The sequence below is a fragment of the Rhinolophus hipposideros genome, assembly GCF_964194185.1.
Source record: "Rhinolophus hipposideros genome assembly, chromosome: 10".
In the NCBI taxonomy this organism is placed as follows: domain Eukaryota; kingdom Metazoa; phylum Chordata; class Mammalia; order Chiroptera; family Rhinolophidae; genus Rhinolophus; species Rhinolophus hipposideros.
Genome location: NC_138056.1, coordinates 44,029,571 through 44,310,070, shown reverse-complemented (window position 1 = coordinate 44,310,070; position 280,500 = coordinate 44,029,571). Strand labels below are relative to the sequence as shown.

Sequence of the window (280,500 nt, the reverse complement as noted above, 5' to 3'; positions counted from 1 at the left end):
ATGTTCCATAGATCAGAAACAGAGCTGGGTGGGAGGCCAAGGGGAAGAGAGCTGCAAGTATGAATGGGGAGTGGGAGGTGGGGGCTGTGGCCTGGAGTCAACAATGACGTCAGGAGATCTCTGCTGTGGAATTGAGCAGGTTTGGAACTTGAAGAGAGGAAGCCAGCCCAGGTTTCCAGAAAGCCCAGTGTCAGGGCAGGGTCTCCTTATCATGGGGTCTGCATGCTGTGCTTGGAAATTTGACTGTTGGTGAACTATTTATATTTTGTGTTTTCTCTTCCTTTCTGTTTTTCAGGAAAACTTTCAGAAGTGCCAGTTTTATCTGTACTTTCTCCAACGAATATGTATTAATATGTATCTTTAATTTTTAAAGCTATTTATTAAAAGTCATATAAAAAAACACTCTAAAATGAAAATGCCAGTTTGAACTGTGCTCAGAGAAATTAAAGGATGTTTCGTCCACATTCCTAAGATAGTTGTACAAAAAAAAAAAAAGCAGCAGCTCAACCCCATTTAAGAGTTGGGAGCAGAGGTGGACAGGCATTGTGGAAGTCAGAAAACTCCAAGGTTGCTAGGGGTGGTGGGGGGAAGGGGGGAAACTCCAGGTCCTTGGCCAGTTCCCTGCCTCCCCCTCACAGACTTCTCCTTCTGCTAGGCCTCAGCAAGTTGCCATGGTGGTTTGTTTCCATGAATAAAGTTGTTCCCATTACAAAAGGATAATGGTAGCCAGAGGGACACTAAGGAGAATGTCCAGCTCTGGGCTTCAAATACCCCGCACAGTTAAAAGGAAGACAGAAGAGGCTAGTGAGCAGAAAACACCACTGAAATGTGTGACATCTCTTCCCTCCATCTCTGTAAAATCAATACTTTCAAGAACAAGCCACACTCCACCTCACCTGTGAAATTTTCCCTGATTCTTCAGCACCATGGACCTCTCCTTCCAGGAGTTATCTTTAGTTAAGTTTATGCACCATTTCATCTTTCCTCTTTTGGAAACCATCTGATTATATACTCTGCCTGTTTATTCTTTGGGGCCTCAGTGTACTCTTCTAAAATCAATTTATGGAAGTTCTTGCTACAGCTGCCTGTGATTATTTCCCTGGTTTGTTTGCCTTTTTATTTGGGTTACCTTTTTTTTTTCACATGCAAAAGTTTAAAATACTTCTCTAGTCAAGTCAATTAACCTTTCCCTTTCTTACTGCTTCTATTGCTTCTAAGATGGAAAATTACTTCTTTCTAGAAGCTTGATTGTTTCCAAGGTTTTTAAAGCTCCTAAGTCTATCTAGAAAGTTCTTGATATACAATGTGAGGGGGAAAATCTAGGTTATTTTTTTATACAATGTGAGGGGGAAAATCTAGGTTATTTTTTTCTTTGATGCTAGCCAGTTTTTGAAGAACATGTATAAAATAAATTTCTTCCAGTACCAATAATTTCTAATTCCACTTCTATGGTATAGTGAACCCCTCTATATCAGGGCCGTCTTTTTTCCAGGCAACTATTTGGTTCCAGGCAATGATTATTTGAACACTTGACTACACATTCCGTATTACTATCTGTTAACTACACTTGGAATTATTTTAAGGAAGAAATTACACATTTCTCCCCAATTATTCATTCAACAAGTATCTGTTAAATGTTGACTATGGGCCAGACATTTGCTGGGAGCTGGAAATAGAGTAGAAAATAAGACAGCACAACTTTTGCCATTACTATACTCATAATTGAGCAAGCAATGATGATAAAGTGTGGAATGTGTCTAGCAGCTACATGTGTACCTTAAAAGTGATGGAGGAAAGGCTTAGAGAAAGCCCCTGAGGCTTCAACCTGACACCTGAGGGTGAGTGGGCACAACTGCAAAGAGGAGGGGGCTAGCAGAATCTAGGATGAAATGGGACCTGGGCCAGGTAACTCCTACTAGAACCTCAAATCCAGCTCCTAGAGGAAAAGAAGGAGGGAAAGATGAGGAAACCAATGACTGTAGCTGGCTATCCTAAGCAGGAAAGGGGAGCTCCAGCTCTGTGCCAGGTGTCATGACAGCACTTCCACATGATTTTCATTTCACTCTCAGAATCCTCCCTGAGGTGGCATTATTTATCCCACTCACAGATGGGGAGACTAATGCTCAGAGTGTTTGCATTACCCACTTACTGGGAGCCCAGATCAAAACATGGTCAGGACAAAAGGAGGCTCTAAAGCCCAGGCACATCCATCTTGCCCTGGTTTCTTCTCCTCCCTTGGGGGGACTGTTTCAACGTGGACCTGCATGCTTCCTCGTCTCCTGTTGTGCAATCCTAGACCCAAGTCTTCCGAAAACCATGCAGACTGACCAACATCCTTGGACTAGCAGAGGCCTGGGTCAGACGCTGGAATCTCTGGGCTCCTGAACAACGTTGTCTTTCCAAGTCCTCAGTACACCACCCAGACACTTGTATAGCTCAGTGAGCTCATCCATAGTCATCAGGACCTGCTGGTGGTTGCAGATATTTACACTAAAGTTCAGTACAATGTACACAAAGGCAGGGTCATGGCCTCACTGGGTATCTATCTTGTGAGAATTTTTTCCCCAAAGCTTCCCATTCCCTTAATTTTGGTCCACACAGGCCATGCCCAAGGCCCATCCATATGGCTACCATCGTTCCTTCCTGTGTACCCTGTGCTCTCGGTGCTCATGAGGTTGCCTCCCACCCTTCTCACTCCCCTGCCGCACCACTGTACATATGGCAACTATTCTTCATACCAGCGCTAGTCAAGGTGTGGTCTACAGACCAGAACCAGGCCACAAATCATCTGTTACCTCTCCATGATAAGTTCAAAAATGAAGAGTAAGTGCTCAGAAACATTTTTAAATTAAAGTTTATTGGGGTGACAACTGTTAGTAAAGTTACATCAGTTTCAGGTGTACAATTCTGTCTTACATCATTTATATATCACAATGTGTGTTCACCACCCAGAGTCAGCTCTCCTTCCATCACCATATATTTAATCACTTAGAAACTTTCATAGCAATTCAACAGAACACTTATGCATCGTTTTAATCTAATAATAAAGAGTGCACTAAATGCAATGTGATATCTTGGGTTGGTTCCAGAAACTGAAAAAGGACATTTGCAGGAAAACTGCTGAAATCTGAAGAGAGTCCATAATTTAGTTAGTAGTATTACGCCAATGTTAATTTGTTAGTTTGGATGAATGTACCTTGGTTATCTAAGATGTTAATATTAGGGGAAGCTGAGTGAAAGCTATACAGCAACTCTCTCTCTTTTTAACTTTTCTATAAATCTAAAATTATTCCGAAATAAAACTGGTCTTTCACCCCAGGTAGTTGGAGAAGCACTGCTTTATACACTCTGTATCCCCCACAGCACTTGTCACCATGATCATTATAGATGCTAATTGTGAATACCTGTTGATGCAAGTTTTGGGACCAGTTACTGTACACCATGGATAAAGTCACAGCCCAGGGCCTTGTCATCACTCAAATCCAGGCACATTTCAGGGCTTGGCCATGTACCCAATATTGTCACAGCTCAGCTGTCACATCCCTGATACTGTTACAGCTCAGGGCCAAGCATGAGCTGTGACAGGACCCTGGCAAGTGCAGTATATAAAGACTGACAGGACAGTCCCCAGATTGTTCTATATATGAAGAGTGACAAGGTCCTGAAGTGTGCCTTTATGCCAGGGATGACACAGCCGCATTCTATGACTATATCTAGGGTATGACAAGGCCCTATGTGACCTGGTTCTGAAATATGTGAGGTATCAATGAGTTCTGATCTGGGACACATTCTAGAGATTGACAAGGTATAGACTCTAATTTTTTCTGGGCGTCATAGAACACAGAATGCTCTGGGAAACAACAGTGCTAATGTGCAGGGTGGATCCTGTTTGTCTTGGATCTGTGGACAGGCACAGCTGAGCCAGCCCAGAGGTGAAAGTGCATCTGGGTGTGTTAGGCAAGATTTGGAGTAGAGTTTGTCCTGAGCAACACAGCTATTGATCAAGCCTGTCCTGGCTTCTGGGATATGGAAGAGACCCAGGACTCCTGACCCACAGCACCAAATTATCTGTTTCCAAGAGATCTGCCTTGCATCACCCCAGGGAGTTTGGTCAGAATCTACCTAACTCCCCACCTCCCTGCCCTGCAGCTCCCACAGCTGGTGGAGTCTGCACCTGAGCCTGTCAGCTGACCTTGTTCACCTCAAGGACTGCCTGCCAGCTGCCCCCTTTCTGAGTCCAGGCCACGTGTGAGGCCACAGTGCCATCTGATGGCTGTTGTGAGCCATGCTGGTCAGGCTCGGAACATGCAGAACCACGCTGGACAAATTGGGGGCATTGAGAAGCCTCCTCCATGTACTTCAGCTCAAGATTAATACGGTGGCCTCTCCCTTAAGTACCCAGTGACCAGGGCTGCTCACTCAGACTTCAGTGATCAGAAGGCCCTTCTCTAGTCCTTTAGTGACCATGGCCTCCAGGTCAGGCTCTTCAGGCATCAGGCCCATCACTCAGCCCTCAATCACACTGCCCAGTAACCAAGATGTCTCACTCAGCTCCAGGGACTGTAGGTGATATCCCCAGTGACCAGACCTATTTCTCAGGCCTCGTAATGACCAGAAACCTTCACTTGGGCTTCAGTGATCAGAACCCCTCACTCGAGCCCCACAGAAACTAGGGTCTCTCACTCAGGGCCCCTCGGTGACCTAAATTGGCACTCAGGCCACTCAGTGATCAGAACCTATAGCTCCTGACCCGCAGAGACCAGGACCCCTCGATCAGGCCCCAGTAACCAGGACCCCTTGGTGCCCTAGTGCCCCCTCATTTAGGACCCTCTGCACTTCAGTAACTAGAGACACTTACTCAGAGCCCAGTGGGCATATGAAGTGGCATTTTGGGGAACTCTTAGCTGCCCAAGAGCCAGGCAGGTCCCATCTGGTTCTCTCATCTGCTTTCCCCCATCCCATAATCTCCAGAGAGGTTGTCATGAAGGGTTTCAGCCCCCATTCCCCGCACCAGAACGCAGGATGTGGCTAGGCCAAAAAGGAACACCAATGGAGCCCTGGATAGGGGAGTCATACCACTATAGTATCTCTGGCGGCCCGGTTGGAGATACAGGAAGCAGGAGCCACACGATCCGCAATCTGCCGTCCGCTTCTCTGCCAACAAACCCACTTCTTGCTAACTGCAATCCGCGCTTGCTAGCTTAGCCGCAGCAATTATATTAATGGCTAATGGCTAACTGGTTACAGCTGATGCCGGCTAGTCACAGCTGATGGCCATCTACTACCTGAGCCAGTACCTTTCCATGTGAGGTCGAGAGCCTGGAAACTGCTCTCTGGGACTCTCTCTCCACAGAGTCTAAGACAGAGGCCAAGACAGAGGCCTTTAGCCACCAAGGCTTTCCATCTGGTTTTGCCTTTGCTCCTGGGTCCCTGCTTTAGATGTGGACACAGCTATGCCTGGGTTTCATTAGAAGAGTGTGCTCTGCTGGGACAACTAATCTCATCCCAGGAATTCTGGCCTGAGAAGACAGATTCCGTAGCAGGGCAGCTCACCTACCACCACCTAGGGCTCACAACTCCTGGTCCCCCAACACCAAGTCACTCATATCTATGTCATCTCACAGACAAGGCCTCCATCACATCACGGTCCTGTCACACACAAGCCGAGTATCCTCAGACTCAGCTTCCCACCAGGTCTGAGACCTGCCCCAGCCCTAGTGCTGACTCTCCCATTCTCCCTTTCTTCCAAACCCAGCACAATTCAGGCCCTTCCTTCCTTGGTCCTCATCCCACTCAAGTTCATCTACTTATTCAAAGAAATATCAAATGAGCTTCTACCTGAAATCACCTGAATGGGAGTCTTGGGGGCTCACATGTAGGGGACAGCAGCACAGAAGAGACATTTGGGCTGAGATTTGAAGGTCAAGTAGGAGTTTGCCAGAAGGTTAAAGGATAGGAGAGTATTTGAGAGTATTCCCATCCACTCTCTCCATTTATGTCTTCATAATATGGTGACGAAGATCAGTGTACCCAGGGACAGAAAACCAAAGCCCTGTCCTTCAGCTAAGGAATTAGGCCACTTCCTTAGTCATTTTTTATATATCCATCTGTCTTGTTGCCTAGGCGAGGAGTAGAGAAAAGACTCTTTTGTTTGTTTGTCAAGTTCCTCATTCTGTTATTGGTAGGCATTACAGTGTCACATAATTTTCCCACTTTTGCAATAATGTCCAGTCTGGGAGGCACACTATCTGAGAAGTTTACATGGCATCTTGATATCTACAGTTGTTTCCTAAATTGGAGGAAATCTTAACATCTTCTAGGCCCGTGTGACTGGCAAGATTTTCCCAGTGGAATGTGGACAGGGCATTGAATCAGTGAGAGTCTGACTGGGGTTTGGACAACCTGGACCCAAATCCCAAGCCTTGATTCTACCACTTACTGGATGTATGACTTTGGTTAAGTCATTTAATCTCCCTAAGCCTCTTTCCTGAGAACTAGGGATAATAATAGTACCTGTCTCAGGGTCATGTTGTGATAATTTGATTAAATTTTCTGGTCCTTCCAGGCTTCAACCTCCATTCTTAGCTACTTTGATACTGGAGTCCAACTCCAGAATCTGATTTTGTAACTCTCCTCCAGACTGTCTGGATTAAGCCTCTGACTGCAGCAAATGAAAATTAGAACTAGACCATTTTGCATTCGAAGAAACAGTGAGAGGGACAAATTAGGTTTCAACAGAAAGGATATGACAAGCCTGGCAAATTCTGGAAGGTCACCTATCTTATACACATTTTACAGCTGCTCAGAACTTGGAAAGCAGCCAGCTCTGGAGTGAGGCAGGGCCTACAATATCTTTGAGTGGTTCGTGTGTTAAAAGTTTCTGCTTTAACCCATGAAAGTTAAAGAAGGGAAGTTAGAGCAGGAAGCCTGCTTTTGGCTAGGGTTCTGCAGCAGGTAAAAAGCAAAGAAAGTCCATTATTGGCTACTGGTAACATCTCAGATAGTGCCACAAAGGAGGAATAAAAAAAAAAAAAGAAAGATTTTTTTAAGAGAAATAAAACTGTTGCAATAATAATAATAATAATAATAATAATAATAATATATTTTCTTCTTAACTTAGATTCAAGGAAGACAAGAAAGATAAGGGAAATACTAAAAAGTAAGGTTCTGAGCCAGGCAGGCAGAGGCCTAGTTATGGGATATGTCCTTATATTAGACAGTGCATTTCCTTATACTTTTAGGTGATAAAGGCTGAAATTAGCCTTGGTTAAGAGGAACCTACAGCCACCACCGCCTCCAAGGCAAAATGCAAGTTGTATTACAGGCTGGTTATATCAGGTCAGTGGTCTACTAGGAAATAGCGTAAAGCCAGGAAGGCCACCTAAAGGAGTGCAAGACTGGAGACTGGGTATCACAAATAAGATCTAGAGCTTTGGGTGCTATTAGAAGCTGAGAGCAGAATGATGATTTTGCTTATCAGCCAGGATTACTTTCCTTCCACCCTGAACCCTGCACAGATGTTAGGCTGGGTTAGCAAGTAGCTTATAAAAACCAAGGTCCTTCCACCCGTCAGATAAAACCAGAAAATGGGTGAAGAGCATGTATCACCTTGTGTGTGCAGCACCTCCAACTCAGCCTGGCTTCCTGGACAGAAAGCCAAAGTTGTGAGGGATCTGGAGAGTAGTTAGAGGAGAAGAAACTGCAAAGGGCCCTGAGAAGGAACAGACCAAAAAAAAAAAAAAAAAAAGAGGAAAGCCAAAACTGAGGTTTGTCAGAGAAACAGAAAGAAGAGAGCACATGAAGACAGATAAAATAATCAAATGTGATCAAATGTGTCCAATTCTACTGGCAGATCCAGAAAAGAAAAACTGAAAATTATCCATTTGCTCTGTTAATGTGGAGGTCATAGATGTCTTAACTGTTTTGGTAGATGGTTGGATCAAGATGAGATTAGTGTTTTGAAGGACAAATAGGCGAGGAAGTGGAAACAGCTCTTTTGAGACATTCCCTGTTTCAAAGAGCAGAAAAAAGAGGATAGCTAGAGAAGATCAGGTTAGGTAAAGAGGGGATTGCACTTTTTTGTGTGTTGGTTTGCTTCACTTTAATTTTTAAAGATGGAGTGTCAATTAAATTTTCAAATTAAGTAGAATATGTTCAAGTTGTCACAGAAGGAAAGTATAGCTGATATTATTATTGAGAATAGCCATTCTCCCATATTCTATGGTAGTTGAATCTATGAATTTTAGCTGAGCAAATAGCCTCCTGGAACAAAAATAGAATTTCTCCATTTAACCTTGCAGCTCATCAAAATAACACACCCAAGTTCTGGCCATGGAAATAAAGACAAAAAAATGTGTGCAACTTCCAGGAAGTGCTCTTAAAGGGAAGAGGCCTGCTACCCTTCTTCTGCCCATTCCTTCTTTCTGCTGGCCGGAATATGATGTTATGGTGAAGCATGGGCCACAAGGTGGAAGCCACATTTTGAGGTTGATGAGCAAAATAAAAGGAGCCTGGGTTCCTGGTGATCATAGTATTGTCTTACAGGTCCTGGGTGGGCTATGTCTATGTGAGGGGAGGAGTAAGTGTTGACCTTGTTTAAAGCTGCTGTTATTTTCAGTTTTCAATCACCGCAGAACTTAATATTAAGTTAGAGAGGAGAATAACTAATCCAGTGAGACCCCTGTGTAGAATGAGTGGGAAGAGATAGAGAGCAATATGAAACTATTGGCCCTTGGCAGGAGAAACACTTACTCTATTCAGAACTGGGCTCCACCAACTACTAGCTGTGTGATCTTGGGCAAATTATTTAACCTCTCTGCACTTGAGTTTCCTCATCTGTAAAAGAGTTTAAGAGAAATGCACACAGTACGGTGCTATGTAAGTGTTTGCTGTGGCTATTATGATGTAACAGGAGGGAAAAGGGAGAGGATGGCTACAGACACAAGTAGGCTTTTAATTTGTTATAACAAGGACAAGGATGTTTCTGTCTAGTGGCTCCTAATTTATCTATGAATTGGTAGACAAAATCCTTAAATGAGACTGGGTGGTGTGGGGACAGAGGAATCAGAGATATGAGAAGATTTGCAAAGTTACGGGACAGTTACTGTAGAAAAAGACAGGGCAAGCTGACTAGAGAACAGCAGAAAAAATGCCAGGCAGCACTGAGGACCTATGTGAGGCTGCTGTACAGTACCTGGATTGCCATCTGCCTCTGGGCATTTACCCTCCATTCAGAATCCAGCAAGGAGCCATGTCATTAACTGGCTCCCTGGGACTATCCAGAAGTTAGCTTTCTGCAAGTTGATATGAAAAGACTCTTGGCTACGTGAAAAAAAAGAAAAAGAAAAAAAAGCACTGCTTTTTTGGGGTGTATTTTGTATTGTTGGCTATAGATATACATGTAACGGATTTATTAAGTGAACTCAATTCAGTGTGGTACAAATAGGCCCTCAGTTTTCTTTCCAACCACAGTCTTCACAGATTCTGTATTGTGTGTGCTTTTCACACCACCCCTCCCATGACGTCTCAAGCAGATCTTGTGGTCACTTTCAGATAGAAAAACAGTCTTATAAAACTAAACTCCTTTCTATGTATTAAAATGATTCAATTCTGCCTAAATCAAAATACAAAACATTTCCAATTCAAAATTTACCCTACCAGCCTTGCACTTCCAGCTCAGGCCAGTTCTGTGGTTTGGGAACTTGTAATAATGAAAAAAGATGTGGACAACTATTTTATTTTCCATCCACCTTTCACTTCCTGCGACTGGCTCGTCGGATGTGAGTTTGTATGTGTGGCACTAGCGTATTGTAACTGAGCTCTTGATAACTTCTGTTTAGCGGTATCTGGATTTGGCTGTCTCCTGGAACATTTGTGGTATCAGAGGCCCAGTAAGGGATCTCAATACTGTAGGTTTCTGACCTGGGAGATGGAGAAAGAAATGGGCAGGAAGGGGTATGCACCCTCCTGCTGATCTCCTGAGACCCCGCCTCCTCATTTCCTCTCCACTGAAGTACATTCTATAGTTTCTTATTGCTAACACCAACTATCCCCTTGGACAAGATTCCTTCACATTAAGCTCTCTTCTGTGACTTCCACTTGACTTTGCCACATCAAGCTATCATCACGCAGACAACCCCATTGCTTCTTTCTCTCCTTGCTCTAACATTGAGGGCTGCTCCAGCCAGCCTCCTGCTTGAAAATTATATAGTGGAAAGGAGGCAGCAAACTCTGTGTCACATGTCAAGCTCTTCCAAAGACTCTTTCACCACCCTTTGCTCTAGTAGCTGAATTGGGATTGCATTGGGTATAACTTTTTGCAACTCCCCACGCGTTTCTTCGCAAGAAAAATACCAGATTCCCAATCATTCTGAGTAGTTCTTTTGGTGTCCTCCTACACCCACACATATATGCAAACATACACATACTTAGAAAATCATAGCACTTACCCCCTATGCTTTAACTTTTATAGAATTTTTAAGACTTTATTTATGTAGACTGAAATTAGATGTTAGGGTAAAGGTCAAAAGATCTGTTCAGCCAACTTTTAAGTATTTTGGTTATGTGTATTACCAAGGCTTCAAGTTTTTGTCAAAATGAGATATCAGAAGTGTAATTCACCATCTGTTACACACACACACACACACACACACACTATGGTAGAAACATTCTAAAAACACACAAAGGAGAAGTCATGGTTCTCTCTAGAGAAAGGCTCAGAAGTTTGGGGTAGTAAGGAAGCATTCTCTATTTAAAGTATACTCTTTAAAGTACTTGAAAAAAAATTTTAACATGTGTATATATTAATTTTCAGTTTTAAGAAAACTGGACACAAAAAAATCGAAAGCCTTCCTATTCACCCCCCCCCATCTCCAAGATGGTTTTGTTACAGTGGTGTAACAAAAAGTGTGGGTGGTATTACACAAAGCAAAGCAATGCATATCTTAAAGCAACTGATCAGACAAGAAGATTTCAAGCAAGGGCTAAAGTTTATTTCAAACTTCCCCTCAAGGGAGCTAAGCTTCCAAGAAACCCAGTTGAAAAAATTTCTTTGGGGGAAGTAGGTTTTACTGGGGAAAAGGGGATATGTAGATAAAATTGTTAGATTAGATACAAGAAAAATATGGCTGGTTTAAGGTCATTAGGCTCATTACCACAAGTCTAATAGTCAGCTGATAGGGTTAAATTCTGTCTTTCAAAAAGGGGCTGTTAATCAGATCAAACAACAAAGTTCTTTTCCACTTAGTCTATTATGGTTGTTTATTAGTGCAATAGCATATGATTTCACCTTTTCTCGGGTTTGAGATTTGTTTTCCTCTTTCTAATATCTAGACTCCCAGATTTACTTGTCAATAATGTTAGTTGTTTCCCCTTACATTCTTCCCAGTTCTCCTCATCTCTATACTGTCAAAGTTCTCCCCCAGATCCCTACCTCAGCCCCACTCCTTTCTCTCTGAACAAATAAACAGTGAGCCTTTACTATGCCCTAAGCACCACGCCAGGGAGTGAAGGTAAAATGGTGAAACTGAAGGTCTCTGCCCCCATTACTATTGGTCTAGTGGAGAAGTCTTTAATTAATTGTCTCCTGATGCGTGTGCTGTGAGTAGAGCAAACCTTTGTGTGGTTTGAAGTGGCTAAGCTGAAACCTGAATGACAAGAAATTAGGGGGAGGAGGCAACATAGACTAAGGTCTGTGTGACCTCAATTCCTACCTGACAGAGATCATGGGGACTTTGAAATCTTCACATCTTCGGTCCTCTTCCTCCTCCCCCTACATGAATCTGAAGTGTGAACAAAGGAGGGGTGCTGTAATAAACCATGTATTCCTAACTGAAAGGTCATGGTGGGTAGTCACACCGCAGGTCTACAAATTTCTTTAGTGAAAGGTTTTTAAGCCAGCCCTGTTGTTCTTGTGCATCGAGGTTAACACCCCTTTGAAATGCCAGAAGTAATACCCCTCAAAGCAGTAACCACCCTCAAGAGGGCACATAATCTTAACTATCCTGTAAGCCAACCCCACCTTGCTTTCTCCCACCTTCATGTAATCTTCTTTATGGTCCCTCCTTAATTTCAGATGCATATAAGAAACTGAAAAACTGTCATTCTCTGGAGCACTTGTAATCTTGCTCCTGGGCAATTGTCGTCAGTTTTGGTTCAAATAAACTCATAAAAATTCTCTACAGTTTGGATGTTTCTTACATCAACAGAAGTATACTACTTTCTGTAGTATACTTCAATCTCAGAGGAAGCTATATCTCCTTTCTTGTTCCAATCCAACACCTACACATGTGCTCCATCTGTTTATCTACTAAACCAAAAACCCTGGTGTCTGTAATTTAGGTATTCACTTTTTTCACTAGTTTACTTATGGAACTGAGGTGGCTACTTAGAAGACATCAAGAGACCTCTCCCCATAGATCGAGCTGGTTCTGTTGAAGCTTCTTTCTTAATATCTCTTCTATTTATTCCTCCTACTAAATGCCCCTCTTCAAAACCACTTTTCATAATTCATCATCTCTAACTTCACATATTACCATTTTACCAGCTGAAATCCCTAGCCCATCCTCACTGAAGCTCCATAGTTTAGCAGGACAAATCCCAGTAAAATCCTGTAATGACTCAGTTGTTCAGATTATAGCAAAACTCTTTAAGATCTGGTCCCTGCTTACCCACCTCCCCTGTATCTCCTCTCAAAAGTACCTTTCATCTAAACTTTTGAGTATTTCCCCTTATTGCATAGTGTCTTCTCTCATTGGTCCTTTGGTTATACTCTCATTTCTAATTTATTCAAGCAACCGTTCTTACTGAGACATTGCCAGATCTTGTAGTGAATACTGGAGATGTTATGGGGAGCAAAACCAGACATGGTCCCTACCCTCATGAAGCTTACAGTTTACTGGACAAGGCAGGCATGAATCAAATATGAACATAAATAAATGTAAAAATATAACTGTAAATAAAACTATGATGAAGGAAGAAGGAGGAGGAGGGAGAGGAGAGGCAGAGGAAAGAAGAATAAAAAAAGAATTAACAAGATCAAGGAAAGTGTCCCCAAAGAAATCACAACTGAGCTGAAGAATGAATAGAAGTTAATTAAGTGAAAAGAAAGGGAAAATCTTTTTAGGTAGGAGGAACAGCATGTGCAAAGACCTTGAGAAAGCTGGAAGCATGTTGTGTAAGTTCTCAAAGATTAGTGCATCCCAAGCATTGAGAAATAAGAAGAAACTTCTTCCTAATCTTGTCCTCCAGGCAAATACTCTCATTTTTCAAGACTGGTCCCCTGTGGAAAATATTTTCTGATCTCCACCAACCTTTACTCTCCAGAAATCAATCACTTCTTGCTTTGTCCCCTTCATTTAACAAGCAAGCATGTCATCAAAAGCTCTTTATCATAGGTTTGTGTTTTCATATGTGTTTCTTCCCACAGGTCCATGAGGGAGGGTCTCAGGGAGGTGCTGGTATCTTAGTTAGCTCTGTGGCTTATGGTCCCTGGCAAACACTTGATGCAGACTAGACTTCTAAAACTATTTGTCATGGGAACAGATGGCTGGATGGCTGGATGAATTAATTAACAAAATTAATAATAAATGTAACCATTCCTCTCAGGATTAAGACTAAACTCTTTAACGTAATCCTCCTTATCTGGCCATGCTAGTCTCACCAGCCTCAGTTCTCAGCACTCTCCAACTCTTGACTTCCTCTTGGGGCTCCAGTCCTAGGGTCTTCTCTCTCAGTTCTGGAACCTACCCAGCCTTTCTCTGCCAGAGGATCATGCAAGCAGTTCCCTCTGCTGGGGCCATTGGTCTTATAGCTTCTAGGCACTCCTCAGGCCTCAGGGTAGACAAATCACTTCCTGGGAAACTACACTAAGGCTGTCACTTCCAGGTGATGCTGGAAGCTCACACCAGATTGATTAGAATTGCTGAGTTACTAGCATAAAAATACAGAGAAATTTCTAAGTTATATTTTTTCTTCAATGCAAAATTTCTCCCTCTCTCTTTAGAAAAGAATTAGTTTTATTGACTGAATCATTTGATGAAGAGGTTAGGGTGGGGAGAGTGAGGTCCTCTAAAGGCTGCGTGAATAACAATAGACAACTACAGGGCTTTTCTAGGGAGGTTGAATTCAGTGAAAGTTGTGTGTGTGTTGAGTGAATGAATGTATGATTACCTGACAATAAAAGGAATTAAGTTTCTATCTGTCAAATAAACACTCCCTACATCTTCTTGGAGTGAAGGCAGGGGCGGGGGGGTGGGGGGGGTATGATTTTTCAGTTTCCCACGTTCTTTCCTTTGGCCTTCACCTATTGCAGCCAGGTTCCTCTCATCTGACAATGGACATTGTTAATGGGGAATGGGAAGCCGGGGAGAGCTGGGACCTGGACCTCATAAATGACAGTCAATACAGATTGAAGATGTAACTTAAAGAGGGGGCATCAGATACTAAGACTTCTTCTGCACTATATACTGCTGTAAGTCCCCTTTTTCTCATTGAATCCTCACAACAACCTGTATGATTATTATCTCCATGTCACATAGAAAGAAATTGAAGCTCAGAAAGTGATGTGCTTTGTCCAGGGTCACACAACTTGTAAGTGGCAGAGAGTCAGCATTCTAACCCAGGAGTCTGAACCTAAAGCCCACCCTCTTAGCCTCTGCTCCTGCCATTCAGGGTTCTGAATACACTGAGTTGGAATTGCCTGTCAGAAGAAACCACTTCTTCAGGACCTATGCCCTTCAATGCATAAATTCCTAGTCTTCTGGAACTCCTTAAAAATCCACAAGAGGGAGACCTTTTCCCATCAGTTCTCAGCTGCTGACTGGAAATATGGATTTAATATGCAGTTTCACAGGTTACCGTAGGTGATTGTTGCTTGATTTGGCAGCAGTAAAGTTACATTGGGAGAACCATGCCAAAGTGTTGCCCATGCAAAAGGGGGCCACTGAACCCTAACATTTACCATGACCTGGGTAATGAATACAGTCAGTGGGTGAAGATCCAGGTCATCATTAAGCCAGTCCCATGTGGCTTCCACACAAAACAGATCAGCTGCTTCATCTACAGTGTTCTACTTGGCATTAGGGGTTGCTGTATAGTCCACGGTAAAAAAAAATCTGACAGTGTGATTGTTCCAAAGTGAGCTGTGGGTCCTGTATCAACCCTAACATGCTTTTCCATTCTGTAGCATTTAAAAGCCAAGGTGTTGCCCCTAAATTAGTCACTCTCAAAATTCATGTTAGTAAAGGTTCTTTAGGAAGTTGATGCTGCTAATCTTCAAAATAAAACAACTCCTTCACATTATGCCCTCCAATTTCAGTAGTTTCTTGGTTTTGTCTCTCCCCACATGGACTACCTTCTTAGTGACCAGAGTCTTAGAAGTACTCTTGGTGGACACATGATTTTTTCCTTTTGGAGGAGGTTTTGAGACTAGTGGCCAAAGCTTAGACGGACCAAATTCTGAGCTTGGTCCAGCATCAACTTCCGACCCAGCACTCTCTCTTACTTTCATTTTAGATATTACAAATAGCAATAACCAAGAGATTACATATTTTGCTTTTTTCTTATTAGTTTCTGTCATGCAGGGACTCAGCTCCTGCTCCCTGCACAAGAACGCAGGATATGGTGCGGCCGAAAAGGAAAAAGAGCCCTAGATAGGGGAGTCATACCACTATATTCTCACTGGTGACTGGTTGAGACACAAAAGCAAACATCCACCAGTACCCCAACAAGTACCCCAGTACCCCAGTCTAGCTGGCGGCCAGGTGAGACACAGGAAGTAGGATCCCCATGAGCTGCAATCCGCCGTCCACTTCTCTGCCAACAAACCAACCCCCTAGCATAGCCACGGCAATAATATTTAGTGGCTAATGGCTAACCAGTAACAGCTGATGGCCACCCAGCCACAGCAAATGGCCATCTGATTACAGCTGATGGCCATCTAAAAACTGAGCCAGCACCTTTCCACATGAGGCCAAGAGCCTGGAAACTGCTCTCTGGGACTCTGTCCCCACAGTTTCCATTTCCTTAAGCATCTAGAAACACAACTAGGCAATATCTAAAGTGATCTGGAAAAGAAAGAAAAGCGAAGTGTTCTTATAGTAAAAAGTACAGAAGAACCAGTCCTGTGTTCTTAGCCTCTGAATTGGTCCAAGATGGTTATCCTCTAGATGACCAGTGGTCTAGATAATGGATGGCAGATGGTCTGGATAATGGGTGCCAGGTGATCTGGATACATAAAAATTCTTTTCTTAGTCTTTTAAGGGGTAATCAGAGAGTTATTTGTAGGTTTTTTGTATATCCAGGCATTGACACAAGACAAGAAAGTACAAAAGTTTAAGTTCCCAGGCTAAAATAAGAATAGAATTGTAAGGTTCTGGTCAAAACGGCGCAGTAGGTAAACACTGTGCTTACCTTCTCTCATAACCACATCAAAATTATAACTAAAATACAAAACAACGAGCATTGAGAATTGCCTAAAATCTTGCTGAACTGGAGCCCTACAACTAAGGAAATGTAGAAGAAGCCACCTGGAGACTAGTAGGAGGGGCAGAGACACAGAACAAACTGGTCCCACACCCAAGTGTGACCATTAAAAATTGGGAGGGCTATCTTGGCTGTAGAGATCCCCTGCCCCAGAGGAGTGAGAGGTCCCAGAACCACCCCAGCCAGTTCCAGTTCCTGGGAGAGAAGTCCCCATAATTTCTATTTATGAAAACCAGCGGAGATTATAACTGAGTGAGACAGAGGGCAGCTGGAGTCTCAGCTGCTTCTCTCAAAGGGACCATGTGTCACGCAGGGGACCCTGCTCGCTGCGCCATTTGTCGTGCAGGGTCTCAGCTCCCACTCCTCGCCCAAGAACGCAGGACATGGTGAGGCCAAAAAGGAACACCCACGGAGCCATAGATAGGGGAGTCAAACCAATATATTCTCGCTGGCGGCTGGGCTGGAGACACAGGAAGCAGGATCTACATAATCTGCCTAACAGCAGTCCGTGCTTGCCAGCCACCATCTTCTTGCTAGCCCCCATTCTTTTCTGCTAGTGTAGCCACAGCCGTTATATTAGTGGCCAATGGCCTACGGGTTACAGCTGACGGCCAACTAGCCACAGCTGCTGGCCATCTGATCACAGTTGATGGCCATTTACTACCCGAGCCAGCACCTTTCTATGTGAGGCCGAGAGCCTGGAAACTGTTTTTTGGATGCTTTGTCCCCACACCGTGCAAGGACTTACTCACCAACAGAATCACTGGCTCTGAGCTCTAGTACTGGGGCAGCAGCTGGACAGGCAGCAGGGACATAGGGTGGGGAATTGAATCATCTGGCTTGGGATGGGGGCTGAAGGGGATCTTGCTTCCGGATGAAGCTTCTGGTGGAAGCCATTGTTTCTTTGTTGAGCTCTCCCTCTTCCCAGCATGCATATGCAGCAGTCACCAAATTCATATCTGAGTCTCCATCAAGCTGGCTAACGCAGTTCATTCAATATGCCGTGGTGATTCGAGACTCCAGCCCATCCAACTTTCAGGCACAATCAAGCCACTTCCAGTGGCTTTTTCATACAAACCACCTGCCTTGGCTCATGCTGCAGACTTTCCTAGGGTCTCTCAAAGTTTTGTGGAACTCAGACAAGCAGCACCTAGCTTGAGCATGTCCTGTACCTCTCTCTGGCTGAACAGCCCTAAGCCTGGCACTAGTGGCAGCCAGCCTTGGTTTGCATCTTGGCCTCTCAAGGCACTTTCAAGCATGGTACAGGTGGCAGATATCTGCGGATTTCTTAGTGGCTCCTGCGGGTAGCCCTGTGTAAGGCATGGGCTGTGGCTGAACTTGACCTGCAGCAGATCCCCTCCGAGGTGGTCCTGGGGCTGGTGCACTAGGCACCAGAGTCCTGCTGAAGCAGATCCTGCTCTGTAGGGTCAGCCCCTGCACCACAGCTCCTCCACTGTAGTCAAGACCAGTCCTCACAACCAATGAGCATGAGCGTCAATCCCTCCCGTTGATGTGCAAATAGCAACAAAGGCTCAACTACAAGAGGAGGGTACACATAACCCACACAAGGGACACACCTGGAATGCATGGCTGAAGTGACCAGGAAGTCTGCTCCACTGAGTCCCTCAGTACACCTACTACATAAGGCCACTCTACTAAGACTGGGAGACATAGCAGCCCTACCTAATACATAGAAACAAACACATGGAGGCAGCCAAAATGGGAGACAAACAAGTCCCAAATAAAAGAAAAGGACAAAGCTGCAGAAAAAGAACTAAACAAAATGGAGACAAGGAATCTACAAGACGTAGAGTTTCAAACACTGGTTATAAGAATGCTCAATGATCTCAGAAAGAATTTCAACAAAGAGATAGGAAACATTAAATGGAAATAGAAAATGTGAAAAAGAACCAGTCAGAAATAAAGAATACAATAATGGAAATGAAAACTACATTACAGGGAATCAACAGTAGATTAGATGAAGCAGAGGATTGAACCAGCTATGTAGAAGATAAGATAGCATAAAACTCCCAATTGGAACAGCAAAAAGAAAAAAGTCCAAAACATTGAGGAGAGTTTAAGGGGCATGTGGAACAACATCAAGCATATCAACATTCACACATTATAGGGGTACCAGAAGAAGAAGAGAGAGAGCAAGAAATTGAAAACCTATTTGAAGAAAGAATGACAGTAAACTTCCCTAACCTGGTGAAGGAAATAGATATACAAGCCCAGGAAGCACAGAGAGTCCCAAACAAGATGAACCCAAAAAGCCCACACCAAGATACATCATAATTAAAATGCCAAAGGTTAAAAAGACAAAGAGGGAATCTTAAAAGCAGCAAGAGAAAAGCAATTAGTTACCTACAAGGGAGCCCCCATAAGACTGTCAGCTGATTTTTCAACAGAAACTTTGCAGGCCAGAAGGGATTAGCAGAAAATATTCAAAGTGATAAAAAGCAAGGAACTACAACCAAGATTACTCTACCCAGCAAAGCTATCATTTAGAATCAAAGGATAGATAAACAACTTCCTAGACAAGAAAAAGCTAAAGGAGTTCATTACCACCAAACCAGAATTATGGGGAATCTTAGAGGGACTTCTTTAAGATGAAAAAAATAACAAATATATAAATAATCCAATGGCAATAACTACATATCTATCAACAATTACTTTTGATGTAAACGGATTAAATGCTCCAATAAAAAGATAGAGGGGCTGGGGCCGGCCCAGTGGCTCAGGTGGTTAGAGCTCCATGCTCCTAACTCGAAGGCTGCCAGTTCGATTCCCACATGGGCCAGTGGGTTCTCAACCACAAAGTTGCTGGTTCAACTCCTCGAGTACCGCAAGGGATGGTGGGCTCCGGCCCCTGCAACTAAGATTGAACACAGCACCTTGAGCTGAGCTGCCTCCCGGATGGCTCAGTTGGTTGGAGTGCATCCTCTCAACACAAGGTTGCCGGTTCGATTCCTCGAGTCCCCCAAGGGATGGTGGGCAGCGCCCCCTGCAACTAGAAAACGGCAACTGGGCCTGGAGCTGAGCTGCGCCCTCCACAACTAAGACTGAAAGGACAATAACTTGAAGCTGAACAGCACCCTCCACAACTAAGATTGAAAGGACAACAACTTGACTTGGAAAAAAAAAGGCATGGAAGTACACACTGTTCCCCAATAAAGTCCTGTTCCCCTTCCCCAATAAAACCTTTTTTTAAAAAAAAGGATAGAGGGGCTGAAAGGATACGAAAACAAGACCCTAACATATGCTGTCTATAAGAGACACACTTCAGACTAAAAGACTCACACAGACTAAAAGTAAAGGGATAGAAAAAGATATTTCATGAAAATGGAAACAAACAAACAACAAAGTTGGGATAGCAATACTTATACCAGATAAAACAGACTTTAAAACAAAGACTATAACAAGAGACAAAGAAGGGCCTAGTAACCCCACTTCTGGGTATTTATCCAAACAAACCCAAAATGCTACTTTGAGGGAACATGCTCATCCGTATGTTTATTGCAGCATTATTTACATAAGCTAAGATATGAAGGCAACCTGAGTATGCCTGAATGGATGAATGGATAAAGAAGAGGTGGTACATATATACAATGGAATATTGCTCACCCTTAATAAAGAAGGAAATCTTGCCATCTGCAGCAACATGGATGGACCTACACTGCTGAGTGTAATAAGTCAGACAGCGAAAGACCAATGTCATATGATTTCACTTATAAGTAAAATCTAAAGAACAAAATAAAACAAATGAAACAGAAACAAACTCATAAATACAGAGAACATTTTTATGGTTGCCAGATGGGAGGGAAGTTGGGCATGGGTGTAAAGGGAAAGAGATTAAGAAATACAAATTGGTTGTTATACAGTAGTCATGGGGATGTAGGGTATAGCATAAGGAATATAGTCAATAACATTGCACTAACTATGTGTGGTGTCAGATGGGTACCAGATCTATCGCGTGATAGATGGGAGGGGGATTGAGGGCAGGGTGAAAACAGTAAAGGGATTAAGAAATACAAGTTGGTAGTTACAAAATAGTCACGGGGATGTAAAGTATAGGGAATACAATCAATAATATGGTAATAACTATATATAGTGTCAGGTGGTACTAGCCAGAGGGATCACTTCCTAAATTATATAAATGTCTACCCACTATGCTATACACTTGAAACTAATATAAAATAATATTGACTGTCAACTCTAATTGAAAATTTTTAAATGGGGGGAAAAGATCAGTAATATTGTGATAGCATGGTACAGTGTCAGATGGTTGCTGGACTTATCATGGTGATCACTTCTTTAGCATAGGGAATAAAATCAATAATGTGGTAATAACTCTGTATAGTGCTCAGTGGGTACTGTTGAGTAAGTATGATGTACACCTGAAACTAATATAATATTGTATGTTAGCTATATTTCAATAAAAATCTTTTAAAAAAATAATAGAATTGTTTCCTCCTGCCTCAACATACTTGATTTTAGTAATTTAGCAGCTTGACTATAGTGACTCCATTTTATTTCTTCACTCTATTTGTCAACCTTTAGTAATTGCAGCATAGCTGCTGTTCCATACCATAGGTGACCATGTGGCCACCCAAGAATCGAAGGTTCCTCATCCTCTACTCTTTCATCCTTTCTCTTCCCAAACCACATGCTTCCATGAGCGAGAGCCAATCTGGCAAATCCTACTTCTGACACCAATTCTGGGATGCTTTCTCTGACACCAACCAATTCTCCAATTCTCTGAAACCAACTTGTTGTAGAACAATCCAATTAAATTCTGATACTATCTATCTGGAGTTACTGTAAATCCCACAAATTAAAGTCCCACAAGACTGCCCTTCCCCCATTTCTAACACCAGTTGCAAGTCCCAGGTTACCACCTGTGATTCTGACCAATCAACTATAAATTCTGGGGTTCCCTGACCCTCTTTTCAGGTTTGCTACTTTGCTGGAACAAAACACCTTACATTTAACAGTTTATTACAAAGGGTACAACTTAAGAATAACCAAATGGTCTGGAACAAGGCATAGAGGGAGGGGTTACGTCATGGAATGTCCACGGTCTCTTTAGATGTACAGTCCTCTCAGCATCCTGTTCACCAACAGGAAGCTCTCAAAAAGATTTTAGAGAGCTCAATCTTCTGCCCTACTTCCCTCCATGGAGGATGGGAGGTGAGACTGAAATTTCTCATCCTCTAATCACTGTTTCTTTCTAGTGACCAGCCTCATACTGAGGCTATCTAGGGGCCCCACCTCAAGTCAACTCATTAGTATAAATTCAGGTATGATTTTAACGGGCTTGCAGAAGACATTCCTATCACTCAGCAAATTCAAAGGGTTTTAGGAGCTCTGTGCCAGGAACTGGAGACAAAGACCAAATATATTTCTTATTATACCATAATTAGTCTATCCGAGACCAGGCACTCAGAAATAAGGAGTTACTTGGAAGCAATTCTCAAAGGAAAGAACCCACAGGACTTTGTAGCGCTGTGGATCCTGGAGAAGCACTCCAGGAGTTAAACAGCTTAGGTTTTCATTGCTGTTCTGCCACTTAACACCCCCATGCTTCCAGGAATTTGAGCTCATGTTTGCAGAAAGGAGGCGCCTAGGAGCGTGGTGGTCACAGCGACCTCCCTCTACCGAGACTGCAAGCGGCTCCCCGCCTACACGCGGCGGGCGAGGTACGTCACGGTCAGGACCCGATCGGGGGCGGGATTGGAGGCGGGATCCGGGGCGGGGTCCAGGAGGAGCCCTGCTCACTCCGCCTCCGCGGCGTTGTCCAGGCTCCCCGCCTCAGCGTCAAACAGCTGCTGGGGACAGAGGAAGAGGAAGGGGTGGAGCTGTTTTGCGGCTGTCAGCTGAGCTGTCAGCCGACAGCAACCAGGCTAATCGGGTGTCCCTAGCGCCGTCCTGCTCCTTGAGGCCAGCCAGATTCTAGACCCGCGGGGCCGGGACAGGCGGACCAGCCCGGTCTAGGGAGCCGGACAATGTCCCGCCACGGAGTAACTGCAGGCCGGAGCCACCCCAGGTCAGGCCCGGAGCAGGGATCAAACAGGTCCTGGGGGGGCCCCAGCCTGGGGCTCCTGTGGATGGCGCTGGCGCTGGCGCTGGCCCTGCCAGACTCCCTGGTTCTCTGGAACCCCGCTGGGGCCCACCCTCTTCCTGCCCAAGGACATCCCGCCGTTTTCAGTCGCACAGTGCCCCAGCTCCAGAATACCTTTGGGTTGTGGAACCTCACTTGCCCAGCCTGCAAAGGCCTGTTCACCGCGATTGACTTTGGACTGCAGGTGAGTACTAAAGGGGCTGAGGTGAAGCTTCCAAAGGAGAGCTACAGGGTGGGGGCTGGGGTCCCAAAGAGCATGCCTGATGGAGAGGCTGGCGTCCACAAGCCTTTACTGAATTTGATCTCCTTTAGGCAGGCACACCCGTGGCTACGTGCCACCGCTGTCTCCAGTGTGACCTTGTGAAGTAAGGAAAGACTGAAAATTTTATGCTAAGCACCATGCTAGCCATTTTATATAGGCTAAATTAATCCGGTGAGCTAGTTTCATTACAGCTGTTATCTCCATTTTACAAAGGAATAGTCCCAGAAAGGTGAAGTCCAAGGGCAGACAGCTAGCAAGGGGGAGGCTGGGACTCCCACCTGCTTGACTGAATCCCCTCTGCCTTACAATTGGCATCTCCAGCCCTGAGCACCTGGGGCCCCCCCAGGACCTGTTTGGTACTTAGCTACTTAGAAGGGACTTGAATTAAGAACTACCCAGGGGTGTGGGACTAGATGGGGCTGCCTTGACCCTGATAGGGTTATGATGAGTGCTAGTTGGTAGATGAGCTTTGTGGAGCCCCCCCAGGCAGATGAGGTCCTGCCCCTGTGTGTCCCCAACCCGGGACAGTCTGTCATTATGCCCAACCCAAATTTCAGGGCACATTGCAGACAGTACCTGAGAAAGCCAGCTGGACAAGCAAGGACTGAAATGCCACTAGCCACGGAACTGAAGAGAAAGTACTGGCCTGGTGCTACCTGAGTCAGAGGACAGTATCTATGGGAGGCAGGGAGTGCACTGAGGTCTCTTCACCTTGGTGGCGCTGAGTCCAGCCCAGCCCCTGTTTGGTTATGGAGGCCCAAAGGGTGGTAGCCAGAGGATGGCCTGGTCCCTGTGCTCTGTCTCTGACCTCTCACCACTGGGTCTTCTCACCACAGAAGGAGCCCAATGTGGCCCGGGTGGGCTCTCTGGCCATCAAGCTGTGCAAGCTGCTGAAGATAGCACCGCCCACTGTGTGCCAGTCAGCTGTCCAGCTCTTTGAGGATGACATGGTCGAGGTGTGGAGACGCTCAGTACTGAGCCCATCTGAGGCCTGTGGACTGCTCCTGGGCTCCACCTGTGGGCACTGGGACATTTTCTCATCTTGGAACGTCTCTTTGCCTGCTGTGCCGAAGCCGTCCCCCCAGCCACCCAAACCCCCAGCCCCAGGTGCCCCTGTCAGCCGCGTCCTCTTCCTCACTGACCTGCACTGGGATCGGGACTACCTGGAGGGCACAGACCCTGACTGTGAGGACCCACTGTGTTGCCGCCGGGGTTCTGGCCTGCCACCCCCCTCCCGCCCAGGTGCTGGATACTGGGGCGAGTACAGCAAGTGTGACCTGCCCCTGCGGACCCTGGAGAGCCTGTTGAGTGGGCTGGGCCCTGCTGGACCATTTGATATGGTGTACTGGACGGGAGACATCCCCGCCCACAATGTGTGGCACCAGTCTCGTCAGGACCAGCTGCGGGCCCTGAACACTGTCACAGCCCTTGTGAAGAAGTACTTGGGTCCAGTGCCTGTGTACCCTGCCGTGGGCAATCACGAGAGCACACCTGTCAATGGCTTCCCTCCCCCCTTTATAGAGGGCAACCACTCTTCCCGTTGGCTCTATGAGGCGATGGCCCAGGCGTGGGAGCCCTGGCTGCCTGCGGAAGCCCTTCACACCCTCAGGTATTTGAGGTCCACGGAAACCTAGGAAGGGGAAAGAAAGGTGGATGAAAGTGAAGGGAGCAGGAACCTGTGCATTATCTGTGACTGCGATGGCAGGAGTCCTTAGCTCTCCTCATGACCCTCCCTAATCCGATTCCACCTTCCCTTTCCACACTTACTTCCAGCCACCCTCCTTCGAAGGGCTGGCAGCATACCCTCTCCATCCCAGTCTGTATCTTTGCTCATGTTGGCCTTCTCTAGAATGGTTTCCCCTCCTGTTTAACATCCCACCTTTTCCCAACTTACCCAGGCTTACATCATCTTCCCCAAGTGCGTTTGCTTCCCATTCTAGCTCACTTTTCTCTTTGCCCTGAACTTCTAGAGCCCTTAGCCCTCTGAACTGCTCTCCTCAGTCACTTGGGCCCTATCATCAGTGCTGCTTGGTCTTCAGCTAGAACGTGAGCTCCTTGAGGGTAGGGATGATGTGCTGCATGCTTCTGTCCTCCACCCAAATGCCTAGCACAGGACAGGGCATGCAGGACCAGGATTTTGAGCGAGTGTTGACTCCTTATGTTCACTTTGTTTCAGAATTGGGGGGTTCTATGCCCTTTCCCCACGCCCCGGCCTCCGTCTCATCTCTCTCAATATGAATTTTTGTTCCCGTGAGAACTTCTGGCTCTTGATCAACTCCACAGATCCTGCTGGACAGCTCCAGTGGCTGGTGGGGGAGCTTCAGGCTGCTGAGGATCGAGGAGACAAGGTGAGGGAGAGTGGTGGAAGCATGGTGGTGTAGGTGCTGGGGGTGGGGGAGCAGCTGGCTCTTCCCAGCAGACTCCTATCTGGAGATTCCACATGATTTTTTGGTGCTCCCAACAGAGTTCTCTGGGAATTCAGCTCACTATCCCCCTTAGAGGTCCTTTCGTTCACTCCCCCTCTTTCTGGTCAGGAATGCCAGCCAGTAAACGAAAGATGAGTACCAACTATGCTGGCCAGGGCTGCCTGGATTCCTCCTTGCCCTGATAACCATTCTTACCTCTCCCTGCAGGTGCATATAATTGGCCACATTCCCCCAGGACACTGCCTGAAGAGCTGGAGCTGGAATTATTACCGAATTGTAGCCAGGTAGGAGGGAGGTGGGAGTGGGGACTTAAAGAGTCTGAAGGTTGAAATTCCCTTGAGGCTCTCACTATCCCTGCTGCCCCATCAGAGTGAAGAGGCTACTTACTTGAATAGGGTGGAGAAAAAAGCATCCTATTCCACCCACCCCACCCCCCCCACCCCCCCCACCCCCGTCCCTAGAATCTTCAGAATATGATTTGTGTCTTCTGGCCAGGTATGAGAACACAGTGGCCGGTCAGTTCTTTGGCCATACCCACGTGGATGAGTTTGAAGTCTTCTATGACGAGGAGACCCTGAGCCGTCCGGTATCTGTAGCCTTCCTGGCGCCCAGTGCCACCACCTACATCAGCCTTAATCCTGGTGAGGCGATGGCAGTTATTGGAATAGGGGAAGTTGGTGGAAAAGAAGGGGGTGGGGTCGGAGCCCCGGCCAGCCAGGCACGGGAGGTGAGGCCCCTCCCTGGAGTTGCCTTCGCTCCTTCCCCCTGTAGCCAAGCCCTTCCTCCTTGCAGGTTATCGGGTCTACCAAATAGATGGCAACTACTCCGGGAGCTCTCATGTGGTCCTGGACCACGAGACCTACATTCTGAACCTGACGCAGGCGAATGAGCCGGGAGCCACTCCACACTGGCATCTCCTCTATAGGGCTCGAGAAACCTACGGGCTGCCCAACGCTCTGCCTGCCGCCTGGCACGACCTGGTATACCGCATGCGTGGTGACACGCGGCTATTCCAGACCTTCTGGTTTCTCTACCATAAGGGCCACCCGCCCTCCGAGCCCTGTGGCACGCCCTGCCGCCTGGCTACTCTGTGCGCACAGCTCTCCGCCCGCTCCGACAGCCCTGCTCTGTGTCGCCACCTGGTGCCGGACCCAAGCCTCTCTGACGTCCAGAGCCTGCGGCCGCGGCCACCATTCTGCTAGCACCCCGAGTTGGGAAAGAGTGTCTTAGGAAAGGAGCAAAAACTCCAGAAGGCTACTGTGGTGAGAAGAACGTGGGTGGAAGAGCCTATCCTGGGCCCCAAGTGCACAGGAGAAACAGCACCTTCTTCTTTTCCTGGTGTTGGTTTGGCAAGACATGGAGGGGAGTTGGCAGCTCTGTCTGAACCCAGCATCTAGCCTACTCCAGGGCTGCTGTCTTTTCACGGACAAGGAGCAGAGATCTCAGTTGGCATTGCCCTGGACAGACCAGACAGGAGCTGTCGCCCCAGGCCCGTGCTGGCCAGCCAGGAACACTATTGCTGCTGCCGCCTGACTGCCAGGCTGTTAAAATAAAGATAAAAGACTTGAACTCCAGACTTCTCTGTGGCTATTCCAATTTCTTCTTTCAAGGCAGGCAGGGCAAGAGGCCTTGGGAACAAGAGCCTAACTGAGGGATCAGGGTAATGGGGGTGATGGTGTCATGCAAGCACAGGAAGACACACAGCTCAGCAGGGCAGACAGACTTTATTAGTGATATCAGTACAGCAGAGATGCCATGGAGCAGGGGCGAGGGGACCCATGTCTGGACTGGTCCCCTCCTTCTGCCCCTGCTGGACCCTACGAAGATGGGACCTGGCTTAGACCAGTTCCTCCTGCTCCACCTGAAACGTGGGGATGGAGAGTCTGGGGCTGGCCTTGATTCCTGTTCCTCTTGTCATCAATCCAGTATTGTCACTTGAAAGGATTAGCTGTCTCCTTCCCCAGCCCCTAGGCAGGGAACCCAGCTACTGTGGAGGGGCAGTTTGGGAGGGGGAGGCTGAGGCCTAAGAATAGCCTTTAGGGCCCTTCCCTGCCCCATACCCTTGAGTTCCCTGGGGCCCAACGCAAGCAGGTGGAGGGAGGACTGAGGACTTCAGGGAGTATGGGCCCCTAGGCGTTTGGGCTTGAGGGAGCCCCACAGCGACTGAACACCCCTGCGGACAGTCCACCCTACACGCCGGGCAACGGACTCAGCAGGGGGTGCCGGGAGGCAGGAGGTGGAGGCCTGGGAGCGGGCATCGAGACACTTCTGGTAGCGGAGCTGCAGAAAGGCAGGTGGGGCCGTCACTTTCCAGCCTGCCCCACCTGGGGTCAGTGTCACCACTCCACCACCCTACCCTCTTACCATGCACGCAGCCTGCACAGCTTCTGAGAGGCTGGCTGCATTAGGCTCACACCAGAACATGTGGCAGCAGAAGGAGGCTGGGCCGGCAGCCATGATGAATGCAAACGTGTGGACATCTCTGCCCACTGCCAGGAAGGACAGGAAGCGCACCCGACACTCCCCCAGCACCGCCTCTGTCTGTAGGGAGGGAACCCAGTCAGTAAGGCACAGCTGGACTCTGTGTTTTAGTGGGCGCATCCATCTTATTGGCAGCTCTTCCCCCCACCCCCGTCCCCCCTCCATGGCAAAGCACTGACATGCCTTCTCCCAACCAGGTCTATACCTGCTGGTGCAAGATGGTGAGGGTGGCAGGGGCCACACTGACATGACTTGGGGTCCACTGCTCACGGCTACTGGAGGACAGGACTGACTCCAGGGCCCCGTTTATCACATCTACCCCTAGAAGACATGGACACAGATATGGCACCACTGGGGGTGGAGAGAGGACACCCCTGCTCTACCCTAGCTTTTGCAAGCCCAGAGCTGTTGCTCCATCCCCACTTCACCAGCCTACAGTCCCCAGCAGGGCTGCGCAGGTATCCCTTCCTTAGTGGTTTCCTCCCTGGCTTCAGCGACTTGGCACTTTTCTGGTTTCTTTCATCTTGAATCCTAGTTTTCTTCGTTGACTCTGCCTCTTCCTCTCGACTCCAACGGATTGACCTCCTGAAGCTCTGACCTCCCCCCATCCTGCTTTCAGTGCTCAGCCACAGTCAGACCTTCCATTGCTTCACACAATGACTTCAAATCGCCCTTCAGGCCAGGCCTCTCCCAAGACCCACCCTTGTTTTTCTTTAAAATACTCATTTGAGGAAATGTTTACTCTTATGTCACACTGTTAAATCATTAAGTGCTTTACAACAATCTCACAACAGACTCTTTGGTCATCATTTGATAGACGAGGAAGCTTACAGAAATTAGGTAACAAACCTTAGGTCACATAGGGGAACGGGGATCCTAACACAGGCAGTCTGCTTCCCGCGCCTGGGTTCTTAGCCAAGCCTTTCCCGACTCTTCTCTATTTTGCTGGCTTCCAGAACTAGGAGGGCTATCACATTCTTAGTTGCACTCTATAATTTCTATCATGTGCTCGAAGGCCAAGGAACCCAGGGTCAACCAACTTTCCCTTGTGAGACAATGGCTTCCTCCTCTCACGCATCCCCGTTCTGCATGCACTCAGCCGAGAACCCACAGGACAGCATGTTGCACGGTGGAGGCCTGGGTTCCAGTCCCTGCACCACTTAGGAGCTGGCAGTGTGATCTAGGTGTCTTCACCCTTGCAGCAAGGAGGTTAGAGTGAACACCACCAATGAAAAAGCACACACCTGTATGGTCCCTCCCAGGCCCTCTGGCCTCTTTCAGTGCCTCTGGGCTCCTATTAGAAGCAGACCACATGGACCCTTTGTGGACAGAGAACAAACATCTTCCTTGAAAGTTCTCCCTCATATTGGCCTTGCTCATCTTACCTCTGTCTGGATCAAGGCCAGACTCCCAAGCACGCAAGTCCTCCAAAAATTAGCCTCACCTGAGCTGTCAAGCCTCATATTTTACTGCTCCCTGAGCTTCAAATGATTTATGCAGCATGTATTAACATCTCATCTTGGCAAATGCCCTTCAGGACAGGTAGGGAATACAAAGTAAGAGGATACCCTCGAGGGACACAGACTGTCACTGAGGGAAAAGCCTCTGTCGGGAGGGAGTGCCCTTTCCCCCTTGACTGTCTTTGAAACTCCACATTCTCATCCTTCAGGGTTCACCTAGGCCCCAGCTGGGAAGCCTTCCTGCTGCAGGGCGGAGAGAGGGTGTTGCTGGGACAACTCTTAGCACAACATCTTATAACTGCCAGAAAGCCTTTTCCACACTGGGCTGGCCATCTCAAAGACAAAAATCAAGTTTAATTCATCTCTGTGCCACCAATCCCAGCACAGAGCTTATCAACTGAAGGATTTCCAGATGTATAAGCAAGCCACCCTTGAGGCAACATGTGCCAATGTGCCCAAACTGGTATAACCAAGTAACCTGGGAGTCCTCAGAAGGATGACAATGCAGGCAGGAGTGAGTGGGCCTCGTCAGATTGCAGAAGGCTGTGATAGTTATGACATTGAGACCAGTCAATGGGAAGTCTCAAAGATCATGTGTGGATGAGACATCAAAGTCAAACTGCTTAAGAAGCAGATGGGGGTGGAGCCTGGACTCAGAGTGTGGGGAGGATCAGCATGGAGGTGTGGAAAGCAGAAGAACAAAGCCTGAGTTGGTAATAACTCAGGACTAAAACCTACACCCTGACCCCTAGCCCTGCACTCCCAATCCCCCTTATCCTGCTGTGCATTTTTTTTTCATATCAATTGTTGCCTTCCAACATACTATATAATTTACTTATTTTATAGTCTGGCTAGAATGTCAGCTATGAGGTGTGATCAAACAATACAGCGAATGTTTAAATAAAAAAAATTTATTGCAGCAAAAGATACATTGCCATTAATACCTCTCAAAGTACTCCCCCGCTCACTTCGAACACACTTATCCCACAGTTCTTGCCACTTTCTGAAGCAGTTGTGGAAGTCCTTTTTCATGAATGTCTTTAGTTGTGCTGTCATGGCTGCCTCAATGTCCTGAACCATTTTGACTTTGGGGAAGAGCCAGGAGTCGTATGGTGCCAGATCTGGTGAATAAGATGGATGAGGACACACCGTAATGTTTTTATCTGACAGAAACTGCCTTATACCAGAAGCGACGTGTGACACAGAGTGTTGTCATGATGGAGGATGATTTATGGCACACTTCAAAACACACCGTCTCTCAACCGTAGCTCACACCCAACTGACTACAACGAACAAGCTGAAACTTGTCACACACTGTTACTAATAAGGTTTGATATGCCACTTTCCATATTGAAAATGTCTGCCTTTTTGTTTGATGGCACTCAGCAGCAGCATTAACCATATTTTGTGATCATAATGGAAAGGCTCTGTGTCACACATCACTTCTAGTATAGCAATTTCTGTCAAATAAAAACACTATGGTGTGTCCTCATCCACCTTATTCACCAGATCTGGCACCGTGCAACTTCTGGCTCTTCCCCAGTCAAAATGACCAAGAAAGCTAAATGTTTTGAATCGATTCAGGACATTGAGGCAGCCACAACAGTGCAACTAAAGACACGAAAGAGGACTTCCAGAACTGCTTCAAAGTGGCAAGAATGAGAGGATAAATGTGTTTCAAGCAATGGGGAGTATTTCGAGGGGGATTAATAACAATGTGTCTTTTGCTGTAATAAATCTTTTTTATTTAAACATTCACCGTATTTTGTGATCATACCTCATACTTGAAGGCAAGAATCTTTGTCAGTTTTGTTCATTAATGTATACCAAGAACATGAACTAGTGCCTGGCACAAACCAGGCAGTCAGTAGTCATTTGTTGAGTCAATGAATGCTTAGCAAATTAATATTGCAGCTTCAGCAGGGGCCAATGTTAAACTCCTGGAGGTTAAAAAAAGAGCATAAGGTAAAGCAGGAAGTGAGCTTGGAGCCTACTGGTATGAAAGCTGTGGCTTTCACCAAGCAGACTCACCAAGCTGACGGGCAGCAGAGGGGCAGTCCAGGGTTTCAGACAGATGATTAAGTGTAATGAGAACCTGTGTGTAGGGTGGAGGATGGATACAGCACTACGGGTAATAACTGGAAGAGGCAACTAGGCTTTAGAAGTTAAGGGTGAGAGGGGGGAGGTAATGAGAGCAAAGAGGTAGGGGTCAGCCAAGCCTCTTTCCTGCTCCCTCAGCATATTCTCACCTCCAGCTTCATGTCTGTGGGTGACAGTGCCACTGAGTCCAACTGGAATACCCACTCCACCGTAAATCCAGGCCTTCCTTCAAAGCCCAGCTCAATCCCCATGCTTTCTAAGGGTTCCTTCATTGAATGTAAGGCGCTGGTCATTAAAGTCAGCATGTTTTGAAGGGAAGAGGAGAGAACTATAGACGACCAGGGTTTGAGTCCTAAGTCTAATACCTCCTGGCTATGTCATTTCATTCATTGTTTCATATGTTGGTTTATCCATGCACCAAACATTGTTGAGTTATTCCTCCGTGTATATTGACATGACACCCAACCACTTCTTGAAGCAGTCTCTTTTTTTTCTCCAGCCTTTCTCCTTCTACTCTCACCACCCTTGGCAGTTTCATCCTCCTCCACCAAGCATTAAATGTTAAAGGGCCTCAAAGCTAGGCCTAGCCTCATTTCCCTTCTCACTGCAGACTGACCACTTTCTGGGGTCAGTCTTCTCCACCTTCAGGGCCTTGATAAACTCTATAACCAAATGACGCCTACATTATCTCCACCCCACTTCTCCTCTGTGACTCTAGCTGCATACCGAAGTTTCCCACTCAGCTTGCCGAAGGCACCTCAAGCTCTGCGTGTTTAAAACTGAACTCACAATCTTCACACCGAAACTGACCTCTTCCAGTGTCTGCTACCTTTAGAGAATGGCACCACTCTCCACTCAGCTCCAAAAGCTGGGGTGACGGGAGTCATTCCCAGTGCCTCTGTGTCCCTCACCCCACATTCAATCAATCACCAAGGCTTGTTGATTTTAATTGTCTAAATAGCGCTTGAATCTACACACTCCTCTTCAGCTCCACCAGAGCCCAGGCTGTTCTCCCTACTGGCTACCACTACTGCAAGATCCTAACTCAGCTCCACCACCTCCACCCACGGAACACCTTTCTACATGGTACAGCCAAAGTGAGCTTCACAAAATTCATGTCTGATTATTCCAAGTGCTCGCCTGCAAACACTTCCATAGCTCCTGGTTGCTCTTAGGATGAAGAACAAATTGTTAACATGGCGTGTGAGGTCAGTCCCACAGGGTCTGACCACTGCCCAGCTCCCAGGCTCATCTGGCACCACTGGCCTTCTCTCAATGCTTTTGCAGTATAAAGTGCCTTCCGCTCCGGATCCTCACACACACCATTCACTCCTCCTGCAATGATCTTCCCCTACCTTACTTCTCCCTCCATCCTGCTTTACCACATTAGCACCTCTTCATTTTTTGATCTCAGTTCAAATGTCACTTTCTCAAGGGAGTCTTTCTGACTCCCTCGACTAAATGAGGTTTTTCTGTCACACAGTTTCATAGCACCTCACTTCTTTCTTTCAATGTTTGACTAAATTTGTAATTATACATTTACTTTTGTGATTATTTGATTAATTCTTGTTTTGTACTGGGAATGCACTGACATATGAGTGAACCTGACAGTCTCTACCATCAGTTTCCTTATCTATAAAATAAGGATCATCATAATCACAGCCTCATGAGATCATCAAGAATTAAATGACCTAATATATAAGGAAATACTTTATAAGCAATAAACCACATGACAATTATGCTCACTGCTTCCTCTGTAGATGCTCACAGCCCTTAGCTGGTGTTGTAATACCAAACCCAGCTCCCAGCTGCTGCCTGGTGACTCCAGTCATCTAAGATCTGCCTTCCCACCCAATCAAAGCTCTTCCATGGGATTCAAGAGTGGGTCTCCCGAAGTGCCTGGTTCACTGGTTCACACTCAGTGAAGGCATGCCAACTGCTATAATAGGCAGGACACGGAGTGCAGCTGGGACAGAGGTACGGGAGGTGGGATGCATTCTGAAGGGCAAGGTGACATCAAGCATGAAGAAGATCTGGTAAGAGAGACACTGGGAGGCAGAGGGTGGGGGCAGAGCTTTGGAATCAAGGTGGTGGTCCCTGGATGAAGGAGGACACACATACCAACAGGTTTAGCAACAGGCATATTTCCCAGGTAATAGACTTGGAACTTCTGCACCAGCTCATTCTTAGGCGCTGGGAATTCCACTGTGGGAAAGCAGAGGAGGATCAATCATGCTGGCAGATCTTGCTCACTCAGTTCCCACCACGAGGGCATACGCAGCACATCTCATCCAAGGCCCTACCTCCAGCCCCTCCCGCTGCCTCCCTTTAACTGAAATCCCTCCACTTATTTGGTCCAAAGAATTTAGTTCCCACGTGCCCATTTTTCTTTCATGTCTGTCCTGTAGCTCGTGTCTCTTTTTGGGTTACCCCACCTTTGCCAAAAAAGCTGAGCCAGACCTGGTGGGGTTGTGACACTGACCTTGGAAAGGGACATCCACAAGTTTAGAGTGGTCCAGGGAGAGTCCATTTACCAAGCAACGGGCATTGCGCCGTTCAGCCATGATCTGAGGAAGGAAGGGCCAGGGGGAAGGAGCGAGGGAGGGTCTGTTATGGCTTCCTCAGCCTGGATACCCCCACCCCTACTCAGTGACCCCACCCACACCCTTGTAGAGAAGGTGACAGCCAGTCCAGGGAGTGGAGGGGGCCGTGCCTTAGAGCAGATCTCATGCAGGCTGGTGGCGATGTTCTTGGCGGGTGCCTCACAGCGAAATACGTGGCACTTGAGCATCTGGGTCAGCTTATCTCGAGCTACGTAGGCAAAGTCCCTGTGGGGGAGGGGCATCTCAGTGTCTACCAGTGCCATCCGGTGCTGAGCCTCGTCCCCACCCCACCCATACCCTCCCTGTCCATCGCAGCTCCTCCAGGGCTTCTGCCCTCAGATGGTGTCCTGTGGGTGCTGCCTTCTGGCTCGAGGGCAGACAGGCATGCATGGGGAGGTGAGGGACAATGGCTGAGCATAGCGGGCAGGGAGGGGCAGGACAAAACAGGAGAACTTGGGTGTTTCAAGGCATTGGGTCCAGGTGTGGGAAGAGGACGGAGGTAAACAGGCATAGTACCTCTCTCTGGGTCCGGCAGCACAAGAGAGGCAAAGAACAGTGTTAGGGAGGAGGGCCCCACTCTGGCTGCTGGATGAGCCCCCACCCGAAGATCCCAGGCCCTGCGCCCACCTTCCACTGTCCCTCCCGACGCCCCACACTCGAATGCTGACGATGGGCTGGGCGTGCAGCAGGGCCTGACTCTGCGGCTCCACCAGCTTTAGCGTCTCATCCTCCAGCTGTAGCAGCAAATCCTTTCCCTGCAGGCGCAGGAAGCAGGCACTCAGTGGTGTCTCAGCAGGGAAGGCGGCTGAGCTCCACCACCTCTAGCTCAGGCAAGTCAGCCACAGCTCTGGGACACTTGCTTGGGTGTCAGATCACGCTCCCGCATTCAAGCAGAGGTCACATCTGTCATCTCTTACTCCTTTTATCGTCCCCATAGAGGTTAGACAACCATCGCCCAAGTTCCTGACCTGGGGTCACACATCGACCTCACAGGCTGTCACTTAAGGTGGGACAACACCTCCCTTCCCCAGCCCCCACCTGGGCAGCTCTGCTCTCCCACCTCTCATAATTCCCTTTACTTCTCCACCATACCACTCCCCGTGAGCCCAGGCCCTCACCTCCCCCCAGCCCCCAGACATGGGGTCATGCAGATTGTTTTTGTGGTAGCAGAGCTGACGGATGCAATTGTTGACAGCCACACTGCTGCGTCCAGGAGCCAGCTCTTCCTCAGTCATCTCCACCCAGCCTAGGGAGCGCACAGCGAAACACTGCCAGACACAGAAGAGGGGTTGGGAGGAAGAGGATCTGAGCTACAACTGGAGGAGCACCCAGTACAGGACACAAGGGGTTTTGCTGAGACCAGAGTTACTCCCTGACTCAGATTGTGGTGGGTGGGAGGGTGTTCTGAGCTAAGACCGAGAAGCTCCCAAAACAGGATATAGTTGGTGGGAGGGGTGATGGTTTCAGAAGAGACTCCTGCTAACAGAAGGAAGTATCTGAGCCAGGCCTGGAAGGGCTCTGTCCGGCCACTGAGCTGGTTGAGTTAAAAACTAAAGGACCTGGTAGAGCTTCTAACTCAGGATCTGGGGAGCTGTACTGAGACCAGAGATGCCCTCCCAGAACATGACACGAGGGGCTCTCCTGCACACAGAGGGGACCCAGCCCAGGGAATGTGCATGGGAGTCTTGAACAAACCTTGATCCCTGGGTTGGCATTCCTTTGGGGCAGCTTCTCCTCCTCTTGGGGCAATGGCTCTGGGCTAGAGGCAGAAGGTAACACTTGGTACAGGCCCCCAAACATGGAGCTGTCCCGAGGCCCCTACCAAATGGTCCCCCCCGCCCCCCCGGCAGTGTGCCTTCCCACTCACCTGAGGCTCTGAGCTGGGAAGGGCAATGTCCCCTCCTCAGGGCCCTTCAGTCCCAGATCCATCGGGGCCTCCTCACTGGGTTCATCCTTGAGAAGGGGAGAGAGGAATCAGGACCAAACTCATACCTCTTCTGCAGCTCGCCCACTGTGCAGCAGGTCCACCCCCCGACTCACCTTCCAAAATTCTCCATCCTCAAAGCCTTCTCCATGGACAAAGCCTGTCCAGGTGAGCTGCGAAGAGGGACAGGAATGATGAATGGGCTACTCAGCTTGCTCCGGCAGCACCACCCCTGCTCCCCAGTTAAAACACAACAGGCCCATGAGCCTCACCTGGGGTTCCTCTCGGGGACTGCCCCCCTGTGACGGGGAGGCGCGGGCCGGGGGCTCCCACTGCGTGGTCCCCGTTGGGATGTGCCAGTAGTAGGTCCCTGAGGTGTCCTGAACTCTCATCCATCCAGCCGGCAGGTCGGAATCCGTCTCGAAGGCGTCGCGGTTCCAGAAAGAATCTGCCAGGTTGGGGGCTGGGTGAGGGTCTGGCCCACCCAGCAAGCAGACAGCTAGTGCTTATGCCCAGTCCCCACCCTGAGACCCCATGGTGGACAGGAAGGGGTGGGGGAAGGGCTCCATCACAACATGGTTCTTGCTTTCTCCCAGAGCCCACAGTATGAAGTCACAACATGGGGGGCCACCAGCAGAGACATGGAAATGGTCTCCTCCTGAGACCTGCTCCCAGCTAATGTGGCCACATAGAGGGAAGAAGGAAGGCAGAGAGAACGGAGGTTGGGTGACCCCCATTGACCTCTTATCATACCTATCCGTATCTCAGGTGCACATACTTACCAGCTCCTGCACACACATGTACACACAGACACACAGCACATACAAGCCCTACTACACATCTGTGCGGCCACCACAAACACAAGGGTATGTACACACAGAAAACTGGCAAACACACACACCAACTCCAGCCATACAGTAATGCAGACACCTCACACAGAGGTGTGCACACACACAGCTACATATACCAGCCCCTGCCACACACATGTTCAGAGACCACACCCACAATGACCCCCAACACATGGGTAGGTACCACAGTGAATGCACACTCAGACACACAACAGATGTCAACCTCTGCCACGTGTGTGAGATACCTCAGATGCTCACACCCTGACCCTTGCCACACAGATGCAGGCAAACATTTCGTGCACATGCATGCGTACCTCGAACCTGTGACATACATCCCTCCTCCCCTGGCCGACCACACCACTCCAGCCCTGCAGCCCAGCTCATGCCTCCTCCGCCTCTGCTCTCCCTGCCAGCCCCGCTCCATGTCATGCCCAGCCCCGTGCTACCCCTCACCTGGGCTGCTGTCGTGCAGGATGATGGCCAGGAAAAAGTCCTGGGAGAACATGGCGCTCGTTCCCAGCCCCTCCTGCCTCTACCCTCCCTCCTCACAGCCCCTCCAGTCCAGCCAGCTGGGCTCACAGCCTGGTGCTGGGCTGCAGAGAAAAGCTCATCCCGCCCCCTGCTCACCAGGGCAGAGCGCCTGCCAGGCAAGATCCTCCCCCGCCTGGAGCTCACCAGGAAGGGGCTAGGACCACCACAGGAGGGGACCTCCTTGGGGTAAGGAGGGGGTAACAGCTCATGAGACCCCAGCCCTTCCTACTCACATCACTTCTTTCTAGTCCTGGCTCCCCTCCCCCAAACCCGAATCTCTACCTCACCCCACAGGGGTCACCTCAGTGTCACAGTCAAGCCCAATCTTAGAGACAACAGGAGGGTGAGCCCCTGGGGAATACCCCAGCCACCTGGGGCCCTACAAAACCTGGAGCTCTCAGCACAAACAGGGTGTGGTTTCGAGGCTCCCAGGGATGCCTCCTCTCCCAGGAACCTGCCCAGCAGTCTAAGCCTGAGAGTGGGCCTTGAGAGCATGGGCCCCAGCAAGCTTGAGGCAGAGCTTGGGTCTCCCAGCACCAACCCCCCTCACCTGCCAGGGCCCAGAAAGGCTGCAGCGTCTCCTCGGCAACCGCAGCACCAGGACCGGCTGGGAGCGCCCAGACTGCTGACGTGCTTCCCGTTACCAGGGAAACCAGGAATCCTGACTGGTCCGAGAGGCAGCACTGAGGGACAGGCAGTCCCCAGACCCAGGCTGCTGAGCAACCAAGCACAGAGGGGCTGGGAGTGGGCGTGGTTACACCAAGGCGGCTGAACACCTGAGGTGAGAGTTATTTGGGCAGGTGACTCACCACCCTCACCTTCCAAATGAGGTGGGCCCACTGACGAGGGGCTCTTCCTGCCCATCCAGCCTTCTAGGCAGCCATTACCACCTCTTCTCCCCTCATCTCAGGCCCTAGGGAATTAGAATGCCTTCTCTTCCCCAGAGACCTTCTATTGCCTCCCAGGCTCTACTGCCACATCTTCCAAGAACACCAGCACCCAGGACAGCCCTATCCTTCTTCATGAAGGTCACGCACCTCTCAAATCTAGGGACCAATTCACCATCTTCTCACTGAGTCACACACACCCATCCATCTGCCATCCCTGTCAGCCTGTACCTTCCTGCTTCAAAGAGCTTCTTCCTTCCGATCTGTCCTGGAGGGGCCGCTCTCCTACCCTGACCATCTGGGAGGCCCTTCTGGAGCTTGGCACGTCTCCTCTAAACACAGCCCCACCCAGGCCTTTGCTTCCACATGCATGCATTTCTTCAGGAACATACACCTTCATTCCTGCATCGATTCACTCAGGCACCCACACACAAATTCAAAGATTCAGGTATCATTCCTTCACTCATTCATCCATGCATGCTTTCGTGGCTAAGCCAGGTGTCGTCACTTGCTCAGGAGTCAGGGACTCCCATCATGCTCTCTCCTTCTCTCCACTACCATAGCCCAAACTACTAGTATTTTCCTACCTGGATCATTGTAACAGCCTCACAGTGGTCTCCCTCTAGTCTAGTCTCCTCCAGTCTGGTGTGCACACACACAGACTTGCACGTTATAGTCCAAATGATTGTTCTGAAATGCTTAACTAAGGAAGTTACTCTCCAGTTTAATACTCTTAATTATTTTCTCCTTGCCCTCAGGATAGAACCCAAATTCCCCCTACAGGGTTTGTGTGCTGTCAGGAGCTCCTACCCATCTGCGTCTCAACCTTATCTTTGTCCACGCCAGCCGCCAGCCACTACCCGCCCTCCCTGCGTGGGACAAGCCCCTCATCCTCTTGGAGCCCAGCCTCCCTCCCCTCAATCTTCACCTACGGTCACCAACCCCTCCTTCAGGCATCAGTGTAAAAGTCACTTCTCAAATTTGACCCACCCCCTCTGTCTCCCACCATGCACAAAGGCAGGGTTGGGTGTCCCTCCTACACCCCCCCATCCCAGAATGCTTCATGCTGATTCTAATTGCCTGTTGACTTCTGTCTCCCCACTAGATTAGGAGTGCCATGAGGGCAGGGACATCTGTCCCCTGTAGTATGCATTTCCAGCATTTAGGACAAGGCCTGGCACAGAGTATGAACCGAAGACAGGTAGTAAAGTTCATTCATTATTCATTCATTCATTCATTCATTCATGCATGCATGCATTTATGAATTCAATCAACAACTTTGTGGAAATCCTAAGGTGGGAAGGAGAAAATAATTTTTGCTCAATTCTATAGCCCATTACTAAAGGAGTCCAGACTTCCTCTGGGGCCTTTATGGTTGTAGCAACACAAGCACACCTAGGCTGGCCCCACACCACTACCCTCCATTTCACAGCCGTCACCAGAGTTCAAACCTTGACCATCCTCTTACCATGCCAACACCCTTGCTAAGGGGGCTGGCCCTGCCTGGCATTCCCTTCTGTCCTCTTACTCCCAGAAGGTTCATAGATATAGCCACCACAGTAGCCATCCCAGGAGTCTCTAAGCAACCAGGCCCTCCATTATTTGGCCTCTGACTCATACACCCCTTAGGGCTGAGGCTGCAAATTAGCCATCTGCAGACTGGTGTAAGCCTCCGTCGATTTTGTGTGGCCTGCATGGTACTTTTTAAAAAACAGAATTGATTGCTAACATTTACAAATTGGGATATTTCACATAAATATCCAGTTTTCAGTTTCCCGTGAAAAGTTACAAAAACTGGCTCCCCGCACCTAACCCTGTAAATAACCAGCTAGACTGGAGAAGCAGCTATTCTCTTTAAAGGGGGTCCAAGCAATGACCATCGAAGGCCACTAACATCACAAAAAAGAGAGGCAGTCAGACTTCGCCTTTGATACAAGTACTCAACATCACCTATTAAGAGCTCTTGTAAAAGCAAAACACAAAAAACTCTCAAATCTGAATCTGATCAAGACTCTGGAACTCACTACCAATTTAAAGGAAATCCAGGGAGAGAGGCACATGTTAGCACCACAGGGAGAGAGTCTGCAATCCTGACCTTCCATGGAAAACCCAGAACAAACACCGTGGTAGCTTCAATTAAAAAACAAAAAACTGCAAGCAAAAATAAAGAGAGAGATGGAGGGATAACGTATATAACATATCAACCATCAAAAGGACTGGACCTATTTGGATGTTGATTCAAACCATAAAACTTTTTTAAAAGGTGGGGGAGGACATTTATTAGACAACTGGGAAAAGGTAAACATTGACTGTACATTAAGGAATTATTGTTAAATTGTTGTAGATATGATAATGGTACTGTGAATTTTTAAAAAGAGTATTTTCTCTTAGAAATGCATGGATAAACATTTATGGATTAAAATATTTGCTTCAAAATAAGCTGGGCTGGGGCCCAGGAGTAGGTGGTATACAGATGTAGCAAGATTAGCCAGGTGTTGATAATTGTGGAAACCGGGTCATGGGTAAATCAGACTCATTATTCTATTCTATCTATTTTTGTATATGTTTGAAAATGTCCATAAAAAGAGTTCTGAACAGGGATGGTGTGCTGCTCGTGGCGCATCTGAAGCGCATGCTCCCTGCTGAGTTTCCACAGTTTGGGGTCTGGGTATGGTGCCTGCTGCCTGGTGCAGGGGAGTCTTTCTTAATCTTTACTTCTATCCATCAAACTCCCAGATTGTGGCTACAGCCCATTATCTCTGCCCTGTGCTCTCAGCTCTGTCTGCATCTATCTCTATGTGACATTAGCAAATGTGGAGACTCATTTAAATGGGACATATTTCATGATCAATCCTTGGAGTCCGAATATCTATTCTTTTCTTCCCCCCAAAGAAGCATATGTTTATTATTCCTTTGCTTCCTAACTTTCAGTCAATAATCTATTCCTGATACAAAAAATACAAAACAGGGTCCTTACAGTGCCCAGAGCGTGTCCTACACACAATACCCTCAAGTCTTTCCAAATAGACCTCTGTGGGGAGGTGATTCTGCTCCCTCCAAACCTGACCTGTTAAAACCAGGCCCGTTAAAATCCGGCCCAAGGGCAGCCTGTTCATCGTGCTGTGAGCATCAGGGGCAGGCTAACACGGGCCCAGAGCTCAGGTCTGGATTCAGGCCCGGTTTATCTCAGTTCTACTGCGGTCTCAGACTGTCTGTGATTTTGGGAAGGCTACTAAACCTCTCCAGGCCTCTTTTTCTTGTCATCTGTAATATGGACATAATAATAGTATCTACCTCTCAGCATTGTCAGGATTAAATATGATAGTGCTGAGCACGGGGCCAGTACCTGGTAAGCGCCGCATTAATGGACCTAGTCCATTGTCCATCAGGGTATGCAGGACAGATGGACTGATCAACTTGTTCAAGCACTATCTGGAGATAGGAAAGGTTTCCTTCAGGAAAACCTGGGCGTGACCTGCTGAGGACCAAGGACATGGGCTTTGTGACTCACCCCCAGGCTACTCTAAGGAGAGACCTGCCCTCTGCCGTCTGCCCTCTTGCCCTCCCACATTCCCCGTATCAAGCTCCACAGGTACCTGTGTCCTCCGGGGAGCCATAGGAGGGGCTGCCCTGGGATAAGGTAGCCCAGCTTGAGTCCTCATCACTGGCTGCACTGTTCCGCATGCCAAACAGGAGGCTGGCACTCTTGCTGTGCTCCCGGGGGCCGTCTGCAAGGGCCTGAGGTCCGGGGGGCACCTCCGCACTCTCCAGAGGCTCAGGCAGCCCTGGAGGAGAAGACAAGTCCTCCTCCTCTTCCTCATCTTCTTCCTCATCATCCTCCTCGGCCTCTCCTGCTGCCTTCTCCTCTCCGTCATCTGCCCCCTGATCTTGGGAGCTGATGATCAGGCCGGGTCCTTGGAGCCCTCGGTTGGCCGCATTGTGGGTGGAGAGCTCCAGCTCAGAATACAGGTGCATCAGGCCTTTGGGGCCCAGGGGTGCCGTTTCAGGCTCCTGGCTGGCCTCCTCTGCCAAGGTCAAGGTCACATTGCGGTTCTGATCACGGTGGGCTGTGGCGGCCCGCCGGAGCTGGTTCTGGCCCTCCTTTAGCCACTTGGCATTGGCAGGGCCCGGCTCAGGCCCACCACCCTCCCCCATGGCGCTGCGCAGGTCCTTGGGTCCCACAGCTGTGGCCTGCAGCTTGGCGTTGAGCAGCTGGTTGTGAGCAGCGTGCAGGGGTAGGGGTAGGCTCAGGGCGGGGCCTCCGTGGCTGTTGGCATTAATGGCCGACTGGCTCAGTGATGATGGAACAGACATGGCCTTGGCAGATTCTGTGGGGGAGGGGGAGAAGAGACCATGTTGAGCCTCTAGCTCAGGATAGCAGCACCCCTGCCTCTGACCCAGGGCTGTACCCTGCACCTGCTCATCTCCTTTACACTCAGCAGGCCAGCACACACTGCTCCGTGTCCCATGAGTTGTTCCCCACAAGCGTGACTGAGTTTAACTCTTCTCCCCCATCCCCACTACCCCTATCACAGGCCAGGCCCAGGCACGAAAGCCATCCCATCCCCAAATCCCCAGCCCTGAGCTTCCTGGGATAGCACGGCCAGCCCCTGCTTTGCCCTCACTCCCAACAGCAGACTCCACACAATGGCTCTCTGTGCCTCTCCACCCCCAGCTCAGCTGGCTGGGGCTTATTGTGCCAGGAACACAGCTGGCATGGGACTGGCTCATGTGTTCTGGATTCTGGACACTGACTGCCCCCTTCCTCCTGTGAGCCCCCCAGGCTGTGTTCCTATCATCATAAATCACTGGGCTCAACCAGCCCCCAAGCTCACCCCCTAGTAGGGACTGTGAGGACAGGAGAGAAAGAGCTGCAGACCAACCCTGGAATGGTCCTGGGAAGGCAGGTCACAAAGAAAGGGCCTTCAGCTCCAATCCATGGCTCCCTTGGCCAATTGAAGCTACATTTTGGTGACTGTTTCTATAAAGTATCACACCTTGGGCACCAGTCCCTCTGCCAGCCCCTATAATGTCCCATGCCTGGGTCACTACATGAGACTTTGACCTGGACCCTCCAGCCCTTAGGTCTTTGCCCAAATGTCACCTTTTCAGTGAGACCTTCCCAAATACCCTTGGAAAACTACAGGACATAATTCTCCATCTCAGCAATCCCCCAATCGTCCCTAGCACCTAGCACCACCTGACAAGCCACAATCATCATCGTCATTGTCTCCTCATGACTATAATTTCAGTGCTGTGGTGGTGAGGATTTCCTTTTTTTCCCATGTAGTATGCCTAGCGCTTAACACAGTCCTGGCACAGAAGAAGAACTCAATAAATATTTGTGCAATTAATGTATAAATGTGTCCTCCCATCTCCTCCAGGCCCCATTTTCGCATCCCCTCTGCCAGTATCAGAAAACACACTTTGGTCATGTTACTGTGTCTCAACCATTGCTCATGGTGCCCCAACCAAACTCCACCTATCCTTCAGGTGGGGGGGTCTCCTGTTCCAGTGACAGCCAACCCACTTGTCCCCTCCAGTCCCCTCTTCCCTCCTCACAAGCCCTTTGCCGATCACCTTCTCCACCTACCTATCCTTCTAGCGCCATCATCCCAGTGATCCCACACTCAAGGCCCCATTCCATCCTTCCCACTCTCCTTGACCTTCAACTACTGGACTACTGTCCTTTCCTGACCCCCACTATAAAGTACTTGTGCCCTGACCCTTACTGCCCCCACCTCACAGTTTATGCTCCCTGACCAACCACTTCCCCTCTCGTCTTGATCCTCTAGAGAGCCCTACCATACTAACCCTGATACCGTCACTCATAGTTCTCTCTTCCTACTTGACCCTTCCCCCCAACACACAACTCTGTTCATTGCCCCCCAAAAGTACACCTTTCTGATTTCCACTGTATAGTTCTTTCTCTTCAATTTCTCATCTGAGAACACTGTCTCCCTGTTCCCCCCTAACAAGTTCTTTCATTCCCTGACCCTTTGCTTCAGTTCTCTCTGCCATCTCAGTCTAGCGCTCAGCACCAAGCACAGGTTGCAGTGAGGTGTTTTAGGCTGCCGAGCAAGGCTCTACCATCTCTCAGGTTCAGTGCATGCTTCTGAGGCAGAAGCCATAGCTCACCTTTCTGTCTCTTCCAGCTCCTCAGACCCTAGCACAATGCTATGCACACATCTGTAAAATAAAAGAAAAAAAGCACCTGTCTGTGTTTGCCTCATGTATAACTGCTGGTCTGCTCAGTGTGGCTCCACATGGACAATGAGAAAATTTGTGGTCACTGACAACTGAAAAAAACAAACGGCTCTGCCTCTAGCCAGAGTCACAGTAATCTTCCAAAAATGGAAACCAGATTGTGTAATTCCCCAGTTCGAAAAATTAGATGGCTCACTGCCTTTAGGATAACATCTGCACTCATTAGCAGGACTCCAAGAGCCCCTTTGAGCCAATCCCGATGACTCTCAGTCCTCCTCCTCCTCCCTGCCTCCTTCACACCTTACCCTCCAGCCACACGAAGCACGGTAGATTCTAGAACGTCACACTCTTGCAGCCCTGGCTCTTTGGTTACCTTCAGCTTGTAATCCTGTCTCCTCTTGTGAGAACCTCTGTTTCATGTTTCAAAACTTGGTTCAGTGGTCACAGCTCCTAAGCAGTAAGTCTTCCCTGTTCAGCCCTCCCTCCCCAACCTCAGATGACCATTCCCTCCTTTGTGTCTCACGATACCCAGGACTGCATTCTATCAGAACATCTGAGACCATATCTTGCTCAACTTCAGATTCCCACTAGCAAGAAAAGTGCACTGTGCATTTGCCACAGAGTAGGCCCTCAATGTGGAAGGAAGGAAGGGATGGAGGGGACAGACATGGGGTGACAGGAAGTAGGAAGTTCGGAACTCGTTGGGAAGAGACACTTAGACAGGCTTGTGTGGTCCCATGAGCTGGGGATGGGTAATGGGAGTGTTAGGGAGGGTGCTGGAGAATGATGACAAGTCCCTGAGAAGGAAATAGGGAAGGCCAGGGGTCGCGGACAGGTGCAGGCTTAGAACTAGGGAAAAGGAGGGGGACGGAGTTAGCATCAACTGATATCCTGGCCCTGACACTGTTCACCATGATTTTCAGGAGGTGGAAGAGCCCATGACTCTGGCAAGCTCAGAATGAGCCCTTCTCCAAAGAAGTCATGTACGGAGCCAGGTTTCACAGAGGTCAGGATGGGACCAACCTCCTTAGCACTTGGAGGTGTGATTTGGGAAAAGCACAAGCACTGTGAGTTTGGGACAGTGAAGAGCCAGACTGACTTCAGGGCAGCCTTGTCCATCTCTGATCATCAGGGCAGAAAGTACTGGGGGAGCAATGGGGAAGGTCTGTTGTAAATAAGTACTAAGGCCTGAGCACCTAGCCCAAGGCAGTGTAGTTACCATCACCTTACTTTTTGAGCTACCCAATATCTTCCAGAAGGAACACAACCCAACCTCTCCCCTCTCACTGGGGTTATCCATACCTGGAGCCTCTCAAAGATGGATAGATTCGAAAAGATTCTGGCTCAAGGCAGGGAGCTGGGCAGGGAATTCAGAACAGAAACTAAGAGTGGCCATGATGCCTGAAGAAGCCATCAGACAACAGGGAGGGGGGATTGAAGGGTGAGTCCTGTTCAATATCAAGGGTCTTCTAACCTGACAGCTTACTCTATGCCAGGCACTGTGCATGGCATGGGGGAGAGTGATGAATAACGAAGAAATGGTTCCTTCCCAATGGAGCTCACAGTCTAGTGGCGAAACGGCCATTGAACAACTTGTTACAATACAATGTAATGCCAGTATCTAGAATACCCTGTTTCCCCGAAAATAAGATCTAGCTGGACAATCAGCTCTAATGCATTTTTTGAAGCAAAAATTAATATAAGACCCGGTATTATATTATATTGTATTGTATTGTATTGTATTGTATTATATTATATTGTATTACATTACATTATATAAGACCAGTCTTATTTTACTATAATATAAAACCAGTCTTATATTAATTTTTGCTCCAAATGACGCATTAGAGCTGATTGTCCAGCGAGGCCTTACTTTCGGGGAAACACGGTAATACTTGGCATCTATAAGCACTCCCCATTTGTTGAATGAATGATTGAGTATTGTAATGGGGGAAGAACAGGGCACTACAGGAGTCTGAGGCTTACTCAGCTTAGACATCACTAAAGACGTTTCTGAGAAAGGGACTTTTAAGCTGAGACAAGAACACAATGGTCCTTAGACCACCCCCTGCACCACCTCTCCCTCTCAGAGGATATCGTCTCACTCCTAATTTACAGAGGAAATAGAAGCCATCAGTGGGGGAATGTCTTCAAACATGCAAACTTACTGACTTTAGCATCTGTCCTGTTTTTCTGCTTATTCCTAAAACCAATTGCTTCACCTATCATTTGGATCCTTTCTTTTATGCCTTTCCAAGAATTTTACACCACTGTTTATCCATTTTCTTTTCTACATAATCAACCTATCCTTCTCAATGGGATCCACTATCTTCCAGCTTAAATATATTTTAGTATATGCGCTGCCGAAGCGAGCACCCAGCTTAAATATAGAATCCTTCTTGACCTGACCCTCCTCAACCGCCACTTACTGCTCTCTTGTCATCTGTCCCTGTACAGGTAAACTTCTTGAAAGAGTTGTCTTACTTACTGGAGTCGTTTTATCACTTCGCTCTCTCTCTCCTGAATCCTTTCCAATCCTGCTTCCACTCTCAACACAACTCAGTAACAGCTCCTACGACAGTCAACATGACCCCTCTGTCATTTAATCCAACAGACACTTGAAGTCCTCATCTTGGTTGTGCTCTTGGCATTTGACACTAGGGGCCACTCATCCAACTTTCACCCATGGCTTCCACCCGCTACATCGCCCAGTTTCCTTCCTACACTCTAGTTACTGTATGGCGGCTTCTTAGATTTCTTTGCTGGCTCATCTTCCTCTACCAGCTAGAGTTTCTCACGGCTTGCTCTTATGCCCTTTTTGTCTTATGTCTTTCTCACCCACTATGCAATATAGGTATTCATTCATGCCCATAGCTTCAGTTACCATCTATATACTGACTTCCAAATTTACACGTCCATTTCATCTGCGCTCCACACATGCATATCAACTTTTTATTCAACATCTCCACTTGGATGTCTGAAAGGCCTCTCAAACACGCACGCTCATGTTTCTCTCACTCACCCCTAAGTGGTCCTCTTTCCAGGTCCTGGATCGTGGAATGATATGACTAACTGTTCTGTAGTGCAAACCATAGGGAAGGGTACCATCCTTGACACTACCTTCTCCCTGACTCCCTATACTTAATCCATCCCCAGGTACTGACAATTTCCTCTCTGAGAAACATTTCTAGATTTGATCTATTCTCCATATCCACTACCATCAACAATCCACACCAAGAACAAAGACCTTAAGACCAAATTTGTAACATGGCCTCAGTTGTCCTGCTCAGTTATCCCTGCCTATCTCTCCAGCTCTGGCATTCTGCTCTCCAGCCTCATCGGCCTTCTTTGATTCCTCAAGGATAATATGCTCTCTTTCCACATGGTGTTTGCATGTGATTTCCCTTCTGCCTGGAACCTCCTTCCCCTACTTTCTCAGCCTAACTACCTTCTACTCATATTTTACCTCAGTTCAAATGTCACGTTCTCAGAGAAGCCTTCCTGGATTCTCTCTCCCTACCCGCCAGACCAGTTTAGCTTGTGCTCTTTTGTGTTCCCAGGGCACCATCCACATTTTCTTCATGGTATTTACTACAATTTGTAATTTTATTCTTATTTAATCCCCCCACAGATTGTCAAATCCAAGGGGATAAGGAACAAATTTTCTGTTCGTAATTATATGAACACATTATATATAATACTGTGTTAGTGCCTAACACAGTATTTAGTATATACTAGGTGCTCAAAGCATATTTGTTGAATGAATAAATGAACAAATAGATGCATTTTTTAAAGGATCATACTGTGTTGAGAGTAGTTATAGGGAGGTAGGCAAGAGGATATGCTATTAGACCAGTCAAGGGGAAAAAAATGATTGCGGCCTAGATTAAGTTTGGTGGCAGTGGGGATGGAGTAAAATGAATGCATTTGAAAAATATTTAGGTACCAGGATGTGACAGGACTCGGTGACATTAAATGTAGACGGTGACGGAGTAGAGGTTAATCTAGAAAGTTGCCCAGGATTACAGTTTAGGTAACTGATCAGAAAGTAGCCATTTCTGAGAGTTAAAAGAACAGATTTGGAAGAAGGCTAGAGAGGGAACATAGGCAAGATAATTCAGCTTGGGATCTATAGGTTTGGATTCCTGCTGGACTTCCAAGAGAATGTCGTGAGGGCAGTTGGATATTGAATCTGGTCTGGGCCAGATATCTATATCTATATCTATCTATATCTCTATATCTATCTCTATCTATCTATACCTATATCTATACTTATCTATATCTCTGTATCTCTATCTCTATCTATATCTATACATACATAGATATAGAGATAGATAGAGAGAGATACAGAAATATAGATAGATATAGATAAATAGACAGATGAAATTTGAAGCCTTGGGAGTGAATAAAATACCCAGGAGAAAGTGCAGAATGAAAGAAGATAGCGCAGGACAGAACCATGAGCTTCACTGACATCTAAAGGAAGAGGAAAGAGGTATCAAATAAGATTGAGAAGGAGCAGACAATGCCAGGAGAGAAACCAGGAAAATGCTTCAAGGAGAGTTGACACACACCACTGAATACTATGAAAAGGTAAAGGGGATAACAGTAAAGTGTGCATTGGACTTGGCCACATAGAGGTCTCAGGTGACCTTGGCTTGAGCAGTTTCAGTGCGTATGAGAGACAGAAAACAGAGTGAACCGGTTTTAAGAATGAATGGGAAGTGAGGAAATGAAGACAGTAAGTGTAGACAAGGTTTTGTCTTTAATGAGTGGTGTAAATTGGGGCTATGCTGGAAGGTCTAGAATGCAAGAAATGCACAGGCTGATTCAAAATAGGTTCGGAACACCTCTGAATTGGCGATGGTAAAACTGCTCCTAATGAATGCTTCCGTGAGTGCTAGGCCTCCTGGCAGAGCTGGGGACACAGCCGGCCCCAGAGCACACTTTTCGGTCGCTGAGCGCGACAGAATGCGGCTTGACAGATTCCAGGCCTGGGACCCTGCAGGAAAACATGCGGCCTCTGCCTACCTCACTCCACGTCCCCTACCCAGCCCTTCACCGCCCATCCCCCACCCCCACCCCCACTGCCCCTCTCTTCGCGTCTCCAATACTTGCCCCCTGTTCATCCCGGAGGGGCAGGAGGTAAAGGTCCGGAATGACCGTGCTGAGGACCGAGGTGGAGCCTACAATGGAGGTGGGGGAACAGGAGATGGTGGGAATGCTCGCGGTGCGAGGACTGCCGGCGGAGATGGGGCCTGGCCGGGGGTACCCGGGCCCCCACGGGTAAGGGGCTGCACAGTCCGCGGGCCGCTGGGGGTCGGGATCCGGCCTCCGAGGCTGGGCTCGGGCCGGGGCAGCTCCTACCTGCGCGGGGAGGCCCCAGGCCGAGGTGGCGGAGGTGGCTCAGGCTGCGGGGCTTGGGCTCCGCGGCGGCTTCTCCATCACAACATCCCCCGCCCAGGAGCGCGCGGGCCGCGGGGCCGCGCCCCGAGCTGCGAGGGCGCGCACGGGCGGGGGGAGGGGCGCCATCTTGGGCCGAGCGCGGGCGCGCGCGCGTGAGCCCCTCGGGGCTGCACTTGGGCGCAGAGTCCCGAAGGGCCCCACCCAAGGCAACCGTGGGGCCTCTGTGAGCCCACCGCGAAAGCCTCACGCCAGCAGCTACGCCTGCGCGGGGTTCCCGGGTCCCACAGCGCTACCCACGCGTCTGCCGACCCCTGCCCAGCCCGGCACCGCCCTCCACCCCGAGGCCCCGGAGTCACCCTGCGCGCCGGCAGGGCCCCGTCCCGCACCCCCGTGGGGCGACGCACCCACCGGGTAGGAGCCTGGGTGGCTGTGGCGGGGCCAGCCCGCAGCTGCGCAGGGAGGGCTCCGAGACCGCAGCTCGCTCCGCTCTTGCGGCAGCACTCCCGGGCGTCCTGGTGGAGAGGCGATGAGGACACAGCGCTGGCGATAATAATAGCTCGTATTTATTGACCGCTTACACCGTGCCAGGCTCTGTGTTAAATCCTTTACATGCATTCATTCTCGCGTCAGACTGACCCCTGTGAAATCGCCGCTATTGTTATCCTCATTTTTCAGAGGCAGATGCTGAGATTCAGAAAGGTAAAAAGACTTGCCTGCAGTCACAAGGTGGTGAACTCAGACTGGAACCAGGTGTTTCTAGACACCCTACCCCTGCTGCTGAACACAAAGCTGTGACACCACGGCCTTGCAGGTGTCAATCAATCGCTCCCCAGTAGAAATACATAAGAGGTAACGAAGAAGGGGAGAATGGGTGAAAAGTGTGAAGGAAGGAATAGTGGGGCACAGTATTTACTGCAGATTGCCTGGATAGTGCGACTGTTCCCAGTGATCAGATCAGTGGCCCAGAGGCCACCAAGGATCATGAGGGGGACTGTTACCATCCTGAAACCTTCTCATGGCTCATTCCTTTAAGGTAGAGGTTTTCATTCATCGTAGCTACTATTGTGCAACTGACTGGAGGTGCCCTCAGGTTTCTAACACTTAAAAGTGTCCAAATAGAAATTCATTATTTCATCCCCTTAATTGGCCTTCTAAGAATTTTCACTGGCGTGAAAAAGAATGCTCCCCAACACACTCCATGTGCATGCACGCGCACGTGTACACACACACACACACACACACACACACACACACACACACAGGACTGGAGGCAGCTCCACTTCATCCATCCCAGAGAATGACCCACCATCTACTGGCTTGCCCAAGCTAGAAGCCTCAAGAACATCTTTGACTATACTTTCACTTGACTTAAGGTGAATATAAATGTTTTAATGTTTTATTATGGAAATTTTCAAATACATACAAAAGGAGACAGAACAGTGTAATGAACCCTCATATACCCATCATTCAGTTTCAACAATTATCAACTGCTGGCCAAGAGTTTATTATGATTTGACAAACATCTATGATATATGTATTGAACCATGTACCAGGTCGCAAGCTAAGTTTAGGGATCCAAAGATGAATCAGGTTTGACTGTAACCCAAACTGGAGTATATAACATCTGATCCTGGTCCTTGAAAGATGAGTAAGAGTTACCCAGAAGAAGAAAGGTGTCCTCATTCACTTATTCATTCTCTTTTGACTGATAATTATTATGTGCTAAGCACATATGAAGAAACACGGTTCAGTGCCTGCCCTCTTGAAGCTTAAGTAACAGGGGAAAGACACATTAAACATGTGATTAGAAATATATTGAGTATCTTGAATGAGATGTGCAGGATGCTAGGTAAGTGGACTAAATTTTGCCTGGGCAGATTTGGGGAGGCTTTAATAAGGAAGTGGCACTTACGTGAGGGGAATGGGGTGAAGGCAATAGAGGTCAGCCATGAGAAGGGAAAATTATTCCAAGTCAAAGGAGAAGTACAAGAAGGCCAGTATGGGTGATAGTGGAGAAGCATGGCATAAGTGGAGCTGCAAAGGAGGATAGGTTCCAAATCAAGAAGGGCCTTTCATGTTACGCTAAGGGTTTTAAAGTTTATTTCAAGGGCAATGGAAAATCATCAAAGGGTTTGAGGCAGGGGAGTGGCATGTTCTCCCTTGCAGTTTAGAAGATAACTTCTGGCTGCTAAGTGGGGAATAGATGGGAAGAGAGCAAAATCGGCAGTGCAGGGACCAGTTAGGTAGCAATTGATATAGTCTAGGTGGGAGATGACGATAGAGGTGAGACTAGGGATGGAAAAAATTATATAGGTTTAGTAAATATTCAGGAGATAGAAATTAATGATCAATTGACTGATTGGCTACGAAAGTATGAAGGAAAGGATGCCTTCCAAATTTCTGCTTGAGCAAATAAAAAAATCCAGAAATATTATCAGTATACTTGTATTCCCAATCCCACTGGGCAGGATGGCTGCAATATCCAGGGAAATCTCTTCAGGTAACCAGAGGAACACAGATAGGATGGTCAGGGTGTGAAAGAGTAGTCTAATTAGCTAAGATGCAAAAAGGAAAATGTGCAGTTCACACACAGTGCAGTTTGAACCACACACAGTCTTCCTGAATCCCTGATCTCCTCAATGGGGGAGATCTGCAAAGCCACCTGATCAATGGGGTGTCAACCTGTGCCCTTCATCCATCCTTTCTCTACTTGTTTCTCTTCCCCCTTCTGATGCTCTCCATGGCCTAGGAGCAAACAATAGCTTATGAACCACCTCAGATGCTGTGTGTTGTTCTAACCAATGTAGATCCCTCTGAGGCAGGAATCTTTTAACATTATTCACTTGGACTTATCAAGAAAAACTTGAATTAGAAGCAAATCCATTCAGAGTCACTTAATCAAGAGCACTGGCTTTATGCATTACCAGGAAGTCGGCACCCAAGTCACTTATACGGAAGAATAGACTTGTCATCTGTATTAGCAGCAAAGTCACTAAGTGGAGCAAAGGTAGCTTTTTCTACCACTACATGTAAGTATTGCTTTGGTATTGTAATTTTTCTTTTAGTTGATCCAATAAACCCTTTTTCTTCTGGGTGTTTGTTATCATTTGGAAAATCTATCAGGAGTAAAATCTTCCCACATAATGTATGGAGTGGAATTTATAAGTCAGATGTTGGGCCTGGCAAGGACTTCTTCAACATCCTCCTTCAGCGGGACTATTTTAATACATTCCCAGGGAGAGCATATAGGGTGAGAAGAGAAAAGGACTGAGGACTGAACTCTGGGAATGCCAACATTTGGGGAACCAGCAGAGGAAAAGGAGAAAACTGAGAAGAAACATACAGTAAGAGGAGAATCAGGGGAGAGTAGTGTCATGGAAGAAATCCAAGGGAGGAAAGATTTTCAAGGAGGGAGAAGTGGTCAACAGCATCAACTGCAGCAAAGATTTCCAATAAGGTCAAAGCAAAAAGTATCCTTTGAATTTGGTAGCATGGAGGTCATGGATACCCATGATGTGATCTGTATCAGCAGAAAATGGAGGCAGAAGCCACAATGCAATGAGTTGAGCAAATGAAAATGAGGAAGTAGAATAAGTAAGTGCAGAATGCCTCTTTGAGAAATTTGGAAGAAAGAATAGGCAGTAATTGAAAAGTGATATGAAGCTAAAGATTCTGATTTGCCTTTTCTTTTTAAGGTGGTAGAGACTTGAACATGGGCGTACACTGCAAAAAGGTACCAGTGCAGAAGATGAATTTGAAAGTAAAGAAGAAAGCAGCCGAGAGATGGAGCAAGATCCTGGAAGCAATGAGAGGAGGTGGGATCACGGGCTCATGAGGAGAACTGGAAACCTTAACTCTATAGGCTAAAGGGATAGGGGTGAGGACACAGGTGTAGATGGGGTAATTAATAAAGTGGGAGCAGGCAAGAGGTTGAGGTACTGCATGCCTAGTGACATCAATATTTTCAAAGTGTTTAGCTGAGGAAGGGACGGAGGGTTGCATGGAAAAGAAGAAAAACCTTACCAGCTAAGTATTATCCTGTCATGAACATATTGTTGCCTTTGCTGTTGTTATCTGCGCAGCATCCATTCCCCTTTTTACCAGCAACAGCACATCAGTTTTCTTTGAGACACATCCCCTCATCTCTCTAAGTCTATGTGGTTTAGATGGAAATCATTTGAAGTGAGTCCCACAACCCATTTCAGTGTTGGGCTGCTAACCCATGATTAGATCAAAGTGATCAATTCAGAGATGGCACATGACTAAATCTGGGTCGGTGAAAATCAGATCCAGGAATTTTCCTGCAACTGTTGGGCAAGAAGTGCTGGTAGAATGTAAGCCTGGTGGATATCTTGCCCCCAAGAAGGATGAGCCTGCCTGAGAATGAAGCAGAGCTAAGGGAGGGAGACAGACAGATGCCCGACAACATCACTTTAGCACTTATATTTACCTCTCCCTGAAGTCGCATAAGTCAATACATTTCCTTTTTGCTTACACTACTTTGAATTGGGTTTTATCACTTGCAAACAAGAGTTATGACGAATATATGTGGCAGATATTGTATGTTGGTACTCATTCCCACATCCACTCTTCTATAATCTCCCCTGTACTAACAGGGCTGGAAATCTGAAAACTACAGTTCTCAAGATTTTTTTTGTTTCTTTATTACAGCGAGGTTCTACCAACAGAAACCTTCACATGAAGAAGATGGGAGGAAGGGAGAAGTCCTCCTGCTTTTGGCAGTTCATCTGGCAACATCAGCTTCTGATTTAGCAAAGTGGGGGTGGTTCCAGCAGTTCAGCAATACAAACTCCAGCCACATCAGCAGCTAATGCAGATTTGTAGATTCTAGCTCCTTGGTCTTTGGGGCATACCTTTTCTCCATTTTGCTTCTCTAAACCAAGATTAGTGGTAGTTTCCTGGTCTCTAGGTAGCCCTGCGTTTTCTCTTATGCTTCTCCAGACTTCCCCAACGACGTTGTAACAAATTCTTTCTACTAAATCCTTCTCTACTTAGAATATCTAGAGTGATTTTTGTATCCTTAACTGAATGTGATTGATGCAATACACATTCCTATTTTGCATACATGTGTGCATATACACACACATACACCACATACAAGACTCAGAGAGGCTAAGTTTCTCAAACCTACAGTTAGTAAGTCGTCTAGCTGAGACAGGTCTAACTCTAAAATTCTTATTCTTTCTCTGACTTGAAGTTGGTTTTTGTTCTTTTCTATGGCTAGATTAAGTAGAAGGTAAAGAAGACAGAGAAATAAAAGTATTGTTAAGAAAGTTGTTCAGATGAACAACTTTGATGTGCAGTGTGGGTAGGAAAAACATTGGCTTTTAGGGAATGGAGGACTGGGAGATAATACAGGGATCAACTGTCTCTATAAAATCAAAAAGCTGGAGAGTGAGAATGAAGTTGTGAGGAAGGCAGAAGGAGAAGGAGAAGAAGTGGTCACAAGTGAGATGTTGGAATTTAAGGAATTGCTTCACAGGTGAATGATGACTACAGTCAGAGTTGGGCCATAGTAATTGGGTGGCTGAAGTGGGGACTTCAGCCATTGAGAGGACAGAGTCAGAAGGTTGGTAGATGGTGGCCATAAGGATGGTATGGCTCACCTGCATGATGTCAGAGGAACAGCCAGATCTGCATTTAATCTGCATAGAAAGAGGAGGAGAAATGGTACAGATGTGTGTGGAGTCATGCCAATGCTGGCATGGATGGAACAGCAACAGGGAAAGGGAGAGGGGCCTTGGGGCTGAGCCTGGTCTCAGTTAAAGCTAGAGGTAAAGAGATAGACAAGCATATTGACCATGGAGTGTGTAAAGAGTATGGAGAAGCTTATTAACCATGGAGTGTGAATTCAAGAGGAAACCATGGAAAGTTTGAGAAGAAGAGACACAATGATGAAAGGGGAAAGAGGCCATGGAGCAGTTTGGAGGTGAGATTCCTCACTCTCTCTCACCCTCCTATCTAATCCATCAGCAAGTACTACAGACTATGTCTTCTAAATATTTTTTAATCTGCCCATTTTGTTTTTCATCTCCATTGCCACCCAGTGTCTAGGCCTCCATGGTTTACCACCTGGACTACAGCACCAACTTCCTCTGTGGTCTCCTCACATCCACTGCAGTCTCTTTTCACCCAATGTCCACTCTGCAACAGTAAAGGAATCTTTCTAGAATGTAAGTCTCATCACCTCACTTACTTGTCTAAAATCCCTCAGTAGTTCCCCATTTCCCCAAAGATAGACAAAATCCATAAATCCATGCTTCCTAGCCTGACATGGACCTCCCCTCCCTCAATGAGCTGCCTCAGCTCCCACCAGCTCGTCACTCAGCCCCAGTGCTCAGCCCTGCTGAGTAGTTGTGGTTCCCACTCCAGACTGTCTCTTTTCCCTGGATTTTCTTTGCTCATGTCGCCTCCTCTACCTGTTATTCTCCCTGGCATGGTAGTGCATAGTAGGCAGTAAATATATATTTGTTAAAGGAATTACATACGAAGTCTGACAATTAAGTTCACAAACTTGTTGCTACAATGTTGGTAACCTTTATTGATATCAGAGGGATTATTCATTATGAATTTTGTTCCAACTGGACAAACAGTTAATCAAGTTTACTATTTGGAAGTGCTGAAAAGGCTGCATGTAAAAGTTAGACGACCTGAACTTTTCGCCAACAATTCATGGCTCTTGCATCACGACAATGCACCAGCTCACACGGCACCGTCTGTGAGGGAGTTTTTAGCCAGTAAACACATAACTGCATTGGAACACCCTCCCTACTCACCTGATCTGGCCCCCAGTCAAAGATAAATGACTTCTTTCTTTACCCAGAGATAAAGGAAATATTGAAAGGAAGATAATTTGATGACATTCAGGACCTCAAGAGTAATACGACGGACAAGAGCTCTGATGGCCATTCCAGAAAAAGAGTTCCAATATTGCTTTGAAGGGTAGACTAGGCACTGGCATCAGTGCATAGCTTCCCAAGGGGAGTACTTTCCCAAGGGGAGTACTTGCTGAATAGTGACTGCAGTGCTATTCAGCAATGAGGTAGGTAGCGCTTTGTCTAGGATGAGTTCGCAAACTTAATTGTCTGACCTCATACATTCTACTCATCTTTTAAAATTCAGCTCAAGTGTTATGTCATATAGGAGGCCTCTCCTAACCCGCCCTCCATCCAAGGTATCGCTGCCTCCACTCTCCTTTGTATATATAGTCTTTCATCTGAATATCTAGTTCACTTTGTTGTATTTATATGATTCCTTGCCTGTGTCCCCCTCCTGACTGATGGAATGGCAGATTCTTGAGGGCAGGCGCTATCCAATTCATCCTGTCACTTCATTGCCCGACACATTGCTCTACATATGGGAGCTACTAAGTGAGTGGATGAAAGAGCATGAATTGGACCTTTTCTGGTAGTTCCTTGAAGACAAGCTAGAGGCTTCCTTGCAACAGAGAAGGTGGGAGAAGAGAAGAAAGAAGAGACTTCGTACTTCCCCTTGAGAGGAGGAGGTTAACCTTGAGTAACCTTGAGTTACTGGGTAACTGTTTAGACACCTCTAGTCTCCCTGACATGATGCAGCAATGGCCCCAGATGTAGCACAAGAACTGAATGAGTCCCAGACCTGAGACTCTGGCCTTGTCCTCCCCCCTCAGACTGAAGAAGGGACAGCCAACCCCCCAAGGAGAACCATCCAGACACCATCAGGGGAAATCTCAAGATTCTTCTTGGGAACGGACCCTACATCCCTGGTGCCTAACCTCTGTTACCAGCCCTGGACAACCTCACATCCTGGGTAGAACCTCATCTAAGAGACCCAGAATCCTCCTTTGCCGCCCCCGTTCCTCCCCCGGCCATCGAGGCTTGGGAAGAAACCTAGTCAGTTCTCCTGAACCAGAGGAGGAGCCACTCTATGGTGCAGCCTCCAGTGCAAAGCCCCACAAAGCAAGGGGCAGCCAGGTCCGGAGGGGCTTACCCTAACCCAGATGAGGTCATGGTCCAGAGTATGGGTCTATTTCCAGGGCCCCTTCCTGAGAGAATCCAAAGGGTGTGTTTGTGTCCATATCCATTGTCAATGGGAGGTGGGTAGACTTATACCCATTTTATGGAAGAGGTCACTGAGACTAGGATATGGAAGCTCAAAGTGAGCACCCCCTACTAGAGTCTGAGGCTATTTTTTGAGTCCTAAGGAAACCAACCTCTAACCTCTGCTGGGTTGAAAAGGTAGAGGAGGAAAAGGTTGCCTATAGTCCAGGCCCACTCCCCAGGAAAAAATTGTCAGTAAGTTTGGAGCCAAAAGCCTTGGTCCATTTATGACCAGAAAAGAATGAACCACTACCACCTCCACCAAGACACTGCACCACCTAGGCCCACATTCACGGGCCTAGACGGTGCAGATCCCCAGGGGATTGAAGGTAGCCAGCAGGACCCCCAGAGGAAGTGTTCTGTGAATGTGTTTCATGGTGCCAAGTCCCTGAATTACTCCTGCTCTCTTATCCCCTGCTTGCCTCTGACATACAGCTGGTGTCTCTCTGTTTCCCCACCTCAACTTCATTCCACTTGCTATGCCTAACTCATGGCAACCAAAGCCTTGTCTTCTGGTGTCGTGCTGCCTGAACCACCTGGAACCACAATTTGAAGGCTTCCATGGTCCTCAAATGGTAACTCTGAGCCAATCCACTTGGCACATGCATAGCTGTGCCTAAGGACAGGACTAGCTGTCCCTAGCCCTATTTTTCTTGTGGCTTAGCTGTGGTCAGTTATTAGCAGGATAGGTTAGAATCCCTGTTCTGCCTCCTCCTTGCTATGTGAATACAGCAGCTCCTTTTCCTGCTTTTGGTCCTCCATTTCCCTCTATGTGTACATAGTCCAGAAGAAGCCAATTTAAGATCTGGATTTAGAATCATCTGGGCAGAAATGAGATTTGTCCCTCAGCTCTCCTCTCCCTTGCTCCTGCAGCATTATTTGAGCTAGACAGACTCAAAAGAGATATTATTAGCTTCTCAGTTCAAACAAAGAAGTGAGCTTGTTCCACAACCAAGGCCCTTTGATTCAAGTGAAGAAGCCCTCCAGCTTTATTGTAAGGAAAATGGGGGGAGGGGCTGGTCCAGACTCACATCAGGAACCCCGTCAGTGACTGCAGCCCAGGAGACTGTTCATTCTCTGCGGCTGTGGAAGGGTCTTGGCTGCAGTCAGTTTTTCCACATCACTGTAGCAGTACAAATTGGGTCCATGGATGAGGTACAAGCTGGGACCACTGGCTGAACATGACTTGGGGCCGAGGGCTTTTTCTATGCACAGGGCCCCATCAACCTTCTCATGGGGCCAAGCAAGCTCCGTCCACACGGCTTGAGCTCCTAACTTCAGGTCCAGCCACCACAGCCGCCGTCCTGGGAAGAAGGCACCAAACATAACATGGCTTCCACATCATGGGATCCTGACCTAACTCTTCTCATGATCTGGTGGGGATCTACGCTATGGAAAAGTTGCAGGACAAGCCACTCCTTAGCACCCAGATGCAGCTCACCTGCCATGACGTGGAGTTGAGAAGACCCAGGACAGGTAAAGGCTGCATCTACAGCCTCAAGTTTGATCCCATGAGGGCTCCCAAATTCCTTCTCCAGCCGCTTTGGATAACCATCTACCAGGGTATAGCCTCCCTTTGTCAGGAAGATATATACCTGCGTGCCCTGGAGGACAAAAGACGTTAATCAGCACAGAGCTGGATATTCTCCCAATCTCTACCTCAAGCCTTTCTCCCAACACCTACCTGGACCAGGTAGACTTTATTATCCCAGGAAAAGGCAGCATCAACTATTGAAGGACCGTTGGGCCACTGATGGACAATGGGCCAGCTATGCCACCCATCCCGGCTGGTATCCAGACGCCAGTAATGGGACCCTGTGGGGTATCAGAGACACTTCTAGTGCTGATGGTAAACGGCTAGGCAGGGAAGGGGCAAGTGACAGATGCAGGGGTGAGTCCTGAGAGAAAGCAGAATATGCATCCAGAGGCCAAGAGAGAAGAGGCCGCATGAGAGGAAGTAGGGAAGGGCTTGATCGACAAAGTTGGGCGTTGTGACCTGATTGGAACTGGAGTCAGTAGGGGCCTGACAGAAGGACAAGCACAGAGTGCCAATGCCATGGGGTTTGGTGCGGGCTCCTGACACATCTTACATGTCCATGTGCAGAGAGTCGAAGGACAACGAGAGATAATGACTAGAAGCTAAAAAGGAAGCTCCACAGCAAGCTTCTACTGCGTGTTCTCATTCTGGCTGTGTTCTCTAAGAGTGATGGAGTGGCTAGACCAGTACCCTAATTTTATTCTCGCCTTTTCATAACAACTTACTCAAGGGATTGTCTAAGCTCCTACTTACCTTTTCTTCCTCAGCCCACTGTACTTTTACTTCTGTTTCCCTCTTCCATTGTTCTTTTCAAGGTCACCAGTATCCTCTAACTTACCAAATATAATGGTCCATTCTCTGTCTTCCTCTTACTCTACCTACCAGCACCATTTGACTGCCCAAAACCCTTCTTAAATACCTTTTTTTGGATCTTGGCTCCTGTGACACCAGACTCTTCCAGTGTTTCTCTTATTTTTTTGCCTACTCTTCAGCCTGATGTCTAATATTGGAATCCTCTTGTGTGGGCCTTTTCTCTATATGCACTTGCTCTCGTGGTGATTTCACCTTGTCCAAGGCTTGAAATACCATCTACATGCTGATGACTTTCAAGCTCTGATGGACCTCTCCTTTGAGTGTCAGGCTAAAAGCCAACTGTGTATGTGAAATGTCCATTTGAGGAAACTAGGCACCAAAAACCTAACATGTCTAAACTGATTGCTGCCCCCACCAAACACACACACACACACACATACACACACACACACACACACACACACACACACTCCTTCCTAGTTTTTCCCAATTTTAGAAAAAGGAACCACCAGTCACCTAGTTGCCTACTCCCAAAACACTAAGTCATTCTTGAAGTCTCTCTTTTCCCTTCCCCACTCCTACCAATATCCAATCCATTGGTCAATGCTGCCAGTTCGACCTCCAAAATACATCATGATGACTCCTTATTACCTCTGCTGCTATTATCCTAGTTCAAGCTGTCATTACCTCTAATACAGACAACTGCAAGAACTACTAGCTGGATTCTCTGCTTACACAACTGTATCTCTATGATGTATGTTCCACAAGAAGCCAGGATGATCTTTTTTAAAAAAAAAAAAAAGTCAGAACATATCGCAGCCCTGCTCAAGAATACTACTGACTTCCTTTTACAATTGAAAATCCTTCCCAGGCCTATATAATCTACCTCTTTTCAGGCCACACACTAGCTCCCTTCACTATACTCCAGCCCAGCCACACTGGCCTCCTTTCCTGATTCCTCAAAATATTTGCTGTCCAACCTCCCTAAAATGCTTTTCTGTCAGTGCTTTATGTGGCTAAATACTTCTTATCACTGAAATCTCAGCTCAAAAATCATCTCTTCAGAGAACGGGCCCCTCATTCTTCTCACCTCTATCCCTTTATCTTGTCTTATTTTCTTCACAGCTTTTTTGACACATTTTTAATTTAACATTTTTAATTTTTAATTTATAAGTCATTTCATTTTAAAACATCAATGACTTATAAAATTCATTTATACTAGCTCCAAATAGTATTTGAGAATAAAAAAACATTCTGATGGTCTCAGAACATTTCACAGCTATTACTACTACCTGAAAGTATTCTCTTTCTCTCTTTCTCTTTCGTGTTGTCCTCTCTCCCTCTAGTGGGCTCTCTGAGGGCAGGTGTCTTGTCTGCTGTGCTGACTACGGAATCCCAGTGCCTAGAGCAATGCCCAGTGCCTATCAGACACTTGATAAAGATTTATTGAATAGTAGCTGGTGTTCTTGTAGCAGCCACAAGTTATCCTTATAGCTATTTCCTGGGCATGACATGGTAACAACAGATCCACCTTCCCCTCCTACTGAAACTACCCTGCTCATAGTCCTTATTTTGAGAACCAGAGCTATGTTGCTCTTTGTGGAGAGGAAATAAGTGATGAGCCCCTGATCCATCAATAACCAATTCATAGGCTGACCAGCAACCACTTTAATGGGATGGAATAAAAACATAGGCTAGGTCAGTTAGATTCCCTCTCTGGAAAAAGACAGCAACTGAGGCAGTTATCAGCTAGATCTGAGGCTGAAAGATCATGAATAGAGAAAAAGTAGAGGGAACATAGTGGTCCATGTGCAAGCCAAAGTTGTAGAAAAGAAGAAAGAATGGATAAGAAGCCACGAAGTAGCGAAAAGTGAGAGATTTATCAGAGAGAGGAGAGGACCAGCCTTAAGCTGAGCAGCTGGGTCACACTGGTATTGTCACCAAGATAGAGAGTTCTCACCTCAGCTGTATTTTTAACATAACGATGTTCTCTCCATGTCTGGGTGCTCTCTCAACAGCTATGGAATATGCCTAATGCTTTTGATTTAGGAGTTCAGCTGCATTCTATTCATGGTCACACGGCTTGAGGTTCTGTGATCTCTCCATGGCTGGGTGTTCTCTCTACATCTCTGTATGGTCCCCCTGTAACCCTGTTCCATCTATCTGTCTATCTATCTATCTATCTATCTATCTATCTATCTATCTATCTATCTATCTATCTATCTCTCTCTACCTCTTTGTCTGTGTGTCCTCCCAATGATCCCATGCTCTCATCATAGCTGCATGTTCCCCTGATACTTAAGTGTTCTTACTATGGCATATATTCTCAGTATAAGGCCTATGTTTTCATTGCAGGTGTGTGTTTCTCAAATGTATGTTCTTATTATAGCCTGCATTACTGTTGTGGGGATATGCTTTCTTTGTGTCTGTGTATTTTTCATTATAACTTGGTAGTCACATTTTATCAGATTTGTCTAGGAGTTAGAAGCTTAAAATGATTTTCACTGCTCTATGTTCTCATCTCTATTTTACATTTGTATCTGATCACACATGTGTCAGGCTGAGTGTGATGTGGTTGTTTACTCTTTCTCTTGGAGCTATTCTCAAGTATGATCAACACTTATCACTATCCACTTGACTAACCCCAGAACATCCTGATGTGTCATGAAATGGGCTTTACCAATTAATGCTACAAGTCTGGGGAGAGGTATCTCCACTGGCCACTCATAGGAGAAATCTCCTCAGGCTAGTGAAGCTATCTCCTAAAGATCTAAGGGACCCAATACTTCCCAGCTGATGTTCGGCACTGGGAACATGGCATACCCAGGTAATGCTATTCTCAGAGACATAGGAACCAGGCACCTGGAAAAAGATGGAGCTCCTGAGGATAAGCTAAAGGGAAACCAGAGGATCCGGCAAGACATGCAAGAGCAAAGGTAATATGAGGAGTCATAGGGACCCAGAGAGGCCCAGAGAGGAAACAGACCTGGGACTAGATCGTACTGGGAGACAGAAATTAGAGGCCTGGACAATGAAAGACAAGGTTGAACAATATGCATCAGAGATGAGAAATTAAAAAAAGGCAAGGTAAGGATGGGGGCTGAGGGATAAAATAAGGGACACCACTGATGAAAATGGAAGCAACGTATCAGAGATGGGAGACACCGGAAAGAGATGGGAGGTATGGAGGGCAGAGATGGGGCTTGGGGGCGTCTCTCACCACTGAAGGCATAAGTGGCACCATGGTTGTCAGACAGCAGAGCAGACAAGACTAGATCTGGCCCACAGCGCGCAGTCCCATAGCCATGGTGGGTACCATTCCCATGGCTGGTTCCATTCCTGTGTCCATGGCCTGGGGAGAAAATAGCAAGGGGGAACACAGACAGAGGCCAGCCATCAAAATGAGGTCCGAGGTTGAAGAGACGGCTAGAGTCAGTGGGGTGTAGATTTCCCCTATATGAGGACAACTGGGGAGAACCAGAATGGACATGGGGCGAGAGCAAGGGCCAAAGTGTTATACCACAGAGTTAAGGTGGGAGGTGGGATATGTGGGGCCTGCAAATTCAGGGAAGGTGGATGGATTCCAGGGGGTCCCAGGGGCTGGGGCTTTCTTACCTCTGCCTGGGCAGCGTATGAAGTAGTCTCGGACATCCAGAGGGTATCTAGGAAGCACATCACCCGTCACAGGGTCGAAGCGCAGGAATTGGTTACCCTGGAAGCAGTAGTAGCGGCCGAGCCACCGAATGGCAGAGGAGCAGTTCCCAACGGCAGGCCAGATACGCTCCTTTTTGGTTCGTGTAGCCAAGTCCCAGAACCATATGTGGTCACCTTTGTCCAATCAATCAACAAGCGTTTGGTGAGGCTAGCCTGTGCCTTCCCTGTGTTTGCACTGAGATCCAGGATGGCTAGATATGATCCTGGCCACATGGAGCTCACAGCCCATCAGAGAAACAGTTGAAGAGAGTGATCATACAATAAAATTCAGTAGCAAAGTGCACATGATCAGCTCAGCAAGGCCAATGGGGAGAGTCAGGGAAAATCTCCTAAAGAAGGTGATACTTAAATTAAATTTGAAGCGGGAGCTACAAGGCAGGAAGCCCAAATAGCAGAAAGTCTGAGGCATGAAGCAAATTGGGTGGACAGAAAACAACATAGAGTTTCTGGAGCTTCATATTCAAGGTAAAGGTGTGAGAGTCGAGGCTGGAGGGTTAATAGGCACTTGGTTCTGGAGAACCTTGTACATGAGACTAAGGAATGTAGATTTGTCCTAAGGGTCATGGGGAACAATGAAGAACTTTGAGCAGAATTACACCTACTTACTTTCCCCAGGATAACTTCCTTTCCTTCCCCTGCTTGAACTTTAGACCGTAACTCGCCTACTGCATCCCTTCCTTGGGGAGCCAAAAAGTGGCTCCACCCCCACCACCATTCCTATCACTACCTCTGTCTCCACCAACTCACCATTACTCCAACCTCTCTCATTCCAGCCTGGACTGACCTTGGAAGAAGAGGATGCCCTCATCTTGGCACTCTCCACGGTGGCATTCCACAGCTGCATCCAGTGGGGATGGGAGTCCAGGAAACTCTTCTTGGAGCAACTTTGGATATTCTTTCTCTTTATTCTCATGAGGGTGCACCCAGACTTTGTCCCCCTGCACACAAAAGCACTCTGTTTTTACCTGTGCACCTCCACATGCTGCCATTCTGTATTTATGCACAATAGCGTTGATGTGTCGCACTAACACAATATCCTTCTGCAGCCCCACACACTCTCAGGCCACCTGTGGACAAAAATGAACTGTCCCCTTGCACAGTTTGTGCAAATCCATCATTATTACTACAATGCACACATCTGACTATGTACAACACTACACTCCTGTGGCACACTTATCTGCAACACCATTAGTCTTGGCAAATAATCCACAAATAATCATCCTGCAGTCGTTCATCCATTTATACATGAATTTGTCCATTCATGCATTCCTTCCTTCCTTCATGCACTCGTTCCTTCATTCATTTCATTTCATTCAAGAATGACTATTACATTCCAGACATAGTACTGGTGATAAAGGGATGATGAGACTCTGTCTCTGCCTTCAAGTTTACTATACGGATGCAGAAAGGACCCTACCATCCTAGCCACACAACCACCACACAACCACCAAGGCGGAAGCATGTGAGGTGCACTGGGAAGGTAGGGGGAGTCCCGAAGTCTGCCTAGAGAATTCCTGGAAAGGTCACAGAGGAGGAAGCATCTGTACCGAGCATTGAAAACTGAGCAGAAATTTTCCAGGTGGACAAGTATGGAGAGGGTGTCACCAGCAGAGGGAGCAGCGTGTACAGAGCATACTCAGAGAACCACGTGTGTTCTCATGTAGCTCACACAGTGAATGTTGCAGGGGTGGGAGATAAACTTGAAAAGATAACCAAGGGCCAAATCTCAAGACCCATGTGCACCTGGCTTCAGGAACCGGCAGGTGATGATGACATCTACTGAAATAGGGAACACAGGAGAAGGGGTTGATTTTTAAGGAAGATACTAAGTTCAGTTTGGGGAATGCTGAATTTGAGGTGCCTATGGGAACATCTAAGTCGAAGATGTCTGCCCGGAAATTGGAAAGATGTATTGAGCTCTGGGGAGAAGCCCAGATCTGGTATCCATAGCATAGCGAGTCCTCAGAGCCAAGGCAATGGTGAAGATCAGCAGGAAGGGCTGGGATGGATTCCCCAAGGAACATTGCAGGACTGGCTAAGGATGAGAAACCTGAGAAAGAGCAAGAGAAGAGGCAGGAGGGAAAACAAAGCTGGCAGTGAGGACCACCCCAACCTCACAGTGCCTTTGCACAAGTCAGGAGAAGGCATCCCTTCCTCTGAGCAGACACAGCCTGGGCCAGGGCACACAACTTGGTGAGCGCAGTAGGCTGGATTTCACGCCCCACTCACCCCCTCACCCAGGACTCATTGTGTTGTGAACAACCTGGCCGTCACATGAAGAGGACATGATGCAGGGTCACAGAAGCCAAGAGAAGAAATCGCCACGAAGGAAAGGATGCCCAACAGCGTGAGGAGTAGCAGAGAGGTCTGGATGAAGATTAGGACTGAAGAACAGCCACTGGGTGCTGTGCCTGCCAGGCCCTCATGCACATACTCCCTTAGCCTGAGCTTTTTTGGGAAAGAAAGGCACAGTGGGAGGAAACCTGGAACCTATTGGTAAGGGCTCCATGCCAGGTCCACTTAGGGGAGAGTCTCTCCTGTTGATTCCAGAACTTCCTGGCCCAACCCCGACCTTGACCCAGCAGTACCTTGATCAGGAAGACGCTGTCATTACTCCTGCGGAATGCAGCATCCACAGAGCCGGTGAAATCCTTCCACCTGTCTGAGATCAACTCCCGGGCCCAGTGCTGACTCTCCCACACATACTTCCCTGGAAAATGCACACTCACTGAGAGACCCAAAACAAATTTTTGCCCTTCTGAGATAGTTACAGAAAGCTGTGGGTGATGCCCTCAGATACTTCCTAAGATCTCTCACAGATAGATATGCCCTCGGTGAAGGGGCTCAAGTCTGAAGTCCCAAATGCCCCAACCCCAGCCCCTCCTACCTTTAAAAAACAGCATGGCTCCACTGGTGTCCAGAGTGGTAGCATCAAAGCTCCAGCCATCTGAACAGAAATCTGAGGTGCAAGTATGGAGATGGCAAAGTAAGAGACCAGTTGGATGATACAATGCAGAGACACAGCTAGACAGATAAATACTCTCAGGGAGTCAGGGACTCACCAAGCACATTTGGGTCCTGCTTCATCCCATTCACACCTTCAGCTCCATTCCCAGGGGCACTAGTCCTAGCGAGAAGACAGAGAGATGACTGGGTCCGCTAGGCCCAATTCTTCTTCCTTAACTCCTGACCCTGAACTTGCTCCAGGCCCCAAAACTAGCCCTATCCCACTCTAGCCCAGGCCCCAGTTCTCCTTCCCCAGGGCCAGTTTTACTCACGAAGGAACAGGGTGGGCAATTGCCAGAGACCAGCACAGACCCAACAACAACCCCAATCCAACTGGTGCTCCCAGTGCCTGAGCCATGATGAGCTGGAGAGGCCACAGGACAGCTCTGGGCACCGGGCTGAACTCCCTATATAGAGATGGCAGTGGTGCCACCCCCACCTCCAAACTCACTGGGAATGAGCTGTCTCTCAGGATTAAGCCAATATTGGCTGATTACATCAGTGCAAATAAGGTCAGGGTCGGGACAGAAATCTGAGTCCAAAACTAACTCTTCCCGGCAACAGGCCCCATCCCCCTTCAATGACAGTCAAACAGTGACAAGCCCATGCCATTGAGGCCCAGCCATGACTCTCATCATCTTAGTGATGGATCTTGGTGCCCATAAGATCAAGGAAGGGGATGGATTGATGGAGGATCATCTTTCTGTGGTTGGATACACCTCTACAATGGGGAAATAGAGAGGAGAAGGAAACTAACATTTTTGTGTACTAAGTGTCAAGCTCTGTTCTAAGACAGCTAAAGACACTGATACTTCTATGTGCTTTGTAACCATACGCACATATGCAAACATACTTAGAAATAGTCAGAGAACAGTTATTTCCAAGTTCCACCAAGGGCTTTTCTGCGGCAGTCCCAGGTCTCTTCAGCTTTGCCCTTGATGGGTCAAATGTACAAGTCCCACCCCCTGCCCCACCCCCACTGGCAAAGAACTTGGCAAAAATCACCTGAGAGGGAAGGGCTGACAGTAATGGGACAAGAAGGGGTGTCTCTCTTCCAGAAAGCTCTGCTAGTAATTAGTCTTTCTTGGTAGTTTCCACATTAAGGGGAAAGTGTTTTATTTACCCATCACAGAATAAATAGAACTGTAATGGGTTTCACAATATTTATAGCTATTCTTGCTGAAATGCTATCTTCTCAATGAAGCTTTTCTTGACCGCTTTATCCAGTCATTGCAGACCCATGCTTGTTTCCTTTACATCACTTATTAAAACTTAAAATTATTTCACCTGTCTACTTATTCATTGCTTTGTTTTGTTTTTTTGGTCTAGTTTTGCCTATCTTGTTTACTATTACGTTCTCTCCACCACAAATAGTACCTGGTGTATAATAGGTGCTCAATAATATGTGCTGAATGAAAAAACAAATTTCAAGTACTGACTAGTGTTGTAGCCAAATTTCTGACAATTTCCTTACTCCTGGGGGATGGGGAATAGCAGGGACTAGGGTGTGTTATGATGGGAAGTATATGAGTATTGGTGAAAGATTTCCTGGTCACTGCCCTTCATCTTATGGTTTTGTTCCTCTTTCCTGTGGACATGTTGGCCATATCCACATATCCACAGGAAAGAGAAAGGATGTGTCCCAGCCCCACATCCTTCTTCCTCTAGCTCTGGGACCTCACCTGTGATCTCTAGTACCTGCTATCTTCAGTATTCCCTGGGGCCTCTCTCAGAGCCTGCCCCACTCCTGTCTGAGACTTCCTCCAGAGTCTGAAGACAAAGAGAAGCAGAGTCAATTACAGGCCAGGCTGAGGTCCCAGGAGCCCTGTTCCCCAGCCCAGCCTGAAAGGGCCCTGATCCCTCTCCGATGGCTTTGTGCTCCTGACCTCCTCCTGCACAACCTTAGCAAACTCAGATCCCTTTTCTGTTCTGCAAAGGCTCCTCCCAACAGGAAAACAAAGATTTCTGGGACCTCTGGAACAACATGTCACCAGGCCTCTGCCAGTACCCTCTCCTGGCTTACAAATAAAAGTGTGCCTTATTAGCATCATTCCTCCCCGTAAGTTAGTGGGCAAAACTGGATTCCCAAAGCCCTTAGCAGCATGGGCAATGCCATGGCTCCTATGGCAAATGCCTGACACCCACCTTCTCCCCTCTACAGGGCAACCGTGGCTGGACCCGCTTCTCCCCAGCTGCGGAGCACTGAGCTCTGGAACCAGACTCCCCCTCACCTCTTCTTTCCCTCTCAGTCTCTAAAATCCTACGGAACCTTCCTGGGATTCTCCTTCCTGAGCACCTTGCATCAGAAACACCCTCAACAACTGTGTCTAGCTCCAGAACTGTGTCTGAAAATTCTAAACATTTCACTAAGTCTGCCTGGGGAGATGGAAGCCTTCACACTGAATCATAAACACGCTCCATCCCAAAAACCCAGAGTGAGTGTCCTCAGTAGTCATTTTATCAGGGCCCTGCACAGACTTGCTGATCCAGGGCTGCCGCTTTCCCTTTGACCTGGCACGTTTCTCTGAGGGGAGACAGCACATATACTGGATGATGATTTTTCAGCTTGGCCTCTTCTCCCTCACGTAGCTCTGGTTCCCTCACAACACCCCTTAGTCTATCTATCCCAGAAGAGGGCTTTACAGCCTCTTGTCACTGTTGTTTCCTAATTCACCTGTGTAGCCTAACATGGCTTAGATACCATTATAGGAGCCTTTCTCTTCACACCAAGAGTAGGCCAGCAGAGTCTTCTGCATGGCAGGCAGCTCAAGTTGAAGCTCAAGTTCTGAGCAGGAACTATCCATTTGGAAACCTAGCATGTGGGTATGTTGGCCATTCTGGTGCTGGTCACAGGGCACAAGGCAACTCTTCTCAGAAGATCCAAGACTGGGCTGGCCTTGCTTCTCTTCTCACTCGAGGTGGCATTTCTTCTTATCCTGAGTCCTCCTTCCCAGCTCTCTGGCGTGAGCTGAAGAGAACCTGCTTGTTCTTACTTGGACCTGAGCGCCCCCTGGTGGCCACAGGGATTAGTGCACTCCCACCCTTAAACTAGCTCTCACAGCCTTCCTCCCTCACTCCTCTCAGCCTGGCTGTGAGGCTTCCGTGGCACATCTCCTTCCTCTGCAAACCTCTGCTGCCCAGGGTTTGGGGACCTCAGTCTCTTGCTTGATTTCCTGGGGAATTCAAGCCCAGAAAAATCCAACAATCTCCTTTTTAATGTAGTGTTCTCAGTCCACCTAACCAGCAGCTTTCTGGCTTCCCCCACAGAGGGTCTGAATGTGGGCCTGCAAGTGTCTGCATGAACAGAGCTTCCTCCTGCATTGCCAGGGGCCACATTTAAGCTCGGTACGGACCCACTGTCCCGTGGAACAGCCAGGTCAGCCTGCGCCGCTGCTGATCCGAGTTCTCTGACCGCAGTTAATTTCTCGTGGGCCACTGAGGGCTGGTGTGCTCGGCCTGCTGCCTGTGGCTGTGTGCTTCAGGGAGCAGATACTGGATTCCTCCTTTCCCGGGGCTGAGAAGGCTAAGGGGTAAAGCTCCAGGCACCAAAAAGTGCTCACTGCTCCCAAACTGACTCCTCCAACATGCATATTTTCTCTTGTTCTGTCCACAGTGGGCTTTCCTGCATGGTCCATTCTTGTTTCTCTATGAATAAATCATTAGAATAATATTTTCTTCATATCTGTGGGTATGCGTATGTGCCCTGCCCTGTGCTAAGCACTTGATAGGGATTATTTCACTAAGATATATATATATATATATATATATATATATATACACACTATTAGTCCCATTTTACAAATGAGGACACCGATATTAGGCATCTTAGCCAAATCCCATTGCTAGCAAATGGCAGAGCCACATTTAAGCTCTGGCTGGCTGACTCCTTGGGATGTACAACATACCGTACCAAGGAGTGTCCCGGTACATGTTTAACAGGCAGCTCTCCAGAAGGATAAAAGCCCTGATTTGTAACATTTGTTAATTTCTGTGGCATAAATACCTATCATGGTCATCTTTAAGCTACCGACAAGGCATCACCAAATGTGGAGGTGGGAAGAAATGCACAGTAAAATAATACTTACTGTATGGTATTTCCACCATGCTGATACGATAGATATAAATTAGCTCAAGAGCACAGGTCATTGAAAAATGCAGTAAAATAATTAGGAAGTGATGAGTTTTGAGTATTTATTATCTTTGATTTAATAAAATATATTTAATTTTTTTTTTTTTAAGGAGGGCGCAGCTCACAGTAGCCCATGTGGGGATCAAACCAGCAACCATGGTGTTATTAGCACCACGCTCTAACCAACTGAGCTAACTGGCCACCCCTACATCATTTAATTTTTAATAGCGGCTAGGTTTCAACAACCAGCTGTCAGAATTCCTGAAAATTTGACAATGAGCTCTCGTGAAGTAGTAGGAACCAGCTTCAGCACCCACTGACCACCATCTGCCTTAGTGAACAGAACAAGGATTTTTTCTGATTCATTCACTGCTGTATCTTCAGCACCCAGGGCAGTGCCTGCAACACTGGATGTGTTTAACAAATGTTGCATCTTGTTGTTCCTACTTCCTAATTAGACCTAAAATCTGTCCGCCTCTCTGCCTCCCTCATAATGCAAACACCATCATTTCTTGCCTAACCACTGAAATAGCCTCTCCCTCTCTGTTTTTCCTGCCCTTTACAACACATTCTTCGTAGTAACCATGGTCATCTTCAAAAGCATATCTGAGACAACCTCATTCTCCCACTTAAAAGTCTTTTTTTCTTGAAGATAGAAATCAATTTTAATCCTACTAACCAGAGAACATCACTATTGACATTTTATCTGTTCCAGCCCTTTTCTATTCTTACAGCATCCTTTTTAAAACAAAGATATGATTTTATAAAACTTTTTTTTCTTAACAGTGTATCTCAGACATCAGAATTTTTTAAGGGTGCATACGATTTCATTATATGTTTAACAGAACTATATATAATCATTCCCTGGTGATGGACATTTAGGTTTTCCTGGAATTGTTTTCTGTCATAAATAAAGCGGTGATAAACATTGGTGCACACACCTCTTTGTGCTTTTGCCCAATTAGTTTCTTAGAAAATATTCCTAGGACTGGAAGACTATAGATAGGCTTTAAGGTAGACACAGTTTTCAAAAGGAGCAGTTAAGAGATGTTGAATTTTCTTGTTTTTCATTCTCAATTTTCTTCCCACCTCACAGAATCACTTTCCAGCTGCCAGTTCATCCCACAAGGCATCCTTTCATTCTTATCACTTAAACTTTTCCATGATTTACTGTTACACTCCAAATCAAATCCAAGCTCTTTACCTGAGTTAAATGATTCAACTTAGGCCTGACTCTCCAAACTTGTTTCTTTCCTTTCTCCCTCCAGCCTCCTTCCTCTCCAATCATTCTGGCCTCCTTTCAGGTCCTCCAACACACCAAGATCTTGACCTCTCAGGACTTTTGTACCTGCTCTTTTTTTGTCTGGAAATCTCTACCTCCTGTTCTTAACACAGATGGCTCCCTCTCCCAACCTCCCCCAACCTGCAGGACACTGCTCAAAGAGGCCTTCCTTGCCCACCCTATTTAAAACCATATTCTCAGGGCAGCCGGATGGCTTAGTTATTAGAGCGCGAGCTCTGAACAAGGGGGGTTGCCGGTTCAATTCCCTCATGAGCCAGTGAGCTATGCCCTTCATAATTAGATTGAAGACAACTAAATGGAAGACAACTAGATTGAAGACAACGAGCTGCTGCTGAGCTTCCAGAGGGGTGGCCGGATGGCTCAGTTGCTTAGAGCACGAGCTCTCAACAACAAGGTTGCCGGTTCAATTCCCACACAGCCCCGTGCAACTAAAGACTCGAAATGGCGACTGGACTTGGAGCTGAGCTGCGCCCTCCACAACTAGATTGAGGGACGACTTGGAGCTGATGGGCCCTGGAGAAACACCCTGTCCCCCAATATTTCCCAATAAAAATTAAAAAAAACAAAAAACCATATTCTCTGTTTTATTTGTTGTTTATTTAATGCATTTTATTCATTCACAGTTTTAACACAAACTGTCATTATGTGTTTAGTTCTATGTGTTTACTTGCTTGCCTGCCTCCCCCAGTAAACTATAGGCTCCAGAAGAGCAGGGACCATTTCTGTCTGTATTCCCAGGGCCCATCACTCTGTCTGACCCACAGTAAGTGCTCAGAAGTACTTGTTGAATGAATAAATGAACCTCTGAGCACAGGTGGCCATGGAGCTGTTCTGATCACCAGACAGCCCTATCTGTACAAGCAAGGCACCAGCCCTTTCAGGACCACAGAATTACTTTCTGACCTGTCCCAGCGGGGGCCCTGCTGCAACCATCAAATCCTTCAAGGTCACTTAAGACTTATGCCAATTAAGTCAAGGCATAGCCTCCACAGCCAGGAACCACCTCCACCTACTTCTGGGCCCCTGGCGTGAGTTGGGAAGAAAACGCCCACGGTGATCATGTCTAGGAGGAAGTGAGTGACCACACCTTGAGACACCTGCATGGCTTAGGCAATCTACCTAATCTGGTATCTATGGAAATCAGCTCCCTAATCCTGTTCTTGGGTTGGGAGGGGAGCCATCTAGGACTTGCCACCCAAAGAAGTTCACCTTTATTGCCATTTTATTCCCCTGCTACCTTTAGGTGTCCAGAACATAAGCACATGAGACGCTGAGGGCTAGGAGTTTTGAGCCTCCATCCTCATGTCACTGCTGCTGCTTTGCTCAAGATGAGGGTGCTGGGGAGGAATAGACCATCACCTGAGAGGTCTCAGGGAAGACCCCACAGGTGCTGAGTGACTGACAACTGAGCAACCATCTCTGCCGGCCAGGCCTCAGGCAATCCTATTCATAATCGGAGACACAAGCCCAGGTAGGCCCCTTAAGAACACTTGCCCTAGGACCTTCAGGGAGGTCATGTGTCCCTCCACCTGCCTACCGGGTCCCAACAAGTGGGGACAAAGAGGACTAGGGAGGTGAACATAACTGCAATTTCCGTTTGGTCCATGTGGTATCACCGAAGCCCCCATGGTCTTCCACAAGTTCACAGACAAGCCCTCTTATCCTAACCCCTGGAGTCATGCTATACCGGGACAATGCCTAGAGCTTTCCCATGACCACCTATAACCAATCTTCACAGATCCATCATTCTCCAAATCTCCCTGAGTACCTTCTCCGCCAGTCACCAGGCTAGGTGCAAGGGGCATAAAAATAAGTGCCACAACGTACCAGTTAGGAGTACAGCATCTATAGATTCAAGTCTGGGCTCTGCTCTTCGTCAGCAATATGCCCTATTTCCCTGAGCCTCAGCCTTTTGTAGAGAGGGAAAACCCTGGTCCCTATCTCCCCAGTCACTGAGTGCTGATCGTAAATATCTCTGGAAACGGCAGCCAAAGGCGGGCAGACTAGAGCTCAGAGCGGGTGTTAGGATCCTCGTTCCACTGTGGGGAAAAGGATGCACTCTTGGAATGGAGAGGAGGATGAAGCAGGTCTCCAGGGCTTTGGGACCGAGCTCTAACACTGCCATGGAGTCCCCCCACTCAGCTCCCACCTGGGCTAGCCCCAGGCCCCTTACCTAGGCCTGGGCCTCAGAGACTGTGGTCATACCCTGAAATGTTCTCCCTGCAGCTGTTGGCTGTGTTCAGGGCAAGGGTCATTTACCCCCCACTCTTCTCAGTCTCAGGGCAAACAGCCAAAGCACTTACTATTTCTGCAGACGATGCGGGACCTGGGGATGGGGATTTGGCAGGTGGCTCAGGGTCCCAGGGGTTCACTCTCTCTCATTCTCCTCTCCTGAAGATTGAAAACATCAGGACCCATTTGGGAATCTGTGTCCCCTGCTTGCCTATCTTTTAGTCCAGAGTTAGTTCCACCATCCCATCTCCTCAAAGCCCCACACCACAAGAAAGCAACAAAAACACATGGCGAACACATTTATTTAATATGGGGGGTGGGGTATTGCTGTCTCTGTCATTGTATATGGGGCAGTAGGGAGACAACCAGAGGGACTTCTGCCCTGGAGTAAGAGGCTGTTCTGGCCCGAGGCTGGGGGGTTGGGGAGCAGACTGAGGGGACAAAGGAGACGTGTAAGGGGGTAGGGTGAAGCTCTGCACACGTCCTTGGGACCACAGTCCAGGCCCACCCAGTCACCAAAGCAAGAACCGAATAAATAAAGTGCAACCGTGGGGTTGGGAGACGGGAAGAGGGAGGGCACTGGGCGCACCCACGCCCACAGCCCACATTCAGTGCTGCCAGGTCTGGCCCAACGCCAGGCCAGACCCTCCTGTCCAATCACCCCTATGTCCATCCCTCCATGAGCCGGCAGGGCCCCTGTGCAGCTACTGGAGGTAGCGATAGGCCTTAAAGCAGTGGTTGCCAGCATCGGCCACCACCACGTGGCCATCCGAAGTCAGTGCCAGGCCCTGCGGGCCATACAGTGGCTCTGCAGACGTGTTGATGTAGGACAGGAAGGAGCCAGAGCTGTCAAAAACCTGGGGAATGAGTGGAGAATGAGGGAGAGCTGAGATCAAGCAAACGAGAGGCATTTTGGGGGGTGGATGTGCCTGGGGCACAGCAGGAAACCCCACTGCCTGGGCCTTGCTTACCTGGATGCGGCTGTTTCCCCAGTCAGCCACGATGATGTTCCCATTGGAGTCCACAGCTACTCCGGTAGGGGCGTTGAACTGCCCGTTGCCCTCGCCGTGGGAGCCAAACTTGAAGAGGAACTCTCCGTCGGCACTGTACACCTGACAGGGCAAAGGGCTGGGGACTGGGGACCTAGCCTCAGGCAGAGGGCAAGGCCTCAGAAGAGGATGAGTTGAAGCCCCAGGGCTGAGGATCCCCAGGTCTGCTGCTACAGACCAATTCTTCCCCAGTTTTCACATTCACGCCCTCGACTGCCTACTAGACCTCGCTAGTTGATGTCTCTCAGGTCTATCACATCTAACAGCCCATCTTCCCTGGGAAAGCAGTTCCGAGTTCTCTTTCTCGGTGACTGGCAACACCCATCTGTCCATGAGTCACTCCTGACTCCACCTTCTCCTCTGCTTGGCAGCCAGTGAATTAACACAACCACTGATTCTATCTTAAACCTGTACCCTAGGTATATATTGCCACTGCAATAGTCCTTATCTAGATTATTGCAAAGGACTGGTCTTCCTGCTACTAGCCTTGCCTCGGCCAGAGTGATCTAAGACACACAGGACTGTATCACCCCCTTGTCCGCAATCTTTCAGGGACTCCCCATAGCTCTTAGGAAGACAGCAAGCCCTGTAAAGGGCACACAAGCCTCATCCTTCCAAATCCAGTCTGAACTATTTGTAGTTTCTTGAGCACACCATGAGGCTTCCCACCCCCAGTTCTTCGCTCCTCCACTCCCCTTTGCCTCAAATCCTCTCCTCCTTCTCTATCTTCTGGTGAATTCCCCCTGGTGCTTTAGATCATGCTCAGTCTCACTTGTGTTAAATGCTTCTGCTATGCCCTCGCACAGTTCCCTGAACTTCCTTATCACAGAATTTATCCTATTGAAATATGCTTGTTACCGCTTCCCTACTAGACTATAACCAAGAAGATAGGGAAAGCATTGGCTTTATTCATCACTGTATCCCCAGCTTCTAGTATAGTGCCTGGGTCAAAGTAGCCATGCCATAAATGTTCACTGTTCAACTGAGTGATCTCAAGGGGGAGGAAAAGAGCTGAGGGAGGACACTGACCTTCACTGAATGGTTATGGAAATCCGTCACTACGATCTCATTCTTGTTGTTCACAGCCACAAAATGGGGCCCTGAAAATACAAAGTGGTCTTCAGGGAAGCAAGCTGGGACACTGAGTGGAATGGGGAAGAATATCTGGGATGAAAAAGCTGGGGTGTTAGGAGAGGGGTAGAGTCTCTGGAGCTGAGATAAATGGTCTCTGGGATGACGGTGCTAGGCACAGTGAACGGAAGGGGTCTTCTAGGGCCAAGATACAGGAGGAGGGGTCTTTAGGGCTGGGGTACACAGGGGGGTTCTCTGGGAATGGGGTGTAAGAACAGATCTCTGAGTTGTCCTCCAATACCTGCAAAGTGGCGGTCAGTGGCCCCACGGCCCCCAAAACGGCCAACCAGCTTGCCATTGGGTTGGAAGGTGAAGACGCAACAAGACTTGTTGTCGACCACAATGATATGTCCATTTCGGTCTACGGCCACCCCCTTGGGGCCCATGAGGCGGCCAGCTCCAATCTTGGTCTGGAGAAAGGGATACCCATTAGGGGCTTTATCCAACCTGGTGGGGAGAGTAGTCCCAGCCTCCCACCAAAGCAGAACCTTGGGCTGGGGATGAACCAGTCAGGCTCTGACCACCAGGAGGCACTAGAATTGTCACCTCAGCTAGTCACCAGGGCTGCAGAGTGTAGTGACAGTAAGGCTCTCACCTTGAACTTGCCCTCAGGGGAGAAGATGCTGACCCAACGGTTGTCATAGTCTGCCACGATAATGTCTCCGTTGGTGTCCACTGCCACACCTGTAGGGCGCTGTAACTGCCCAGGCGAGCGCCCTCGGACCCCAAAGCGGAACTTGAACTGGCCTTCATTGGAGAAAACCTGGAGCAGCGGATCAAGGGAGGGAGAGGGGAGGAGGGGAGAGATTGTGGGCACAGAGGGAAGGGAGCAGGATCCTGAGGGAGGAAACCCCCCATTCATTTGTCATTCAACAAGCACTTACTGACACCATGTGAGGGGCACAGAGAAGAATCAGACACGGCAGACCTTATCGAACACGTAGCAGAGATGTGAATGGGATTGTAAGAAAATCAAGAGGGTGAGGAAGAGTGGTCAGAAACGGCTCCAAGAGAAGAGGCTATCTGAGTTAATAGCCAAAAACGATGCCAAGAGACGAACTGAAGTTGACCAGTCAAGAAGGAGGAAGAAAGGCATTTAAGCAGAGTATGTAAAAGGCACAGAGTCCAGTATGGGTCCTGCTTGTCCAATGTGGCTGGACTGCGGGCTGCATTCTTGTGAATAACAGGAGCCAGGTTTTATCCTGGGTGTAATGAGGGTTCACTGAAAATTTCTGAGCAGGGGTGTTACAAACTGAGATTTGCTTTTGTGGTATAGTAAGAAATCTATTTGGTCTTTGTCCTCAGTGCCTGGCACAGAGCTCCTCAAAGCCCTGGAATTTTCTGAGTGATATGAGTGTCTTTTGTCATTCATAAGGAGCCTCCTCTGAGCTTAGGCTATGGCAGTGACTTCGGGTGGGGCCCCTAGAGGGCCTCGGGATGGGGCTGGTCATCAGAAAGACCAAAGGATTAAAGGGCTGGAACTTTCAGCCCTATCCACTAACCTCTGGAAACTCTGTGTGTGTGCGCGCGCGCATGCGCACGCACAGATTAAGCTCTGTAAAAACTCTTGAAGAAGGTTTGACAAGCTTCTGGGCTGCTGCCAGGAGGATGGTGCACCCCAGTTCCACAGGGACTGAAGCCCCTGCACTAGGGACTGTCCAGGCCTCGCCCTAGGTACCTCTTCATCTGGCTGCTCATCTGTATCCTTTATCAAATCCTGTAAAGTGGTAAACGTAGGTAAATGTTTCTCTGAGTTCTGCGAGCCACTCTAGCTAATTAATCAAAGAGGTGGTGTGAGAACTTCCAATTTATAGCTGTTCGGTCAGAAGTATAGGTGACAACCTGGACTTGCAATCGACGTCTGAAGTGGGGGCCGTCTTATGGGACTGAGCTCTTTACCTGTGAGATGTGACGTTATCTCCAGGTAGGCAGTGTCAGAATTGAGTTACATTTGTAGGACACCTGGCCAGTGCCCACTGAAAATTGGAGAACTGCATGGTGGTGGTGGGGAAAAAACACATTAGAGCCTCTAAGAAAGAGCACTAGGGCTACAGGGAAGAATGGAGACTAGAAGCTAGCCGACCAGTCAGAGGCTGCGGCAGCAGTCCAGGTGAGACATGACGAGACTCAGACAAGGACACTTGCTGGAGGGCAGCAGACGGACTCAAGTGACATATAGGAGGTAGACTCAACGAGGCTTAGTGGCTAACAAGAAACGGGTGGGGAAGGAAGGAAATGGACAAGGAGTAGCCCATCCAGGCTATAGAACTGACAAGGGGACCTTTCTCCTGGTCAGTGACTCTCTCAACCTGTCACCTTCTCCTACTTCCTCCACCTTAGCCGCCCAACATGCTCAGATCTCCCCACCCTAAAAGCATTTGCTTTAATGCTCCTTTCCTAGACAGCTAAGGCTTCTTGCTTCTCCTTCCCAGCCAAGACATCACTCGCTGCTTAAGTCTCACACACTGCTTTGTTATAGGCTCTAGGGACACAAAATGAATCAGAGCCAGGAGCAGTCTTGGAGAACTCAAGTTCTGGGCCTTGGCTTTGCTCTTTCATCCTTTGCTGCTCCATCCTTAGTACACTGGGCCTCCTGCCCCACCCCACCCCCATCGTTTAGGCCTGCAGGGGCTGTATGAACTGGTTCCACCAACCGACATCACTCTCTCCTGATGCAGACCTTCCACCATGCCATCACCCATTCTAACCACAGGGGTGTGGTGCGACAGCACCTACCGGCACGAGAAGGGAGGCACCACGGGCTAAAGAGTCGATGTGAGAGAGACTAAAAGCTACCACCAGATCAGCAGTGAGGTCACATATCTGCCTCCTCCAGTCTGAGCAGCTCAGTTTCCAGCTCAAAACTGATGAGGCTTGGGGTGGGGGGATGTCTTGCTCTTCCTGTCCTATCCTACCCCACCCCTTACATCTGGCCAACTTCTGTTCATCTTTTGATTCTCGGAAATTTCCAGGTCACTTCTTCAGAGAAGACTTTAATGACCAACTCCACCCCTGAATCGATGTATACACATACTGTTAAGTCTCCATAATATACGCTTTAACTTCTGTAACTAAATAACCACTAAATATCTTTGTCCTCTTCTAAACATGTAAGTTCTATGTGGGGCAGGAGTTGCGTCTGTTGTTTATTGCTGCACTTGCAGTACTGGTGGAGCAACTTGCACACAGCAGACATTCAACGAATGAATGGATTCCTCGGCTCAATCTCAGACCATCAGTGGATATCCCCACTCGGATGCCACACAACGATCTCAAACTCAACACGTGCAAAAGTGAATTCATCAACGTATACCTAGACCTCTCCTGAATGGCAATACCACCTACCAGTGCACCAAGCCCTGCCATTCCTGGTCCCTCCCTCTCCCTTGACAGACAATGCTGCATCAAAACTTTCCAGACTTACTTCCTTAACATCTCTAGAATCTGTTGGTGCTTAACATCTCTCCCCTACGCCATAGTAGCACTAAGTAACTTCAGGATCGGAGTCTAATGGAGGAGAGACACTAAAACAAAACAGAGATTCCAGTAAAGTACGAAAAGTGTTATAGCAAAAGGCTGAGGGAGCCCAGAGGAAAATGTGATTAATATTCTGCTTGAAGGACATGAGCAAGTTTTTATAGAAGAGCTGATAAAATTTCTGGACTAACACAATTACGCAAATTGTCAAATCAAATTCTTCATTCAGCCTCCACCATACTCAGATCCAAAGGAGAAGTTCACGAGCACCCCAATCCTCATGAATTGAAGGGTGCAGGAGCCCAGCCCACACTAGGGCCTGAGGCCTCCACAGTAAGAGAAGCAGAAACTCAGCTTTGGAATCTGAGAGCCAGGCTCCGAGCAGCTAGGAAGTTGAGTACAGGTGGGAGTGAGAGCAAGGAAGACTGCTGTAGGACTAGCAGGTATTTAGAAAGAAGAGGGGGCTGTACCAGGCTCTCCCTCTCAATTCCCCACCCGGGAACAGTGGACAAGCACAGCCCTTCACTGGGGAGACAAAGTAGCATGTGAGCACCGTATGTGTGCACCCCAGGGAAGGTTTCCCAAATATTAACTTTGTGCCAAAAAGTATCCCTGGCATAAGGAGGAGGCAGCACGTTGGAGGTGGAGGGAATGACTGAGGAGGACCTCACCACCACCCCTCTCCATGTTCATCCCATCTCCTCCTCACTATCCAGGCTGGGTCCAAATCCCTCCCTGTGCTAACCTGGGCCTCTCCATTCTCCCACTCCTAGGAATAAGGGGGGAATAAAGGTGGCCTGGACAGGACTGGGAACATAGTCATAGAAGAGTTCCTGGTACCTTCAGCCTGCTAGGTGGAAAGCTGGGGCTAGGGACGAACTGATATTGAGGTGACAGACCTTTGACAGAGCTGGATCTGGGACAGGGATAGTCAGGCAGATCAGGAAGAAAGTTAAATTTATAGGTGTTGTGAAGGAAGTATCTTCAGGAAAGTTTTGCTGCCTGATAAAATGTTCCCCCAAACTGAAGTTCAGGGTAGTTCAAAACAATCCTGTACAGGATAAACTCCACAGCATCCTCTCCAAAACCATTTACAATGTGACCTCAGCTACTTGGCTTTTAATAGTAATCTACCTCCAGCCCCTCTGGGATCCTTCCAGTTCCATGAACAAGCTCCTCCAGCACTTTCCCCCCTCCTGGCTTTTGTTTACAGCTTCCACCTGGACAATGATATTTTTAACTAACATGAGAAGGTTCACTAGGTGTCGGGCACACTACGTGATATCATTTAATGCTCCCAGCAACCCTCTGAGGTATTCTTTTCCTAATTTTACACATGAGTTAACTGAAGCTCACAGAGGTCACATGACTTGTCAGAGCTCGGATGCAAGCCCAGGTGTCTGGTTTCAGAGCCTGAACTTTCAACTGCTCTGCTGTGTCCACCACACTGATGTCTGCCACGAGGCTCTGGTTCACTACAACAAACAGAGAGATAAAAACCGTATTTTCTGCCTTTAAGGAGCTTGTAGTGTAGCAAAGGCCATGTCTATGTGTGTGTCAGAAGCTTTAATTAGGTGTGTGAGGTGCTGGGAGGGGCAGGGACAGGACCACCTACATGTGAGGCTTCACTAGTCCGGCCACTGGAAGACACCCCTTTTCACAAGTTACCCCCATTTGAACGTCTAGTCAATCACATGTTTGCAGAGACCAGTGCAGACAAGCTATATTCTGGAGCCAGGAAGGTATGTTGAAAGATAGCAGGGAGGGCAGAGTCTGCATTCTGATCACGTGGTGGTGAAAAGGCGAGGAAGTCAGCCAGCCAGGTGGAGACCCAAGCCAAGGCAGAGAGGAAGGAATAATGAGCCAGATCGTTGGGGTCCAGGAGAGGGTCTGGCCTGAGCCACCGCCTGGGAGGTAGAGGCTGCCAGCACGGTGGACCCTGGTGCCTAACTGTACGTGGTTCCTGTTGTGGCCCGTGGGAGAGACTGAAAGTGGGTGAGTGAAAGATAGTGCCATGATTTGTGGCACTACCTGTAGAGTTTCATCTTCGAGGAGGTGACCTACACAGTTTTTTTCATGAGGCTGTAGCTAGAGGACCTCTATTTTGGTGCTGGGAGAGCTACACAGGCGCTCACCTGAATACATTGGTTGTTGCTGTCTGCTACCACTATGCGGCCACTGCTAGCTGCGGACACACCCTGTAAATTGGTGAATTCCCCTTTCTCCCTTCCACGACTGCCTGTGGGAAAAGGATAGGGAAACAAAAGAATTCACTGGCACGCCATTCTGATACTCCCTGCCTGGGCCCCCACCCGCCTGGCTGCGCCCCGGACCATCTGTACCGACACGGAAGACAAGTTCGTCCTCAATGGGATTGTCCTTCCGCTTGCCGCCTGTGCTGTACATGGAGCTGGGCCTCCGCACCGCCTTCTGGCGCACGTGGCTGCCAGGACCGCCAGGGGACTTGACGCGGCGCTTGACGTCGTCTGGAGAAGGTGGCAGGTCCCCAGGACGCAGAGCACGCACACGGAAGGGGCTGCCGCGCACGGGCTGGCCGTAGAGCAGCACTGAGAGGAGCAGCTCGCCCTCGGAGCGCGCGGTGTACATCAGCTCGTACGTGCCATTCTTGTGGTCCACCACCGGCACAGGAAGGCGCGTGCCGTCGGGGCCCGTGAGCTCGGCGCGCAGCTCGGCGCTGCCGGTGCGCACCAGCCGCCCATCCTTGTCTTTGGTAGTGACGGTGAGCGAGGCGGGCTGGCCCACGAGCGCCTGACGCAGGCCCTCGCCGGTGGCCACCGTCTCGTGTGCAGTGGCGCTCGTAGTGAGCAGCGCACCCAGATTGAGCACCGATCGCCGCAGCCCATCAACCTCAAGGACCAGTTCCAGCTGCGCGTTCTCGTGTGGCCGCTCTGGGAAGGCCTGCGCCGCCAACGCTGCCAGCCTCTCTCGCATGTGCTTGCGCACCAGCAACACCTCCGGGGCCGAGCCCAAGCGCAGGGCCTGCTCCGCAAAGCTGCAGCTACTGCCGATGTGCTCCTGACCCTGGCGCAGTGTGTCTAGCTGGGTCTGCAACACCTGAGGAGGGGTTAGAGGAGGGTTGGGTGAGCAGACTGGGGCAGAGGGGGTGTCTGTAATTCCTGATGAACTTGTAGTACTACAGCATGAAAGATATACTACAAGAGGGGCAGTGTGGACAAGGGACACAGGTGCCTGCAGCACCTATGGCGCCATGTCAGGAGGCAGGAAATATACATGAGGGAAAGGGGTGCACAGGTGTGGAAAGCAGGGACATGGAGACAGTAAGGTCGTCTCATGAAGGACGGTGGTAGGGAAGGGTGAAGGGACGCACCTTCTGCTTGGCCCCACAAACGGCCTCCAGGTCGCTGACCAGAGCCTGCTTGCGCTGCTGTAGCGCTTGCTCCAGGTCCTCGAAGGCTGCGCTGATCTGGGCGAGGGCCTCTGCCTTACGCTCCTGCAGCTGCTGGCTGATGCCCCCCACTAAGGCGATAGCTGCGGACAGCTGTGGCAATCTGCGGAGGGGAAATGTCTCATACTGGGGTGGCTTGAGATACCCTCCAAGAGATCCCCTATCTGAGGTCTCCCTGTCCTAAGAATTTTATCTCCCCAGGGTCCCTCCCCTGCCCCTGTTGAGACACCATCCCTGATGGTCCCAACAGCTTAGGCTCCCACGAGGTGCCTACCGGCCGCGCACCGCCTCAAGCTGGCGCTGCAGGGCCGCCTTGTGCTGCTCCACCACGTCACGCAGTAGCACTGTGCCATGCTCCCGATGCTCCCCTGCGCGACATTCTCCGCACATGGCCGTCTCACAGGCCTCACAGTAAAACTCCATCGTCTGGCAGCATAAAGACTTCAGTCAGGCAAACAGCTAGACACCAAACTTTTTTGCCCCTCCCCTCCCCCACCAGCCCCCTTTGCCCCTCACCTTCCAGGTGCACCCCCTACCTGGACCACTTATTCAGAGAAAACACCCTCTCACCCACAGCCACTCGGCCCCCTCCCCCAACCTCTCTTTCCCCTCCACCCCAAGTCCTGGCCTCACTGGGCCTGCTTGGGCCCACCTTGCCTTCATGGTTGGGGCAGGAGAGGGGGCGGCCAGCCACTGCACTGAGGGGGTGGGGGTCCTCGGGGCCGTGGGCCCCATCAGGTGCCTGCTGCATTGCCTCCATGAGGCTGCTGATGAAGAAGTTATTCTGCAGTGCCGAGACGCCCTGCTCGGGGAGGATGGATGTCTGCCGACACACCGGACAGGACAGCGTCAGGCTCTGGGCAGGGATGTAGTTCTGGAGGCATCTGGCCAGGGAGGAGGCAGAATCAAAGGAAGGAGTGGACTCAAAGGAAGGCATCAGGGCGCCCCTCCTCACACCTTTCATGGGTGCTGCCCCTCTCCTCACAGGTGTGCTGTTACACTTCATTTTGAAACCTCCTGCTTGGCACACACATATTACCCTGTCAGCAGGTATAAAAGGCCTCATCTCTTACAACTGAGTAGAAACACATCCCTGACCTTTCTCAGAAGAGCCAACATATCCACATTCCTCACAGTGTGCACAAACACAGGTTCACCTTTCACAGGTGTTTATAAATCCTTCTCATAGAAAATGTGCAACTAGCCCCCACTTCATTAACTCATTAAACATTTACTGACAGCCAACTCTTGCCAAATTTGTGCCAAGCTCTGGGGATACAAAGATAAAGCACAGTGCCTATCTCTAAAATACTTCCAGTCAGCCAGGAAGTTAGAAATAGAGAGTTTATAGAAATAAACAGTGTAATGATTAAGTGTGTGGGTCCTGGAGCTAGACTGCCTGGGTTCAATACCTAGGTCGGTTACCTATTATACTCTGTGACCCCTGACAAATTACTCAACTTTGATAAGCCAAGGATTCTTCCTTTGTAAGATGAAGACAGTACAGATTTCATAGGGAATTGGAGGATTAAATATAAAAGGCTTATATGCCTAACTCCCAGAAAACTAAATATTATAGGCAATGTAATATGAGGAGAATAGTGGATACACTGGTAAGGAAATGTACAGAAGGGGCATTTGGCCCAGGGTGGGTGGAAAGGGTAGCCAGGAAAGGCGTCAGAAGGGGTGATATAAGCTAAATCTTCATGGATAAATGTTAGCCTGATCGAAGAAAGGTGCAGGGAAAAGAGGAAGAGTGTTCCAGACACAGAGGGAACAGAAACAGCATAGTGTGGGTAGGGAATTATAAACAGCTTGATGTGGCTGGAGACCAAGTCCAAGACAAGGAATGGTAAGAAGTCTGGAGGGAGAGGCAGGGGCCAGCTGTGCAGGGCCTCATGGGCCATACCAAGGAGCTTAAAAGTCATTGCGACAACAAAAGAGCCACAGGAGCATGAGACAGCCAGGTTTACATTCTTCCAAGCTCCCCTTCACTGCGTCTGGGTGGAGGGTGAATTTGAATCAGATGAGACAGCAGACAAGGGTGCTAGCTGTCATCATCGTCATCATCCAGTTACCATTGATGAAGCACTATGTGCCTGGTGCTGTGCTTTGCACTTCTGTGTTTATGCAAACAGACTCAAAAAGGGTAAGTGGTCTAAAACAATAAAGCTAGTGAGCAATGAAGCCTGGATCCAAATCCAAGGCAAAGCATGTGCTTAACTAAGATACTCTTGCAATAGCCTAGGCAAGAGGTGCTAAGACCTGGATTCAGAGATTAGCAGTACAGACTAAGGTAGAACAAATTTGAGAAGTATTTAAGAAATGCAGCCAGTGGGAGGTGTTGTCTGATTAGATACGGAGAGTGAAGGATGAGTCTTGGTTGACTCCCAGATTCCTGGCTTAGAACACTGAGTGGATAGTGGTGACACTCACTAAGATGAAACACACAGAAAGAGGAGTGGTTTACAGGGAGGTTCAGCCTTGATCTGGCTGAGTTTTCCCTAACAGGGAACCTCCAGCTGGGGAGAAGGCAGGTTAGAGATAGACACAAGGATGCCATCAGCATTTCCGTGGCCTCTGTACCCATGGCAGAGGATGTGATCAGCCAAAAAGGGGTAGACAGTGATAAGAGCAGGACAGAGCATTCAGCAAATACTGAATGAGGGGAGCAAAGAGAAACAGGCAGAGAGGGTAGGGGGAGAGACAGTGCCAGGGTGGCAAAGTGAAGAGCACAATTCTAGAAGGGGAGAATGAGTAGTCATCAGCGTCAAAAGCAGCTGAGGAGCCAGAAAACATAAGGACTGGGAAATGCCCATCGATTTGGCAAATGTGAGAGTACTTTTGCCTGGAAGGAAAACAGAGCGGATTAGTAGGGGAAGGAAGCTTGACTGTTGCCAGCTGAAGAGTGAACAGGAGGTTGGAAGTTTGAGTAAGAAGAGGGTTGAGGGACTGAATGGCAGGTAAGGGGGACAAAGGCACAAAGGACAATTATTATCTGTTTGTAATGGGACCTTTAAGCATGTTTATAAATTGAAGAGCTATTATTGAAATAGAGGTGGAAGAGACTAGAAGACATGGGACAAGGTCTAGAGGTGAGAGGGAGTGGGTCAGATTGGCCTGAGAAGGAGGCGTGGACCCCATCCTCTAAATGGAGAAGGAAAAGAAAGGTGGATGTATTTGAGCACAGGGGGGCAAAGTTAGACTATGCCTAACTTGCCTCAGGCAAGATGAGCTGCTGAGACTGAAGGAGGGGGCACTGAGGAGCACGAGAGGGCTGGGGTTAGTCACCAAGGGAGGAGGAGAAGAAGCTTACTAGAAACAGATTGACCGCAGCATGCTAGGAGACAGTGAATTTGTGGAGGGAAGATGTTCACGGTGCAAACTTTCCCATATCCTCAGTCTCTTCTGTTACTATTCTTTCACACCTCTTGATCTGAACTAATTAGTTTTTATTTATTTAACAAACCCTGTGTGCCAGGCACAATTCTAAGTGCTTCACAAATATTAACTTATTTGTGACCTAGTTTCTCCTGCCATCCTCTCAAGTAGAGAGTGGTTTTGGTCTCATACTCCACATTCCTCAGGGCCAGAAGTTGGGGTTGATTCCTCCCTGCCCCCAACTGGAACATTTCTAAAAGATTCTTCAGTTCCTTGGAAGTTCATGCCTTCTATCCATACCACCCCATCTTGTTATCTTGCTGACTTCATGGTTGCTTCCCCATTCACTGAAGCCTTTCTTCTCGCTTACTCTCTTCTTCTGTTACCCTTCCCCTCCTCCCCACTGCCCGCAAAACTGACTCTCTCTCTCTCTCTCTCTTTCTTGTCATCAGTCCCAGTGACTGTGACATCTACAAAATGACCCGTCTACCATCAGGATTTCTTAGTTCCTTGACCTCCTCGCCCCCCGTGATCTTTTCCTCCACTTCACCTCAGCTGTCCACTCCCATGCTCCCACCACCAGCCATACATATCCCATTACCTGTCACTGCATCAGCTCTGAAATCTGCATTTCAACCATTCCACCCCGTTTCTTTGTAGCTCTCTTCCCAGCTCACTGACTCTGATGTTTCCCCTGCAAAATACCTTCAAACTCATCAAGACCTCCTTCCTATTTGTTGAGTATACCTGGCTTTAGCTTCCTAACTGGTTTCCTGTTTCCACTCTTGTTTTTCTACACTCTATTCTCAACATAGCAGCCAGAGTGAGCTTTAAAAATCTAATTATGTCACATTATTTCCCTGCTAAAAAGTTTTTAAAAAATCCTTCAATGGTTTCCCATTGCATTTAGAATAAAATCCAAACACTTTCCTAAAACTGCCAAGCTCCCCCATGAACTGTCCTCTTTTGGACCTCACTGCATCCTACTTTCCTCCTCAATCAGCCACACTGGCTTCTTTTCTTCTCTCTGAACATTCCCATTTACTCCTCCTTTAAAGCCTTTGCATTGAACCACGCAAAAATTTTCCCATTGCCTGGAACAATCTGCACCTGTCTGTTTCCTTCTCATCCTCAGGTGTCAGGTCAAATATCATCTCCTCAGGGAAGCCTTCCCTGATGATTCTATGTAGACCAGAGTCCCTGGCCCAATCACCCCAACTTACTCCGTTTATTTCCTGCAAAACACTTAGCACAAGCTGTGACTTGCCTGTTTGATCATTTTCTTGCTCACTGTCTGTCACTGCCCACTAGAACCTAAGTTCTTAAGAGCAGAGACCAAAAGATAAATGAGTATGAGTAGTAGTTAAGAGCTCTGCAGAGTACTATAATACAAACAATTATACTCCAACAAACTAGAAAACCTAGAAGAAATGGATAAATTCCTAAAACCACATGACCTTCCAAGATTAAATTATGAAGAAATAAAAAATCTGAATAGACTTATTACAAGTAATGAAATTGAGTCAGGAACTTAAAAACTCCCAAAAAACAAAAGTCCAGAACCAAGTGAATTCTACCACAGATGTAAAGAAGAGTTAATACCTATCCTTCTCAAATTATTCCAAAAATTAAAGAGGAAGAAATACTTCTAAACTCATTTTATGAGGCCAGCATTACTCTGATACCAAAACCAAACTTGAGACCCCACAAAAAAAAGAAAATTACAGGCCAAAATCTCTGATGAGTACAGATGCGAAAATCCTCAGCAAAACATTAGCAACCCAAATTTAAAAACACATTAAAAGGACCATACATCATGATCAAGTGAAATTTATTCCAGGGGTGCAAGGATAGTTTAACATCTGCAAATCAATCAATGCAAGACACCACGTTAACAGGACGAAGGATAAAAATCACTTGATCCTCTCAATGGATGCAGAAAAAGCATCTGACAAAATTTAACATCCATTTATGATAAAAAGTCTTAACAAAGTTGGGGTAGACAGAACGTCCCTCAACATAATGAAGGCCATCTACGACAAACCCACCACGAACATCATACTCAATGGTGAAAAGCTAAGCTTTCCCTCTAAGATCAGGAACAAGACAAGGATGCCCACTCTCACCACTTTTATTCAACACAGTATTGGAAGTCCTAGCCACAGTATTGGAAGTCCTAGCCACAGCAGTTAGGCAAGAAAAAGAAATAAAAGGAAGAAAGAAGTAAAATGTCACTATTTGCAGATGACATGATATTATATATAGAAAACCCTAAAGACTCCACCAGAAAACTATTAGAAGTAATAAATTCAGTAAAGTACCAGGATACAAAATTAAAATAGAGAAATTGGTGGTGTTTCTATACACTAATAATAAGCTATCAGAAAGAGAAATTAAGAAAACAATCCTACTTACAATTGAATGAAAAAGAACAAAATAGCTAGGATAAAATTTAACCAAGGAGGTTAAAGACTGTACTCTGAAAACTGTAAGACAATGATGAAAGAAACTGAAGATAACACAAATAAATGGAAAGGTATACTGTGCTCGTGAATTGGAATAATATTGTTGAAATGTACATTCTACTAAAAGCAATCTACAGATTCAATACAATCCCTATCAAAATGTTAATGGCATTTTTTTCACAGAACTAGAACAAAGAATCCTAAAAGTTGTATGGAACCATAAAATAGCCAAAGCAATCTTGAGAAAGAACAAAGCTCCCTGATTTCAAACTATACTACAAAGCTATAGTAATCAAAACAGTATAACACTGACATGAAAACAAACACATAGATCAATGGAACAGAATATAGAGCCCAGAAATAAACCCATGCATACATGGTCAATTAATCTATGACAAAGAAGGCAAGAATATACAATAGGGGAGAGACAGTCTCTTCAATAAAAGGTATTGGGAAAACTAGACATCTACACGCAAAAGAATGAAACTAGGCCACTATCTTAAACCATATACAAAAATAAATTCAAAATGAATTAAAGACTTGAATATAAGACCAAAAACTATAAAACTCCGAGAAGAAAACAAAGGCAGTAAGCTTTTTGACACTGGTCTTAGCAATATTTTTTGGACAAATCTCAAGAAAGTATAACAAATGCAATAATAAACAAATAGGATTACATCAAACTAAAAAGTTTTGCACAGAGAAGTTAACCATCAACAAAACAAAAAGGCAATCTAGGGAAAGAAAGAAGATATGTGCAAATTATACATCTGATACAGGGTTAATATATAAAATATATAAACAACTTACACATCTTAATATCAAAAAAAAACCACAACCCTATCAAAAATGGGCAGAGTACTTGAATAGACATTTTTCCAAAGAAGACATACAGATGGCCAACAGGCACATGGCAAGATGCTCAACATCGCTAATCATCAAGGAAATGCAAATCAAAACCACAAGTTATCGCTTCACAATTGTAAGAATTGCTATTATGAAAAAGACAAAAAACAAGTGTTGATGAGGGTGTGGAGAATAGGAAACCCTCCTACACTGTTGGTGGGCATGTAAATTGGTGCAGCCACTATAGAAAACAGTATGGGGGTCCCTCAAAAAATTAAAGAAAGGACTACCATACGATCCAGCAATTCCATTTCTGTGTATTTATCAGAAGACAAAGAAAACACTAGTTTGAAGAGATATATGCACCCCTATGTTCACTGCAGTATTATTTAAAATAGTCAAGATATGGAAGCAACCTAAGTGTCCACTGATAGATGAATGGATAAAGAAGATGTAGGGCGTGTGTGTGTGTGTGTGTGTGTGTGTGTGTGTACATACAAATATACATATATTTTATATAATACACACAATCACACACACACACATACACAATGGAATATTACTCAGCCATAAAATAAGAATTAAATCTTGCCATTTTTGAAAATATGGATGGACATAGAGACTATTATGCTAAGTGAAATAAGTCAGGCAGAGAAAGACAAATACCTTATGATTTCACTTATATGTGAATCTAAAAACAAAACAAAACAAACAAAACAAAACAGAAACACACTCATAGATACAGCAAACAAACTGGTGGTTACCAGAGTGTGGAGGAATTAGGGGTGGGTGGGTAAAATTGATGAAGGGAATTAAGAGGTACAAACGTTCAATTATAAAATAAGTAAGTGATGGGGACGTAATATACAGCATGGGGATGTAATATACAGCATAGGGAGTATAGTCAATAATACTGTAATAACTTTGTATGGTGACAGTAATTATATTTAAAGTGGGGATCATTTCGTAATCAATATAAATATCGAATCATGATGATATACATGAAATTAATAGGATAATATATGTAAATTACATATCAGTAAACAAAAAAAGAGTGAAGTGTCTGCAGTCAAACCTGGATTCAGACCTCGACTATTTATTTGCTGTGGAAACATTTCTTAATTACTTAATGACTCTGAACCCTAGTTTCCTCCTCTCTAAAAAGGGGATAATAAAGTATCTGTTGTGAAGATTAAGTATAATAAATCAATACATGTAAACCACTTTGCCAGTCCCTGGCAAATCATAATCAATCAATACATGGGAGCTATTATTATAATTTCTCAGGCACTGATTTTCTCCAGGAGTGCTCAGTGATCTGAGCACAGCAGAAGGTGTAGAGACATCTGACTAATCTAGCACTGAGCTTAGAAAAGGACAAAGATGTGAGGGACTGTGGCAGCCAGTCAGATGGACAGCCATAGGACCCAGAATAGGTAGGAAAAAAAGGGTGTTCAGGATGGATCTGGTGGCAGGGAGAAAAGAGAGTAGTCGAGGGGGCTGGACATCTAGATCCAGTCAAAGCTGGTATAGTGGGAGTGGGGTAATGGGAGCCAGGAGTGGGATACTGGAGTTTAAATAATACCACCAAGAGAAAGTGGTATTATTCTGGCTGATGGCCAGATCCAGAGCGTTGTTGGAAAGTGTATGATTGAGGTGACATGGAGGATAGCCCCGGAGAAACAGTCAAGAACCAAGAGGCATAAGTGGGTAATGAAGTCACCCAGGGTGATGGAAGACCTTACAAAAGGCAGGAAGGCTGAAACTGTTTCCAGTTGATGAAGAGGAAAGAGCAATAGAGCTGGAATCTTAAAAGAACAGGGTTGGAAGGTAAGCAGTATCCCTAAGGCAGAGCCAGGTGTCAGTGAAGGCAGGAGCAGAAGGAAGGCTTCAGTGGAAACAATGGTGAGAGGACCCAGGGACCAGGCCACATTAGACAGAGCAATGAGGAATGAGAGCAGAGAGAATATTGTCCAAATACAGATGCGATCACATTTAAAACCCTGCAAAGGTTTCATGTGGCTCTCTGGGTAAAGGCAAAATTCCCTAGGTAACAGGTCCACAAAGCTCCACGTAGTCTGGCCTCAACCTTCCTCTCCAGTTTCATCCCTTGCCACTCTCAATCACATGAGCACAGCTCCATGTGCTCAGCCTTGCTGGGGTTCCTTTAGGCCCTGACCTGACACAGTCCCTCAGCCACATGGCCTTTTCTCACGTTCTTCCTTCTGTCTGGAATGCTCTTACCACTCCCTTCACGTAGTTAACTCCTACTCAGCCTCCAAATCACTCCTCAAGGAAGCCTTCCCTGATTCACCAAACTATAAGATCCTATACGCTAAGCTCTCATAGCTTAGCACTTTATTAGCAGCACTTATTAAAAGTGTGATATTATATTACCTGCAGTCTGGCTGTATGATTATTTGATTACTTTCTCCTTCACTATAGTAAGCTCTTAAAGAGCAAAGATATACCTTTTTTTGCTTATCACTGTATGTCCAGTGCCTGGGACAGGGCTGGCACGTAGTAGTTGCTTGATATATAAATATCTGTTCAATGAATGAACGATGGATAGAAGCCTAGAGGCTGGAGAGGTTGCCTTTCACTCAGTGCCTCAGAACAACAATGAGGTCACAAACTCTTCTGGTTGAGAGTCTCAGCTCTGTTTGATTTCTCTGGTGCTGTTGAAGGCTGCATTAGGGTTTGGGAAGGGGCAGAGAAGGTCCTATTCTGGGAAGGGACCATGGCCCAGTGTTAGGAGCTTCTGGTCCTCTCATGGGTTCTTGCATCAAACCCTTATCTCTGCAGGTTGGGGTTCACCTGCTCCCTGGCGTGCGTACACAGATTTCCATCACCTCTTATAGATTTAGACTTGTCACTCCCCTCTTGAGGGGGCCTATAAGGTCTTCATCCCACGTAGTATCCACACCCCTCACCTCTCACAGAAGGTATGCAGGCAAGGCAGAACCTTGGGGCACCGGTAACGATCCAGGCAGATGCTGCACACCAGGAACTGCTTGTCCATAGGCTGGACCTCCGGGCCAGGGCTCTCCTCCCTCTTCGCCATGGTGTCCACGATGGCTCCTGCCACTCACAGCAGCCTGTGTAAACAGAGATGGTCAGCACCTGGGAAGTCAGCACCCCCTCTCCCTGACTGTCCCACCACTCAAATCCCCTGCAGAGAACGAGCTCCACTGCCTCTCTGCCTGGGGCAGAACAGGCAGTGATGTGGAAGGAGCAGGCTGAAGTTGACGGCTGAGTAACCCCTGAGCATGCTCTAGCTAAGAGCACAGACTCGAGGTTATATTAGGTTTCAAACCCAGTTCAGCCTCTTACCAGCTATGCAGCTCTGTGACTTGGACAATTCATACAACCTCTCTGAGCCTCAGTGCCCTAATTTGCAATTATGGGAATAACAATCCCTACATGGGAATAACAATCCTCGAATAGTTGTTTTGAGAATTTGCAACAGTGAATGTGAAGTGCAGGGTACAAGGATGCCCACTCTCATCGACACACCCATCCTTCACCTCCTCTGCCTCCCCGAAAGCCTCCTCCAGGAGACCTTCCTGATGGAGTATCTCTCCTCTGTCTTCCTACAGCCCTCCTACCTATGCCCTGACCCACCTCTCAGCACAACTGCCTGGGATTGCATTCTTTTCCACATCCAATCAGTATCCAGCTCTGTGGATTCTGCCTCCCAAATATCTTATCCTCTTTTCTTCAACTGTACAGTTACTGCCCCAAATTCAGGTCACCACCAACTCTCTCCTATGATAACAGCAATAGCCTTCTAACGAGTATCCTTCTCTCCTCACTTGTGCTTCTCATCCATGCCCCGTGTAGTTAGAATGAAGCTTCTAAAACACAGATTCCATCTTGTCACTAACTCCCTGTTTAAATTTCCTTCAATGGTTATCTACTGTCCGGAGGACAAAGTCCAAACTCCTTAAACTGGCCAACAAGGCTTAGCTTTGCCTATACCTTCCTCTACAACCTCATGTCTCATGATTCTATGATCAGTCACACTGGTTTCTCTTTAGTTCCTGGAAAACTTGTTCTCTTTTGCTTCTGGGCAGTCACACATTCTATTCTCTCTGCCTAAGATCCTCTTCAAAGACCCCCTTTGCCTGGCTGACTCCTAAGTATCTTTCAGGTCACCATGGAAATGTCACTTCCTCCAGAAGGCCTTCCCTGCATCCTGTATTTCCTCCATTCTAGCCCTTATATGCTATATTACAATTTTCCTGTTACTTCTCTGCTTCCTCCACTGTATGCAGAGTTCTTAAGGGCAGGCATTATATGTATATATTTTTTTTATTTCTAGCACTTAGCACAGAGCCTGATCGGGGATCAATCTATATTTATTGAATTAATTCAGTAATACCACAAATATTTATCAGGTGCCTACTTTGTACAGGCACTGGGGATACAGTGATAAACAAAACAGATTTGGTCACTGTCCCTGTGTTGGAGAGATGGTGACAGATATTTTTAAAGTAAATAAATACATAATCACAAACTGGGAGAAGGGAGTGCCATAAAGAAGAAAAGGATTTTATGAGAAAGAACATTTTCTTGATTGGGTGATCAGGGAAGGCCTCTCCAAGCAGGTAACTTTTAAGCAAAGCTCAAAGGGATGGAAAGAAAATAGTAGGGATGAGGGTGGGGGTATTAGAGAATGAGGGAGGGAAGTCATTCTAGATTAAAGGAATAGCATGAATGCAAGTTCTTAGACAGAGGGCTCACTGAGAACCGGAAAGGACCACGTGATTAGAGCAAAGTGAATAAAAGGCAAGAGGTGAGTTTGAGAAGGTAGACTGAAATGAGATCAAGAAATACCTTGATGTTAAGAATCTAGATTTTCCCCTAAATTGGGAGGGAAATGATACAATTTACAAAAAATAAAAGTAAATCAAAAAGCTACTTTGGCAGCTATGAGAATTGAAGAAATAGAAGCAAGGAGACCAGTTAGGAGCCTACCCATTTCTTCAGTAAAATGATGTTGGGTATTAGCAGAGATATAGATAAAAAGGTGGATTGATTTCAGAAATACTCATGAGGCTGAAGCAAAAGGACATCATGATGGACTGCATGTGAGAGGCGAAAAGGGATGTTAATAATGACTCCCAAATGTCTCCCTTGAGCAAACGGTGGGCCATGTACAGAGACAGTGAAAGCTGAGGAGCTGATTTGGGGCACTTTATTTTAAGCACGCGAAGTTTGAGGTGCCTTTGTGATATCCAGGTAGAGATATCAAGTAAAGAACAGAATATAGGAGCTCCAGGGAGAGGTTGGGCTGGTTATTGATTTAGAAGCACTAGCATATTAATGGCACTTAAAGCAACAAGAATGGATGAGACTACCTAGGGACAGAGAGTGGAGAGTAAAGGAGAACCCAGAACAACGGGAGGAAAACCAAGGGAGTGTGAGACCAAGGGAATCAAGAGGAGAGAGTGATTCAAGAAAGAAGGAGTGGTGAAGTAAGGTAGACTGAAGAATGTCCACCAGATTTGGTTGTGGTGGAGTGGCAGGGGCAGAAGCCAGGTTATAGTGACTGAAGAACGAGTGGAGCTGAAGAAATTAACATAGCTGATGTAGACAATTCATGAGAGAAATCTGGCCATAAAGGGAGGCAGAAAGGCAGCTGGACTGCTTCAAAACAGGCAGTGACTAGGATAGGAGCAAGTCATCACTGCCTGTGCCCAGCTAGATGCATCATGGGCTTTTCTAAAGATAATGGATGAACAAATGCATGCATGCATGCAGTGGGACCAGTCCAGAGACTTCTCCGGGTTTGGGGTGGGGCTGGAAAGGGGCTGGTCTGTAATGTAACGAGTGAGGGTGGGCATGGGTAGGCTAGAAAGGGCAAGTCTGAGTGCATCCTCTCCTGATGTGAGCACTGGGATTCTTCGGTTCTTTCTCCAGAGGTGACAGGTTTGAATCTGGAGACTTAGTACAAGGACAACTTAGCTGGAGGGAGGACGGATTGAGGGTTGGCAGAAGAAACAGGAGGCCAGATCCAAGTTGAAGCTTCTGTCTGGTGAAGGGGAGGGCTGGGAGGAAGAGTAGGAGTGGCCCACTGGGCTCTGCTGGGGCAGCTGATGTCAGACTCCGCCTCTCTCCAAGCCCAAGGGGCTCTCCCAGCCTGTCACACAGGGGCGGAGATTGGGCTACATCCAAGGTCGGACAGCTCCTCCCTCCCTTCCCCTTCCTGCTTCAGTTCCCCCACCCAGACTTGCTAGGCTTGCAGCCTCTGAGGCCATACCCCGACCTGGATCACTAAGATTCCCTGCTTCTCAGAGATTCCCTGCTAAGATTCCCTGCTTCTGGGCTCCTACTCCCACCTCTCCTACCCCACTGTGCCCTAAATATCTGTCCCCAAGGTTCTAAAGGTGATGGTTTAAGTGGACCGTTTATCACAGCAGACACTTGGAGGACCTTGAACTCAGAGCTGAGATTTCACCCTCCTTCCTCCGGTTGTCTCTGTATTCCTTATCCCACCTATCTTATATGGCTCAGTTCTAAGGGCACCTCAGTGCCTCATTCAGCATTCATTTAACATTTCTGCTAGGCTTGGGGATACAAAGATAAATAGTTGCAGCTCAGCCTTCATGGATTCCACAGCCTAATAAAGAGATTATTGCAACGCAATATGGTGAGGGCTATGACGGGAAAGCACAGATTGCTCCAGGAGCACAGAAGTCACCTAACCTAGATTTGGGGAGGAGGAGAGGGGTACTGAGGTTGGAGGTCAAGAGAATTCTCCTGAAGAAGGTGTCATTCAAGCGGAGAGCTCCAAGATGAGGGAGAGTTACTGAGATTCAGTCTCCTTCTGCCTCAGGAGACTGAATCATACTCTGGGACAGGGAAGGGCTGAGAAACAAGATGGGGTGGTTGGCAGGAACTAGATCACACAATGCTTTATTGGCCTTATTAAGAAGTTTAGATTTTACCCTTTCCTGCTAGGGGATTAAGGCTTTACCCAAAGAGCAAAGGAAACCTTTTAGGGGTGGGGTGGAGAGTGCTTAAGTATGAGTGATAAAGCCAAAATAGTAAATTTTTGACTGCTGTGTGGAAAATAGCTTAGAGAGGACACAGGTGGGAAGTTAAGAGACTGCCATGATATTCCAGAGGAGAGATAATGGTGGCCTTGACTAGGGGAGTAGCAAAAGGGAGGATGCGAGAAGGAGATTTCATAGAGAGGAATCAACAGAGCTTGATGGCTGGTTAGTTTGATGTGAAGAGTAGAGGGAGAAGAAAGGATTGGGGCTGATCCCTAGTTTTCTGGCTTGGAAACTCTGGAGGAGGAGCAGTTCGAATGAGAAGATGATAAGTTCAGTGTTTAATAAGGTAAATCTGAGGTGCCTATGGGACATTCAAGTGGAGAGGCCCAGCTGGCAGCTGAAAAGACAGGCTAGAGCCTAAGAAACAGGTATGGCCGAGAGATAAGGATTTGGAAGTCCTTGGTGTAGAGATGACGCCTGAAGCCATGGAAGTGATGCCATCACCCTAAGATGGGAAAGGAGAGCCTGTGATTGTGCCCCGAGGAACCTCAACATTTTAGGGATAGGCCCAGGAAGCAAAGTCTGCAGAGAAATTGAAAAGGTGTGGCCAGAGAGGCAGGAGAAGCTGGAAAGAGGGAGATTATGAAGGCCAAGGGAGAAGAAAGCTTCATGGACAAGGGAATGATCTCATTGTGAAATGCTGCAGAAAGGTCCCATGATCTAAAGCCCAGGAGAGGCTGTCATCAACTTCAGGGAGAGTGGTTTCCAGGGGCTGGAGGAGAAGAAGCCAGATCCAAGGGGCTGAAGAGGAAGTTGATTGTGAGCAAATGATGACGGCCAGTGCTGACTCCACCAGATCCTTAACATCTGCAAAGGATGTGTTTCAAGGCTTTTCAGTCTCTCCAAATTCTCAACCAGCATCTAATTTCCCCCATGACTTCCTCCTGCAACCTCATGAGAGTCCCGGATTTACATAGCTGTGAGTGGAGGTAGATGACCAAAGAATTGTTAAAAAGTGGGTGCAACAGAGCTAGGCTCACTTGCTTTCTAAAATGACTCACTCCTGTTCACTAGCCTCCAAGTGTATTTGATTATTTGAGGCCTCAACAAAATGACAAATGACTGCAGGTTACAGTCTTTGGGGTTTCTCTGGAACAGATTAAGCCTAAGAGGAGGTAAAGTCCTCAAAGCCAAGGAATCCTTTCAATAAGATTGGCAAGGAAGAAAAGTGATGAAATTCACAGTACCACCTCCACCATCACTGCCAGACTGAGTAGGTGAAAGAACCATTTGATCAGCTGATCAACATATCAATCAAACTTCCCTGGGCCAACTCTGGACCAGACCCTTCCACTGGGAACTAGAGATGCAAAACTGAGACACATGCCCTGTCCTTCACAAGCTTTCAGACTAGTGTGGGAAACAGACGTGGAATGTGAAAAGTGTCATGATATTGACATATTCAAACTGCTATGGCATCAAAGAGGAGAAAGTATCTAAGTCAAAAGGTGGTGGAAGAGAATGAAGAGGCCTCCAGAGGAAGGGATACATAAGCTGGCTCTGGAGGGACAAATAGGAGTTTGATAGATACATTGGGAAAACTGGCTGAAAGAACAGAAGCATGAAAAATTAAGAAACGTGGACCAGTTGAGCAAGAGCACAAGAATCAAAAGGACAGAGGCTGTACTTGATGCTTTCACAATCACTAGAAGCAAGTTCTCCACTTGCTCCCTGGCTGCTCTTTCACTGCCCATTCCTTAAATGTTTAGTTCCCCAAGGCTTTGTTCTAAGGCCTCTTCTCTCACTTTCAAACTCTGCTGGGGAAATCTCCTCATCCCCTGGGGTTTCAGTTACCATCTGCTTGCTAATGACCCTCAAAGCCTTATCTCCCGTGCAGAAAACTTCCTTGAACCCCAGACCTGTATATCCAACTGTATCTTGAACATCTCTACAAGGAAGATGCATGGAGACTAGTCTAAAACTGAATTCATTTCCCCCTAACCTGCTCTTCCTCCTGTGTTTCTCATCTCAATAAAAGGTACCACCATCCATCTAACCACAGCAGCTAGAATCCTGGGAATTTTCTCAATTCCTCCTCTTCTTTCACCTTTTAGATACAAGCTATGATTCTTTATCCTTGATTCTGCATCTAAAATGTGTCTAGGTTAAAAAAGGTCAGGAGATCTAGGAGCTAGTTCTGACTGTCACTTATTTCACTAACGCAAGGTAAGACTCTGGGCAAGTTCCTACTTTATCCCCTTTATGTAAACTGGGGATGGTGTCTTTTTGTTCCCCAAGTCTGAGATTCCTAAGGTTCTCTTTCCATGCAAAGGTCCCTATAGATTGTAATATGTACCCATGCTTAAACTTCAAATTGAACTACCTTGAGGATTTGATTGCTGGTTTCCACGGTAAGGCTGGGTGTGGTAGAGGGTAGCTGCAGTTGCCCCTACCTCCCATCTAAAATAAATGTGTGCTGAGTTACCCATGATGCTCCCTTTGGGTACTCTCTATTTCAGCTGTACAGTTTTGCTGTTTTTCTGAACACAGGCTGTACTATCCCAACTATGGGCCTTTGCTCAAGCTTTTTTCTCAGCAAGAATGCCATTGTCCCCTAAGTGGCTGAAGCAGTTCCTGGCACCCAGAGGGTGTTCAGTATATGTTGGTGACAGGAGAGACATTTTTTAAATCACTGCAGTTCCCTCTCACTAGACAGACAGGCAAAGGCAAAGGCAATAACAAGATAAGTAAACAAAGCTCCAAGGAAAAAGACCTCCACTTAACATAAAGCTTTCCCACAGCATAAGGTAATAAGTGCTCTGTCACCGGAGGCAAGCAAGCCAAGAGAGGCAGGGCACCTGTCAGGCCTGCAGTTCTGATTCCAATTCTGCAGCAAATCAGAGCCCTGCTTAGGGAATGAATGGGCACTAGAGAGCTTGACAGACACACAGGGAGATCTGTGAAAAAAGACCTCTACACCTGCTTCAACCTCCCAGATTTCATCTTCTTACAGGGGCCAATCCTGGGTTCGTGCTGTCCACATGAGAGACCCCCACACCAGGAACAAGCCCAGGGCCTGCTTTCAGTCAGAATGACCTCCCTGGGGTGCAGCCTGCCCCTCCAACCTGCAACCATCTGTCCCTGCAGGTTTGCTGCCCAGGATCTGTAGCCAAGTCCAGAAGGAAGGAGGCCAGACCAGGGGAGGGGCCTGGGGTCCTCCAGGCAAGGCCCAAGCTGCAGGGGAACCAAGGGGGGTCCTTTCCTACAAGAAACAGCCTCTGGATGAGGTTTTCTGACCACGGAGCAGCACTAGAAGAGGAAAGAGTGTCCTCCATCCTGGCTAGTGGGCCTCTTAGTGCCTGAGGAGGATGGAGGGGGGAGCAAGAGGTGGAAGTGTCTGCACCAGGGAGCAAGGAACCCTTCAGACAAGCTGGGCCACAAGATTCCAGAGTCCCACTCAGCAACCCACCCGCCCTCCCCGCCCCCCCTCCACTCACACACCGCCACCCTCGGCCGCAGCGGTCGACACCCTCCACTAACATACACAAGCTCCTAAACCCAGCGCTTCTCCAAGGAACCATCACCCATCCACCCGCGTCTCCCCCCTCAAACATGGACCTCACGTGAGCAGCCACAGCCCGAAGAATCCCCGCCACTGCTCTCACGGACATGGACACGCCTCACGTGGACAGCGACAGGCACGGATTCTGAAAAGCATCTGTACCCCCACGCATAGACAGACCCTCGGACAGACACACGGCCGCTCGGACCCGGTGGCCCCGGACCAGGGAAGACAGGGATACAAACGTACCCCTGGGGGCCGCCCGTCGCACTCACCGCGGCGGAGCAGGATGGGAGGGCCACGGCCCGGACTGCGGCCACTCCGAGGGGCCCGCGGCGCTGCCCCCGCTGCCAGCGCCCGTCCGCCCGGCCCTGCCCGCGGCGCCGCCCCACGTCCAGCGCCTCCGCCTGTCCTCGCGCGGCGCCGCCGCCGGACCCCGCCGCACAGGCCGGAGGGAGGGGCCGGGGCGGGGCTGAGGACCAGCCGGGGGAGGAGGTGGCTCGAGAACCGAAGACCCACCTCCGTTCCGCCCTCCGCTGCGCAGGCCCCGCCCTCCCTGCCCCGGCCGTACCGCTCCCCACACCCACCCCCCTGAGGCTCGGGCAGGAGCTGCCTTAGCGTGCGCGTGAGCCTGATCCCGAATCCCGGATCCTCGGTCCCCGATCCCCGCCAGCTGCCTCTGGCTCCCGACGGTTCCAGGGAAGGGTGGCGTAATAGGTCTCAGGGACGGAGATGAAGGCTCGGTCAAGAAAAAGCAAGCTGGACCGCAGGGATTTCGGATTCTGGGAGCCAGTCCGGGCTGCCTCCTGGAGGTGTCCTTCGGGTCGGGGAGGGCGGGGGGAACTCCTACGAAATATGCTAGTGTGGTCTCTGCAGGGCAGGGGAGACGGGGATCGTTTGTACCTCAGTACGGATCTCTGGGTGGCAAAGGAACCCAAGGTGGAAGGGCAATATCCAGACCTCTGGAAGGGACTGAAGGGGTAGAAAGGTGGGGGAACTTGGTTCGGCTCTAGGTTCCTGGCTCTACTCTCAGGAGACCCCCTTGCGAGGAAATTATGGTTCAGACCGTCCAGCGACTCCCTTCCACACTCCAAAGACTAGAGCAATTCTCAGAATCATGGCATTGTAGAAAAGCACCCCCAGTGGAAAATAATAAAAATTATAATAACAGTTAACAGAGACTGAGTGATTATATTGTGCCAGACACATAACGAATTACTTTACATACATTATCTCCTTTAATACTCATAATCTCAATAGGTAGCTTCTTTTATTAGCCGTATTTTACAACGGAAATGGAGGGCCCTGGCTCCCCAGACTCACTCGGCTGGGAAGTGGTGGAACCAGGGTTCTAGCTCTTTTAGGTCCTGCGTCCAGTCACTTGGAGATTCAGTACCTTTCATGTTGAAAAATCCCCAATGGCCTATAAAGTGGGGGCTTGTACGTGGACCGCCCAATAATCAAGCTCAAGTTAGATGACGGCAGGCTGACCAAAGCCCAGGAAGCCTTCCTAGGAGCTGCAGTATCTGTGACAGAGGGCAAAATCAGGCTGCATGGATCTCAGTGCTAGGAGAATCTGCTGTGTTGTCCCTTCCTCCAGCCCTGTACACAGGTAGGGGAGAATGTTGACACACTGGAACTCTCCTTGGCTAAGGAGCACAGAAGTGATGGCACCTGGGCCGATTGACTAAATAAAAGTGCTGCTGGGAAGCTTTCTTGCCTCAGACAAGGTTCCGATTTGGGCTCAACACCTTGGTGAAGCAGGGCCCTAGGAACTGCCTCCACTTCTCATCCACCTGAGTTCTGACACCCAGCACTGTGCCTCAGACAGTGTTCATGCTTGCTTTGGAGTTTGGGCCAGAGCTACTAGATTACCCAACATGAGGAAACTGGGATCTGTATTACACTATTTTAAGGCTCACATGACTACTTTCCTCAACCCTAGACTTTCCTATGTCATCAACCTTCTTGCTGAAAAGGCTTCATAGCTCCCTTTCTCCAAATGGCAAAAGTCCTTAATCAGCCGGAAAAGGCCTAGCTTGCTCTCTCAGTACCTTACCTCTGTAGCCTTCCTCTAGCCACTCCCCCTTCACCCTTCAGTCCATTCAAACTCAATTCCTGCAGATTCCTATTCAGGGCCTTCACATATGGCCTGTCTGCTAAACTGTTCTTCCCCCTACTCTCTATCATCTACTCACTCACCCTTTAGGTCTTAGCTTTCAAGTTGACATGCCCATCTCCACCTGTATAGGCCAGATGCCCTTCCTCTGTGCTCCCCTAGCTCCCTGTATTTCTGTATCCTGGTACTTAATACTGTATTGTAGTTGCCTGGTTACTTCTCTCTAGCCCTCCCTCACTAGGCCACAAACACTGTGGGTAGGGACCGTTTTATTCACTGATGTTTCCCCAGGGTCTACTGCAGTGGCTGGCAAGTAAAAGCACTCAGTAAATATTTGCTGTGTGAATAAATGCATGATGAAGATCGGTGGGCCCAACCTACTCTGGACCCTGTGTTCTTAAGACACATAGCTATCTAGGTGCTGGCCTAAAGGACAAATGAAGCTTTGGCTCCAGCTGGGGCTGGGGAATGAGTAGGTCCTCAGACTGTTCCTGAAACCTGTGACTTCAGTTGTCTGGCTCCAGCTCTTCTGACTTGATAGGATTTTGGGGTAGGATTAGACTGAGCATTTCTCCACCCAGCCCACCCTCCTAGAGTCCCCCACAAATTGACCTCACTGGGCCTGCTTTTATGAAACATTTATTCCTAGTGCTAGATCCCAATCTTCCAGGGCTCTAAGCACAATTAAACTGGGTGGGTAGGTGAGGGGAGGCCCATTCAGACGCAGGGCCAGAAATGGGGCTCACCATTATTCCCACCCCTTTGGTCCCAGTCCCCTTCTCTGCAATGGGCACACACAGAGGGACAAAGGGTATTGGAGGCAACATCATAGGCCCAGGGGAGCCCGAGAAGAGCTGCCATTGGCTGACAGGGTCTTGTGAGGCTCTGCCATTGGTCAGGGGGCACACCCCAGGAGCTGGGGATAGGCCTGAGGAGTGATGCCACTGGCCAGGGAGTGGTTTTGTCATAGCCTTTGGCTGTGGAGTAGAAGGAAAAGATCTGGGAATGAAGCCCAGTGGCCAGGAAGATAAGGGACAGGGCAGCAGCTGCTGGGCCTGCAGGCCCCTCCCTACCCACAGCAGTGTGGGCAAAACAGGTATCAGGCCCCAGGCAGGGAAAGGGAGCCCCAGCCAGAGGGCAGGTGGCCAGGGATGTCCCATGTCCATTCTCCCCCAATCTGGGACTGCCCTTCCCAATGTCTTTCTTGACAGCCAGGTTGGGCTGGGAGCGGCTCACTGCTCCTCTAGCCAGGAGGGCTTCTCAGCTCCTGGAGGCCGCAGCTTGATGTTGAACTGCTGCAGGGTCTGCTCCAGTTGTTTCTGGTTCCCAGCAAAGTAGGCGGACACAGCGTTGTGGAAGAGCAGCAGCTGCTTGTGCATCACCTTGATCTGGGGGTCCAGAGGGTCAGCTGAGCCTGGACTCAGATGCCCTTCTTGAGGGGTTAAGCCTGAGCCCAGGCCAGAGGCACATGGACTCTGCTCTGATGGTGCTTTTCTTGTTGGGGCCGAACACCACCAAGGGAGTCAAAGGAGAGGGTCAATCTGATGGGAGAAACCTAACGTGATTGGCTAGGCCTCGGGTTCTGGTACCCCAGCTCACGGGGTGATTTTTCTGTTATGATCCTGGGAGCAGCAGCCAAATTCTTCAACAGAAAAGGGCCAGGAGTCAGAGGGAGGGAGACCTGGAAAAGTCCAGGAGTTGAGGGGGCTAGGGGAAGATCGCACTCCTTAGCCAGGCTGCGTTTCCCCAGCCAATGATGGGGAGGGTGGGGGGAGGGTCAGTATTACAGAGGGAAAGATGGGCTGAGGTCAAAGGGGTGGGGCTGGCACCTTGTTTTCTTCCAGGAACTTGAGCTTGATGGCCACATCTCCTCGCAGCTTCTCGTATTTGTCCCGATGGGCCTGGAAAGTGGCCTGGGCACTCTCGAGTCGACCACGCGTCCCTGCATCCCGGGGGCCTAGGCTCAGCTCCTCTAAGTCTGTTCGGTAGGCATCATATTCCAGCCTGGGGAGGGGGTTATATAGGCTCATCTCCACCCCCATGTCTTCCACACACACTCTTCTTTCCTTCCTGAATTCTTATGCCCCTAATCACAACTTCCACCCAAGCCAGCCAACTCCCAAAACCCTAGGCCCTGCCAGTGCCCACACCTGGCAGCCTCATACTGTTTGACAGTCATGAGTGTGTCTTCCATGGTTTTGGTGACCAATGTGTTGATGCTAGAGACAAAGAAGTTCACAGCCCCTAGCAGTGTTTCTCCATTCTTGCACAGCAGCTTCTGTGTCTCTGCATTATAGCCAAATTCCTCCTGAGGGCAGAAAGAGGGACAGGCCTTGAGAAATAGTCCCTACCTGACTGGAGCTGTAGGGCCCTTTAGTCCCCTTTTCCCCAGGAAGGAAACTGAAACAACCAAGGACTGCCTCCAGCAAGGCTTTCTTAGCCAGAAAGTTAGTGGGGCCACCCTGGGGATGCCTTGGGTGGGAATGTGGGGGTGAGGTTCTCAGATAAGGTCATAGGACTAGAACAAGGAAAGCCAGCGCAGTAGGCAAGGGAGGAGCTCTGATTAGGCTGAACACCAAAGGCATTCTCGCCAATGTAGAGAAGGGTTACTTGTGAGGCATCTGGTGTGCCCCGTGCCCCTACCCCTCCGACTTTGGACCTCCGTACAAACCCTTAGGCTGCCTCCACAGGTGAGTGTTGCTGGGGGCAGGGCTGGGCCCACCCTGGAGGGATTCTCCCTCTGGGCTACAGGAGGGATGGAGGGAGGGGGGCTGAGGGGTGACTGCCTGGGAGGGCCTGGGCCCAGTCCCCCCCGACTTTCTTTGGCCTGGCTGAGGCACCTGAAGCTCTGGGGACTTCTGGCTGAGGTCAGCAAAGGCGTCACCTAGTGCATGCTGGGTCTGCAGCAGGCTGTAGAGGTGGGCTGTCAGTGCCCGGCCCAGCTGCAGGACACTCTCATACTTGCGCTTCGTCTCACGCAGCAACTCAATCTGCAGCTCTAGCTCCAGGTCCACAGTCCGGGAGCCTCGGCCAAATCGCTCTGATAACAGCTGCTTTGTGCACTGATTGGGAAGTGGGGGAATAGGTCAGAGACCCTAGCACCCTGCTCCCCGAACAGGTATCTACCCCAGCATACCCAAGCTGGAATATAGATGGATTATTAGGATCTGGGAGAAGGCAAAAAAACTCCCCAGAGGGAGTTTGGGTGAAGGGAGAGGTGCTTGAATCCCACCTTATATGTGTTGATGCCCCACTTCTTGACGATGTCAAACTTCTCTCCAGCGATGCCCCGAGCCACCTCATCTCCGGAGCCAGCAGGAGTGGCACTGTGAGATGGATGGCGGCCAGACCCTAAAGGACCAAGTTCTCTGACTCTAGCCTCTCTCAGACACAACCAGACGCCTCTGTGGCCCCACCCATACTTCCCTCCCAGCACCTGAACATGACTTCCCTGAGGGAGCAGAAGCTGGAGACAGTTAGATTCTCCTACTTACTAGGAGGAGCTCATACCTTGTGCCCTGAGACCCAAATCCCAAAAACATCTGGCCTCCTTCTGAGGTGGTGGTGGGGTTGGAAGGGGAGGAAAGAGGGAGCTGCTGGTGTACAGGGGCAGAGGAAACAAGAAAATACAATGAGTGTGGGGCGGGAGGTCAAGGATGGTGGGTCCTGATAACAGGCAACCTAGTTGACATTCCCATGTGGAACCCTAGTCAGTGTGAGATTCAGGGCTGCTTGTCCCTCTAAACTTTAGAGTCTAAAGTAAAACTCTGAAAAGCCTCATAAATCCCCAAATCAGCCCAAGCTCCAGAGCACAGAGTTCTTGACCTAGGTGGTAGCAGCAGAGAAAGGGCACATCTCAAGGGAAATGGCAAGTAGAGGCAGTTCAACAACCCTGGGAACTGGTCTTGGGCTGAGACAGTCCACAGGATTCATACTAGCAGAGGTTTCCAAGATCTCCAGAGGTAACTCAAGCTTTCTTAGACATATCCTATGCTCCCCAGAACCATTCCTCTCCCCTTCTCCACTCAAGCTTCCTGTCCTGTTCTGATCATTCATACCTGTGGGGATGAGTCCATCACCAGAGCCCCCATAGCCACCAGACACAATGCTAGTTTCATTGAGGTTGGGTCCTGACACCATCACCTGCTGGAGGTCCTATAGGCCAGAGAAGAGGGGGGGGGCTTCAGGAACATAGGGACAGCTGAAGCATTTTGGGGGTGAGAACAAACTTGGATTGAAGCATCACAGAGAGAGCACACAAAGGAAGTCTGCACAGAATCAGAACAAAAATTTGTAAAAAGGGAGTTAGATAAGTTAGGAAAGGCTACTGGAATAGGTCAGGGTTTATGAGTTGGGACATCTAAATTGAACAATAAGGAGAAGAATCAAACAGATGCACCTGTTCCAGCCCATCATCCTCGGGAAGCTGGCCCGCTTCGCCGTTCCCATGGATGGGGATCTCCATTGTAGCTGCCTTCCCTAGGATCCCGTCCGTCATGGCTAGGGAAGGGGCTGGAGTCAATGTCTCCACCCCAGCGCCCTGCAAAGCCCAACACAGATAGTTCTGGAAATTGGCCAGGACCACAGAAGAGAAATGTCTCCCCTACCATTTCTGAGGTTTTAGAGGTGTCCCAGGGGTAGAGTGTTCTGGAGTTTGGCTACCACTCCTTTCCTCAGGTAGTGCGAGTATATGTACCTCTTCCCTCCAAGGTGCATATTTTTACACATGCACAGGCCTCAGGTGTCTTCGCATGACCCTCCAACTTCACCAGGATTCCGATGATTATTCATGCATTCGATCATTCAACAGACATTTAATGAGTGCCTACTATGTGTCATGCACTATTTGAGGCCATGAAACACAGCAGTGAACGAGAAGCTTATCCCCACCCCCCATCAGGAGATGAACCCCTTTCCAGGGCTCAGTATGTTCTCCATCGCTTAGCCTTTCAACACTCCTTCAGTGTTTCTTCCGCTTTCCTTCAGATGGTTCCCCCCTTCTCCATACCATGCACCTTCTCTTCCTCCGGCTCTTCCCACCAGGCCTTAGTTGATTCAGTTGGTTTATGTTCCCAGCCTCTGGGGAAGCCTCTTTTCCCCAGGACATAGGTGATAGCTTCCAAAGTCAGCTATGTTTCCCTAGGTGTGTTTCCCCCACCCCCCACCCCAATACACCTGGGCATCAGGTGTGTCCCCAGCCTTTCCCAGGCTCAGAGGTATCTTGCCCTCAAGGCAGGTTCGTGCATTCAACTTCCCCTTGCCCAAGTATGGCCCTCTCACCTGAGGACAGGCCGCTCTTCCCCTCAGGGCGCGAGGCCCGGGCCGCGCGGGGACCTCGGGCTCCAGCTCCCGTCGCGATCCTAGCAGCAGGTCAGGGACTCGGAGGAAGTGACGTCCTCTCCCGGGCAGAAGAAGCCAGCCACGTCGCAGATTATAAGGGCGGAGGTGACGTTAGCAGCCGGGGGCAGGACGATGCTTGAGTCAACCCCTCAGTCCCTGGGGAATGGACGAGAGATTACTTCCGGGGCGTTGCCGCGAAGCTGTAACGGAAGTGACGTAGGACGTGAGCTTGTGGCGGGATGGAGCAGCAGCAGCAACAGCAGCAGCAGCTGAGAAACGTGAGTGGCAGCTCATGTGGCTTCAAAGCCCTACATTCAGCTGTCCTCGCCGTCTGCGTGGCGGGAACCCCAAAGAGCCAGGGATCCGAGGGCTAAGGACATCGGGCTGTGGTGCGCGGTCCTGTTAAACTTCGAGGCGCGGCCTTGAATTCAGGTGTGGGCCCCCTTATAGCTGAGTTCTTGGTCTCCTTCTCTCCTAGTTGCGGGATTTCCTGTTGGTCTACAATCGGATGACGGAACTCTGCTTCCAGCGCTGCGTACCCAGCCTGCACCACCGAGCCCTGGATGCTGAGGAGGTGGGGAACCGAGTAGGGGATTACTCTTAATCCTCAGAGCTCACCGTAATCTGCTTCCTTCCTTCCTCCACTGCCTTTGGCCAGGGCCTTTCCATGACCCTCGCCCCTAGGTTGGAGATGGGAAGGAAGGAAACGGATCTGACAGGACACCTTTGGCCCCTATTTCCACCCTGTCTTCCTTCCAGGAAGCCTGTCTGCACAGCTGTGCTGGGAAGCTGATCCATTCCAACCATCGCCTCATGGCTGCTTACGTGCAGCTGATGCCTGCCCTGGTACAGCGGCGCATCGCAGACTACGAGGCTGCCTCAGCTGTGCCCGGTGTTGCTCCTGAACAGCCTGGAACCTCGCCATCAGGCAGCTAGCCATCCCCAACCCCAGGAAGGGAGGCACTGGATGGCCCCTCAAATTGAAGGAGCCAGTGGACCTTGCTTGGGCTGGGTACAGCCTGTATATAGAAAGTGAGGGGTTGCCTGAGAGCTGGGTACGGTGGCTCCAGGAAGAGTTAATAAACCCGCTTTTATTCTGTTTGGTTTGTATTCTGGGCAAGGAAGCTTTGCCCACTTTATTAGCATCATCTTTTATTCTGTCAGTTAGTGACTATCTGCTGGCTTTAGCCCTGTCTGCAGAGAAATTGCCTTCTTTGTATGGAAGCGAACCTTAGCATTCCCAGGCACCTGGTTAAAACAAGGTCTGCGGGTACAATTTTAAGGTTGGTAATAGCAACGGGAAATTGGTTCCTGCCCAGATGACAGAGAAAGTGGGAGCTCTGTCTAACTCTTCTTCACATAAATCTGTCTGACTTTAATGACTCACTTGTGAGCCAGGTGTGCGTTCATTTATAGCTATTTTTTTTGTGGACTATGTTTTACAAGAAGGAATTCTGCCAGATTTAGGGAAAGGAGGAGATGTCTAAGGACAGTAGATCAAGAAATCACAGGGTTTTTAGGCACTACCTACTGGGAAATCAGTAGCTCCAGGACAGAGATGAAACCTGTAAGAATTCAGGGATGTTCTGGAACTTCAGCCGTTTCCCCAAGTTGTTACTTTCTCACTATTTCCTGTCTTCCTGAATGAGCAGTAAAACCTTTAAGCAAAGAAGTGTGCTTGTCTTCAGGGGCAGTAAGAAAGGGGAAAACTTAGGCCAAATTCTGCAATACGTTCAGACTTGAGGGAGAGAAACCCAAGGGAGAAGTAGATGGTAGTGATTGTAGGGAAAAAATGGGATAAAATTAAATCTTCAGTCTCTTTAATGTTACCTTAATGTCTCAGTGCTTATCTATAATCTAATTCCAGCTCTTCTACCCTCTACCCCATGTTGTTCCCACTGTGCCTGTTCTGTGATTTCTAATTCCAGTCTACCCATTCTTTCCTCATTATTGCCCCCTTGTGGAATTTACTTCTGCATTCAGCAGTATAAATGGCCTATCATTCCATCACCCCATTTTCTTGCTGCCCTTGTGTCCTTTTTGTATCGTTCCAGCTGTTTAATCTTTTCTGTTCCTCCATTCAAACTGCTAGAGAAAAACAGCTGTATAATAAATGCTACTAAATATTAAAGGTCTCCAACTTCAACCAAGCTCTCACTACCAATAAGCAACCCTTGTGGGTTCCAGTCTATTTGCTCTCCTTAATCACCAAGGCAGTTATTTACACCTTCACTGCTCTACCCCATCTCACCCTCAGCTATCTCCCATCAGCTGACCATGTCCTTTCATTTTTTACAGAGGAAATGGAAGCTCATAGACATCGGCACCTGCAATAATAAAAATAACTTCTTACAATCACCCTCAAAGCACACATTTTCTCCCTGTACAGATCGGGAAGTTGAAATTCTCTACGAGCAGACCTTGTATTAAAATACAGATCTGCCTTTAAACTCCATGTTTGTTTGTTTTTGTTTTTTGCTATACCAGTTTACCTCACAAAATAATATCTATTGAGCCCCCACTTTGTATAGGTTCTGATGTTGGTATATGTCATGCTTCATCTTAGTTAATCTTCATGAAAAAACTACAAGTGAAAGATATTATCCCCACTTAACAGATGAGGAAGCAAGAATCCAGAAGATATTAGAAGCACATCTTATGCACAGTTACCTGTTGAGAAAAGTAACTCCAATCAGCTTTTTGCCTTTCTAGGGTTGGTTTTCCTGCCAGGTGGCTTCAGAATATAATTGCCTACTCCTTTGCAAAGTCTGATTCCTTTGAGGCTATTCAAGTGTACCATCCTGTCTATTTGTCCTTAGTAACTACTGCTCTTCTACTTTCCACTAAATAGCTAGCCCTTGGTCTTCCTATCTACCCGTCAATACTTAATGTTTACATGGGCACTCCATTCAGTAATTTCTTAGTTTTTTGACCCAATCTCCAATGATTTTCATTCTCTTAGCCACCCATTCCCATAGTTATGTCCTGGCCATTGTCTTCACCTCACACTGCTGTATCTCCAAAACACTATTACTTGCATCTTATTCATCTACCATGTTCTTCCCACTTCATTTATTGAACTATTCCTCTACTGTCTTTGATTTCACTGGAGCAGTTAGGTCATTGCTTCTACCTTCTCTCCATTAACACCTTCCTGTCTTTAAATTCCTATTCAGCTTAAATTGTAGTGATCCTCTTGGAATAAGCTGCATTTGCTTAACTCATCTCTCTTTTTTTTGGCTCTTAGATAAAATGAAACTTTTGTACTTGCATTTGGAGAACTAAAAGCCACCCAAGGAGATCACTACAGAGCAGATTTATATCACTATGAATCCATGGTTACCAGCTTCAAGTAGAGCCTCAGCCCCTATAATCCTACTGGATTTTTCTAGTCGTCTCCCTGCTTGCTGCAATGAGTATTTCAAACCAATATTCTTAAGTCTCTTATTAGCTTACCTCCCCCACACACCATTCTCTTCACTTCTTGCAGATAATCTTATTTCTTCACAGACAAAAGTAAAAGTTGTCAGTTGGGAATTCTCACAACATCTGGCCACCAAATTTGGTCACCCATCCACATCTGCATTATTCTCTTCCTCTCCTGTCTAAACAAGGCAAGCATTACTCTTAAGGCCTATTCCTTTGCTCTGAATCCTAGTTCTTCCTTCCTTTAGAATCTGATTTTTCCCCACTTTACTAAATTCTCGTCAGTGTTTAAACTTGCTAAAGACTGCTGGGCCAGCCCGGTGGCTTAGGTGGTTGGAGCTCCGTGCTCCTAACGCCGAAGGCTGCCGATTCGATTCCCACATGGGCCAGTGGGCTCTCAACCACAAGGTTGCCAGTTCGACTCCTTGACTCCCACAAGGGATGGTGAGCTCTGCTTCCTGCAACTAAGATTGAACACAGCACCTTAAGCTCGGCTGCCGCTGACGGCTCGGTTGGAACACAGGCTCTCAACCACAAGGTTGCCTGTTTAACTCCCACAGGGATGGTGGCCTGCGCCCCCTGCAACTAACAACAGCAACTGGACCTGGAGCTGAGCTGTGCCGTCTACAACTACGATTGAAAGGACAACAACTTGACTTGGAAAAAAAATTCTGGAAGTACACACTGTTCCCCAATAAAGTCCTGTTCCCCTTCCCCAATAAAATCTTTAAAAAAAAAAAAAGACTCCTGATAGAACAGACAAACCACTCTGTACCTCATTCCCGCCCCCCAGCTCTCCTATTTTTTTCCTACTTTACAGCTAAACTCAAAACAGTTGGATACTTTGGCCCTCTTCATCCCATTCTTCTACCCGACCTGTTTTGACTTCTGGAAGCTTTATTCTGTTGAAATGGTTCTTAACTGAGGTCACCCTGGCTTACTGAGGGTATAGCCTTCGTATCCCTGAATCAAGTCCAGGCTTACTTCCCTTCTCAGTAGCCTCTCGTACTATTAACTAATAATAGTTCCTCATCATCGATAGTCTTCCACTGGCGGCTGCAATTCCACTCATACTTTTACTACTACCTCTGGCTGTAGCTCAGCCTCCTTTGCAGGCCTCCCCACCTCCAACTTCTAAATCTAAGTTTCTCTAGGTTCTGTTCTTTCTCAGTCAGTTTTTTCTAGTATTGTTTCTTCCCCACTCTGAGCTTTAGTTACGGATGACTCCCAGATCTCTCCTCAAGCTATTTGATTGACATCTCCATTTAGGTATCTCAAAAACATTCCCAACTCAACAAGTTTCCTCATAAACTTTCCTCCTACAACTAGGACTCATCCAATTGCAGGAGCTGGAAACCTGACTCCTCCCCTCACTCAATTGCGAAATCTTTACAGTTTACATTTCTAAATATCCCTTTAGATTTTGTCTCCTCTCCATCTTCACAGTCTTTCACCAGGATTATTGCAATTGCTGCTTCTCCCTATACCCATTTTTGCACCCCCTCCAATCTGTTCTCCATTCCTAAGCCAGAAAACACAAACCGATGCCTAAAACTTTGCAATGGCTTCGCACTCAGGATAAAAACTTGACATTCTACACAAGCCCTACCAGGCCCTGCATGATCCAGCTCAGTGACTTGTTAGTGACTCAGACACTGGACTATTAGTACCGTGTTGAACTGAACCACACCTCACTCTCCCTCTCTGCTCTGACCCCACTGACCTTTGGATTCCTTCAACCTGTCATACATTATCCCATCTCCAGGCCTTTACACTTGCTGCTTCTTGCCTTGCAATGCTTTCCCACCACTTTAACTACTGAACTACTCATTCTTGAGTGCTTAGTGCAAATACTCTTTCCTCAAAGAATTCTTTGCAGACTCCAGCTCCCATAATTCTTCGTGTTTTTTGGCATTAGCACTTCTAACAGTTGCTCATGAGGTCAGAGTCCTTGTTTGTGTTGCTCACCATTGTATCCTTATCACAGTGCCTGGCACATAATATGTGCTCGATAAATATTTGTTGAATGAACATCTTTCAATAGCCTCCCTGCTCAATCTACTATTTACATAACAAGAGAAAGGTTTTTAATTAAAAGAGACAGAAGTGAATCTACATTTAACCTCTGCTCTGTTTTTTTTTTCCATAGCACTATCACATGTTATATAGTTTACTCATTTTTATTATTTGTGTCCCCCACTAGAATATAAGCTCCATAAATCAGGAGTTTTTGTCAATGTTGCTTTGTACACCGATGGAACCAAATACCTAAAGTAGTGTCCAAAATAGTTGATGCTCAATAAATATTTGTTGGGTGAATGAAGGCGAGAGAATAGTTCCAGAGCAAAGGTCTAGAGCGCGGCTTTAGAGAGAGGGGGAGTATCTTTTATTGGTAACAGGAAAGGAGGGAAGAATGGATAAAAGCAGATCTAAGTATTTTTTATATGGTTTCGGAATAATGAGAGAGTTCCTTTTAAATAGCATGTATGATGGTTTTATGTGTCAATTTGGCTAGGTTACAGTACCCAGTTACTTAATCAAACACTAATCTAGATGTTGCTGTGAAAGTATTTTTATAGATGTGGTTAACATCTACAATTAATTAACTTTAAGAAAATTACCCTCGATGATGTGGGTGGGCTTCATCCAATCAATTGAAGGCCTTAAGAGCAAAAACTGAGATTTCCCCGAGAAGAAATTGTGCCTCAAGACTGCAGCATTAACTCCTGCCTGAGTTTCTAGCATGCAGACCTATCCTTCAGATTTTGGACTTGCCAGCCCCCACAATCATGTGAACCAATTCCTCAAAATAAATCTCTTTATGGATATAGACCTGTATCCTATTGGTTCTGTTTCTCTGGAGAACCCTGATTGATTTTGTTTTTCTTTTTAATAGGAGGTAAAGTTATCATCAGACAGCAAAGTAGAAGAAAATGGAAGATGAGAGAGTGCAGGATGTTTGAAATAGTCTGCACAGAATGGAAGAGTGAACTGGAAAAAAAAAACATAGATTTTTAGGCAGTGTTGAGAGCTCAGTTGAGGTTACTAAACAGAATTCCCTTTATTTGTCTGGAAAACTATTGTTTTAAGGCCTTAAATTTTAAGGCCCACTGTGACTCTGTGACTCTTTTTTGTCCTTCCCAGGAAGGGTTGCCCATTCCCTTATTTATGCCCTCATTGAACCCTGTTATAGCTTGTTCACCATTATGTCAACAGCACTTGGTAGAGTGCCCTGAACAACAAATATACATACCAGTAGCTAACACATTTCAATTATATCAAGTACTTATTATCTACCAGGCTCTATCCTGAGGGCTTCATATACATTAATTCATTAAATCCTCCCAACAACCCTATAAGGTAGATACTATTATTATTTTATATTTTACAAAAAATGAAACATAAAATATCCCACAACTAGTAAGTGGTGGCGTCAGGTTTTCAATCCAGACAGTCTGACTACAGAGTCTGTCCTATTTCTCACTAATGAAGATTGCTATACATTTATGCATTTGTTCCATAAATGTTTTCTAATCATGCACTCATGGTGCCTAGAGCAGGAGCTGCGGAGAGAGCAGAGAGCAATCAGAATCTCTGCCACCATGGAGTTTATATTTCTAGTCAGGAGAAGCAGACAATAAGCAATGAAATGTTTATATGAAATGATAATAAGTGCTATGGAGAAAAATAATGCAGGGTAAGAAGGATAAGGGAGGTGGGGAGAGTATTGATATTTCATATTGGGTGGTCACAGAAGAACTCACTACCAGTAATGTCCAAGCAGAGATTTGAAAGGAGGGAGTTAAGCCTTGTGGTCATCTGGAAGAAGAGTGTTCACTGTGGTTTCAGCCTAAAGTTGCTCCTCAGTATCCATTGTCCTTTTCTTCCTTTACTAATAGAACCCCTGGCTTATTATCTGGGCACATGGCCACTGAAAATAAAGATTAGATTTTGTAACTTTCCTTGATGCCATGTGTGTCTATGTGATTGAGTGATTTGTGCATTGTCAGATTGTGCCCTTAAAAGTCAGGATAAGCTCTCTCCTTCTCTTTCTCCCCATCTCACTAGTTGGGATGGGACCTAGCAGACATGGTGGTAAATTCTCTTGGACCTTGAAGAAAAGGACTACTTCCTTGGAGAAAGCAGAATATCTAAAAGGCCAATGTATTAGCCCTGGAGTGACTATACTTGGATGGTTATGTGAGAGAGAGAAAAAGCAAACATCTATCATGTTTAAGTCATTGTATTTTTTTGGTCTCTTTGTTAAAGCATGTGTGTGGTAGGCAGATTTTTTAGATGGGCCCGAAGATTTCCCACTCCCTGTATACATATCCTGCATAATCCCTAGGACTGTGATAGATTTTACTAATGTAATTAGGTTATATGGCATACTTGACTATAAGAAAGTGAGATTAGCTAGTGGGCTTGACCTAACCACGTGAACTTTTTAAGAGCAGGGAGTTTTCTCTGGCTGGTTGTGGAACAGGACATCAGAAAAATTTCAAGCATGAGAAGGGTTGAGGAACTATGGCTGGCTTGAAGATGGAAGGGCCATATAACACTGGAGGCTGTGGCTTCTAAGACCTGAAAGTGGCCCCTGGCTGATGGCCAGGAAGAAAATGGGGACCTCAGTCCTACAACCACAAGGAACTGAATCCTGCCAACAACAAGAATGAGCTTGGAAGAGGATTTTCCCCAGAGCCTCCAGACAAGAACTCAGCCCTGCCAACACCTTGATTTCAGGATTATGATACCCTGAGCACAGAACCCCGTCAATCTACAGAACTGTGAGATACTAAGTGGATGTTGTTTTTAAGCTGCTTAGTTTGTGGTAATTTGTTACACAGCCACAGAAAACCTGTCTGTTTCCTAACTGATACACAATTAGAGACGTACATAGGCTCTGAGATGGGACCATGCTTGGTATGATCCAGGCACAGCAGGAGTTGAGTGAATGGCGAGAGACAGGACAGAAGATCATAGAGGCAGCAGGCAACTGATCAGATAGCAATTTGGTGGCCATCATAGAACTTTGGCTTTCACCTGAAGGGATGAGATGATAAGGCAAGTTTTGTGCAGAGGAGTGACAGGATCTGCTTATGTTTGAAGTGTCGCTGGCTGCTCTGAAAAGAGCAAACTGGGCAAAGGTGGAAGCAGAGAGACCAATTACAGGGGCTATAGAAAAACCCAAGCGAGAGGTGAAAATACCTTAGACCAAGGTAGTAGTAGCACTTAAAGTGATGATAAATAGTTGGATTCTGGATAGATTTTGAAGCTATAGCCAACAGAATTTGCTGAAGGATTAGACATGGATGTGGGGATGGGAGGAGGTGGGAGAGTCACCTTTGACTCCAAGGTTTTGGCCTGAGCAACTGGAAAAATGTATTTGCCATTTACTGAGATGTGGAGATGGTAAAAGAAGCAGGTTTGGGGGTCGGTGGTGCGGGAGGCAGGAGTCTGGTTTTAGACATATTAAGTTTGGGATACTCATATGAGATATTCAAGTGGAGACTTGGCAGTTGGATATGCAAATCTAGATTTCAGAGCCATGGTGGGATTATCTATGCTGAATTTCTATTTTTATTTTAATTATTCAGCCCCTTTGCCCCTGATTTTGAGCTTCCTGTGTTGCAAGTTTTGTCTTATTCGGGGATTTGGGGGATTGAGATGGGGTAGGTGGATATGAGTGGCGCGGGATGGTCCCAATGACAGGTCGTTGATGCCTGGCGCCAGCTTGGCCGCGCAGGGAATACCCTCTGGATTGGTACTTCCCCTAATCAAACCTGTCGTTCTTTTTTTTCAGACCCAGCCAGGCTGATCACCTATTCCCAAGGCCAGCGGGCAGCCAGCATGTTCAGCCTGGCGCTGCTCCCTCTGCCCCGCGGGTATTCGACTCTGGTCCCTCCCCTTTCTGGCTCCTCAGCGCTCCCGGCGTCAGCAAGACTTGAGGCTCGCGGGAGGGATGCAGTAACGGTTCCAACAGCTGGGAGCTGAAGGAACTGCGGGTGAGTCCGTGGCTCTCGATCCGCTTCCTTTCGTCCCCTGGGACCACTCTCCCCTGCTGCCCCCAGAAAAGTCCCCTCCTCCCACTCACCCACGGAACCCTTCTCTCTCCCTTTCTCCTCTTCTTCCTCCTCCTGCCAGCCTGATCCTTTAACACTTTCCCCCACTGTTCTCTACCCCCCCCCCCGCCCCCGCCGCCGTCACCGCCGCCATCCCAACCAATCCTCAGTTTTGTGTCCTCAGTAGTCCCCTCAGCCCACCGGCAGACAGGACTGGGATTTTGCTGCTTCTGAGTGAGGATCTGTTTCTCCTCTTAGGCGATCGTCAGGCTCCACTCCCAGGGACGGTTCCTCCGTGTTATCGACGTTCTCTGAGTGAGCCTTTTTCGTGTGTATATCAATTTGCCTCTACAAGCGGTCACACGTGTGTCTGCCAGTCTCTCTGCGTGTGGGTGGCTGTGAGTAGAGTGAGCCTGTGTCTACAACCAAAGATTTAAGTTCATCCATTTCCCCAACAGGCACTCCTTGATGAAACCTCATCGGCAAATCGCTTCCCTTGCCTTGCCTCCTGTACCTCTAAGGCCAGGTGAGGGTGACAGTGTCCTGGGCTGTGGGAAGGAACTCTTGTGCAGGGAGGGCCCGGAGGGCCCCCACCTCTGTCCTGGGCCTGCTTCTTACCAGAGTCTTTAGGGAAGTTGAAGGTAGGGTTTAGGGTCCCAGGGAGGAACCTCTGTTGGTCTGGCTCTGCCTTGCAGCTCCCTAAGTCCCTCCCTTCCCCTTTCCCAACCCTTTTGACCCTGACCATCCTCTACCCAGAGCCTAAGACCCCCTTTGTCTTGCCTCTCCCTCTCTTCGGCTGGGTCAAGCAGGTGAGACCCAGCAGCCAGGAACCTGGAACTGGCAATCGGAGCCTGAGCAGTGGGCAAGGTCGGTTCGCCAGCAGTTGAATGCCCAGCTCCTCTTGGTCTCGGAGACAAGGGGAGGCCCGCCTCCTGAAGAGGCATCATCTGATGCCGTTAAGTTTCGTCACTGGCACAGGAGACAAAGGCAGTTCCTGAAGGCAGTGACTCAGTCAGAGCAGCCGAGAGGGCTGGAGCTCCTGATAGCTGAGCTCCAAACTCTGTTCTCAGCTGTGCTGCAAGATGGCAGCCCTGAAGCTTGGCACTATCTGCATGCAGTACTGGGTCTGCTGCCTCCATATCGTGCGCTGCTCGTTGGTCTCCTTGATTTGCTACCCTTCCTGGAGCAGCTATACCACTGGGCACCCTGGGTCCTATCCCGGCTCCAGCTGGACCTGCTAGATGCCATAGACCGGGCCTTTCCCCGAGACACCTCTTTGTTAGAGAATGCCTCCCATGTTGACTGCTGTCTCCAGAAGCAGAGGTTCCATTATGGTCCCCCACTCCTAGTGTGCCCTTTTGTGCAGGCCCGGATAGGTAGGCAGCAAGTAGAGGAGGAGCTGGCCACATGGCTGCGACCATTGACTCTGCCTGAGTTCCAGCACAGCCTGGGTATTGTTGGTGCCGAGGTGGCCCTGGAAGAGGCTCAGTGGCTAGATGGCCTTAGCCTCCTGCCTTTGGCACTGGCAACAGACATCCCGGTACAGTATGAAAGCAGTGGCGCTGAGAAGGCAGAGGAGGAGCCTGTTGGAAGAAGAGAGACTAAGTAAGTGAGGGACCCAGTCTGGGGCTCTGGGCAGAGGAGAGAAAGAAGCCAGTTTATGGGTGCCTCTTGAGTCACCTGGATGTCTAAAGCCAGTTGCTTTTAGGGACTAGCCTGACCACAAGACTACCTGGTGTGAGGCTGCTCCTCTCTTCTTTTTTTTTTTTTTAATTTTTATAGGGGAATATTGGGGAACAGTGTGTTTTTCCAAAACCCATCAGCTCCAAGTCAAGTTGTTGCTTTCAATCTAGTTGTGGAGGGCGCAGCTCACTGGCTCATGTGGGAATCAGCCCGATGACCTTGGTGTTATGAACACTGCGCTCTAACCAACTAGCCAACCAGCTGCCCTCCTCTCCTTTTTTCTGCAAAATACACCCAGTGGTCTTAGTGTTAATCCCCAAAGGGAAATGCAGAAATTCATAAAAATCAAAAAACTCAGCCATGAGGAAGACAAAGCTTCAGAAGACAGTTTGAGTTTCCAAACTTCTTTCTCAGGTGATACTGGAAGTCTGTTTCGGTCTTTTTCTCATTCATTCATAATCTCTGAACCTCACCTCTGGGCTGGGTACAGATCCTTCCCTCGGGATGCTCCTAGGTGCGTGCTTGTCTGAGAGCCTTCCCACTCATGTCGATGTGAGCTAAGCTAGCTCCACGGCAGCTTACACTTGGCAGCACTGCCAATGGGACTGTCATTCTGACCCTTCCAGAGTCTTCTGGCTGCGTTGCCAGTGTGGTATCCTGGCCCCTTGAGTGATGATTTTCCGGCTCTCATTGCTCTCTTTAGGATTTCAGGATGCCTACAGGGACCTCCTTTTCTCAGAGTTCTCTAACCCTAGTCTTGGAATTGCTCCCCATTCTCTGGTCTGATTTTCTAAGTGCTTTGCAGCTTGTCTGTGACACATTCACTGTCTGGGAAGAAGGGTAGTTTTACCTTTAATCAAGCTTTAATTTGTCAGTTTTGCTCTAAATTTATGGCGGGGTCAAGTTTTTCCTGAAGGCTTAGAGCCCTAATGGTAGACCGATAAGCAGGCTCCTGGGGGCCCTAATGGCACGTGGCTAGTGCCAACAATTTATGCTTTCAATAACTCCAACAGACTTCCTTTTTCAAAGACCTGCCCTGTGTCTTGAGTGTAAGTTTCCTGTCTTGGGGGAACTTAACTGAAGTGAGAATGGGCAGAAATGTTGGGAAGGGTTCAAGTTCTTTGTCCTCTGTAGGTAAACCTCTGAGGCCTAGCTAATATGGCTTAATTTGCATGAAGTTCTCCAGGACTGGTCTCCCAAGCATTCATTCATTCAGTAAATATTATTGGATACCCAATATACATCAGCAACTGCGAGATGCTGAGGATACAGAAGTAAATAGGACAGACTCAATCCCTTCCGTTGGGTTTTACAGTTTAGTTAGGGAGATAGATGTTAAATAAGTAGATACAAGTAAAATATAATTACAAATGATGATAAATGCTATAAAATCAAAGAACACTGCCTTTCCTCTGGCGACTCCTCTGGGGTACGTATGTACAGTTAGGGGACAGCATATCAGAGGAGATTGTGTTTAGACTAGAGTTACGATATCTTACAGGTCAGGAGGTGAAATAAGAGGAGCGTTTCGAGGAGGAGGGAACAGTTAGTAGTGTTAAATGCTACTGAGGCAAGTAAGGAAAATCTGCAAAATGTTCATTAGATTTAGCAATAAGGAAGAGGTTGGTGAGATCGGCCTCAGTGGAGTCCCGTGAGGAGGAAGACGGATTGCAGTGCATTCAGGAGCGAGTGGGAGGTGGAGAAGTGCAAATCACATTTTACTATTAATTCATGAAAGTTGGCTTGAAAAGGAGAGAGAGGTAATAGGACACCAGATTGAAAGACTAGTGGTGTCTAGGTCTGACTCTTTAAAAAAGATGGAGAGATGTTCATAGCCCTTACAACAGAGCTTGAGAAGTGGGTGCTAGAGAGAATGAATACACATAGACTAATGGTAAGAAGAAATTAAAGATAACTCATGAAGACGGGCTAAAAGATCCAGAGCACAAGTGGAGGAATTAGCCTTGTAGAGAAGTAAAGGCACTCCTTCTCTAATTGGGGGACAAGATTAGGATGGGAGTATAGGCAGAGAAATATGTGGAAGGCAGCTGAACTTGAGGGAGATAGTTCATGGCTGAGAGCCTCAGTTTTCTGTGTGCAGAGAAGGGAGGGGACTGGGGGCTTGGCAGGGCTGGGCATTGAGGTTTGGTGGAGGTCAGGACTAGCAGCTGAGGACACTGGAAGAGATGGCAGCTTGAGGACTTGTACTAAGACATCAGAGCAGAGTGAGCCCACAGTTGAGACTGGACACCAGAAATCTACAGAGGAGCCAATATTCCTGGTTCTGTGATCTTCTGAACCTATGTGGATCACATAGGACTTTAATTGTTAAGAAAATGAAACTTTAATAGCAGTTATACCATTACGATGTCCTGACCCAACATCAAGGTCAAAAACCCTATTGTTCAAACCCTATTGTTTAGAATAGGATTGCACTATTATACCTGGGGTAACTTGTTTTATTGATCTAGGTTGGGTCACTTAATGACACTAGTATACTTTTGTTAAGTCTAAGTTTAATTACTCAGAGGGTTTGTGCGTGCACGCTCTGAAGTTACTCCAACCAAAATTATTACCATGTTTCCCCGAAAATAAGACCTAGCCAAACCACCAGCTCTAATGCATCTTTTGGAGCAAAAATTAATATAAGACCCAGTCTTATTTTAATATAATATAAGATCAGGTATAATATAATATAATATAATATAATATAATATAATATAATATAATACCAGGTCTTATATAAGACCTGGTATAATATGATGTCATATGATATGATATGATATGATATGATACGATATGATATGATACCCGGTCTTATATAATATAAGACCGGGTCTTATATTAATGTTTGCTCCAAAAGACGCATTAGAGCTGATGGTCCGGCTTGGTCTTATTTTCGGGGAAACATGGTAGTCCAGGTGACTGACATTTGGTTTCTTGGATAATTAATTTTCATTTATCAATTTTGTTGACTGGTGTGGTAGAAGTGTAAGAAGATTGACAGTACTGGTGCAGCCTTGAGGGGGTTGAAGGATGCACCATTGGATCCTGGTTAGAAAGGATATGAAGCTCTGGAGGTTGGGTGATAATGTGGGAAGAGCAAGAGTCATAGGCATGGAGATCATGCAGCGTTGGATTATGGGAACAAAAAGAGATCTAGAAGGTTAGGAAGGTTGCCAGAGAGGAGAAATCTAGGACTGTGGGCTTGCAAGGTTATGAGTTGGGAAAGCAAAAGTATTCCCATTACTTTTACTGTCTTACATAATGCTTACTTTATAGTAATCACAGTCAATCCAGAATGATTCTTCATTTATCAGAAAGGGAGGGGTTGTCTGTGCAAATGTCTGTGTGAAGGTAGTTGCCTGGCTGGGTTGCATCATGGACTGTATTTGCTCAGTATATGAACACTTTTGGTGTTATAGGTAGGTGACAGAAAGGCTCTGACAGTGCCACATCAGGTCCTCTCAGCACCTCATCTAGCTCCTTTTCTTACTGGCCAACAGTGGCAACCTGACCTCTTTGCTCTTACTCATCTCTCCTGGTTTTTTCTCATATAGGTCTCAGCTTGACTCTGAAGTTCCTGGAAAGAAGACCTTCCAAAAGAGCAGCACTGGTCTCTTACCTCAGATTTCCCTCCTGGGTAGCCAGGTGACGACCATTCTGAAGAGAGAGCGATACCTGGAGAAAATCCACTTCCTCTACCTCAATGTGGCTCCCAGCCGGTACTTTAAGTAAGAGCCTAAATCTAGATCTCTTCTGCTTTCACTTCCTGATTTCCTCCCATGCTATCTTCCCCTCCTTCTCCTCTCCATTCTCACTCCTCTACTATTCTTCCTCCTTTCCCCTCTCATTTCTCCTCTGTCTCCCAGTTTCCCTCCTTCCCTTCCCCTCAGCCTCCTCCTCTCCACTCTCCACCTCCTCTTTGTTCCCCTATGCTCTCACAGCCTTTTTTCTTAGTTATCCTCTTCTACTTTTTGCTCTGTCTTCTTTATTCTATCCTAGAATGATAGCATTTGGTCATTACCTCAGAAGGGAATTTAATGGTGATCTTTTCCAATGCTAACGCATAAATCAGGTGTTTGTTTAAATCTTTACAGTGTCAGGGAAGTTTTGTGTTTCCCAAGGCATCCTGTTCCTTAGAGGGAACCAAAATCTGCTTTCTTTAACTATTTCCTCCTGATCCTAGTTTTATCTCTGGGGCAACAAAAACAAGTCTCCTCCTTCCACGTGACTCAGTTTATTCCATTATATCCAAATCTGAAGTATTTTTTAAAGCCCTGTTCAAGTCCTATCTCTACCCAGAAATAATAATAATAATTACCATTAATCAAGCTTTTTATATACCAGGCATTGTGCTAATAAACACATGAGATATGTTATTTAATTCTGGCCTACCAGTTAGGTGCTATTGTTATTTCCATATATGAGGTGAGTAGACTGATACGTAGAGAAGTTAAGTAACTGGTCCAAAGTCACATAAGTGGTGAAACAGGACTTAAACCTAGCACTGTCTTAACTCAAAGTCTGTGCTCTTACGCAGTATCTGATATACCCTCCCAGAGAGCCTTATTTCCTATATACGCTGATCTCTTTCTCCTGGATTTCGGTAGCACTATTGATCTGTATCATCCATTCACTTACTACAAACATTTACCGAGAGCATTGTGCCAGTTATTAAGCAATTGTGTCTTGGCTTTAATTCTACTCTTCTCTCTCTGCTTTGTAATACTGGAGCTGAGACTGCAAACTTCATTTTTCAGTTAGGTTTGATTAATAGGGGGTGCTAGAAGGAGACTGGACAGCAGGATAAGAGGGAAAGCGATTTTCTCCTTCCTCTGCTGGCTCTTCCTGTTAGCATTGCCCCAGAAGTGGTCCTTCACCTTGGCAGCAGCAGGCACTTCCTGAATCAGCCTCTTAAAGATCCTGAGAAGTACCAGCACCAGCTGGGTGGCACACTCCCATCAGAATTCTGAGTCTCAACTCCACAAGGCCCCTCCTCCAAACTCCTTAGGTACTAGTAGCAGCCAGAAATCCTTAGAAATCCAATTTCCAACTCTACAAGCCCCTCCTCCAAGCTCACAGCTTCTAAAAACCCAAACTATTCCCTTTGTTCCTCTAGTTTTGGGGCTGGCATCCATTTCCTGCGGTTATTATCTCTGTGCTACCTTAGTGCTCGCTTTTTGCCTTTCAGTCATCTAACACTTTTTTAAAAACACATTCTCTCTTTTAATTCACTTTGTTGAAATGCCCAGGGTGGTTTTGGTTTTCCTGACTGGACCCTGAATGATACAGTATTTGCTATCATGAGTGGTCCCAGGAAACTAGCCTCAAATATGCAATTCTGATACTGGCTTCATAATGCCCTTGGTCTTGGACAGTACTGAGCTCCTTGCTAATGAGAACTAGGATACTAGAAACCTATGACATGTAGTGGCATCAGTTAATTAAATTACTACTTTTGGTGGAATGTGATGAACCACCTACTCCATGTTTCCCCGAAAATAAGACCTAGCCGGACCATCAGCTCTAATGCATCTTTTGGAGCAAAAATTAATATAAGACCCAGTCTTATTTTACTACAATATAAGACCAGGTCTTAATATAATGTAATATAATATAATATGATATGATACGATACGATACGATACGATACGATACGATACGATACGATACGATATAATATAATATATACCGGGTCTTATATTAAAGTTTGCTCCAAAAGATGCCTTAGAGCTGATGGTCCGGCTAGGTCTCATTTTCAGGGGGAAACAGCACTGCCTCCGTGTACCATGGCTGCTACACTTGACTGTCTGGCAGTAATGATAGTAGTAATGGTAGTATTGTGGGATGCTGTGCCCACTGACCATGGTGGAAAGCTTACAGAATGAAAATTACAAGCTTAGAACTTTAAACTATCAACTCAGTCATAATCTGAGAAGTAGCACAATCAAAGATAATTAAGCACAGAGAGAGAGACGAGAAACCATGAGCAGGGGAACTGAAAAGGCAGTGAATAATCACAGGACCAGTATTTGCCAAAGAAGGAACCCAGTGAAGTGAGTTTAGCATTTGGTGCTGCTTTTTCCCAAACAGGTGCTTGTCAATTCCAATAGAGGCAATTGTGTATCCACTTCAGTCCACACTCCCTAAAGCCGGAGCTGGTGACAGACTCAGAAAGCTAAGGAGCACAAGTAGCAGAAGTTGCCTGGGACCCACAGCAAGGAGGGAAGTGTTTTCTGGTTTAACCTATGTTGTAACTAGGGTCCCAACCCAAAGCCCAGGATATTCAATTTGTGGGTTCTCTGATGGGTTCATACAGATAATTTTTACATTTTATCCAGATATTTTGCACAGTTTTCCTAGTTGTTTTCAGGTAGGAATGTTGGTCCAAATTTCTAGTGCACCATCAGCAAAAGTAGAAACCTGGCATTTGTTGTTTCATTTTGTTTATTTATTTGCCATGTAACAGGTTTTCTTAATGTGTTTGAATTTATCAGATTTTTCTTATATTTGTCCTAGATTTTGACTTACATTAAGGGAGGCATTTATTCCTTCACTTCCTTGGAGTGTTTGCTCCACTATCACCTCCCCACTGTTATTATCCCGTTTAAAATTACACTCCCTCCTCCTCTGGCACTGCCAATCTCCCTTTTCCTGCTTTTCCCCCACCTCCCCTATCATTTTTTAGCTTTATCATCTTCTCCAGTGGAATGGGAACTCTATCAGGGCAGGGGTTTTTGTTTGTTATGTTTAGCAATGTATCCTCAGGGCTTAGGACAGTTTAGCATAGAGTACAAACTCAGTAACATTTGTTGAATGAATGCATGAACCAATTCATTCATATTTGGAGGGGGTAAATTATGAGTTCAGTATAGAACTTGCTGCGTTTCAGATACATAGATGCAAGACAGAAAATTTGAGACGTTTTGGAAGCAGTTGAGTAAATGGGTCTGGGATTCAGGAAGATCTTGACTTGCCCCATTTACTCTCTAGCATCACTTAATGTTCCAATTGACCTGAGCTCTCGGAAGGCAAGGACTTTGTGGTAGTTATCTTACGTCCTTTATGATCACAGTGCTTGGACAGATGGGGAACTTGATAAATGGTTTAACTAAGTTCCATGAAGTCAGGGATTGGATTTTTCTTGTTCACTGCTGTCTCCTCAGTGCCTGACACAATGCTTCGCTTAATAAACATTTGTAGAATGAGTGAATATACCCCCAAAGCAGCTGTGGCCATTGGGAGTGAGGAGACTACTCCCTCACTGCAGAAAGAGTAGCCTCCATTAAGGTCATAGGGACAGGAGTGTCCCCTTGGGAGAGCCAGGGCTCAGTTAGGGTAGGTAGCTATCATATGGGATGATAAATGGCCTAGTAGGTAAGAGAGAGGAGGGCCTGAGTCACGTAGATTGGGTTTTAAATCCTGTATTCTTTCCTTAATTGCCTTGGGCAGTTATGACTTCTTTGTTTGTTTTCTCATCTGTAATTTGGTGATAATAGTACTTGAGAAGATCTGGTTACTTTGTGAGAAGTGAGGTAAAGTTTTTATATGACTTAGTGAGTTCATTCTGGGATCTATCTGAACACTCTTAAGTCATTTGCTTAACAATATATTCTAGAAAGTTGAGAGAGATAAGAGATAGAGGACCATTTTATCTTTTAGGCATTGTAGGCACAGGACCTAGGACATACAGCTTTTAAAGGACTTAAACATATATATTCAATGCTTTAAAATATTGCTGGCTTTAAGTTATAAAAAGAAAACTGCAAGATAAAAATTAATAAATGCTTTATTAACTGTGCCTAAACATAGCATTTTGCTAATTAGTTTACTGCAACTAGCTACAACTATTATATAGCTACATATAAATTGTATTTAATGTAGGTGTAGGTGCATTTAGCTGAAGTAAGAGAACTTCATATCATTTTAAGATGCCTCTAGATGTACTCGTCTTGTTCACTAGGTGGCAGTTTTCCTCTTTATGGCCTGTGTCTAATCTAGTTGCCTTTTGCTTGTCCCCATTCTCAATTACTCTAAATGGCATTCCCTGATTATCTCTGATGTTATTTCAGTACCTAGAGATATGTGCATTTTATTATTTCCAAGATGCACATCTTTTTTCACATTTCAACATCTCTGAAATTGTTATGTATCTTACAAATTGATGGCGTATCAATTGGCAGTGTTTTTTATTTTAGTGTTTCATCAAAAAATGCAGCTTAACAACTGATGGCATCTTAGATTTGATGGGATGTAAAGTATCTGGGTCTGGAGATAAGAACTTCTCGGAACTGGCTAGGGGCATTTTTCTTTCTTCCCATCTCTCATGGGCTTCCATTTCTTCTTAATAATATTCATTCCATCTTTCTAGTTTGCAGATCATTCTGCTCTTTTCTCCCTCTTCCCACTTTCTTCTGCCTTCCTTCCTGACTCTCTCTCTTTTTAAATCTCTCCTTCCTTCTTTTGTCCCTTTCTGAAGTCTGCTCAAGTTCCCAGGGCTCCCACTGATCAGAGCCCCTTTACAAAGGCCCTACAGCCTGGTGGTGGTGCCACCGAGCAAGGTGAATCCTGAGCACTACATCTTCTCTCCCTTCGGCGTCCTGCATGTGCACCCTGTGGAGGGCAGTGAGACGCTGACACTGGGGACCTGGCACCGCCACTCTGTCCTCTGGCAGCAGCTCCAGTTTATCCCATTCTTTAAGTATTGCCTCTTACGCAAGGCTTTGGCCTGGTAGGTGATGATGCACCTGGGATTTGGAATTTGGGGGGAGTGCTGCAGAGAGCAGCAGCATGTTGTCACTGCCCTCCGATCTGTAGCTGGAAGAAGAATGTGAAGTTGCGAGGGCTGCAGCGGTGCCGGACTTTCCTGGGGGAGCATCTGCTCTTCGCTGTGCCCCACTTTGGAGCTGGACTGCTTCATATTAGCAGGTGAGGTCTTCAAGACACGACTTCGATGGATTTTTAAAAATATTTTTTACAAAAAGTAATAGCATGTTCCTTGTAGAAAATTTGGGAAATACAAAAAAGCACAAAGGAAAAACATCTTGAATCCTTCCACCCACAAATATCCGCTATGAACATTTTGTTGCCTATCTTTCTAGTCTTTTTCTTCTATCACATACACAAATATGATCATACTTTACATACTGTTAAGTAACCAGTTTTTTTCTCCGAATAATGTATTTGAACATATCTCCATATAATTATGTACACCTACATCAACTTGCCCCACATCATACAATTATTATTAAATCTGGGGATCTACTCAGGTGTTTGAATCCAAACTCTCTGCTCTTTCCACAGTATTACTTGGATTCTTTTTGTTGGAAAAGCTTAGTTGTTCCTCTTCAGTATTTTCTTGCTTTCTCTGCTCTCTTCAGCCACTCCAGTTATCTTCTTGATAGGAGTCGCAATCTCAAACACCTATAGGGCCCAAGCAGGAGCTATGGAAGAAATGCAGGGGTTAGGTCCAAGACGTTACAAAGTGTGTGGACTGTACTCTGAAGATTGCATTTAAAGAGGACAGTCACACTCAGCTCCAACTGACTTTTGCCTTTGGGACTATAGATCCAACGTGTCAGCCACTTTATTTTTCAGGATTTCCTGGAGATTCATATTTCGTTGTAAAGTTTCTTAATTTTACCTGGTGAGCTCAAATTTTTATTAAAATGCTATGCTGGCCAACTCTTAGTGGTACATATGAAAACCTTTTCAGTCTGAATTTGGCCCATGGGCTACCAATTCGCAATCTCTGCTCTAGGCATTCTCCAGCCTAGCCTAATATCATGGTGTAATTAAAAGTATAAGGGCTTGGAGGCTGAACTGATCTGAATTTAAATCCTGAATACTAGCAAGGGACGTTATTCTTTGAGCCTCAGTTTTCTGATCTGAAAACTAGAAATAAAGATTTCTGCCATACAGCTGTAGTGAGAATTGAGAACGTGAATATAAAGTACCATGTTCAGTGCCTCCTATTAAGTCCTGAATAAGTGACACTCATTATGATCATCCTTTGTTTACTGTAGATCTTTCATTGTTTTCAAGGATGTTTAGAGATGTGTTCTCAGTTCAGGGGTGGGGGATGGTCAGCTCATAGGGAAGTTGCAGGTTCATCACCTTTGATCCTAAAATTCACCTGTCCATCTAGATTTTCAAGGTCCTCAGTTTCCCCTGTTCCAAGAAGGAAGCCGCTGTAGTCTCTCCTAAGGCAGACCTTGGAATCTACTTGACCTTCTCTACTGGCAGAAAGGTCACTCAGTGTAAACATTTGCACATACCCCAGGCCTTTCCCAAAGAATTTCTGGGTTTGAATTCTTTTAAAGAACTCTCAAGAGGGAGTCACCACTCTTAGTCACTGGGAATAATATAATCTTTCTAAACCTTTGCTCATTCTGAGGTGAGCCGGGCTAGGAGGTGGTCAAAGGTGTCCAAGGATAGAGGGCTGAGATGCTTGCTCTGACCAGCTTGGCTGTCGATTCCAGGCTTCTACAGGAGCTGCACTCTGTGTCCTGGCTCCCCCAGGAGCCAGATCAGTGCTACGAGCTGCTGGACCTGCAGCGGGCTCTAGCGAAGGAGAGCCACAAGGCCCTGCGGCTGCTCTGTCGCTGTCTGCACCTCTGCACATCCATCCTTCATACGGTAAGAGGCTCCAGTTTATTGTGAACCTTTTCTCTAAGCTGAGCTTGCCAGAGCTCCAGCCTCCTGTTGACTTATGCTTCTCGTAGGATCCCTGGGTGGCCTGGACTCTGCAGCTGGCTCAGAGCCATTGGCCTGCCCAGCAACAGCATTCTCTGTTCTGGGATGGATGGATCAATAACAGGTGGGCAGAGACTTGGACTCAGCCTTTCCCTGAGGGTTGCTTCTGGCCTTGAGCAGGGAGGAGAAGGAACATAACAACATCTATTTTTCAGTTGTTTGTGCCAGGGACACTAGGGAATTTAAGAGTTGGAATCCTGATCTCATGCTGCAGGGCTTATCTTTGAACCTATCTTGAAACTTTGGCAGGCTACTGGCTGGTAGAAGCATCCAATGGAGGAGTCCTTCCTAATTATGCCTACTTGGCATCTGTGGTACATGCCCCCTGCCTAGGGCTCTGGGAGGCCCTGCTGTGTACTTGTTTCTTGCCCATGACCTATCATCATAGTTTATTGTCTGTCAGGTGGGGCTGGATGTTCACACAGATCTCTGATTAGTCACCCTCTGAAGACACTCCAGTCCTGAGAGGGGGGACTCACCCAGATTTTGTGCAAATGAGAAATTATGTGAAGGAGGCCCTTGATACATTCATATAGGAAAACGGTCTTTATCCTCCAGACAGCAACAGCTGGACCTGCCATTGCACTAAATTGAGTGGGGCAGAAGGTAGAGGCGAGATGATCTATGGCCTTTCTCCCCCTCTCATTTCTTAAATCCCATCCTTGTTTGAATGTTACAAGAATAGTGATAACTTTTTCATAGTCAGTAATTTTTTTAATTAAGGTATAATTTACATGCAGTACATTTTAAGTGTACAGTTTATTGAAATATTTGCATATATACATCCATGTAACCACCACCCAGATGAAGATACAGGACGTTTCCAACACCTCAGTAAGCTTCCGGGCACATCTCTCATCAATACCTCCACAAAGCTGACGACTACTCTGACCTTGGCCACCATAGATTAATTTTGTCTGATTTTGAATTTCATATAAATGGAATCAGACAGCATGTGCTCTTTTCTGTCTGGCTTTTTTTCACTGAACATTATGTTAGTGAGATTTATCCATAATGTTCTAGGTTGCAGTGGTTCACTCTTTTGTATGTTTTGTAGTATTTCCCTGTATGAATCTACCACAGTTTATTTTGGTAATTCTCTTATTGTTGGGTCCAATTTTTCACTACCATGAGTAATGCTGCTATGAACATTTCCCGTACATGTCTTTTAGTGGATATAAGCACTCATTTGTTTGGGGCACATATTCCAGGAGTGGTTGCTGGAATAAGGTGTATGTATGCTTTACAGTGCTAAACAGTTCTCTAGAGTGGTTGTACCAGTTTATAGTCCCACCAACAATATAGGAGACTTCCAGTTGTTCTTTGTTCTCACCAACACTTGGTATTGTCGGGGTTTTTAATTTTAGCCAAACTGGTGGGTGTACAGTGGTATCTCATTGTGATTTTAATTTGTGTTTTTATGATCACCAATGATGGTGAACATCTTTTCATGTGTTTATTCGCCATTTGGTACCCTCTTCTGTGAAGTGTCTAACTCTCTTGCTCATTTTTAATTGGGTTGTCAATTTTTTTCCTATTAATTTTCAGGAATTCTTTGTGTATTCTGGATGAGTCCTGTATCAAAATGATGTATTATAGATATTTTATCCCAGTCTGTGGCATACCTTTTTACTATTTTAAGGTGTCTTTTGATTAACAGAAGTTCTTCATTTTCTTGAAGCTCATTTTATTAATCTTTTTTGCTTCATGCCTTTTGAGTCCTGGTTTAAGAAATCTTTGCCTACCCCCAAAGGATTTCTTAAACAAAATATAAAAAAATTATAAACCTAAAATAATAAATTTTTCTATATTAAAATTAACTTTTCAAAAAGCACCATAAAAAGAGTGAAAACACAGCAAATGCAACACATGGAGCCACTTTCTGTGCCGCTAGGTGGAATGGAATGGAACCTATGCCTGCTGGTGATCACCCCAAAGTGGGAGGGAGAGAGGAAGGGAGGATCAGTAATCATCACAGCTGATAACTGAATTGTTACTGAACCAGTTTGTAATCTGTGCTAAATAAAGCAGGCTGCTGCCCATTAAACTGTAGCATTACTGAATAACTAAAATAGACTTGAAACGTTAAAGAAATAATATTAAATGTGAGTGTTTGGTAGATATCCTTTTCAATTTTTAAGGACTCTTCCATCAATTTCTAGTTTACTAAGAGGTCTTACCATGAATGGATGTTGAATTTTGTCCAATGACTTTTTTTTTTTCTGCTTCTATGTAGATGATTATGGGATTTTTCTCCTTTAGTCTATAAATAAGGTGAATTGTTAGTGTAAGACCACCTTTGCATTACTAGAATAAACCCATTTTCTTTCATTCTATTTCTTGCTTGTTTAACTTTTTATTTTTATATAATTTCAAACTAATTAGGAGAGTTGCAAGTACAGTCTAATGAACTCTCATATACTTTTTACCCAGATTGTTATTTTGTCCCATTTACTTTTTCATTTATGTTCTTCTTCTTTTCCTGATACATTTAAAAATACATTATTTTTCCTGAACCATTTAAGAGTAAGTTGCAGATGTCAAGTCTCTACCCCTAAATATGCCAGTGTGTTTTTCCTAAAAAACAGGGACATTTTCTTCCATTATGACAGTACAATTATCAAAAGTTAGAAAATTTCACTTTGATACAATTCTGTTATCTAACCCACGGTCCTTATTAAAAATTTGCCAATCATTCCAACAATGTCCTTTATTATAGTACTGTGGGTTTTTTTACTGCTTCAGGATCCAATCCAGAATCATGCACTGCATGAAAGAGAAGTGGTCACTTTTCTTTTGTCTCTTTCCTATGGAACAGTTCCTCTGCCCCTTTTTTTGGCTCCTTGTCTCACAGTGTGACAATTCTAACAATACCACATATGTTCCAAAGCTGCCTCTCCCTCCAGATCAGACCAAGAACAGCTTTAGCTGAGATCTCACTTGGCACTTTGCCCTTCCCTGTTTTGCTTCCCCCTCTTGTTTAGAGGTTTGTTTCCTGAAGATAGTTCCTTCAATACGTCACATTTCCCCAAATTCCTGCCTCAAGATCTGCTTCTAGGGAACTCAACCTAAGAAAATGCATATTCAACCAAGCTCATTCTTGGTTTTATTCAAATATTCTATAGCCACAACGATTTTTCTTACTCACTTTACCTTTCAGTTTCTGAGAGATATATGTTAAAAATTACAGAGTTGTACACCTGAAATCTATGTAACTTTACTAACAGTTGTCACCCCAATACACTTTAATTTAAAAAGAAATCTCCTCCTTTAACTATAGGTTTGTTAATGTCTCCTTGATGTTCTTTTATCTGCAACGTGTATTTCAAAATCATGTTATGTGCATGAAGTTTTATTTCACTGTTTCTTGCTGATTTTATTGATATGAAAATGTCTTCATTCTTGTTTTCTACTTTTCTACTAGTGTTCTCTCTTATTTGATGTTAAGAGCATCAAGCATTTGCTTGATATTTATCTATCCCTTTGTTTTCAACCTACCTTTGTTGATTTGCTTTATGTATATATTATAAATACCTGGGAAACATTTAGTCTGAGAGTCTATATGTCTTGCAGTAGATTTATCTCATTTATTTTGATTACCGATAGGTTTGGACTTACTTTCCCCATGTTGTTTTGGTATTTTCTATTTCCTTAGATTCTTCCTGTGTTTTTTATCTTTTGTTGAGTTGTTTACATTTTTTGTTGCTATTATTGTCCTCCAATGACTTGGATGTTACACATTTTATTTTTCTCATGGTTCCCCAAGAGCTAATCAGTGCTTACTCATCTTAGTGTTAGAATCTTGATTTTATTTTTTTTCATAGACTCCTAGCTTGGAGGAAGCCATGTAACTCAGTTCTGGGCAATGAAATGTAAGTGGAAGTCACGGGGAAACTTTAAACGAGGCAGATGCACTGGAATGTCTTTTTGGACCTTTACTCCTGTCTGATTGCCTGACCCTTGGATGAAATTTCTGGTGATCAGAGAAGCCATCTCACCATAATAAGGGTGAAAGTCATATTAAGGATAGGGAAGGAGGAAGATAGAAGAAGCTTTGTTCTGACTGATAGTATTGGGCCGGTATGCCATCCAGGGACTTTTTTTTTTTTAATTAGTTTATTGGGCATCCAGCGACTTCTTATTGCATTAAATAAATAACTTTTTTCTTGCTTAAGCTGCACTTTTCTATTTTCTCTTACTTGCAGCTAAATATGTATGTAAGATGTTTATATACCTACCTAGCAGGTATAGCTGGTCAACTTAAATTTTTATAACTATGTCTCTTCTGTGTCCTTTTCTAAAAGCACCTTCTCAGAGAGAGTCCTTCTCTGGTTACCCTGTTTAAAATTTCAACCCCCACAATCACCAGCACTCCTGATCCCTCTTTTCCTTCTCTGTGATTTTTTTTTCATAGCACTTACCATCTTTTTACATACAATATAAATTATTTATTATATGCCCCCAAGAGGGTAAGGATTCTCATCTGTTTCATTCACTAATATTAATATATCTCTAGTGCTTATTATAGGCATGTTATATAGTAAGTACTCAGTGAATATTTGGTGAATGAATGGATGCCAAGTGTGAATTTGCATTCACATCTTTCTCCCACATAGAATAGAACCTTAACAGTCTCCTAATTTCCTTTCTCTCCTTTCTTCTCTCTCCACCTTCCACTCTTTGTATTATGCTTATATAAATATCTCCTGGAATTTAAATTTGGGATTGTTATGAACATTCCTGTTTTACAACCTACCCATTTATAATTAAAAATGTGTTTCACAAATTTCTTTGCTCATTAAAGCTTCTTGTAGACCACTTTGTCCTCTTGTATTCATTTTCCTCTGTCAGGAATATACTATTGTTGTTGTTTTGGGTTTTAAAGAGAATCTGTGAATGGCAAATTTTGAATCTTTGTATATCTAAAAATGTCTTTATTCATCCTCAAACATCAGTGATACTCCAACTAGATACAGAATTCCAGGTTTAAAAAATTTCCTCAGAACTTTGAAGATATTGCCCCTAATAGTGAAGTTTTAATGTGTATACTGATTATGTTCTGTTGTAGTAATTATTATTGTTGTTGTTTGTGTGGTTTTGTCTTTACTGGCACTAAGTAAGCCCTTTAATGTGAGGCGATGCATTACTTTTACAAATATTTACTGTAGAATTACTCATGCCAGATACTGTGTTAAGCAATAGAGAAATGAAATAAGGTGAGACAGAGGCCTCCTCCTTGAAGAATTTACAGGGCAGTGATGAATCACACAGGTAACTAGATAACGGTGATGCACTGGACTGAGGCAGGGGGGTCCAAACTTTTTTCAACGTTTCTTACCAAAGGCCATATGCGGTCAAATACACAAACAGCTGGGCCACTCCCTCGAGGTGAAGTACGTATTGCCTCACCTAGTTTATTTAAGTAAACTAAATATATTTTTGGAATTTGCTGCGGGCCAATTAACAATGGATTGCAGACCACATTTGGCCCGTGGGCTGCAGTTTTGATACCCCTGCACTAAGGGCTATGAAGTGGGCAGCACTAGGTATTGAGGATTTCTAGAGAGCAGAAGAGGACATCCCACCTCGTCTAAGGGTAAGTTTGTGTATGATGCACCTAACTTAGGCCTCAACTGTCTTATGTCTGGGTCTCAGAAGACTGGGATTTGACCTCAGGGTTAGCAGAATGCAATTCACAGACACCAGTTAGTTCTAATCACACGCTCTATTGAATATCAAAAAGGACAGGAGAGCAGCAAGGACAAAAAGTCCATCTGGCCAAGAATATCTGGTGTCTCTCCTCTGTTCCTCAACAGGAGAGGCACAGAGAGGTGGCCACTGTCAGCAGCCTTTGCAGGCTGAGGACCCTCCCAGATGTGAGAAGAAACTACAGAGAAGCTCCCAGACTTATCCCCCGCCCGTCCTCCCATAGAAAGTCTATGTCAGTCCACAGAGACAGCTTCTATCACACAGGTAGCATTATGCTAGTCCGCAGGCCACATCACCTAGGCCCAACGATTGGAGTCCATATCCTGGAATTATTATTGAATCTTAACTTACCCAGCCTTTCTCTTCTTTGTCTCATCTATGCCATGTGAACCTCTCTGTTTACCTATACACAAATTTTCTATTTGAGTTCCACCCTGGGGGCCTTTTTGTAGTCATGCCTGGCCTATCAGATTAGTACATTGTGTCTTCTCGATATATGTCCTCCATTTTACTTCTTCTCTGATCACTTCAAGATGTCTGGGGCTAATCTCTAGTACAAAGCCACCCTCCACGTGTACATCTAGGTTCTAGATTTGAGGCTCCAAGATCTAAGAGTTTCACACAGAGCAGTGGGTGGCCTGTTTGCTCCCCGTCTCCCTTAGAGAGTTTTTCACTCTCTATGTTGACAGGTTCATGAGGATACATATCAAATGCAACAGGGCCTGCAGGAGCGAGTGAAAAACTGCCAGAGGATCAGGAAAGGCCAAGGCTCCATATACCTTCAAAAGGTGCAGCGCCAGCGTCTGGAACAGAAGCTGAAGCAGGCAGAAACCTGGCTGCTGCAGCTCGGACGGTTGGCCCGCCTGGTGGACTACATGATTTTCCAGTGCCTCGTGTCTGTCATAGAGGAGGAAATAACCTCTTTTGTGGCCAACATCCTCCAAGTGAGGTGGTGGTGGCATGTGCGGAGGTGGGCAGGCGGGCAAAGGCCAGATGGCAGGGAGCAGATACTGACATCCAGCCCTACGCCCTCTGCTGACCCTTCTTTACAGGCCCCAAGGCAGAAGCCTTTTCTCTCAGCACAGCTGGTCTTCGACAGTTGTGGCCAGCTGTCTCATGAGCCCAGTATTGAAAAAGTGATCCAGATTCTAACTGGGAGCCTACAGTCTGTCAAGGCCTCTATTCTGAAGGTATTCTGGATTGGGTAGGGGGCTGGCTGTAGGAATTTCAAGTTTTTATCCTCTGTGTAATCAGAAGCTCTCAGCCTGCTCTGAATCCTCATTGTTTTCCATTTCTGCCCCTTCTCCATACCATGGCATGAAGGTAATGCAGTCTACAAACCTGAAGACCCCCTTGGACTCCCTGTATTCTGAAGGTATTTAAGGAGACCCAAGCAGGGAGTCTGAGGGGGTGGAAGGAGTTGGGAGGGCACATGCAACGTGCTAATGGCCAGAGTCAGGCCTGGGGTATGGATGGAGCAGCTCTAACTTGAGTACTGCATACACCTGACAGTGGCCTTAACAATAAAAACAATTATCTCATGTAACAAGAAGTTGTGAGGTAGATAATACACTGGCTGAAAAGTGTCATCAAGTATCAGGTTAGTTATATCCTTCCCTAATTCCTTCCTGGGTTTAGCGATTGGTAAGGGCAGATCCTCTTAGAAAGGTGTGTGTGTGGTAGGAGAGGCTGCAATGAAAAACATTTTTTCATCCTCAGGCTTACTGCCTCCTAGTTGTAAGACCAGCTGCAGTTCCAAGCGTCCCATTTTCAAGCAAAATCGGGAAAAGGGGGAGGCAGGTTTGGAGAGAGTCAAGGGTGGAAACAAGGAGATGAGGTAGAAGGGTATTGCAGAAATGCAGTGAGATTTGATGGTGACTTGGGCTGCGGTCAGGGGGGCCAGGCAGTGGTAGAGGTGGTGAGAATTGGTTGGTTTCTGGGTATATATTTTTAATGAAGAGCCAAAGGGATTTTGTGGTAGCTGGATGTGTTGTATGTGAGAGAAGAGTTAAGGATGACTTTAGTTTTTGACTGGAGCACCTGGAAGAATGGAGTTCCCATCTGCTGAAGTTAGAAGACTGCAGGAGGAGCAGTTTTGGGAGGGAGAAATCAGAGCGCATTTTTGGTGCTGTTAAGTTTGAGGTACATGTTAGACATCTGAGTAGGCAGTTGTTCAAGTGGGATCGGCATTCAAGGAGAGGTCTGAGCTAGAGATAAATTTGGGAGCAAATAGATGGTGTTTAAAACAATGAATCTGGATGAGCTCACTTAGAAAATGAGTACAGATAGAGAAGAGATCTGAGGACTGAGCCTTGCGGGGGGTGGGGGTCACTATAGTGTTTAATGTTGGTAGTGAGGATATAATTTCTGAAAATTCTGATGTTTTTCTCCCTTTTTGTATAAAGATGTAACACAAATACTGAAATTGGCAATTAATCGGTTCCTAGAAGTTAAAGGGGAGGCCAAGTTGAAGAGTATCCCTTAAGGCAGACACTGAGGACTGGCTTTCTCAGCACCCTTTCCCATCTCCCCCGCTCTACAGCGGCAGGAGTGCTATGCTTCCTACACCATTGCAGCTACAGTGTTTTTGTTTTTCAGCTCTTCCACGTATTTGCAACCCACTTAATATTCCATAATAATACTTTCCTTCTTAGGCTGGCTAGAGTGAGTTCTCTTCTCTGTACCTAAACCCTTACTTGTAAATTCTCTGGTGGGTCTGGTGTACTGTGTTTGTAATATAGAAGGACCTGTAACCTCTATAGCAGGGAGTGTGTGTGTGTGTGTGTGTGTGTGTGTGTGTACACTTTAGGGAGAGAGGTCATGTGTGGGTCCTGGAGGGCACTCAAGGACAATTATGACACGTGTCCCACTAGAAGATGAAGAGGAGGACTCGAACATGGATTCCCTGAGGCCCAAGTCCCAGGGCCAGCCCAGCGATGCCGTGCACATCTTCTGTGGCCCGAATATAGGATTGGTGTGGCCCTGGAAATCTCACACAATTACTGAAGCCCTGGAAGTCCGTGGATACCGGCTACGAGGCCAGTACTTGCCCCCCGATTACAAGCAGTTGCAAGAGGACCTGGACAACAACCCTCGAATCCAGCAGGCCCTGACTATCCAACAGGACCTGCTGAAGGTGAGTACAAAGGCTTAAGGAGTGGAATCATGCTTATCAGTTCTCATCACAGCCACCCACCTCTGCCTTGAGCACCTTGTCTACTCCTAGGGCGTGCTGTGGGAAGTGCAGGAATTCTGCAGGGAATATCACTGGATGACAGACATTTACGAGTTTCTGCAAACCTGGGGTCCTCAGAAGCTGGAGTCTATGAGAGATTGTCCCATTAAGAACTACGTGATGCTAGTGAGCTGCCTGAACGTTTGGCAGGCCCGTGTCTCCAATATACCTAATGAGTTGATCACAAAAAGCAAGTTGCTGTTGCTGAGCTGCCGTGATGTACGGGCAGAGATGGGTGAGTGCTGCTTATTCTGCCTCTTTTCCTTCTGCCTCCTTATCTGGTCCATATAGCTTTTCTTGGGCCTCGAATGTCCTCCAGGGACCTTAGGTGCAGGCCCCTCATTGGACCTGCAGAGCTTCCCTCAGCCCCAGATCTCAGCCCCTTCCCTTTGCTGCTGTAGGTGTGAGCATTACATAGGATTGGCTCTGCTCACTCCTTCGGAATCATGTTCCTGTCACCTGAGGCTTTCTGTTCTTACAGTGTGGAAGTAGTTCAAATGTGACAGAAAAATCTTAGCCTGCTCCTTAGGCTAGTGAGCTCAGTTTCTTTGCAGAGATTCTCAGGAATCAAGTGTGCCCCCCTCCCCACATTAACAGTCAAAACTGACACTATAATTTGCATGTGTAAAAATGTACTCTCTTTAACTGCTCTTGTCTTAGTAGTCCTAACTTCTAAGCTGATGGAGAAAGAAGACTGTATTCCAATTGAAAGTGAAAGCACTTTTCATTTAAAGCAGTACTTTTAGCCTAATTCAGTCTATTTTGGGTGTTCAGTCAATTCAAAATTGATACTACAGATCTGGGTTGTTTTTATTCTTTATTCAATGCCCCTTTTCCTCACCAAGGTGGCATTGGAGAGGGTGGCTGGGCTGCATGCTCTTTTTTGCTGGCATCTGTCAGCAGAGGTGTAATGTATTCCTACCTGGTCTCTGCCCTCCTTCTGGCATTGCTGCTTCTGCTACAGCTGTGTCCTGAGCACATGTAACTGGGATTTGCAGGAGCCAGAGTGTCTACCTATGCTGGCTCTGCATAGGCTCCTGCTGGCATTGACGTACTTGGGGTTTTAGTGAATCCTTCATCTAATCGTTCTCTTAGGCTGGCCACCCCATAGCTTCTGCTTTAGGGTCCTTTGTCCCTCAACACAGGAACCCCATCTGGGCCCACTGGCTATTACTTTTCTGCTATCTCCTATATCCCCTGCCTTTTAGGAGCTGTGGGGGACTTGGGAATGTTATATTTGACTCTCTTTTTGCCACAACACATCACACTGTGATTTATACCCTGCTCTAGTGCTAGCTCATGTTAGCACAAAGGTACCCTGCAAGGGATTCCCTTCCACATGGAAAGAGGAGCTCAAGCCCACTCTGCTATCTGTTTCCTCCATACCTGTCCTCCTCTTGCCTCTACCTGTCCTCACTAGGCCAAGGCACAGTTGTTGATCTCCCTGGATCTCTGAGAAATCTGATTGAAGGCCTAGTCTTATTCCTCTTATCTCTTTCTCCCTTCCCATGGGAGGATGTCTCATGCTGTTGTTTACTAGCTAAGTGCCTCCACCTATTAGCTGGCCTTGGACATGCTCGCAGTGGGTAGATTGGAAAGCCAGTGATTTGCTCTTCAAGGAAACAGGAAGGTTGTTCTGTTTCCTCACCTCACTCCCAAGGATGGTAATAACCAATAGTGTCCACTTCCTGCAGAGACAAGATTCTGTCAGACCCATGGCCCCCAGGGCCTGCTTTCTTTATGAAGCTGGGAGGCCTTGGAGATGGGGCCTGAAAGAGTTTGCTTGGAAGTGCTTGCCTGCCTACCCCTCCCTGCCTTTGCTCTTCAACAGATGAAGCACATGCCTTATTAGGTATTTTATGGGCCACAAAACTCCCCCACTCTTTCCCCACCCCTGTCCTAAATGTACAGGGGGTTCAGGCTGGCAAAGAAAGAACAGGGAGGGCCTGCTTTTGTTCTGACCCTCTTTGGGGCAGTTTTTGGCTCCACTGCTGCTTGGAAAGCCTGTTCTTTCTAGTTTGTTGGCTTCTTGATCCTTAGTCCAGGATCAACTGGCCTGTTCAGAAGGAGCAGAGAAAGCATGGAGTTCAGAATCTTGGATCTGTTTTTCATTGGTTTATACAACCTCAGATTACTGAGCTTCAGTGCCTTTATTTGTTACATGGATGTAATAATGCAGTCACTCACAGGGTCATGGCAAGGAGGATTAAACGAGATATTATTTGCAATACTTCCAACACTGAGTATGGCATGCAGTAGGTGCTTAATTTTTTCATTTCGCCTTATCCCTTTCTGTCTGTTCTTGTCCTTCTTGCTGATCTAATTTTATCTTCTTATCCTCCAACTCTGTACCACTTCTACCTGGGCTCCCTTGAACAGTGAATGATATAATTACCCACTCTGGTGAGTTGTCCTCATTGGGAACTTGACTTCATCCTTTACCATTCCCTCTCCCTAACTCCACCATATCCAATGTGTTGCTAAATCCTTTCCATTCTTCTATCTCCTACATTATCTCTCAAATCAGTTTTCCATCAGTCTCCACCTTCGACCCCAGACCTGGTATTTTATCCGTCCATTGCTCCTTTATACCGCACAGTGTCGCTGTTGAGCTCCTCTCTGCCTTCACCTGTCTGAGGCTGCTGGAATAAAAGCAGCACCATGGCAATGGCCTAGCTACTGTCATAGACCAGAGGGATAATTTGAAAAAGGATAAATTTGCATCCTTGTGTTCTGTTCAACCTTGGGTGCCCCTTGATTGCTTTTCTCAGTCTCAACTCTTGGCTGAGCCCACTTCTCTTCGTTATAACCTCCATGGCTCCAAAAGGGCCATATCCTGTATGCCTCAATTATGTGCACCTGAAACTCACTATCCCCTTTTCCAGTGAAAGAGATGCTTATAGGGGATAAGTTGATTTACTTTTCACCTCTCAAAACATAAAATGTAACAGAGTGGAGCCAGGCTGCCTGAGTTTGAATCCTTGCTCAGCCACTGTGTGATATTGATAAAGTTACTTAACCTCTCTGAGACTGTTTCCTTATCTGTAAAATAGGGATAATAAATAGTATCTATCTCAAAGGATTTTTGTGAAGATTAAAGGGGTTAATACAAGTAAAGTAGTTGACATTGTATCTGGCATGTAATAAGCAATCTATACTGTATTTCGTGATATGCTTCATACAATATTTCTATATTGTGTTTTGCTCTTCTGCACATTATTTTAATTTACATCTCTGAACTTAACAGGTATATTACAATTAATGGCATGTCAGAGTTTAGGTGGCATCACTTTTTTCGTGGTATATAAAATAATGGTGCCTCTTGCAATCAGTGGTATCTTAGATTTGATGAGGTCCCATGTCGGTATTATTCCTTCCTTCGGAGACAATGGGGTTGTTCATGTCACCAAAGGCAGCTTCCAAGATTATCTTCTAGCCCCATATCCACCTGACAGCTTCTTTCCTTTAATCCTTAAAAACAAAAGGCAGTTTATGCACTCTTCTTGGTAGCTCTTCTACTAGAGCAGAAACAATAAGACTCCCCAGTCAGGAAACCTTCATCTCTGGTAGGACATTCTGCTATTCATGAACATGTCATCCCCATGCCTTTGCACATGCTGTTTCATCTGTGTGGTGTGCCTTTGCCCCTGGGAGCACTGACTACTCAACACATTCAGCTCCAACGTCCCGCTCTCTGTGGAGGCCTTTCCTAGCCTCCTGCGCCTCCTCGCCTTTCACCATGCCAGGTTGAGGGCTCTGGGGCATTCATAGAGCATTTATGATGATCTGTTTACATATGTGTTTCTGTCATCATACTGTGAGCTTCTGAGGTTAGAAACCCTTTCTGTCTCACTCACTCACCCTTGTCCACTGGTGCCAGCTCAGGCCCCAGTGTATAGCAGCTGACTGGACACTGGACAAGGATCCAGTAAGTATTCAGTGAGTGAGGGAATGAATTTATGATCTGGCTTCCCCTTCCCACTCCCACTCTCAACCCACAGCACTCTCCCAGCAGCCCTTCATTTTCATGCACCCCTTAACACCTAACCCTCTCCTGTCTTCAGAGTCCAAGCTGGAGAGCATCAGGAAGGACATTCTTGCACAGGTACAGAATGAGTGCTGGAGCCGCAGCCAGCAACTAATGAAAGAGCTCGCAGATTTCATCAAGGTCTTCCAAACTGTCATCTCAGACATTCACTCCATTGGCCAGTGCTCCCAAAAGGTGGGCTCTCCCTGCTTCCTTCCCAGTCTACCCAGGGCCCGTGCTACTGAAATGCTCAGCCACTCTCTTTGGGTCTCAGATGAACTCCCAATGGGGCTTGATGCTCTTAAACTATGCAAACTAACATACGTGATCTGCCCTGCTAATTCTTGCCCTGTTCGCCTCGTTCAGTTTCCTCGTGACAGTGGGAGGCCCCAGTGTAATGATAGAGATACAGTCCTGCTTTCAGAAATAAAGTTCGGCTCTGTGTGACCGTCAGATAGGGACCTGTTGCCCTGTCATCAGGGTAATGATTTGGTGGGGGAGGAGCTGTGGGTCAAATGGGGATCTGATCCCAGATATCCCCTGTTCCCAGTGGGTTAAAAGGCAGCTGCTGGGGTCTGGAGCCTCCAGAAAGTGGGAGTACCCCTCAGGGATGGGCCCCAAGAGGGGCGCACGGTTGTGGGGTGCTGATCTCATGTTGTGGCCCCTGCAGTTGAACGAGGCCAATGACCAGTACAACAAGCTGGAGGAGCGAATGGAATACATACGGTCACTCCACGAACTCACCCGCAGCCACTTTCGCCTCTTTAGTGCTGAGAATGAGGCGCTGGACATCTCGGTGAGAAGGCAGTTCAGAGTCGCTCATCTCTCCCGGTCCCCTCCCCACAACTACATTGACTCGACTGCTCTCTGCTTGCCCCACAGCTTCTGGATATGTGGGAGGCATTTCAGTTTGAGAGAAGCCAGGCCTCAGAGTTCCTGCTCAGCAAGCAACATACCATCGTGCCCAAGCTGCAGCAGCTGATGGCAGCAGCATTGGCAGAGCTGGAAGGCCTGATTGAGAAGGCCCTGTCCGGGCCCTTCATGGACCCTGCGCAAGAGCAGAGGAGCACTGAGCGCCAGCTCCTCGCCCTGGAGCGCCAGTTCCAGAGCACAGCCAGCCACCTCAGTGAGCTGCACCGTGCCCACGCCACCTTCACTGGTACCGAGGATCCCCGCCCCTCCGCCACGACCCTGTCATAGGCCCTCCAACTGAGATAAGGGTTGGGACTTAGGGTCCTGTGTCCTGTATGACCCTAAGCAAGTCTCAAGGATCTCATACCTTCATTAATCTCTTTTATAAAAGAAACTGCAGCACTAAATCTTCAAACATTGGCTATAAGTGCTGTGCTTAAGGTGAAGGGAGTCTCGGAGGGGAGGCAAACAGGTGAATGTTCCATTAGAATGTGAAGGGGTGGCAGGGCTAAAAGTCTGTGCAGGAGAACGTAAAGGTGTCTTTATTGTAGTCCTTAGCCTTTGTGTAGCCCTGTTCAACCCAGCCCTGTACCAGGCAGCAGGCCCCAGATAAACAGAGGTCTGGAAGCTCCATAGCCATTGCTTTCAGCCAATGTGCTGTAGTGAGGCAGCTGCTGAGGGCCTCACTGGCTCACAGGGGAAGACCAGGACAGAACTTCTGGTCTCAGCCCTTCTGCACAGTGGTGGTTCCCTTCTTCATGTAAAGAATTTTGTGGGCTCAAGTTTTTTTTCTTCCTCGGATGCAGTCACTTTTATCGGTCACTTAAGTCCCTTGGAAAGCACATTGCTTCTGAGTTGCCTGTGGTCAACTACCAGCTATTACCATCTCTGCCCGTGAGCATCCCCCATCCCAGGGCCATTTGGCCAAATGGGAGGTGTTGGACACTCTGGGGCCATCCTCAAGCAAGGGACTTTTCCTTTGGTTAAGTATCAGGAGACCCTCGATCCCGTAGACCACTAACTTGACCTTTCCTGTTAGGTTTGGAGATGTTTGTGAAAAGGCGGAGTAGTAGACTCAGGCCCTGTCGTGCTAGGCCCTGAAGACCCCACAGTGTTTTTACTTCCTTCTTCCATCCCAGTCTCCTCACCAGACTCCCAGGTTTTGTTAAAATAATCTAGGCTCTTAGTACAGATTATTAATACTACTCTTTATTTTTTATTATGTACCTTTTATTCGTTACTTTTGACATTTGTTTTATAACCATGTTAACAACTATTTTAACATCTAAAGATTCCTGGTTTTGTTTATCCACTACATTTTTTTTTAATACCACATCTTTTCATTATTTCCATTATTTCCTTGGATGACACTAATATTTCTTTGAGTATTTCTTTTTTCTAAGAAAGGAATTAGAGGTGTTAAAATTTCTAAGCTCCTATGCTGACAATGACTTTCTAATGTCCTTATGTCACAGCTTGGGTAAATATTAAATTCTGAAGTCACAAAATCTTTTATTCAAATTTAGGTATTGCTTCACTGTCTTCTGACATTGTGGACAAATCTGATATCAATCTCATTTTTTTCCTTTGTAGGTAATCTGTTTATTGTTATTTGATAATGGCTCTTATATTTGCTGTGTTCTCCTTCCAGAATTTTTGTTATGTTGGATTTTCTGGATCTCTCTTCCATTACTTTTGTCTTCATCATCACTCATTTCTTTGTTGTTTCTGAGTTCTGGGGAAATATCATGACTTGTTTTATAAGCTTCCATTTTCTGTGGTATCTACTCTGTAATTTCCATTGCATTTTAAAACACACATACACATGTTGCAAGTGTATGCATGCTTACATGCAAATGTATAAAAGTGCATGCATGTATGTATATATAAATGAATATATCTCCTAACTGTCTACTGAAGAGGCCAAGAAGCAAAGACACCCCAATAGCAAGGAGTCACACTGTGCCCAGATCTTACTTTTTAATACCATTTCCACGAAAAGGAACCAGGGCTCCTCAGACAGTGGATGATTCCAGGGCTGTGGCAGAATAGGTACAAGATAAGCCTGGAATAGCGTTTAAGCAAGAAAGTAAGGAAGTATTAAGTTCTTTTATGAAGTGATGGGAGCATGTCACAAGGACACAGAAGGGATACCAACTGGCCAAATCTGGGACAATTTGGGCACCAAAGTACAAAGTAAAGTATTGGAAAAACAGGAATATATTGTCCACAGTAATAATAAAAAAGGCTGTGGGGATGTTCTTAAAGGGGTGGGCTGCATAGTCCTCATTAAGAAGGTGAGGTTTGAACAAGGACTTGAATTTGGTGAGGGAGTGAGCCAAATACTTTTCCGAGGGAAGAGTATTCCAGAATGAACTGTCAGTCAAAGGCCCTCAACAGGAAGGAGCATGCCTGGTATATCTGAGCACAGGAAAGAGTGCTCAGATACACTGAGTAAAGTGAGTGAGATGGAGAGTAATGGAAGAGGAACCCTTCCCTTTCATTGCCATCACATTCTTCCAATATATTCTAGCCATGGAATATGCCTGTTTGCCTCTGTCCCTTGGATTGTCTCCTCCTCTATTGTTGTACTAAAGAATTTTAGACCCCTCACCCTGGCACTTTTGGGACCCCCCCCCTTCTGTGATAAATAGGAAAAACGTCTAAGAGATACGTTGTGAGTAGTATGTTTATTTCCCATTGTGGGTATTACGGGGTTCAAGAAGCCGATTTTCCTGATTTCCCAACCAATTTTTCTCAGGATTTGGGAATGGGATAGCGAAAAAAATTCACGAAAATGGGCAGGAATTTCTGCCCAGAAACCCTACTTCTGTCATTATGGGCTCTTGACTGACCATTCCCCATCATGCCCCCCCCACCTCTATACCTAGCCCAGGCCTCAGTCAGTCCTGTCTCATAGGGGATAAGAGTCCAGTGCCCTTGCCAATTTGTGGGACCCGTCCTATTGTGCAGCAGCAGCGTATCTGGCACCTGTACCGAGTCATTTCTGAAAACATCAGCGAATGGAAGTGCATGGCTTTTGCCAAGGTGTTGACACCCTTCTTTGGAACTCCTGCCTGGGAATGGAGTTTTCAGGGGGGTGGTGTGGAAGGGTCTCCAGCTGACAGTGAGCCCTTCTCCCTACAGTTCAGCCTGGCTATGGCCCAGGAGAAGACAGACGGCTGGCTGGCAGAGGCAACCCAGATGGGTGCCACCCTGGGGCTGCACAGCCCAGTGCTGCAGTGCTGCGTGCACATTCTGGAGGAATTTCGCAGCTACCTGCCATTGCTTACCAAGCTGGGCAGCCTCCAGCTGCAGAGCCTCAATCTCCAAGCCCTCCTGCGAGGTGTGCTTGGGTACCATCAGAGGGGAAGGGAAGGACATAGGGGTTAGAACAATGCGACAGCTCAGTTCCCTGCCACTCCTGTTGGAAACACCCTCCCTCCCTGCCTTCCCCCAAGTACTGTATTGCCCCACCCCCACCCCATACCACCATGTGGGTCCTCCCTGTTGACCTGAGCTGGTTCAGGCTGGAGTCAGCTCTGGGCTCTGTGCTGTGCTCTGGACCTTGGGTTTGGGGCTCTTGGCTCTATAATATGTTGTGCTCTCAGATCTGCCATCTGGGAGTTGGGCTGGGCTGGGCTCTGGGTCCCAGATCTGGCTTGGGATATGGGCTGGACTCTGCCATATGCTGGTGTCGCTCTGACTTGTTCCCTCTACTTTCAGCCTTAGGGCTGGGAAGTCTGAACATAGAACTCGTAACACTGGGCCAGCTGCTTGCTTGTCCACTGCTGGAGTTTGCAGATCGACTCAATCAGGTGAGACCCACTGGAGGGAGGGAGGTGGTTCGAGTCCAGGACGTTTGCTGAGCTCTAATAGAGCCAGTTAAGGCCTAGCAGCCCCTTAAGACAAGCGGGTAGTAGATACTGGCTTGTGAGTGGGTGGGTGGTTGGGAGGGTTGAGGTTGCTGGCCTGCTGGGAGCATATGGGGATCTGATGGGTGATTTCAGATTCTCTGTGACTGAGAATATGCACCCCACAGTGGAAGGAAGTGGGTGGCAGCACCAAAATTGTGGGTACACAGGATACAAAAAAGGTACAAAATTGTGGAGAACAGGATAAGTGTCCCTCAACACTTACCCTGTCCCAAAAGAGCACGTGTTGATTGAGGTACTGTCTGCTCAGCTGGAGCATTGCAAGAGTGGGTTTTGGCAGCAGCTCTATGTCAGAGTTAGCTGCTGCTGGCCTGCCTTTGAAGCCCGATGGTCCCACTCTCCATCTCTGAGACCTCCACTCCCCTGAGTCCCGGCCCTTGAGTTCCAGCTCTAATGCTATCCCCTGAGCCATTACCCGGTCCTGGTTCCTGAGACCCAGCTTTTCCAGATCTGGCAGTGTGAAAATGAACAAGTTCATGCCCAACAGACCCTGCGGCAGCTGCAGCGGGTCTGGGAGGTGCGCCAGCTGCGACTGCTCAACTTCATCCTGCACGTGCCCTACGAGCCCCCAGTCTTGGAGCGCTCCAAGAGGCACATGCTCCGCAGTCCCCACTGGGACGTAGTGGCCAAGGATAGTGGCACCTTCCTTCTTTCAGGTGAGACCCAGCCCTTGTGGCCCAGTGAAAGCCCCCAGTGGGGGACCATATTCATCCACCACGCCCTGCTGGATCTGGCTTCTCTAGCCAGGTTCCCGTCCTTCCTGGACGGCCTGAGATATCAGTCTGTTCTGAGACAGCATCTTCTGTGTAGCTCCTATACAGTCTTAATCTTCTTAGGAGTTCCCACCCAATGCCCAGCCTCTTCAGCAAAGGTCCTTCCCATCCTGGGTGTCCTAAGAAGTTCCTCACGGTCATGTCTCTCCACCTTTCAATGCTCTGTCCTATAGATTGTATCCTGCCCCACTCATTCCTTTTTCGTTCCCTCATCAAATTCACCCACCTCCTTTGAACCAAACGCAGGAGATGCTGAGATTTACAGACAGACGTCCCCGTCCCTCAAGAGCTCCCAGGCCAGTAGAATAGAGATAAGTGCATGATGGAGCACCTGACCAAGGGCAGTAAAATCTCAGAAAGAAGACAGCTTCAGAGGACCAGGGAAAGTCAAAGAAATCTTCCCTTCCCTTAGGGAGAGGCTTCTTGCTGACTTTTGAAGGAAAAGGAATTTTCTAAACTTGCAAGGGGAAAGGGCATACCAGGGTGAGGGAACAACTTATGTACAGTCACCTAAGATGGTACAGTTAGGGAATTGCCAGTAGAGGAGAAATTCTCTTATCCAACAAAATTGAAACCCAACTGGCACATTTAAAAAGTTAGACACATAGGGAAATCATAAAATATGATGCATACATGGCTTAAGATTTTTTTGGCTTAAAACATATAAATGTACACTTATTTATAATCTTTTAACCTAAGGACGAGCTTTACTTTGATTTGCAGTCAACTAGTAGAAGTTCCTCACTGCCTTTCTCACCTTCATGTATTGTCTACTATTTCTAATTGCAGTTTCTGTAAAGTTGAGCAATGACATGAAGACATTGTAAAGTTACCTGGGTCCAGTACTTTTCTACATTTTTATTATAGTTTCCTGATTTTTGAAAATTGGCTGACCCATACATAATTTACTATCATTTTATCAACTCACCTTTTTATCAACTCACCTTTACTAAAGCCTTTAATGATTTCCATAGAACCAACAACTCTTTTCCCACTCATATTTCATTGGTTAACATATTAGCTTAAATTCTGTAATTGAAATTATAACTCACATAAACAGGTTTTCCAACACACTCTGGCTCTTGGTGAGCACACAGTTCAACTAGTGGAACAAAAAAATGTTAGGGTCTTCTAGAGAATAGCTTGAGGTCTGTGAGTTTCAGTGTATTTTGGGTATTAATCACCCCTGTCCTTGCCTCATCTGACTGTCAGCTCAGCTCAGCTCAGCTGGAGCCCACTCTTCCTTAGATTACAGCAGCCTGCAGGATTCTATCCAGGAAAGTCTTCAGGTGTTGTTCAAGATCCTGGCCATACAAAACTCAGGAGACTTATACAAAATAGCTTTGGAGTGGGTGACCATCATGCATGGCCTGGGTGAGTGCAGGCCTCTAGCTGGGTTGATGGGTGGGACCTAAGGCAGGATGGCCCAGAGGGATGGGGTGAGATTTGGGATTTGGGTGGGGAAGATCTGAAAGACAGACTGAGGATCTTCTTCAGGGCTATTTCTTGGGCGGAGATGAGCAGCTCCTTATTCACAGTGAAAGGCTTCTCTCCTCCAAGCAAGGTCTTCGGGTCCTGCTGAGCTGACTGTTTTGGGGTGGGGTAGCCTGAGAGGTCGGTACCAGGCTAGAGCCCCTTGCAGAAACTAGAACCCTAGTCTCTCTCCAGTGTTCCTCTGGCTACTCACACAGGTGACGTGCTGGAGGTGTGGGTGACTTTTCAGCAGAAGTGGATTTTTCTGAATAAAGTTCTACATGAGATGAAGATCCAATTTCCCAGTTCTGACCTGGTAGGGAAGGGGGTGAGGTAGGGTGGACAAAAGCGACTGAATAGTGATTGGGAGCGGGGAGCTGCCCCGCCACATCCACCCTCACCTTTAACCTCTCCTTCATCACAGGACTCCCGTTTCAAGGCCATGGATGACCAGTATCGGACCCTGATGCGGATCTCTGTAGCTGACCCTCTGGTTCTGTCACTTATAGTGCCCAGTGCCAAGCGGAGCCCTTATTTCCAAGGCCAGCAGCTGCAACAATTGCTGCAAGCAGGCTCAGCAGAGCTGGAGGGCATCATTACTGCTCTGGAAAGTGTGCTCTATGGGTTCCGGGCCCACTTCCCCCGCCTCTTCTTCCTCAGTGACAGTGAGCTAGTGGCCCTGCTGGCTGCCCCACTGGAGTCATGTGAGGCCCAGATATGGGTACCACGCTGCTTTCCTCATGTGCATGCTGTGAGCTTCAAGTCTATCCCAACAGATAGAAACATGGAGGACCAGCAGTCGAGGCCAAGCACGCAGACTCAGGTGGAGGCACTTGTCGTGCTAGGGGCAGGTGGGGAGGAGGTGAAGCTGCAGGAGTCCCTTCCTTTGCATCCAGATCTCCCCAAATGGCTGGCATCTCTGGAAAAGTGTCTGCGTTTGGCATTGGTGCACATGCTGCAGGGCTGTGTGGCTGCCCATCTGGCTCTGGGCCCATCCCTAGACAAGGCTTTCAAGGAGCTGCCCCAGCAAAGCCAGTTGCCCCCGCCACAGTATGTCCACCACTGGCTAGATTTAATCAAGGCTTTCCCATGGCAGTGTGTGCTGGTGGCAGAGGAGGTGGTATGGCGGGCCGAGATGGAAGAAGCTCTGCTTGAGGGGAGGACCCTGGCCATGGTCTCTGCACATGTATGGAAGCTGGAAGGACTGGTGCATTTTGTACGGGCCCAGAGGGCCTCCCAAGGTGGGCAGCCCCTGCCTTCTGTCCGCCAGACCAGCCTGCTCAGCGCCCTACTAGTCATGGCAGTGACGCACCGGGATGTAGCGCAGCTGCTGAAGGAGCACCAGGTCTGTGATCTGGCAGACTTCCACTGGGCCCGCCAACTCAAGTACCACCTGGGTTCATCTCGCACCATCCCCAAAAGTCCCCTGCAGAGTCTCAAGACTGTTGTATCTACTGAGAATTCTCTGTCACCAGCTGCATGCTGGATAGAGGTGCTAGGCCGGTCTTTTCTGTACAATTATGAGTACCTGGGTCCCAGACTGGGGTCTCTACCCAGCCTGCTGCCTGAGCGCCCAGCCCTTGTACTGTTATTGGCCCTGGAGGAGGTGGCCTGTGGGACCCTACTGGGCCCTGATGGTGTGGGCAAGGTAGCCACGGTGAAGAACCTGGCACAGGCCCTGGGACGCCAGCTGGTGATGATGCACTGCTTGCCTCAGATGGAGGCCCAAAGCCTGAGCAACTACCTGAATGGTGCCCTGCAGGGTGGTGCTTGGCTGCTGTTGGAGGGAGCTCAGTACTTGCCCCTTGGCTTGCTCTCTGCCCTGGGCCAGCGCCTGGCTGAACTGTACCACCTCTATGCCCCACTGTACCGGGAGGCTTCCGGAGGCATCAGTACCGTTGACCCCACTCACTCCCAGTTCCTTGGCAGTGGCTTCTTTGAGAAACATCACGTGTATATGCGTCTTGGCTATGGCTGTCTCCTGACGCTGACTGCCCTGGTCCCTGCTGTGCCGGCCAACCTGCGCCTGCTACTGCGGCCTGTGGCATTCACACTGCCTAACCTACAGCAAGTAGCAGAGCTGACCCTGCTGGGTGCAGGGATGCAGGATGCCTCCCGCATGGCTACCCGCCTATCCAAGTTCTTCTCCCTAGAGAGTGAGCTCGTGTCTAGGCCCCTGCCCTGCCGCCTGCGACTGCTCAAGCAGGTACTAGCAGACATGATACAGGCTCTAAATGTGACCAAGGAAGAACCCAACTCCCAGCAGGCCTACAGCCTACCTTCCTTCGAGGAGGCCGCCCTAGTGCGTGCTTTGCTACACTCACCACTATTCAGCAGCCTCGATGGGGTCCATCTTCACAACCTCCAACAGCTGCTCAGTGGGATCTTTCCCAGTGCCAGCCAGGTGCTGGCAGAGCCTGTGACCCACAGGCTGAGCAAGTCACTGCTGGTGGAGGGACTGCGGCAGGCAGGCCTGCATCCCAGTCCTGAGATTTTGGGGTCCCTGGAGCAGCTGAGCCAGGCCTTGTGCCGGGCCTCAGGCATTTTGCTCCTGGGCCCTGCAGGCAGCGGCAAGACCACTTGTTGGCACAGCTTATTTCAGATCCAGAATCAGCTTGCAGCCAGGGAGGTCACCTCAACACAGGGCTATCCACCTGTGGAAATTACGCACCTGTATCCCAGTGTCCTCAGCCCCCAGGAGTTCCTGGGATGGCTAGAGGGCCCCGGCTGGCACCAAGGCGTCTTCCCCAAGCTGCTGCACGCAGCCAGTCAGTGTAAGACTGTAAACCCAAAGAGGAAGGCACAGGGGTCGGGGGGGAGCCAGCACTGGATAGTATGTGATGGAGCCTCCGGTGCGGCTTGGCAGGACTCGGTCACCTGCCTGCTGAGTGACCCCCCCCAGCTCACCCTCCCCAATGGTCAGCAGATAAAACGACCCCCGAGTACTTTTCTCTTGATGGAGGTGGGAGACACAGCAGGCATGTCCCCCACGGCGGTGGGCCACTGTGCCCTAGTGTGGTGTGGTGGGGGGCAGACTTGGCAGGGGATACTCAGCATGCTGATGGCAGCCCTGCCCCATGAGTACCCGCTGCAGCCCCAGACGGTCACTCAGCTCAACCACCTGGCTGAAGTGCTGGTGCCCGCAACCTTCCAATTCCTCACCCAGCACGGTGCCAGCCCCCTGCTGCAGGCACATGGGCAGCAGGCTGTTTGCCCAGGCGTGGCTGAAGTCACCAGCCTGGCTCGCCTTCTGCGTTGTCTGCTTGACCGCCACCTGCGCATAGATGAGGAAAAGAGGGCACATATCACAGGTGAAGGGAAGGGAAAGAGAGGGCTGGTGTGAGAACTATGGAGGCTTGAGGATAGATGGCAGATGGCTAGAGCCTGGGCATGGGTTCTTTGGTGGACTTGGGTTTGGGGACTGAAAGGGAGAAGTAATAGAGCCAACTTCTAATCTCCCCCACCTCCACTTCTTCCTGCTGGGGCTCCCCTTCTGGCCATGGTGACCTTTGCAGAGGACCTCAGCTATAGTGATCCTGTAGCCCAAAGTTTCAAGTCCTCACAAAGCAGCTCTCTGAACCAGTGCCAGGTGGACGGCGATGATGTGCCTCGTAAGCACAGGGAGCACTTGCTGGGTGTCAGCAGCTTTCTTTTTGCCTTGATCTGGGGCTTTGGAGCCCACCTTCCCTCCAGGTATCTACAGGGGTTGGGGATGGGGGATGCAGAGGGCTGAGATGGACTGGCCCACGGGAGTCAAAACCCAGGTGACATGCCTGTCGGGGGTGGGTGGCGTATGTGCGTGTGTCACAAATGGTACGGCTGTAACTGACACTCTTGCTTGTATATCCGTCGGAGCAGGCTCTGGCCCCTCTTTGATACCTTCCTGAGGAGTTCCATTAGTTGCCTCTCCAACTATCCTGAGCCATCGCCCTCAGCATTGGTGTTTGATCTACATGTATGCCATGAAGATGGGACACTGGTCCCCTTCACTGGCCGATACCTGGGCAGCCGCCTCAAGGGACTTCCGGGCACCTTCACTCCTTCTCCCCAGGTGTGAGGACAGTGTGCGACCCCCTGGGGTTGGGGGTTTGAGGAGATATCCTGGGGGAGTCTACGTTCTAGGCCCAGCTGAGGCTTCCATTCTTTGATATGTTTTCATACAAGAATACATGAAGTATTCTGCAAGTACAGCTTTACGAGGCCTCCAGACCTTTACTTTCATCTAGATTACTGTCTTAAACCGGAACTGCCACAGTAAGCCCTGCTCCTGTCCTGCAGACGGAACGGCTCTTATATGTGGTGGACCTACTTCTGATGGAGGGACACCCAGTGCTGCTGGCTGGAGAGGCAGCCACCGGGAAGTCCGCGTTTGTGGAGGTGCTCGTGGAGCCACGTCACCCTTGCACGTACAGCCGCATCCACCCTGCCTTCAGTACCATCCACCTTCGCCTTCTGCTGAGCCGAGGGGTCCAGAGCCAGGCACAAGTCAACACAAGGCCTGGGCGGCACCTGGATTCTAAAGGTTCCCTCCTCTTCCTGCTGGAGGATCTGCACCTGGCTGCTTCTGGTGAGGAGCTGGGAGGAGGGGAGGAAAGAGTCATTGTCATCTTTTGAGACTGTTAAATCCCTAGCGGTAGTCATTGACTCTCAAATATACACCTGCAGACTAAACCTCAGCGTTCCTTCCATTCTTAATATCTTCTCATTCTACATACACTCCCTGAATAATCTTACTCTCCTCATGGCCCCTTCCACCGTCTCTATGCTTTGACTGCTAAATCTTTATCTCCAACCCAGTCTTCTCTTCTAAGCACTACACCTGTTTATCCAACAGGTGTATCTATTGTGTATCACAACCTTGCTGTCCCATCGCACCTCAAATTTAACCCTGAACTCATCATCTTCCCCCCAAACCTGCTCCTATGTGTCCTCTTTGTAACACCATCCATTTAAGCTAGAAATCTTATTGACATCTCTCTCACCAATGTCCAATCACAATGACTCTCAATTTTGCCCCTAAATATCTCTGAAATCTTTCCACTTATTTCTATTCCATCTTCCCTGGTTCAGGTAGTCATTACCTGGAATTTTGGCGATGCTCTTGCAAGATTCCTTGTGACGGGGCTTTCTTCTCTAGACTCTTACATTATGGGCTCCAACTGGACTCAGCTATGGACAGGCATCCAATAAGTCATGCTTCCTCTGGCCTCTGAGACAGCTGTCCTCTCTGCCTTCTCTCTTCTATTGATCTGGCTAAGTCCTACTTATTCTTTACAAATAATCTCAGGCAATATCTACAAGAAGCCTGAGCCTCCAGGCTAGGTTAAATACTCATCCTATACTCTGTACAAAAACCCGTGACAACCATGGTTGTGATTGTATGTTTACTCATCAGTCCCTTCCACCACACTGTGAGCTTCATGAGAACAGAGATGTGTCTCATTAATTTTGATAGACCCAACAAGAAGTAAGTGCTCAGTAAGAGTTTGTAGAAGAAAAGATAAGAAGGGAAAGGGGAGAATTTGTGATGAAAGTTTGGGATATTGGGAAATTTAAAATTTAAAGTATCTAAAGTGGTGTATTTCTAAATTGTGACAGGCTCAGAATATGGCCATGGGAATGGGCAGAAATGAAGAATAGGCACAGAATGGTGGAGTCAAGGAAGTAAATGGGCTAAAGCATTAGATGGATTGTCCAGTTAGACACCGAAGTCCCTCATGGAATGTAGAAAATTTGAACCAGGTGGTATAAGTACTTGATAATAGTAGGTACAATTTAGTGTGTGCTATGTGCTACGTACTTTATCTCTGTCATTGTTAGTGTTCATAAAAGTCCATTGAGATGGATATTTGTTATGATTACTTTAAAAATAAACAGAGATTTTATAACTTCCCCAAGATACTCTAGGCAGTACGTGTCAGAACCAAGAGTAAGATTCAAGTCTGTTTAGCACCAAAACTTGTAATTTTCTCCAACTATATTATTTGGCCTTCTCAATGAATTTGTACAATCAGGTTGTCAGTGGATAATAGAAAGGGTAAATTCAGGTCAGTGAATGACAGTTGAGAAGGGATTGCATGAAGAAGATTGAAAACACTGTAGAGCAATGTTTATTATAGCTGGCAGTGTAAATTGGGTGACAGCCACCAAAACATCCAGTATAAAATAAAAAATTAATAGACATACAATAAAACAAAAAACAGGAGAAAACAGTCAATAAAAACTGACCCTGACATAGTCTAGAAGTTGAATTTAGCAGACGAATACTTTATAGAATCTGTGATAAAAGTTGTCAAGCACTTAAAGGAAACTATGTTCTTAATGAGTGAACTTATAGGTAATCTCAGCAAAGAAATGGAAACCACTAAAAATAACTAAATGGAAGTTTTATAACTGGAAAACACAATAATTAAAATGAAAAATTCACTGGATGGCTTAATAGATTGGAGATGGCAAAAGAAAGAGTTAACGCACCCTGAAGAACAGAAACATTGAATATGAATAGAGCTTCAGTCTAACACATATATAACTGGAGTTGCAGAAAGAAAGGATAATAAGAATAGGGCAGAAAAAACTCTTTGAGGAAATAATACCAAAATTTCCCCAAATTTCTTAGAAAATATTGACTTTCAGCTATAGAAAGCTCAGTTATCCCCAAGTAAAATAAAAGAAAACCACACTTAGGCACATTAGTCAAACTGCTGAAAAATCCAAGAAAGAAAAATTTTGAAAGTGGTCAGAGACAAGACAAGACACATTATGTACAGATGAACAACATTAAGAATAGTGGTTAATTTTTCATCAGAAATAACAGTCCAGAGGATGCTGGCACCACATCTTTAAAGTACTAAAAGGAAACAACCTGTCATCACAGAATTCTCTATCCAATAAAGACACCCTTCATAAATGAGGATGAAATAAAGTTATTTCAGATACATGAAAGCTGAGAAAATTCTCAGCTGCTAGAACTGCACTATAAGAAATGCTAAAAGATGTTCTTTAGGCAGAAGGGAAATAATATATGGAAACTCATATCTACAGAAAAGAATAAAGAGCATCAAAAATGGTAAATATGTAGGTAGGTACATATAAATATCTTTTCCTTCTCTTAATTTCCTTAAGAGATAGTCGATAGTTTAAAACAAAAATAACATTGTTAGATAGAGTTGGTAGTGTAAGTAGAACTAAAAAAGAAATTGGAACTATAGTAAGAGGACAGGGTAGGGAGCAGTGAGTAAAATTATACTACTGTAAGGCTCTTACATTTGTGAAATGTGAAATAGGAAGGTGAAATAGGAAGTAGGAAAGGTCAAGGTATGAAGTGTGAAGTGGTAAAATATTACTTCTGAGTATTGATAAAGAGGCATATTGTTAGCCCTAGAAAAATCACTAAATAATAATAAAGAGCATAGCTAAAAAGCCAATAAATAAGGGTGGCTGGTTAGCTCAGTTGATTAGAGCATGGTGCTGGTAGCAGCAAGGTTGCCGGTTTGATCCCCGCATGGGCCACTGTGAGCTGCGCCCTCCTAAAAAAAAAAAGCCAATAAATGAATTACAGTGGGATACTAAAAACTTTCAAGTATGTAAAAGGAAACAGGAAATGAACAACAGAAACTAAAACATAGAAGAGACAAATAACAATAGGATGGACCTTAAACCAACCATATCCATAATAACACTAAATGTAAATTTACAGAGGAAGTCCAAGATGGTGACATCGTAGGAGCACACTTAATTCATCCCCTCTCATGAGCAAAAGCAAATATACAGTTACTCCTGTGAGACAACCGAGCATTGAATGAATAGTTCTAATAAAAGAGAAAGAGACCAAATAGAAAAGGCTGGGAAGCCAAGGGAGTCCTCCTGGATCTGTGGGAACTCTCCATGGTGGGAGGAGCCTGTGAGTGCCATTGTTTATGTTGAACAATGCCCTCCACACACTTTGATAGGGAAGGCAGGAGCTCTAGTCCATTGTTTTGGTCTACCTGCAAAATCACCACAGTGTGTTCTCAGCTACATTGCCTGGAGCCTTTTGCATCTCAACAATGGGATCAAGCAGGAACCACAAGGCATCACCACAGCTATCTGGCCTCCCTTCTGAGAGCTGCTCCTGGTCTACAGGCAAGTGTCCTATGTGGCATAGCCCTGCTCAGCTTCAAGGGACTTCACAAAATTACCTGGCACATAAAGCCTATACAGAGAGGTCTCTTCTACATGGGACCGATTTGGGTACAACAAACGAGAGAGACCTGTATGAAGACTGGAGAGCTGCAGGAGCTCTCTGGGGACTGCAGGAATTCTCTGGGGTTGGAGGGGCTGGTGAGTGCCATTGTTTATGTCCCCTTCCACTTCCATAGAGTGGGTGGAGGCTCTATCCAGGTGTCCTGGCCTCCTTGCAATTTCACTGCAGTGTGTTCCCAGACACATTGCCCGAGCCCATTTTGGCCCAAACAAAGGGTGCAAGCAGAATCAACAGGCATTAATAAATCCCTACTTGGAGCTGCTCCAGCTCGGTAGGTCAGTGCGCTGAACACCCTAAGTACCCACTCGGCTTCTACCACCCTGCCCAAACTACGTGACACACAGAGTCTACACAGCCCGCTTCTATATAAGGCCACTTTTCCAAGACTGGAAGAGAGAGCTATTTTGTTTAACTTATATAAACAAACATAAAAAGTTAAACATAATGAAAAGACAGAAGAATATCTCTCAGATGAAGGAACAAGAAAAATCCCCAGAAAAAAACCCTAGGGAAACAGAAATAAGTAATTTGTCTGATACAGAATTTAAAGAAACAGTCATGCTCCAAAACTTGAGAGTGGAAGAGAGGAACTTAGGGAGAACTTCAACAAAAAGTTAGAAAGTATAAGAAAGAACCAAGTGGACCTGAAGAATACAATAACTGAAATGAAAAACACATCAGAAGGAATCAAAACAAATTAGCTGACATAAAAGAACAGATCCATGACCTGAAAGACAGAATAGTGGAAATCAACCAATTAAAACGGAAGAAAAAAGAATTTTAAAAAACGAGGATAATTTAAGGGTCTTCTGGGATAACATCAAGTGCTCAAACATTCATATTATAGGGATCCCAGAAGGAGAAGAAAGAAAGGGACAGAAACTTTATTTAAAGAAATAATGGCTGAAAACATTTCTAATGTGGGAAAGGAAACAAACATCCAGGTCCAAGAAGCACAAAGAATTCCAAACAAGATGACCCCAAAGAGACCCACACCAAGACTTATTGTAGCTGAAATGGCAAAAGTTAAAGAGATAATCTTGAAGAAAGCAAGAGAAAAATGAGTTACATACAAAGGAAACCCTATAAGGCTATCAGTTGATTTCTCATCAGCAACTTTATATGCCAGAAGGGAGTGGCAAGACATCTTTCAAGTGCTGAAAGAAAGGCACCTACAACCTAGAATAATTTACCCAGCAAGGTTATCATTCTGAATTGAAGGAGAGATAAAGAGTTGCCAGAACAAGCAAAATATAAAGTACTTTATCACCATTAAACCAGCTTTATAAGAAATGTTAAAGATTTTTATTTTTATTTTTTATTTTTTTAAGGGGGGCACAGCTCACAGTGGCCCACACAGGGATAGAACCGGCAACCTTGGTATTATTAGCACCATGTTTTAACAAACTGAGCTAACTGGCCACCCCTAAAGGGCTTCTTTAAGTAGAAAAGGCCATAACCAGAAATAAGAAAATACGAGAAAGGGGGAAACTTCACAGGTAATAGACATTTAAAAAGCTACTATGAAGATTTAAAAAAAAGTACCAAATCAACTCAAACTACAATAAGTAGTTTGAAGATACACAACATAGAAAGATCTAAAATGTGGTATCAGTAACATAAAGCATGGATGGAGAGGGAAATAAAAATGTAGAATATATTTAAACTTAAACACCTATCAGCTTAAAATAAGACTGTTATAGATAAAGAATGATATACATAAACCTCATGGTAACCACAAATCAAAAATCTACAAAAGATATACAAAGAACAAAGAGAAATGAACCTGAACAGAATACCAAAGAAAAATAGCGAACCACAAGGGAAGAAATCTAAAGAAGAAGAAAGGAACAAAGGATAACTATAAAAATATTAACAAAATAGCAATAAGCCCATATTATCAATAATTGCATTAAATGGAAATGGGTTAAATGTTCCAATAAAAAGGCATAGGGTGGGTGAATGGATTTAAAAAAATGACCAATCGATATGCTGCTTGAAGAGACTCACCACAAACTGAAAAACACACAGACTGAAAGTGAAGGGATGAAAAAAGATGTTCCATCAAAGTAGAAACTAAAAGAAAGCTAGAATAACAATTCTTATATCAGACAAAACAGACTTTAAAACAAAAAATGTAAAACAAACAAAAAAAGACAAAGAAGGACATTACGTAATTATAAAGGGGTCAGTCCAACAAGAGGATATAACTATCGTAAATAGCTATGTACCCAACATAGGAGCACCTAAGTATATAAAGCAAATATTACTGAAAATAGGACCTACCCCGAAAATAAGCCCCAGTTAAGACAGTCAGCCAGATGGATGCATTTAGTACATTATGACAATGTTCCAGAAGAAGATGATATGACTGTATTTGAATAAATGTAGATTGTTGTACAAGACATCCCCTGAAAATAAGCCCTAATGCATCTTTTGGAGCAAAAATTAATATAAGAACCGGTCCTATTTTCAGGGAAATGTGGTAATGGACATAAAAGGAGAAATCCACAGTAATACAATAATAGTGTAGGGTATTTTAATACCAACATCAAAGGATAGATCACACAATCAGAAAATTAATAAGGAAATAATGGCCTTAAATATCACATTAGACGAGATCAACTGAATAGACATTTATAGAACATTTCATCCAAAAACTGCAGAATACACATTTTTTTTCAAGAGCACATGGAACATTCTCCAGGATAGATCACATAAGAGGCCACAAACAAACCTTAGTAAATTCAAGAAGATTGAAATCATATCAAGCATCTTTTCCAACCACAATGGCATGAAACTGGAAATCAACAACAGAAAAACAACTGGAAAAACCACAAATATATGTGGTGACTGAACAACATGCTACTAAACATTACCAGTGGATCAAAAAGGAGATCAAACAAGAAATTAAAAACTATCTTGAAACAAATGAAATAGGAAACACAACTTTTCAAAATTTATGGAATACAGCAAAAGCAGTTCTAAGAGGGAAGTTCATAGCTACACCTCAAGAAAAAAAGGAAATCCCAAATAAGCAATCTTACTACACCTAAAAGAAAAGTAGAAAAAGTAGAAAGTAGAAAAAAAGTAAAAAGTAAAGTAGAAAAAGAATAAACAAAACCCAAAGTAAACAAAAGGAAGGAAATAGTTAAGATCAGAGCAGAACCAAACAAAATTGAAATTAAGCAACAGAAAAGATCAATAAAACTAAGGTCTGGTTCTTTGAAAAGATAACTAAAAGAGACAAACCTTTAGCCAAACTCATCAAGAAAAAAAGAGAGCCAGATAAGTAATATCACAAATGAAAGAGAAGTTAAATTAACACCACAGAAATGCAAATAATTATTAAAGAAGAATACTATGAACAATTATATGCCAACAAATCGGACAATCTAAAAGAAATGGATAAATTTCTAAAAGTATATAAACTTTGAAGACTGAACCAAGAAGAAATACAAACTCTAAACAGACCAATTACTAGCAATGAAAGTGAAGCAGTAATCAAAAGACTTCCAACAAATAAAAGTCCAGGTTTCACAGGTGAATTCTACCAAACATTCAAAGAAAAATACCCATCCTTTTTAAACTAATTCAAAAAATCGAAGAGGAAAGAATGCTTCCAAACTCATTTTTAGGAAGTCAGCACCTTGATACTAAAGGCAGATAAAGACATTACAAAAAAGAACACTGCAGGCCAATATCCTTGATGAACATAGAAGTAAAAATTCTCAACGAAATATTACCAAACCGGATTCAACAATCCATTAAAAGGATTATACACAATGACCAAGTAAGTGGAAGTCATTCTAGGGACTAAAGGATGGTTAAACATACATAAATCAATTAATGTGATACATTAACAAAACCATATGATTATCTCCACAGATGCAGAAAAAGCATTTGACCAAATTCAGCATCCATTTATGATAAAAACTCAACAAAGTGGCTACAGAAGGAACATATCTCTACATAATAAAGGCCATATATGACAAACCCTCTGCTAATATCATACTCAATGGTGAAAAGCTGAAATTCTTTCCTCTAAGATCAGGAATAAGAGAAGGATACCCACTATCACCACTTCTATTCAACATAATATTGGAAGTCCTTGCTACAGCAATCAGACAAGACAGAGATATAAAATGCATCCAAATTGAAAAAGAAGTAAAACTCTCATTATCTGTAGATGGCATGAAACTATATATAGAAATCCCTAAAGACCACCAAAAAAAACTATTAGAACTAATAAATGACTTCAGTAAAGTTGCACAATTCTGAATCAATACAGAGAAATATGTTGCATTTCTATACACCAATAATGAATGGTCAGAAGAAGAATTAAGAAAACAATCCCATTTACAACTGCATCAAATATACCTAGGAATAAATTTAACCAAAGGTATGAAAAACCTGTACTCTGGAAACTATAAGACATTGAAGAAAGAAATTGAACAAGATACAGATAAATGGAAGGATGTACCTTGCTCATGGCTTGGAAGGATTAATATTGTTAAAATGTCCTTACACTTTCTCCCTAAGATCAGTCACAAGGTAGGAATATCCACTGCTTCTATTCAACATAGCACCAAAGACCCACATCAGCTCAGTAAGAGAAGAAAATAAAGCCTTTAAAACTAGAGAAGACAAAATAACACTGTCTCTACTGGTATATGACATGATTTTGTACACAGGGAATCCTGTGGAATCTACAGAACACACACACACACACACACACACACAAACCCCAAAACCTACAAAACTACTGGAATAAATAAGTGAATTTAGCACGGTCACCAGATACAAAGTCAGTCTATTGAAATCATTAGTATTTCTATATCTTAGTAACAAACAATTGGAAATTTTAAATACTGTTCAAAATATCATCTAAAAGCTTAAAATATTTAGGGAAAAAAGTTAATTTAAGATATACACTGATAATTATTAAATATTGCTGAGACAATTCAGTTCGTGAACTTGTTGCAACAATGTTGATAACCTTTTTTGATATCACAGGGATTATTCATTATGAATTTATACCAACTGGACAAACGATTAACCAAGTTTACTATTTGGAAGTGCTGAAAAGGCTGTATGAAAAAGTTAGACGAACTGAACTTTTTGCCAATAATTCATGGCTCTTGCATCATGACAATGTACCAGCTCACACGGCACTGTCTATGAGAGTGTTTTTAGCCAGTAAACAACTGCATTGGAATACCCCCCCAATTCCAATGGGGGAATTACCTGATCTGGCCCCCAATGACTTCTTTCTTATCCAAAGATAAAGGAAATATTGAAAGGAAGACATTTTGATGACATTCAGGACATGAAGGGTAATACGATGACAGCTCTGATGGCCATTCCAGAAAAAGAGTTCCAAAATTGCTTTGAAGGGTGGACTAGGCACTGGCATTGGTGCATAGCTGCCCAAGGGGAGTACTTCACAGGTGACCGTAGTGATATTCAGCAATGAGGTATGTAGCACTTTTTCTAGAATGAGTTCATGAACTTACTTGTCAGACCTCGTATATCACATTCATGAATCAGAGGAGTCAGGAGTCAGTATTGTTAAGGTGCTCATTCTCCTCAAACTGATCTATAGACTCAATGTAATGCCAATCTAAATCTGAACAGGCCTTTCTTTTTTTTAGAAATTGACAGGCTCATTCTGAGACTTTTGTGGCAATGCGAAAGACCTAGAAGAGCCAAACTTTGGAGGTCTAAACTAGTGATTTCAAGACTTACTATACAGCTACAGTAAGCAAGAAGGTGTGGTATTGGTATAAGGACACAGACACAGACTAATGGAACGGAACAGAGAATCTGATATAGGGTCAATTTGTTTTCAGAGAATGTGCCAAGATAATTCAACGGGAGAAAGGATAGTCTTTTCAACAAACGGGCTGGAACAACTGCATATCTGTGTGAGAGGAAGAAATGAACCTTGAATCCTAACTCACGATATACACAAAAATCAATTATAAATGGATTACAGACCTAAATCTAAACAGTAAAACTATAATTTTTTTAAATGTTGGAGAAAAATTTGTGTGACCTTGGTTAGAGGCAATGATTTCTTAGACAAGACACAAAAATTAGATTTTACCAAAATGAAAACCCTATGCCCTTCAAGACACTGTTAAGAAAATTGTAAAATATGCCATAGAAAATATTCATGACACATATATCTGACAAAGGATTTATACCCAGAATATATAAAAAGCTCTTACAATTCAATAAGAAAACAAACTCCATTTTTAAAGAATAGACAAAGGAGGGGCCGGCCCGGTGGCGCAGGTGGTTAGAGCTCCATGCTCCTAACTCCGAAGGCTGCCGGTTCGATTCCCACATGGGCCAGTGGGCTCTCAACAACCAAAAAAAAAAAAAAAAAAAAAAGTCTTACAATTTAATAAATGGAATATTATTTCACATTAAAAAAAAAAAAAAAGAATAGACAAAGGAACAGACACTTCACAAAAGAAAGATACATGTGTGGCCAGTAGCATATGAAAAGATTCTTGATGCTATTAGGCATCAATGAACTGCAAATTAAAACCACCATGAGATAGTAGTTTACTAGAAAGATTATAATTAGAAAGACCAAGAATAACAAATGTTGTGAAATGTAGAGCCATTGAAACTCTCACACTTTACTGGTGGGATTGTAAAATGATACAAGCACTATAAAAAAAGAGTGTGGCAGTTTTTTATCAAATTACATATATACTTACTATAAGACCCAGCAATTCTTCTTGTAGTTACCTAAGTGAAATGAAAGCATATGTATGTTCTCAAATAAACTTATACATGAATGTTCATAGCAGCATTATCCTGAATAGTCAAAACGTGGAAACAACCTAAATGCACATAATGTGTCGATGGATCTACAAATTGTAGTATTGTCATAATAGAATACTACTCCGCAATAAAATGGAACATACTACTGATACACACAAAACACGGATGAATCTCAAAATGATGCTGAGTGAAGGAAGCCAGACATGGTAAACTGCATACCGTATGATTCCCCTTATATGAAGTTCTAGAACAGGCGAAGCTAATCTATAGTGATAGAAATTAGATCAGACAGAAATTCCTGGGACAGTATGGTAGGGGAATTGACTACAAAGGTGTATGAGGGAAATTTCTGGGGTGATGAAAGTGTTCTAAATATCGTTGGGGTGGTAGTTACACAGGTATATACATTTGTCAAAGCTCACTGAACTATACATTTAAAATGTGTACATCTTATATGTCATATCTTAATAACATTAACTTGATGAAATTGTGCATGTGCTATAACTCCACACTGCCTGTGATGATTGCACTTTTCCTCCTATTGTGGGCAGATCAGGTTTCCATTCATCTCAGCTTCCAAACTTTCCTATCCATTAACCTTCAGTTAATGAATAATTGGTCATAATGGTAGGATTTGGGGGAGAAGAAAGAAGAAATTTCTCATTTTTAGGGAGAGTGTAGGGGAGAGAGAAAAAACCTGGACACGACCAAGTCCCAATACATCAGATGCACAGAATTCCTTTAGAATCCTGTGTGTGCTGGAAGCAAACCCAGCGAGGCAGAAATAGGAGGAACAGGGTGACACTGTCCTGTGGACTCATGTCCTCATTGTTATTCTTAATGTCCCACAGATCCAGAGAAGAGCTGTCAGCCAGTGTTGGAGACTCTGCGCCAGGCCATAGATGGCACTCTGTGTGCCCACAGCACCTTGGAACTGCAGACGCTGCAGCCTGTAGTCAACTTCTTCGCCACAGCCACAGTGCCGGGCTTCTGTGAGCGCCCCCTGAGCCCACGCCTTTTTCGGCTCTTCACAGTGCTGGCCTTGAGCAGTATGACCCAGGCCACGCTGCTGAGCAGGCACACACCGATCATCCAGATGTGGCTTGAGCATTTCCCCTCTGTGGAGCGGGAGGGTGCTCTAGCAAGAGCCCTGGTCCGGGCCTCGGTGGAGGCCTGGGAGGCTGTGGGCAACTGCTTTAAGCCTTCACCCCTCCACCCACACTACCACTTCTCCCTGCACTCTGTGAGCCAACTACTCGGCAGCCTACAGCTGCTGCCGACCAGAACAGGCTCTCGAGGTTTTCTGGACTACCCCGACCACCAGGAGCACTTGCGCCGAGTGTCAGGCTTGCGTGGCACACGCCTGACAATTATGATGGCCACGCGCAACATGGTGCGTCTTTGGCTGCACGAGGCACAGAGAACCTTTTGTGACCGGCTAGACAGCCCTAAGGAACGCTCTCACTGTGCCAAGCTGCTTTTAGAAGTAGCTCAGAGTGTCTTCTGCTGTGGGCAGGTGCCCCAGAGCCTGGGCAAGAGCCATGAGGAGGGGGAGGAGGGGGGAGAAGAGGAGGAGGAGGAGAGAGTGCCTGAAGTGGAGTCAGAGGGGGAGCTGACCCAGTGGGAGGACTTAAGCAACAGCGGCAGTGAAACAGAGGAGGAGAACGCTTATGGCCTTCAGGTCACCACACCACCCTCCAAATATTCAGATCTTGTACCAGTAAAGAATAAGACCACAGAGAGCATAAGTCAAAAGATAAACCAGGAGGAAGGCACAGTAACCTCCAGCTACAAACTCCACCTAAAGGGAGCTAAGAATTGGTGGCCCAAGGCATTCCAGGTAGATCTGGTCTCACCCCTGTTGCTACCAGTGCTGCTACTTTGTCCGCAGGAAAAGCCCTCAGACCTGGTCTTCAGTCAAGAGCTGATACTAGGTTCCAACTCTGAGGGCCCCAACTTGTACCTGGAACGGCAGTGGGAGAGCCTGGGGAAGCAGCTGGCCACCTCAGCCGCTCAGCTAAAGCTGAGCCCTCACCTTGCCCAGTGCCGCTCAATGGCCCAGCACGTGGCCCGCCTGGTCCGGGTGCTGGCCAGGCCCCGGCAGCATGGCCTACTGCTCTCGGGGGCTCTGAGCACTGGGCGCTGTACTGCCATCACTCTGGCAGCTAACATTTGTCAGGCCCGCCTCTTCCATCTACCCTGTGAGCCAGAGGATGCCATTCTCCAGTGTCTACGGGATGCCAGCTGGCATGCTGGCATGTTAGGACAGCCAGTGGCCCTGCTGGTGCCCAAGGGTATAGATCTTACCACCCTTCATCGTCTGCTGGCCCTGGCATCCTCAGGCAGTTTCCCTGACCAGTACACAGAGGCAGATCTGGACGACATTGAAGAACATTTCCCCAGGGAGACCCTTAGTGTCAAGCAGACCATCAGGAAGGAAGTGCTGTTGCAGAGGTAAGGCCAAGAACCTCACTCGAGGGGCTTCTCTGCTTTTACTCCATTCTGGCCAAAAAGCTGAAAAGAAAACTAGGGGCTGCTGCGAGGGCTCAGAAGATCAGGGCTAAGGGGTCAAGGTTGAGACTGGGGCCTGGATGGGCAAACAGAGAGAAAGGGGAGGACCATATCTGAGCTCCTGGCCCACAGGTTCTACCAGCAAGTGTGCAGCCACTTACACATGTTCATCCTGATTGGAGATGACCAGGCCCGCAAACAGCTGCCCTCCCTCCTTTTCCTGAGGCTCCTTCAACTGGCCATCGCCAGCATTGATCGCTATGAACCCTGGGACCAAGATTCCCTGGTCAGTGTGGTCCAGCACCACCTGCAGGGTGCTCAGAGTCTGGCCCTTGGTGACGGTGAGCACTTTTACCTGTCCTCTCCACTCAACCAGGTTCTAGTGAGGATTATTACTTAGGTCAGTGTCGGTGTCTCTCTTTCTCCTTCTCTCTCTCTCTCTCTCTCTCTCTCTCTCTCTCTCTCTCTCTCTCTCTCTTTCTCTCTCTCTCTCCCTCCGTCCCTCCCTCTCTCTCTCCTTCCCCCTTCACCTCTTCTGCCCTCCTTCTTGAGCCAGGAAAGGGTCCCTTTCATTTCCCGTTCCCCTACAAGCTCACAAGTCCAGGCTAAAGCCATGCCTGTTGCAGACTCCTTGAAGTGCCCAGACCTCCAGGCCTCAATTCCCAGTGTGGCCAAAGCCATGGCTCTCATCCACCTTTCGGCTGCCAGCTACCATGGACACCTGTGCCCTGAATTGCCACTCGTCACCCCCAAGACCTTCCTAGACTTCCTGGACACCTTCGTGCTGCTGCAGCAACAGATGACCCTGCAGATGGAGACCAAGGCCCGGCGGTGAGTGGTCCCATCCCTGCACTGTGCCTCCTCCAGCTCCCTCGGGTCCACTCACTGGCATATTGTATCTCCAGGGTCCACAATGCCCTGGGGAATCTGACAATGCTGATTGAGCAGCACAGTGCCCACACCGACCTGGTCTTCAACTTGGAACAGCAGCTGAAACACTCCCGCAGGGTAAGGGGGAGAAGATTATGAGGCACACGTAGGGTCAAAGCAGAGGCCCAAAAGGGACTTGGCAGGAACCAACCAGACTAAATCTTAGTTCTTGTCTCCAAAGAGTCCCCCTTTCCCCATGGGATCTTTCTAAGCCCTGCTGCCTCCTCCTTTAGAGCTTAGGCTCAAAGTCCCCCCATCACAGCTGAGACCTGGCTGATTCTTCTAAACACAGGAAACCCAAGTGTCTGCTTCTGGTTGACCCTAGTACCTTGACTGTGTGAAGTTCAGTATGCTCCCCAAGGTCTCCGTAGATTCCCACTGGGGATGGGGCAGGGATTACATTCTCATGGTCACCTCTCTCTCTTAACCTCTTTTCTCCTGAATTCTCTGTCACTGCTTGTTGGCATACCTCTTGCTGCTATCCTCTTTCCCCATACCACTTTGTCCCTCTGCCTCTTCCACAAAGTACAAAATATACAAGGCTGCTGTTTAGAGTGGGGGAATGTGGATGGGTGATGGCAGTAGGGGCAATTTACATTCTAGAACAGAACCAGAAATAGATTTAAATGATATATTAGACCTCAATGTCCTGAATTTCCTCAGTCACCCTCCTCTACAGAGCATTTCCCCGTGACCAACTTTTCTCCCATCACCCCAATACCTGCTCCACAATGTTATTCAACCACCCCACTTTTCTTTTAGAGCTCCCCAAATATAATTCTCATATAATAAGATATTTTTCCCCCAGTCGAAATCCTAAATCCTATTGCTTTCTTACACAGAGCAATTTTCTTTTTGAATAAACCTCTCATATCTAGCTAAAACTGGTGCGTGTGGGGTTATCACACCTTCTATAGCCAAATACTCTCAGTTAAAAATGTTTTCCCAAAATAAAGAGAGGTGGTTTTTTTTGTTTTGTTTTTAATAAGAGGAATTCTGAAATAGCATTTTTTAAATTTCTTGCTGCACAAGACTTTGATGCAGGTTCGGGGATAACTACAAAGAAGTGAAGTAGTGATCAACTCACAGGCAGATAATCCGACTTACTTTCTCCTGGGCTTTCAAGTCGTATAGCCCTGAATGCCTCGCCTGCCTCTTTTGATGGGTGCCCTCAGGGCTATCTCCCAGTGTGGCACAACTCTAGGGGCATGGCTTACATTGTATCTACATATGTGGTTTTCATTGTGTTCCACTTAAATGGTACGCCTTGGAGTTCTCATGGGGCTGGTGCCTCCTACCACTCACCACCGAGGATCACTGGCATAGATCAAACCTCAAGACTCAGTTGAGATGCAAAAAAAGAGAGACGTACATGGAGGGTCAGTAGTCCTCTCACCCATGTTTTCCATATTCCAGTTTTTTGTCTTGGGCCCTACCTTTTCCCAAGATGAATTGTTGATCTGGTTTAGGGGTGCTATTATATTCTTTGATTCCTAGGTCAGTTCTTATATATCAGAGTACAACATAAGAAACCCAAAATATGGAGAAGAAATGTTCATAGTCTCAGGGGCATTCAGTGTCAGATTCCTTGGTCATTCACTCAGCAGTCATGCTTGTGTGTACTTCTTTCAATGTGCTCCACCCAGAAAATGGCAGCACCATCCACTTAGTCACTGAAGCAAAATCCCAGAAGTCATTTTGGATACCTCTATCTCTTTTCTCTCTTATATTCAATTTGTTCATTTATTCTTTACTGTACTCAACGAAAATTAATTGAACTCCACATTCTTTTGTCCAGGCATTAATTAATATTTATGTTTATGTCTACATCTACATCTATATTTACAACTAGACAGACAGACAGACAGATAGATAGATAGATAGATAGATAGATAGATAGATAGATAGAATTCTTGCCACAGCTTTCTTATGTGGCCATCCCTTTTCCCATTTTACAGATGAGAAAACTGAAATCCAGAGAGATTAGGATGAGGATTAAATGAAATCTTACATGAAGGCATTTTAAAATGCTGGCACATCATAACCCAATAAATATTAGCTACTATGATATTAGGTTAGAGTGCCTCCTAATAAGAAAGATAAGGCACGGTCCTTGCCTTTACTGTTCCTAGTTTACTGGAAGATATAAATTTATCCAGGCAATTACAAAATAGTGTGTTATGACGGAGAAAGTCTAGGGTATTCTGAATTCTCAAGAAAGACTTTCTAGAGAAAGCACAGTGCCACAGTACATAGCACAGAACCGTATGGAGAGCATGGTAGACACTCAAAAACATTATTTAAATATGTAAACGAATGAAGTACATCAAAGCTGACACCTGAAGGTTAGGTAAGATTTTGCATAAATCGGGATGGAAGAATGTCACATATGCAGTATATAAGAGCATATACAAAGGCCCAGAGGCAAGAGAATGTGTGTCACATTGGAAGAACTGAAAGTTGGGAATGGCTGGAGAGTAGAGTACTTGGAGAGGAAAAAGAGATGAAGTTGGAAAGATGAGTAGAGGCCTTCCGGTCATAGAGGCATTGTAAATAAAATGAAAGAGTGGCAAGTGTGGTGAGGGACATGATGAAGATGATGATGCTACTTGGTCATTAGAAACCAATCAGGCTGCAACATGGAAAAGAGATTAGAGGAGGGGATTAAGAGTGGAAGCTGAGACACCAGTTGGAAGCAGGGTAGAAGGTCAGCAGTGAGAGAGCATGAGCCTAAGTGAGGGGTACAGGAGATAGGAATAGGCATGAGAGATGTTTAGGAGGTAGAATTGAAAGGCCTTTAAGATGGGTTGGGTTTGGGAGAAATAGAAGAGACGGAGTAAAGGTAACAATTAGGTTTCTTCCTTGGGAAACTTGGGTGTATTTTGCCACAATTCTAAGAAAAAGAACACAAAGAGATGAGTAAGATTATAAGAGATGTGAGGAGGCATGGCCAGTAAATTCATTTTTGGACACGTGGAGTCTGAGGGGCCTGTGGGACACGAAAGAGAGATGGCTACATAACTGTATGTGGGAAAGAATCTGGCTAGAGATAGAGATTTGGGAATTGTGACAACAAAGTGGTAATCAAAGCCATGAGATGAGGGAGGGCACATAGAAGTGTGGGGTAAGAAGAGAAGGGGGTCCTGAAAAAAGTGGCTGAGGAATATTTAAGGGATGACAGGAAGAGACTGAGAAAGAACAGCCACAGAAGTTGGAGAAAGCCAAAGGAGAACACAGTATCATGAAAGTCAAGGGAAGAAAATGTTTCGAGCGGAAGGGAACAGTCTTCTGTGACAAATGCCACTGATGGGTCAAGGAAGAGAGAGTATAGCGTGACGGTCAAGCAGGTAGACTTTGGATTCAGATTGTCTGGCAGGTCAGGAGAAGCCACCACCAACTCAGGGCTGCATCACTACATGTGGAACTCACAGGCTAAGAAGTGACAGTTCCAGAGCTCAGTCTATATCTGTGGCTTATTTGGAGTTCAACTTGGTCACCCTAACTATCAAGTGAGGAGTACACTGGAGTCCCAAGCCCACAGGGTCTTCCTTTGGGGCATTCTCACCTGGTCCGGGATCTGGAGCTGCAGCCTGGGTCTCTGTTCACAGAACCTCAACACATGTCAGCAGCAGCTAGCGCAAGGCAAGCTCCTATACCAGCAGCAGCTGGCAGACTGTCGGCAGCAGGAGAACCTCGCTGAGAACCTAACCAAGCAGTCCGATGCCCTGCGGGCCCAGCATGAGGCTTTCCTGGAGCAGGTGGGCTCTTCCTGCCACCTGCCCTGCACTGCTCTCTTGGGAGGGGACAGCCCCTCACAGAATGCCCAGAAGAGGAGACAAGGGTGATTTGTCATGAAGTCTCCTGCGGGAAGGAACATCTCCTAGGATGGCTTGAGAAATGGTCTCTTCACGGGGACTCCTAGGAGGAGATGATCCCTCTTGGCAATACCTTGAAGAAGACATTTCAGGAGCTCACCTCCACAGTTCATCTCTCCTCATTCAGATGGGCAAGGCCTTTCTAGGGCCCCTGAGCCAGCTGCAGGTGGCCGACTTTGAGGAGATTCGGAGCTACCGTGCTCCACCAGAACCTGTGGTCCACGTGACTGATGCGCTGTGTGACCTGTTCCACCGTGAAAGAGGCTGGGCCAGTGCCAAGCAACTGTTATGCACTGAGGACTTTTATCAGGTAGGGATGTGGGGTACAGTGGTGAGGAGAGCGGAGGCATAGAGGGGCAAGTTGGCAGGATGAGGCTGTTGGGGCAAGGTTCTGAACACCTGCGTCTTCCCTCAGCCCTTTTAACACACACTCTCCCAGGAGCTGGTGTTCTTCCCCAAGGAGAAGATGACAGACTCAGAGGTAATAAAGTTACACCTGGCTCTGACGGCTCCAGGTATGAGTGATGAAGCCTTGCGGGCAGTAAGCACACCTGCAGCTAGCCTGGCAGCCTGGCTCTGGGCTGTGCTGCACTACAGGCTGGCACAACGCCGAGGACTGCCCACGGCCCTGCTGCTGCAGCAGGTACAGGCGACACTGGCTCGGGAGCAGGCCCGCCTGGCCCACTACCAGTTCCAGGCTCAGGAGATCCTAGAGCACAATTGGGCCCTGACCAAGAAGCTGGAAGATGCCCAGGCCTCCCATAACCATCTGGTAGAGAATCTCAGTTTGGCTCAATGTGGCCAGTATCACAAGTGGCCCATAAAAGCTGCACTGCTCACGCCCATGCATTTCTGGACTACAGAGCTCCAGGTAATCAGCCCCTCCCAGATTTCCCCCAAAGTTCATTTTTGTACCACTGCCCACACTCCGCTGCTTCTCCCTGTGCCCTCACTGCCTCTCCCTGTCCCACTCTGCCCTCCTTGCCATGCTTTCCCCCATACCCTGCCTTGCTCCCTCTCTGCCAGACCCTCTGCCTGTGCCCTCCTCACTGGTCGATACACCCTCTCTCTTCCCTTCCACACCAGAAGTTGAAGGGGCACTGCATGACTGTGTTTGGAGATGCCCTCCTGTGTTCAGCTGCCATCGTCTACCTGGGTGCCTTCCCGCCACTGCGGCGCCAGGAGATACTGGACAAGTGGCTGGCTCTGTGTAGGGGCTTTCAGGAGACCCTGGGCCCAGATGATGTGGCACAGGCACTAAAGCGGAATCAGAAATCTGTCACCATGCCACCAGAGAAACCCCTGCTCTCCACACGCTCTCCCTTCAGCCTTCTGTCCTTGCTGAGCTCTGAATCGGAACAGCTCCAGTGGGACCGAGACCTAAAGCCCCAGGCAAAGTCAGCCCGCCTGGCAGGTCTCCTTCTGCGAAGTCGCACCCACTACTTCAGTTGCCGTTGGCCTCTGCTACTTGACCCCAGCAACCAGGCCCTCATCTGGCTGAACGTGCTGCCTCGGGAAGAGACTAGATGCTTGGCCCCAGGTCCCACCATGGACAGAGGTAAAGTCAGGGATAACAATCACAGTGCTTCTCAGGTCTGAAGTGCTCACCACTCTAGCCACATATGGTCTTCCTTTTTATAATGAAGACACTACATTTTTGTGGCCAGGGCATCCCAGATTTCACCAGCCTACAAGATATTAATAAATTAGGTCACATTTGTATTTTGGGGCCCATATTACAATGATTTTGAATCTACATGGCTGGCCAGTCCATAATCTTCCACTTCCTTGGTCTGGTCAGCCCTACTGGAAACTTGGCCTACAACTCAGAGCTTTACTACCGAATTTGTCCTATGTTCAGGAATTCTAGGGAAATATTTCTATTGGCTCTGCTTGGATCGGGGACCCATCTGGGTGGAATGTCGGAAGGAGCATTTTCTAGGGGAAGGAAGCGAGAGTGTTTATTTCCCATAAGAAGGGGTTAGGGGTTGCATTGGTGAATAGGGGTTGCATTGGTGAGAATAACAGACATCTCCAATGGAAGGTGTATGATAAAGAGATCTGTAACATAGGCTCTGTAATCAGGCTATCTGGGTCAAATATCTGTCCTTTGCTAGCTATTGAGCTAAGGCAGTGTAACTACTCTCTCTAAACCCTAAGTTTATTTGCCAATAAAATGAGGGTCTTAATTATACCCACCTCATAAAGTATTGTGAGTATTAAGTGTGGTAATTCACTTAAATTAGGGTTCACACAGTACCTAATATGTAATAAGTTCTCTAAAAACCATTTTGGAGAACATCGTTATTACTACTACTATATTACTGTCACCATTATTACAACTCACCCATTGGCCATCCAGCACTACTTTCCATTGCACCCACACACCATTACAAAAATGCCCATTATAGAATTATCACATGTGCAACTACAAATGAATTCACCCCCTCTCTAATAAGAGACACCCTGAAGAAACATCCAGCTGCTGCATTTGATGCTGGGTCCAGAAATTCTGAATGGTGTTCACTGCTTTTGATCAGATCTGGATGTGGCTCTTCATGATTCTGTGACCCATGACAGTTCATATGCCATCGCACCACATTAACATACCTGCCATGCAAAGTGAAGCAAAATCAAATCCAAATAACTTCAATACACTTTCTGCTTAGAAACTGGGACAGGATAAGAAACATACTGTGTATTAGTCTCTAGCATGGACTGCCTAATACCAGACAGAGATAGTAAGGCAAATGATTAGCATTATTTCACTGGCTCAGGAGTTGTTAGACAGCCTGTTCAGCCACCCTGGGTTCTGATAAATAGTATAATGTTTTTTGCCCACTGTTCCCAGGGCTGTCTGTGAAAGGAAAGTCGGGCAAGAGTCCCCTGTTTGTAGCTACCTTAAATGTCCACTTCCTATTGGAATTGGAATTGGTATGCAGGCTCAGGAGTTGCCTGAAAATTCGGCAGACACAGATCGCTCGTTACCAGATGGGGGATTTTCTGGCTAATCCCCTTAAGTATCTCCTCCTTTCCCTGCAGATTTCATTTATAAGGACTCTGTTAGCTATTAACCAATGCCAGAAATCTTGGTACATTCTCATTCTCATAAATTCAAACTATGCCTTCCCACTTCTATCTCTTAACATTGGTTCTGGGGGCTCCACCAATTCCACTGAGTTTTAGTGGAATTGTCACCCATCTGACCTTGCCCTTCACCTCAGAACTATCAGTAAGCTATCAGTCTGCGGAGTGATCAGCCATGGAACGTAGCTGCTATTCCTTTGGACTGTATCCAAGTCAAGAGGCTGAGGGAGACTACTATCTTTGTCAAGCAGGGCATGCATAGAGAGAAGTGTGTGCAATGGAATGTCAGTAGCCCATAATTTCCTATTCCACAAACATGAGGTAGAGAAGTTTTAAAGAAAAACTTTCTTTAAAGTTTTTCCTAGAGATTGCTTCTCTCATTTAGAGAAGTAGCCAATATACTCCAATATCTTCTATTAGTTTGGTGCAAAAGTATTTGTAGTTTTTGCAATTTTTAACCTTTTAAATCGCAATTACTTTTGTACCAACCTAATACAAAATCCACCAAAGTTCAATGAGCACACCGTCCAAGTACCATGAGATAAGCCAATTTATTTATTTATTTATTTATTTACTTATTTACCTGTCACATAGTCTAGCCACTTTCCCAGAAAAAGAAAAGGAAAAATCCTCATTGCTTCCCCCACACTCCAACTCACTGTATCAGTTAGGAATGCTCTCACTACTAGTAAAAAAACAAAACAAAACAAAACAAAAAAACAACTTACCATAGCTTAAACAAATAGGGATTTATTTATCTCACATTATAAGAAGTACTGAGATAAGTAGGTATATGGCTTCAATGTTGCCTTCAAGCACCTAGATTCTTCTATCTTTCTTTTCTATGATCCTGAGCATGTTGGCTTATCACATTGTAGTGGGTTGAATGGTGGCCCCCCCAAAGATATATCCACATCCTAACCCCTGGAACCTATGAATGTGACCTCATTTGGAAAAAGAGTCTTTGCAGATATAATTAAGGACCTTGAAATGAGATCACCCTAGACTATGAGTTGGCCATAAATGTAATGATACATGTCCTTATAAGATAGGAAAGAAGGTATAGGTACACAGAAGGCACGGGTACACATGTGAGGATGGAGACAGATAATGGAGTTATGTAGCCATAGGCCAAAGAACTGGAACTACCAGAAGCTGGAGGAGGCAAGGAAGGATTCTCCCTTAAAGACTTCAGGAGTGTAGCCTTGCTGACACCTTGATTTTGGACTTCTGGCCTCCAGAACTATGACAGAAGTTGTTTTAAGCCACCATATTTGTGGTAATTTATTACCGAATTGGCTACTATCCCTCCAAACATTATGTCAGTGTTGCTGATAGCCATTTCTGTCCCTTTTGTCATGAAAACAAACGATCTTCCAAAGGACTGAATAACCAAATGTGGTAGGCAGAATTTTGGCTTCCATAACCTTTGTCCTCTGGTGTTACTTTTATAATTATGTTACATGGTGAGAGCGACTTTGCAGATGTAATTAAGTTTACTAATCAATTGACCTTAAGATAGAGATATTATCCGGGATAATCTGGGTAGGCCCAATGTAATCACTGTACTCTTCAAAAAGAAAAGAGGAAAGAGGAAGTTAGAAAGATTTGAAACACAAGAAGAATTCAACGAACTGTTGTTGGCTTGAAGATGGAGTGGGCTACAGGTAAAACGTGAAAAGGAAATGAATTCTGTCAAAAACCTTAAGCCCGGCAGAGTCCCCAAGTCCTAGATGAGAACTGCAGCTCCAGTCGATGCTTTGATTTTAGCCCAGTGTAACCCTGAACAGAGCATCCAGACATGTTGGGCTGGGCTTTTAACCTACAGAACACAGATAATAAATAAGTGTTTGCTTAAGCTGCCAAGCTTGTGGAATTTGTTAAGCAATAGGAAGTAACTACAACAAATTGTGGACCTGGTATCTCCACTTGCCCACTTCTTAAATATTTAATACTTTAAAAAATTCTTAAATTTCTTAATACTTGAAAAATAGTAATTATTTATCTTTCCTGGCTCCTGCAGTAGAGGAGGCAAAGGAGAAGGGGTTGGGGATGGCTGTCGTTAGCCAAACATCTGTGTGCGTCGCGCTGTCAACTTGGCTAATTCCACAGTTTATGGCCTTTCACTTCAAAGTTGCTACTTCCACGCACTGATTTCTATATTAGTGATGACTCTTTTGGTTGTTAGTGACAGAATTAGCTGAGGCAAAAAGGAAAAAGCACCGACTCATCAACCTACAGAAAGGCATAAATGGAGTGGCTTTCAGCGGTGACTAGAACCCTTTCCTGGAATTTTAGAGTAATAATAATGACAGCTAACACTTATTGAGTGCTCACTAGGTGCCAGCTGAGTGCTTTCTATGTATTATTTCATGTCATTGTCACGGTAGCCCTATGAGGGACTCGCTGATATCAACTCCATTTCACAGATAAGGAAACTGAGTCATAGAGCTTAAGTGACTTGGGTGAACAGTGCTCCCTAGGAGCCTAATTCTGCCTCTGAGCAGAGCTCCTCTGCACCTTTCTGCCATAGGGAAGGGCTTCAGGAGAAATCAAGAGAAAGAGTGTACAGAGGAGGACACGGAAGAGGAAGATGATCATAGCGCAGAGTGTGATAAAGCTAAGGACGAGACAAAAGAGCAGAAGGCAGAGGAAGAGCAGCAAGAGCAGGAAAACAAGAAGGATGAGACAGAGAGGCAGGAGTCAAGCCCTGCCTCTGAGATCCAGTCTCCACCCCTTCCCTACCTCAGTGTACTTTCAGGTGCTGACCCGGACCTGGGTCCTCAGCTCCTAGAGGCAGCTGCTGGGGGTAAGAACTGGTCCCCACCCACCACGTCACCTTTCTCTTCTCCCCCTACTCTATGGCCCCACAAGCCTCTCACAGCTCAGTTTAACCTCAGCTCCCACCTTCATCCCAGTCACTAACTGTTGAAGAGCCCTGAGGGAACCCTGCTATCAACCAGAGAGGAGCTCATGAGAGTCAGATTTTGTGCACCGGGGTAGGGGAGTGCTTACATGCTGGCGTGGTGAGTAGGGTGTCCTTGCCTCCCCCTCACAGGCGTGCCCATGCTACTGACCAATATGGAGCTGGGCCTGGGGTGCCAAGAACTGCAATGGTTACTGCAGCGAGAAGAGCGGAGCCCACCCCAGGTGCAGCCTGGCTTCTGTCTCTATCTGAGCACTACCCTCCCCCTCGGTGCCTTGGGAAAAGGTGAGGCTCAGTGGGTAAGGTTCTCACACAGCTTTGTGGACACACTAGGCCCCCAGTTTCACTTAGTCTGGTCCCGAGCAGGTTCAAGACTATAGCAGGGAGCCATACTCCCTGTGCACCCCACCCCCTGGCTCTGCCAAGGGGAAGGGGTTGAGTGTCTCCCATGTGACCCCAAGTGCTAGGTTGTGAACTGCTGAAGGGGCTGAATGTACTGGATCTGGGCGTGAACATGGATGTCCTAGAAGAACAGATGCTGCATGAAATCTTGTGCATAGAGTGTCCCAAGCTTGAGAGCCGCTGGCAGGACCTCAAGATAAGGTCCCTGGATGCCTGTGAAGCTGTGGAGGCTGTTGAGGTGCTCGGGGGCCATTCTATGGGTTGGATGGGCCCAGGTGTGAGGGTGGAGATGAGTGGAGATGATGGGGGACTGTGTGGTAAAGGGCCAGATCCATGCAACAAATGCCTGTGTGCAGGAACGACTGCTGACGATGCTACTGTTCCAGAACCCAAATCATCAGAAACCAGCCAAGTTCCTGCGGGGCACGGTGAGGATCCAGGCACAGCTATGTCAGCTGCGTGCCCACTGCGAGGAGCTAGAGGAACTGAGGCTGCAGGAGGTGGTATTGTGGGCACCCTATCGACGTGTGGTCCAGCATGGAATGGCCATTATCAAGGCCCTTAGCCCACTGCAGAACCTGCTGCCACCTTTACGTATGAGCCCAGAGAACTGGCTGGCAGCCACCAAGCAGGCACTGAACAGCATGAAGCGGTGTGAGAATCACCAGGGGGTGGACCTGCCCAGCCATCTGCTGCAGCTGAGAACACAGCTGACCCGCCAGCTGCTGGGCAGCACCGTGGCTGCACTGGGCCTGACTCATGTCCCCTTGGTGGGTGCCTTAGGTGCTCTGGCTTTGCTGCAAGTATCAAAGAAGGCACCAGACCTGGAGAGGCTGGCACTTTGGCCTGGACTGGCAGCCTCTCCCAGCACAGGCTGCAGCACGCCAGTCCCAGGAGTGGCTCGGCCACCCTGGCTCGGGCTGAGAGCCTGGCACGAGTGTGGAGTGTTAGAGCTGCTGCCCCCATTTGCTGGGCTGCGTGCATCCCTGGCAGGCCACTCCAGGGTTTGGCAGGCTTACCTGTCACTGTCATCCACGGTGCTGGGGCCTGCACCTGGGCCTGGGTCTGAGCCACTCAGCCTCCTCCAGAGGCTGATCCTGTGGCGTGTGCTGAGGCCTGAGTGCCTGGCGGGTGCCCTGGCAGCCTTTACCACCAGCCTCCTGGGTCGGCGCCTGGATGAAAACCTGAGCGCCTTCACTATACCCCTCGAACACAGTCAAGCTACTCAGCCCCTGCTGGTCTTGTTACCACCACCTGGTCACCCCACAGACATCCTGCATCCCCTCACCGTCATCCAGAAACTGGCTGCCAAACATGAGCAGGTTTGAGCCAAGTCTCTTAGCCACAGAGTGACCAGGCTCCTATGGGCTGGGATGGGGTGTATGTGTGTGTGTGGGGGTGTCCTCCCAGCATTCACATGGATCTTTCTGGATTACCCAGACTTTGGGGATTATTGTGGTATTACTTGGGGTCCCTTGAGTCACTTTATAATCACTTTGAGTTCTTCTGACATCTCTCTGTTGGTTCCCAGGGACAGAAGCATCTGGAGGTGATAGCCCTAGGCTCTGAGGCCTGGGATCCGGTCTCGGTTGTGGTCAGCACTCTCTGCCAGGCTATGCACAAAGGGCACTGGCTGGTGCTGGAGAATTGTCACCTGATGCCTTACTGGCCGAAGGAGCTGCTACAGCCCTTGCTGGGGCTGTTGGACGGAGCCAAGGGTGGGTTTACTCCCTAGAGATCATTTCTAGGACCCTTTCCTACACTTGGGCCTAAGCTTGCACTCTCAGGCCTCATGGCCAATCCCCTAGCTCCAAGCCTGTCCCCTGAATGTGACTCCTGACCCCCTACCCTCAAGTCTGATCCCTCAACTTGTATCTGACCCTTTACCCAGCGATTGATCTCAGCCCCATGTCTGACCCCTAGTGGTCTCGGACCTGGAGTTAGAACTGCTTTTAGCTCAACCTACAAGCAGGAATGTGGTCCACAGAGATTTCCGTCTTTGGCTTATTGTGCCTACAGAGGCTATTGCTTCCTTACCAGGTGAGAAGTTTTCCCCTACAGGCTCTCAGACTGGAGTGGGGAGGGCAACTGTGCTGTGTTGGCTTAGCACTCTCCTTCCTCCCCAGCTATACTAACTCAGCACTCCATGCCTATTTCCTGGGAGCCGTCCCTGGACCTGGGCCGCGTCTTGATCGACAGCGTGGAGCTAGCCCAGCAAGGACTGTATGTGCCACCCTCTACTAAGGCGCTGCCTCTGCTCCTCCTACACGGCCTCCTGCTACACCGGCAGCTCTATGGAATGAAGCTGCAGGCACATAGGGGGCGCTGGTGAGGGACCCACCCATCCTGCTCTGTCAGTCAGTCACTTAGCAACTACTGAGTGTTTCCACATGCTGGGATTCATCTCTGGGGAGAGCCAACGTGTGAGGGCCCAGGGAAGCCAAGGAAATAACTCACTTTGAATTGAGTCTTGAAAACAGGCAGATTAGGTGAAGATGGGGCCTTTCTGAGCAGAGGGAACTAAGCTCAGTAGGAGGGAGAAGACTTCAGTGTGGCTGAGGTGGACATGCTGTGGTTGGGAGAGGTGAGACTTGAGTGGGAGAGGTGAGGGTTGTGGTACAGGGCCGTGAAGACCATTGCAAGGGGCCTGATTTTATCCTGAGGAAGTGGGAAGCCACTGAAGGGTTTTAAGTAGGAGAAAAAAGATTGACCCTACTTGTCTGTTGGAAAGATCACTCTGGCTTCAGTGTGGAAAATGGACCAGATGGGGCAGGCTGGAGGTAAGCAGGCAGGTTTAGAATGCTTGGAAGTCTCAAGGGAAGAGGTCATGGAGATGGGGACTAGGGTGATCACAGCAGGGATGGAGAGGAAATATAGGATGAGGAAGAGAAAGAGTCAAGGATGGCTCCCAGATTTCTGCCTTGGACAACTGGGTGGCTAGTATGCAGGGAAATGATGATTTTCATTGAAAGCAAGCTGTCTTTCGAGATACCAAGTGGCAATGACTAATGAGCTCTCCTGAGTCTGGGGCTCAGGAGAAGTTTGAGCTGGAGAGAAAGATGTTTTTGAAATATAGATGGTTTTGAAACCCTACTTTCTGTTCCCCTTCTCCAGGAGTCAAGTGACCCTAACCCAAGTCCTTCAGATCCAAGACCAGCTGTGTGCCAGCCTTAGCAATCCCAGTGCTGCCATGCAGGAGCTGGCCGGTGAGACCCTTCCTTTCTGCCATGTAGTCATCAGCCCCCAGGAGAGCCCAGGAAGGGGTGGAGGTGGGAGGACTGAGACGGGGACATCATTCACAACTTTGGTTTGGGAAGTGGTGGAAACTGGAGGGGTTGGAACTGAAGGGATCTGACCTCATCTTCAGCTTCGGTTTTCTATGGGGGTCCTGTGGGAGACGACAAGGACAGGGAGGCCCTGATTAGCCTCACACAAGCCTGCCTGAGCTCCGGCAGGGGGAGTTGGGACAAACCACACACATCCCAGTATCTGCTGGCCACTCTGATGCCCAGCCCAGGTAAGCTCCAGTCAGGTATCTGTGTTGGGGTGGAGAACAGCGCAGTGTAGTGCCACCCTCACGGGAATGTGAACAGCAGTGCCCATAAAGGGGTAGGAGGGGGCAATATTCACACAGTTATGGGGTGATGGCTTAAAGGTCAGAGGAAGGCCTACTCCCTTGGGTCTGGGGTGGGGAAAGTCCATCTTGTCTCTCACCCATCACCTCCACCTCCAAGAGCTAGAGGAGCCGGAAGCTATGGCAGAGTGCAAGGCTCAGATGTACCTATTGCCCATACCACCTGAACCCCAGATCTGCGGACTGAGTGCTGGCCCCCAGGCGTGGCTGTTACGACGCCAGAGTCGTGCTTTCCTGAGTGCGCTGCAGCGGAGTTCACCCACTTGGGTGCCTGCGCCTCCAGGAGGCTCCCGGCGTGCTGAAAGGCGGCTGTGGCAACGCCTGGTGTTAGCCAAGCAGAGACTGGAGTCATTACAGGCTCTGCTGACCAAGACCATTCCCCAAGATGAGTCTGGTGCCGGTTGGGTGGTGCAGGGACTGAATGCGGAGCAGCCTCTGGAGGGCTTCCTCCAGATGGAGGTGCTGGAACTGAGCCAGCTGGTGAGCACGCTGCAGCGGGACATTGACTGCCTGTTGCAGCAGCTGAAGGGCGCAACCCCGTGTGCTTCCCAACGCTGTGCTGCGGTGGCCCATGCTCTCTGGAATGGCCTCCTACCTCCGCCTTGGAGACCTCATGCACCTGCTGGGCCACAGCCACCCTGGCACTGGCTGCGACAGCTGTCACGCAGTGGACAACTGTTGGTTCGCTACCTGGACGTGGGCTCCGAAGTACCAAAACGCATCTTTCACCTGTCAGCCTTTCGCCACCCACGCCGCCTGCTGCTCTCACTGCGCTGGGAGGCTGCCTTTGCTATGCACCAGCATGTGCCCAACTCGAATTTGCCTGGTTGTCACATTCAAGGCTCCAGCTCCAATCAGCTCCCCCATAAACGTCAGGGGCTGAACATCAACCCTCTGCACCTCCAGGTAACTTCGGGCTGCCCCTTAGTTTCCAATTCTGTTCCCTCAATGTCCCTGATTATACCTCGCCGTTATCCCACCTTGCCTCTTCCTGATCTTGCCCCCTCGGTAATCCCATCTGCTTCTCTGATCCTGCTCCACCATGATCCCTCAGCTTTCTAACCTTGCCTGACCAACTTCTGGCGTCCCCAGGTGGTGAACGGCCCAAAGCCCATGGTTCCAGAGGTCGGGGAGCTGCTGCTGATTGGTCTACAGCTCTGGAACGCTGAATGGGACCCGCTGGCAGGGGCCTTGCAGGACAGTCCCTCCAGCGGGCCCAGCCCTCTGCCTCCCATCAGCGTCAGTACCAGAACCCAGGCCCAGGGCACCAATGACCTGCCACCCCATGCTGGCCTGGCTGTATATTCCTGTCCTGTGTACATGGAAGGTCCCCTCGGCACCACAAGGCTGCACAGCAGGAACATCCTAATGCACCTGCCCCTGCCCACAAAGCTCAGCCCTGCCATCTGTGTCCAACGGAGAGTCCATGTGTGCAGCCCACCCCTGCCCTGAGCCCTCAACCAAAATAAAGTTGGAGTGATTCGATGAAAGAGTTCTGAGATTTAGAAGGAGTGTAGGGTGTGTGCGCACGGAGGAGGTGACACACTGAGGGGAAAGCAGTGTGCACAGCTGAGGAGAGAGGAGGTTGGTTCACACTGAAGGGAGAAGAGGGTGTGCGCCCGGCGACCGGGGGAGGAGAGGGGAGGGGCACTATGGGGAGATGGGCCTGGTATGGGTCATGCATGCAAGGCTAGGCAGACCTGGGGATGGCGAACATGCAACAGCCCAAATCCTTACCCAGCTCTCTACTGTGCTCTCAGCACTTGTGCTATATCCACCAGGGATATTTATAAAGGGATAACATTAGAACTCAAAACGATTTTCTTAAGGCATTTAGTGGTATAATATTATTGGGAATGCCCCAATCCTGCCCTACCCGTCATCCCTCCCCCTACGATGGATATTCTGAGTGAGCCATACACACATACAAAAAAAGCAAAATAAGATACAAGGTCCTATGTTCATTCAAAAATTATTTGTTGAGCACTCCTCTGAACCAGGTGCTATTCCAGGCACTGATGAGATTGTTCTAATGCAGGGAGACAGAAAAAGTCAACATGTAAATAAGTTAAATTGATGATTTTTAAGTGATGTAAAGAAAAGAGGGGGGAGCAGTTAATACAGTTTGGGTGGTCAAGGAAGGCTTCCTGGGAACTATTTGAAGATCTATGAGGAGTGTTTCCAGTAGAGCACTCAGTAGGTGCTAACGTCTTGAGGCAGAACAATCCTGGGGTATTCAAGGAATGGAACGTGTAGCTGGAGCATGGTGAGGGAGGAGCAGAGTGAGCCAGGAGGATGTAAAGACATAGGGGCAGATCACACAGAGCCTTTTCATGCTAATGAGCCTGTATTTTCTAAAAGCATAAGGAGGAATCTATTGGAGAGTATTAGGTGGGAGATGACATGATCCAATTTGCATTTTTCACCAAGATCACACTGGTTGTTCTATGGTGAATGGGTGGAAGAAAATCCGGAATAACAAGGAGAAAGATTTGTTTGGAGGCTATTGAAGTAATTCAAATGAGAGATGATGGATATGGACAGGGTCATAACAGTGGAGATGGGAGAATGAAAGGATTTAGGAAATATTCTGGAGGCAAAGCGAACAGGACTTGCTGATGGAATGAGGGAAGAGGACAAATCTAGGATGATTCCTAGATTTTAGGTGTGAGCAACTTGTGCAGATCATGGTGTCATTAACTGAGATGGGCAATCTGAGGGAGAGACAGGTTGGGGTTGGGAATTGAGTTCTGCTTTGATATGCTGAGTTGTTATTAGTTGCATAATTGCATGCTATCCCAGGGCAAACCTGTCTGATAAAAGTCAGGCTAGGGTATGGCAGAGCTAAAGGCCTACATGGGCTTACTCTCCCTGACCCCAAGCACCAAAACTTACCAGGATGACTTATTTCCCTCACTGTCTGGCTAGGTACAAGCTACATGGTGGGAGGAAATGCAGACAAAGTATACACTGAGTGTCGGTGCACAATCTCTTCACAGTCACCCCACTCACTAGTGACTATGATACAACTGATGCCTTTGAACAGAAGGCCAAGCAAAGAGGCAAAAGTCTCCACTTTCCTCAGAAACCATTCCCTTTCTCTTTCCTATGGTCAACCAGGGACATAGCTGTACCTTTACGGAGATTAGCAGAATATTAAAGAAGTCCTTTTGGATAAATGAACACTCTATCCATGTTTACTATCACTACTATTTATCCTCCAGTGGGAGCTGGAAGTAATAGATAGTGAGATACCTATAAAACCATCTGAAATTGTTTGGTATAGAACCAAATCCACACCATTCTCTGGACTGAAATTTCTTGAATTATGCCCAGCCCAGTTATTAAACTGAGTCACTTAGAAATTATAAAATAACTACCATTTGGCAGTATAGCCCAAATACAATGACTTCCATGTAAAAATGTTCCAGATTTGACAATTTCACTGTTAAAATTGTCTACCAGATAAAATACTGTTAAGAAATTAAACTCTCAAACAATGAAAGGAAAGAAGTAAGACACATGACAAAGGGGAGATTTCCTGTCCTGTCCCAATGGGATGGGGGGTAGAAGTGGTAGAGACAAGAGAGGGAGGAGGACAAAAATCAACTTGACCTGGGACTTCGGGACAGAGCAGTAAACTGACATATGGAAGGCAAAGCGGCTTTTGCCCTTTTTCCTCCTGGGACTTTAGAAAGGAACTGCTTTGCAGCATGGACTTACCATGGCCCCGGGAGCACTACTAGGGCAGAGTGGCATGGTCAGCAAGGGCTGTGTCTTGATTCCTGCATGGTGTGGATGCTGAATAGAGACTCTTTAGGCTCAGTGGAGTACCAGGCAGAAAATCACTGTGGTCTACAGCACCAGAGTTGTTGAGAGGAGGCCAAGTTGGCAGGGAGGGGCACAGCCCTGACAGCTGTAAAAAGCAAGATGACGGATTCATCAGCTTTAGAGGCAAATGTTGGCAGAATGCCCAGGTATAGAACTAGGCCAACCATACTCAGAATATTCCAGCTTGTGCATTCCCAAGAGCCAATATTAGGCCAGAGGACCCCTTCCTTCTGATATCAAAATGCCACATAAGCCCTCCTCTCTATAGCCAGATGTCGCTTTGGAGAGGAACAGAGGTAGAATGGGAGGAATTTGAATATCTGAGCATTTACTTCAAAGAGAATAAATGAAACTTAAAGAGACTGAATTAATTTCTAGCCTCTTCCACTGTTCAATGGAGTACAGGATGGCAGTGAGACTTGTGAGGAAAATCAGATAAGTAATTGAGAAAGGAGCTAAATTTTATTTGCATATGCAAATTTGTGAGACAATTTGCAATCCAGCTCTGTACATTACATGCACTAAAAATCCAAAGACCGAAAATGTCATTGACTAGCACTCTGTAGCTCACCTGAAGCTCATTTATTTTTGCAACTTTTCAGTCTAATTTGAAATACTCATTCAGAAATAGGATACAGGAAATGTCTGAAACAGGAAAAAAAGTGCTATTTTCATCTACGAATGCCTAAGAAGCCCTAGAATTTATAAGATAGGTACTATTATTATTCTATTTTGCAGATGAGGAAACTGAGACAAAGATTCAGTAAATTATCCAAAGTCACAGAGTCAGAAAATAGTGGAACCAGTTTTTGAAATCTAGACATTTGTCTCCAGAATCCATTCTCTACACAGCATTCTATTGCCTCTACATACCAAATGTTGGGGGAGATAGTGAAAAACAAGAATCTTCATGCACTGTGGTGAGTGGGTACACTGGAGTAGTTATTCTGAGGGCAATCTGGCAGCACTTGGTGAAATTAATTAAACACACACAATTATGCTCCCAGGTTTATGTCACAGAGTCACACATAAAATGAGTTAGAAAGTGTTCACTCCTACGCCACTTTCTAGAACAGTTTGTGTACGACTGATATTCTTTCTTCATGCAGTGGTTGATAGAATTTGCGAGTAAAGCCATCTGGGCCTGGAGGTTTTTTTTTTTTTTTTTTTTTTTTTTTTATGGGAGAGGATTTTAATTACAAATTCAATTTCTTTAGTAGATACAAGGCTATCAGGTTGTTTTACCCTTGAGTTTTGAGAATTCTTTATTATTATATTTACTAGTCCATTGTCAGATATGTAGTTTGCAAATATTTTCTCCCAGTCTGTAGGTTCCTCTTAACAGGGTCTTTTTTCTTTCTTTTTTTTTTTTTTAAACAGGGTCTTTCATTGAGCAAAGGGTTTTAATTTTGAAGTCCAGTTTATCCAAGTTTCCTTTTATGGATCATGCTTGTGATGTCAAGTTTAAAACTCTTTGCATAGCACTAAATACCAAAGATTTTCTCTGATGTTTCTTTTCTAAAGGTTTTATCATTTTATATTTAAGTCCATGATCCATATTGTGTTAATTTTTGTATATGGTATGAGACTAGGTCAAGTTTTTTTCCAAAGGATGTCCAAGTTCTCCAGCTCCATTTGGTGAAAAGGATATCATTCCCCCATCAAATTGCTTTTGCACCTTTATCAAAAATCAATTGGGCTAATTTGTGTGGGTCTATTTCTGTTCTCTACTCTGTTCTACTGATTTGTGCATCTATACCTCTCTCCACCAATGCCTCAGAGCCTTGATTACAATAACTATATAGTAAGACTTTGGGTAGACTGATTCCTCCTACTTTATTCTTTTTTTTCAAAAGTGTTTTAGCTCTCCTAATTCCTTTGTCTTCTCATACAAATTTTAGAATAATCTTGTCTATGTTTACAAAAATTATGCTAGGATTTTCACAGGAACTGTGTTAAACCTCTGTATCTGAGTGGAGACAATTGACATCGTTACTATTTAGTTTTGCAACCTATGAACATGGTATGTTCCCCATTTATTTAGATCTTTGATTTCATCAATGTTGTATAATTTTCAGCAAAGAAGTCCTATAAATGTAATGTTAGGTTTAGAGCTAAGTCATTTCTTTTTGAGCAAATATAAGTAGTATTTTTAATTTCAGTGTCTACATGTTCATTTCTAGTGTATAGAAATACAATTTTTGTATGTTTATCTTGTATCTTGCAACCTTGCTGAACTCACTTATGCTAGGAATTTTTTGTTGATTCCTTTGATTTTTGGGTTTTCTGCCTTCTCTGGGTTAAGTGAATACTTTTTAGAATTCCGTTTTGAGTTATCTATAGTGTTTTGGAGATTATATCTTTGTATAGCTTTTCAGTGGTTTATATATACATATATATATGTATATATACACACACATATACATATTTTTAATATTCTTTTTATTTATATATTTTTATTTGGAAATGTTTATATCAGTACAGTGGAACTAAATTTTAAGAGACACTGGATGTCATTACTTTGGATATCATTAGTTTATTACAAAAGAGAGACATGGAAATTATTTACATGATGAGATTTCACAACTTCAGTGGAATGGGCAGCTTCATGTGATACCATGTCAATAGTGATTTACTTCAGTCTACATACTTTCCAAGAATGTCACCATCTCTAAATAAGAAATAATCCTTGTCATCTAGAACTACTTTGGTGCCTCCATATTCTGGAAGAACTTTATCTCCAACTTTCACACTAACTGGTTGAATCTTTCCGGCCTTTCCTTTAGAGCCAGATCCAACAGCTGCTACTGTTGCTTACAATACTTTTCCTTGAGATTTTTTGGGAAGCATAATGCCTCCCTTAGTTACAGTTTCCGCAGCACTCCTTTCAACTAATACTCGATCAAAGAGAGGGGGAAACTTCCTAAATGCCTGTCCTGTCACAACTTCGGCAGCAGCAGTTTATACTCTACTCTCACGCTGTGGCCGCAAGGAGAGACCTGAAGTCAGGTCTTCTGAACATGTGAACTTTAGAAAAGCCTTAATATTCTTAATATGGTTTACTGGTGTTATTTTATCAGTTCCCAAGTGAAGTATAGAAATTTTACCTCCCTTTATCCTTCCCTGTTTATAATGTAATCATCTTAAATACTTCTCTTACATTTAGAACCACAACAGTGTTATAATTTTTGCTTCAACCATCAAAGATAATTCAGAGAGCTCAAGAGAAGGAAAGCTAGCTGTATTTGCGCACATGTTTGTCTACTGTGCTTTCATACTTCTTGATGTTCCAAGATTTCTTCTTTTATCATTTCCTTTCTATTTGGAGAATTTCTGGCCATTCTTTTAGGGTAAGTCAGCTGGTGACAAATTCTCCTGGTTTTCCTTCATTTAAGAACGTCCAAATTTCCCCTTCATTCCTGAAGGATATTTTCACTAAAGTAAGAGTCTGGGTTTTCTTTCAAAACCTGAAAAATATTGTGACATTTCCCTATATATTTCCCATGGTTTCCGATGAGAAATCTGCTGTCATTCAAACTGTTCTTCCCCTTTACGTACACCCTTTTTCTTTAGCTTTTACTGCTTTTTTCTTTAGTTTTCAGAAGTTTAATTATGGTATGTTTTAATATGAATTTCTCCATGTTTATCCTGTTTGGGGTTGTTCACTTTGCTTCTTGAGTCCATAGGTTTTTGTCTCTTACAAATTTGGGAAGATTTTGCTATTTTTCATCAAGTGCTTTCTCAGCTTCTTTCTCATCATCTCTGGGATTTTCATGACAAAGATATCTTTTGTTATAGTGTCATTCCTGAGGCCCTGTTCACTTCTTTCAGTCTACTTTCAGTCTGTTGTTCAAATTCAGTAATTTGTATTGTACTTTTTTCCTTTTAGTTTTTTAATTCTAGAATTTTCATTTGGTTCCTTTCTGTAGTCTATGTCTCTGGCAAGTTTCCCTATCTGTGTATCTTTGAGACCATATTTTCCTTTCTTTTATTTTCCTTTCATTATTTGAACACATTAACAGGTACTTTAAAATATTTGACAGCTAAATCCAATATCTAAGCCCACTGGAGTCAGTCTTTTATCCTGAGTATAAATATTTATAATTTCATATTTTTATAATTCTTACAGGGCTATTTCCTGTTTATTTACATGCCTGGTAATTTTGGTTGAAAACTGAATATCGTTGACAATATGTTTTCAGTTTGTTGTTGTGAAGATTTGTTGTTATTATAGTGGGCATTTTGGGGAGGAGATGGGTTTAAGTGTTTGTGAAGTGCCTAATGACCATTTTGTGGTTCCGACAAATAATGCTGCTATGAACAATCTGCAAATGCCTGCTATGCATGTGCACACATATCCATTGGAAATATAACTATGAGTAGAATCACTTGGTCATAAAATATGTCTATCTTCAACTTTAGTAGATAATGCCAGACTGTTTCCAAAAATTTCAATTTATACTCCCTTCACCAGGGATATGAGAGTTCACTTAGTCCATGTAATTCACTTTATTCCTTATCTTTATCTTGTGGCATTTCCCCCCAATTCCAGTATATGTGTAATGTTGCCATTTGGTGTTGCTTTGCATTTCCCTGATTACTAATGAGATTGACCTTTTCGTGAGTCTACTCATTATTGAAAATCCTGTTCTATAAGGTCCCTGTTCAAATCTCTTGCCCAATTTTTTCGATTGGCTTATCTTTTTTTGGTTGACTTTTGGAGTTCTACATAAATAAAATATAAATATATATTGAATTGGATGAGTTGCTGACAGGCCACTGAGATGTGGGAAGGAGTGGAAGAAACAAATACATTTAAAATGTTAATATTTTAGATTGGTATCAGCCATGTTATAGAAAACAGTGGAACATATTTACACCAGAGTATTAACAGTGTAGAAGGATCCCTGAAGTAGGGCCAAAAAGTGTGATAATCAGTGAGACTCCCATTAAATGTATTAGTAAGTACTAAATAGGGTAGCCTTGCTTAATCAGGAACGCATCATCTTAAAACCATGAGAATCAAGGGACTAAGAGGATCAGAAACCTAATCACTAACACCTTGAGTTCCCGAACCAATGCTAAAAGCCACCTACCTTCAGGTTTCTACTATGAGAAGAAAAAAATCTCATTTAAGACATTCTTTAGTGGGATTTTTTTTTTATCACAGTCAAAATGTAACTGGTAAAATGAGCATCTCAACTTCCTGATGTGAACATTTTCTTTCCCAATTAATATTAAAATTCATGGGACAGGTGGGAAGTGGTGACTAACATCTGGTAAGATAATGAAATGTTTGAAACACCCGGAAGGAAACAAAAAGGGTTTTGTGATCAAGAGTAATGTGGATAGGATGCCCAGAGAAGATATACTAGCCAGGCTATATAAAGCTAACTACTCTAATTCCCCAAACTCACTAACAATGGATTTTAAGCAGAGAAGTGACAAATCTGATTTACATTTTAAAAAGATCACTTGGCTGTGTGCAAAATGATGTGCGAAATTAACTGCTTTGGAGGCAGGAGTGGAAGCAATTAGACGAGTAAGGCAGTTACTGCAGCAGTCAAATATCCTAGAACCAGGTGGCCAGTCTGAGAAGTCACCTGGGAAAGAGGGTGACCTGGGGATAATAGCTCTACGTAATTATGGGTCTCTGTGAAAGGCTGTAAAGGGCTCTGTGCAATTACGGAAATGGTTGAGTGTTTGGAGCTGAGCTGTGTTTCTGCCAAGATCATGTTGTTTCTTTTGGAACTGTGTTCCCTTAGGACCGTTACAGGAACAAAAGCTGGAGCTCACCAATAACTGCAAAAGCAATAAACCTCTGATGGGGATGCTAAGAAGCATGAAGCACAGATTGCTATCCAAACTCAACTTTATTCTTGTCTCTCACCACTCCTCCAAACTTTTTTCATTTGGGGGTACTCTTCCCCTGCTATGGAGAAAAGCTGCAGCAAGCCTGTAATTTTCCAGCTCATTCTTAGTAACAGTCTTACAATCAGTTTAAGATACAAACACAATCTCAAGTAATTCGAATGTCTAATCCTATGTAACAATAAATAGCCTCTACCTGTTGTAGCTTTAACTATTTTCCCCTCCGGAGAGCTCTGCTCCACTTAAGCCAAGGAGCCTGCACTGGGGGAGGAATGATCTGTATACTCTCTTCTCTTCTCACCACCTCTCCACCTAACAGCCCTAATAGCTGCTGATCGCTCTGGGCCCAAGTGCAGAGAAGTGAGGCGATGGAACAGTTCTTGCCTAACTGGGTGGTTCTGTACCCTATGGGCCGGGCAGATATTTAAAGGGGGCATCCCCGCTGTCCTCTTGACCTTAGTGGATGCAAGTTTTATTCTGGATTTCCTGCAACTTCCTCTTCAGCCCACATGGCACACTTGTAGCTTCTTTGTGCTGAGGTCTCCTTGATTCTTCAAATGGTCCTACTGGACAGGACGCAGGACCACCCCATACTTCCCTCTCTCCTACAAGGCGCATAGGATACACATGCATTATTGCGATGGCAAATTCTGGGAATGCAGGCCAATGCAAAAGCAGCAGCACTCACCTGGCTCCACCACAGAAACAATCAGTGAGCCTCTGTTTGCCTTCTACATTTCCAGAGCAGGAGTCAGACTCCAGGCTCATTATTCCTTGGCTGTAGGAATAAATATCTCAAGCTTCCTGAATGGTCCCAGTGGAGTCCTGAATTAGACTTGAGGTAAGAGGGCAAAAACCAGCCCCCACAAAGGAGTGAGTGGGTTGACAGTCCTCTGTCTCACAGTAACAAGCTCTTTACAAAGCAATCTTGCACCGGTCTCCTCCCATCCTATCCTCTTTCTGACCTTGAACCTTAAGTGTGCTATTAATACGACCAGCAATCATACTATATTTCCTTAATTCATTCATTTCCTCTCTTAGCAACAATATTCCTGTTCTCCTCTCCTCAAAACTCCAACCCCCTTTCTCCCATTTTCACTCTCAACCCAAAGTCTACTGCCTGATTCACTGAGAAAAACCAAAACAACCAAAAAGAGCTTCTCAAACTCTATCCTGATCTTTTGAATCAGAAACTGGGGGAGGGCTTAGGAATCTGCATTACAACAAACTTTCCAGGTAATTCTACAGCACTCTAAAGTTTGAGAACCACTTCTTTTCACAATCCGGCAGCTCCCTTCCACTTCCATTTGCCTCTTACTATTCTTGCCACTCCTTCAATCTGTTCTCAAATTGTTCCTTAAACTGGTCTCATTGTTCTTTAAACAGCTGGCATGCTATTAGTCTTTAAGGAAATATATATTGTTCTCTTTTCAGTCTAGGCTCTCAACATTAGACACTGAAGCCCAGGCATGGACTTGAACAAGAGCTTGTCCTGAAGCTGATGATGGAGCAGGGAGGAGCCAGATGAGGCTCAGGAGAGTGCTGCTTTAGAACCAGAGTGATGCACTGAGCCACTACTGGGAGCTGGACTGAGTTATAGGGAGCCTGGGGCCTGAGTCCGACCCAGAAAGGTATCTGCTCAGGTGGCTAAAACCAGAACAGGCCAAGGGAGAATCAAAATTATAAGGAGTGGAGGAAAGCAAGAGGGAGGACAGACCCCAGCCGTCCTGCTGAGCATGCTAAGAAACAGGGAAAATTAGTCAAGATTTTTGAATATAAATAACATTTGGGAAAGAACATGGAGGTGGAGCTAAAAAAGGTGATATGTGTCCTAAAGTGAGATGCCCTACTACTCCAACACATTCTGGGATTTTGTGGCTTACCTCCCCATTGTTCCGGGAGGCTCCTGCCCCATGTTGCTGCCATAATAGTCCTCTCCCCAGTAATCCTCGGTGAATTCTGACAAGCTGGAGAGGACTGTCAGGACTCACCAGCCTCACATCACCCTCCAAATGGGAGTCTCTCTGGTAGGCTGTGTGAACCCTCTGCACTTTGGAAATTCATGCCATCAGCCTCTCCTTTCCTTAGTCTGCAGATTTTCTGGATCCACTCCCTCCCTCAAGAGGCTGACACCTGTTCCACATCAACTCTGCATTATCCTGAAGAACTTCAAAACCCATGCAGACAATAGCCCCCCAGCATGCGCATGTGTGTACACACACACACACACACACACACCCCAGCCCTCAGTCTATTAACCAATCTCCAGGCAACCTCCCTCACATGCCTCTCTGGCACGCACTCCTGTAGCTACACACTAGACTTTGCCATTACCTGGAACTGTTCTGCTTCCAATATTTGTAATTCAAGCATTGCAACTTGTGACCACAGCCTCCCATCCTCCCAAGTCACTTGATCAATTAGTCCCAGTGTAACAACCTACTCCTGTCTTCACTCTCCTACCTGTTCTACAAAATTCCATGGTCCAGCATAGCTATCAGTTGCAAATGGTCTGAAACTCCTTTGCTTGCTTTCCTTTCATTTCAATTACATGGAAAGGTTCCAACTCTTGATGATCCCTCAGTGCTCACATTTCCCACAGCCACACCTAGATTCCTGAGTAGGCAGATAACCACACCACTGGGCTGATTGGTGTAACTATAAAGTCATACAACTATAAGTTCAAACAGGCCCTTAACGTTACTCAGCAATCCTCATTCCATCACAATCTGACTTCTCTCTCATCTTAATAGACCTCTCAACAGCAGTTGATAGCTGACAACCTCCCCATTCCTTCCATATTAAAAATCCACTCTTCCGGTTTAACTCCTCCATCTTTTGCCCAACCTTCTCATCTTGTCACCTTTGCTGGTTCCTTTTCCTTTACCCATCCACTTTGCTCCTCAAAGTTCTATTTGGAGTCATTTTCCCCCTCATTATCTTACTCTGGATATCTTATCTATTCCTATAACTTTAATTACCACCTCTAGGCTACTGATTCCCAAATCCCTAGCACAGACCTCTCCTGAGACTTCTGTGTCCCACTTCCAAATGACCATCTAAAGGTACTTAAAATCCAACATTTTGAATGGCATCACCTGCCCACCAGTTGCTCAAGCCAGAAAGCAGAGACTTACCTCAGATTTGTTTCTGTCACCAGCCTTCAACATCAGTCTACCTGCTGAAGTTCTCCCATCTGCCTATTTCTTCCAAGTCACTGGTCCACAGTGCCCTCCTCTTGTGCCCCAAAGCTGGATTCCTGCAACATACCTGCTCCCTTCAATCCCACTCAACTGGACCCTGTTGTTCCTTATCTCTTGCTTATGTGAACTCGAGTGAACTCGACTGATGAAGTCTGGGAATACAAAGATCAATGTGACTTGAGAAGACTGCAGTCTAACGCACAAAGCAACCACAACACAGCATCTAAATGCACAAATTGCACAAAGCTGCACTCTTTAGGTAGTGCTCTGACAGCACAGCTGAAGACATGCATTCTGCTTTGGGAGTAATGGAGTAAGAAACAACTAGGTTGTTTAAAAGCATGAGTAAGACTTTGCCAGTCAGATGAGTACTCAGCAGAGAGAAGAGCACATGCAAAGGCCCTGTCCAATGTCTGCTGAATGGTTCACAGCTTCCACACATGCCCTTTGGCTGACAGCCTGCCTCAAACCTCCATGCCCTTCTGGAGGGAGGCATTCAACTCCCTCAGAGTCCCAGAAACTGTGTCCCAGTGGCCACGCTCAGTTCTTGTTCTCAGAAATAGGTAGAGCTTGTATCTTTATACCCGAGCCCATGGCAGATTCATTTTAGCAGAGGCCAATCTGTCAATCCACTTCCTCCTCTCCCAACACTAGCTTCTTTGCCTATAGCTTTCCTATGACACACTGATCTGGGCCCACTGCCAGGCAGAAATGACAGACCCTTCTACCAATGAACAGCTCAATCCCCCACCCAACATGGCATTAACTGATTATTATGTATGAAGAGACCCAATTCCTTCAGTAGCCCCCTCCAAGGACAGCTCAGAATCTGTGAAGAATCTCTAGATATCCTACTAAACAGGCCTATTGAAAGGCCTATACTGAGCTCTTCCAGAGTCTTCCTCAATCAACAAATCCATTTTTTTACCCCTCAACCTCCAAATCATCCTATGGAAGGTCTTTAGAGAACAACGAGGCTTACAACACATGATAGCCACACTACACTTTATTGAGCACCTCCTCGATACCCTGCCCTGGCTGCAAATTCCCTCAATTGGCCCACACGACAATCCCATGAGAAAGGAATTCTACCCCTTTTCAAATGAGGAATGTGACATTCAGAGATTAAATGACTCTCAGCAGTAAGTGGCAGGCCAGGATTTGAACCTAGGTCTGTTTCCAAAATCTGTGCTCTCAGCCAGACACACACACCAGGGCCCGAGAGGACAATAGGTGCTGGGAGGTTTGTACCATGTGGCTCCAAAGATGGAGATGAGGCTAGGGGGGAAAGAAGTACAGGGACAATCAAACAGTCTTCAGAGAAGCCCAACTGATGTATTGAGGCAGGATGTTTGTGGGCTACCGGTTGTCCCAGAGCCAAGAAGCAACACCTGCCTGTCTGAGGCCTTGAAAGCCTAAACAGACCAAAGCTGAAGGAACAGAATCTATGGGTGCGCAGAGGGAGCTGGTCTGCAGACAGAGATCAGAAGAAAGAAGTATGGAGATGCCAAAACAGAAAGCTCACGTGGCTCCTGAGAGATGGGAAAGGGAGTCAAATCCCGAGATGCCTTGAATTCTCAATCATCTAATTTCCATGACTCCTAGGAGATCCATTATTCCCAAATATCTCTGTGTTCTAATACACTCCTTATTCTTTGGCTAGCCTGAGTGATTTTACGCTTCTTGCAACCAAGAAGCCTTCATTAGAGCAGGGCTGAGCCAGGGGTTTCATCACACTTTGCTCCTGGATGAAGGAAGAGTGGTACCAGATCCTGGGTCCCAGCCTGGCTGGATACAGTCTTCAGAGTTCTGAGCCTGGAGTTCGAGACTTGCCTCCCCTATCAAGGGGGGTGGTCCAGAGGTCACCTGCGCTTATAGAGACATGGCTGAAGCTTCAGGCCTGAGAGTTGAGCCTTGGGCCCTACCCGAGGTGGCCCAGTCTTTTCAAAATCAAACAAGAAGAAGTGGCTGTTGGTCAGGTCCTAGGGGCAGAAAAGACCCAGTGAGCTCCAAATCCTCACTCCATTCAAAATACCTCCATCCATGTCCTGCCCCTGCTCAGAAAGCTTCCCAGGACTCTTTCATGAATTGTGCCTTCAAGAAGCAAATGTCTTTGGGGCGGATGGGTGGTTCAGTTGGTTAGAGCGTGAGCTCTGGGCAATGGGGCTGTCGGTTCGATTCCTACATGGGCCAGGGAGCTGTGCCCTCTGCAACTAGAATAAAGTCAATGAGCTGCCGCTCAGCTCCTGGGTGGCCAGATGGCTCAGTTGGTTGGAGCGTGTCCTCTCAACAACAAGGGTGCTGGTTCAACTTCTGCAAGGGATGGTGGGCTGCACCCCCTGCAACTAACAATGGCAACTGGAGCGGGAGCTGAGCTGCGGCCTCCACAATTAAGACTGAAAGGACAACTTGAAGCTGAACGGCACCCTCCACAACTAAGATTGAAAGGACAACAACTTGACTTGGAAAAGTCCCGGAAGTACACACTGTTCCCAATAAAGTCCTATTCCCCTTCCCCAATTAAAAATAAAAAATAAAGAAAAGAAGCCAATGTCTTTGAGCCTACGGCCTCCGTCCTAAACACTATTGCCCTGAAAAGGGACACACATGAGACAAAAATAGGGACAGATTTCTTGGGGTTCTCACCTTGAAGATGACTTTGAAGCCCAGTTTGGTCACAGCTCCCAGAAAGGTCCGAACATCTTCAAAGCGACTGCTCACCTCGGCCACTTTCAGGAGACCCCTGAGAAGGATGGAACGTTCTGTGTAAGCACACAGACACATGCACATATATATATATATATACATGCACCTGTCTTAGGGGCTCTTACCCTGGCTTCAGCACTCGATTTGCCTCCTCCAGGAAGTCCCTGATGTTGGTTCCCATTAGTGAAAGGCAGAACACAGCCACATCCACAGACTCGTCCTCCAGGGGCACCTGTGGGAGTGGGAGTGTTATATGAGGCACACAATATGGGGAAGAGAAAGCCAGCACTGAGAGCTAGGGCTGGACACCAGGACAGGGGCTGGAGGGAGGGAGGAGGGGGTGTTAGAGATTAGCACATGGAGGTTGGGCCCAGAGCACAGGCCAGATACACAGAAAGATAAAGGCGTTTACCTGAGCCATGTCACACACAGTGACCCTGGGGTCCAGAGAGGCCAAGTCAAAACAGTGCACAGGGTTCCGGATACTTGAAGCCAGGCGGCAGTCTCCACAGCCAAAGTCAGCTACCACCAGAGATGCAGGCCTGGGAGTGGGGGGAAGGGATCACTCACTGGTCTAGTCTGAGCTGATGACTGACCAACATCACTTCTCAGTACCCAACCCCCATTCACCGCTGGCGAAGATCCCTGGCGATGCGGTCCACAGGCTGTAGTGGCCACTTCTTGACTTGGCTCTGGAAGCCTCGGTGGTAAAGGAGAAAGGCTTCAGGGTCTTCCTGGAAGAGGCGCTGTGCAGCACTGCTAGGCCCTGAATACAGTTGTTCATTGAGGTAGCGGAATCGAGCACCATCCAGCCGCTGTGCCATGCGGGCTCTCAGAGCCCCTGCCCGAGCCTCATGGCTGTCTGGACCGGGGGCAGGCGGCAACTCTGTCTCCTCTGTGGGGGTTGTGGCTGGAGCCTGGTCTGGGGGCTGAGGTAGCCGAAACTTGTTCTTGTGTCTACGTTTGTTCTTCTGCCGGTTCCTCCACTGCTTGCGACTCAAGGTATGGGGGGGTTGGAAGGAAGTGGCGCCAGGGCTTGGCTTGAGTGGGTCATCTGTACCACGAATCTTCCAAGTTTGGGGATCTGCAGAGAGAGATGGGAAGGCATATTTGGGGCAAGATCTATTGAATTCAGAGGCTTAGCAAGACAGAGACTGTGGCCTAGATGAAAGTACTTCTTATTGCCTAACCCCAAACCTAATGGTAGCAGGTAACCTCTGTCGTACGTAGCATCAGCTGATCCCCCTCCCTGTCCCATACACATACACACATCCGCTAGTACCTTTTTGGTCAACACTGTCCAGGTGCTGGGCAGGGTTCAAAGGGGCCTGATTCTGACATTTCCTCTTTCTTTTCACTTCTGCAGTAGAGTCACTGACAAGAAAAACCCCTCTGCGGCACTTCTTCTTTTCTACTTCCTTTTCTTCAGAGTCACCGCCAGGCGTGCCCTGTTTTTGAGGCTTCTTCCTTTTCTCTTCTACTTCAGTAGAAGCACTGGCAAATGAGGCCTTTTTCGAGCGTTTCTTCTTCTTTCCCACCACCTCCTCCTCAGAGTCACTGCCAGGCAGGCTGGAGGGTGGCTCAGGAAGAGATGCTGCTTCCAGGGCCCGTAATGTGGCCAAGAGCTGGCAGCGCTTGGAGCCCTGGGAGAAAATAAGGGACGAGAGCAGGGGTGAGGAGAATGGATGGGGCCTGAAGAATAAGAAGGGAGAGATGTGGACCTGATACAGACACTGGAAGAAGTATCTGGATTGTTCCCAGTTAACTTAATTAGCTTGTCATAAAGCCTGCCGGACCCTGAAGAACTTTCAAGTCACCATCCAACCTTTGGGAGATTGGAGAGCAGAAAAACCACCCATCCCACTCTCTTTAATGTGCAGAGGAGGTAATGGGGTTTCCCAGAAGAATGTGGTAAGGCCACAAGGAACAGGACCACGGTCAACAATTTCCATCTCAACCTCCAAGTTCCAAACCTCCATGTCAGGCTTTTGCCTCCAGCTGATAAGAGGTAGGAAGCTTTCTGAAAACAAGAGTGACAGGATCACACGCGTATATTTAAGATGACTCTAGCTGCACTGTAGAGAACAAACTGAAGGGGACAAGCTGAAGCTAGAGAAGCCAGTGGCCTGGACTGCAGCAATGAGTTGAAGGGATGAAGAGGAAGCATAAAGCATACAGATTCCATGTTGGAGGCTGACTGAAGGATAGAGTCCGAGGAAGTACAGCAACCCTCACATCAGCAAAGCCTTAAAGGAGAAGGTCTACTGGGTTGAAGTCCTCCTGGGTGGTCCCAGACCTGGTTGGTTCTTAGTACCCCCTCCAACCACCTTTTGAATGGTAGTACTGACAACCTGTCATTGTCATTTGCTCTTGCTCTCTCAAGCTCAATCTCCACACTGCAATCAATGATCCTTTCAAAATGCAATTCTGAAGGAATCCCACCTGCTAAAACCACTTCATCGGCTTCTGTCTATCCTTAAAATATGCAAACCCACTAATTTACCTCTCCAGCTTCAATGACATCCTTTCTGATTCTCTGTGCTCCAACCACGCGTATTATTTTTGTGTGTGTGACCCGAACAGGACATGCTCTCTTGATCCAGGACCTCTGCACGTGTTTTTACTGTCCAAGAAACGCCCTTCGCCTCATTAACTTCTACTCACCAACTCTCAGTTCCAACGTCCTTTTATTTTGGAAGTTCTGGAATCATCAGTCGGCCGCAAGTACCCCTCCCTCAAAACACCCACACCCACCCGTGCGCGCGGCGTGCCCTGCGCTGGATCCACTAGGAACGGATTCACAGCCTGAAACAGCTCCCAGGGGCCACTTACCTTGGTTTGCGAGGCTGCCGCGGGCCGAGGCCGTGAGGCTACAGGCCCGAGGCCCGCAGCTAATGGGGCCTCCTCGGCCCACTCCGGCTCTTCGAACATGAGCGTGGAGAGCCGAGCGAGGTGGCGAGGTCCCCGCGCCTCTCCACGTGCAAAGCGCGTCTCCGGGAATCACGGCCCGCAGAGCCGCCGGAACACAGCCGGAAACAAGAGTGACAGCCAGAGTGGCTAGAGCGGCAGGCGCGGCGCAGAAAACCATTGAGTTTAAACACTGGTGGGCTAGAAGGGCAAGGAGGAGGGAGGGAGCGAGGCCCGCGTTGGCCGGAGAGGGCCAGGGGCGGGGTCGGGCGGCGGGCGCGGCCAGACCGGAGTTCCCCGGAGAAGGCTCCTCCAGCTCGGGTCCGGGTGAGTACGGGAACACCCGTGCCCCCTTCCCAAGGCGCGAGTCCTGCCAGCCCGTCGCCCCTCACTCCGCCTAAGTTCCGAGTCGGGAACGAGGGCCAGTTCAGGGAAGGACCCCTCATTTCCTCTCCCAGGGTATGGGGCGCCTGAGCTTTCCCCCTCCCCCAGCTCTGTTAGCGGGTTGGGTCCCTGTACTTGTTCGCATACCTGCCTTCAGGGAATACTGCTACCCACTAATCGCCCCCTACTGCGCCCCGACCTGCCTTTCCCTCGCGCACAGGGCACACAGTTCGGGATCCTCCCGCTGCCCCGAACTCCTTCCCAGACTTCCACTACTTGGGGGCGCAGCACCCAGACATCCATCCCCAACAGACTCTTCTCTGCTGCGAGGAACAAAGCTTGGGGCTCACCCCCGTACCCTGGATCCCTCCACAGTCCCCAGGCTGCCCTAATCTAGGGGACTCAGCGCCGGGACGCTGCTATGGACGACATTTTCACTCAGTGCCGGGAGGGCAACGCTGTTGCGGTTCGCCTGTGGCTGGACAACACGGAGAACGACCTCAACCAGGGGTGAGCTGAGGGGGCTGGTGGGTGGTAGGAAGGGCAAAGACATGCTCCTCTGCGTGATGTGGGGTGTTCATGTCTGGTAGGGGATGATGACTTTCCTGTCCAGTGTAATGAGTGCCAAGCACAGCCTGTGGAGCGGGCAGAGAATCTCCAGAGGAAGCTGTGTTGGACCTGTATCTTGACTGCTAAATAAGAGTTTTATAGGCAGAGGCTGCAGAGAGCTTTCCAGCCTCAGTGAACATAGAATGGAGAGTGCCCAGACATTGTCCAGAGTTCCATGTGGCTGGAGGATAGAAGAGCTCTGTGCGCTTTCGTCGGATGAAGCATTGGATACAAGTGGAGAATGACAGGGGACTGGAAAGGCCTGCAAAGGTCAGCCAGATCATGCGAGGATATTTAAGCAATAATCTTTTTTCTAAGAACAAATGTTCAAAGCCATGTCATGATGAGATTGTCCATTTGTTAAGTGTCATGTTGGATGCTTTGTGAAGAGTAGGTGGCAATGTGAAGAGAGGCAATTGCCTAGTCCATCCCAGAAGTGGTGATGGCTTGGACTAGAATGTGGGCAGGTGAAAAAGAAAGATCAGATTCCTGAAATCTTTAGGATAAAGCATTGGTGAGACTTGGTGTGGGAACTGCAGAACATCAAAGATGATGACCAGGGTTCTGGCTTGGGCACTTGGGTAGATGGTGGTTCCTTTTACTAAGATGGACAAGACCGAAGGATGATGAGTTCCACGCTAGACATGTTAAAGTGACAATACAGTGAAGTGGAAATGTTGAGTAGGTTGTTGGTTATGCAGATTTGGATTTCAGGAGAGAGATCTGACTTGGAGACACAGATTGGGAGATATTAGCCTATAGATAACTGAAGACATGGGTGTGAGGAGAGGGGATGAGAAGCCTGCCAGACCTAAAAGGAGCAACTGGAGGTTGAAGAAGAAACAGGAAAATATGTTAGTAAAGCTTAGAGAAGTGAATGTTTCAATGAAGGGGTGTGGTCAACAGTAGTGCTGCTTCGAGGTCAAAAAACTTAAGCACTTTAAAGTAACTATTTAATTTACAATTAATGATATACTTGATGATCTCTGTGAGGGCTGTTTCACAGGAAAATAGGTGAAGAATCCAGATCACACTGGGTTCCTTCATTTAAGGAACTATACTAAACATCTGTGCTAGGTGCTAGAAGCTGGAAATCAGACTTAATGCCTGCCCTCAAGGTGGTATAGCCTTGTGACAGGTTGAGTGGGAGATGAGGAAATAAAATGATGTTGACTCAGGCTGGTGGATTTTAATTTCTTTAAATTTTATTTTTTTAAGGTTGGCAGAGTTTAGGTTTTAGGTTTGAAAGGTAAGGATCACCTGTAACCTTTATCCAGGCTTCATTGGTTCCCATTAGGCTCTACACTACTTCTCCATAATTCAGTCACTTGTTCCATTATTCATATAATTCTTCAGAGGGTGCTTTGATAATGACAGTGAGCACTATTACTGTTTTGCTGGTGGGGTTATAAAGACTTAAGTTGTTCACTGGGCCTGGCGTCTAGGAAGACTCTTTGTTGCCCAAAATGAAGGAGTGGCATTAATGAAACTGGGGAAGGCTTTGGTGTTTTGAGGGGATAGGCTTTAGGGGCCCAAACAGGCTCTGTGCTGGATATGAGGTACAGGTGAATTCCCTGCAGGTCTCTTTGAGATTAAAGTCTAGGCCCTGAGATGACAAGCAGCCTGACAGTGGGCAGAATCCTTATGCCCATACTTTTGTCCTCAGGCTCTGGCTTACTCTGGTGCCATAGACTGCAACAGGCTGATAAACCAGGGCACACATTAAAGAGCTAGTAGACAAAACTGACAGATAAGCAGGGGGTGGTAGTTGCTTTGGGGAGGATCCCCACCTCCCAGGAAAGCCTTTGGCTATCTTTGTGTGAACAGATGACTAGCAGCTACTGAGGGAAATCATTAAGCTCAAGGCCACGCCCCCCTGGACCCCCCATCAACTGTGGGGGCATCTGGGTGGCCTGTGGTGGCCAGAACCCTGATCAGCTCCAGGCCTGGTCTAGAGCCCCCACACGGGAAGTGACCACAGCACTAAGGCATCCGGAGGCAGCCTGCCCAGACTGAGGACCGCCCCTTGCTCCGCCTCTTGGATCTGCATCCAGGGACTGGAGGGAATTTCCTTTTATGGCCCCAGGCTGTCCGGTAGGCCCAGCTCCCACCCAGTTGTTTTGGGGTTTTTTGTACACTTCTTTTATTTTATAAAACACATGTCCATGGAAAAAGAAAAAAGTCAGGTAGTTTTCTTTCTAAAGAACCCATTATTTTCTTCTGTTTTTTGTGTCCAAGATTGCTTGAGTAGAGGAATCCTGTTTTATGTGGTAGTTTGGTACCTGCCTCAACAGTAATGACTTAACAAAAGCATGTCTCCTTTTCATTATAAACCCTCCCAAAACATCATTTTAATTCCATTCCATTTTTAGATCTTAATTTCAGTACCAGAGCCAATCAGTAAGCTTGCTACCTGTCCCATGAGTTGTGGCCTTCCTTCTCCAAGACTACCCCCTACCCTGCCACAAACACAACTTGCACTGAACACCTGCTGTCAATCCATTTTCTCAAGCTTAGCATCTAATAGACAAGACAACCCATTAACAGAGTTTTACAATCCAGTGTAGTAAGTACTATAGTAGGGGGATGTACAAGATGCAGTAGAAAACAAAGGACCAACAGATGTTGCAAAAGGGGTAGAGAGGGGTAGCAGATAAAGAATGCTACCATTTAATGAGCTAGGGCGTGCCAGGGAAGAAAGGCTGGTGGGAGATGGTGGTAAAGACGATGAATGACATGGACTTGCAGGGACTGCAGGCGGTGGTTGGGTTTGAAGCTCAGCGGAAGGTCTGAATTGGTCAGCTGTGGGAGTTGCTGGCATGAATGAGAAAGGCCTGGAGAGGTAAGGTTTCCCAGGGCGAGTGTGCAGAGGAGCTCAGTTTTTCCCCTACCAAAGCCTTTGCCCCCATCCCACCTCCAGATCAATGATCATTGCCCCTTTCTTCCAAGGGACGATCATGGCTTCTCTCCCTTGCACTGGGCCTGCCGAGAAGGCCGCTCTGCTGTGGTTGAGATGCTGATCATGCGGGGGGCACGAATCAATGTGATGAACCGAGGGGATGACACCCCGCTGCACCTGGCAGCCAGTCACGGACACCGGGATATTGTACAGAAGGTACATATATATGCTCCCGTCCCGCGGTCCCCTACGTCACCTCACATCCCTGCCTGCGTCAGTCACAGCACTGTAACGTAGAGAACGCGGGTCCTCTTCTGCCTCCTTGCATGCCTCAGCACCCATCTCATGTGGGACTGACTGTGCCTTCTGCCTCTTTTGTCTGTCTGGGCCTGGGGACCAGCTGCTGCAGTACAAAGCAGACATCAATGCAGTGAATGAGCATGGAAATGTGCCCCTGCACTATGCCTGTTTCTGGGGTCAAGATCAGGTGGCAGAGGTGAGTACTCAGGCCCCGAGCCCTGGGATGGGTGGGAAGCAAAGTCTGAACCTCAGTGGGAGACTGTGGAATCCTCAACGCATCCTGTGAGCACTGCCACGTATGACACAGCGTGTGCACTGCATTTGCGTTCATGGTTGGTTGTGACTGCCAGGGAGGTAGCAGGGGCCCTCATCACAACCACCTTTTTATTTCAGGACTTGGTGGCTAACGGGGCCCTTGTCAGCATCTGCAACAAGTATGGAGAGATGCCTGTGGACAAAGCGAAGGCACCCCTGAGAGAACTGCTCCGAGGTCTGTCCCCCACCCCCCAGCTTTTCTTCTTGTCTTGTCCCCGCCCATCTCTTCCATATCACAGCTGAGGCCAAGACTATTTGTCTTTCTTTCCCAGAACGGGCAGAGAAGATGGGCCAGAATCTCAACCGTATACCATACAAGGACACGTTCTGGAAGGGGACCACCCGCACTCGGCCCAGTGAGTCAGTTGTGAGGGGAGGGGTGGTAACAGGGAATGATCCTGGGCTCCTGGGGCTGAGTTTGGGAGAAGCTGGGTACCTGACCTGCCCACACTTTTCAGGAAATGGGACTCTGAACAAACACTCTGGCATTGACTTCAAACAGCTCAACTTCCTGGCAAAGCTAAATGAGAATCACTCTGGAGAGGTGACCCGTCATTTGTGCCCCTCCTTCCCCAAATCCCCCAAATTACCTATCTGTACCTTTTTAAGTTTCTTATCCAGTTAGTGGGCATGAAAGTGGTGACCTCAGTTAAAACCTCGTAACCCTTACCTGTCCCTTAGCTGTGGAAGGGCCGCTGGCAGGGCAATGACATCGTCATGAAGGTGCTGAAGGTTCGAGACTGGAGTACAAGGAAGAGCAGGGACTTCAACGAGGAGTGTCCCCGGCTCAGGTGGGGCAAGGCCTAAACTGGAAGCTGCCACTTCCAAGGAAACCTGACTAGCACCCAAGAGATGTTTGACACTGGGTCTCAGCCAGGGACACTCTCTTTCTCTCCCAGGATTTTCTCGCATCCCAATGTGCTCCCAGTGCTAGGTTTCTGTCAGGCTCCACCTGCTCCTCACCCCACCCTCATCACACACTGGATGCCATATGGATCCCTGTACAATGTACTACATGAAGGCACCAGTGAGTAGGGGATGCTGTAGCGCACTGAGTGGGGAAGGGTGTGTGGGCCTCTTCAAACTATTTGACTCTTGCCTCCTTTCCTAGATTTTGTTGTGGACCAGAGCCAGGCTGTGAAGTTTGCATTGGACATGGCAAGGGGCATGGCCTTCCTACACACACTAGAGCCCCTCATCCCACGACATGCACTCAATAGCCGTAGTGTAATGGTGAGATCACAACTTCACTCCTGGCCGAGGCCCCCAGAAGACCTTTCCCTATCTAAAATAGGACTTACCTCCTTCCACATATGTCTTCTCAGATTGATGAGGACATGACTGCCCGAATCAGCATGGCTGATGTCAAATTCTCTTTCCAATGCCCTGGGCGCATGTATGCACCTGCCTGGGTGGCCCCTGAAGGTGAGTGAGGGCATCATGTTGGAGGTTGAGAAGGGCCAGCTTAGTAATAATGGAAGGGGACAGAGCTAGGACAGAACAAGCAGCTGGAAGAGATAAATCCTGTCCCTCCAGCTTTGCAGAAGAAGCCTGAAGATACAAACAGACGCTCAGCAGACATGTGGAGTTTTGCAGTGCTTCTATGGGAATTGGTGACACGGGAAGTACCCTTTGCTGACCTCTCCAACATGGAGATTGGAATGAAGGTGAAAGCACAACTGTATATATTTGTGGTAGGGGATGGTGGTGGTAGTGACAATAATTGTAGTGGGGCTGGACTTTTCCCACATTTGTTCAAATACATAGTAATCCTGTCCTGAGGGCTAGAGATCTCTCTACATGAGATTCAAGTGCTGAGACCCACCTTGTTTTTCCCTGCATTTACAGGTGGCACTGGAAGGCCTTCGGCCGACCATCCCACCAGGCATTTCCCCCCATGTGTGTAAGCTCATGAAGATCTGCATGAATGAAGACCCTGCTAAGCGGCCCAAGTTTGACATGATTGTGCCTATCCTGGAGAAGATGCAGGACAAGTAGGACTGGAAAGTCCTTGCCTAAACTCCAGAGGTGTGGGGACACTGTTAGGGGAGTTATGTTTCCCCAAAGCTGTGGGCCTCTGGTTGCCTCCCCTGCCTCCAGTCATGGTACTACCCCAGCCATGGGGCCCGTCCCCTGTGCCCATCCCTACCGCTGTGGCCCCAAAAGGGGTTGGGCTCAGCTTTGTCACTTGCCACATGGTGTCTCCCAGCATGGGAGGGATCAGCCCTGCCTGTCACAATAAAGTTTATTATGAAAACAGGCTGGTGTGGGGACAAGAGGACAGACAAGTACATTTAGATTGGATGGCTCAGGTGAAGTAGTGTGGTTTCTTCACATTGATGCCATACTCGCTGAGGGCAGGGGTCAAGTCCTCCATGGTTAGAGTGTACTTGCGGTCCTGAGGGAAGAGGGAAGAGCACCAGCTAAACACAGGAATCCCAGATTTCAGTCCCAGGTGGGTGACCCTGAATAGGTCTTTCACCTCCCCTAGGGCTGTTTCCCCAAAGGGGTTTCAGGATAAATTAAGCCTCCGCTGCTGGGAGGTAATTACTGATTCAATGAGCCTCCCCTCACACCTTGCTCTTGCTTCGGGAGCTGCCCGAGGCTGTGCCCTTCATTTTGCAGTGCTGTAGTGCATCATTGGCAATATCTGAGATGAATTTTTGGGCAGCTAGGGAGATGAGCCGAATTCTAGAGAGAACAAAAAAAAACGTAAGGAGATGGACAGCAAATCCACACAAGCACCCAACTCTCTAACCTGCCCAGAATTTACTCACATGCGAGGGTCCGAGGCCTCAAAGCCAGCGCGGTTCAGGTAGTAACCAGTCACTGCATCTGGAATCTGAGAAAGCAATTAGACAGCTGTTAGTATAAGCCCTACGCACTGCCAGGCTGAGAGTGAGAAGGTGAGGGAAATGGAGGGCAGGCCTGACACTATCAGGAAGCTTACAGTTTGGGTGGGCAGAGGGGATAAGTGACAAGAGCAAGTATGGGAGGGAAACACAAGAGGACACTGGAAATCCAGGTGGTGTGGAGGAAAACTGGCGTGACAGCGGGCCAATAGCCTTGTTCTGGCAGGAAGCCCACCGTAGGCGTGTAATCCTCCAGCTGCATCAGGAAGTCCACCAGAGGCGTGCTGGACACCACCGGCTTCACGTCTCCGTTGGCCGCATTCGGCAATACATAAACCCCGTTAGACATGGCCCCCTCCGGGGGCGCCGCGCCGCCTGCCGACACCGCAGCTGGAGGAGAACCAGCAAACTGAGACACGGAGGTGGGAGGCGCAGGGCCTCAGCTACGTCTGCCTTATACCCTCTGACCTCCCCCGCCGATGAGCCCAGCGAAACACGTTGCCCTCACCCTCACCCGTCCCGGCCCTCACCCGCCCCGCGCCGGTCGGCCGGCTCCCCGGCCCGCGCTGCCACGGGTCCCGTGCCCGCTGCCGCGGCTCCAGCCCCAGGCCCTCCTGCTGTCCCCGCGGGGCTGGCCTTATTCTCCGCAGCGGTGCCGGCGGGCAGCACGGCGGGGGCCGAGACCGCGGGTGCAGGGCCCGGGGCCGAGGCGGCGGAGGCTGGCGCCGCCTCGGGGTCCGCGCCGGAGCCGCTGCAGCTCATCTAGCCGGTGGGAGAGGCGGCGAACAGAACCGCTTCCGCTTCCGCTCACGTTACGCACACACCCGAGTGACGTCACTCCTCGCGCTTGCCCCTCCCACGCCATGACCGCTCTCTCCCCCAGGCTTCTCTCCTCCCGGGTGCCTGTGTGCCCGCTAGATGACACAGACCGAGGGGCGGAGACCAAACCTTGGAGAACCGCGCTGGCCCCGGACGTTCCACCTCCCACCGCTCCGTACTCGTCCGTGGTTCTGCAGGGCTGGGAACCCTGCAATGTCGAGGACTCTTCTGCGGATCTGGGACCCTCTTTCAGCCTGCCACCTAAAGACCTTTCTTTTGGCTCATTGGTCCGACAGGGTTCGACCATCTGCCAGCCTGCATGCTTTCTAGATCCCTTATTCAGCCTTTTAACGGTTCGTAGTGGAGGTGGAAAGCACCCCGCTCCCCGCCAGCTGCCCGGAGAAGTGCAGTCTGCAGGAGCGCGCCCAGTGCTGCGGTAGATGCGGAGGGAGGTGTTTCAGCCTGAGTAAAAAAACATACGCAAAATCACAGCGAGGGAAAGAGTGAGGTTTTCAATGTAGCAAACATTTATTTAATTCCTATTTGCCAATCCTGACCTAAGGCCTGCGAATGCAAAGTTAAGTAAAACAAGACTCTAGTCCTCTAGGCACCAACTGTCTTGGAAAGGGAGGCAAACAGGTCAACTGGCAATTTCAATACTATGTAGGAGTTACAATACTAGAGGTAGACAAAGTGTGCAGTGCAAGGGACAAAGGGAATTAACACCTGCTGCCTACTTCTGTGTGTTAGGCATTCTTACCACCATTATTCCATTTAATTATTCACTGATAATTATGAGAGGCAGGTATAGATATCCCCTTAACAAGTGAGGAAAAGGCTCAAGGAGATCAACTTACTGGCCTAAGGCTCTCCCCTAGTCTATATCAGAAACAAGAATCAAACAGGTTTGGTTTCAAAAATCTAGGATTTTTGTGCTATACCAAAATCAACTAGTAGGGATCCAAAAGGTTCACAAGGGAATCTAATGGACTCTGAGCTGAGTCCTGGAAATCAACCAAGCAAAGAGGAGTTAGGGGTAGTGTTAAGGGCACAGAATATCTTGAGCACAAGTGAAAGAACGTATATGGGAGGAAGGCAGGGGAGGATAAACAATTTGTTATTCAGGAACAAATAGCAAGGAAGGAATAAGGTTTGTGAGTCATGACAAAAAGCCTGAACTTGACCGAGTAATCTTTGAAGGGTCTTAAATAAATGACCTGAAGAGATTTTCATTTTATTCTGGAAGATGGTTTAGGGAAGGGCAGGAAATAAGGTAATTTTTTTGCAAGGGCCTTAAAATTCAGAGGAGAAAGAATACGGCTCTAAGCTAATGTAGCAGTGGAGATGGAGATAAGTAGATAAGTAGTTAAGTAGATAAGTAGATAAGTAGTTCTAGATGTACGTAAGAAATATAACTGGCAGAACTGTGCATAAAGATGTATTTAAGAGGTAAGTCAGTAGGACTTGTTAATTGAAGGTGGTGGTGGTGGTGGGCGATGAAGGAACTAGGAGTCTAGAATGACACGCAGGTCTCTGGCTTGGTTGGTTTGGTATCATTTACCAAAAAGAAGAGAACAGATTGAAATTGGGAGAGAGATAAGTGTCAAGTATCACATATCTTGAAGTATCGATCACTGTTGGATAGAAAGTCTGATGTAGTGAGCTGATGATGGCTGTGGGTGCCAATCATGATTGATTTGTCCCAGGGGCAATAGGTAGAGTGAGAAGAGCAAAAGACTGAGGATGGAGAAATGAAGTACACCAACATTCAATGAAGAAGCAGAAAAAGAGGAGGAAGGGTATGGTCAGAAAAGAAGTTAAACCCTGGAAGCTAAGGAAGGAGAGGGAGTGGGCAACTATGAAAGAAGGCCATAAAGCGAAGATTGGGAAGTGTGCACTGGAGGAAGCAGCAAGGAGGCCATTGTTTTTCAGTGTTTGGGGAGGCAAGTGCAAAAGTGAAAGCAGAAGTCTCCTTGCAATGAATTGAGGAGTGAACATAAAGTAAAATTCATGTGTACACAGATAGTGTAGACAACACTTTGGAAAAGCCTGCTTGTAGAGAAAGAAGAAATGGTGGGGAGGGGGGTGTTGAGGGACGCACTCAGACAGCACTGGTTATAGCATCTATTGAGAAACCTGAGGCAGGAGTAGGGAGACCTGAGTATGATGGAACAGGGTCAGGGCTGGGAGTCAAGTCATGCTCATAGCACTTCAAGGTTAGGGGGATAAGCTCTCAGCAGTCAACAGGTGAGGGTTCAGCAGGATTTCCAATAGTGCAGAATAAGGAAACAGGCCACAAGCTGTGGGGCAGGAGACAGGCCCACTCTCCCGACAGGAAAGGGTCAGGGGTTGATTAATGTCTTCAGCAGAGCTGGGAAGTTGGGTGTTCCCCAGCCTGTCACAGGATCCCAGCCAGGGCCAGCACAGAAACCCTGACCCTGCACCTCTTCATTCAGACAGGACTCATGGCAGCCACGGATGACCTAGGGAGAGGGTGAGCATCAGATCTGGGCCTGCTGGTACCAGTACTAACAGACTACACCCCCTCACCCTGTATTCACATCCTATGCTCTTATGAAAATGTCCACACCCATCCCTTCCACACTCACATCAAAGAGTCCTGCTCCATGCTGCTGGTAGAGCCTTGGGTTGAGAAAGCCAAGAGGGGGGCGGCCACTGAGGATTCTGTGTTCATTTATCAGGGACAGAAGCCCTCCAAACACTGGAGTAGAGGCCTGCAAGGTGCAAGTAGAAGTTAGGAGTTCAGAATGACTGCACTTTTGGGGAAGGATATTTGAAAGGATCAGAGGTCCTTGAGGAGTCAGGGCTTCTGGGTGCAAGGTCTTAGGGATTGAGGCTGAAGGTAGTTCCTAAGGTTTGGAGCCAGGCTGATTCTCACCGAGGTGCCAGACACCCATGGAATGGGCACGCGGTTGCTGACCACCCAGTAGCCATCAGAGAGCGCAGCTATATCTGGGTAGGCACGGCCACTGGCATTGAAGTAACTGGATGGTGGCAAGTGGGGGCTGGATCTCAGGAACTGGGTTACAGCTTCCTCCTGAAAGGCATTGTTGAGTGAGTATTGTCTCCTGAACTGAGGATTCCCACCCTTCCTCACCTCCATCTATCCACACAAACCTACACTACCCATACCTGGTATGAAGGGCGTGGGAACACATTGCTGAAGCCACCACCACTGATATAGTCAACAATCTCACTTGTGACTCGAAAAGGATTCTGGAACGATGTGCCTCCCACCGTGGTGACATAGGGGCTGAGGGCAGAAAACAGCACTCAGATTATAGGGGCCGCAAAGGGCCTTCCAAGATGTGTAGATGTTGTCACACAGCAGCCTAGCAGACTTTCCCCCCATGTCTTCCTTGTGGAAAGAAAAGTCTGTGAGACTGTGCCTTTTTGGGACGTTATTTATCTCAATGTTTTACACCTCATGTCTATCTAGTCTCCAGAAGAGGGTTTGCAGCCAATGATGAGTAAGATTCCCCACGGGGTGCGGGGCGGGAAGGGGGACGGAGGGGGGGCGGGGTGGCAACTCAAGCCAGGCGGAACCCCATGGAGACCCAGGTGAACTGCCTTAGAAAGATCTGGGAAGGGGCCTTGCCCCTACTCCCCCCTGCCTGGGAAAAGCTGCTGCTGGCTGTGACTTTTCCCTCTCACCTAATTGGGAGAAAATTCTTGAGAGTGGTAAGATAAAACTCTCTCTTGCTCAGCTCTGTGAAACAATTTCGACATGTGATGCATGTCCCTTACAGGAGTTGCCTACCTCACCTCAAGGACTTTGTGCTTCGGCTGTTTGAAGATCAACATAATTGGTTTGGGTTGTTTCTATAAAGTGATACTTGAGTCCCACAGACCGTGCCAAAAACACTGCTACTCCCTTGTATACTTATCAATAAAAACCTCCAGTCGGCTCAAATCTGGGCTCCAGTCTTTCAGAACTGTGAGACCGCTGGCCTTCTGAGATTTAACTGCATTAAGTCTCTGTTTGTTTCTTTCTTAAAACTTAACCCAAAGCCGCCCCTTCTCACACCCTCACTGCCCGTGTTGTGCTGGATGCGACATGTAGAGATGGGTGAGTCTGGCCTGGGTCTTGCGGGAGGGTCTGGAATCTGTGGGGAAGCATGCACATGGGGATGAGCAAAAGGTTTTGAGCCCTCAAGGATGGCCTGAGGTGACTGCACATTTTCCCTACAGAACACCCACCAAATCTTCCGCCAGAATGCCTGGGGACTAAGAAAGAGGAACACTGGGAGCTGTGTCCTACTCAGGGGCCTGGGACCTACAGGAAGAGGGGAGTACAGGGTGGTAAAGCTGAGGCTGAGCCACAGGAACACCTGACAGGGTCAAGGCAAAGGCTCTAGATCATGAGGTCACAAATGAAAGGCGTGGTCACAGATACATGGTGGGCTGGGGTATTTACCTGGAGGCAGGGAAGGTGGGACGGAACTGGTGTCTTCCAGAGACAGACCAACACCCAGCCCCACTGTCACCTGGGAGAGAGACCAAGTTTAGCACTCAGATTAATTTGTCAGAGCTCTGTATGTAGGTTTGTATGGCAGGGAACTCAAATGTCAGGAATTACCGATAGAGGCAGGTCAGATCAGTGGTCCCTGTTAAAATCAGATTATGAGTCAGAGATCAGGTTCAGGGGTCGCTGTGGGGTCAAAGCTCCCTGGTTGGGTGGATGGGTGGTGGTGGGGTTTAAGTTTATAGTAGGAGGTTACCTGACGCAAAGAGTAGGGTAAGACCCCGAGCAGCAGCCTTCATGAACTCGGTGTTCACCCGCTGAATGTAGGTGCTGCTGAGGGAATCCTCATCATCTCCGTAGCTCACGGTGTGTACAGGTGGCAGGGCTGACTCATTACTGAGCAGCAGGAGCCACTGCAGGAAGGGCTCCTGTGACTCATGACGGCCTGGATTTTTGTGGGGGGAAGGGCATAAGGGCAGTCATTTGGGGGGGTTATCAGGACCTTCCTCTAACTCATGGGATTCCCTTACGGGGAAAGATCAACACTCAGCCCTACCACTCTCCCCACCAACCAGTCTACTTGACAGTACCTGGGCTACTGTAGACCCAGGTGGAGATGTTGGCACCAGCACTCATCAAGTATTGTACATCTAGACTGGCCTCGATCCCGGCCCGGCCCCGGCCCTGTTGTCCGACCACACGGGCTACTGAGGCCTGGTGTGCAAAGTTCCCACCAAACAGGCGCATGAATTCAGCCAGGTCTGAGTCATGGAAATACTGCTCCAGGAACTGCAGCAGGAGTCAGAAAAGATGTCATGGGTCCGAGGATATAGCCCCAAGGGTCAGGGGAGAAGATACTGTCCCAGATCACAGTAAAGGGGATAAAAGCACACCCCAGGGTGGTCAGGCTAGCTGGGGAGGCTGCAAGGACCCTGGGGCTCCTCCATGGCTCACCTGGGCACAGGCTTGGCTGTTGTTGGTTGTGCCAGAGCCCACATCTTGTGCTGTCAAGTTGTATCGCTCACGGATCACGGATGGGGTCACCCCCAGGTGCAAGCCAACAGTCCCTGCCACCTGTGGCTCAGGGCGTTGCCTCAAGGATGATGTAGGGGGAAAGCGGTGCAGCCCCCCCACTGTGGGGAAAAGTAAGGTTTGAGAAGATCTTTTAGACTTTAATGCTGACCCCCCTCCAACCTCCCCCATGGCATCTATACTTTCCCAGCCCCTGGCTTTGCCTCCCCCAACTCCACAAACCCCACCGGGTGTTACCAAAGTCCACATGGGGGGCCAAGGCCTTCGGAAGCTGGTAGGGACGTGGGGATCTTATAACACGGGTATCTGCAGGCCCCCCCACATAGCGATGAAACTCAGCCCCAGAGAGCAGCAGCTCTGCCTGTCTGGAGGTCAGATCAGAGAACAGAGGTCAGAAAGCATGGACTAGAGCAGAGGCTGCCTGAGCGTCACCAGGCAGTTAGCTGTCACCTCCCCATGCTTCAGCACTCACCCACAGCCCCTAGCAAGCTCTCAGCTCCCTCCCATTGGGGTGACTGGTCTCCCTGATAGGCTGACTGGAACCCTCCATGGGGCAATCATTCCCTCTCACCGGACACTCATCCAGCAGGTCAGAAAGTCCTGTGTGGTAACTGAGTGGCAGTTCCGGGCTCCAGCCGCCAAAAGCCATTTTTGGACCGTGTGGAGGGTCAGTGATGATGGCTGGACCAGTTCAGCCACATCCTCCAGGGTCAGGTATTTTCCTGCAGGGATTCATAGAGGCTCTTGTCTTCATTCATTGCTTTTCCAAATTGCCCTTTTTGGGCCTCAACCAGGAGGCATTGGGACTTCCCAGGGAGCCTGGAGCAGCGTCACAAGGGATAAGTAGGAACTTTCTAGCAAAAAAAGGCAGACTGTGCAGGTGCAGTTTATATTTGGGGGTCAGGGGACGGAAAAGGCTGCAGGGCCAGGAATATGGATTGACCCAAAAAGCTACTAGGTTGCAAATGCTGCACCACAGCAGGCAGCAACTGCCATAATCAGGAAAAACAAATGAGGTTCATAAATTAAAACTGTCCATTTTAAACTTATCTTCAATGAGTGTTTTCAAAACTTTTGGAGCCAATTATAAGACATCTAATTTAGCTCAAATTTTCATTCCTGTTAATTGTAGGCTTAACCTGATGGTGAATCACTGTTTTCCTGCATGGAGCCATGCATACTAGTACTTGCCTCCTGGGTGCATCTGAGATTGCCCCCTGCGCACACACCACTCTCACCATGGGGGGCTTCAAGCAGGGGAAGGACACAATCCAGCTTGACCATTGTGTCAAGGAGCAAAACATTGACTATTTTGGAGCAGAGTGGGGAGGAGACTGGGGAGTAGGGTAGAGGGGGAGTGGGGTAGAGGGAAGAGATAGTCAGAGGGTGGGCAGCAGCCAGGTGAGAGAATAAACAACTGAGTTAGTGGCAACAAGGGATGGCGAGAAGTGGACTACTCCAGCAGCTATTTCAGAGTTAGAACTGGCAGCCTCAGTGTCTGAATAGAGAGGGAAATGGGAGTTGACTTAGTGGGGGAGGAATTTCAGTCGATGAGCACCTAGATGTATAGATGGTCCCCAACTTACGATTTTTCAACTTTATGATGGTGCAAGACCAACACGCATTCTGTAGAAATCATACTACGAATTTTGAATTTTTATCATTTCCCAGGATAGCGATATGTGGTACGATACTCTCTTATGACGCTGGGCATTGGCAGTGAGCCGTAGGTCCCAGTCAGGCACAAGATTGCAAGGGTATAAACAACTGGTACTCTAAAGTGTACTGTGTTGCCAGTGTTTTTGGCTATTATTGCGTTCTGAGCACATTTAAGGTAGGCTAGGCTAAGTTATGATGTTCAGTAGGTTAGGTGTACTAAATTCACTTTTGTCTCAATATTTTCAACTTATGAGGTGTGTAACAGGATGTAACCCCACCGTAAGTCAAGGAGCATCTGTACTAAGTGCTACTTCCCCATTTGGCTGGTAGCTGGTAACCAGTAGAATCACAGTGTGAATCCGGATCTGATCACAAAGCCTGTGCTGTGCTCTCTTAACCATATCCCTTTTTTAGGTTTCTAGCCTGATGAACACAGGTGGAAAGTTTTTGGGGGAGAATGGGAGTTAGTTTGGGACAGGTTAGCTCCAGTCCACTTTTTTATTCAGAAACTCTTCAATGAGAGCCACTGCCATTCATCTCCCTGGACAGGCACCGAGAGCATGACCCTGACGTGATCTGTGTGGTCCCAGGCTCAGCCCAGCCCTATATCCCTCCACTGCATCCCACATCCCTCCCCCAGGCCCGACAGGCACCATAGCGAGGAGAGCTGGGATCCGACACAGCCTGCACCAGCTCGGACAGTTTTTCCAGGTTCTGCTGTCGCAGGGCAAAAGTGAGACTCAGTTCTTCCTCAGGGTCCGCACGGCCCAGGGACAGCCAGCCTGGGGGCAGCCTGCAGGGTCAGAAGTCAGGAACATGGCCTCTGTTAGGGTTGTGATGGGAAATAGTCATGGAAGGTTCAGGATTAGGGGCTGAGACCTTGGGTAGGATCCCAGAAGCAGATATGGCTCACAGCCTGGGAACCTGGGGATGAGACTATGGAGTGGGTACTAGGAGCTGGTAAGGGGGTGAGGGAGGATAGGACCAGAACAGTGGGGACAGGACAGGGCATGGGAAAAGGGGCGGTCAGTGTGAAATCAACTCACGTCAGCTGCTGGTCTGGCTCTGGGCTGTAACTGCATTTGCCGGCAATGATAAGGGCTAGGAGCCCTAGGAGGCTGCAGGGGCGGCAGGTGGGTTTCAGCGTTAGTTGGACTGTCATTGTGTCCCCACCCTCCAACACGTACTCCCTCCAACGCGATTCCCTTCTCCCAGCCCCTCATTTCTCACCTGGCTCGAAGTCCCATTCCGCCTCCCAGAGATCTGCTGTCACGTGACAGATCACACGCGCCTTATCTTCCACCGCTACTACCCTTCCGCCTAGAAACTAGTGCCGGTGCTGGCTCCTCCCTCCAGTGGGCCGTCCTGAATTCTGGGATATGGGTGGAGCTGCCACACAGAATCTCCCTCTGCGACTGGTCGAACCCTGGCTTCAGCCCGGGGCTCCCCCTCTACTGCCCGAGTCCAGCCAGGACTCACCAGGGTGTAGCGGGGCTTAAGAAAGGGGCCTGGAGGCCCACAGACCCACAGACCCGGGTTCTTCCTAGCTGCATGATATCAAGAAAGTTGCCTAGCCTATCAGAGCCCAGGCTTCTTCCTTTAGAATACAGACTGTTATATTAAAAGTGGTCTGTCTCAGAGTCTGCAGTGAAAAATTTACAGAGAAAGCAAACAAATCGTTCAGCAGAGAGCATGATGGCAAAAGTTCAACAAATGTGAGCTCCTATTACATGTGAATATATAGTGCTCCCAAGAAAAACACATAAACCACTTGACTGCTCCTGTTCCAGCCCCACCTCCTTGAAGACCCTCAGGCCTAGAGCTGGTTATCCCTAAGATCTCTCCCCACACCCCCAATCTCTCTCTAGGTCACTGTCTTCTTCTTGGCCTCCTGCCTGTGTTAGAGGGAAAGGTGGATTGCAGAGAGATGGCTTCCAGTGCCATCCTCACCCAAGATGCCCCTACGTCCACCACCCTTCTGTGCCTCCTGAGGTGTCCATAATGTCATCCTCCCATCCCTCTGGCCCCCACAGAACAGAGCCGGACGCCAGATACAAACTGCAGTTTATTAAGGCTCCAGAGTGAGAATTGGCACTTGGTTCTGGGCAGGGGCAGGGGTGTCAGTGGAACCCAAATGAGCTGGGCCCAAACAGGTTGGAGGACCTCCCCCATCCCCCTACCCCCCAATAAATAAAGTCTCAGCTCCACCTAAGGGTGCTGGCGCAGGGCAGGAAGCCCTTATTGAGGAGAACCCAGGGCTGCTGCCGCCTTCATTTCTCCCCGTATTGGACCTGGCCACAGGTCAGTGTCCAACAGGGCCTCTGCGGTGCTGCTGCTCCCGGGGCTGGGATGAGATGTGGGACCTGCCCCACTGGAGGAGTTTGGGATGGGGAGCTGGTCTCCCCTGTGGCCAATCGCGGTCCGAGGCTGCCCAGGGCAGGCTCAGATGGGGCCTGCATTGGGGACACTGTGCGCATCCCAGGTCGGGGCCCACAGCCTGGGCCACAGCTAGATGTGCAGCTCCGTGTCATCGGGGGGCTCCAGGCCGGATTCTGCGCTGAGTGCTGAGGCTGAGGGGCCCTGGGCCACCCCAAATGGTGAAACAACAGGTGAGCGAGCAGCCAGAGGAGACAGTGAGGGTGAGAAGCTGGGGGACATGGCTGCTGAGGACAGGGAGCCTTCGTGGCTGATGGGGGATCGGTGAGAGGCCGGCGGAAAGATGGCCCGGGTTGCAGCCGTGCTGGCTGGTTTAGGGGGTACAGACTTGGCTCCTGGGTGGGCCACGGCAGTGATGAGGGGTGGTGGATCAATACGGGGAGCTGGGGGACATGGCCGAGCTTCATCCTTGAGCCGGGCAATCTCTGTAAAGACGCTGGCAAGTGGCTGGAACTGAGGGCACCAGCTCAGCAGGTAGTCCCAGTTATAGCTGCCACGGAGCTCTTCCTCGCCAGCTACGATGGCCGTCAGGGCACCTGCCACACATGGCTTGCCATCTGCTGGGAAGCCATAGTCCCCAGTGGGTGCAGGGCTCAGGCCACAGCCCCCTAGGAAGGCCGTGGCAGTGGCTGGGGGGCCCTCTTCTCGGTACAGAGTGGCTCCTGCACCTGGCAGCAGCAGCCCTGCCTTGCGTCCCTTATACCAGGTGTCAGGGGCAGGTGGCTCGCAGGATGTGTCACTGAGTCCATCTGCGTCCTGCTGAATGCCCGAATCAGGGCCACGGGCAGCCAGTGAAGAGGCCACGCTGGCCACACGAGGGAACTCGTTGATCATGCGGATCTCATCATCCTCTGCAGCCTCTGCTGAGCCTCGGCCACTTGAATGTGAAGGGTCCAGGGAGCCACCCCGGGGGTAGGGACCTCCAGCTCCCGGCCCACCATAGCTTGGGAGAGTCTGGTGATAGAGGTGCTCGGAGGGCGGTGGGCTGGGTGGCTCTCGGCCCAGTTTCTGTAGGGAGCCACTGGCCAGGGGTGCTGCCTGTGACATTGGGCCAGGTGCTGCCTCTGCCTTGCGGCTTCGGGCCCGCACTAGCCCTAGGACCAGGGCTGCCAGTGCAAGCACCACCACTACTCCCAGGGATGCTGCCACAGCCCCCACCAATAACAGGTTGAGGTCAGGTGCTAGGCCCAGCGCAGTGTGGGTGATATCCACGGTCACGGGCACTGTGGCACTCCGGGAACCAGGCAGAGGCCCCCGTGCCACCACCTCCAGCCTCAGCTCCCGTGGTGCTTCACGCCGAGTCCGACCCCCACCCTCAGAGGGGCCTGTTCCACTGCCTGGTGCCTGACTGTCCACCCGCAGGTACAGCGCACCTGTAGTCTGGTTGATACCGAAGTAGGGGGAAGACGTAGCAAGGGAATAGAGCACCAGGCCATCAGCACCTCCATCCTCGTCTGTGGCCTGCACATGACCCAGGCTGTGGCCACGCCGGGCACCTTCTGGCACTTGGAAGTGGAAAGCTGGAGCCAGGAATATTGGGTCATACTCATCCTCGCCTGTCACCAGCACTGACACAGTGACTGAGGCTGAGAGATTCCCAGCATCGGCAGCGCCCACAAGCAGCTGGAAGCTTCCTGTGTGCTCATAGTCGAAGGCTACTCGTGCCCGCAACTCCCCTGTTGAACTGTTCAGTGCAAATACCTCACGTCCCTCAGGCCCTGGCCCAGCTTCCAACAGGCTGTAGCAGAGCCTCCCAAAAGCCCCTGCATCCCCATCAATCGCGTGCAGAGTGGTTACAAGAGTGCCTGGAGGCTGGTTCTCCGCCAGGCTGGTGCTGAGCAAGCTCAGTGGGAAGGCTGGGCCGTGGTCATTCACATCCTGGACCTCAATAATCACTGGTGCCAGAGCAAAGTGGGACCCCGCAGGGTCGGCAGCCTGAACTACAAGCTGATGCCGAGCCTGGGTCTCACAGTCCAAGGGGCGGGCCAGTCGCAAGGCGCCCGAGTTCTCATCCAGCTCAAAGAGCCCCAAAGGGTCACCTGAACTGAGGGTGAAACGCACGAGGCCATGAGGGCCTGGGTCAGCATCAGAGGCCTCCACATGCAGGAGCTCAGCCCCAGTAGGTGTGTCTTCAGGTACTGCCACGTGGTAGGATGCTCGGGTAAACACAGGTGGGTTGTCGTTGACGTCCAGGACAGTGATGGTGACCGGCACGGCTGAGCTTCGAGGTGGCTGTCCCCGGTCAGCTGCAGCCACAGTTAGATTGTACTGGGTTAGGCTTTCAAAGTCTAGAGGCTCAAGCAACACCAGGCAGCCCAGTGCCCGGGGGCCCAGTCCACCACTCTCCCCAGTTTCAGCAAGCCGGGGTTCCAGCCGGAAGACTTGGCCCCGGTTGCCACTGATAATGCTATAGTCCACGGTGGCATGGGTACGGCTTCCGTCGGCATCTGTGGCCTCCAGCGTGAGCAGGGTGGAACCAGGGGGCAGGTCCTCAGCCACAGCCACGCGGTAATGTGGCAATGTGAAGCTCGGGGTGTGGTCATTCTGGTCCTGCAGCTGCACATACACTGTGGCTCGTGCTGCCCGGCCTGGCATCCCATGGTCTCGTGCTTCCAGCACCACATCCACCACTCCTGGCCCCTCATGGCCCAAGGCCACTGTTCCCACTGTCGTGAACAAGGTCCCTGAGATGAGAAGGGAACGGACAGAAACATGCATTCAGCAGAGGCTGTGGGTGAGCAGAGGAAGTGACCCTTATGGGACTAGGAAATGGTCTCAGAAGTCAGACTCCAGGGAATGGCCTGTGTGCTGGGAGATTATGGGATGGCCTCCAGGATTCAAGGAATGGCTTCTAGACATGCAGCCAGGACAGGGCGTACATAGAGACAAAGGTGGGGAAATGTACTCCCTGGGTTAGAGATCCAGGAGTTAAGAGTTCAGGCAAGAAATTCTAGGAATGAGGTCAAAATGTGGCCCAACACCATAAAGGGTCAGATCCCACGAAGGACGCACCGTTGTTGGGGTCAACACTGAAGCCCTCGGCAGGGGAAGCCAGGTGGTAGGAGATGTGACCATTGGCACCTGAGTCCCGGTCAGTGGCAGAGATGGAGAGAATGGCACTGCCTGCAGGTGTGTGCTCAAGCAGTGTCACCTGAGGTGTGAGGACAAATGTTTACGATCAGGCTGCTGTGCTGCCCAGTCCCACGAGCCTCGCCTGGCATCCATTTCAGCTCGGAGCCCAGACTCCTTAGAATCTGAATTGCCCACCTCCTCCCATTTCTGGGTATAAAACGAAGAACCTGGACACAGTTCCCAAGACTTGCAAGGCTGATTCAGTTGGAACATCCCATCCCCAGAGTGCCATCCCTAGGTCAGCTCTAAGGTCCAGCCCACCTCTTTTAGCTTCCTCACTTCTCTCCAACATGAACAGCCCTGGGCCCAGCTATGGGGACATGCAGGGGTATAGGTACCTGGTAGAGGTTCTGTGAGAAGGCAGGTGCATTGTCATTGACGTCCTCCACGAGCACTGTGAGGTTGGCATGACCCTCATGAGGCCCATCATGAGCCAGCAGATGCAGGTGGTAGTGGTCACACTGCTCAAAGTCCAGGGGGCCTGTGAGGGAGACGCGGCCCCCATAGCGGCCTATACTGAAGGGATCCTGGGGCCCAGACGAGCTTAGCACATACCACAGCACCGGTCCAGAGTCCACGTCATTCCCTGTGACCTGTGCGATCTCTGAGCCCAATAGCGCATCTGTAATACATGGGACAAATGTGTTTGACATGGTCCCAGACACCTCTGGAGCCCCAGAGTGGGGAACAGTGCCATCCTACCACCCTTTGTACCTCTCACTTTACCCAGCCCTCACCTTCAGACACTCGGAGCTCCCAGGGCTGGGGAATGGTGGGGCGATTGTCGTTGGTGTCGATGACCATCACTGTCAGGGTAGCTGAGCCCACTAGGGCTGGGCTTCCTCTGTCTGTGGCCATCAGTACCAGCCTGGACACAATCAGGGGGAGCACAATCAGGGGCAGGGGCCTGGAGATAAGGGAGAACGCTGGGCAGGGCTGGGAGACTCAGGATGTGGCCTAGGGATTGAGGGAGAGTCAAGGCAGGGCTTGAACCAGATGGCCCCAGGATGGGGTCCTGGGGTCTACAGAGCCAGGGCTCACCGTGTTTCGGCCCAGATCTCACGGTCCAGGATGGCTGTGGTAGTGATAGTGCCTGTGGCTGGGTCTACATGGAACAATCCCCGTGCTGGCTGGGATGCAGCCAGACTGTAGGAGATCTGTCCACTAGGGCCTTGATCCAGGTCATCTGCCTCCACCTGGTGGGAGTAGGAGGCTGCTGGCATTGACCTGGGCACAGTCAAGTCTCACCAGCCATGCCCCCCATCTTCCCATCACATCCCATACCTGCAGCAGGGGCCCTTCCAAGGGCCTGGACTCAGGCAGGAAGGCCACATAGTGGGGCCGCAGGAAGCGGGGAGCATTGTCATTGGCATCTTGCAGGGTTAGGGTCAGTACGGAGAAGGCAAAGGCTCCCCCGCTCTCTGCCTGCAGCACCAGCCGTAGCCGTGGGCTTGCCTCAAAGTCCAGCCCCTCTGCCGAGCGAACTGTGATGGCTCCTGGGAGGTGGAATTCATCACTGACAGCCCTTTCTTGCCATGGAGTCTCCCTCTCTGAGGCCTCTTAAGGGCAGCCCCTCCCCGACCAGAGCCTCCTTGGGCCCGAAGGATAGCTCCGCCAGGAGCCTGTCCCCTCACAGCCCTCTGCTCCTGATCCTTACCTGTGCTAGGCTGAATGGAGAATGTCCCTTTCTCATTCCCACTGAGAATGCTGTAGGTGATCAGTCCACTTGAGCCCCCTGTGTGGACAGCCTTGGGGGAGGCAATGGGGGTCCCTGCAGAGAGGATGGCATTGGTTGGACTATGAGCACCAGGCTGAGGGAGTTTGGGAGATTTTTAGTGGTAACCCCAGCCCATGCAGAGATACAAGGCTGAGAGACATGGTTGGGGACACACCTGGGGGTGCATTTTCACGGAGCACAGCTTCACTACTAGCCCGGGGAAAGCGGGGTCCACGTTCGGACTCCCCCTGTAGTCCAACAATGACGACACCGGTAGCAGAGCGAGCGGGACGGCCAAGGTCGGTGGCCACGATGAAGAGGACACGATCCTGGGGGCCCAGAGCTACAGGGGAGCGGGCCACACGGATTTCACCAGTGTAAGAATCCACAGTGGTGCCAGGCGGTGGTGTGCCTGCCAGCCGGTAGAGGATGGAGGCATTGGCACCAGTGTCACGGTCTTCGGCTCGCAGAGTGGCCAGCGCCAGGGTCGGGGTGCTGAGGCTAGGGCCTGGGCGGGGCAGTCGCAGCCTCAGGGGACTGTTGGGGAAGGTGGGTGCATGGTCATTGACATCACGCACTGTGATGGTGACAGGCACAGTGGTGCTCAGGGGCCCAGCAGCTGCGCCATCCACTGCACTCACAGAAAAGGCATAGCTGGGACACTGCTCTCTGTCTAGGGCTGTGGCTGTGCGCAATTCCCCAGAGCTGGGCTCCAGCAGGAAGGCTCCTGCCGCACCAGCACCCAGGTAGTAGGTCACATGGCCATTGGCCCCAGCATCAGGGTCATGAGCCTGTAGCTGCAGCAGGAGGGTCCCTGCAGGCGCATCCTCAGGCACCTCCACAGAATAGGCAGGCACAGGAAAGGCTGGGGCATGGTCATTGGCATCCAGTACTGTCACTGTCACAAGCAGAGTGGCACTGAGAGCTGGCTGGCCTCCATCCCGGGCCTCTATCCGCAGCTGGAAAGCTGGCTCCACCTCCCGGTCTAGTGGCCTCATGGTGCCAAACTCCCCAGAGGCTAGATCTAGAACAAAGGCTCCTGATGGGTCCCCATCTGCAGAGAAGGGTATGCACACACAAACATACATGTGTCAGCCCATGGAAGTGGGGCTGATTTACAGGCAACAGTAAAGAATAAGAGAGAGTGGAGGGCTGGGAGAGAGAGAAGGAGATGAGAGAGAGACAGAGAGAGAGAGACAGAGAGAGACAGAGAGAGAGACAGAGAGAGACAGAGAGAGAGAAACTGGGTGAAAGGCAGAGAAACTAAGAGAAACACAGAAGGTAAAGATACTATAAAGCAGCTGTTCTCAGAGTGTGGTCTGGGAGCCCTCTGAGACCCTTTCAAGGGAGTACATAAGATCAAAACTATTTTCATAGCAATACTAAGACATTCCATGCCTTTTTCATTCTCATTATCTCACAAATGTACTGTGGAGTCCAGATGGTACAAGACATGTGATGACATCATCTCTTGAATGGTTAATGGAATGTGTGCTTATGTATTCTTGTGTTTTCTAGAATATTCTAGGTAGAAAGTTCAGAGCATAAATACGTGTGCTTTCAGAGATTCATTTGGTTTTTGCTGGCTTACCTTCAGTTACACCTGCTATAATCTTTACAACCTCATTACTGTCCAACAAATTGTTACTTGAAACCCTAACATTTCCTTGTGCAGAAATACAGCAACCAGTATACTTCACTGGCTTTCTTTGCAATATTTTATAATCTTCTCAGCTTTAATATTTAATGTGGTAAAATTAATATATTTCTTATATGTTTGTTATACATTACAGTATTGTATCACACTATTATATACACAAACGCTCTTTAGAGAGCTTTAGGGAGCTTTAATTCTCAAAAATTAAGAATGTTAAGGTTTCTACAGGGAGACACAAGAAAGAAAAGATACAGGACGATAAAAAAAGACACAGAGGGAAATAAGAAGCTGGAGAAGCACAGGAGGAGACACTCAGAGACATAGATATATACATGGAAAAAAAAAAGAGAAATATGTAAAAGAAGGAGAAAAAGATGCCAATTGTGACATAGGCCAACAAGGAGTAGAAGTGGGCATGTGGGGGCTGGGTTAGTTGGTGTGGGTAGGTTCTTACCCACGATGCGGTACTGCAGCTGCCCATTGGCTCCGACATCTGGGTCAGAGGCCCGCAGTGTGGTAAGGGTCTGAGGATCCTGGCCCTCGGGCACCTCCAGGGAGAGGTGGGTACTCCCAAAGGTTGGGGCATGGTCATTCTCATCCTCCACAGCCACTCGCACTGTAACGTGGGTCAACAGCGGGGGTGATCCCCTGTCCCGGGCATATACTGTGGGGAAGCAAAATCAATGAGCTCTAGCCTGCTCCTGTCCCATGGAGAAACCCACACCACAGAGTATTCATACGTGTTCACCAGATGCACACACTAATCAGCAAATGTCCATGTCTCCACATCCCATCAGCACACAGGTGTCTACATGTGGACATGCACACATAAATATACAGGTAGATGTCAGATGTTATTTTCTTCCCACCTCCCATGCTTGGTGCATGCAAGAGATTTATCTCGGATTAGTGGTGTTGTGACAGAAAAAAGCACTAAATAAGTTATCTGGGTTCAACTCCCAGCTCTCCCACTTCTGAGCTGTGTTAGGGCGAGCAAGTCACTTCACCTCTCTGGTACTCAAGGACAATATGCTGTTAACTGTCTGCAGTATAATCTGAGGGAATCGTAGAGGGCATATGACATTATGCTTTTGATGTGTGATCACGCTGGTGACAGCCTAGAAATCAATTCACCTTGCACTCTGCCAAACTCTTGACTCCCCAAAAGGGTCCAAACACATAACAGAAGCTGTGCTGTACTGGGTGGAAGCTTCAAAAAGTAATTTGAGGGTTTTGCCTGGGTAACACTGGTGCTTACAACACCTCTCAGGCTTTTGGGGTCCTGTCAATGTGTACCTGTCAGGTTGATCTCCTCCTGCTCCTCCCGATCCAGGGCCCGAAGGGTTGTGAGAACTCCAGTGTCTGGGTCCAGGGAGAAGCTTTCGCCAGAGATGCCTCCGTAAGTCACTTGCCCATTGGCCCCTGAGGAGGCGCAGCATGGAGGGCAATCAGAAGTAAATAATTTTTTTGCCCTTTCTCACCCCAGTGCATCCCTCTCTCAACTCATTTCCCCAGGTTTTACCCAGGTCGGGGTCAGTTGCCTGCAGAGTGAGTAGAGATGTGCCAGGCGGGCTGTTCTCCCTCAAGAGAACGCTGTACTCCTGCTGCTGGAAAGCAGGTGCCTCATCGTTGACGTCCGCGACACTGACAGTCAGGAGCTGCGTGGCTGAGCGCTGCGGGGAGCCGTGGTCTGAGGCCACCACAGTCAGAACGTGCTCAGCTCGCTGTTCACGGTCCAGGGGCCGCAGTAGGGACAGCGCTCCTAGGTGAGCGATAGGGCACATTAAAAGGAAACCTCCACATCCCCTCCACATCACGCCCTGCTCGTTCCCAGCCACCTGGTCCAACTCACCTGTGCTCGAGTGCAGCCGGAAGTAGCCATCCCCACCAGCGGCCAGGCGATAGGTCACACGTGCGGCCTCGCCCAGGTCCGGGTCTCGGGCTACCACGTGCAGCGCCGCGGGCCCAGGCGGCTGATCTTCGGGGAGGCGTACGTGTGAGGGAGAGGCGAAGACTGGCGCGTTGTCATTTTCGTCCGTAACAAAGACGCGCGCTGAGACGCGCGCTGCGCGGCGGCGGCTGGCGTTGGCCGGCCGGTCGGCGGCTTCCACGAGCAGCAGCAGAGCCGGCGTGGTCTCGCGGTCCAGGCCTCGCGGAGCGCTCAGCGCCCCAGTGCGCGCGTCCAGGCGCAGCGCGGGCGCCGGCGGCTCCTGGCGCAGCAGGCGGTAACGCACGTCGCTATTGGGGCCCGGGCCGTCGGCGTCCGACGCGCGGAAAGTGTACAGCGCCGCGCCGGGCTCGGGGTTCTCGGGCAGCGCCAGGGCCAGCGGATCGCGCGCGAAGACTGGCGCGTGCTCGTTCTCGTCCTGTACGCGCACCTGTACGCGCAGCAGCCGCGCGCCCGCGCCGCCCGGCCCCTCGGCGCGCACCGTGAGCGCGCGCCACGCCGGACCTGCCTCGAAGTCCAGGGGCCGCGCCAGGTATAAGCGCCCGGAGGTCGCGTCCAGCGCGAAGGTGCCGTCTGGGTCCGCGCCACCCACCAGGGTGTAGGTGAGTGCGCTCGTCCCCGCCGACTCTGGCGGTGCTACCGAGCCCAACAGGGAGCCGGGCTGTAGCCCCTCGGCTGCTGTCACCGTCAGCACTACAGGCACTGGCGCCGCGGGATCTGGCTCTGAGGGATCCGGCGGGGGCTCAGGAGAGCGAGCTGAGGGAAGTACCTGTTGTGGACCGAGGCGGGAGGAGGGAATCAGGAGGACCTGCGTAAAAGGGGGTCTGGGGCTGGCCCGATGGATAGCAGGAAGGGTGCTCAGAGTAGCCTGAGAAGAGGGCTCTATGAAAAGCCCTATGAAGGTGGAGCTCTTGGTGATGGGCCCACAATAGTGGCTAAGTAGATAGACTGGAGGAGGAGCAGCCATACCTGCACCAGCAGCTGGAGGCTGGAGGTCCGAGGAGGGCTGCCTTGGTCGTGAGCGCTCAACGTCAGCACATAGTGTGGCCGCTCTGCTCGGATCAGAGGTGCTGCAGTGAGCAGCTCCCCTGAGTGAGGGTGCAGAGAGAAGAGCTCTGAGCCAGGACCTGGGGACAGGCAGGGGAAAGGTGAGGCCTGGGTCATGAGCTGGGCAGGTCAGGAGGGTGTGCCACTCCTGCCAGCTCCCTTCTGTCCGTCCCCATACCAGTCAGCATGTACAGGATGGTCCCATTCTCCCCTTCGTCTGGATCCTTGGCCTGCAGAGTCGTCACCAGTGTTCCTGGAGGCACGCCATCTGGTACCTATGGGGACACACAACTCACCTACAGTTTTCTCCTTCTTGTTTTTGAGACAACTTAGGATGGAGTTACCCTCACCTGTGTGCAGGCAGAGCCCATTTTTGCTTTCACACCTGTTCCAAAAGGCAGTCTCTCTTACCTACACCTACAGCTCTATGAGGAGACCCCCATTCCTTCTCACTTCTTCAGGACAGGGTCCTGGGGCTTCACATACCTGTATAGGGAGGCCCCCACCAGCAGCCCCTGAAGCTTGCAGGAAGGCGGGACTGTTGTCATTGAGGTCGAGCACTGCGATGTGCATGGTGCCTGTGGTACTGCGGGGTGGGCTCCCCCCATCCTGCACCTGCACCAGGAGCTGGTAGCTGCTCTGCTGCTCACGGTCCAGGGTTTGGAGTGTGGTCACTTCTCCTGGGAGTGCAGGAGAGGGATCATGTATGGGGTAGCTAGTGATGCCAAGCCTGAGGCCTGTGACTAAGAAGCTGGGGTTTGGGTGGGTGGGAGGGAATCCCAGGCTCAGTCCTGTTCCTCATGGCCAGGCTCTGGGGATCCTGTCTGGGTGTTCACCAATCTGAGGATGAGGCTATATGGGGTCTCAGAATTTGGGGGCCAGTGCTCACCAGTCTGGGGGTGGATGCGGAAGGCTTTGCTGTCTTCTGATAGCTGTCGCAGGCTGTAGGTCAGACGTCCATTGGGTCCAGAGTCTCGGTCAGTGGCAAAGACCCGGCCCACACTGGTCCCTGGCGGCTGGTTCTCAGCCACAGCCAGGAAGGTGGGCTCCTCAGACAAGCGGGGACTATGGTCGTTCTGGTTGAGGATGCTGACCCTCACGATGGCTGTGCCCGTCTGCTGCCCCAACTCAGCTTTGGACCCAGACACCGCCATTACCTTCAGTGTGTACAACTCCTGGGCCTCACGGTCCAGCGCTGCCCGCACCCATAGCCACCCACTCTGTGGCTCCAGGCCAAAAGGGATACTTGGCCCATCTGCTGCAAGGTGATAGGTGACTGGGCCCCCATCTGGTGCTCGAGCCTGCACTTGTAGGACCTGAGTTCCAGGGGTCGTGCTTGAAGGCAGGTCCACACGGTAGGTAGGGCTTTCAAAGTGGGGAGCCAGCGCACGAGTCCCCAAGTCCTGTACCACCACTCTCAGTCGAAAGTGGCTGGTGCGGGGCGGGGAGCCCCCATCCTGGGCCTCCAGGTCCAGCTCATGGGCTGGTCCCCCTGAGGGCCCCAGAGATCCCATAAGCCGTACGTGGCCTGTGTTGGGGTCCACAGTGAAGACCCCACCACCTCCAGCACGAAGGTTAAAGGTGACTCGACTGTTAATGCCTGAGTCCGGGTCCAGAGCCCGCAGTGTATAGATGAGGGTTCCTGGGGCAGTGCTTGGTGGCAGCAACACTGTGTCTTCAGGTGCAGGGAAGGCAGGGGAGTTGTCATTCACATCATCCAGCAGCACACGCACCCGAGCTACAGTGAAAGCTGGGGGCACACCACTGCCTGCCCGCACCTCCAGCTCCAGCACTGGTCCCAGCAGCTCTCGGTCCAGAGGGCGAAGCGTTTGTAACAGCCCTGAGGCCCCATCTAGGGAGAAGAGTCCCCGGGGATCCCCGCCTGATAGGGCCAGGGCCACAGGTCCCACGCGACCTAGGGAGGAGAGGTCAGGAAAGAGATGGGGGGGGCACCTGTTGAGTTGGGGCCAGACTGTGATCCCAAGAAGGGCTATGCAGTGCCCATCTATGCCTTTCAAAGTATTAGGGTGAGGGGCAGGTGTTGGCAGAGAAGCTGGGTGGCACTAGGGTGATATTTATGTGCTTGGGGATGAAGCAGAGTGCTTGCACATGCCCAAGGAGGTGGTGGGGATTTTAACCAGAGTGTTTTGTATTGGGGCTATCTGGGGTACCCTTAGATGGCACTCAAGGGTTATGTTGGAGTGTCTGGTGTGGCATCAACAGGGTATAATGATACCTGGTGGGTTGTGTGCCTGGACTATGCCCACACTGGTGCCTGGTGCCACATCCTCTGGCACAGAAAAGACATACTGTAGTTGCTCAAATATGGGTGGTATGGGGGTTCCAGGCACAATGCTGATGTTGACTCGGGCACTGGGCTCTGCCTGCAGGCCACCACCATCCTGAGCCCCGATCTCCAGCTGCACCACAGAGTTGGCCTGTCTGGCCAACGGCCAGGCTACTGTCAACAGCCCTGGGAGGAGGGATAGAGCAGAGATGTATAAGAAAACAGAATAGAGTTGGAAGGGTTATAGGAAGAGGGTCAACAACTTTATTTAGGCAGATGGAGAAATGGGTGGGGACCAGACCCTGGGTATGGCAGGATCCTCACCTGAGCGCTCATCCAATGCAAAGAGTGGGGGGCTATTGCCCGCCAGAATGTGGTAGGAGAGTCGCCCATGGGGCCCCTGGTCAGGGTCATGAGCACGCACCCTCAGTACGGCTGTGCCTGGTGGACTCTGGGTGCTCACACTGGCAGCATATTCCCGGGGGTAGAACTGAGGTGGGTTGTCGTTCTCATCTGACACAAACACCTTCACATACACCATGGACTTGAGGCCTCCCTGGTGAGATGTAGCCGTAAGTCAGGTAGGCCTTATCTGGCCCTGATGAATGCCCTAGCCCAGTGCCCCCACCTGCCCATGGTCTGCCCACTCACCCCATCCACAGCTGTCACTGTGAAGTCGAAGCTTGAGGGCCCTTGGTCACTGTCCAGGGTCCGGGTCGTGCACACGTCACCACTGTGGGCATCGATGCGGAAAGGGGGAGACCCCGAGGCCCCAAGTCCGGCACCCAAGGAATAGGAGAGGAGGCCAAATGGGCCACTGTCTGCGTCTGTGGCTGTCACCTGGGGAGAAGCTGGGGTGAGTGATGCCCCATCTTTTTTGGCCAGAAAATCCAGTGGCAATTAGAAGGAGCAGACCGTGGGCCAGCTGGTGCCCAGAATCTCTGGATGGTGGACACCCAGAGGAGACTAGTAGGACACAGACCAAAACCCAAGCCCAGCCCAGAGCTCATACCTGAATTAAGATCCTGTGAGCCTCTGGTCACAACGTATTTGTCAACTGGTCAATTTATAACCTTGTTTTATGCGTATTTCTGTTTAAAGGCATCTAATTTAATATATATTTTGATTTGTTAACATTGAACTCATAGCCAGTGGCACTATAACACATATGTGAACGGAGCTTATCTAAACACACGTATTTTCTCCATAAGGCACATCATAGCCTTCTTGTGCTTACGAACACTAGACAGCACTTCAGCAGCACATGTGGGGACCATTTTAAACAGCAAAATCACGAGCAAAAAGCACAAAAATGTTAAGTGTGGCACTAATAGACTGCAGAAAGGACCCTTGTTTACAGTATAAGAGCTGAAACAGGCAGAGCCTTGCCATGTTCAACCTCAGCTGGGAATGTGTGCACTGGGTGACTTGAATTTTTCATCTTGTTGTGCATATCCAAGAATGACTGCAAAATCTCCATGAGTATTGAGTTTTGGGTTAAACATACATTTTAGAGAGTCAACACATTCACGAATACGGAATCTGCAAAGAACGAGGACCAACTGTACTTGTAAAGAAGAGTGCTAAAGGGCCATGACCACAAGTTCCTGGCAGGTCACAGAGAGCTAACAAGCATTACCAAGTCTCGTAATCACTCCAAGCAGAGAACTGGCTGACCGACACAATTATAGAGGCTCATGTCATAGGCCTACTGTTTATTGAGTTTGGTCATTGCGAGTGGGATCTGATTGATACCGGGATCTGGTCCCTGGAGTGATGAGGGTTTGCTCTGTGCATCTGGGGATGTGGCTCATGTGCTTTTAGCATCCCTTTACTTCTCAAGCCAACCTCATTGGAAGTGGGAGAGGGAGAATTGCAGGTCTATAGGACAACATTGAGGTCATTCAGACCTGGGGGCTCCCCAAAACTGAGACATAGGGAAAGCCTTTCCTGGTTAATTCTTGGGCATCTCCCAGACTGGTTCAGAAAAAGTTGAATGATTGGACACCAATATCAGGATTGTCTGGAACATTTCAGAGCCAGATCAGCAGGAGACACCATTTTGGGAGCTCACGAGGCCAGGACAGGGCCAGGCAGACCTCAGGTACTCTATGTATATTTGTTCATTGAGTGAATGGACATTCTGATTGCTCTGCCTTACAACAAAAACTTCTTTCAAACTAACTTTTATACCGTGGGTGCACATTAGGGCCTCAGTAGTGGGTTAGCTGGTGCTGACTACCGTAGCCTGTGACAAAGTGCTCTTTGTGGATACAAGGGCCTCAGGGTCATGATATGCTGTAAAAGGAAGCTGGAGAGTTCCCCTTTCTGAGCCAGAAAATGTTGCTCAGGGAGAAGGCTGGCCAAGGACTTCTGATGGTTGCCCAGGCCCTTGACAGAGTGATTTGTGCCATTGTTTACCCTCCTAAGAGACACTAAGACCCTGCCATGGCTGGCCCCTGGAAACAGCTCTTGCTCCAACTAGATACTGTGGCTGTGGGCCCGGATATCCCAGGAGACAAAATTCCCCTGCATCAAGCCAGTGGGCTGCAGCACAGCTGCGGCATCATCTCCAGAAGCTGTTAAAGACCTCTGCCCCCTGACTCGCTGCAGGAAGAAAGCAATAAATAGTGGTCAGGGGAACTTGTCAGGAAGTGACCCCAAAGGCACAGGGGCCATTGAATGGAAATGACCAAGGCAGAAGTGAATTTCCCAGCCTGTGCAGCCCCTGTCATAAGTTCCACTGCAGATGCACAATCTCCATTTCAGCAGGCTGTCTGCCCTGCTGCACAGGCGAACTGTGGTGAGCTCCCTCTCCCAAAAGCCATTAACTTGTCCCCACGCCACCCTTAGCTCTCATTAAATGCACTATTGTAAGGAGAAAATAAAGACCCTTATCTGTGAACGCTCTAAAATTCCTAACAGACCACAAACTTATTGCATCAGTTCCGTCCTGACCTTTTTCCCAGGTGTCTCTCCTGCTTTGACTTCTTGACTCTAGGCTCCCCTGCTTCTCCTCCCACTGCTTCCCCATCTCCCCAGCCTTCCTCTGCCTCCTCTTACTCTGCTTGTTCTTACACATTGTTGTTCTCTGCCACCTCTCCTTGGCCTTTTCTCACTCTACACACTCACTTAGGGCCTCCTCTTCCACTTCCATAGCTTTGACCATCATCTGTATTTTGACCCAGACCACTCCTCTGAGCTCCAGACTTGTACATCCAGATGCCTGCTCAACATCTCCACTTGGATATCCCCACAGGCACCTTAAATCCAACCTGTCCAAAACTAAAGTCATGATCATTCCAAATCCCTCTATAATGACTCTTCCATCCATGCAGTTGCTCAAGCCAGAAATCTGTTCTTCCCTTTTCCTTTCGTGGTATATCAATCAACCAGGGACTAAGTAAATCCTCGTTATCTCTCCTATTTGTCTATTCCTCTCCATCACCATTATCACTGTCTTGACTTAGGACTGAGTCGTCTCTCCACTGGACTGTTATAATTCCCTTCTCCAATCCTTCCTCTACCCCAGGATTTCTCAGCCTCAGCACGACTGGCAGTTTGGACCAGACAATTCTTTGTTGTGTGTTGTCACGTGTATTATAGGGTGTTTGGCAGCGTCCCTGGCCTCTACCTTCTAGATACTAGTAGCACCCCACCAGTTGTGACAATCAGAACTGTCTCTGGACATTGCCAAATGTCCCCTCCAAACGGCAAAATCACCCTGAGCTGTGACTCACTGCTCTACAATGATTGCCAAAAGCATCTTTTGAGAAAACAAATATAATCATATTACTCCTCTACTCAGAGAGCTTCAATGTTCCTTAAGAAAAAAGCTCACAGCCTTTGGCCTGGCTGGACTTTTCACTGTCTGGCTTCCCTGCACAGTCTCATCTCCCACTCTCCCATCTCACACCTTAAACTCCAGAGTACTGAGTCACTGTAAGCCCTGGAACAAGTCAGGCTGTCCCACTCCTCTATGTGTGTCACCTCTGCTTGGAACCCTCCCGTCTGGTCTGCTAATAAACTCCTGCTCATCCTTTAAGTCTCAGCTCAAGGATCCCTTCTTTGGGAAGACATTCACACTGCCTATCTGTACCTCACATGTATCCCCATCACGGAAGTTTTCTTATTGCAGTAAATCTTTCTTTGCACATGAATCTCCCTTCTAGAGTATAAATTCCATGAAGTGTGTGTGTGGGGCGGGGGAGGCGGAGAAAGACTCATTCATTACCGTATTCTGTGTCCCTAATACAATGGTAAATACTTGAAATGTATATTAAATGAATCAAATATTAAGACTTCTTGTACACCCAGTGGTTATTTTTTAGCCCTGCTTCCCTATGGTCACTAACAGTAGAAGCTTCAGGAAACCACCTGGAGAATTGCCCTGTTTCTTCAGGCACTAGTGAGGAGGAAGAAGTTGGGAAGCCATAGCCCACTGGTCCTGGGCCAAGAGGGACAATAAACACATGAGAGAGTAGGTGGGGAGCTGGAGAGCAGCAGGCAGGCAAATACCCAGAGTCTGGCCAGAAGGCCCGGGCACTGGCCTGGAAGTCCAGGTCAACAGGCAGCCCCTGAGAAGATTTTCATGGGTCTGGTGGGCTCCTGAGACATAAAGACTTCAAACACTAGTCCTCTAAGAGGCTTCCCTGCCTCCACTCTCCCCTCCTACATCCATGTTACAGACAAAGCAATCTTTCCAAAAGACATATCAGATTTACCTAGATCCTCTCACTGGTTCATTATGATTTTAAAGATGAAGTCAAAGTTTGTAATCTGGTCTCTGTCTACCATCTTGTCTCATCCATCCCCAGCTCTTTCTCATCAGCACAGTTGAGGCCAAGTTGAACAGCGCAGTGCCCTGAACACATCATGGTGTCCTGTAGCTCTTTCTGTAACCCTGGAGTCCCTGTTCACGCAGCCCGTATTATCCATGTGTCACAAGGTCATGTTCTTCAAAGGCCCCTCCTCCGGGCTTCCACAGCACTAGTTACTGATGTGCCTCCTTGCCTAGACTGGGCCCTGCCTGGGAACAAGACTGTCTCCTTTCTGTGTTCCCAGGGCCCAACACAATGCCGGTCTTACCGTGGGTAAGTTAATTCTTGACACCACAGAACACTTTTTCTCTAGACCCAATCTTAATTCCCTCAGCTGCCAAGATTATCTGGCCCAGCTCTTGTACCCTGCTCTCTCATCTTTCCATTAACCCTCACCCTCTGCACAGACTTTGGAGCCCACAGGATAGGTCCAAATCCTCTGGCATTAGTCACCATCAATAGATGCGCCAGCAAGGCTTGGTTCTTATGCTGAGGTCCCTGTGGCCCTCTGATCCATTCTTGCCCACAGCAGCTAGCACCCCGCTGTGTGCAGGGCTCACCTACCTGCAGGAAGCAGGTTCCAGGCTGGATGCCCTCAGGCAGTGAGGCATTGTAGAAAGTCCTCTGGAACTGAGGCTCGTTATCATTCACATCTTGCAGGGCCACACTAACTGTGGCAGAGGAGGCGAGAGGGGGCAAACCCCCATCTGTGGCCACCACAATCACCTGTGGTTGGGGTTCCAACTCATAGTCCAGCGAGGCAGCCGTGGTGATGATGCCTGAGGTGGGGTCAATGGAGAACCAGTGGGTGTGGGTGCCAGGGGCCAGGCTGTAGGTGACCTGACCATTGGTGCCCTGGTCAGGATCCCGGGCCATCACCCGCACCACAAAGCTGCCAGGCAGTGCAACCTCAGGCAGGGGCTCAGGTCGGTAAAGCTGGCGGTCAAAGGCAGGCGCGTTGTCATTGACATCAGTGACATGCAGCACAAAGGCAGCCTCGGCCCGCAGTGGCGGTGAGCCTGAGTCCGTGGCGGTAACCCGTAGGTTATAGGCATCCCGCTCCTCCCGATCCAGCTGCCGAGCCACGCACACCAGGTAGATGACGCTGTCCTGGGTGCTTAGGGCAAAGTGGCCCTCTCCACCCTCCAGGGACACGTTGACGTGGGCAAAGTCACCATCATCTGGGTCTGACACAGAGATGCGAGCAACAAGCTGGCCAGGTGGGGCAGCCTCGGACACTCGGGGTGAGCCATCTGCACTGAGAAAGATGACAGTCATGGAGGGCTGATTGTCATTAGCATCTCGCACATGCACAGTCACAAAAGCTGAGCCCAGCTCAGGGTGAGCCCCACCATCGCGTGCCTGCACTACTAGTTCGTGGACCCGCCGTTGCTCAAAGTCCAGCGGTCGCTCCAGCCGCAGCAGCCCTGTGTGTGCGTCAATAGAGAAGGGTCCATCACCCTCGCTCTGCCTCCGGTTGATCTCATAGGTCACAGCCCCGTTGGCGCCAGCATCAGCATCGGACGCATACACTTGCAAGACTGGGCTGCCGGGGGCCAGGCTCTCAGACACCACAGCGTGATAGCGGCTCTGATTGAAAGCTGGGGCATGGTCATTGATGTCCAGCAGTGTCACATCCAGCAGCGCCTGGGCCCTCCGGGGGGGTGACCCACCGTCGTACGCCTCCAGTTGCAGCATGTAGTGCGAGTGGTTCTCTCGGTCCAGCTCCCCAGTAACTACCAGCTCGGGCACTGGGGCCCCATCCGGACCCGGGCGTGTCTCCAGCCGGAAGATCTCTCCAGCCCCATCACCCGACAACGCATAGCCCTGGGTTCCTAGGCGGCCAGCATCTGCATCCCGAGCAGGCTCCAGCGGGTAGCGGGTGCCCACAGCTGTATGCTCAGGTATCTGCAGGGCAGCCCGGGCCCGCGGGAAGGCTGGAGCATGGTCATTGATGTCAGCCACTCGCACAGTAACTTCCACGGTGGCACCATCAGGAGTGACTGCAGTGAAGCGGTAGCGATCCCGCCGCTCACGGTCCAAGACCCGGGCTGTACGGACCACCCCACTGTGTTCATCGATGGCCAGGTCTGTGCCCACGCCGCTGCCCTCCTGTGCGGAGATGAAGTACATGGGAGGTGCTGCTGTGCCTGCCGGAAGCCCTGCACTGATGTCCCCAATCAGTGTGCCCGCTGGCTGCTCCTCATCAATCTGCAGGTCCAAGCTCCCAGCCTGGCCGCAGGCGCCTGGCACCCTGGCCCCCAGCAGTAGCAGCAGCAGCAGCAGTGGGAGCAGGTGGAGGAGCCTGGGGCTCTGCATGCCAGGGCAGGAAGGCGCAGTGCCCGGCTCCTTCTGCATGACAGGTGCAGTCCAGAAGTGGCTTGGGCTCCAGCTCCAGGCCAGGCTCTAGGCCCACTTGATCTCAGGCTTTGGATCAGGTCCAACTCAGGCCCTGGCTCCAGCTCAGTTTCCCTAACCTGGAAGAAAAACAGAAGGAAGAAGGTCATGATGGCAGAGGGATCAATAGTCCAGGGAGACTGGGGTCTGAGGCTTGTGCTGTCTCATACCCATCCTGGGCCCAGGAAGCTCCTGCTTCAGCACTCCTCAGGAGCCACTCCACTCGTTCCCTGGCAGGTCGCCACCTCACCCTGGCCCACCTCTCAGGAGATGTTTTGTTTCTATTGTTTAGGACTGAATGCCCTTGGACTCCCTTCCTTCCATCTCTAGACTTTAAAATATAGCCAGTCCTTTCTCATTTTCCTTCTCATTCAGAACCAATACTCACCTCAATAGCCATGTGCTTGGGAACCTCACCTGAATTGTCAACCTTTTCCTCTCTGCTGGAGCCTTCTATCAGCATTTAACTATGCTGAAGACATTATATATATATAAAATTCTCTTAGTCCCATTTTCCTCCGAGCACTGGGGACATATCCATGAATGAAGGAAAAGTCCCTGACTTCATGGGGCTTATAGTCCAGGTATTAGACAAGGGGTTACAAGTGTGATAAGGGCTGTGAGGGGAGTACAGGGAGCTATGAGGGTATAAGAGGGGCTTAATATAGAGAGTCTGGGAGAGCTTCTCTGAGGAGGTGACACTCAAGTTGGGATCTACTTAATAAGTAGGTGTTAGCTAGGCAACAGTGGGCAGAGAGGGGGATTCAGAGAGGAGAGAAGAGTATTTGGAAGAGGGAACAGGTTTAGAGTCCACAGTCAAGAAAGGGCTGAGAGTATTTGGGGGTGGTTAGGGGACAATGTGTGTGAGGTGTAGAGTGCTAGAGGCAACAGTATGAAATAGGGCAGGGACTCATAAACCATATGGCTTATTTTGACTTTATTGTAAAAGCAAATGGATGCCATAAAAATATTTTAAGGAGGGGTTCCAAGATACGTCTTATATTTTGTGAAGATCACTATCGCTGCCCTTTGGGGAACAAGGGGCATGAAGATAGGATAGTTATCTTAGGAGAGCCCTTATAACACACTGCGGTTGTCCAGGCGATGGCATTGCTTTGATAGTGACTTGGATTAGTATTAGCATGTAAATGAAAGAAGTGGATACCGTGTTTCCCCGAAAATAAGACCTAACCGGGAAATAAGCACTAACATGATTTTTCAGGATGGTCATAATATAGAATAAGCCCTAACGCATCTTTTGGAGCAAAAATTAATGTAAGACCAGGTCTTATTTCTGGGGAAATACGGTAGGGCTTATTTTATATTACAAGCATCATGAAAAATCATGCTAGGGCTTATTTTCCAGTTAGGTCTTATTTTCAGGGAAACATGGTAGGTACGCAGGTTTAGGAGGTAGAACAGACAGGGCTTGATGACTGCTTGCAGGCAGAGGATGAGGGAGTGGGAGAAGTCAATGATGGGCAAATTTCTGGCCTGAAACATCAGCTGGACAAAGGTGTCCTTAACTGGCCAGAGAGAGAGAGATTCAGAAAGCTAGGGAGGGGAAGTGCTTCTGACATTAAGGGGAGCCAGGGTTTCAAATTCTGCTGAAGTTAAAGGAGGCGGCCTAAAGCTTCCTGAGGGCATTTAGTGACTAAGTGAGAGCAGAACCAGTGGAGAAATTGCCTTCTCTGAAAGAGTGATTCATTTTCCCCAGTTTCTCACATCTCACACCCTCTACCCTTCATGCATTGAGGCTTCCTCTCTTATGGCATTGTTTTCACTAAGTTTCCAATCATGTCTATGTTCTTAGTGGATACCTTTTTATCCTCCTCTTACTATAGCTTTCTGGAACACTGGATTAGTGATTATTGGCTTCTTGAAGCTTACTTGTCTTGGCTTCACATGGTCACACCCCACTTCTTGCTTCCACTGTACTTCTCTGTCCCCTCCTCAATCTCCTGTGCAAGTTATTCCTCTGCCCATCCTCTAAAAATTGGTACTCTTTAAGACTCAGTCCTAGCCACATCTTTTCCCACTCTCAGCACTCTGCCTGGGTGATCTTATCGAATCCCATGCCTTCAGTTCAAATGTGTCAATCACTTTTTTAATGTACCATCTATTTGCTGCTGACTTTTCAATCTCCATTTCCAGCTCTGAAGAGCTCTGGAGAAACATGTCCAGCCCGTATACTGTAATTCCTTCACAACATATCCCCAAACTTCACCTCAAGCTGATTTTTCCCCCTCCGTTCCCTTTCTTGTGAACAGCACTACCATTCATCCAGGTGTCCAAGCTAGAAATCCAGAAGCTCTCCTTGTTTTCTTCCTTTTCTTCAGTCTCATCACTTACCTAACCATCCATGCCTAACCATCTCAACTAGAAATGTCTCAAGACCTTTCCTCTTTTCCCACTGTCCTAGTCCGAGCTTTGTCATCTCTCCTTTCGATTTCTGCAATAGGTCCTTACTTGTCCCCTAGCCTCCTGACTTGGACCAGCTGATCCTGAGCTATCCACACAGCTCTCATCAAACTACTCCTAATGAAAGACTTCCACTGGTTCCCCATTACTGACAGCAGGAATCTACTGCCCCTCTAGGGAAAAAATAACGCAGAAACTGTGTCTGCAGTTTCAAGGAATTCATGGACACTTGCTATGGAATTTCTGGTCCACAAGATAAAGTCCAACCTCCTTAATATATCTTCCTGATCTGAGTCCTACCAACCTCTCCAATGTGCCCCACATTTACTTTTCTCACCATACCCCGCATTCCAACGCTAAACCCATGTTCCTTCCCAACTCTTTGTCTTATGTGCACTATTTTGAGATATTCTCTATAAAGCCTCTCCAAGTGGCCATCTCCTACTCAAATTTCAAGATCCAGTTCAAATGTCCTGTGTTCTGTGGAATCTTCTCTGACATCTCCCTCACTGTCCTGCAGAGTCTACTATACCCTCTACTGGGCTCCCACTGCTTTTGTTCACGTGTTTGCCCCCCTACACTGAATTGGAGGCTCCTTGAGGGTCTTCATTAATCTCTAGCATTCAGTAGAGGTATAGCTTGAATAGGCTATCAATGCTGAATGAATGGTCAGAGCCTCAGGATTGCACACCACCACACTCACATACTGACACAGAGAGAAACGTCCATGGACATGACAACTCAGACGACATACACAAACACATGTGAGCCTGTGCCCCTGAGGCACCATGGTCAGTCCTGTGGTTACAGCAGTATGTCCTTGCGTCTTTAGGTTTGCTCTGCTCTAGGACTTCCTGTCCTCCTAAAGGAGGAGAGTTTCTGACCCCCCTCTTACACTTCCAATCCCATCTTTCCCATCTGTGTGAGGCAATAAGAAGAGCAGGGACTCTAGAGTTTGAGTCCTGGTCTCAGTGTTACTTTGCTAATCTATTAAATGGCTATGAATACTCACCTTGTGGTGTTTTGTGAGAATTAGAGGCAATGTAAACAAACAGCCCAGAGCTGGGCATATGGTAGATGCTCTCCCATCAGTTCCCAGCACCATCCCTGTTGGGCCCCCTCATCCCGGCTTCAGAGTTCTGGGGTTCTATGTGTGCACTAAGACTCCTTTCCCTGGGGCTCAAGTCTGAGTAGCCCATGGCGCTGCCCTATGGAATAACTGGTCAGAGAGATTCAGAACAAGGAGGTCAGAGTGAACATAGGCCTGACTCAAAGATAGGAGAGGCTGAGTGTACAAGGATGGCCCAGGCACCCAGGAATCTAGGCCGAGAGACCGAGTTAAACATCAAAGGTTAACAGTTGGTCCTATTCATTTAATTAGTCAGTGAAGAGAAAGCTGTTATGGTTGCTGGGGAGAGAAGAAAATGGCCAGTGAAGTCAATGCACTTATTACACTATGCTATAACTCCCTGTCTCCCCACCTAGAAACAGAATGTCAGCTATTCGAAGGCCAAGACTGTAACTTACTCACCTTTACGTGTAACACAGAACATAGCACATAGTACATAATCAATACATTTTTTGAATGAAGGATGTATGAATGGTATGAGATAAAAGCTCAAGTGAATGATCAACCTTGAAGAGGAGGGATTCAGACCCAGGCAGATGTCCCTTCTCCCAACCCCGTGTAGACCCCGGTGCCCTCCTCATCACCCATCCTGGGTCCCTGTCCAGTGCAAAGTTCCCCAATACTCTCTCACAGTGGACACACAAAGGTGTATACTCATAAAGTCACAGACCCACACACACACTGACTCACACATACAAGCACACTTAACACACACTCGTACACACATGGACAGGCTACTTTAACAGACACATAGCCAGTGCACATATGCAGATACCCTTCCTCACAGATACAGAGAAACATGTTTTCACACACACAGAAGAGCAAATTCAATCACATGGACACCTCCCTACACACAAACACAGGCATAATACACACAGACACCGACACAGACATTTTCTCACAGGCCTCACATGCTCACATGGACAGGCACATTCACACAGATAACCCCCCCCCATATACCCACAGGCACACTTCCACACACCCATCCTTCCACACAGAGACAGACCCACTTTCACACACGCACAGGCTCACACAGACAGGCACAAGCACATACACTTGCAGACCCATCCACACGCAGGCATGCTCTCACACATGCTGCCGGGGCACTCGTGGTCAGCTCTGCGGCTGCAGCTGTGACCTCTAGGTCCCTGGGGCCTCTGTCTGGACTGTGCCTCATCACTTCCTGCTCCAGGGCTTCCAATTCCAAACTCGAACTCCAGACTCTCTCCCGAGACTGTCTCATCCTCTCTCCAACTCTCTTCTCAGCACCATCTCCCCCCATCTGTCCCGTGTTTCTCACTGCTTCTTCCACAAGACTTGCTCCTCCTCCTTGTTCCTGTCTCTTTCCCGCTCCAGGTTTGTCCCATCCCTTCCCCCAGATCTAGCCTAAACCATCCATCTTGTCTCTTTCCACAATTTGTCCTGCCTCTTGCCCAGATCTGTCTTCTTTCTTCCCCAGATCTGTCACACCTCTTCTCCCACCCAGTTCCGCCTTGCTACATGCTCTCACTCTGTCCTAGTCCTGTTACTCTGTCCTCTGGCTCAATCCCACTCTCCCCCTCTAGCCCCACATCTGGGCCTCTGGAACCACAGCTGGTTCTCGTTAGGGGGGGAGGGGCAAGACTGTTCATTGGGGCCTGCAATGTGATGTCAATCCTCTCCCCCACTCGCAGCCTGTGTGTCTATAGGACCTGGGAGCAGAGGGAACATGGGAAAGGACGGAGAAGTGGGTTGGGGGAGGAGTAGGGGATCATAAGGGAAGGGGGTGCTCCAGGAGGAAGCAGAGGAGTGGCCCGAGGTACAGAAGGGGAAGTAGGCTGAGGTTGCTGGCACCTCCCAGACCTCCTCCCTCAACTTCCTGTGCCAGGGCCAGGGAGGGGCAGGGACAAGAAAGACAACAGGGTGAGGAGGGGGGCTATGAAAGGCAGACTGGCACAGAAGTAGAAGAAGAGGGTAGCCTCGGTGAGGAAAAGGAGGTGGCGATACAGTGCTAGGCATAAAGGAGAGGGGAGAGTTCTGGTGGGTGGAGGACATGGAGCAAAACTGAGGGAGAGTGAGCGTGTATGGCAAAGGAAAGAGGGAGTGGAGTTAATGCAGAAAGGGAAGCTTAAGTCAGAAACAGAAACAGCTAGCCTGGAGACGTGGGGTGGGGAGGTTGACAGAGGCAGGAGACAGAGGCAGGGGTAGGGGAGGGGGCAGAGAGGAGAGGAGGCTGAGGAAGGGAGGAGGGAAAAGGCTGACAAACTGGCTTCCCTGGATAGCCTTGGGACAATCCCATGGGCCAATGGCCAGGGCAGTACCTGGAGCCTGGCTCTGTCCCTCCCGAGGACTGGTTCCCAGGAGGCATCTCAGGGAGAGGCTTGGGACGGATGTGAGCAGAGGAGGCAAAAAGAATGTCTATTGTCTATTTTCTGAGCTATTACGGTGTGCTGGGCCCTTTGCCAGGCAATTCACAGACAGTATCTCATTTAATCATCATAACAACCCTGTGAGGAAAGTGTTCCGCCTTCCATTGAGAAAACTGAAGCTCAGAGTGAAACAACTTTCCTGACTTCTCACAGCCTCAGTTTGATCCCAGGACTATGCACTCCATACTGCTTGGGATTCAGGGAGAAGCAAAAGGCGGAGAGAGGAAGAAATTATAGGGAGCTGAGGGGAGAGCATCCTCGTGAGCCAAGGGAGGCCTGAGGAAGAGAACTTACGGGAGGAGGGAGACAGGTATGAGGTGTCTGTTACAGCCCAGGTCAGGAGCAGTGGGATTGAGAGGACACAAAGAAGAAAGATACAAGGAGGTAAAGCTGACAAGATTTGGCCACTGACGCTTCAGGAAGGGTGAAGGAATAGAAGGGGTCTAGACTGACTCCCAGGTTTCTGGCCTGGTTTCTGAAATGGTGCCATTAGGATACCACGGAGCAGAAGCCATTTTTCAGGTGCCTATTGGGATCCCCACGTGGAGATGTCCCAGACACAGTTGGATCTGGTGCCTAGGAGAGAGGTCTGGGTTGGAGATATGGATTTGGATCAATCAAGAGATAACGGAAAGCCATGGGTGTCGGGACCACCAAAAAGGACATGTAGTGTAGGAAGGGAGTCTAGAACAGAACCCTGGATAACAGTCACATTTAAGGCACAGACTGAGGAGACCTTTATTTTTCCTTGAGAGGAGAAGGAGGCAGTATCACCGAAATTAAGGGAGGAAACATTTCAACCAGAAGGGAGGGATCGATAGCATGCAGTGCTGCTGAGAGTTAAGTAAGATGAGGGCTGAGAAGTGGCCACTGACTTTAGCTGTAAGGAGTTCACTAGGCATCTTGGGGAGAACAGTGTTAGGAGGGCCATGAGGATGCTAATGGGAAAGGAGAGAGAATGAACTGCCGAACAACTAGCCATAGCTAGATGTCAGCATAGATGCATTCCTCAGTGCACTTATTGCACTCCTACAATATATCACAGTGAAGCAGGACACGATAGTAGGAAAGATGTGGATGCTGGGGCCAAACCAACTGGATTTCTGCCCAGCTTCACACTTACTAGCTGTGGGACCTTGGGCAAGCCACTTAATTTCTCAGTGCTTCCATTTCTTCATTTATAAAGTAGGGACTACGTTTGCAGTTTGAACAGGCACACACGTAAGCATTTTATAAGTGCACAAGCATGACCTGTTAACAGAAGATGGGCTCTGCTGTCAGACAGACTTGAGTTCAAATTCTGACTCTACCATTTGCAGCATAACCCTGGGGAAGTTGTTTAACCTATCTAACCCTAGCTTTTTCTTCTGTAAAATGGGGATTAATATAGTTGATGTGAGTTAAATGAAAGAATGCTACAAAAACTTTGTATAGTGTCTGGCCCACAGTGAGAGTTCAATAAATATCAGATGATATTGTTGTGTGTCAGACACACACAGTAACCCTGGGATAAGTATTATTTCACAGATGAGGAAACTGAGGATCAGAGTGGGTACAGAGAAACATCTGAAACACAGATCTGACAGACTCCAAAGCTAGTGCTTTCTGTTATACCATGTTGCTTCCCTGCTGAAGGCTTGGAATGCCCTGATAAAGGGTCATGTAACTGGCCAAGTGACAGAACAGGGAAGGAGAATGAGCAATGTTCTGCTTTAGGAGAACTCTGGCAGTGTGCACAGGGTGGGTTAAAGGAGGAGAACATCAGTGATGAGGTAACAGCCAGTACAGGTAAAGGGTCAGGTGGGCATGGAGTCATGTGGTGAGACAGGAGAAGGGACCAGAGGATGCTTGGAGGTCTCCAGGACACAAAGAAAAAAATGAGGAGAGGCAGGCCCAGGGCATGCTTGTGAAATGACTCATTAATAGATTTATTCAACAAATATCTATTGAAGACTTACCATGTGCCAAACACCATATTAAGCAGTAGAGAAATAGCAGTGACTTGGAGAGATCATGTGTCTGCCTTCATGATGTTCACAGGTAGGGAGACCCGGACATGGAGAGGGAACTAGGGGTGGTGGTGATGGGCAGCAAGAGCGTGGTCCTAAGGTTTGACCATGGCAATCAGAGTCTGGACTGCAAAGGAGACTGGTGAGGCTGGAGCTAGCAGAGAAGTTGGAGATGTAGCAACCCAGAGATGCTGAGAGGGAAGAAGTTTGGGGAAGCTGGAGGTTGAGGGGCAGGAGAGCATAGTAGAAGGACTGAGATGGTAGAAATAAAATTATCTAAGTTGAGAGTTGAGCACTTACCAGTTATTTTCTTTCTGAGTCCTCAAAACAACTCTCTTAATGTTACCTCCATTTTCACCTGAGAAAAGGGGAGCTCAGAGAAGCTAAGGTCACCCAGGTGGCAGATGGTATAGCTGGAAGATCTAAGGTATTTCCTCCTTCCTCACCAACCTTATGGGAGGTGTGTTCTAGGCCCTAAAAGACAACAGCTTCTTCCTTTGAGCAGCTTAGAGAATGAAACATAAACAGATTCTAGTGTGCTACGCAGAACAGAGGGGTATCCTCACTCAGGCTTGGGGGTTCCAGGTGGATTGCTGGGAGGAGGTGCCCTCTCACCAGGGGATACAAGCACTGAGAAGCCCCTCCCAAGTGGCAGTGGTTGAAAATGCCTGGAAGTCAAAGATTACCCAGGAAACATGGACACTGGAGCTGAAGGAAGGGGCAGGCAGCGGGAAGCCAGGAAAAAGACGGGCTCCAACAGCATGAACCCCCAGGATGGACTTTTGGTTTGCAAGCATCAGAAAGTCTAGTCTTGTTTCCATTACCACTGATGCACAGGAATGGGAAGAGGACAGTATCTGGGAAGCTGATACCAGGAAGTGCAAGGGCCAGGTTGCCAGGAGCTGCAGGACTCAGAGCAGGTGTATGTGAGGGGGTGTTAGAGGAAGGAGCTGCCTATGGCACCTCCAGGGAAGGCGGCCTGCTGGAGTGGAGCAGGTGGTAAGGCACTGTAGCGCCTTGTGGCCTGATGGCAGGTCACAGTTTCCTCATCTTTCATTGCCTTCAAAAACCCCAGGAGGCAACTGGCCCAACAGATTTGGATCTGCAAATTGCCAGTGCAACCTTAAATATTTGATAACTGAATGAAATAGAAATAAAGTACAGAGAGGGGAGAGGAAGAGGACCCAGGAAAACAGAAGCCCAGGTGAAAGGGAGAGAGCATAGGGTGAGGAAAGATAAGTTGTGGGGGAAGAGAGTGGAAATGTCTGGACTGTGTGGGCAGCTGAGACCAGACGTCAGTCTTTTGAAGAGTGAATGAGGGTGGGGGATGTGCTATGAGGTGCCTCATTTATTTATTCATTTGTGCATTGCCCAGAATCTGTAGAGGGACCCTGGGGACATGCCAGTTACTAATATGCAACCTTGCCCTCAATGAGGTTCCAGCCCAGTCAGAGAGACAGAACAGGGACGATGCAATGACAACAGTAAGACAAGAGGATTCCCCTGCCTGTCTAGTGAAGTCAGGAAAGGGAGGGTTTGAGATTACATCTGAGGATGGGAAGAGGTTACCCAGGAGTAGAAGGAAATGAAGGGCTTTCAGGGCAGAGAGTAGTATGTGCAAAGGGCCAGAAGCACAGAAGAATACAGTGTCTTTGGGGAACTACAAAGAATTCAATATGTCTGGAAATCACAATGTGAGGGAGCTGGGGAAATGGGACAGGTGATGAGGCTGGGGAGGCTGGGGGGAGTCAAAAAATGTGGATCTCATAAGCCTTGTTAAAATAGAGATTTCACCCAAGACAATGGAAAGACTGAAGAATGCTGAGCAGGGAATGACATGGTTGGATTTGTACTTTAGGGAGATAGATTCCTCTTGCTGCAATGAGAAGAATGGATTAGAAGAGGGAAGAGTAGAACTCTAGGGAGACAAGTTAGAAGGCAATTTCAATAATTTATGTGAAAAGATGGTGAGGTGAGGGCAGTAGTCGAGGCCATCAAGAAAAGGGAATATCAGAGAAAGCTGAAAAAGAGGTAGAACCAACAGGTTCCAGTGACTTTCTGGGTTATAGCACATGTGGAGAGAAGGGAGTGGCTACAGTTAATTCCTGGATTTGTAGCTTGATAAATGAGTGGGGATAGTGTTTTGGGGGAGGAAGGAATGATAAGTTCAGGTTTGGATATGTTAAGGAGCTTGTGAGCTACATAGAAAAGAAAGGAAGCAGACTTTGAAGTCTGGAGGTCAGAAGAGAGATCTAGAAGAGGTAGATATTTGGGAATCATCAGTCTGTATAGATGATAAAGTTCTGGAAATGAATGAAATGGATCACCCAAAGGGGTGTATACAGTGAAACGGTAAGAAGGTCCAAGCCAGAACCCTAAGGAACAGTAACATTTAGAAGCCACCAAATGAAGCCCCAAAAACAGACTGAGAAGGAATAGCCAGGAGTTCTGGGAGAGAGATGAACAGATCCCACCATACTGGAATCATCTGTTTATTTGCCTGTTTCCCCTATTGAAGTTTAAACTTCTTGAGGGTAGGAACAGTGTCTTCTATCGTAATGTTCCCATCACCTAGCAGTGTGGTTGGCACATGAGAGCTCATTAAATGTTGACAGAATTAAATGGTGGCTCAGAAGCCATAAAACAAGATTGATTCAAAGAGAAAAGGATGGTCAGCAATGTCAGATCTTGCCAAAAGGTCAAGCTCTAGAGGACTATGGAAAAGAGCCCCTAGATTTGGCAGGTGAGAGGTTAATTTCTCTTAGTGAGAGCAGTTACATTGGGGGGGGGGGGGTAAGAGTAAATAGGAAGTGAGGAAGTAGGAGCAGCTCCATGCAGAAGGCAGTCCCAAAATGTGGCAGTGAAGCAAAATGAGTTTCTTAGTTAATCGGGTATTACAGTGTTAAGAAGGTAGCAGAGGCTGAAGCTTCTTCATGTGCTTACAGGAGGAATGGGTGCAGAGAGAGAAACTAGAGACATGGGTAAGACACTGACTAATTAGTGGAGTCAGGTCCCGGTAGAGGCGGGTGGGGATAGTGATCCACAACACAGGTGGAGGAGGGGTCTTAAATAGAAGAGATGCTTCTTCATTATTATAGGAAAGAAGGAAAAAAAGTTGAGGATGCAGATAAAATTTGAGGTAGGAAGCAGAAAGCTGAAGGAATTCAAACTGGATGGCGTCAGTTTTCTCAGTGTTCGAGTAGACCAGGTTATCTGCTCGTACTTCCTCCCTCTCCTCAAACTTCACATCCATTCTATCACTGAGCCCTGCTGACCCCACTGCCTAAAGAACTCTTGAGACCATCTACTTCCTCTCTCTGTACTGCCACTACTCCAGTTCAGGCCTGCATGATCCCCTCCTGCGTTCCTGCAACAGCCAACTATCCTCCTCCTTTTCAGACTCCTCCCTCCAGGCTCCACACTGCTGTGAGAGTGGTATTTCTAAAACAGACCTGATCATATCACACCACAGCTTCAAATGATTTGGTGACTCCATTATTCTTGGGTTGGATAAATTTTTTTCATATGACCTGCCAGAACTGCATGATAGAATTAACCCTCCATTGACCTCTCTCTTCCAGACTCTCTCACCTCTCCTCACATCATACTATTAATGCCAGGTTCACTGGATTGCTTTATGCTTCAAACATCCATCACTTTCTTCATCTGGGCTTTCTCATGCTGCTTCCTTGGCTTGGGATATTCTTCACCTATTCCATCTCACCTCCATTCTCCTTTGTTTGGTTGATTCCCTACTTATCCATCAATCTGAAGTATAAATGTCACTTCCTCCAGAAAGCCCCTTCTGACCTCCTTACACTGGTTTAGGTTTCCCTGCTATGTGTTGCCATGTTACCACACGCACCCCATAACCTGTACACTCCATAAAGGCAAGGACCATGTCCATTTTGTTCATCCTTGTAATGTCAGCACCTAGTCCACTGCCTGGCACAGAGTAGGTGCTTAATATGTGTTTGCTGAATGAATGAACCAGCAGATTGACTAATTTGCTGAAAACAATGGGGTGAGGGCTGCGGGGTTAAGGGGTGTGATGAAAATAGAAAAAAAATTCAGCTATTTATTTATTTATGGAGGGCCCAGTTAAGGGTGGAATTTATAGAAGCATGAATTTATAGAAGCATCACTTAGTGTGGCTGAGAGCTCATTCCAGCTAGAGTTAAAACTTTGTGGGATCAGTGGGCTCAAATACAATGTCATCAAGATTGACCAAGGAGTGGCTGAAGGGGCGGTCCTGGACATATAAACTGGAAGGAGCGCACAAAGCCATGAAGTGGCAGATAAGGAGAAAGCAAAGAGGGCAAGGGCAAGAGGTCATAATGAGATTGAAAAGTAAGTGAAATGGGAGTAAGAGTATTTGAGAGCTGGGAAGAACACAGGAGGCTCTAATGGAGAGTGGAATGCAGGAGTTTAGAATTTTAGAGATGGACCAGTTCTACAGAGTTGTCCTGGGAGGGGAGAAGAAGGTAAAAGGAGCTAAGAAGCTCAAGAAACTGTGAGGCTGGGGTTTTGGAGGGACAGTTAGAACCATGGGTGAGTGGAAGACTGATCCAGGTCCCCAAGTTTTCAGGGAACAAGAGGGTAAGCCTGGGCAGTCTATGGATGAGGAGTAATGGTTTGAGCATCGTAAATTAATGGGAGTTTATTTAACAGCTGGGACAGCTCACTCTGTGGTGTGTGCATATCACCTAAAAGTGTGTCTCTTATGGGTTGTGCAAGTGGGTGTGTGGTAAAGGTGATCGCAACACAGCTTCCTGCTAGTGTCAGGTCTCTGGGACACCTGCTATTTACAGGTAGCTCTGATGAAGTATAACCCAGATGATGGGTTGGCTGTGACAGTGTTTCCAGTGGATGTGTATTGCTGTGACAGTGCCTCTCATAGCATGTGTTGGCCTTAATGATCCTATGGGAATGTATTGGCTGTATCATTTCTACCATGGGTATGTGTTGTCCTGAAAGCAACTTCTGTAGGTGTGGTTGGCTCTGAAAGTGCTTCCTGGGGATGTGTGATGGCTTTGAAGGCATCTCTTGTGAATATGTGTTGCCTGGGACTGTGTCCCCTGTGGGTTGAGTAAGGCTATGACTGTGTCCCCTGTGGGTATTTGAGGAGTTGACATAAGCAACAATATTTTTCTGGCCTATGACCCTGTGGCTGCCGGCCCAGCCCACACCACACTGTGTTCATTGTGCGTCTAGAACTCCCTCTCCCCACCCCCTCCACGTGGGAGCAGGCCTGTAGTGACCTCCCTCTGTCCCTAGCACAGGATTCTGATGTAGGTGTCCTGGACACAAACTCAGAACAACCTTCCTGGGTGACCCGCCTCCACTTCAGGCTTTCCCTGTCTCTCTACTTCTTTTTACTTCTCCCCCTCAGTTTCTTTGTCTCTCAGTTTGTCTCTGTCACACACCCATCCTCCACATTCTGACACATGGCTCCTACAGAGGCAGGCAACACACAATCTCCTCTCTCTCTCTTTCTCTCTCTCTCTCCCCACCCCCCCATCACAGGGACTCCCTCACCATGACAAACACTCATTCCAACCCACACACCCTCGGAGTGACACGCACATACACACACGGCCAGCAGACACACATGGGCACACAACCTCCTAGTGACACGCACTGACACGCACTCACACCCAGCCCATGCACTCACACTCGGAGTAGCGCACACACACGCTGTCCGCACCCCGCACCCTCGGCACACTCCTAGTGACACCCACTGACTCACACCCAGCTCCTGCACTTATACTTGGAGTAGCGCGCGCACATACACACACACACACACACACACACACACACACACACACACGCTGTCCGCACCCTGCGCCCCCGGTACACTCATACGCCAACACACACCCGCATCGATGACACACGCACACAAAGACCCTCAGGCCCTGCCCCCGCGCTCACGTTCACGCTCGCCCTCCTCTCGCAGGCCCAGGCCGCCCCCCCTCCCCCATTGTCTCCGGCTCAGAACAAAGCCCCCGGCTCCACGACCGCCGCCGCCGCCCGGGAGAGCCCTGGGGGCCGGGCGGGCGCGGCCGGACGGGCCGGGTGGCCGCGGGCACTGACCTCCGCGCGGCGCGGGCTCCCTCGCCCGGTCTTGGGGCGCCGTCCGGCCGCGGTCAGCCCCCCGGGCAGCGCCCGCCCGCACGGGGCCTGGGGCCGCGCATCGTCCGCCGCCGCTGTCTCCCGACCCGCGATCAGTTTCGGGCAGCCGGCCGTCGGTCCGCGCGGCCCTGGCCGTCGGTCGATCTGTCCGTCGCCGCCACCGCCGGGGCGCCGCCTCCTGCACAGCGGCCCCGCAGAGGATGCGAGCTTCGCCGCCGCGGCCCCGCGCCCCCTCCCCTCCTCTCCCCTCCCCTCCCCTCCCCCGCCCTCCGCGCGGTAACCCAAGCCCCCGCCCCTCCGTCCGCGGAACCCCCGCCCCTACCCGCGCTCGGTGCCGCGGCCCCCCCAGCGCCCGCCGGGCCGCCTCCGCCCCTCGACTTCCCGGCCTCAGTCCCCGGCACCGGATCCTGCCCCAGCGCCGCGCGGTCCCCACGTCCCCGTTCTCTTCCTTTCTCCGGGTCACAGCGTCCCGTCCCCTCCTCCAATCTCGTTCTCTCTGTCCTCTCTCCTCGTCCCCTTCTCTCTCTCGTCCTCCCCTTCCATCTTCTTTCCAACTCCCCATTCCCCCTTAGTCCCCTCTTCTCCCTCACTGTCCAATTCTCCCTCTCGTCCAACCCTTCGCCCTCCCAGCCGTTTCCTCTCCATTCTCCTCTCCCTTTCAACCCATCCGCTTCTTCTCACCCCTTCTCTCCATCATTTTCTCCCCACCCCCATCCCCTCGGTGCTCTCTTCCCAGCCTCTTCTCCACATCAAGTTCTCCTCAACCCTTCTCTTATGCCCTTCTCCCTTTCCTGTCTCCCCCTCCCGTTCTCCCCATGTTTTCATCTCTTTCTCCTCAAGCCTTTTTCCTTGTCTCCTCCTTATCACCCCCTTGTCCTGCTACGTTCTCCCCATTCCGTCCTGTCATCCCTCTTGTCCCCGTGCTTCTCTTTCCCCATCCTCTTCTTCCATCTTAATCTCTCTATTCCCTCCTCCTATTACTTCTATTTGTCCCCTGCTTTTTCCCTTTTCCTTCATCACCTGGTTCTCTTTCCCTCACTTCCTCTTTCATCCCAAATTTGAGGCCAGAGATTGGAGAGTATTAGAACAAAGAGTTATAGGGAGGGTGGTCTAACTCGGTTACTCCTCAGAAAAGGAAAGAGATGGAAACTGGACAGAAAGGTGGGAAGAGGCTTGAGGAGCCAAGGTAGAGAAAATGAGAAGTGAAATCAGACACAAGGAGAGAGTATTAAAGATCTAGAATAGTTTTGACCCCTCCCTTTCCTTCTTATTACTGTGAGTCCAAAGGTATTCTGGACTTGAGACTTATTCAAATGGTACAAAGAAATCAGGAACTTCTGGGGAGAGAGAACAAAGTTTCAGTTAAAGCAGAAGGGAGTGTGACTGTGAAAGAGAGGAGTGAAGGAGAGGCTGGAGACCTTGATAACATCCAGGTTTCTGGCTTGGCAGCTGGGTGGACGGTGGTGACATTTACTGTGCTAGACAAAAGGAGCAGGAGTAGCCTGTAAAGATGATGACTTTCCATTTGGGCTGCTGACTTTGAAGTGCTTGTTAGGTAGGTAGGTCTGCAGCTTAGAAGGGCGGTCTGGGATGGACATAAATATTTGGGAGTCATCTGCAAATACCGTATAAGCTTGAATACAGGGTGAGGTTTTTGCTATTTGTTTTTCCAAAATCATCCCTCAGGAAGGAGGGAGTAACCTTATATTTGAGTCCTTACAAAGTCTCTTATATTACAGGGTTTGCTCTCATTTATTTTGAACAACAAACCACTGGAAAGGGCAGTATGGTATGGTGACTAAGCTTGTGGACTCTGGAGCCAGACTGCCTGACTTGGGGTCCAGACTGTCATTTTCAATCTGTGTAGCTTTTGGAAAGTTACTTAACCTCAGTTTTCTCATCTATCAAGTGGGACTAAGGATTAAGTTATTTAATATATGTAAAGTACTATGTACCTGACACACAGTAAGTGCTCAATAAATGCTAATTATTTTTATTGTTTGGGCAAGACCCATTAACCTGAAATGCCCTCAAGAACAGTATTTCAGATGTTTGTGTAGGTCACGTGACACAGAATCCATAGTCAAAGAAATATAACACAGTTTCGGTAACTATTTCCAATAGTATGACCTCACAACTGCATGTGTTGGATGTCTCTAAATATGCTTTTTAAAGATTGTTTTAAAAAGTAATACAGTAGAGCTGGCCCGGTGGCTCAGGCGGTTAGAGCTCCATGCTCCTAACTCCACAGGCTGCCGGTTCGATTCCCACATTGGCCAGTGGACTCTCAACCACAAGGTTGCCAGTTCAATCCCTCGAGTCCTGCAAGGGATGGTGGGCAGCGCTCCCTGCAACTAAGATTGAACATGGCACCTTGAGCTGAGCTGCCTCCTGGATGGCTCAGTTGGTTGGAGTGTGTCCTCTCAACCATAAGGTTGCTGGTTCGACTCCCGGAAGGGATGGTGGGCTGCGGCCCCTGCAACTAGCAAGGCCAATGGCAACTGGACCTGGAGCTGAGCTGCGCCCTCCACAACTAAGACTGAAAGGACAACAACTGGAAGCTGAACGGCACCCTCCACAACTAAGATTGAAAGGACAACTTGACTTGGAAAAAAAAAAGTCCTGGAAGTACACACTGTTCCCCAATAAAGTCCTGTTCCCCTTCCCCAATTGTAAAAAAAAGTAATACAGTAGTACTTGGGAGGGGCTTCTGGGACTCTGGAAATGTTCTATTTCTTGGCTTGAATGATGTTATATGGGTGACAATTCATTGAGCCGAATACTGATGACTTGTGCCCTTTTCTGTATGCATATTATACTTCAATAAAAAAAATTAACAACTAAATTATTTTTAAAAGGCAATACATTGATTTTTAGAGGTCATGAATATACTTTTGCAGGATGCATGCCCAAACCAACTGCCCTAGTGTGATGCAAATGGGTCTTGTGACTTGGGATAAAGTTTCCAATGACTGCATCATATGTGGATTCAAATTGTGCTGTGTCCTCTCCCAAACCCGTCAGTTAACTGAAGAGAAGGTCATCCATTCTGGAAAATGTGTAAGGTGGTTGAAAAAGTACACTAGCTAGTAGAAGTAGACTTTTGATTGTTTCATCCTCATTCCCAAAGGTATAAATTTTCAGGTTGGCCAAATAGCTTTTTGGATTTTCTCATTGGGAGAAATGAGGAATCGCCTTAGGATTGGGTAGCCTTATATAGTAAATGTGACAAATGTAAGTGAAGCTAAGAGAGTGAATAAGATTGCTCAGGGACAGCATATACATTGGGGAGAAAAGGGAATCTAGGACTTGAGGAATTCCAGCATTTAAAGGTTGAAGAAAGGAGAAGCCGCCTTCAAAGGAAAGTGAGAAGGAATGGCCGGAGAGGGAGAAGAAAGGAAGGGGAGCAGTGGTGCCACCGAAACCAAGGGAAAGGCCAATAAAGAAGCCACGAAGCAGGGAGTGGTCATCAGGATCACACGACACAAGAAGAGGCCAGGCAGGTAAGAGCTGAAATGTATCCATTGGGTTTAGCCAGAGGGCAGCTATTGGTGACCTTGGAGACAGTGTGGCAGGTGGAGTGGTAGGGATGGAAACTCGTGAGGGGAAAGGAACTGAATACTTGGAGTAGTGACCATTCTTTAAAGAGGCTTGACTACAGGGAAGGAGAGAGATCTACGAGGTCGGACAATTAACTTTGCGAACTCATCCTAGAAAAAGTGCCACATACCTCATTGCTGAATATCACTATGGTCACCTTCAAAATACTCCCCTTCAGAAGCTATGCACCAACACCAGTGCTTAGTCCACCCTTCAAAGCAATTTTGGAACTCTTTTTTGGAATGGCCATCAGAGCTGTCATCACATTACCCTCGATGTCCTGAATGTCATCCAAATGTCTTCCTTTCAATATTCCCTTTATTTTTGGGTAAAGAAAGAAGTCGTTGGGGGCCAGATCAGGTGAGTAGGGAGGGTATTCCAGTACAGTTATTTGTTTACTGGCTAAAAACTCCCTCACAGACAGTGCCGTGTCAGCTGGTGCATTGTCGTGATATAAGAGCCATGAATTGTTGGCAAAAAGTTCAGGTCATCTAACCTTTTCACTCAGCCTTTTCAGCACTTCCAAATAGTAAAGTTGGTTAACTGTCCAGTTGGTACAAATTCATAACGAATAATCCCTCTGATATCAAAAAAGGTTAGCAACATCATTGCAACAAATTTGCGAACTTAATTGTCAAGACTCATATATCAGCGAGGGGCAGGTGTTTCAGGGGGCCGGAGAGTTTTTAGAACAGGAGAACCTAACTTTCTTTTCTTTTTCTTTTATTGAGATATAATTGACCTAAATGTATTTTTTCCTTTCTTCGTTTATTGAAGACACATGTAAATGTCCATTGGGTGTCAGCTTTATACTCAAAATACATAGTTTTGATATGTATATCCAGATATGACCAAAGAGCTAGCAGTAAGCTGTGAAGACAGATCTGCAAATTAGCACTGGGAAGAATAATGATAGAAGAAAGCATGGGGTTGTGGGCAATGAGGGGATTCGTAACCCAGTCCAGACATGGGACATCAGCAAATGGTGTCACAAGGGTGACCCCGGAACTTTATCTCGAAGGATGAGTAGAAGTGTAGCAGAGGGAGAAGTTGGAGAAAGGATTTTCAGGTAGAATAAACAGCACCATGTTCAAAATCCAGGGCATGAAAGAAAATAGGTTCTGGCCACATAGGTTGGTGTTTGAGTGATAGTGCTGGTGGTCCTGAGTATACTGACTTGGCTGGAGTGTAGGGTATATGGGCTAGTGTGAAAGGAGGAAGCAGGAAAGGTAAATAGGGCCAAATCATGGAGGATTGTATATGTCATGCAAAGGGTCTAGGCTCTGAGGAGCCATTGAAAGGTTTATTTAAGAAGGGAAGAACAATGGTCAGGTTATGTGACCATTTTGACTTCAATATTGAGAATCAAAGGAGATCAGATAGGAATCCGTTTCAATTGCCCAGCTTATACTAAGGGTCTAAACTAAGTTAGTTATAGTAGGATTAACAAAGAGGAGTAAGAAATAAAACTACAGTATTCAGTGGCTGACTAGAAGTGTGGAGTGGTGGGTGGCATAGGAGGATTCTAAGGTGTCTTCCTTGTTCCTGGGTCATACATTAGTGATGCTACTCATGAAGTTGGGGAAACAAAGGAGGAGCAAGTTTGCAAGGAGAGATAACATAATGAATTTGGTTTTGGACATGATGAGTTTAAGACGTACATTAGAATTCCAAATGAAGATGTCTAGTAGGTGGTTGAGTATAAAATTTGGAATTCGGAAGAGACAGTTGAGCTGAGGATAAATATTCTGCAGCCATCAGTCTATAGATGGTTAAGTGGAGCCATGAGAATGGATATGGTCACCTATGGAGAACATGCAGTGGTAAGAAGATCTGGGCACCTTAGGGGTGGATAACAAAAGAAGAAGAGCCTTGAAGGACATTGGGAAGAAGCAGCCAGGAAAGTAAGAATTGAACAAAAGAGTAGTGTCCAACATGTTATTATAGAAGTTACAGAAAGAAATAGCTATTAAATGAGAGTTGCCAACAGAATAAAAACACCATAGTAAAATGAGATCTGACAGGTCTCTATATTAGATTTTGGAATTAGGATATAGCTAATTATCTTAGTGATCAAAAGAGAGGAGGAGGAGAAGAACAAAGCTGGAGACACCACATTTCCTGATTTCAAACAATATTACAAAGTTATAGTAATCAAAACAGTGTATCATAATGGCATAAAATAGACACATCGACCAGTGGAATAGAATAGAGGGTCCAGAAATAAACGCATGCATATTAATTAATTTTCAACAAAGGAGCTAAGAATACACAATGAGGAAATGATTTGTTTTTGGACACGATGAGTTTAAGATGTACATGACATATACAAATTAAGATATCTAGTAGGTATCTGAGTATAAAATTTAGAATTCAGAAGAGACAATTGAGCTAAGGATAGACATTTAGCAGGCTTCAATAAATGGTGTTGGGAAAACGATATCCGTATGCAAATATTGAAACTATCTTACGCTGTACACAAAAATCAGCTCAAAATGGACTAAAGACTTGGATGTAAACTAAAACTGTAAAAGTCCTAGAAGAGCTTTAATAGAGGGGGTAACCTCCTCAACATTGGTCTTGGCAATGATTTTTTTGGATTTGACACCAAAAGCAAAGGAATCAAAAGCAAAAATAAATAAATGGGATTACATCAAACTAAAAAGTTTCTGTACAGCAAAGGTAACGATTAAAAAAAGACAACTTATGGGAGAAATTATTTGCAAACCACATATTTGATAAGGAGTTAATATTGAAAATATATCAGGAACTCATACAACTCAATAGCAAAAAACCCACAATCCAATGAAAAAAAAAATGGGCAAAAGACCTTAATACATATTTTTCCAAAGAAGACGCACAAATGGCCAACAGGTACATGAAAAGGTGCTAAATGTCACTAATGATCAGAGAAATGCAAATTAAAACCACAGTGAGCTCTCATCTCATACCTGTTAGGATATCTATTATTTTAAAAAAAAGAAAACAAAAAACAACATAACAAATGCTGGTGAGGATGTGGAGAAACAGTGAACCCTTGTACATTGTTGGTAGGAATGTAAACTGATACACCCACTATGGAAAACAGTATGGAGATTGCTCAAGAAATTAAAAAAGGGAACTAGCATATAATCCAGCAATCCCAATAGCATATAATCCATTGCTATATATTCAGGGTATATATTCAAAGGAAATTAAATCACTATCTAAAAGCCATAATCTGCACCCCATGCTCATTGTAGTACATATTAGTCACAAAAGCCAAGATGTGGAAACAACCTGTTTGTCGACAGATGAATGGATAAAGAAAATGTGAAATATTGGGCAGACGCGTGGCTCAGTTGGTTAGAGCACGAGCTCTGGGCAATGGGGCTGCCTGTTCGATTCCCACATGGGCCAACGAGCTGCGCCCTCTGCAACTAGACTGAAGTCAATGAGCTGCCGCTGAGCTCCCGGATGGCTCAGTTGGTTGGAGCCTGTCTTCTCAACCCCAAGGTTGCTGGTTTGACTCCTGCAAAGGATGGTGGGCTGTGCCCCCTAAAACTAACAATGGCAACTGGACCTGGAGGTGAGCTGTGCACTCCATAGCTAAGATTGAAAGGACAACAACTTGATTTGGAAAAGTCCTGGAAGTATGTACTGTTCCTCAATAAATTCCTATTCCCTTTCCCCAATAAAATCTTTAAAAAAAAGGGGGGGGGAATATTATTGAGACTTCAAAAAGAAGGAAATTCTGCCATTTGTGACAACATGGATGGATCTGGAAGTCATTATGCTAAGTGAAATAAGCCAGACAGAGAAAGATAAATACTGCACACTATATGTGAAATCTTAAAAAAAAAAAAAAGTCAAACTCTTTGAAACAGAATAGAATGGTGGTTGCCAGGGTCTGGGGGATGGAGGAAATGGGGAGAGATTGGTTAAAAAAGGTACAGACTTTCAGTTATAAGATGAATAAGGTCTAAGAATCTAACATATTAATTGCTAATTATAGTTGATAATACTATATTGTATTATATAAGTGAAATTTGCTAAGGGAAAAAAAGAGAGAGAGAAGAGGGGAAAGAAAACAGACCACAGTGCGATAAGGAAAGAGTGAAGGTAAAACAGTAGAGACAGTGTATAAGAGTGAAAAATTAAAGGCATGTAAAAGAAATCTTATAGAATTAGCTTAGAAAAAAGGGTAGATTTGTTGACCCAGATTACCACGCCCAGGAGATGACTGGCAAATGGAACCAGAAACTCAAATACTGTCAAGACTTTCTCTGTGTCTCTAGTCTCTGCTTTTGTTTTATTTGCTTCATTCTCCCCTACTGATTTTTAAATGTTTTTATTTTGGAGTAATTTTAGATTTGTAGGAAAGTTGCAGAGATGGTATGAGGGTTCCCATATACCCTTCATCTAGTTTCCTCTAATAACGTCTTAAGTAATTATGATACATCTGTCAAAAATAAGAGATTCACTTTTGTATGTCACTATTAAGTGAATTCTAGACTTTGTCCTGATTTCACCACTTTTTTCACTAATGTCCTTTTTCTGTTCTAGGATTCAATCCAGGATACCACATTACATTTAGTCATCATGTTTAGTTAGTCTCCTCTGGTCTATGATGGTTTCTCTGCCTTTCCTTTTCTTTCATGACCTTGACAGTTTTGAAGAGTATTGGCCAAGCATTTTGTAGACTGTCCCTCAATTTGGGTTTCTCTGATGTTTTCCTTGTGATTAGACTGGGAAGGAAGAGTGTCACAGAAGTGAAGTTCCCTTCATCACATCATATCAGGGGGTACATTATATCAACATGAATTATCACTGGTGATGTTAACTTTGATCACTTAGTTAAAGTTGTGTCTGCCAAGTCTCTCCACTGTAGAGCTACATTTTTTTTCCCCTTTCTATAGTCTGTTTTTTGGAAGTAAATCACTAAGTCTGATGCTCAGGGAGGGGGAGGTTAAGCTTCACCTCCTGGTGGGGGGACCATATGCTATATATTAGCACATAATATGTAGTATATTACCCAAACTACTTCTGTTTGGAAAATTTGTCTCTTCTTCTCCCTCCTGATGTCTTAAACTAATTTTAAAATCAATATTATATATGTACTTAGCTCAAAAAACAGTTCGATAGGGCTTATAACATTACCAACAAATTCAGAAATCCTCAGGAAAGACTCCAGATGGCTGCGGTGACTCCTGTGACTCTCCAGATCAATCTTATGAACAGAGGGAAAGATCATTTAAGAAGATGGCAGCTCCCATTCAGACTGATTGGTAAAAATACTTTGGTATAAACTCGTCCTCTTGCCCAGGGCATGCTTTGGTCCTCTGCTCTGTTAACCTTCAGGTCTCAGCTGGAGTATTACTCCATCACAGACATCTTCTCTGACCTTTCTCTAAGTCAGATCTCCATGTGATGGGTTCTCATAGTGCCTGGTACTACTCCTTTGTGGCAGTTATCACTTGCAAGTTTCTTGTATATGAGTATTGATTAAATGTCTGTATACTCCACTAAACAGTAAACCTGGCTTGGTCACTATTGTAGCACACATAAGCAGTGCCTCCACATAGGTGATGTTCAATCATATTTGTTCAGTGAATGACTGACATGAAGGGGCTATTCCAAATTAAGAAAGAATTAACTAAGACACCAGAATCAAGGACCACTACTCAGGGAGTGCAATAAGGAAAGAGAGAGTAGATAGGTAACAGAAGGATGGGAGGAGGAGTGGGGAGTGGAAGGATTGGAGGAGAGTTGCTTGGAAGAAAGCAGCCAGACCATGTTTAACCCCACAGATAAGGAGTTCCTGGAGAGGCAGTAGGTCCCAGAGGAGAGAGGAGGGACTGAAGAATTAGCCATGACTACAACAAGGAATTGATCTTTAACAGAAGAGAGGTACTTCCTCCTTCAAGACTGAAAGGGAAGATGAGTGAGGATGCAGATAAGCATGAGGGTATGAGGCTTCCATTCCTGGTGATTCATTCTCTCTGGGGAGGAGTTGGGATTTTGTGAAAAATGGGGCATAAGGGAGGCTGTATGTTAGGGATCTTGAGGAAAGTGTTAAAGGAGTGAAGTGATGGCTGGTGGGCTCATAGGCCTAAAGGACCCTGGAGTTGAGGATGCTGGTGAGAGAACAAAGGATATAGGCACAGCTACACTGAAGTCCTTGATGAAAGAGAGGGGAGGTCATTTCATGACAGCACTGAGGAGGAAGTGAAGGGTTAGAGGTATATAAAGGGGTTGAGTATTTAGGGCTTTGTCACCATGAAATAGAAGTTTCAGAACAAGAAAGATTGGGAAGTGGGTCCACAAGGGGAAGGACTAAAACAGGGAAGCAGTGGAAGGGCAAATTAACTAGGGGCCAGGAAGGACAGAACAGTGTGGGGATGGACCAAATGGGAAAGGAAAAATGACCCAAATTGCTTGCCTTGTGAATGATGGTCCTGAATGACAGAGTGGGAGGCTGACAGTTCTCGCTGGCTGTGTTTCATTTGTTCCTTCTTAGTGCAGGAGGTAGCAGTGCTTGGTTTCAGACTGCTCAAAGGCTTAGTCCCCCGTTCAAATGCTCATCAGAAGCATTAGAGCTCCTTAGCACAGCCCAGCCCTGGAGAAAGTGAGCAGGGCTATTATAGCATGGCCAGAGTCCAGCACTATTTGAGTTGGGATCTTCCGAGAGTTAGTGTGTTTTCCAGGCTCTGAAGGACTTCAGTTCCCCATAGAGACTAGAAAAGAAAAAAGGACACTCCCGCTTGTCTTCCACAGAACAAGAACCAGAAAAAGTGGAAGGGGATGGGGTCTAGAACAGATGGAGGCGCTAAATGTGAAGAGAAAGGACTCCTAGCCTCTGGGATGGGAAGTAAGGAAAGCACTTCAATTCACAATGATCAATTTGCTGAAATGTACCAATTCTGTCAATTTACCAAAATTTTGTTTATTTTATGTGTAAAGTTTACAACAATTTGCATGGTTGGATGAATTTTAACTACTTTTGAAGATTTCTACAAAGTTTCAGTTAACTAATTTGAAGTTTAGTTTAGCTTAGTTTTAGTTTTAATTTATTGGCAACTGTTTCACTGAAGTTATTTTGCCATGGTTGGCCAAAGTTCAGTGTATTCTAAGTTTTTCCTTGCTTTGAATTTATAACTTTTGGGAATGAGAATTTCTTGTGTATTTTGCTCTACAAGTGTTGTGCAATGACTCAAGTGTCAAAAATGTTATAAACAATCATTGGGGGAGAGTTCTTATTTCCAAAACATTTTCAGTCCAACAATTTGCCTTCTTTAACTTTTTTTTTTTTTTGCATTTGTAATTTTAATAGCTGTATAGGTATGGACTGAAATATGGCCATACTGTATTTCCATACTTGTTGGTAAATGGTATTAAGTTATTATAAGCAATAGAATTAATCATATAAATTCTATTATAAACTCATTAATTCAACACAATTTTTCTAAGATGTCATGAAGACTGATAAATGGGCCTCCTGCCATAGTGACATCAAAGAAACATTTGTAGAATTTCTGCCAGTTCCATTCATATCACAATAGGAAGACTACTTTAGGAAGAGCTCTGTTTATTCTTATCCTTGATTATATAGTTGTTACTACTTCTAAATACTTAAGTTTTTATTTTTATTTTATTTTTTACTTGTTTAAATAACAGTTTTATTGAGATACAATTTATATACCATAAAGTCCATCCTTTTAAAAAATATAATTTACAGTGGTTTTTAGCATATTCAGAGTTGTATATCCATCACCACAATCAAATTCCAGAATATTTTCTTTTAAAAAAATTCTAAAAGATTTTAATTAAAATATAGTTAACATACAATATTATATTAGTTTCAGGTATACATCGTAGTTATTCAACAGTACCCACCTGGCACTATACAAAGTTATTACTATATTATTGGTTATATTCCATATGCTAAAGAAGTGATCACCATGATAAGTCCAGCAACCAACTGACACTGTACCACACTATCACAATATTATTGACTATATTTCCTCTGCTGTATATTATATTCCCAAGACTTGTTTTATACCTGGAACTTTGAACTTCTTATTCCCCTTTATCTTTTCCCTCCCTTTAAATATTTCAATTACAGTTGACATTCTATTATTTTATATTAATTTCAGGCATAGTGGTTAGACATTTATATAATTTATGAAGTGATCCCCCTGACTAGTACCCACCTGGCACTATACCATATTATTGATACCATATGCCATATTATTATTATTTTAAGATTTTATTGGGCAAGGGGATCAGGACTTTATTAAGGAACAGTGTGTACTTCCAGGACTTTTTTACAAGTCAAGTTGTTGTCCTTTCAATCTTAGTTGTGGAGGGCGCAGCTCAGCTCCAGGTCCAGTTGCCGTTGCTCATTGCAGGGAGTCGAACCGGCAACCTTGTGGTTGAGACCCCTGCGCTCCAACCAACTGAGCCATCCGGGAGCACAGTGGCAGCTCAGCTCGAGGTGCTGTGTTCAATCTTAGTTGCAGGGGGCGGAGCCCACCATCGCTTGCGGGACTCGAGGAGTTGAACTGACAACCTTGTGGTTGAGAGTCAACTGGTCCATGTGGGAATCGAACCAGAAGCCTTCGGAGTTAGGAGCATGGTGCTCCAACCGCCTAAGCCATTAGGCTGGCCCCCATATTATTGATTATATTCCCTATGCTTTACTTTACATCCCCAAGACTATTTTAAACTATCAATTTGTATTTCTTAATCCCTTCACCTTTTTCACCCTGGCCCCAAAACCCCTCCCATCTGGCAGCCATCAAAATGTTCTCTGTATCTATGAGTTTGTTTCTGTTTCATTTATTTTGTTCTTTAGATTCCACTTATAAATGAAATCATATGACATTTGTTTTTTGCTGTCTGACTTACTACACTCAGCACAATACCCTCTAGGTCCATCCATGTTGTCACAGATGGCAAGATTTCATTCTTTTTTATGGCTGAGTAATATTCCATTGCATATACCAGGGGTGCCAAAAAATGTATACATGTTTCAATTTTCCTTTCTTAAAATGTGTATATATTTTTTGGCACCCTCTGTATGTACCACCTCATCTTTATCTGTTCATCTATTCAGGGACACCCAGGTTGCTTCATATCTCGGGTATTGTAAATAGTGCTGCAATGAACATATGGATGAGCATGTCCCCTTGAAGTAGAGTTTTGGGTTTCTTCAGATAAATACCCCAAAGTGGGATTACTAGGTCCTTCTTTGCCTCTTGGTATGGTCTTTATTTTAAAGTCTATTTTTGCCTGGTATAAGTATTGCTACCCCAGATTTGTTGTTTATTTGTTTTCATTTTAATGAATTACCTTTTCCCATCCCTCTGCTTTCAATCTGTGTGTGTCTTTTGATCTGAAGTGAGTCTCTTGTAGGCAGCATATGTAAGGGTCTGGTTTTCTTACTCATTCAGACTCCTATCATTTGATGGGAGCATTTAATCCATTTACATTGAAAGTAATTGTTGATAGGTATGTAGCCGATGCCATTTTATTATTCATATATTTTATCTTTTTTCAGTCATTTTAAAAAAGTCCCTCTAAGATTCCTTATAATATTGATTTTTTGCTGATGAGCTCCTTTAGATTTTTTTGTTTTTTTGTTTGGGAAGGTCTTTATCTGTCTTTTGTTTCTAAATGGTAGCTTTACTGGGCAACTTTGGTTGTAGGGCCCTACTTTTCATCATTTTGAATATTTCCTGCCTGTTCCTTCTTGTTTGCAATGTTTCTGTTAAGAAATCAGCTGACAGTGGGCCAGCCTGGTGGCTCAGGTGGTTAGAGCTCCATGCTCCTTCCTCCGAAGGCTGCCGGTTTGATTCGCACATGGGCCATTGGGCTCTCAACCACAAGGTTGCCAGTTCAATCCCTTGAGTCCCGCAAGCAAGGGATGGTGGGCTCCACCCCCTGCAACTAAGATTGAACATGGCACCTTGAGCTGAGCTGCCTCCTGGATGGCTCAGTTGGTTGGAGCGCATCCTCTCAACCACAAGGTTGCCGGTTCGACTCCCGCAAGCGATGGTAGGCTGCGCCCCCTGCAACTAGCAATGGCAACTGGACCTGGAGCTGAGATGCGCCCTCCACAACTAACACTGAAAGGACAACAACTTGAAGCTGAATGGCACCCTGCACAACTAAGATTGAATGAACAACAACTTGACTTGGAAAAAAAGTCCTGGAAGTTCACACTGTTCCCCAATAAAGTCCTGTTCCCCTTCCCCAATAAAATCTTTAAAACAAAAAATGAAATCATCTGATAGTCTTATGAGAGCTCCCTTGTAGGTAATTAACTGCTTTAGTTGCTTTTGAGATTTTTGCTTTGTCTTTAACCTTTGGCATTTTAATTATGACGTGTCTTGGTGTATGCTTGATGTTGTCCCAGAGGCCCCTTAAATTCTCCTCATTATTTGGATTCTTTTTTCTATTTGCTGTTCTGATTGGGTGTTTCTATTATCTTGTCTTCTAAATTGCTGATTCAATCCTCCGCTTCATCTAATCTACTGTTGATTCTCCATTATTGTATTCTTTATTTCTGACTGGTTTGTGTTTTCTATCTCCATTTTTTATGTTTCCTATCTCTTTGTTGAAGTTATCCCTGAGATCATTGAGCATCCTTATAATCAGTGTTTGGAACTCTGTGTCTGGTAGATTGTTTGTCTACATTTAGTTTAGTTCTTTTTCTGGAGCTTTGTTCTGTTCCTTTATTTGAGATATGTTTCTTTGTCTCCCCATTTTGGCTACCTCCCTGTGTTTGTTTCTATGCATTAGGTAGGGCTGCTTTGTATCCCAGTCTTAGTAGGGTGGCCTTGCGTAGTTAGTAGATTTGCTTTGGGGCTCAGTGGAGCAATCTTCCTTGTCACCTAAGCTGTGCACTCCAAGTGTGTCCCTTGAGTGGGTTGTGTGTCCTCCTCTCGTTTGCTATTTGCACGTCAATGGGAGGGTTTGACCCTCAGGCTTATTTGTTGTTAGGACTGGCCTTGACTATAGTGGAGGAATTGTGGTGCAGGGGCTAACCTAACAAAGGAGGCTCTGCCTCAGCAGGGCTCTGGTGCCTGCCCAATCTGCCCCTTGGCTGTATTGTTCTTGGAGGCAGCTGGGTGATACTCCAGTTCATTTTGCAGCTGGCCACTGGGGGCACCAGCCCCAGGGCCACTAGGGAGGGAACCCACTGAAGGTCAAGTTCAGCCACATCCAGTGTCCCACCCGGGGCCAGCCGGCAAGAGCCACAAAGAAATCCGTAGATGTCCATTGACTGTTCCGTGCTTGAAAGTGCCTTGAGAGGCCAAGCTGTGTACCAAGGCCAGTTGCCTCTAGTGTTAGGCTTAGGGCTATTCATTCAGAGGTACAGGACATGCTCAAGCCAGATTCTGAAGGTTTGCGTTCCACGAATCATTTAGAGACCCTAAGAATGTCTGCAGCATGAGTCAAGGCAGGCAGTTTATATGAAAAAGCCACTGTAAGTGGCTTGGGTGTGCCTGAAAGTTGGGTGAGGCATGGTCTCAGAATCACTAGGGTGTGGCCAATGAAGAGTATTAGCCAGCTTGATGGAGACTCAGATATGGTGGCCGCCTGCATCTGTGTGCAGGGAAGGGGAAAGGCTCAACAAAGAAACAATGAACTCTACCAGCTCCTCCATCCAGGAAAAAGCTGCCCCCTTCAGCCCCCGTCCTGAAGCCAGAAAACTCAGTTCCCCACCATATGTCACTGCCACCTGTCTAGCTGCTGCCACAGCACTGGAGCTCAGATTCTGTTGGTGAGTAAGTCCACATGCAGTCCTTTTAAGAGGAGCACCTAGGACGCCAGCTGCCCTCTGTCTCACTCAGTCATACTCTCTGCTGGTTTTTATACACTCAGAAATTATGGGGACTTCTCTGTTTGGCATTGGAACCCTGGGCTGGGGAGGGGCTGGGACCCCATGCCCTCCAGAGGGACCTCTGCAGCTGAGATATCCCACCATTTTTAATGGTCACATGCAGGTGTAGGACTAGCCCATTCCATGTCCCTGCCCCTCCTATTAGTCTCGAGGTGGCTTCTTCTACGTGTCCTTAGTTGTAGGGCTTCAATTCCACAAGATTTTAGTTGATTCTCAATGATGGTTGTTTTGTAGTTTAGTTTTAATTTTGATGTGGTTGTGAGAGAAGGTAATCACAGCATGTACCTACTGCGCCGTCTTGACTGGAAATTCTGATTTTTGTATAAAATTAACTTTTGGATATTGATCTTATATCCTATAACAGTGCTGAACTCATTTCTTAGTTTTAATAGTTTTTTGGTAGATTCCTTAGGATTTTCTATGCACAAGATCATGTCATCTATGTATACAGTTATTTCTTCCCTTCCAATACAGCTGTCTTTTATTTCTTTTTCTTGTCTAATTGCCCTGGTGAAACCTCCAATACCATGTTGAACAGAAGTAACAAGAATGTACAGCCTGGTCCTGTACCTGATTTTAGAGAGAAAGCACACAGTCTTTCTAATATTAAGTATGATGCTAGCTGTGGGCTTTCTCATAACATGCCCTTTATTATTATAAGAAATTGCCTTTATTCCTAGTTTATTGAGTATTTTTATGTTGAAAAGGTGTCAGATATTGTCAAATGATTTTTGTGTGTCTACTGAGATAATCATGTGCTTTAAAAATTCTATTGATATGTTATGGTGTATTACATTACTTGATTTAAGAATAATTAAATCAAGCCATATTCCTAGGATAAATCCACTTGGTCACACTGTATAATTCTTTTTCTATATTGTTGGATACAATTTGCTAGTATTTTGTTGAGCAATTTTGCATCTACATGCAAAATAATATAAGGGATTGATCTGTATTGTCCTTTACTTGTGATGTCTTTTCCTGGTTTTAGTATCAGAGCAAGACTGGCCTTATAGAATGAGTTAGAAAGTGCTATTTTTAACTCATAGACTTGTTTATCAGCTACATTAAATGAGTATTATCTATTTGTTTTAGGTTTCTGAATCCTAAGTATCTGAAATGAGTATCACATACAAAAGTGACATTCAACAGACTTTGACTGAAATCTCAGTCACAGTACACAACTGTCTCATAAATAGATTTTGGTAAAACTAATAAAACTAAATTGAAACTTAAAAACTAATTTAAACTTAAAAAAGAAGAGAATCCAGAAAGCTATTAAACTTTTCATGAAACAAAATTTCTATAAATTTTATAAATAATGTTAATAGAAACAAACATTGGTGAATTGATAATTTCACTAAGTTGGATTTTTGTATTTAAAAGCAAATGTTTTTAAAGTTGATAAAATTGGAAATTTTGGTGAAGTGACCTTTAGGTAGCTATGTTGTTGAGTGAACTGTCTTTGGTAAAGATTTTCAACTAATTGCCTAGTTTCTGGATGAGGGTAGATAATTGAGAAGACTATGCCTGCAGTCCCCACCCCCCCCCGCCCCGCCCCACCATCCTTTTTTTTGAGAAGTAGGAGGTGAGGTTAATTGCTTATAGTAAGAGATGGTGATTTAAAGAGTTTAAGAAAAGTGGAGAAAGTTTGCAGGAGTCAAAGAGATGACAGGATTAAACAATTTAGGCTAACTGAGTTGTGTTTATGGCCCAGCTCTGTTGATTCCAATTCTAATGGTCATGTGATATAATTTTGTTTATAAGAGCTCAGTGAAGAGAGCACAGGAGTAGAGAAATTTGGTGATTAGTAAGTGGGTGGGAGAGAAAGACATAGGGTTGAATAGGGGTTGCCATGAGAATGGATGAAGTATTGGATCATAACATCTAGGCCAGTTGAAAAGGAGGAAAAGCCTGATACACACAGGGAGAAAAGAGAATTCAAAGGACTGGCGTTAGAAGAGGTTGAAAGTTTGATATGTGTGTAAAGGGCTGAGAGAGCCACAGGTAAGAAAGTGTGTTTAGAATGAGATTCTAGAAGGTAAAATTTCAGAGGTAAAGTAGATCTGGTCATGAAAGGGTCAAAGGCCTAGTAAACAGTGGATTGGATAGATGGGTTTCAGGAGGAGAGAACAATAAGGTTATGGGGCCAGAGTCTTGAATGGGGCATTCGCATAGATAGGGTAAGCACATACATGAGATGGTAGCAGGTCTTGGGATGAACAAGACTCTGGGCCTGACTGCACTAAATATGTGAGTGATCAGATGCTGTCTTTCCCCACCTCCATCCCCAATCAGCCCAGCATAAATCACCCAGGCTGTTATAAAAAAGGGGGTAGCTGGTTCTCAGTTTGTAAAACTCCTCCAGAGAATTCTTTGGCTTTCCAGTACTTGCTTCTATCTCTGCTAGCTCCATGTTGACTTCTTAGTTGTGTTTTGAATTAATGATATTCTGTGTGTTGCTCTAGCCCATCCCTTTAGGTCTCTTACTGAATTTAATGATTCATTTTGTGACTAGCTCTGGGCTATGTTTTCTCCTCAAAAGCAGACAGGCGAACTTACCAACTTATTTTCTGTGTGTTGGGCCAGCTGGTGGTCTACGCCTTAGCAGCTAAGGCCTAGACCATCAGGAGGAGGAGGTACAACCAATGCCAAGTCCTAAAAGAGAAGGGGCTTTAAATAAAGGTGGAGGAGTCATAGAAACCACAATGGTGAATGAGAAAGCTCTCCTTTCTCCCCCTTTTCCCTCAACACATGCTTTTGGACTTTTTCCTCAACCTATACATACTCTTAAGTGCCGGTCTCCATAAGGACTGGCAAAAGTATTCATTATAAAAAAGTCTTAATTTGTTTGGGCTGCTATAAGAAAATACCACAGAATAGGTAGGTGAAAAACAACAAAAATTTATTTGTCATGGTTCTGGAGCCTGGGAAGTCCAAGATCAAGTTAACCACATGGTCGAGTTCTGCTGAGGGCCCTCTTCCTGGTTCATAGCTGATGGCTTTTTCTTGTGTCCTCAAATGGTGGATGGGGCAAGGGACCTCTCTGTAAGGTCTCTTTTATAGGAACACTAATACTGATCATGAGGACTTCTCCGAAAGGCCCCACCTCCTAACACCAGCACATTGAGCATTAGGATTTCAACGTATGAATTTGGAGGGACACAAACATTCACACCATAGCAAAAACGAATACACTGATCTTCAAAATTCACTTTTTAAATCTGCTTTCCTCTCAAGGTGCTGCTGTCACTGGCCTATCTTCTCTTTTCATAGTCATCTGACTTCTCATCTAATCCAATTACCTCCATTCCCGTGTGTGTGTGTGTGTGTGTGTGTGTGTGTGTGACTTTCACATCTGTATTGCTAGCTTACATACATCCTCTGAGCTCACAAGACTGTTAACATATATCTCCTGTTCACGAGATAGTGCCTTAACATGAATAGTTTGTTTTTAACCAAGTGCATCACAGTTAGCTCAGATCTGCTTCTCCTCTGCTTTTCTGTTACTGGATTGGTTCTTTGAATGGAATTACCCCACCCAACTGCCCAAGTAGAAACGTTGTATCATCGTTGACTCTTAATTTCTTTCACTTCACTGTAATCACACATGTCCAGTGTATTCTATCTCCTCTATAGCTGTCTGATCTGTCAGCTTCAATCTCCCCTGTCTCTGGCCTAGTCTGGTCTTCAATGAACTCCCTTTGGATTCCTTAATTAAGGACTCCTATTTGGTTTCTTTTCTTCTAGTCTCATTCCTCTAACCCATTTTCCAGTCTGATGCAATAATCATCTTTCTGAAATGCAAATCTTATCTTTTTCTCGTCATTTAAAAATCCTTCAGTGGCTTCCCCTGGTCTTCAGGATAAAATCCAAGCACTTTATCATGTCTTACAGGGCCCTTTGTAACTTGATCTTGCCTGGCTTTCCTGCTTCATTTCCTCCAATACTAAATCTCAGCTGTACCAAATTACTTACTTGGAATTTCTGAAACACCACATACTGTTTCATAATTCAGTGCACTCATACCTGTAGCTTTTGCTGCCTGGAATGCCCTCACATCCGACTTCTCTTCCGTATGCATGATGAATATCTACTCATTCCTCAAGGTTCAGCCCTAGCATTGTTTCCTCTGAAGTTCTTCATTGAGCTCTTTTCTTGGTACTCCAGTAAGCCTGAGTGCACCACTTTCATACTTTCTGTCTTATTATGTTGTATATATTTGTTTACGGTCTGTCCCACCTTTTGGCTTGTGGGACCTTGAAAAGTCATCCCTGTATTCTCTATACTAGCACAGTGCTTTGAATGGAGGAATATCCTTGCTGAATGTATTTGGTAATTATTTTTTGAGTGCTTCCTATGCGCAAGGAAGACACTCGTAGGTACTGTGATGAATTTTGCAGGTTCTCTTTCCCTTTAGAAGGCAATTTCTCAGTCTCCTTCAGATTCTGTATCCTGTTTGTCCCCTACTATGTGACCTCAGCTTCTTTTTCCTCTACAAATATACTCTGAGTTACCCATCCATTTCCTTAGCTTTAATTGCTGACAACTCCCAAATCTGTTCTCCCAGCAAAGAACTCTTTCTCAAACTCCAGATGCTCCCAGGCATCTCAAACAGAGCTCATACAAAACTGAACTATTTTATCCCAGAAGGATAAAAGAAAGTTGCAGGAAAGTTTCTGAAACAATTTTAAGGAAAAGCAGTTACAAATTAAGTCAGGACGATGGCCTTCAGTTTTCCATGACATCCTTAGGTACAGCTTTTATATTTTCATTGTCTTGAAGTGAACAGCAGTGAAGCTTTAATGCTGTGCTTCCCATGCTGGGCTACATGGCAGGGTGCCAAGGTATATGTGAAGCCACAGTGCAAACAAGGCTCACCTTCCTAGAGCATCAGTTTTGATAGAAGTTTGTGTGTGTGAATTTAGAATACAGTATTTAAATTGTAATAAACATACATTGAGAAACATAATGCAAAACATCAGAAGTTTAAACTCCTTTCCTCAAAATATAGACACACAGGCGATTTCTATTATTAGGGAATCTCAAGCCTAACTACCAAATTCATGTTCCAGACTCAAAGACATGAATTACAATATGCCCAAGTATTTAAGGACATGAAGAGGAAAGCCTTAAGGGTAACAGACATTATCCAGTAGTGGGCAATGGGAAACCAGCATGACAGGAAGTTCTTTTTCAGATAAAGTAAGAGGAAACTGGGGAAGGGAGGAGTTTGCTTTAAATGCCAAGCTAGGCTAAGAACTTTACACAATGTGTTGATTCAGTCCTTAGACATTTTTAGAAGATGCCTGTTTTGTCCCATGTTCTCTACTGGGTGTCACAAGTGAATTAGATATGTCCCCTAAGGAGTTCACTACCTAGGGAAGGGTACCAACAATGTAATTGTGCCTTTGCTGCAATGAAGGATGTATAGTGTGAAATTAGACCACTGGTAAAGTACCTAGCTTGGCTTGGGAATTCAGTGGAAACTTCATAAAAGACACATCACTTCAGCTTTGGCTAAGTCTTGGAAAATGGATAGGTCTATAAGATAGAAAGATCTCAGGAAATTGGAATATGAAATGTGTGGAAAATAAACTAGATCCATGCTTACAATTTTGACAGTCATTATGAGCACTTTAGTGCCTGGAGAGGAAGAAGTCCATGTCTTTTTGTAGCAATTAACAGAAAACCCAGGCTCACATGGGAATAAACACTAAATATTACTATGTAGTTCTTTTTAATTGTTCTGACCTGCTATTCGGTGTCATCTTCAGCCCAAATCCAGTTCCCCATGGCACTCAGAATAACATGCTAACTTACTCTTCTTGTCCAGCAGAGTAGAGCCTGGATTCTCACTTGAATTAAATTAGTTTAGGCCTGTCCATCGCTGAACCATCAATATCAATTGCAAGGGATGAAAATACTAACTCCTTTAATCTGGGATGGATGCGTGGGAACCAATCCACTGCAGGGAACTGTAATACAATGTGATAAATTCAGTGGATTATGGAAACATTGCAGTAGTCCCACATTCACAAAGTAATGAATTTAGGTGTGTGGATGGTCAGAGGAGCCACCCAGGAGATGCCAAAAATTTGTGTACAAGTTAGGTAGGCAAAAGGGGGAGTAGGGCTTTCTCGGTGGTTAAGAGGCTGCATCAACAAAAGGTGATAAAGGGGCTGTGCATAGGGAAATAGTCAAAATAAGGACCTCCATGCTTCTGGAGCATAAAATTAGAGGCAAGGGAAGGTGCTGGAGTAGTGAGCGGATGCGTAGTCACTAAAGGGAGTCATGGTAAAGAATCTGGACTCTTCTTTCAGGAGATCATCAAGCAGAGAATTTAGATGTCAGATTTCTATCACTCTGGTTATAGTGTGGAGGGAGGTAAGATAGGAGGCTGTTGCAGTAATCCAGGATAGAGATATCTTGAATTTCACACTAGGAAGAGAGGTGATTGCAGATTTCAGAAACATAATGGGAATAAACTCAACATGACATGACTGTAGATGAGTCCCTGGCTTTTGTAGTTGTGTCTCCTCTGGATATTGGGCTTATGCTGTGTCACTGAACTGTTGAGGCTGGATTTCACTTGTTATTTTTTGAAGGGAGTGGGCATTAACTGTCAACCTTGCAGTAAAGAACTGGATCTTGAGATAGAAAAGCTCTGAAAGTAGCGAGGGAATTCCAGTGCATCTAGGCCCTTCTCTTGGGGGTTTGCAATTTGTTAACGAGGTGCCTAGATGGAATTGAGGGCATATTCCAACAACTAAGGGGAAAAGTTATCATTTACAGGCCAGATTAGGAAAACAGATAGTGGTATTTCCCATGTTATCCCTGAGCCTTCAGTTAGTGCTAGGATTCATGTACTCTTACTTGGGCCACATTATTAAACGGGAGTGCCAAAATATTAAAATGTTTCTTGAGGCCCCAGTGGCATTGGGAGTGGACCATTAGATTGTGAGCTCCTTGAAGGGAGATGTTTCCTTTCATCTCTGTGTCCCTACTATCTCTCCCAGGACGTTAACATATGGCAAACACTGATAAAGATTATATCCCTAAGTGCTTAAATCATGCTGGGTACTAGCAGATGCTTAATAAACATTCAGGGAACTGCTGAAAGCTCCAAAGAGGGGTATATTCCTGGGGCTAAGAGGAAAAGCTATGAGAGTCAGCCATAACCCACCTATTACCAATACTTAAAGATACGGTTTTAAGTTTAAGAAAAGTGTTTCAAGTTATTTAGCTGAGGTGAATGTTCATGTAAAGACAGGTAGGGGATTTTTTGGAGGAGAAGCATTCAGATATTTTATTCAATAAATGCTTGAATGTCTACAATGTCACTAGGAATGTAATGTCAGAAAGAGCCTTCTGGTAACAGTGTCACAGATGAGTGTCAGACTAGAGCAGCTGCAGTGAAATCGTACCAGAATACCTGTCACTGGAGCTGGTATCATTCTGCTAGACCAGTGACCTCTCCACCTTCACCCTTATTATCTCAGACAATGGGTGGGTTTCACCCTTATCATTTCAGACAATACAATCTGAAGGTCCAGCCTAAGACAGAATCTCTTCTTACCACTGTATCAGGGATATGGGAACTGTCCAGCCGTGCTATCAAATGTTTCGGCTGGGATGATAGCACCGTCTTCCCACAACTACCACCCTAGTCAAGCCTGAGTGTCGAGGGATGGGCAGCCTGGCTGGGCCCAGGTTGGCTTCCTACTTTTCATATCCTCTGGCCATTATGAAGCCAGATTTCCCTGTTCTGAGTTCCCAGAGGCCCAGATTTGACAATAAAAAATCTCCAGGTTTAACTTCCTAATTCTCCTCCAACTTCAACCCTCTCCTTCACTCTTCTCCCCACCCCAACTCCCACTTCAAGAGGAAGGATCTTATTCTAGAGTCTAAGATCCTCTGCTGAATGCTTCTACTCCCTTGGCCAGGATGGTAGTACATCTGAGTTCTCAGTTCCTGTCCTCTGAGGCCTATTTCAGGGCTGGAGATGACATGAGGGTAATATGTCATCCTGCTTAGAAACAGAATGGTTGTAGAGTTCATTGAAGGTGCTTAGGATACCAGGTTATTATGGAAGGTTCACTTCTAGATGTTCACTCTCCAACTCCTGTCAGGAAGTAATGTTTCTCTAACAAATCCCACGGGCTCAGTCTCTATGCTAGATGTCAAAACTTTGGGGGCCATTTTGGAATTACAGGATTCATACCCATATAAACTGGCATTAAGAGAAACAAAACTGCCTAACCAAACAAAATCCAGATATGAGTCAGAAACATACGCTGTGAATTTACCCCATGGGGACTGATCATTTGGATAGTTCTTATTCTCAGAAATTCCAAAGGGAGAAAAAAAAAATCAGTTTCCATATATTCATACAAGGAATTTTATCTATTGTGCAAAGAGAGGGTTATCTCGCTCCCCATAAGGTTCTGGGCTCCATTAAGATGGTCCGTTTCACAACTCTCAATCTTGTTCTTCTTAGAGATTAAAAGAGCTCCAAAGGCCTATGATCCTGGCACTGATGAGGGCCACACACCCTTTGGCTCCAGTTAAATCCCTGGTGTTTGAGCCGTGTGGGAGTTGCCCTTGCTTGCTTCCTGGTCCTGCCGCAGCCCCTGAAGTAGCTGATTTAGGAGTGTAAGGTTGCTGTCTCTGCGAGGCAGGGGCAGGGGTGGGAGGCAGTTCCCTTTATACTCGATCACTGCCATCTTGGCCCGATCCTGCTTATTCCGATTTGGGATCTGCAGCATTCTCGTGTAGCCCCCATTCTGACCTTGGTACCGAGGGGCCAGTACTTGAAACAGCTTTGGGATCAAGTCTTTCTCCTAAAAGGGGAGAATTATCCAGGAGAGAGCAGAGTCAGGCACCACTTCAGAGACATTTAGCTTTTAGCACTCATGAAAGTTGCGTCCAAACACAGACACACACACACACACACACACTCACACTGACACCCCTCCCCCACCCGCTAATGTGGTAGAGTCAAAGTAACAGTTACTTTGGTGGGGTCAGTTACAGGCAGATGTGCAGATTCATATTCACATCAAATCCAAGCAATTTAGGACACACGTTTCTAATTTAGTTCACAACATTTGTCTATAAGTGAGTGCCTTGGCTTAATTCTGCCCAGTCGCCCTTTCTCTAACAACTCCCTCCCACTCAGGGAGCAAATGATGAACTGTGGGTGACAGACAGTATGCACTCACTGTGAGCCAGAAGTCGGCCATGCGCATGGCTCTTTCGTTGGTGTCTCCCAGCTTCCCATAGTCGATGAGCTGTGAGGGCAGAACAACACTGATCCAACCGGAGCAGGAAACGAGGCGCCCATCTTACTGCTCCAATGCTGGACTGCAACCCATTCACTGCACTAGCAAAGCTTCGCTCTGATTCAGGGCACCCCTAACCCCGCAGCGCTAAACAGTCTCCCATTTGAAAGGCCGGAGGAGTGGGCACCGATCTGGGTAGTGGGGGATGCAGACTTCAGACAGGGCGTCCCAGGGCGGTCCCACTCCTTCCCCAAGTCCAGCCGAACCCCGCCCCTCAGCCAGATCCAGGCTGTGGACCCGAGCGTCCCGCCCCTCACCCACCTTGCGTGACCCCTCCCCTCACCTTCTCAGCGTAACCCCTCATCTCGTCCACACGCGCCCATGACGCCTCTATGCGCTCGTGTCGTACTAGTCCCGTAAGCAAGTTCCGCAACAGATGGATGCGGGACTCGGGACCAAGGCCCAGGCGGCGGAATACGCGGCCATGGGAGATGGCGGCGGCGAGTGACAGCCGCATGTTACCTGCTTCTCCCCGCCCCCGTGAGGCCGGAACTGGAAACTCGAGGGGAGACTGCGCGGAGAGGCGGATTTGAGAGGACGCATGCGCTATACCTAAATGCGTGGTGGACGTGTTTGCGCATGAGCATCAGAGCCTGCCTCGTTGGCAACCGCGGGGAGGGAGGAGAAAGGGTGTTGACCTGTTTGGAGGAGGCGAGCTGGGCGGGCTTCAGGCACCCGGAGCGCGGCCAGTCGGGCCAGGGAACCAGGCGCCCCCTAGTGTGGGATGAACCGGCAGTCGGGGTTCTGTTGCGTTGCATCTGTCATCTTGTGTCCTGTAGTGCGAGGGGAAGCTTCGCTGCGGAGCCTGATGGGAAAGTGAGTATCTGAGGAAAAAGGCGCCTGGAGGGGTCGCGCTCCTGTAGGCTGGCGGTTCTGCCCCGCCTTGAGCTGTGGGAGTCCGACGGGTCTGACAAAAGTAGAGTGCGTCATTTTGACAAAATTATTGTCAGTAATCATGGTGAAATGAAATGAACACGATGTTCAGAAAACAAACGCAGATAGTGAAAAATTTGTTGCGCTAAGTACGTATAATCAGAGAGAGAAAACATACCTACGCATTGATGTGTTAAAGTAACATAAAATAACATTGTAGTTTCAGTTTTGGAGCCTTGCAAATTTTCAAAGAATTTGTTAAAATTCTTCCTTGTAGGTTGAATTGTGGTTTACTCCCCACCGAAGGATATGGTAAGTCCTAACCCCACCCCACCTCCTCCGCCTCACTTCCATCAGTACCTCAGAATATGGCCTCATTTGGAAATAGGGTCTTTGCAGATACACTTAGTTAAGATGAGGTCATACTGGAGTAGGGTGGGCATTTAATTCAAATGACTGGTGTCCTTATAAAAATAACTCAAGTCGAGAGACAGACCCTCAGAGTGAAGACAACCTTGTGAAGACAGACACACAGGGAGACCGCCATGTGATCAAGAAGGCAGAGATGGAGTCATGCAGTTGCAAGCCAAGGATCATCAAGGACTTCTGGCAAACACTGGAAGCTAAGAGAAAGGCAAGGAACAGATTCTTCGTTAGATCCTTCGAAGAATGTATGATCCAGCCGACACAGTGGAACTATGAGACAATAAATTTCTTTTAAGCTGCCCAGTTTGTGGCACTTTGTCACTGAAACACTAAGAAAATAATATGCTCCTCTTCATGTTCAGTAGATAGGATATTTAGATTGGTCCCCCTGTCATCACTGATAGGTGATCAGAGAAGACGTCGTTAATTTTGAAACGTTTCTCTCATTTGAAGCAATACATAACAATAATTAGGGAAAGTCTTAAACATGGATATGTTGGCAGAGATTTATACAAATCACACTTCACAATAAATTCCAGAAATTACACTACCATGTCTTGTTTCCTTGGGATCAATTCTGGCAGCTTTCAGTGATTGCCACAATTGTAAATTCATCATAAATTTCTGTTGGTAAAACTTGTGCAGATCTGCAAAAGTTGGAGACAATGAACATTGACACTGATGTTACTTGATCCATTGCTTTAGAACAAATGCCCACTTGGTGAAAATGTACAGCATCAACCATTGTCCTTTCTTTCCCCCCCTCCCTCCCTTCCTTCCTTGCCATGTAAGACCATCATCTCTTGTCTTCTGGTAGTATTCAAAATTTGATTTTTGTTTATGTCAATTTTTTTACATTTTGCTGTTGCATATTTAATTGCTTTCTCTAGAATTTCTGTGGGCTGGTGTTCAAGGAACAATTTTTTAAAAAATTTATTGGGGTGACATTTGTTAGAAAATTACATAGATTTCAGGTGTACATTTCTGTATTACATCATCTATAAATCCCATTGTGTGTTCACCAACCAGGATCAGTTCTCCTTACATCACCATATATTTGATCCCCCTTACCCTCATCTTCCACCCTCCACCCCTCTTTACACTCTGGTAACAACTAAACTATTGTCTGTGTCTATGAATTTTTGTTTCTCATTTGTTTGTCTTGTTATTTTGTTGTTTTTGTTTTATATACCACATATCAGTGAAATCATAGGGTTCTCTGCTTTTTCTGTCTGACTTATTTCACTTAGCATTATACTTTCAAGATCCATCCATGTTGTCACAAATGTTCCTATATCATCCTTCCTTAACCCCGAATAGTATTCCATTGTGTATATATACCACAACTTCTTTATCCATTCATCTATCGAAGGACATTTTGGTTGTTTCCATGTCTTGGCCACTGTAAACAAAGCTGCAATGAACATTGGAGCACATGTGTCTTTATGGATAAATGTTTTCAGATTTTTTGGGTATATACCCAGGAGAGGGATTGCTGGGTCATATGGTAATTCTGTTCGTAATTTTTTGAGGAACCTCCACACTACCTTCTATAACGGCTGCACCAGTCTGCATTCCCACCAACAGTGTATGAGGGTTCCTTTTTCTCCACAGCCTCTCTAACACTTGTTACTATTTGTCTTGTTGATGATAGCCATTCTGACAGAGGTGAGGTGATATCTCATTGTGGTTTTTATTTGCATTTCTCTGATGATTAGTGATGTTGAGCATTTTTTCATATGTCTATTTGCCATTTGTATGTCCTCTTTGGAGAAATGTCTCTTCAGGTCCTCTGCCCATTTTTCAATTGGGTTGTTTGTTTTTTTGTTGTTGAGTTTCATGAGTTCCTTGTATATTTTGGATATTAGCCCCTTATCGGAGGGGCTAATTTTTGTTTGCAAAAATCTTTTCCCATTCAGTTGGTTGCCTCTTTATTTTGTCGATGGTTTCTTTTGCTGTGCAGAAGCTTTTAAGTTTCATATAGTCCCATTTGTTTATTTTAGCTTTTACTTCCATTGCCTTTGGAGTCAAATTCATAAAATGCTCTTTGAACTCAAGGTCCATAAGTTTAGTACCTATGTTTTCTTCTATGCAGTTGATTGTGTCAGGTCTTATGCTTAAGTCTTGGATCCATTTTGAATTAATTTTGGTACATGGTGACAGATAGCAGTCCAGTTTCAT

General features: G+C 47.2%; 13 protein-coding genes and 1 pseudogene across 39 annotated transcripts; 4 read left to right on the top strand and 10 right to left on the bottom strand.

Annotated features, from left to right (window-relative positions):
• The first annotated feature begins 22,290 nt into the window (after positions 1 to 22,290).
• SMPD1 (sphingomyelin phosphodiesterase 1) lies at positions 22,291 to 26,868 on the top strand. 2 transcript variants are annotated; one of them, XM_081064193.1, is made up of 6 exons: positions 22,291 to 22,787; positions 23,702 to 24,474; positions 25,042 to 25,213; positions 25,499 to 25,575; positions 25,787 to 25,932; positions 26,084 to 26,868. In XM_081064193.1, the coding sequence occupies exons 1-6, from the start codon at positions 22,488 to 22,490 to the stop codon at positions 26,491 to 26,493; spliced, it is 1,878 nt and encodes a 625-aa protein (XP_080920319.1). In that variant the 5' UTR covers positions 22,291 to 22,487; the 3' UTR covers positions 26,494 to 26,868. The 2 variants fall into 2 exon arrangements, with proteins under 2 accessions (XP_080920319.1, XP_080920320.1); XM_081064194.1 differs by having other exon boundaries at positions 22,310 to 22,787; positions 23,423 to 24,474; positions 26,084 to 26,866.
• Positions 26,869 to 26,874: 6 nt separating this feature from the next.
• On the bottom strand, positions 26,875 to 50,270 carry APBB1 (amyloid beta precursor protein binding family B member 1). Of its 8 annotated transcripts, none has more exons than XM_081064184.1 (15): positions 49,700 to 49,818; positions 44,264 to 44,314; positions 41,722 to 42,453; positions 36,132 to 36,307; positions 35,976 to 36,032; positions 35,803 to 35,888; positions 35,631 to 35,694; positions 35,054 to 35,203; positions 34,563 to 34,690; positions 34,046 to 34,160; positions 33,815 to 33,899; positions 33,454 to 33,537; positions 27,978 to 28,093; positions 27,656 to 27,832; positions 26,875 to 27,571 (listed from the first exon to the last, which is right to left on the bottom strand). In XM_081064184.1, exons 3-15 carry the CDS (start codon positions 42,437 to 42,439, stop codon positions 27,404 to 27,406), a joined length of 2,124 nt encoding a protein of 707 aa, XP_080920310.1. In that variant the 5' UTR covers positions 42,440 to 42,453; positions 44,264 to 44,314; positions 49,700 to 49,818; the 3' UTR covers positions 26,875 to 27,403. The 8 variants fall into 8 exon arrangements, with proteins under 8 accessions (XP_080920310.1, XP_080920316.1, XP_080920312.1 ...); XM_081064186.1 differs by lacking the exon at positions 49,700 to 49,818 and adding an exon at positions 50,147 to 50,239 and having other exon boundaries at positions 26,998 to 27,571; XM_081064189.1 differs by lacking the exons at positions 44,264 to 44,314; positions 49,700 to 49,818 and adding exons at positions 49,451 to 49,518; positions 50,147 to 50,223 and having other exon boundaries at positions 26,998 to 27,571.
• An 8,512-nt stretch (positions 50,271 to 58,782) lies between these two features.
• HPX (hemopexin) lies at positions 58,783 to 67,397 on the bottom strand. The gene is made up of 10 exons (XM_081063851.1): positions 67,180 to 67,397; positions 66,964 to 67,028; positions 66,789 to 66,860; positions 66,490 to 66,611; positions 64,686 to 64,839; positions 63,803 to 64,015; positions 63,408 to 63,539; positions 59,522 to 59,652; positions 59,279 to 59,441; positions 58,783 to 59,141 (listed from the first exon to the last, which is right to left on the bottom strand). The coding sequence occupies exons 1-10, from the start codon at positions 67,263 to 67,265 to the stop codon at positions 58,882 to 58,884; spliced, it is 1,398 nt and encodes a 465-aa protein (XP_080919977.1). The 5' UTR covers positions 67,266 to 67,397; the 3' UTR covers positions 58,783 to 58,881.
• A 7,458-nt stretch (positions 67,398 to 74,855) lies between these two features.
• TRIM3 (tripartite motif containing 3) lies at positions 74,856 to 101,356 on the bottom strand. 3 transcript variants are annotated; one of them, XM_081063850.1, is made up of 12 exons: positions 101,189 to 101,356; positions 93,281 to 93,445; positions 84,313 to 84,539; positions 83,930 to 84,081; positions 83,578 to 83,758; positions 82,571 to 83,303; positions 82,364 to 82,467; positions 77,347 to 77,514; positions 76,993 to 77,161; positions 76,650 to 76,720; positions 75,543 to 75,683; positions 74,856 to 75,428 (listed from the first exon to the last, which is right to left on the bottom strand). In XM_081063850.1, the coding sequence occupies exons 3-12, from the start codon at positions 84,388 to 84,390 to the stop codon at positions 75,276 to 75,278; spliced, it is 1,950 nt and encodes a 649-aa protein (XP_080919976.1). In that variant the 5' UTR covers positions 84,391 to 84,539; positions 93,281 to 93,445; positions 101,189 to 101,356; the 3' UTR covers positions 74,856 to 75,275. The 3 variants fall into 3 exon arrangements, with proteins under 3 accessions (XP_080919976.1, XP_080919974.1, XP_080919975.1); XM_081063848.1 differs by having other exon boundaries at positions 84,308 to 84,539; positions 101,189 to 101,322; XM_081063849.1 differs by having other exon boundaries at positions 84,308 to 84,539; positions 101,163 to 101,301.
• A 2,299-nt stretch (positions 101,357 to 103,655) lies between these two features.
• On the bottom strand, positions 103,656 to 108,433 carry ARFIP2 (ARF interacting protein 2). 2 transcript variants are annotated; one of them, XM_081062172.1, is made up of 8 exons: positions 108,313 to 108,419; positions 107,432 to 107,572; positions 107,091 to 107,187; positions 106,265 to 106,383; positions 105,873 to 106,094; positions 105,183 to 105,340; positions 104,862 to 105,036; positions 103,656 to 104,420 (listed from the first exon to the last, which is right to left on the bottom strand). In XM_081062172.1, exons 2-8 carry the CDS (start codon positions 107,528 to 107,530, stop codon positions 104,265 to 104,267), a joined length of 1,026 nt encoding a protein of 341 aa, XP_080918298.1. In that variant the 5' UTR covers positions 107,531 to 107,572; positions 108,313 to 108,419; the 3' UTR covers positions 103,656 to 104,264. The 2 variants fall into 2 exon arrangements, with proteins under 2 accessions (XP_080918298.1, XP_080918297.1); XM_081062171.1 differs by lacking the exon at positions 105,873 to 106,094 and having other exon boundaries at positions 108,313 to 108,433.
• Positions 108,434 to 108,560: 127 nt separating this feature from the next.
• TIMM10B (translocase of inner mitochondrial membrane 10B) lies at positions 108,561 to 123,162 on the top strand. 6 transcript variants are annotated; one of them, XR_013994227.1, is made up of 7 exons: positions 108,573 to 108,650; positions 108,851 to 108,946; positions 109,132 to 109,475; positions 117,602 to 117,803; positions 118,119 to 118,175; positions 118,319 to 118,386; positions 123,104 to 123,162. XR_013994227.1 is itself a non-coding variant. In XM_081063176.1 (5 exons), the coding sequence occupies exons 1-5, from the start codon at positions 108,612 to 108,614 to the stop codon at positions 111,626 to 111,628; spliced, it is 429 nt and encodes a 142-aa protein (XP_080919302.1). In that variant the 5' UTR covers positions 108,573 to 108,611; the 3' UTR covers positions 111,629 to 115,717. The 6 variants fall into 6 exon arrangements, 4 of the variants coding, with proteins under 4 accessions (XP_080919304.1, XP_080919302.1, XP_080919303.1 ...); XR_013994228.1 differs by lacking the exon at positions 118,319 to 118,386 and having other exon boundaries at positions 123,104 to 123,152; XM_081063176.1 differs by lacking the exons at positions 117,602 to 117,803; positions 118,119 to 118,175; positions 118,319 to 118,386; positions 123,104 to 123,162 and adding exons at positions 110,939 to 111,054; positions 111,620 to 115,717 and having other exon boundaries at positions 109,132 to 109,300.
• Positions 117,495 to 184,701, top strand: DNHD1 (dynein heavy chain domain 1; the record flags this gene model as incomplete). The annotated part of the gene is given in 45 exon segments (XM_081062702.1): positions 117,495 to 117,510; positions 117,602 to 117,683; positions 118,839 to 119,465; positions 123,104 to 123,277; positions 128,074 to 128,277; positions 128,364 to 128,474; positions 130,028 to 130,184; positions 136,700 to 136,954; positions 137,063 to 137,200; positions 137,334 to 137,385; positions 138,884 to 139,146; positions 139,237 to 139,480; positions 143,310 to 143,467; positions 143,943 to 144,096; positions 144,099 to 144,124; positions 144,128 to 144,431; positions 147,105 to 147,232; positions 147,332 to 147,530; positions 147,911 to 148,002; positions 148,568 to 148,775; positions 150,141 to 150,266; positions 150,584 to 150,681; positions 150,790 to 153,676; positions 153,881 to 154,058; positions 154,224 to 154,416; positions 154,644 to 154,932; positions 166,260 to 167,862; positions 168,052 to 168,260; positions 168,546 to 168,750; positions 168,825 to 168,927; positions 172,458 to 172,607; positions 172,852 to 173,034; positions 173,164 to 173,595; positions 173,811 to 174,282; positions 178,345 to 178,620; positions 178,870 to 179,022; positions 179,199 to 179,377; positions 179,496 to 180,461; positions 180,671 to 180,857; positions 181,063 to 181,179; positions 181,266 to 181,467; positions 182,254 to 182,345; positions 182,507 to 182,656; positions 182,874 to 183,679; positions 183,866 to 184,701. Coding segments are annotated over 45 exon segments (14,208 nt in total). The 3' UTR covers positions 184,226 to 184,701.
• RRP8 (ribosomal RNA processing 8) lies at positions 156,293 to 201,450 on the bottom strand. 2 transcript variants are annotated; one of them, XM_081063165.1, is made up of 8 exons: positions 201,217 to 201,450; positions 199,667 to 200,027; positions 199,015 to 199,468; positions 198,797 to 198,926; positions 198,510 to 198,616; positions 198,325 to 198,421; positions 186,497 to 186,689; positions 156,293 to 157,891 (listed from the first exon to the last, which is right to left on the bottom strand). In XM_081063165.1, exons 1-7 carry the CDS (start codon positions 201,313 to 201,315, stop codon positions 186,516 to 186,518), a joined length of 1,422 nt encoding a protein of 473 aa, XP_080919291.1. In that variant the 5' UTR covers positions 201,316 to 201,450; the 3' UTR covers positions 156,293 to 157,891; positions 186,497 to 186,515. The 2 variants fall into 2 exon arrangements, with proteins under 2 accessions (XP_080919291.1, XP_080919292.1); XM_081063166.1 differs by lacking the exons at positions 156,293 to 157,891; positions 186,497 to 186,689 and adding an exon at positions 189,350 to 197,660 and having other exon boundaries at positions 201,217 to 201,447.
• Positions 189,242 to 194,957, bottom strand: LOC308504145 (10 kDa heat shock protein, mitochondrial-like; annotated as a pseudogene). The gene is made up of 2 exons: positions 194,939 to 194,957; positions 189,242 to 189,540 (listed from the first exon to the last, which is right to left on the bottom strand). The product of its transcript is annotated as a 10 kDa heat shock protein, mitochondrial-like (transcript).
• ILK (integrin linked kinase) lies at positions 201,399 to 208,106 on the top strand. 7 transcript variants are annotated; one of them, XM_081063172.1, is made up of 14 exons: positions 201,540 to 201,618; positions 202,051 to 202,185; positions 205,033 to 205,126; positions 205,234 to 205,399; positions 205,584 to 205,679; positions 205,877 to 205,973; positions 206,071 to 206,154; positions 206,257 to 206,342; positions 206,480 to 206,589; positions 206,698 to 206,825; positions 206,910 to 207,031; positions 207,124 to 207,223; positions 207,335 to 207,465; positions 207,647 to 208,059. In XM_081063172.1, the coding sequence occupies exons 3-14, from the start codon at positions 205,104 to 205,106 to the stop codon at positions 207,794 to 207,796; spliced, it is 1,293 nt and encodes a 430-aa protein (XP_080919298.1). In that variant the 5' UTR covers positions 201,540 to 201,618; positions 202,051 to 202,185; positions 205,033 to 205,103; the 3' UTR covers positions 207,797 to 208,059. The 7 variants fall into 7 exon arrangements, with proteins under 7 accessions (XP_080919293.1, XP_080919295.1, XP_080919298.1 ...); XM_081063167.1 differs by lacking the exon at positions 205,033 to 205,126 and having other exon boundaries at positions 201,399 to 201,618; positions 207,647 to 208,106; XM_081063169.1 differs by lacking the exon at positions 205,033 to 205,126 and having other exon boundaries at positions 201,538 to 201,618; positions 201,896 to 202,185; positions 207,647 to 208,051.
• On the bottom strand, positions 208,026 to 209,563 carry TAF10 (TATA-box binding protein associated factor 10). Its single transcript, XM_081063175.1, has 5 exons — positions 209,181 to 209,563; positions 208,886 to 209,040; positions 208,576 to 208,640; positions 208,375 to 208,489; positions 208,026 to 208,196 (listed from the first exon to the last, which is right to left on the bottom strand). Exons 1-5 carry the CDS (start codon positions 209,410 to 209,412, stop codon positions 208,107 to 208,109), a joined length of 657 nt encoding a protein of 218 aa, XP_080919301.1. The 5' UTR covers positions 209,413 to 209,563; the 3' UTR covers positions 208,026 to 208,106.
• A 90-nt stretch (positions 209,564 to 209,653) lies between these two features.
• On the bottom strand, positions 209,654 to 218,008 carry TPP1 (tripeptidyl peptidase 1; the record flags this gene model as incomplete). 3 transcript variants are annotated; one of them, XM_081063164.1, is made up of 13 exons in its annotated part: positions 209,654 to 209,931; positions 212,079 to 212,204; positions 212,369 to 212,527; positions 212,623 to 212,743; positions 213,908 to 213,977; positions 214,212 to 214,400; positions 214,546 to 214,744; positions 214,910 to 215,088; positions 215,225 to 215,352; positions 215,559 to 215,709; positions 217,300 to 217,439; positions 217,693 to 217,764; positions 217,877 to 217,983. In XM_081063164.1, 13 exons carry the CDS (start codon positions 217,891 to 217,893, stop codon positions 209,809 to 209,811), a joined length of 1,674 nt encoding a protein of 557 aa, XP_080919290.1. In that variant the 3' UTR covers positions 209,654 to 209,808. The 3 variants fall into 3 exon arrangements, with proteins under 3 accessions (XP_080919290.1, XP_080919289.1, XP_080919288.1); XM_081063163.1 differs by lacking the exon at positions 209,654 to 209,931 and adding an exon at positions 209,974 to 211,952 and having other exon boundaries at positions 217,877 to 218,008; XM_081063162.1 differs by lacking the exons at positions 209,654 to 209,931; positions 217,877 to 217,983 and adding an exon at positions 209,974 to 211,952 and having other exon boundaries at positions 217,693 to 217,808.
• Positions 218,009 to 218,693: 685 nt separating this feature from the next.
• Positions 218,694 to 252,617, bottom strand: DCHS1 (dachsous cadherin-related 1). Its single transcript, XM_081064938.1, has 21 exons — positions 252,148 to 252,617; positions 236,255 to 238,167; positions 231,522 to 231,710; positions 231,195 to 231,426; positions 230,820 to 231,056; positions 229,473 to 230,498; positions 229,070 to 229,263; positions 228,762 to 228,858; positions 228,506 to 228,663; positions 227,441 to 228,305; positions 227,111 to 227,350; positions 226,885 to 227,010; positions 226,043 to 226,252; positions 224,107 to 224,985; positions 223,872 to 223,985; positions 223,499 to 223,710; positions 223,256 to 223,410; positions 222,952 to 223,082; positions 222,553 to 222,836; positions 222,095 to 222,233; positions 218,694 to 221,766 (listed from the first exon to the last, which is right to left on the bottom strand). Exons 2-21 carry the CDS (start codon positions 238,046 to 238,048, stop codon positions 219,155 to 219,157), a joined length of 9,894 nt encoding a protein of 3,297 aa, XP_080921064.1. The 5' UTR covers positions 238,049 to 238,167; positions 252,148 to 252,617; the 3' UTR covers positions 218,694 to 219,154.
• A 17,943-nt stretch (positions 252,618 to 270,560) lies between these two features.
• Positions 270,561 to 277,526, bottom strand: MRPL17 (mitochondrial ribosomal protein L17). Its single transcript, XM_081064035.1, has 3 exons — positions 277,304 to 277,526; positions 276,901 to 276,969; positions 270,561 to 276,519 (listed from the first exon to the last, which is right to left on the bottom strand). The coding sequence occupies exons 1-3, from the start codon at positions 277,475 to 277,477 to the stop codon at positions 276,244 to 276,246; spliced, it is 519 nt and encodes a 172-aa protein (XP_080920161.1). The 5' UTR covers positions 277,478 to 277,526; the 3' UTR covers positions 270,561 to 276,243.
• Positions 277,527 to 280,500: the final 2,974 nt, after the last annotated feature.

Bases quoted from the DNA above. Each gene is read 5' to 3' on its own strand.
- SMPD1 (XM_081064193.1), top strand. From the start codon at position 22,488: ATGTCCCGCCACGGAGTAACTGCAGGCCGGAGCCACCCCAGGTCAGGC. The intron at 22,788-23,701 runs GTGAGTACTAAA...TTCTCACCACAG, and splicing joins CGATTGACTTTGGACTGCAG to AAGGAGCCCAATGTGGCCCG. The intron at 25,214-25,498 runs GTGAGGGAGAGT...CTCTCCCTGCAG, and splicing joins CTGAGGATCGAGGAGACAAG to GTGCATATAATTGGCCACAT.
- APBB1 (XM_081064188.1), bottom strand. From the start codon at position 42,439: ATGTCTGTTCCATCATCACTGAGCCAGTCGGCCATTAATGCCAACAGC. The intron at 28,094-33,453 runs GTATGTGTGTCC...CATGTCTTCTAG, and splicing joins GCCTGTTGCTAAACCTGTTG to GGGTAGATGTGATAAACGGG. The intron at 27,572-27,655 runs GTAAGAGGGTAG...GCCTTTCTGCAG, and splicing joins CTGTGCAGGCTGCGTGCATG to CTCCGCTACCAGAAGTGTCT.
- HPX (XM_081063851.1), bottom strand. From the start codon at position 67,265: ATGGCTCAGGCACTGGGAGCACCAGTTGGATTGGGGTTGTTGTTGGGT. The intron at 64,840-66,489 runs GTACTGCTGGGT...TTTTGTGTGCAG, and splicing joins ACAGCGTCTTCCTGATCAAG to GGGGACAAAGTCTGGGTGCA. The intron at 59,442-59,521 runs GTAGGTGTTGGG...TTTGTCCTCCAG, and splicing joins ATAAAGTCTACCTGGTCCAG to GGCACGCAGGTATATATCTT.
- TRIM3 (XM_081063848.1), bottom strand. From the start codon at position 93,411: ATGGCGAAGAGGGAGGAGAGCCCTGGCCCGGAGGTCCAGCCTATGGAC. The intron at 84,082-84,307 runs GTGGGCCCAAGC...TTATGCTGCCAG, and splicing joins GCCCCAACCATGAAGGCAAG to ACGATGGAGTTTTACTGTGA. The intron at 76,721-76,992 runs GTATTGGAGGAC...TTGTATTTTCAG, and splicing joins CACTGACCGCCACTTTGCAG to GGCCCCATTTTGTGGCTGTG.
- ARFIP2 (XM_081062172.1), bottom strand. From the start codon at position 107,530: ATGACGGACGGGATCCTAGGGAAGGCAGCTACAATGGAGATCCCCATC. The intron at 107,188-107,431 runs GTGCATCTGTTT...TCTGGCCTATAG, and splicing joins AGGATGATGGGCTGGAACAG to GACCTCCAGCAGGTGATGGT. The intron at 105,037-105,182 runs GTGTGGGCACTG...CCCCCTCCCCAG, and splicing joins AAACAGTATGAGGCTGCCAG to GCTGGAATATGATGCCTACC.
- TIMM10B (XM_081063176.1), top strand. From the start codon at position 108,612: ATGGAGCAGCAGCAGCAACAGCAGCAGCAGCTGAGAAAC. The intron at 108,651-108,850 runs GTGAGTGGCAGC...CTTCTCTCCTAG, and splicing joins AGCAGCAGCAGCTGAGAAAC to TTGCGGGATTTCCTGTTGGT. The intron at 109,301-110,938 runs GCAGCTAGCCAT...GCTTCATCTTAG, and splicing joins GCCTGGAACCTCGCCATCAG to TTAATCTTCATGAAAAAACT.
- RRP8 (XM_081063165.1), bottom strand. From the start codon at position 201,315: ATGTTCGAAGAGCCGGAGTGGGCCGAGGAGGCCCCATTAGCTGCGGGC. The intron at 199,469-199,666 runs GTACTAGCGGAT...CTCTCTCTGCAG, and splicing joins GGACAGTGTTGACCAAAAAG to ATCCCCAAACTTGGAAGATT. The intron at 198,617-198,796 runs GTAAACGCCTTT...CCACTCCCACAG, and splicing joins CTGTGTGTGACATGGCTCAG to GTGCCCCTGGAGGACGAGTC.
- ILK (XM_081063167.1), top strand. From the start codon at position 202,097: ATGGACGACATTTTCACTCAGTGCCGGGAGGGCAACGCTGTTGCGGTT. The intron at 205,400-205,583 runs GTACATATATAT...CCTGGGGACCAG, and splicing joins ACCGGGATATTGTACAGAAG to CTGCTGCAGTACAAAGCAGA. The intron at 205,974-206,070 runs GTCTGTCCCCCA...TTTCTTTCCCAG, and splicing joins CCTGAGAGAACTGCTCCGAG to AACGGGCAGAGAAGATGGGC.
- TAF10 (XM_081063175.1), bottom strand. From the start codon at position 209,412: ATGAGCTGCAGCGGCTCCGGCGCGGACCCCGAGGCGGCGCCAGCCTCC. The intron at 208,490-208,575 runs GTGAGTAAATTC...TGTTCTCTCTAG, and splicing joins GAGGCCTCGGACCCTCGCAT to AATTCGGCTCATCTCCCTAG. The intron at 208,197-208,374 runs GTGTGAGGGGAG...CTCTTCCCTCAG, and splicing joins GCTCCCGAAGCAAGAGCAAG to GACCGCAAGTACACTCTAAC.
- DCHS1 (XM_081064938.1), bottom strand. From the start codon at position 238,048: ATGCAGAAGGAGCCGGGCACTGCGCCTTCCTGCCCTGGCATGCAGAGC. The intron at 224,986-226,042 runs GTAAGAACCTAC...CCTTCTCTGCAG, and splicing joins GCTGCAGTACCGCATCGTGG to ATGGGGACCCATCAGGAGCC. The intron at 223,411-223,498 runs GTATGGGATGTG...TACTCCCACCAG, and splicing joins TGGAAGGGCCCCTGCTGCAG to GTGGAGGCAGATGACCTGGA.
- MRPL17 (XM_081064035.1), bottom strand. From the start codon at position 277,477: ATGCGGCTGTCACTCGCCGCCGCCATCTCCCATGGCCGCGTATTCCGC. The intron at 276,970-277,303 runs GTGAGGGGAGGG...CTGCCCTCACAG, and splicing joins TGAGGGGTTACGCTGAGAAG to CTCATCGACTATGGGAAGCT. The intron at 276,520-276,900 runs GTGAGTGCATAC...CTCCCCTTTTAG, and splicing joins TGGCCGACTTCTGGCTCACA to GAGAAAGACTTGATCCCAAA.